The 288,358-nt window shown below is 48.7% G+C and overlaps 2 protein-coding genes across 3 annotated transcripts in view; one reads left to right on the forward strand and one right to left on the reverse strand.

Moving 5' to 3' along the window:
- Positions 1-7,045: 7,045 nt before the first annotated feature.
- On the reverse strand, positions 7,046-157,240 carry LOC138282943 (uncharacterized). 2 transcript variants are annotated; one of them, XM_069221009.1, is made up of 10 exons: positions 156,972-157,240; positions 118,371-118,448; positions 99,317-99,379; positions 96,359-96,496; positions 70,375-70,443; positions 52,011-52,064; positions 45,122-45,283; positions 36,239-36,335; positions 31,172-31,323; positions 7,046-9,436 (listed from the first exon to the last, which is right to left on the reverse strand). In XM_069221009.1, the coding sequence occupies exons 1-10, from the start codon at positions 157,048-157,050 to the stop codon at positions 9,270-9,272; spliced, it is 1,059 nt and encodes a 352-aa protein (XP_069077110.1). In that variant the 5' UTR covers positions 157,051-157,240; the 3' UTR covers positions 7,046-9,269. The 2 variants fall into 2 exon arrangements, with proteins under 2 accessions (XP_069077110.1, XP_069077109.1); XM_069221008.1 differs by having other exon boundaries at positions 52,011-52,085.
- Positions 157,241-288,171: 130,931 nt separating this feature from the next.
- Positions 288,172-288,358, forward strand: part of LOC138278569 (octapeptide-repeat protein T2-like) — a 453-nt gene continuing 266 nt past the window's right edge. The window contains exon 1 of the mRNA XM_069219260.1: positions 288,172-288,358. This exon is cut by the window's right edge and continues 266 nt beyond it. Within this exon, the coding sequence (XP_069075361.1) occupies positions 288,172-288,358 (187 nt within the window).

The following is a 288,358-nucleotide window of genomic DNA, read 5'->3' on the forward strand; positions in this document are numbered from 1 at the left end:
CTTGGCTTGTCTGGTCATGGCACTAGCATGCACTTGCATGGCTGCTCAATGCACTAGCATGCACTTCCCTTGGCTGCTCATGGCACCAGCATGCACTTGGCAATGGCGGCTCATGGCACTAGCATGCCCTTCCCGTGGCTGCTCATGGCACTAGCATGCACTTGGGGATGGCTGCTCATGGCACTAGCATGCACTTGGCATGGATACTCATGGCACTAGTAGGCGCTTGGCTGTTCATGGCACTATCATGCTCTTGGCATGGCTGCTCATGACACTAGCATGCACTTGGCGTGTTGACTCATTGCACGAGCAGGCATTTGGTGTGGTTGTTCATGGCACTTTATTCTTTGAGCATGAGATTGATTTTTCTCCTTCACACTGTCACCTGGACGGCAAATGGATTTTTGTAGAATATTTGGCACTTTGGAGTACACCAATGTCTTGAAGGGACTATTCCTGTGCATTTTTCCTGATTGCAATTTGTTGTCAAATATCTATATCTACAGCCTTGAAAAAGTCAATTTGATGAAACACGTGTCGGCTGTTGTTGCATGGTACTAGCTGCTCCTGACTATTCTTTTCATCTATGGAAGAATAAAAGAATTGTGAATGGTGAAATGTGACTACGCAAGACTCCTCATTTCTATTGGACTTTTAAAGCATATTAGGGTGTGCCGTGGCATTTTGAACATTGTAGTAGTACTTGTCAACTGGCCTCCAGTAGACAACATTACACTCTGAGTGGCTGAGTGTATACCATCTTGGCACCCTTTCAAGGACTGTCTATTATTCTAAAAACCTGAACTACTTACGTGATATACATGTGGGTAGTGCGAATCAAGTACTTAGCCACTATCCGTGTATTCTATATGGCACTAGTGTGTACATGGAAGGGCTGCTCATGGCAGTAGCATGCACTTGGTGTGGCTGCTCATGGCACTAGCATGCACTTGGCATTGCTTCTCATGGTGCTAGCATGCACTTGGCATGGCTTCTCATGGCACTAGCATGCACTTGGTGTGGCTGCTCATGGCACTAGCACGCACTTGGCATGGCTTCTCATGGCACTAGCATGCACTTGGCTTCTGAGAATCAAGTCTTCCTTCTAATACATATCTACTCAAGAGTGGGCTTAGAATCAGAGGAGGGATTCTTGCACCAAGCAGCATTTATGCATGTGTCAGCTTAGTGCTTAGAAGCCCTTGATACACTACAACGTCTTTCTCAAAGCGTCGGGTAACTTTTTGCCTCTATCATATTTTAATTACAAGTTTTGGCTGAGCATCATAGAATCAACTCTAGCATCTAGTGCACATCAACAGGAGTAAGGGCATAGGAATCAGTTCTGGCCTCTGGCATGTATGGCACATGTCTTCGTCTTGTACATGCCAACCAAAGAGTGGGGTGAAACAATCTTGTATTAATGCCACATCTTCCCAAGCTTAGCTCAGTGCCTTAGACCCAGTTTTTACATCTAGGTCACAAAGACACAAAGATGGGCTTAGCATATAAAAAGCTTGTGTTGCATTTGACATAAGTTACCTAAGTGTGGCCAAGCATCCTAGAATTACATCTACCATCTAGCACATATCTACCACGTGTGCACTTAAGATCTTAGAAGAAGATCACACATCTAGCATATGTATTGCATTGTGGGTGCCACTTCTCGTGATCACTTATTCCATCTATGACATACATATCAAATATGGTGTTAGCTGCTAAAATCATTTCTTGCACTAACACATTATCTACAGGGCACGGGCTTCACATCTTAGAATTCGGTCCGGCATCTAGCATATGCACTGCAGTGTGAGTGTCACTTCTAGCATCTAGTGTGTATCCACCAAAATGGGGCGTTAGCTCCTATGTATCACTTCTACCACCTAGCACAGATCTACTGAAGTGGGGTTTTAGCTACTAAGAATCACTTCTATCATCTAGCCCATATCTTTAAAGCACCTGCTTCACATCGTATATTTAAATCCCACATCTAGCAAATGTCAACTACAGTGGGGAGTGGCCTCTTGGAATCACTTCTAGCATCTAGTGTGTATCTACCAAAATGGGGTGTTAGTTCCCAAGTATCACTTCTAGCATCGAGCACAGATCTACTTAAGTGGGATTTTAGCTTCTAAGAATTACTTCTAGCATCTAACACATATCTGCAGTCCACCAGCTTCACATCGTAGATTTAAATCCTACCCCTAGTATATGTCAACTACAGTGTGGGAGTTGCCTCTTGGAATCACTTATTCCATTTAGTGTGTATCCACCTATATACAGTGTTAACTGCCAAGTATCACTTCTAGCATCTAACACATATCTACAAAGTACAGGCGTCACATCTAGCATAGCAGTACAGTGTGAGCATCTCCTCTTGTAATCACTTATTCATTTTAACACATTTATATCTTAGTGGGATTTTAGCTCCCAAAAATCACCTTTTCCATCTACCACATAACTACAGAGTGTGCATTTCACTTCAAAGATATAGATCCCTCTTCTAGCATATGTAATGTTGTGTGTCACCTCTTGGAATCCTTTCCAGATCTAGCACAGATCTCCAGAGCACGGGTTTCACATCTTAGAAGTAGATCCCTCATATAGGATATGTCTACAACAATGAGAGTCTCACTACTCGGACTTCTTTCTCACATCTAGCACAGGTCTACTTAAGTGGGGTTTTAGCTCCTAAGAATCACTCCTGGGCTCTAGCTGCGAGCACAGACCTCCTGAGGTGCGGGCTTGACATTCTAGAAATACGTTGTGCATCTAGATAATGCCACCCAAGGTTGGGGTCTCCATCAGGGAATCATGTATTGCATCCAGCATATGTCTACCTAAGTGTACACAGGATCTACAGGTTTAAGAGCTGTAGTGAGGTAGAATGAGACTGCGTGATACCAAGTATACCTGAACAGCCTCAAACACTTTCACCAGCCGGTCATACACGTATGTTCAGCCTCAGTCCCACTTGCACACTTCACAAAAGCAGAGCAGGAGGTCACTCGTTCTCCTACATCTCACCCAAGACATGGAGCAACCTCCTTCTACACATCAGAGCCTCCTCCTCACTTCTTGAATTCTGCAAGATGCTGAAGACCTGGCTCTTCGAATAACCCTGATGGGACCACATGCCTACACTCCCGCTGGCGTGCCTGGATAGCATCACAGGTGATTAGCACACTCTGCAAATAGACATATAACAGGACAAGGTGCAGGTGGCTGGTTGTAGGTGTCCAACCAACAGTCTCTGATCACAGCAGTGAATATGTAGAAGCGAAAAGATGTTTTTAACAGCTTTCAGTATCTTAGAATGTCATCCTCCAGTTAGAGATGAGATGGGAGTGAATTCAATAGGGGTGAACATTCAATGTGGAAGGACCTTCCTTTGATCTTCTTGTAGAGGAGCAATACGTTCTTGACCGATTTTATGTTAACCCATTGATAAGGAAGATACTATCGGATTCAAATATCATTCCTAATTATTTTTTACAAAACTTTCCCTCCTTTGGGAGTGGTGTTTCTACTATTAACTCCAGTGGGGCAATATTTTTGTAAACTATATTTCATACACAATATCCTTGTACCATTAACTCTTGTCCATAGATCTCAAGGACCCGCATGGATGACAAGAGATGAACTCTTTAAGGGTGTAAGGAGTCATGTGATCGTACATGGAAAGGCTTAAGAATGAGGCAATGGCCTTTGAAGTTCGGCCTTTCCTTCACTGGGAATCAGTGGCCAGGGTGTGATATGGTTGATATGATTCACGTCAAACAGAATCCAAGCAGCATGACTTTCAACTCTTTAAAGTTTGGAGAATTACCTATTGTGAGGCTGATTAGTTGTTAGTTCACAAGACCAAGGATAATGGCAATTTTTTGACAGCTGAGAGGAAGAGTAAATACTCCTCTCAGGAGACAAAGTTTCCAGGATGCAAATTTGGCGACAATGATTTTGAAAAGTGTAGTAGAGAGATTACCATAAAGCATAAGTCCAGGCAAGGGGCTTTAGCCAAAGGCTGTGGGACGGGGGACCAAGGAACCAAGGCCAAAAAAATGCAGATGAGTTGTACTAGCCATTGCCATCAGAAGAATCTTAATTTTGTTCCCATTCCAAAAATCCAGTTTTCCTGCATCCATTGGTAAATGTGGGAGAGGCAGCACCTTACATTAGATTTCTCTCTAATATCTACACATCTATAAACCCAGGAACTGGAGCAACAACTGAGTATCCATCAGCAATGCCCCAAAATGTCTCCACTTAAGGAAAGAGTTGAAGACCACCTCTTTCAAGAACACTACATCACAATGGAGCAACAGTCCACTTCCGCTCCCAGAAACTCTCCTAACACTTGTCACTCTGTGCTTGCATTGTACCCTTTACAGAGCTTTCCCTACATATGTGCAATCATGTCCACATACATCCAGATTGCCAGTGTGATCATTTGTAGAGTGCGGTAACTCCTTACTGAAAATGAATAGTGTAGTTTCTTTACGTCTTCAGGGCCCAAAGGAGTACTGGAAGCCTCAAAGGGGGTCATGTTATTCTAGGTGGGGTGCATTGCAAATTTTCCAAAATGTTATTGAGCATTTCTTGAAAGACTAGTTTTTTTTATTCTCGGGCCAGTGACTAGAGTGAACTCTCAAAGTGTGCCATAGGTTGTGTCATCAGTACATTGTGCAGAGATCAAGACGACCTGGCTTGGAAAAGTGATTTTGTTGGAGAAATGAGATGATCGGTTATCACATAGTTCACTAGACTGTATCAAGGGGATCATGGACTGGCTGGGCAACCATCATTTCATAGATGCGCGATAACCCTTTGTGCTCATTTTAAGCTTCATCTATGCAGGTCTAGAAATGCTCTTTATTGGATCACATGTAAGCTTGTTCATAGCACCATCACTGGTCTCCGAATGTCTGTGTGCCCATTGTTCAGAAGGTCATCTAGTTCGAAATATCTGTGCCCGTGGGTCATCTTTACACTTTGACTGATGGGGGCTCTCGGTGTACCACTCGTTGGGTTTTGAAGAGAACAATGTTCCAAGCAATTGCTACTTTTTTCTTGAGGTGGGGAAGGAGATCATCAGTTGACTACAAATGGACATCAGTGAGTAGTTGGGTGAAATCGTCAGGTAAGTGGAGTGGATTAGTTAGTTAATAAGCTCATTTCCATCGAAGAACTTAATAAGGGTGTGGTCAGACCGTCATAACTGGGGATTCTGACGAAGAAAATTTGAAGGCAATGGACACGTGAGTGGATTGAGATGTGACCCTTTGGGAGAATGCAGCAGTGGTCATTTCAATCATGATGTTTTAGTTTGCAATAGTGAATTAGAACTTTAAAACATTGCGAGCTCCATTGAAGACAATGAAGCAGCTCCAGGCTTATAATGGCTGGTATAATCCTGGAGCTCTGACATTCCAATGTTCGTCTTTCTGTTTCTCCCTTTTTAATTTGAAACATTCTACCCCTAGTGGGTAGATTGTTCTAGTAACCTTATAGTCCTTCTGCCTCGGGCTATGCCAGCTGTTAAAGGCCCTCTCCCTCGTTATAGGCCCTCGACTCCAGCTCGACCCTATAACTCTGATTCAAGACCATTAACAACTGATATAGCCCTCATCAATCAGCTATAAGGCTAAAGTGTTGTCTGCTCTAAAACTGAAATTGTCAACTTAAAAGGCACGGTTGGATGTGGACAGAATATACTGGCAAAGGTGGAAGAGATCTTAGAAGGATGAGAACGCTGATGGACAGGGCTGGTTACCACTTTGGATAATAGGTATTGCAGGAGCCGTATTCATAATTAGGTGTCTCGTTTGGTGGAGACAGAACTCTGCCCTTTCCTTATTCTTTGTTGGGATGTTTTAGCAAGAGAGAGGTATGCTTTTTTGCAGGCAGGGAAGAGCCAGTGAACCAAGTCTCAGTGACTGACAACAGCTGGAGCGAAAGATCAGAGATGAGGTGAAACACATCACAAGCTCTCTTGGCTGCAGATCTCAGGTGAAGAAGTGGCCCTAACAAGCATCCACCGGGGGCGAAGACGCTGGAGTAGAAAGTAGCTCATCATTTTAGGTGAGGATAAGGGGGAATTTGGGGGATTCTGGAGGGAGGCGTGAGAAAGGGTGGTTAACAGGGGGTGCAGAGGTGTTGAAAGGGACAGTGTCTATAAAGGATAGCATTTTCCCATTAATTGTAGTCTTGATGTTTACATTTTTGGAGATCTGCTGAATTGGAATCTGGGGACCCCTCCACTGAGTCATTGCTGAAAGGTGGGGACATAATCTGTTAATATTACATAATTTTCTAAGTAGTCGCCAACTCGTCTAGGTGGTGTAATGTAGAAGGTCTGTGCTTGTTGCAACCAGGTGAACGCTCGTGAAGTCATCCACAATCAGAGCCTCTGGGTGAGACTGGAATGTGTTGGTGTTAAACCTCTTTATGTCCGGTTTTGAGGTGACAGAAGTAGGGTATGTTATTGTGAAGCTGGAAAGTCATTATTTGAGTAAACAATTTAATGTGGGCTTACATGCAACATTTTAGAAACCTTATATTAAAAATTCCACTTTGAGGACTGTTGATACACGGAAACTGGAAAATGATAGTATAGAATAGAGAACCATGATGAATGGGTGACACACGTAAGAGCGCGTCTCAGTGGGGTGAAGCCCATGTTCGGCTCTTTGGAGTGTAGGTTCCATTTGTGATGCTCAAGGAAGATGACTTCTAGATGGCCAAAGGCCTTTCATGGTCATCTCCCCCAACAAGCCCAGTGAGGAGGGTCCCATAACAACAATGGCCTGTGACTGCGAAGGACTGAAGGATAAACCACTATACCATTAAAGGCTGGAGTCACTGTCTCCTAAGATTCTGCATTCACTACTGGTGTCCGACCCCAGTGGCACCCACAAAGTCACTAAGCCCAACAGGGTAAGGACATATAGAACAAGGATCAAATTTGGGCCCAAAACATCGGTAATCATATCCAAAATATCCAACCTCCTCAGGGATCTTCTGATAACCGAAACATAATGGGAACTTTGTCCTTTTTCATAGAATATTTTTATTTCTATTTGTATTAATAGAAACATACGAGGGGAAAGAACGATGCAACATGAAACAAAGCTTTAGAGAACCCCCCACCCCACAATACATGGTAGACTGTGCTCCTTAACACCACTCCAAAGCATCATAGCAACTTCTGTAGAGTTAAATCTATGAGCGCCTCTCGAGAGGGTATAGTCCCATCCTCGTAGTACTCTTGCCACGTTCCCCAGATGCAGCCATGTGTGTTTGGGCAACCTTGTTGTTCACATGCTTGCCTTCCAGAATTCTATGACTAAGCCCCACTTTTTATTTTACATAGTTCATCTCCTTTGCTATCCACAATACTGCTATCTCATCTAGAAGAATTAACATGGCAGTTTGTGGGGTAAGAACCAGATTACATGGTGAAACCTTTGATAGGATGCCCGCCTCCCTATCACAGTACCTCAGCAAACCAGAGCACCCCCAGATTGTAGATAGCCCCCCCCTTTCTCTACTTCACCTGAGGCAGATGGGAGAGGATTCTGTCCCCATGGGCCAGAGGTCTTCTCTGGTATAACATATACAGTGTAAGTATTTAAATTGGACTAATGTCTACCCTGACGAGATTGTAATTTACTTGGGTTTGAGCTTTCTGCGATACTTCATCCTCAATAGCACCTTCTCCGCTTACCAATCCCTTGTACTGTGATGTGGGAATGTTTCAGGGGTATGGACAATTACATGTTGCATGGCCCAGTAGCAGATATGTCCCAGTCCAAGGCAGGGTTTGCTGCGTGACGTCCTGGTCCCAGTCCATTCTTCCGGGAGTCTCCCTCCAGATTCTGCTGACTGTTTTAGGGCTGAGAAGACCCCAGGTGGGAAGCATCTTCAGAGGTGAAGGGCGGGAGTGCGGCCAGTGATGAAGGCGTGAATCTATTTGAGGGCGCTGCATTGGATCCTGAGGTGGTGGAGTCTGGCAGTGAGGGTGAAGTGGGAGAAGGTGTCTAACGCGGTGGAGAGGTCTAGGAGGATCAGGGCTGCTTTCTCTCCACAGACAAGGAGGGATCTGATGTTATCCATTGGTGCGTTAAGGGCAGTCTTGGTGCTGTGGTTGGAGGGGAAACCACATTGTGAGGAGCGGAGTAGATTCTGTTTTTCCAGGTATTCAGAGAGCTGTTTGTTGATGGCTTTTTCTAGGTCCATAGTGGGAAAGGGAGCAGAGATGGGGCAGTAATTCTTGAGTTTGCTGGGGTCAGCGGAGGTTTTCTTCAGGAGTGTCTTGACCTCTGCTTGCTTCCATGTTTCAGGGAAGGTGGCAGTCCTGATTGAGGTGTTGAAGATGGGAGAGGTTTCTGGGTATTTTTGTGTGAGCTACTCTGGGGGGTTCAATCATTTTGCTTAGCACAATTCTTCCAGTTAGGGATATTGACGGGGAACTTTTCCATCAGCATTCAAAGTACCTACACCTAACTAACCTATACATATGCACCTGGGCTCCCTATCACCACCCTGTTCACCACTGGCTGCCCCAGTTTTATGGCTGCATACAAATGTCCAGATATGTTAATGCTTTGCACTGGGTTTCTGACACTTTTGTGATGCACACCGGGACAAAGTGTTGGGGTGGGATTTATTATCCAACACAAACCAGGACTTTTGTTGCAAAGTATCTGAAAGTAACACAAATATGCACTATGTTCTAATATGCACTGCTCTGAGTCAAGGGGTGTCCCATGCAACAACCCACTGTGCAGTACACACAGAAAGTGAGAAACATCCTAAAGCATTGTTTGTGTAATGGATGGATGCCTAACAATACCAATGGTTTAGAAAATGCACACATCCTTCTACAATGATACAAGGTTGTGTGTGCTGGTACATGGACCCACAAATGTGCTTCTACTCGGGGGGAAGAGAATAAATGGAGCCTATTTTGTAGATATTGGAAATGTTTTGCTCTCCCTTTGATGCACGGCAGCACAGCAACTTTGTTTGCTGGTTTGCTGTGCAGCTTGGTGGCAAATATTAGTTAATCTGGGCCAAAGTGTGTAACCCTGGTTTTCACATGTCCAGATTGTCAATTCAAAGGTGCCACGGGCCCTAATGCAGGCTAGGAATTTGGGCCCCCATGCCCTAATTTGGGAGTGAAAAACAGCCACTAGAAACTGGCCCCTCACACAGGGAGAAATAGAGAGAGAGAGACAGTCAGACTAGTGCCCATGCTGGCCCACATATTAGAGAAGGCCGGTAGGGTCGGAGAGGTCGCATTTCTGTATGTGAATGTGTGAGGTTATCCGCGGATATCGTGCTTGCATTGGCAGCATGGTGCCCAGGCGGCATCCCTTCATGACGGGGCCATCATGGTCATCTGGCTTCACGTTGAAGATCTTGAAACAGAAACCTGGAAAGAAGAACAAAAGAGATGAAGAGTAAATAAGAAATAAAATTTGGGTCATGGACTCAAACTCAACCACTGATTGGGCCTACAAGACTGGCTGCTTGTTGCACCCTTCAGTCCTTTCTAAAGTCTCCATTTTGTGGCAAAAATCATTGAGAAATGTGTGGAATATTTCTTACTAAGTACGTTCCAGCCAGGGTTCAAACTTAGCACCAAAATAGACAACCTTTATAGTTATTGATGAATTCTAAAAAGCTTTGATAATGGCCACAAGCATCTACTTATCCCATTGGACTTGAAAATAATGTTCAATACTGCTGTCAACACTATGGCCTCGATTGTGAGAACCCCAGCATGGGATGTGATACTTATTGCTTCTGACAAAATCCAACACTTATGGGTTTGAAATATACCTGGTGTGATGATGGCATCTATTCTTAACTCTTCTGAAAATGGTGGAACGTTTCTCAAAAATGGTTGGGTACATGGATTGTGTTGCTTACTGCACCGGAATCTGCATGTCCTGGCATTCCAGGCTTGTATCCCCAGTACACTACAGGAGGTTGGATCTGCTGAATTTATGAGGTCTTATATAGTCTACAACTACTAGTTGGGATCCTTGTACGAAACCTGTCAAAATCCTGGGCCGTGAGGACTAACAAGAACAGGCTTTGGCACCACTGTGCTAAGGTTCACTTCAAACTCAGCTGATCTAAATCAACAGGTAAAAGTTGGCAGCTCCTACTCTCAAATTGCCTTGGGTAGTCCCTCGGGATCCATTTTGTCTTCTATTCCCCCTGAATTTATATGTGGAAGTCATACGTACTCATTGATCTTGGCATCCTCTTCTGCCAGTCTCATAAACTGGACACGCCTGTAGCAGTTAAGAACATAAAATCCCAACTGAATCATATTCAAGAATGGACGAAACAAAGACTTCTTAAATTCAACTCTCCCTTTGACACCAACCAAATGAAAGTTAGTGATATACCCTAGGTGTAAGAGTTTGGTGATGCTGGCATCATCCAGGGAAAAGCCTACTCAGTTAGAGCCCTCGGTGTGCTCCCTTTTCTGATCTTCCCAAGAACTGTCTGGCCCCACTGAAGGCATCCCCAGCAGCCCTTTTCCTGACTAGCATGATGCTGAAACTTGCCTCATCATTTGACTAAGGAAAACCAGCTTGCTGAACACAGCATGGGTGCAAGCAAGACTCACCCTTCTAGACACTCCCAAATGCCTACTGGAGAAACAGAAATTCTCAGTATGTTTCAGAAGCAAAAATGAACCCCTGCTTGGCTCTCCTCTATGTGAGAAAGAATGCAGTGGACACATTTTTCTCAGGCAATGCAAAGAGGGTCCAGAATGCTCTACATATGCATTCCAAGAAAGCAGAAACCTTCAACATCCTCAACACATGTCGACAAAGAGTATCCACATAGAAACATCTAGATAAATAAAGGGGCCTTTGAGATATGCCAAACCCACTTCAGAGTGAGAGGCTGCAGATGAAAGCTCTCCAAAATAGTATCACGCTTAGAAATGACTCTCACATTACCAATCTTCCATACTCATGGTTTGTCAGAGGGGGTAACCACTATCAACACTTTGATTACTAAGGTAGCCAAAGAGATTCCATGTAGCAAAAACACTATCTGTAGGCTTTAATTCAGATTAATAACAATCCACCCTTAAATGTCTGCAGACTATAACAAATGCTTTTCAGAATCAATATGTCAGACATACTGCCTTTATCATATCTTTTCATAATAAAGACTCAGGATTATGGCCTATATCATTGGCTTATCACTATAACCAACTTCAGGCCATTGTATTGAGTGTAAGCTTCCACTGGGGCAACCATCTGGTATACAGTCATAGAAGTACAAATGGGTAAATACTAGAGTTGGCAAAGCAAAATACTAGGCCACCGACCACGGGAGCACCGCCAACAGGCTGGCGGTGCTCCAACGAGCATTCTGACCGCGGCGGTTCAGCCGCGGTCAGAAGCGGAAAGTCAGCGGTCTCCCGCTGACTTTCCGCTGCTCGTTTGAATCCTCCATGGCTGCGGAGCGCGCTCCGCAGCCATGAGGATTCTGACCCCCCCTACCGCCATCCTGTTCATGGCGGGAAAGCCGCCATGAACAGGATGGCGGTAGGGGGGGTCGAGGGGCCCCTGGGGGCCCCGCAAAGTATTTCAGTGTCTGCCTTGCAGACACTGAAATACGCGACGGGTGCCACTGCACCCGTCGCACCTTCCCACTCCGCCGGCTCGATTACGAGCCGGCATCCTCGTGGGAAGGGAGTTTTTCCCTGGGCTGGCGGGCGGTCTTTTGGAGACCGCCCGCCAGCCCAGGGAAAAACTCATAATACCCTCCGCGGTCTTCTGACCGCGGAGCGGTATAATGGGGGCGGAATTCTGGCGGGCGGCCTCCGCCGCCCGCCAGAATCAGAATCACCCCCTATCTCTCCTAAGAGAGCTTTGTAAGGAGTACCGTAGTGAATATCTTCTCTCCCTATAGTTTTTTCGGGTACATAATCAACACCAAAATCCCTCCTTACTACAGTAAACTATGAAATTCTATGTAACAAAGTACCGGCCTACAGGCTTGAGCATGGTGTAGTAACAAACCATCCATAAAATCCTATTGTCATTAACACATATTATTCACAATAAGGATGTCAAGCCTAATGGCTTTGTCATAACTTTCATAATAAACAGATCAAACCTATGAAATCTGTCATTCTTTGCCTGCTGATGAAGCCTTTAACACTGGATTTACTTTTTACCGAACAGCGACCTATTACACATAAATTAACAACTACTACGCATACATATTAATTACAATTACAAGTCTGTATAAAAATACAAAACAATGTACAGCCTCTCTCAATAGGGCGTAATAAAAATCATTACAGTGAACTCCCAGGGTTTTAATAGTGGTACATCAACCGCTTTACCTACTACAGTAATCTGTGAGATTCCTTGCAACAAAATACCTATCTGTAGGCTTTAATATAGAGTAATAACAATTCACACCTGAGTGCCTATAAATTCTAGCACAGGTCTCTCACAATAAATTCATCAGGACTGATGCATTCATAGCATCTCAGAATAAACAGATCAGGCCTGTAGCCATGGCCACTGGCTCGCCGTCCTGCTGCATCAAGTATAAACTTTGCCACAAGCCAAAAAAGTGCAGCAGACTCAGGCTTGTTAGTAGAAGAACTTAATGCAGCCCAATCCAAACCTGCAATTAAAGAGGCCAAAATGTGGATGGAAAGCCCCGCTTTCTCTCAGTTGGACTCTGAATGTCCTTTTATGTTGACCACATAAGGTAAAGTGAAAGTTGCACTGCCAAGCCAAACCTGAAAATCCATGTTGGTTAATAACTGCCCTCCTTCCATGTATGCCTCCTGGGCCACACAGAGATGACAGTCCAACAGGAAGATCTAAAAAGTAAATACATTTTCTTCCGAGCTATTTTATGCTCCCCATGACATTTTTAACTCTCTACCCAGGATTCTCTCCTCACCTCGTTTTTTTAGGGTTAAATTCTTTTCTATTGTGAAATTACAAATTTACTAAGATGGTTAAGTGCATCTAAAATCAACATTTCAGACTTTGGCATGGTGTATTTACTGAAATGCATATCCAAATTATACTCTTCAGTAGGGATTGTGACCCGTCGCCGTCAGTCTGATTTCGAATTCTGAAAACGCTTTTGAAGTCTGGCTTTGACATGCTGCTATTTGAACTGGCCTGTAATCTGAAAATCTTTGGCTGCCAGTGGAAGAATTTCAAATGACTCCTCATCAGTATCAGGGGATCTGGGACAATGGTTCATGCAATGTGCAGGAGCTGCCTCCTCACTGGCTCCTGTGTGGCCCTGGAGAGTGTGTGCCCTTGCCTCGATTCAAGCTGCCGCCTCATTGGCCCCTTCTTGGCACCGGAGAGCGTGTGCCCTGCGTTCAAGCCAAGCTGCCTCCTCGTGGGCCCCTGTGTTGTGCTGGAGTGTGTGTGCGCTTGCATTGAGTGAAGAGGCCTCCTCATTGGCCCAGTGAGGTGCTCGAGAGTGTGGGCCCCTGCCTCGAGTCAAGCTACCACCACACTTGCCCCTGAGTGGTGCCAGGGAGTGTGTTCCCCTGCCTCGAGTCGAGCTGCCGCCACACTGGCCCCTGAGTGGTGTCAGGGAGTGTGTGCCCCTGCCTCGAGTCGTGCTGCCACCACACTGGCTCCAGAGTGGTGCCAGGGAGTGTGTGCCCCTGCCTCGAGTCGAGTTGCTGCCACACTGGCCCCTGAGTGTTGTCAGGGAGTGTGTGCCCCTGCCTCGAGCTGCTGCCACACTGGCCACTGAGTGGTGTCAGGGAACGTGTGCCCCTGCCTCCAGTCGAGCTGCTGCCACACTGGCCCCTGAGTGGTGCCAGGGAGTGTGTGCCCCTGCTTCGAGTCGAGCTGCCGCCACACTGGCTCCTGAGTGGTGCCAGGGAGTGTGTGCCCCTGCTTCGAGTCGAGCTGCCGCCGCACTGGCTCCTGAGTGGTGCCAGGGAGTGTGTGCCCCTGTCTCGAGTCGAGCTGCCGCCGCACTGGCTCCTGAGTGGTGCCAGGGAGTGTGTGCCCCTGCCTCGAGTCGAGCTGCCACTTCACTAGCCCCTGAGTGGTGCCAGGGAGTGTGTGCCTGTGCCTCGAGTCAAGCTGCCGCCACACTGGCCCCCGAGGGGTGCCAGGGAGTGTGTGCCCATGTGTCGAGTCAAGCTGCCACCACACTGACCTCTGAGTGGTGCCAGGGAGAGTGTGCCCATGCCTCGAGTCAAGCTGCCGCCACAATGGCCTCTGAGTGGTGCCAGGGAGTGTGTGCCCTTGCCTCGATTCAAGCTGCCGCCTCATTGGCCCCTGCTTGGCACCGGAGAGCGTGTGCTCCGCGTTTGAGCTAAGCTGCGCCTTGTGGCCCCTGCCTCGAGTCGAGCTGCCGCCACACTGGCCCCTGAGTGGTGTCAGTGAGTGTGTGCCCCTGCCTCGAGTCGAGCTGCAGCCACACTGACTCCTGTGTGGTGCCACGGAGTGTGTGCCCCTGCCTCGAGTCGAGTTGCCGCCACACTGGCCCCTGAGTGTTGTCAGGGAGTGTGTGCCCCTGCCTCGAGTCGAGCTGCTGCTACACTAACCCCTGAGTGGTGTCAGGGAGTTTGTGCCCCTTCCTCCAGTCGAGCTGCCGCCACACTGGCCCCTGAGTGGTGTCAGGGAGTGTGTGCCCCTGCCTCGAGTCGAGCTGCAGCCACACTGGCCCCTGAGTGGTGCCAGGGAGTGTGTGCCCCTGCCTCGAGTCGAGCTACCGCCACTCTGGCCCCTGAGTGGTTCCAGGGAGTATGTGCCCCTGCCTCAAGTTGAGCTGCCACCACACTGGCCCCTGAGTGGTGTCAGGGAGTGTGTGCCCCTGCCTCCAGTCGAGCTGCCGCCACACTGGCCCCTGAGTGGTGCTTGAGAGTGTGGGCCCCTGCCTCGAGTCAAGCTGCTGCCACACTGGCCCCTGAGTGGTGCGAGGGAGTGTGTGCCCCTTCCTCGTCACTGGCCCCTGAGTGGTGCGAGGGAGTGTGTGCCCCTGCCTCGAGTCGAGCTGCCGCTACACTGGCCCCTGAGTGGTGCCAGGGAGTGTGTGCCCCTGCTTCGAGTCGAGCTGCCGCCACACTGGCTCCTGAGTGGTGCCAGGGAGTGTGTGCCCCTGCCTCGAGTCGAGCTGCCACCGCACTGGCTCCTGAGTGGTGCCAGGGAGTGTGTGCCCCTGCCTCAAGTCGAGCTGCCACTACACTGGTCCCTGAGTGGTGCCAGGGAGTGTGTGCCTGTGCCTCGAGTCAAGCTGCCGCCACACTGGCCCCCGAGGGGTGCCAGGGAGTGTGTGCCCATGCGTTGAGTCAAGCTGCTGCCACACTGACCTCTGAGTGGTGCCAGGGAGTGTGTGCCCATGCCTCGAGTCAAGCTGCCGTCACAATGGCCCCTGAGTGGTGCCATGGAGTGTGTGCCCTTGCCTCGATTCAAGCTGCCGCCTCATTGGCCCCTGCTTGGCACCGGAGAGCGTGTGCTCCGCGTTTGAGCCAAGCTGCCTCCTTGTGGCCCCTGCCTCGAGTCGAGCTGCCGCCACACTGGCCCCTGAGTGGTGACAGTGAGTGTGTGCCCCTGCCTCGAGTCGAGCTGCCGCCACACTGGCTCCTGTGTGGTGCCAGGGAGTGTGTGCTCCTGCCTCAAGTCGAGTTGCAGCCACACTGGCCCCTGAGTGTTGTCAGGGAGTGTGTGCCCCTGCCTCGAGTCGAGCTGCTGCCACACTGGCCCCTGAGTGGTGTCAGGGAGTGTGTGCCCCTTCCTCCAGTCTAGCTGCCGCCACACTGGCCCCTGAGTGGTGTCAGGGAGTGTGTGCCCCTGCCTCGAGTCGAGCTGCAGCCACACTGGCCCCTGAGTGGTGACAGGGAGTGTGTGCCCCTGCCTCGAGTCGAGCTACCGCCACAATGGCCCCTGAGTGGTGCCAGGGAGTGTGTGCCCCTGCCTCAAGTTGAGCCGCCACCACACTGGCCCCTGAGTGGTGTCAGGGAGTTTGTGCCCCTGCCTCCAGTCGTGCTGCCGCCACACTGGCCCTTGAGTGGTGCTTAAGAGTGTGGGCCCCTGCCTCGAGTTGAGCTGCCACAACACTGGCCCCCGAGTGGTGCCAGGGAGTGTGTGCCCATGCCTCGAGTCAAGCTGCCGCCACACTGGCCCCTGAGTGGTGCCAGGGAGTGTGTGCCCCTGCCTCGAGTCGAGCTGCCCCCACACTGGCCCCTAAGTGGTGCCAGGGAGTGTGTGCCCCTGTCTCGATTTTCCTATAGTGAGTTATGCAGATTTTTTTATTTTTACCTCATCACACAGTACAATTGTGTGTGTGTGTCTGTCTGCATATGCGTGTTTGTGGGGAGTGGAGGGAGGATGTGTGTTGAAGGTGCCCAGAGTGGGGTTCTGTAGTTTTGAAGGACATACCAAGTGTGAGTACCATCAGCTCAGGGACTTTAGAAAACTGCCCTAAATGCAGGAAAGACATGTGCCTGCCAGAGAGAGCTGCCTGTGGACGTCTCCCTTGTTTTTAAATTGGTTGGCTGACTCTTTCAAGCCACCCCTTTGGGGGATTGGTGACACGTGGGTGAAGTGTAAATGCACAGTAGATGGTGTATGAAATGAATGTTCTATAAGTGATTGTGGCATTTCAGGAATCCATTTAGTATCCTGAACCAAGAAGTTACCTAAGATGGAGATTGGTGAGAACCAGAAAGCAATGTGAATTGCACAGCTTCTCCAGAGCATTCCTCAGGGTGTCTGTAGTGGACGAGGGTCTGCCGTGTGGAGGATAAGAGACAGAATGCCTTTTGAAGTGCAGGGACAGCCGCATGCCCTTTCCTGCTCAAGTGTTCCTTGGAAATCTACCCCCCACAGGTAAACAGGCTGTTAAATGGAACAGCCACTCCCTCCTTTGTGCCCTTGTGTGATTTTCCAGACAGGAGACTCCCAGTTCCACCCAAACATTTTTCTAACAACTGAAACAAAGGCTAGGCCTGCACCTGTCTGGGAGGAATAAGCAAAAGACAAGAACTGCCCAAAACAGGTACCAGAGCTGGACTCTGGCAATACATAGGCTCTATCTGCAATTTTAGCATAACCATAGGACAGAAGCTGTCAGTGTACTCAGATGTATCCACCGGAATCCAGGGGCCAACACCAGTAATGACCAAGAAACCCTTTGGTGTGCCAGGGTTGGGGTCGCGGACTGCCAAACATGGGCATTCAGGAACTGTGCCAGGAGGCACTATCTGAGGCTTGCCTTAAGGGAAGAAGCTCACTGACTGCTAAGCATGGATGGTGGAGGAACCCTTGCATGAAGAAGGCACTACTTCAAAAGGAGGACTTTGTGGAGCTGAGGTAGGAGGGGCCCAGTCACAGATCTGGACTTCCAGGCCCTGTGTTGAGGCTTTGAGACTCCGTGGCCCTTCCTGCATGCCCAGAATAAATCACCGGTGACTGAATTTGCACCTGAAGAATCAGGAGCACCCATCAACAATGTTCTCAACTGAAACCTATTGTTACAAGAATGTGGATGCTACTAAAGGACTGAATACTATAACTGTAGGTTTGCTGACATCTGTTGGAGCTCTGCTATAAATGGGGTGGGCTCTTCATGCTTGCGTCTGGGCCGGAGGAACGCTAGTCATCAAGGACCATCCTAGATATGAGCAACAAAGGCAGACCACAGCCTTCACCTCATCTGGACATGCACTTCCCTAAATTCCTCATCAGAGAGTATAACTATGCCCTTGATGTGGGGCTAAGGGCATCGAACCTGTTGGTAGGCTGGCACACAGCCTTCATTCCTGCACTTGGCGGGTCATGCAAGGACCATACACTACTGGAAGGCTCCATTGTACTGCCTCCAGTCAGTCCGAGTGGACAGAGTCACTCAGAAAAGGACAGTCTCAGAAGTAGATCCTTGACTGTTAGAAATGGGGTTTTTGGTTGGCAGTCAGGTTACCCTCTGTCCAAGCAAAAGCCCTCACTCTAGTCAGGGTAAGTCACACACTATCCAAGATTATCCTGTGCCCACCCTCTGGTAGCTTGGCACGAGCAGTCAGGCTTAACTTAGAAGGCAATGTGTAAAGTATTTGTGCAATAAATCATACAATACCACCATATAGCACCACAAAAATACACCACACAGTGTTTAGAAAAATATATAATATTTATCAGGATAATTGTAGGTCAAAAAGAATAAAGTTGCAATGGAAAATTGTAGAAATATCACAGGGAAGTGATATAAAGTATCTTAAGTCTTTAGAATGTAACAAAAGTCTCTTTCAAGCACAAGTACCTGGTTAGGAGTGGAAAAATCTCCTCAGAGGGCCACAAGAGAAGAGGTGCGTGGAAAAAGGGTGTGTGCGTCGATTTCTCCCCAGCACACACGGACTTGCGTCGTTATTTTCCACGCGGGGAAGTCGGGTGTCGTTTTCTGGCGCGTGGACAGTCTCTTTCTGTGGATCGCGGGGATTACCAGATGTCCTGGGTCTGTGCGTGGATTCTCCTGCTTGTTCTCCGGCTGTGCGTCGATCTGCAGGGCTGCGCGTCGAATTTACGAACTCACGGCAGGCGTCGCGTCGATTTCTCCTCTAGACTTCGATCTGCGGGGCTGCGCGTTGAAATTACGATCTCACGGCAGGCGTCGCGTCGATTTCTCCTCTAGAGGTCGGGCGGCGTTGTCCTTGCGAGGCCGTGCGTCGGATCTTCGATCGTCCCAAGACGTCGCGTCGTTCAGCGTCGGTGTGCGGCGTTTTTCTCGCCGCGAAACAAGCTGTGCGTCGAAATTTTCGGCGCACGGAGCGTCCAAGTAAAAGAGAGAAGTCTTTTTGGTCCTGAGACTTCAGGGAACAGGAGGCAAGCTCTATCCAAGCCCTTGGAGAGCACTTTCACAGCCAGACAAGAGTTCAGCAAGGCAGCAGGGCAACAGCAAGGCAGCAGTCCTTTGTAGAAAGCAGACAGGTGAGTCCTTTGAGCAGCCAGGCAGTTCTTCTTGGCAGGATGTAGTTTCTGGTTCAGGGTTCTTCTCCAGCAAGTGTCTGATGAGGTAGGGCAGAGGCCCTGTTTTATACCCAAATGTGCCTTTGAAGTGGGGGAGACTTCAAAGAGTGGCTAAGAAGTGCACCAGGTCCCCTTTCAGTTTACTCCTGTCTGCCAGGGTTCCAGTAGGGGGTGTGGCAGTCCTTTGTGTGAGAGCAGGCCCTCCACCCTCCCAGCCCAGGAAGACCCATTCAAAATGCAGATGTATGCAAGTGAGGCTGAGTACCCTGTGTTTGGGGTGTGTCTGAGTGAATGCACAAGGAGCTGTCAACCAAGCCCAGCCAGACGTGGATTGTAAGGCACAGAAGGATTTAAGTGCAAAGAAATGCTCACTTTCTAAATAGTAATATTAAATCCGACTTCACCAGTCAGTAGGACTTTGTATTACCATTCTGGCCATACTAAATATGACCTCCCTGCTCCTTTCAGATCAGCAGCTGCCACTTCAACAGTGTATGAGGGCAGCCCTAATGTTAGCCTATGAAGGGAGCAGGCCTCTCAGTAGTGTGAAAACGAATTTAGGAGTTTTACACTACCAGGACATATAACTACACAGGTACATGTCCTGCCTTTTACCTACACAGCACCCTGCCCTAGGGGTTACCTAGGGCACACCTTAAGGGTGACTTATATGTAGAAAAAGGGGAGTTCTAGGCTTGGCAAGTACTTTTAAATGCCAAGTCGAGGTGGCAGTGAAACTGCACACACAGGCCTTGCAATGGCAGGCCTGAGACAAGGAAAAAGGGGCTACTTAAGTGGGTGGCACAACCAGTGCTGCAGGCCCACTAGTAGCATTTAATTTACCAGCCCTATGCACATAAAGTGCACCTTACTAGGGACTTATAAGTAAATTAATAGTCCAATCAGGTATGATTCCAGGTTACCATGTTTTAAGGGGGAGAGCATATGCACTTTAGCACTGGTTAGCAGTGGTAAAGTGCGCAGAGTCTATAAACCAGCAAAAACAGTGTCCAAAAAAATGGAGGGAGGCAGGCAAAAAGTTAGGGGTGACTACCCTAAGGCTGTCAGGTCTAACATGTGTCCCCCCCAGCTGAAAGTGGGGAGAGCTACCCGACCTCCTGGGAGCTCTCATCGCTAAGGCGGAAGTACCTGGAGAGACCATCAGCATTGGCGTGGTCAACCCCTGGGCGATGTTCCACCGTAAAGTCCATCCCCTGTAGGGAAATGGACCACCTCAAGAGTTTTGGATTCTCACCCCTCATCTGCATGAGCCATCTGAGGGGCCTGTGGTCTGTCTGAACCCGGAAGTGAGTCCCAAACAGGTAGGGTCTTAGCTTCTTCAGTGCCCAGACCACAGCAAAAGCTTCTCGTTCAATAGCACTCCACCTCTGTTCACCTGGTAATAGCCTTCTGCTAATAAAGACTACCGGTTGATCTCTGCCCTCCTCATTCAGCTGTGCTAGGACTGCCCCTATGCCATGCTCTGAAGCGTCTGTCTGCACGATAAATTCCTGGGAGTAGTCAGAGGCCATGAGTACGGGGGCCGTGCACATGGCTTCCTTCAGGGCGTCAAAGGCTCTCTGACAAGCCTCTGTCCAATTCACCAACCTAGGTTGCTTCTTGGAAGTGAGTTCTGTCAAGGGTGTTACAATGGTACCATAGCCCTTGACAAATCGGCGGTAGTATCCTGTGAGGCCTAGAAAGGCTCTCACCTCCGTCTGTGTTCGGGGTGGTTGCCAGGCCTTGATAGTTTCAATCTTGGCCTGGAGTGGCTGCACCTTGCCACCACCCACTAGGTGTCCTAAGTACACCACGGAACCCTGCCCAATCTGGCACTTACTGGCCTTGATGGTCAGGCCTGCCTGTTGCAGGGCCTGAAGCACCTCCTTGAGGTGAAGCAGGTGTTCCTCCCAGCTGGAACTGTAGACAGCTATGTCATCCAGGTAGGCTGCACAGAAGGCATCCTTGCCAGCTAGGACCCCGTTAACCAACCGTTGGAAGGTAGCGGGGCATTTTTCAACCCAAACGGCATCACCCGGAACTGGTAATGGCCATCCGGGGTTGAAAATGCGGATCTTTCCTTGGCCCCCTCAGTTAGGCCGATCTGCCAGTACCCTGAAGTAAGATCAAACGTACTCAGGAACTTGGCAGCGCCTAGCCTGTCCACGAGCTCATCAGCTCGGGGGATGGGGTGAGCATCAGTCCGTGTGACTGAGTTGAGACCCCGGTAGTCCACACAGAACCGGAGTTCTGGCTTCGCACCTGGGACAGTAGCCTTAGGGACCAATACCACTGGGCTGGCCCAGGGACTACTGGATTTCTCAATGACCCCTAGAGTCAACATCTTGGAGACCTCCTCCTTGATGCTGGCCTTCACCTTATCCGACAACCTGTAAATTTTGTTTTTCACAGGGAGACTGTCACCGGTGTCAATATCATGAACACAGAGGTGGGTCAGCCCAGGAGTAAGGGAAAACAGGGGGGAGAACTGCTCCAACAGCTCATAACAGTCTCCTTTCTGATTTAGAGTCAGGGAGTCAGACAGAATGACCCCGCTTACTGACCCATCACCTTCTTGGGCAGAGAGGAGGTCGGGGAGAGGTTCACTCTCCTCTTCCGTTCCTTCATCTGTGACCAGAAGCATGTTGATCTCCGACCTCTCAAAATGAGCTTTTAGTCGGTTCACATGGAGCACCCTTAGGGGATTCCTAGGGGTTTTGAGGTCCACTAGGTAAGTGGCCTCCCCTTTCCGCTCCTTTATTTCAAATGGGCCAGACCAGCGGTCCTGGAGAGCTCTGGGCTCTACTGGCTCCATTACCCACACTTTGGCCCTCATTCCAACCGCGGCGGTCAATGACCGCCAGGTTGGTGGACCGCGGGAGCACCGCCGACAAGCCGGCGGTGCTCCAATGGGCATTCCGACCGCGGCGGTAAAGCCGCGGTCGGACCGGCAACACTGGCGGTCTCCCGCCAGTGTACCGCCGCCCATTGGAATCCTCCAAGGCGGCGCAGCTAGCTGCGCCGCCGAGGGGATTCCGACCCCCCCTACCGCCATCCAGTTCCCGGCGGTTCTCCCGCCGGGAACCGGATGGCGGTAGGGGGGGTCGCGGGGCCCCTGGGGGCCCCTGCAGTGCCCATGCCAATGGCATGGGTACTGCAGGGGCCCCCGTAAGAGGGCCCCTAAATGTATTTCACTGTCTGCTGCGCAGACAGTGAAATACGCGACGGGTGCAACTGCACCCGTCGCACAGCTTCCACTCCGCCGGCTCGATTCCGAGCCGGCTTCATCGTGGAAGGCTCTTTCCCGCTGGGCTGGCGGGCGGCCTGAAGGCGGCCGCCCGCCAGCCCAGCGGGAAAGTCAGAATTACCGCCGCGGTCTTTCGACCGCGGAACGGTATTCTGGCGGCTCCCGCCGGCCGCGCGGTGACCGCGGCGGGCGGGAGTCGGAATGACCCCCTTTGTCTCCAGGTTGAAACTCTACCAGGGTGGCCTTCTGGTCATACCATTGTTTCATCACCTCTTGACTGGCCTCAAGGTTATCTTGGGCTTCTTTCCAGAAGCGGGTCATCTGGTTGCGGAGGGCCAACATATAGCTAACCACATCCTGAGGGGGTGTCTTTGGAGCTTTCTCCAATCCCTCCTGGACAATGCTTAAGGGTCCCCTGACAGGGTACCCATAGAGAAGTTCAAAGGGACTGAACCCTACCCCTCTCTGGGGGACCTCTCTGTAAGCAAAGAGAAGGCATGGTAAGAGGACGTCCCACTTACGCCTCATGGCCTCAGGGAGGCCACCAATCATGCCTTTCAGGGTCTTGTTGAATCTCTCCACAAGACCATTCGACTGGGGGTGATAGGGTGTGGTGAACTTGTAAGTTACACCACACGCATCCCACAGAGACTTCATGTATGCAGACATGAAGTTAGTGCCTCTGTCAGACACTATTTCCTTGGGGAATCCCACACGGGTAAATATCCCCATCAGGGTTCTGGCCACCACCGGTGCAATTACTGTCCTCAGAGGGATTGCCTCTGGGTAACGGGTGGCATGGTCCACCAAAACCAGGATGAACCTGTTGCCTAAGGCAGTTTTGGGGTCCAAGGGACCAACAATGTCGATGCCCACCCTTTCAAAGGGGGTGCCAACGACAGGAAGTGGAATCAGGGGGGTTTTAACCCTTTTTCCTGCTTTACCACTGGCCTGGCAGGTAGGACAGGATCTGCAGAACTTGTCTGAGTGTGTCCTCATTTTGGGCCAATAAAAGTGGGTGACAAGCCTGTTAAAGGTCTTGCCCTGCCCCAAATGTCCTGCCAGGGGAATGTCGTGAGCCAGACCCAGTAGGAAGGTTCGGTAACATTGGGGGACCACCAGCATACGTGCTGCCCCAAAGCCCGGAACCTTAGGCTCACTGTAGAGGAGATCATTCTCCCAATATAGGTGGTGATCGCCAGAGGCGTCGCCGGCTGCCTGGTTTGAGGCTTGTTTCCTCAAACCTTCTAGAGTGTGACATTCTTTCTGCGCCTTGCAGAATTCCTCCCTGGTGGGTCCACCCTCAACTTGCCAGCCAGCAAGCTCAGGTAAGTCACCTAGGGCGGCAATGTCTTCCCCAGTTGGCTCGGAAGCCTCCTCCTCAGGAGCCCCGTCTGCCACTGTGGGAACAGCTGGGGCCGGTTTCCCGCACCCCTGGTCCCTCCTCCTGGCAGCTCTCTGGGCCATCGTTCCAGGCTCCAGATGCCCTTGACTTCCCTCTCGGTCAGCCATGGACCGTGTGGTCATGCAGACCCACTCAGGTAACCCTAACATCTCCAGGTGAGACCTGAGCTCCACTTCTTTCCAAGCAGTGTGCTCAAGGTCATTGCCTAACAGACAATCTACAGGCATGGCAGGACTCACAGCTACTTTCAGAGTACCAGAGACCTCCCCCACTCAAAGGGAACCAGAGCCACCGGTAGGTGACTCTCGCGATTGTCAGCGACTCTGACCTGGTGGAATGTATTAGGTACTATCTGCTCTGCTGACACCAGCTGACTCTTGATAGTAGTCATACTGGCTCCTGTGTCACGCAGAGCCTCCACCCTCTGACCATCAATGGTGACCCACTGCTGGTACTTGGAAGTATTTCTGGGCATGTGGGCCTTGGGCACCATTTCTCCTTCTCCCAGGGACACTAGGGAAATCTCTACCTGCTCCCCAAAGCTAGTTGGGTCCATCTCCCCCCGAGTGCTACACTAGTCAACCCAGGTGCCTGTCCGGTAGTGGACGGTGCCCTCTTGGGGCACTGTGGATCGCCTTTGTAGTGACCATATTGGTAACACTCCATGCATTTGGGGCTAGATTTTCCTGACTTGTTAAATGTCCCTGGCTTTTTCCCAAATTTGGAAAAGGAAGGGTTGCCACCCCCTCCCTGGGAATTCTTTTGGGGGCCTTTAGAGAGTTCCTTATCTGTAAGTTTATCTCCCCCCTCTTTCTTCTGTTGGGAACCCTGACCACCTTTGTGGGAGTCCCCCCCAGGTACCTTTTTGGACACTCTGGTGCTAACCCAGAGGTCCGCCTCCTCTGCAAGCTTCCTGGGATCAGTCAGCTTACTATCCACTAGGTGCTGGCGCAAATCTGTATAAGTAACATTAAGCATATGCTCTCTCAGGATCAAGTCATATAAACCTTTATAATCTGCTACTTTGTTGCCCCGCACCCATCCATTCAGTGCCTTACTAGAGAAATCAAAGAAATCTACCCATGTTTGTGTGGTTTGTTTGGTGCTGTCCCTGAACCTCTGACGGTATCCCTCAGGGGTCAGCCCAAACTTGGCAAGTAAAGTGGCTTTCTGGAGTGGGTATGTGTTTTGATCCGGTGGATCCAATGTGAGAAGTGTGTCCCTCCCCAATGGCGGCACATAACCCCACATAGCTACCCCCCATTGCCCTTCAGGAACCTCATGAGCCCTTAGTGGAACTTCATAAGCAGCTAACCATTTATCTATGTCATCTCCCACCACAAAACTGGGCACCACATTTTTGGGTATACGAACCTTCTTTTCTCCAGCAGGTCCTGTCTGTATGCTGCCACCATTATTGCTGGATTCAGACTGTCTTGCCTTGATCTCCAGCTCCTTGAGACTCAGTTCATGAGCCAACAATAGTTTCTTTTCAGCCAAAGCTCTTTCAGCTTCCACTTGTTTGGCTGCTCTTTCAGCTTCTGCTTGTTTGGCTGCCCTTTCAGCTTCTGCTTGAATCTGTTTGGCTGTTCTTTCAGCTTCAATCTGTTTGGCTGCTCTTTCAGCCTCAGCTTGTTTGGCTTCTCTTTCTGCCCTCCTCTCCTCCTGTTGCGCCTCAATTTTCAGTTTTGCCATTTGCAATTGGAACTCCCTTTCCTCTCTCCTTTCCTCTGCGGTCAGGCTTTGCATGGAGACACTGCTCCCTGGTCTGGAAGGGTGCACAATTGCAGTGGTAACACCATCCATAGATAGTGAAAATCCTTCTGAGGGGCCATTTTCTGGCTCCCCCTCCTCATCATCCTCTAAATGGGCTTCTGCCCAGGCCCTCAGCGCCACTTGAAAGTCCTCCTTTCTGGAGGCCCCTTGGGTGGGTACCCTTAATGCCCTGCAGAATCCTCTTAGTTGTTTGACCGTGTATGTATCCAACTGGACTAGGTCAAAGTCCCCTGTCTGAGACCCAGTCAGAGACATGTTGAGTGAGGATTTAGTTTTTGAAAATTGTCAGGAAAAAACGGATTTTCAAAAAGAGATAAAAACCAAGTTGACCTTCAACTGTGGGTAGGTAGTGAAATACTTAGCTACTGTATGTCACTGCACAAATACAAGTCCTATCCTCACCGCTGATCACCAATGTAAGAAATGGGGTTTTTGGTTGGCAGTCAGGTTACCCTCTGTCCAAGCAAAAGCCCTCACTCTAGTCAGGGTAAGTCACACACTATCCAAGATTATCCTGTGCCCACCCTCTGGTAGCTTGGCACGAGCAGTCAGGCTTAACTTAGAAGGCAATGTGTAAAGTATTTGTGCAATAAATCATACAATACCACCATATAGCACCACAAAAATACACCACACAGTGTTTAGAAAAATCTATAATATTTATCAGGATAATTGTAGGTCAAAAAGAATAAAGTTGCAATGGAAAATTGTAGAAATATCACAGGGAAGTGATATAAAGTGTCTTAAGTCTTTAGAATGTAACAAAAGTCTCTTTCAAGCACAAGTACCTGGTTAGGAGTGGAAAAATCTCCTCAGAGGGCCACAAGAGAAGAGGTGTGTGGAAAAAGGGTGTGTGCGTCGATTTCTCCCCAGCACACACGGACTTGCGTCGTTATTTTCCACGCGGGGAAGTCGGGCGTCGTTTTCCGGCGCGTGGACAGTCTCTTTCTGTGGATCGCGGGGATTACCAGATGTCCCGGGTCTGTGCGTGGATTCTCCTGCTTGTTCTCCGGCTGTGCGTCGATCTGTGGTGCTGCGCGTCGAATTTACGAACTCACGGCAGGCGTCGCGTCGATTTCTCCTCTAGACTTCGATCTGCGGGGCTGCGCGTTGAAATTACGATCTCACGGCAGGCGTCGCGTCGATTTCTCCTCTAGAGGTCGGGCGGCGTTGTCCTTGCGAGGCCGTGCATCGGATCTTCGATCGTCCCAAGAGCGTCGTGTCGATCAGCGTCGGTGTGCGGCGTTTTTCTCGCTGCGAAACAAGGTGTGCGTCGAAATTTTCGGCGCACGGAGCGTCCAAGTAAAAGAGAGAAGTCTTTTTGGTCCTGAGACTTCAGGGAACAGGAGGCAAACTCTATCCAAGCCCTTGGAGAGCACTTTCACAGCCAGACAAGAGTTCAGCAAGGCAGCAGGGCAACAGCAAGGCAGCAGTCCTTTGTAGAAAGCAGACAGGTGAGTCCTTTGAGCAGCCAGGCAGTTCTTCTTGGCAGGATGTAGTTTCTGGTTCAGGGTTCTTCTCCAGCAAGTGTCTGATGAGGTAGGGCAGAGGCCCTGTTTTATACCCAAATGTGCCTTTGAAGTGGGGGAGACTTCAAAGAGTGGCTAAGAAGTGCACCAGGTCCCCTTTCAGTTTACTCCTGTCTGCCAGGGTCCCAGTAGGGGGTGTGGCAGTCCTTTGTGTGAGAGCAGGCCCTCCACCCTCCCAGCCCAGGAAGACCCATTCAAAATGCAGATGTATGCAAGTGAGGCTGAGTACCCTGTGTTTGGGGTGTGTCTGAGTGAATGCACAAGGAGCTGTCAACCAAGCCCAGCCAGACGTGGATTGTAAGGCACAGAAGGATTTAAGTGCAAAGAAATGCTCACTTTCTAAAAGTGGCATTTCTAGAATAGTAATATTAAATCCGACTTCACCAGTCAGTAGGACTTTGTATTACCATTCTGGTCATACTAAATATGACCTCCCTGCTCCTTTCAGATCAGCAGCTGCCACTTCAACAGTGTATGAGGGCAGCCCTAATGTTAGCCTATGAAGGGAGCAGGCCTCTCAGTAGTGTGAAAACGAATTTAGGAGTTTTACACTACCAGGACATATAACTACACAGGTACATGTCCTGCCTTTTACCTACACAGCACCCTGCCCTAGGGGTTACCTAGGGCACACCTTAAGGGTGACTTATATGTAGAAAAAGGGGAGTTCTAGGCTTGGCAAGTACTTTTAAATGCCAAGTCGAGGTGGCAGTGAAACTGCACACACAGGCCTTGCAATGGCAGGCCTGAGACAAGGAAAAAGGGGCTACTTAAGTGGGTGGCACAACCAGTGCTGCAGGCCCACTAGTAGCATTTAATTTACCAGCCCTATGCACATAAAGTGCACCTTACTAGGGACTTATAAGTAAATTAATAGTCCAATCAGGTATGATTCCAGGTTACCATGTTTTAAGGGGGAGAGCATATGCACTTTAGCACTGGTTAGCAGTGGTAAAGTGCGCAGAGTCTATAAACCAGCAAAAACAGTGTCCAAAAAAATGGAGGGAGGCAGGCAAAAAGTTAGGGGTGACTACCCTAAGGCTGTCAGGTCTAACATTGACTTTTTATGTTTTCAAGAGTAGATGCAGAGGGGGAAACCCAGCAAGAGCATAGGCCCAAACCTGCATTGGGAACATTACAGATTGCCTTAGCACGTGGAATGGTGATTGCTAGTAACCCTACATGGTGACTGCCACATTGATAGCTTTGTAGTGACTTTATTTCAATTTCTACAGTCATGTTTGTCTTTTAGTAAAAACAGTAGGCAGACATTGATTTGTTGCTAATAGATGTTTTATTGAGCTATGAGTGCCTTCTGCCCTGGGGATCCCTGTGTAAAGTTAAGACTGCTCAACTTTGCTGTTTTGAATGCTAGTAAGGAGTGCTTGGTGACCAGTTTTGAGCTTTATAGGACATTCTAGGATACCAGTGGTAAAAGGCTTTAATTGGCACAATCTATTGCCAGTAACCCCTGCTTGAGGGGAATCCTGAAAAGGTTCCTGCAGCTCCTTGCTGCTCCTTACTGTTGTAAAGGACCATCTTTTGTATATTCCCCCAGATTTAAGCTTTCTTTTGCTGAAACCATTTTTGCTGGCCATAGGACTGCACACACAGCGGCAAAGTGCTTGTGCTCGCCTCTCTAAATGATTTAGATTTGCCATATCCCTAATTGGCACATTTAATTTACTTCTAGGTCCTTAGCATATGGTCCAACATGTACCCCTGGCCTGTAAATTAAATGCTATTACTGGACTGCAGCACTCACTGTATCACCCTCTAACGTGGCACTGCAAAACATGTCTCAGGCCTGTCATTGCAGCTTGGGTGTGCCGTTTTAAAACTGCCACTTCAACCTGGCAAAACAAACCTTCTGCAAGGCCTAAACCTTTCAGTTTAATACTTAAGTCAGGACTAAGGTAGACTCTGAAGGCCCATATGGCAGGGTGCATGGTATTTAAAAAGTTTAACATCCATATTTAATATTTTACATGTCCTGGCAGTGAAAAATCTCCAAAGTTGTTTCTCCCTGTGGAAAGAATGGCTTTCCATTAGGAAAACACTGGGTACACTATAACAATGTGTAGTGATTAATTTAAGTTTGGGAGCAGATAAAAAATAATTCAAGGACTAATTTTAATAGTAATTTAAAATCCAGGTTAATGGTCAAGTCAGATTTTATGTTACTATTTTTTAAATCACACTTTTATAAAGTTGTGATTTTCCTGTCTTAAGCCACAAGAGCTTTTCTGCCAGTGTCCAGTGTGTGATATGGATTGCTCGCAGACTATGGACAAAGAGCTTGGGTGTGCTTTTCTTCCCTTCCTTGAACTGGATGGCCTGGGGGCCGTGCCCAGCCCCTCCCTGAGCTTCAAAGGATGCCTTAGCAGATGTAGCTCACACCAATGTGTGGGCACAGGGAGCATTGACTAGGGGAAGAAAGTTTATGCTATAGGAAAAGGGGGTACTGTGGGATAGTTTACAGTAAAATGCACAGGAAGTGTTGCAGAAGTGGGTAGAATTACTGCTAGAAACTGTTACCCAATTGGTTACAGAGCAGCCACGAGTTCCTCCCACCCCCAGGCTGGCACTGGGTTAAATGTAGAATCCCAGTATCCTGCTCATAACGCTCCTGGACCTGCGAAGAGTCAGAAGAAGAGTTGCCCTGCTGTCTGAAGAACCTGAGGGAAGATTGCACCTGCTTGCCTGGAACCCAGGACCTGAGAAGTAGCCCTAAGGGTCAGTTGGCTGACCTCCTGTTTGAGCTACAGGGATACAACCCAGAAGCCTCTTTCCCTGCATTTGCACAGAATACCAGTTCCAGTTGGACCTGCCTTAGTCCTGGCCTCTGTTGGAGTGAGTCCCAATCCCCAAGTGGTGCTTTCCAGGTCCTGGACCCTTGGCTGGTGTTAGAGTGTACTCCTCCTGTCCCCAAACTGGAAGAAGTGAAACTTGAAAACTTTTTGCCAAACTTCTGCCTGGAGAACCCATGGACACCAGGATTGCAGTTGAAGAAAAGGTAGTCGACATCAAATCATCGGTCAGCCTCAGTTTCCTGGTTTGCACTGCTTAATAGGATATGACTTCCAGAAAAGTTTCTGAGTCTGAATGTAGAAGGCTTCACCGGGACCGACATCGAGCATCTGATTGTCTTTGATGCCTTCTTGGACATGGACTTCAGACTTCGCCAGCTTGGAGCTTTCCCCTCATTGTTGATGACCTACAGGAACATCGGTCTTCAGCAACTCACCATGGTCAAGCCCCACTTCGGATCCAGCTTGCAGCACCGACAAGTCACTGACCACTGTTGGTTCTCCATAAATGTTTCTAAGTCTGAAGAGAAACTTTCTATCGGGACAAACCTGGTCCCTGTATCTGACCTGTGATTCACTGTGGTCAGCCTTAATGTTTGACATTGACCTAGTTTAGTGCAACTACATACCTGTGATTGGCGCTTTGTGCTTTTTGTTGCTATTTTTTAATTCAAAGTTTAAAAATTAATATCTCTGGTTCTACTTATTGGATTTTTATCATGTGGGGGGGGTCAACATATTTATTAAAATGTACTCTATTTTTAAATTGTTTTGGAAACTTTCCTGTGTTGTGTTTTCACTTTATTACTGTTTGTGTGCTGCATAAATACTTTCCACACTGCCTCTAAGTTAATCCTTACTGCTTTGTGCCAATCTACCAAAGAGTTAAGCACAGGGTTTTATAGTGACATTAATGTTTCCCTCTGACAAGAAATGTGACTATTGTTTGAGATGGGCTCTCACACCCTCAAGTAATACTCCAATGTCTCACACTTCCCATGCCAATTAGGAACTCCATTAGCTGTTTGACAGACCAAGAAAATTATAGTTGGGAGAACAGTATTCAAGGCCTCAGAAGGGGCTTGTCTAACTCGTGAGAGTACTAGCAACTATCCCTACTATTCTGAAATTAGCTAGAAAACTCTACAAACATTACTCTTGAATGCAGCACAGTGCAGCATTACAGGGGTCCTTAGTGCTTTCCAAATCCTGAGCCTCCTACTGTGTACGCTGTATGTCAAACGTTCACCTTGTGTTCTCCCTTGCAACTTATATGTATGCCCCAGGCTGTCTTTACCTCACCAACATTCATTAACTGATAGCTGGGCACCTACTTTAAGTAATTGCGCTCAACACTGTGAGTGGCAGACCAAGGCCCTCTGCTTGGGCTCACTTACCTGAGCCAATGAACGTGAAGCCTTCACTCCCAGGACTGTCCTCAACATCTCCATAGCACATGGCGTGGTTGCTTATAGTGCCAGTGAAAGGGGCGTACACCGTGGACCCATCTCTGCATACAACGTCAACTCCTTTAAGGTACTTGCGGCCTCTGGAAATTAGAGATCGGTGTCAGAAATGCAGGCATTGTGGCTCGTAGAAGCATTAACATGTGTCAGCAATGCAGGCATTGTGGCTCATAGGAGCATTGACATGTGTCAGCAATGCAAGCATTGTGGTTCGTAGGAGCATTAACATGCATCAGTAATGCAGGCATTGTGGCTCATAGGAGCATTGACATGTGTCAGCAATGCAAGCATTGTTGTTCGTAGGAGCATTAACATGCGTCAGCAATGCAGGCATTGTGGCTCATAGAAGCATTAATATACGTTTGTAATGCAGGGATTGTGGCTCATACGAGCATTATTATACGTCTGTAATGCAGGCATTGTGGCTCAGAGGAGCATTAGTATGTGTCAGCAATGCAGATGTAATGACTCTTGTAACAAAGCAGCTTTGTGGTTTGTAAGATTCAATTTAAGTCCTACATAAACAGACATATATATTATCATAAATTTAGCAGTGTACCTGTGACTCATGGACATTATATGCCAGCAATGCAGCTGTCAGCAATCCAGGCGTGGCTTGTAGGCATTAATGTATGTCAACAATGCAGATGTGATTCATAAGCATTATCATATGTCAGTGATGCAGTTGTGATACATATGAATTAATATATGTCAACAATACAGATGTGATTCATAGGCATTAATATACGTCAGCAATGCAGCTGTGATTTGTGATTTGTAAGCATTAATATATGTCAATGATGCAGGTGTGATACATAGGCATTAGTACATGTCAGCAATGAAAGCATGATTATTAGAAAGGAATTTATATTAGCAATGCAGGCCTTACTTGTAGGCATTATTTATCATCCATCCGACTAGTAGACATTCATACCTGTCAACAGTGAGGGTGAGACTCAGACATTAACATATACCAGCTTTCGAGGCGTGACTTGTAGGCATTAATAAATGCCAGCAGTGTAAAGTTTTGTGACTCATTGGCATTATTGAATGTCTGCAATGCAGGTTTAGTGACTTTTGGGACTTAGGGGGTAATTACGACCCTGGCGGCCGGCGGTAAGGTGGCGGTAACACTACCAACAGGCTGGCGGTGTTCCGCCAGCAATTATGACCGTGGCGGAATTGCCACGGCCATACCGCCGGCCCCTCCAATATCCCGCCAGGGTTCCGCCTGGCGGTCATAATTCCCAGGGCACCGGTGCAAGCACCGCTGCCCTGGGGATTATGAGTCCCCGACCGCCAGCCTGTCTGTGGCGGTAGACACCGCCATTGAAAGGCTGGCAGTAAGGGGACTTGGGGTGCCCCTGGGGGCCCCTGCACTGCCCATGCACTTGCCCGAATTTTGGGTAGTGAAATGCGCGACAGGTGCTATTGCACCCGCAGCACATCAGCATTGCCGCCGGCTCTATTACGAGCCGGCAGCAATGTTGATGTGACATTTCCGCTGTGCCAGCGGACGGTAACACTGTTACCGTCCGCTGGCCCAGCGGAAATGTCATAATAGGGAACCAGGAATACCGCCGGCAATGGCGGTATTCTGTCTCCCGCGGCCTCGGCGGTCTTTTTACAAGACCGCCGAGGTCGTAATGACCCCATAATGTAAGTAAGCAATGCAGGCCATGTGGCTCGTGTTGGCATATATATTTATATATTTATAGTTAGCTCAGAGTTTTCATAGGAAGAACATTTTCTCACTAATACTTCGATGTGTTTGATGAATTGTCATTAAACCTTAAAAAAACAGGGTTCTTCCTGGAAAGCTTTGGGATGATCTGTTAAACAGGGGCCAACACAAAAGGAGGGGTCCCAAAACTTTGTTTTCCCATGTTAATTCCCATATGAAACTTTGGGAAGCAATACAGAAATAAATGCGGAAAGGTATTACACAAAACTTGGCAGAAAGGTAGAGAGTTACTTAGAGAGCTTGCCTTTTGTGATTTGGGGCCAGATGGAGGAAAATCCAATTTTGCGACTTGCAAATTACGAGTCTGACCGACTCGCAATTTGCAAGTCGCAAAATTGGATGCAGAATGGTGTCTCAGACACCTTCTGCGACTCGCTATGGGGTTGCAAAGACCCACCTCATCAATATTCATGAGGTGGGTCGCATTTTGCGACCCCATAGCGAGTCCCTGCACTCACAGGGATGGTGGCCTGCTGTAGTCAGCAGACCTCCATGTCTTTGACTGCTTTATAAATTGTAGGCATTAATGTATGTCAACAATGCAGATGTGATTCGTAAGCATTATCATATGTCAGTGATGCAGTTGTGATACATATGAATTAATATAATAATATATGTCACAGGACATGTCCACAGGCCAACCCTAGGCCCAACCCTCCATGGGGGTTGGGGTGGTTGGCCACATTCGGGTGGGAGCCCACCTGCAGGGGTCTGCCCACCCACAGGTGTTTGAGTGCAGGGCCAAGCCCTGCAGCCAACCACCTGCTGTACACTGTGTTGGGTGCCTGCGGATGTGTTGGGCCGACCAAAGGTCTGGTCCTGTGTCCAAACCACTGCTGCGCACAGCCAAATATAATTTTTACGACCAGAATAGTTAAGATACGTTCCGTACTTTTTGAGTTATGGTTTTTCAAAGTTTTTATAAAGTTAGTCTTTCTGTGTGTAATTACGCACCATAGGAATCAATGGAAGGCCACCTATAAAAATGCATGTAAGATCACATAGGTGAGTTACCAGTCTCTTCTTTTGCAGGATGGTTAATGAGGTTGGTGGGCACACAGTGCCAGCTAGAGAGTCTCGAGCAGCTCCCGGTACCATCGGGAGCAGTGCTGGAAAGTTTCTTGGCACAGGCACAGAGCCACTTGGAGGGGCCACCTGGAAAAGGAGCTGGTTTGCAGGTTTAAAGGTGGTGCCTTTGGGTCTCCTTGGGCTGTTGAGGTCGCAAGGGATTAGTGCCCCATGGCACACAGCAGGTACCACGATGTAGGGCTCAGAGTGGCTGGATGAAGAGCGAGTTGGGGGTCTTGGAGGCTGTACACAATGGAACCCTTTTGAGCTGGAGGTAAGTTTTCTTCTGGGGGCCTTGCAGGATGACAAGGGAGGTCCAGGGTGGTCCTGAAGTTTCTTGACTGGGGCTTTCTCCTGGTCCAGTTGAAGCTCTGGGTGAGCTGTTTTGGCTGTTGACCGATGTGCAATGACCAGTACCTGGGGTATTGGCACAACTTGGCCACAGGAAGGCACAGTGCCACCAAAGTTGGCACACTTGTAGTTCTTGTTTTTGGTGTGTCGTCGGGTCCAACTGCAACTTCTGGTTGTGGAGATATCATCCGGTCATTGAAGTGACCTTCACCGGTTTGCTGCTTCTTTGCAGGTTTCTTTGGTTTCTTGAGTGGTGCCTCCACCCAGGAGGGAGATCTCAGGCTATTTGCAAAGCCTGGAGGTCCTCTGGGTCTTCTGAGGTCTGTCTAGTGGTCAGCTCCTCCGCAGCAGTGATTGTCAGGACTCTGGTGCAGCAAGCAGGGGTCTTGGAGCCTCTTCTGGTGCAGCAGGTCCTCTGTTCTCATGCTGTCGGTTTTTTTGGTGCTGTCTTCTTTTCTTCCTGATGAATCTAGTTTCTTGGTCTAGGAGAGCACACTAATATTGAATTTATTAGGCGTTTTAGGGGGAACCTGGTAGTGTCCAATAGAACACATCCTTGGGTGGCTATACCCACTACAGTGACCACTTCCTGTGGGAAGGGTCACTACCCTAAACCTCATTGGCTATTTTCCTGCCACCCAACATGGAGGAAAATGAAATGGAGGGCCCACTTCGCCTGCAAGCCCTTAAGGGTGGCGCATGCTCAGTGAGACCTCTCCTCCTACTCTTTATGTGGTTTTCCCACCTTTGCTGTTACCAAAAGTGGGGGTTGACAAAGGGGGAAGCCATCTGCTTCTAGTAGCAGACCTGGGGGCTTTAGTTTCATGGGCAATAGCCCTTTGAAGCTCACCGCCAGGGGGAACGCACATTCCTGAGGGGGGGGGTGTTAGCTCCTCCACCCAGGAAGGGCATTGTTTCACAAACCAGCGAGACAGGGCTCTCCCACAAGGCTTGTGAATTGGCTGTCTAGAGGTGGCAGGCTGGATGGAACCAGTCTGCAACCATGCCAGTTAGATTAACTTGCAGGGAGCACCTCTAAAGTGATCCGTGGGTACATTTAGGGATAAATTCAAGGCTGGCACCAGTTTGGATTTATCATTCTGAGTTGTTTGATACCAAACAACCCAGGTTTCAGAGTGGCTACCATATGAGTGGGAAACTTGTGTTGACCAGTGTCCAGTACATGTATTAAAATGGCTGCTCTGTTCACTCACTATGTCCCAGGGTTGGCAAGGACACAGTGGGGGCATATTGCTCATGCAGCTATGCCCTCACACATAATATGGAGCACCCTGCCTTAGGGCTGTAAGGCCTGCCAGAGGGGTGTCTTACCCATAGTAAATGCAGTGTATGGTGGACCGGGCACACAGGCAGTGTGCCATGTCGAGTTTGTATTTTAGATTTGCACCAGGACACTCAGCCTGCAATGGCAGTGCTGGCTGCATCTGGATGCATGGCCCTGTAGGGTTGCACAAACAGTGCTTCTGCCCTCAGGGGCCTACCCTTAGTACACCATGCCCTGGGAACCTAGGAACCCACTTACTAGGGAGTTATAGTGGTAGTTAAGAATGTATTCAATTGTGCCAATGCACCACAACAGATTTAGGGAAAGAGCTCTGGTCCAAGTAACCTGGTTAGCAGGGGCCCTGTGCACTACAACTTCTAGAGCACATCAACATAAGGCATAAGTGGGGTATAGGCATGTCAAAAAGAGGCCTCCTCTCACACTGCAGCTGCTGGCGGGGCTGGAGGGGGCGGCTCTAGCGAAGGAGCTGCACCTGCACCCAATAGCTTCTTATGCATAAAAGAGCCTCATTTAAAACCTGTTCGCTTACCTGGGGCACCTGTAGCACCCGCAGCCGTACAAGTCACAATTTCGCACGAGGTTCGACCGCTGCCCGGAGCATATCATCGCAAACTTTCTTCCTGGTTCTAAAAATGTAAACGACGAAATTCAAATCTACTTGAATTTTGTGCTCATTTTACGCATAGTACAGGACATACTTTTTAAAATGTTCTGCCAGTTCCAAATCCTGAACAGACAATTTACGTTTCTAAGATTATTTCATTTATAAATAAAAATTGTATATTAAAAATATTTAAACATTAACAAAACATATCCGACTGCACAGTATTCAAACTATCAGTGAAAGTACAGAGAAGGGGCGCGATACAATGTAGTGCCTCTTCTGAAACATCAAAAAATAAATTCGTTTTTATTACCGATTTTATGTCATGCACTGAGTACCTCTGCTGTGCACACCTCAATGTGCACACCTTCCAGGCAGAGAATAAAAAAACGAGTTCTCTTTACCCAGTGCAGCTGCACCAACAACAGGCCTTCCTTCTAGAATGTTCCTTTGTCGCAAGATATGTTGTGGCATCACTCACTGGGTGACCCATGTAATAACACATACTACATGGTTTAATCCCACTTTCCCAATACATTGACACAACACACTAAGGGGGCGTAGCTATCGACAGTGCAGCATGTGCAGTGGCACCGGGGCTCCTGTGTCTCAGGGTACCACTAAATGGCAATTGTGGCTGTATTTTAGTACCCAATCAGCAGACGTGGCAGCATTCTTACTACACCACAGAACACACTAAGGAAAGCTTTCAAAATGAGGTTGTTTTGCTGCTGTTGGAACCCTACGCCTACCGGACCACTTTGCTCAGCTTTTGTCTGTTTACCTCATTCACTGAGGCCGATATGTATGGGCTTTGTGCCGCAGGACAATGCAGCAAGCCACCTTGGTTTGCTGCCAGGTGTCACAGGGAAAGGGCAGGAATGCTCCGTATTTATCCAATACAGCATATATCTGTCCTATTCCTCTGCACTGGAATCCTTTTGGCAGCCTAGCACCAACGCAGGCCCCCTGGCACCATGGTGCCAATGTGCCTGCGCTGCATTCAGGACTTCCTGCACAAAAGCAATCCTGAGAGCCTTTTTTCTTCTTTCTGTGTGTGCTGCAGAATGCACTTCAGTCACATTGCACATGGTTCAATTTGCACCCAGGACAAGCCACAGTGTGGCGAGTTCCTGCCCGGATTGCGGTGTTTAACAGGTGGTAGGAGCAAAGTCTATGTTCTGCAAAGTTCTTTGCTGTGGGTTGCTGTTCCTGATATCAAACACTATTTTCAACAGACATATTTTATTTTTATAAACATATTTAATTGACTTTAAAGGGAGTACAACAGCAAAACAAGAGAAAGAGTGGTGTCCCAGTCAAAGCCCCACCTTCCCATCACCCACAATTCTGGCACATTATGGAGGAGCCACATCACCCCCAGACCCGGCTTCCAATTCGGAAGACAAGCTGTAGTACTCCCACCATCTTCCCCAAATTTTATGGAACTTCCATTGACAACCCCTGGCAACATAAATTCTTTCCTCTTGCTTGGTACACCAATCCGTGCCAGATATCCACACTGTCAGGCTAGGTGGTCGTGGCAGTTTCCAGTTATTTGCTGTATCTCTCTTGGACACTAATGCTGCCAGATTGGCAAATGCACTATCACATCTCACACCCACAACTCATCCATGAGACCCATAAGGGCAATCTTTGGAGTTAGCGGAACAGGCCTGGCCAGAATCCTAGAAAGGAACTACCTGTCTGATTCCAGTACTGGGCGATCACAGGGCAGTGCCATACCATCTGGAAAAAATATGCTTTGGGGAGGAGCATAGAGTGCAATTAGCCACAGGGAGAGTTCCAGCATGCAAGAGTCTTTGGGGTGTCATGTAGGTTAAATGTAGGTAATGTAGAAAAACTACTAGGTGAGATACAATAATGAGCCTGAGGATATAATAATGCTCAGGAATAGATCCCTATAGGGACAAATAGATACATCGAAGGCCTACGCGCATTTCGATGTTCCTAGATGTTATGGGTCACCTTCATCAGGGCCTTTCCCACTGGTATAATTCAATGAGGATCTAATTTTAGCAGCCAGGCTGTCTAATTAATTTGACACTAGGTTCTTGATATACTTGGATCGTGCAGTTGTGTCATTTGTATTATCTTTCTTGATAGTTTGGACAATACAGCTATCAAATAGCTGTTCCAATCACTTACAGAGACATAAAAATGTCTGTCATGACGGATTGAGATGGTCTGGCTATCGTGGCTGGAATAAATCGAGCTAATGGCTTCTACTTCGCAATTTCTTTTTCAATCTTCAGGCTAATATAGATTCCAATGGTGGGTCCGATAACTCGATAGGCTAAGTGTATGTCGATTAGGATCCTAATACATACATACATACATACATACACGTAAGTGATTGGAACAGCTATTTGATAGCTGTATTGTCCAAACTATCAAGAAAGATAATACAAATGACACGACTGCACGATCCAAGTTAATTAGAGAGCCTGGCTGCTAAAATTAGATCCTCATTGAATTATACCAGTGGGAATGGCCCTGATGAAGGTGACCCATAACATCTAGGAACACCGAAATGCGCGTAGGCCTTCGGTCCCCTTAGTACATCATTGTCAGAGCGACGCCACTATTGTTTATTCCTTTTTCTAACATAGATTATTTTTGTATTAGATTATTAAATATATATGTATTATTTATTGAGTAACTTTTTCTCTTTTTGTGTATTAATTCGTCATTATTGAAAATCTTTTATCTGTAATGTGCCATTTGGCAAATCCTGGCATCATTTGTATAGAGTCTTTCATCCATATTGTTACATTGTTTCTTCTTATTTAGTCTGAATGTGGTGTGTCTGAATTAGGTATTTTGTTCCTATATATTTGTTTTGTATTTTATGACTGTTTGCATGATTTAATAAAAGTACTCATGGTTGTGACATAATTCTCTCTCTGTGATCATTCGTCTATTTCTAGCAGCTTGGCATTATAATTTACTGATAGATTCGAGTTCATCATGATGTATCTATTTGTCCCTATAGGGATCTATTCCTGAGGATTATATCCTCAGGCTCATTATTGTAGCCGCCATGGTCGAAACGCTGCCACCACCAGCCTGCCGCCACCAGGCAGCCTGGCGGTCTTGGCGTTTCAAATCCGTCAGGGCAGCTCTGCAAGCAGCGCCGCCCTGGGGATTATGAGTCCCATTCCGCCAGCCTTTCAATGGCGGTTAACACTTCCATGGAAAGGCTGGCGGAATGGGGGACTCGGGGCCCACCTGCACAGCCCGTCGCGCATTTCACTGCCCGAATTACAGGCCAGTAATAAAGACAGCTGTCTACCACTCCCAAACCTCTGTCGTATGCAGAACCACGACATTTTGTTTGGGTGATGTGCGGGGAACGACCCCTCCAAAGGAAGTATAGAAACACAGCCAACATTTCAGTAGTTGGAATGTTAGGAATGTGGAGGAGGAGGTTCTGCAGGGTGTAAAGGAAACAGGGGAGTATCATAATTTTGATCAATAGGACTTGGCCCAGGGCGTTAATAGGGAGAGTGGGACAGGCAGCTAAACTAGCCATAGTCCCCTTAAGGAGAGGAGTAAGGCCAAGACTGCGTGTGAGCTCCAGCTTCTTTGCTATATGGACCAGCAGGAACTTGAAGCTAAGATGGGGGACAGGTGTATCAGACTGCCATTCGGGCACAGCATTATCTCCCCTTAGTGGGATTAGGAGAGATTTCCCCCTGTTCACCCAGAGTTCCGAGGCTTCTTCAAAGAGTCGCAGAATTTTTAGCACATGCTAGTCTGGCACCAAGGGGTCAGCAAGACACAGGAGGAAGTTATCCTCATAAAGTGTGATCCTGTCCTCCAGCATCTCACCCTTCTCCAACCCTGCATCTGGGGATTGCAGCAGTTTATATGAGCGAGGGGTTCTATAGCCAGAGTGGAGAGGAGCAGGAAAAAAGAGGGCAACCTTGTCTTCTCCCACACCGGATCTGTAATTAACAAGATAGAATACCGTTGACGGGGTTTGGGCTGAGGGTCCAGAGTATAGGAGAGACACTAAATTCCAGAAACAGAGACCAAAACCCATGGAGTGTAGCACTGAATCAAGATAATCCCAGTCCAGGGTATCAAAGGCCTTTTCAAAGTCCACAATCAGTAAGGCAGTTGCTTCCTTGATATCACAGACACGAGCCAGGGTCACGTAGACCCGCAGATACTGTGTCTAGTGCTGCGATTAGACATAAAGCCACATTGATCTGGGTGGATCACAGAATTAAGGGCTAGTTGCAGCCTGGTCTCCAGGATCTTAGCGTAAATGTTAACATCCATATTAATCAGAGAAACAGGGCGATAGGAGGTATAACTTGTCGATGGATAGTCTGATTAGGGATGATTACAATAGTTGCAAGGTCGAGCTCAGGAGAAAAGGAAGCTCACTTTCCTGCCTCTGTATACATTCAAAGAAGATGTGCAACAACGTTTCGAGTAGTAATCCAGAGGGAAGCCGTCTGGGCCTGGGGTCTTATCAGTTTTCAACTCCCAGATGGCAGCACAGACCTCATCTTCATTGGACTTGAGCTAGGCAAGGGAGGGGAACATTGAGAAACAACTCCTGGGCCAGCTCACGAGCAGGCCTCTGTCAACGGGCATAGAGCCCTTCGTAATAGTTTGCAAAGACAGTCACAATTACCTTACTGGTATTAACTGAGGACCCCAAGGCATCATCAATGGAGGGAATTCGGTGGGAGACCATACCCCTGGTGGCCAGTCTGCAAAAGAGCATAGCACTTTGATCACCCTACTCATACACGTTGGGTTGAGGCACGCCAACATTGACGGTCCTCATAGAAGATTAGGTGATGCAGAGAGCTCCTATCAATATCTAGTTGTCAAGTCAAGGATTCAGTTGCGTTCATCACCACTGCAGTCTCTAGCAGGAGTATGCAGGCCTCAAGCTCCATCACGCGCCAGTGCCTGTCGCTACCTATGCGCTTAAGGTACACTTTGGCTATACCCCGGATTGTGGGTTTGCTTGCAGCCAATTGGGTGGCAGCCTTCTGGACTGTCCACTTGTTGGTCTCAAAATAGATCATAGTCTCACTGACAGGTGGTCTAGGAGGTTTTTGTCTGTGAAGAACCAGTTGTTTAGATGCTACATGGCTCTGTTACATCGTATCAGAACCCCCGAGGCAAAGTAGTAAGTGGGAGTGGTCTGAGATTTCATGAGGAAGCATGGTAACGGCCAAGGTGAAAGTCACACCTGTGACCGGGAGAAATATATGCTCAATTCAGGATAGAATTTTCATGGATGTGGAGGTGCCAAATGTCAGATAACTCCAAGGAGTCCACCCAGGATCAGAGGATCTTGGACATATCCCGACTACTGCATAAGGAGGGGCCAGACACATCCATGTCTGGATCTGGAGTGGCATTAAAATTTCCCCAAGGAGTAGCATCCCACATGGTAATGCTGCAACCACCCTGGTGAAGTCTTGGAAGGTTTGTCTATGCAGGTGAGGAGGGGTATAAACACTGAAAAGATTGTAGGGCTTCCCCTCCAGTGTCCCAACCACTCCCAAGTAGTGGCCCTAAGGGTCCTGTATGATCTGTGTAACCACCAAGGGGAAGTATTTGTGAAGCAGAATCACCACCCCTCTGGAACCCCTACTAAAGTATGAATGATAAACACAGTTGGAACTAAACCTACACAGGAAGGGGCAAAGGGTATCTTGGAGGTGAGTCTCTTCCAAGAGTGCAACACCCGTCAGGTAACGTGAAGAAACTTGAGGACAACAGGTCAATTGATATGGTCCAGTAGGCTGTTGACATTTTAAGAGATAAGACTATACTTAGACATGGGGACGGTATAGGGGATCAAGAGGTGACAAGTGGGTCGCCGCAGAACTCCCAGTGAATGACATAAGGTGCACATGGAAGCAAACGTAATGAAAGGAAAGAAAACATACGAACATAAACCCATCAAACATCACTCAACAGCAACAACCTCCCACCCCACACTTCCACCCATGAAGCATCTGCCACCCAACATCCCTTAACAAGGTAAGCAAAACACATAACAGGGGGGTATTCAAGGTGGATCTCCTCCTACATAGCGTCTGTTGGCAGAAATCAGGATATGCCCAGGGCCTGTACATGAAAACAAAGGTTGCTAGAAAGCTACCATGGGCCACAAAAGAAGTCTATTTTGTCTGAGGTTGTACCCCATTGAGCTCCGGGGCCCAGCCCAGTGTTAGGGAGCACCCCAATCATAGCCTGGGAGCAACCAAGGTCATTATCTGAGAACTCAGGAACGCTGCCCCCTTCTCTGATTCAATTTGGGATGTTGCCGGCTCTGGAAAATGGTGACAGCCATGTGTGGCAAGGCATGACCTGTGTGGGCTGTGCAGTTTTAGGGTTCATAGCATCTAAGGGTCTGTTGTTCGGTTGTCCATTTCCATGCTGCATTCAGAGTGTCAGAAAATTGGGAACAGAACCCATGGATGACCCTTAGTCATGCCGGTAAGAGAGATTGACATGCGTTTCTGCTTGACGGCATCAAAAGGTTTGTGTTATTTTTGTGTTGATTTTTTTATAATCTAGGAAGATCAAAATATGGAACACTTGAAAGTGAAGCTTGCCATGGACATGTGCTTGCCAGAGAATGGCGTCCCAATCAGGGAAGTTCAGTATCTTGGCGATGGTAGGGCGTGGTGGTGCCCTGAGGGTGGGGGATGCACTATGTCAGGGCCGGTGCACCCATTCAATCCCAAACCAGTGCAACAGAGTCTCCTTAGGAACCCAAGATTTAAGTGAGTGTCAATAAAAGTCTGTGGGTGAGGAACCCCACAAACAGCAGGTTACTCCAACATGAGCGATTCTCAGCATCTTCAGCTCTAGCTTCAAGGGTGTGAACAGTCAATAGGGATGGGGCACCAGGCCACTTAATGATGCAGGGGTTGAAAGATTGGCAAAGTGCAGCAGAGTTGGGTCTCAGGGGCCTCAGAGGTACGTATATTCGACCATCCAGATGTTGGTATCAAGAATCCAGAGGACCTCCAGCAATGCCTGCTCTGAGCCCACTTCCCCAGATTTGTAACCAGGGTGGCAAAAGCAGCCAAGGTGATGATCAGTAGTGAGGGCAGGGGGTCTTATTTCAGAATATTATAGGAGAGGCGGAAGGGGTCCCATTCCATTCCCCGTCTGCCTCCTCTTAAAGGCCTCTACACACACAGCTATCGTCCGCCAGGTGAGGAGGGAGTTAAAGTTAGTGCATCACCAGCCCGCTTAACTCAAGACTCCTAAGAAGGTAGCATGAGCAGCCGTTGGGGGGGGGGCTACCAAATGGCCCAGGGTTCCAACAGAGACATGTATGGGCAGTGGGTGACACAGTTTCACCTCAAAGGCAGCAGTGAGCTTGAAACAAGGGCCTAGCACAGGCAGGATATTTCTCCATGTAGGCCTCCTAGTATGCGCGGTTCACAGGGCAGGAGATAACACCGAAGGGAAAATCTCACCTTCCCTCAAGGGCACAGGTCTCGGGTGTCCCCCCGGTATCACCTGGCACCACCAAGCCTCCAGGACAGCCCCACATGCAGCATCTACCTGAAAGGGCGAAGGGGAGGTCGAGACTGCAGTCAAATGCAACACAGGAGCATTTCCTGACTTCTGCCAGGGCCTAGTTGAGCAGAGCGCAGTGTGCCTCAAGGGAGGCTCCCCGGATTCAGCAGCTTTTCATGCATCCTCACCTCCTCGTCCTCACAGGCCGCTCCTTTCCCCCACAGCTGAATGCGCCTCCTCCAGGTGGTCTTCTATATGCTCTGTGTCAATACCCACAGGCCAGCGCCATCTCAAGAGTTCAGTTGGGCCCACATTGATGTTCACTGCCTCAGGGGTCAGAGGCATGTAATCAACACCCCCCCTCATAAAGGTAGGGTAGTGTAGGGACGGCAGTGCTGGCCGGATCAGTTTTTGGGGGAGACAGAGCTCCAAAGTTGGAAGGGATGGAGGAGGAAGTCCAAGGAGCATCGCTAAGACACAACCACCACCTTGGCTGCTTTGGCCATGATCCCTTCAATAGACATATTTAGATGCAGTTCACTCATTTATCCTTGAGCCGTACCAGCCTCAACTTTGGAAGGATCGTATTTTTTTCAACCTCTCAACCTCAACACTTGGGGCTTTGGTGTATTTTTCAAATGTTAGCGCCCTGATGATGGTCCTCACCATTCTAGGAAACTAGACTGAAACGTTAACTCTCTTGGTAGTTGAAGTTGTATTTTTTATATTCAACAGCCATTTTTTCTACACTGTCTTGGTGTACATTACCAATTAAACTGTGAAAATGAGTTTAGTGGTTTTCCTTCCCTTTCACAGTACACTCCATTTACTCTTACAAATTTGATTGAATGTATTGTTTACTGTAACTTTATGAAACCACATAATATATTTTAACACACATTAAAGGTCAGATAAATATGGGATCTACATAAGCCTGTGGAAAGTGAATGCGAGCAAGTGAAAGTTATTGTGCTGCCAAGTTATGGGACACCGTACCACAAACCTTACAGGAAAGTGACAACTTGTCTTCCAATGCCAGTGAAAACACTGCTGGTCCAGCCAGCTTATCACATGGCAGAACAACCCTGCCTTTTCATCACAATCCCTTTCTGAAATTCCCCCTCCTGAGGTTCTTGGACCTTGGTTTGTTCGCCTACTTGTCGAACAAGTCGGTGTCGGTGAACCTTACGCTCTACAAATGCACCCAACATGAACATAAGAAGAGCCCTGGAGGATTTGAAGACAATACTTTAGGGGTTGGTAGGGTACCTGTGGGTACGCAGTCAGCAGGCTGGGAGTAGTTCACTGTCCAGTGAGTGTAATCAGAGGTCAGCGGAGCACCAGAGGTCAGCGGTGTGCCAGAGGTCGGCGGAGTATCAGAGGTCAGCGGAGTACCTGGTTGGGCCGTGTGGCTGTTGTGCATACCATCTTCTGTATTTGCAAAAATGGAAACATAGATTTTTATCCTTATGCAAGTATGTTTTATAGTTTTGACAAGGTCAATGTACACATTACAACGTTTATGCTGTCTATCACACATGGGAATTCATAAAACCCTATGAAAAGCAAACCATTTTATACTAATCTTTAACTGAAAAGCTTGTAAATCAAAACCGCTGACAAATGAATAATTTCACCGAAGTTACTCCTGCCTAGGAGGGTGAGAGGGTCCAGTGTGTTCACCTCTCATTAGCTCTACAGGTAGGAGGGCCAGAATGGTCGGTGGAGAGAAAGAACCCTTGAGAGAGAGAGCAGCAGTTTTGTCTTTCCTCCCTTCCTTTTCCTCCTGTCCTTTTTCCTTTCTTTTCTTCTCTCCTTCTATAGCTTATTTTCACACTCCTATCCATCTTTTTTCTTCCTTTCCTATATTTTAGTAACATTTGGCATTGATGCATGTATTGCAAACAGCATTTGTGTCTTACTTTGGATTTCTGCTGGACGTGCATATCATTGAATTTGCTGATATTTCTTTTTTGGTACTTAATTTATAACAATAAAATAACTGACACACAAAAAACAGAGAGAGCAGAGGCAGAAAGGTGTAAATTAACAAAAGCATTTATGAGTACAGGAAATAGTATTATCAGAGTACTCTTCACATACTCTTACCTCTCTCTCCTAACCAGCCTGAAAAATACATCTCCCTTTTAGTAAAAGTGCAAAGTCAGCACACTCCTCTCCATCTGTACTAACATTTAAGAATATTCTCCGACTATACACTTTTTATCACAATTTTAAATGTTTTGGGGGTAATTCAAAAAGTCAAGTAAGAGAATGGTAAAGTGGTACTATAGGAGTACTATTTTACTTACCCCAGAATGCCTCTGTGAATACCCCAAAGAGAAGAAGATACTATGTTTAGCTGGGATAAAGATGGAGGAGGCATAGGAGAGCAAGAGCGGCGGGAGGTGACAGAGAGAGAGAAAAGAAGAGAAAGAAAAAGATAATGTGAGAGAGCCAAAGAGAAGAAGAGGGGAAGGGAGAGACGGGGTAAGAGAGGCAGTTAGAGACAGTAATCCAGGATTAAGAGTACTGAGGCTTGTGCGCCAGAGTCTTCCTGCCTGGGCATATCCTAGGCAGTGGCCTCTAGTGTAGGGGCAGGCTCCAAAGAGCTTCAACTAAAAACCAGGGAGATAGACACTGAGGGCCTCAGTTAAAGGCTGGCAGTAGAAAAAAATTAGAGGATGCCTTGTCTGGCCACCACTCAGTTCCCTACCTCAGGGAGGAGGTGACATTTGACCAAATGCCCCATAACTCTGCCATGGGAATCAGCTTTCTGCCTTTCAGGTCCCACATAGCTTCCTTATTCAGAGGGTGGCTTCCTTCCTAATGAAGGGGGTGGCCTCCATGGCTTCCTTCCTTATTCAGAGGGTGGCCTCCTTAGCTTCCTTCTTTATTCAGGGGTGGCTTCCTTGGCTTCCTTCCTTATTAAGGAGGTGGCCTCCTTGGTTTCCTTCCATATTCAGGGGGTGGCCTCCTTGGTTTCCTTCCTTATTCAGGGGTGGCCTCCTTGGCTTCCTTCCTTATTCAGGGGGTGGCCTCCTTGGCTTCCTTCCATATTCAGGGGGCGGCCTCCTTGGCTTCCTTCCTTATTCAGGGGGTGGCCTTCTTGGCTTCCTTCCTTATTCAGGGGGTGGCATCCTTCGCTTCCTTCCTTATTCACTTTATTCAGGGGTGGCTTCCTTGGCTTCCTTCCTTATTCAGGGGTGGCCTCCTTGTCTTCCTTCCATATTCAGGGGGTGGCCTCTAAGGCTGTCTCTAATACCCTGGTCCCACATGCCAATATGACCGTTATATTTTTATTTTTCGAAGACAAATTCCCGTAGCAACACAAAAACAAAATATTCTGACCAGTTCATCATTTCACCATTACATGGTTGGTCAGGAGGTACTGAGCCTTTTCTGAGAAGTGTTCCTGGAGTGTTGGCCGAAGACTTTTTAGCAATAGAGTTCTGGCTGTGCCAGGGGGAATGTTAAATTTCCACCATTGCTTTACGAGGTGAGGAGCACATACAAACACATGCATTGAGTACTGGGTCTGTCTGATAAGACCCTTTCTGTTTCTCGTTTACATAGAAGTACTTGGTCAAGAAGGAATTGCAAACATCATTATGCTGACAGTTGCCAACTACACTTAAAAATCTCAACCTTAAGATTAAAATTGACACAGAATCGTGGAAAAACTTATTAACTGGAGGAATGCTTTCTCTTGCTTTTAAAATGATTTTTTAAAAAATAAATCATTCTTCTATAATCTAAACATTCACTACTCCCAATTCAAAAAGTGATAAATCTCAAAGCTGGTCAAGACAGCTACGCCCAACTCTGACATCTCAGAAAACTCAGACCTTCGATTCCGGACTTTAGATCTGCTGTTCAGGTCCTTGGCATCTCACAAATCTTCTGGGGCAGAACTCTACTGCGGCCCTTCCCAAACCTTCTCTAGTACCTGTGAAGGCCACGCCTTGTGACATGAGCAAGGACATCTAACCTCATCACCCATCACAAAAATCCCTATCTAAACAACCATTATCAGATGACCCACTACCCCCGAAATCTAAATGATGCTGGGAGACCCGCTACTTTATGAACTCTAAATGATGCTGGGAGATCCACTATTCCCCAAACTCTAAATGGTTGCGAGGTACTCACTATCCCCCAAACTCTAAACGATGCTGGGAGAACCTCTATTCCCCAAACTCAAAATGATGCTCAGAGACTCTTCAACCCTGAACTCTAAAAGATGCTGGGCGACCCGTAATACCCAAACTCTAAATGATGCTGGGAGACCACCTATCCCTGAACTGTAAATGATGCTGGGAGAACCGCTATTCCTGAACTGTAAATGATGCTGGGAGACCCGCTAACCCTCAAACTTGAAATGATGCTGTGAGACCTACTACCCATGAACTCTAAATGATGGTGGGAGACCCGCAATCCCCCAAACTCTGAATGATGCTGGAAGACCCGCTATACCCCTAATGTTAAATGATGCTGGGAGACCCACTATCTCGAACTCTAAATGATGTTGGGAGACCGGCTATCCCCCAAACGCTAAATGATGCCGGGAGACCCGCTATCACCCGAATGCTCAATGATGTTGGGAGATCCGCTCTCACCTGAACTCTAAATGATTGGAGGTACCTGCTACCCCCAAACTCTAAATGATGCTCGGTGATTCGCTATCCCCCAGACTCTAAATGACGCTGGGAGATCCACTATCTTACAAATTCTAATTGTAAGGAGAGACCCCGCTATCCTCAAACTTTGAACAATGCTAGGTGACCCGATCCTCTAGAAATCATTGTAAAGATGTTAGTCAAGAGAAAGTTGAACTGAGGAAGTATATTTCTGTTGTCTGTTTGCTCCAGGTTTCACATTAATCAGGATTTTGGTTTTCCTGTGTTTGTTCCAATACACCACTTTCAGGATATCAGAGCAGACCATCCAAGAAGCTGATGACTTAGCAGTGTTCTTTTAAAAACAAATGTTGCTTGGGACTAGTACTAGAACTCTAGTTTTTTTTCAGTTTTTAGATTGCGCGTACTCGACCCAAAGGTATTGGAGCTCTGCACCAATTACATTACACAAGGAAATGCTTTTCAGATATGGGGAGGTTATGTGATTTGCCCAGCATCACAAGATACTGAGCCGATGCAGAGACTGGAACCTGATTCCCTCAGCTCCAAAGTGTGCAGCTGTGGCCGTTACGCCACATCCTCTCCCAAAATTTCAAAATGCAAAAGTCAGAAAACCCAAATGTAAAGTGACAAGCCAAAAGTTTGAAATGTCATTGCTTTAAATTAAATAATTTAATATTTATTTTAACATTTTGGAATTTTTTGCCGTTAGGGAAGATAATTTTATTATAAGTATTTCTTTATTTTTTAAATACTTTACATGTTTTTCATATGTTGGTAAATAATAAAGTATTTTTTTCTATGTACTATAATTCTTATTTTTTAATTAGTTTTAGACCTACGTTTTGTAAAAATATTACTACTTGTGTTAATATATGTAACCCTCTGAATTCAATACTGTCCCTACTGTTGATTAAAATGAAGCAGGAATACTAAATTTAATCACTCCAATGTTCAACGCTTTCCCTACTGTTGCATAGACGCGAGACAGAATAGTAAGTCTAACCCCGCCGATGTTCAATGCTTTCCCTACTGTTGCTTAGACTGGAGACAGAATAGTAAATCTAACCCCTCCGATGTTCAATGCTTTCCCTACTGTTGCTTAGACTGGAGTGGGAATAGTAAATCTAACCCCTCCGATCTTCAATGCTTTCCCTACTGTTGCATAGACAGGAGACAGAATAGTAAATCTAACCCCTCCGATGTTCAATGCTTTCCCTACTGTTGCTTAGACTGGCGACAGAATAGTAAATCTAACCCCTTCGATGTTCAATGCTTTCTCTACTGTTGCTTAGACTGGAGACAGAATAGTAAATCTAACCCCTCCGATGTTCAGTGCTTTCCCTACTGTTGCTTAGACTGGAGTGGGAATAGTAAATCTAACCCCTCCGATCTTCAATGCTTTCCCTACTGTTGCATAGACGGGAGACAGAATAGTAAATCTAACCCCTCCGATGTTCAATGCTTTCCCTGCTGTTGCTTAGACTGGCAACAGAATAGTAAATCTAACCCCTCCGATGTTCAATGCTTTCCCTACTGTTGCTTAGACTGGAGTGGGAATAGTAAATCTAACCCCTCCGATCTTCCATACTTTCCGTACTGTTGAATAGACGGGAGACAGAATAGTAAATCTAACCCCTCCGATGTTCAATGCTTTCCCTACTGTTGCTTAGACTGGAAACAGAATAGTAAATCTAACCCCTCCAATGTTCAGTGCTTTCCCTACTTTTGCTTAGACTGAAGCAGGGATAGTAAATCTAATCCCCCAGCCCCTAGCCCCCACTAAAGTCCAACCCTTTTCCTGCTTTACTTAGAGTGGATTTTTAATATTTTTCATAGTTATATTTTATTTTGTATTTATTTGAAAATATTTAAGGTTGAAAATGAATTATATTTTACAAGAGTAATGTTTTTATATTTTTTATATTTACTTTTTTAATTTAGTTAATATTTTTTAAATATACAGTGTTTAAATTATTTTTTTGATTTCTTGGTTTCTCACATTGTTTCTGAAAATTATTAAAATATAATTTGTATATGTTGAAAATATTTAATACATTTAGTTTACAGTATAAATAAATAGAACTAATCTTAGTATTTTTTATAATTTTAATTAGGTTGCTTTTTTTGATGAGCATATTTATGTCCATTTTTGTAAATTATTTTACTGTTAATATTAAAATTTAAAATACTTTAGTGCTGGAATGTTTTAAGAAATATATATATTTATATAAGAAATATATATATGTATTTAGGGCACGAGTTATAGTTACTTGAGATAACTCTAACTATAACAGGTGAATTTCTATGTTTAAAATGTGAGCCTAATTATAACGTCCCTGTAACATTTGTTTTGTTAAGTGAATATATATATATATATATATATATATATATATATATATATATATATTTCCCGCCAAAGCGGTCTGTGAAAGCAGCGTCCTTTCAAAATGCCGGTGCTCACTCAAGGTCAGACCACCTCCAAATTCTTCAAACCAAGGAATGAGTGGCACACTGGAGCAGTGTCAAAGGTTATTTACTTCTTGTGACACCAAGGGATGACAAGGCCAACGCGTTTCGACATAATAGCCTTGGTCACAGAGGTAGGATGAGAACTAGATGGAAGCAGATCATGTGATCACAGGTTTGATAGTGTAGTTAATAGTGTCAGGTGACCAGCAGAATCAAAAGCCACAGAGAGGCCAATGGGTTTGAGATCGGAAGAGGCGTAATTAAAGCGAGCAGAGGTTTTAAAGTACGATACATGGCTAATAGAAGTTTCTGAGGCGTGCAAACCCCTGGATGCAGATTGAAGAGTCTAGCAGATTATTAGTAGAAAGGAAGAAAGTAACATGATTAAAAACTACCAGTTAGTGAGTTTTACAGAACAATGAGAACAGAGAGACAAGAGAATAAAAGACAATGTAGGGACATCTGTATCTCATTGTATATGTTGCAGGATTACCAGCAATGTCAACGACTGGGCATAGGTGCCTGCACTGAAAGAGTAAAGACAGATTGCAGGCAGGTAAGAACATGCAAAGACAGGGTTAGCGGTTGGATGGTCTGAGAGATGAAGGGGTTAGATGACACCCATGAGTGGTTAAAGGATTTGAGAATGGAAATTTACTCAGTGGGGGATTTATGAGATAGGGAGAGGAGTGTGGCAGGAAGGCTTAGAAGAATAGAAGAACTTTAGGATGAAGGGGGCAGATTTGACTAGACTCATTCTGATGTTTGAGATCCTTGAAGAGAAACTTGAAGCAAAGTTATCAGCTAAGCGGGCAGAATTTGTGGCAGGTGTGGGAGAGTAGAGTGTTGATGGTACAAGCAAGTCATTGGAGAAAAGAAGTTACAATATCAAAATGATATACCTGATGTTAGGGTGCGTTAGGGGATTCAGAGCATGTTTGTAGGCCTCAAGATAGATGTTCTGATACCGACTGTAACCGCCTTGAACACTGGGTGTATTTGATCTGGGAAAGGTAATAACTCTACATGGATGTCTCCTATATTACCTCCAATTCCTACTGTGCCGAAAACTGGATCAACACCAACTGTTGTTTCAGATCCTGTTGGCAGATCAAAGATACCTGTTTCAAAAATTAAGGTGGCTGTTATTCCAAATAATGCATGGGAATTATAGACATTTATGCTTCAACTGTGTTAACACATTCATTGGTCAACATTTACTTCTTGTCAAGCTATTCCTCTAGGGTACAATGAACTAAAGTAAAGTTGGCCAACTTTGGTGAGAGGTGATACCTCCTGACCCTGGACTGGTAACCCAAGGAACCAAATAGTAACATGAGCTCAGTGAATGGCAAGTATCTTATCTTTAGTCTTTGACTATCAGGTGTCACCGAGCATTGAAAGGGTACATATCACGACAAGAAAGGTACAAGTGATTGCTTCCCCATTCAGCAATAGACGTGCACTGCTGAATGTTCCACTGTCTCATACATGTTAAAGCATTAGCTATGAGTGTCCTGCAAGTACACAACTGGTGCAATGAATCTGTGAAGCTGCAATTTGCCTGTACTGTGTAAGTGATGCCACTCCCGTCAATGTGTGGGCCATCATCATTACAATGTAAACATTTTTGAGGGAAATGGCAACACAGCTATTTAATAAAAATACATCAATAGAAGCAGATTAAGCAAGAAGCCTCTGATCTGGTTTCAGTAAGATGCCTGCCTCCATCTCCTTCAGATCAAAGCAAAACCATGATTTGTTTCCTCCGTCCATGGAGTCTGACACCCACTCTTAAGTCTTAAACTCCATAGAGATGACAACATCCCATATTATCACCCATCCTTTCAGACAGTCCTGTGCAGTATCGGAGACCGCTACTGAACTTCAGCTCTCATCTACCTGGGGTGGACTCAACCAACTGGTCATTGCTGCCATGTCTTGCTCAAATTCTTTGCTGCTGTGTTTGGTGGGAAAGATAGTCATTGTGTCACTGCAACCAAGCTGCATGTGGCTGATGAGCCCTAGCTAGGGTGAAACCAGTTGTGGGTGCTTGTGTACCGGTTCAGGGAGGACCTGGCCTGGCAGTTCAGGCTGGGCTGTTCCCATGAGGAACAGGGTCAAGACTTATTTCCATATAGCTGGCTCCAAACTAAGGTATGCAAAGTAATGATGCATTAGGATGAAGCCTGAGTGGTTACCAGTGGCTGAGATCAATCTAAGGCTTCCATGCATCACTTCTTTGTACACTTTAATGTGTGAATTAGGGACATTACATTTGACTTTGTGTAGGGGGCTGGCCTGGTTTGTAGTGGGTCCCTTGGGTACTTACACCTTACACCAGGTGCAGTTCTCCCTTGTTAGTGAATGTAGTAGTGTTCTAGCAGCTTAGGCTGATAGAGGTAGCTATAGCAGAGCAGCTTAGGCTGAACTAGGGGACATGCAAAGCTCATGCAATACCACTTATAGTTACACAGTACTTATGCACAAGTAAAGACAATACTCAGTGTTACCAAAGTAAAGGTATTTATTTGGGTGACACAGTACCAAAAATATCTTAGAGACAATACTTCTTCTGGGGGTAAGCATTATACACAATATATACACTAGACACCAAAATTAGACAAGTAAATAGTCATAAAACAATGCAAACAGTAGGAAATCCAATAGGATGCAATGGGAGAAAATAGGTCTAGGGGCAACAAAAACTATATACTAAAAAAGTGGAATGAGAATCACAAATTCCCCCCGAGACAGGTGTAGTGTGTGCAGAATCGCTGGGAGAGTAAGAATACAGTAAAGGTAAGTAAATTACCCCACCCCAGAGCCCAGAAAAGCAGGAGTAAAGTACTGCATGTTTCCTTAGGACACACTACACCTCATATTTGGGATTTTGCAGCAGCCAACCAAGTCTGCAAAACACAACTGCTGGATTATTGGACCTGAAGACCTGCAAAGGAAGGGGACCAAGTTCAGAAGTCGAAAGAAGTTCCAGGAAGGACAGGAGCCCCTGCCAACCCAGAAGAGGGTGCAAAAGAAGAGTCCCCAGTTAGAAGAAAACTGCAGAAATGCACCCTAGGAAGATTCCAGCGGGTTCTTGCATGATGCAAAAGATGTCCCACGGTGTGAAGATCGTTGCAGATAAGATTTCGTGTTGGAAGGCACCAACGAGCCTTGGCTATGACAAAAATAAATGTTTCATCAAAATGGTGCTGGATGGGCCCAGGAGGGACCTTGGGGCCTCAACTCTGTGTGAGGAGGAAGAGGGGGCTCTCAGCACTGTAGAGAGCCCTCAGGATGCCAGCCAGCACCCCCAGAAGCCACAAGATCTGGGTTCAAAGGAGGTGCAAAATGCAGTTGATGCAGCACAACAAAAGAAGGTCCCACGCCGCCGGGGAACAACTCAGCGAGTTGAGTGTCACAGAAAAGAGTGCTGGGGACCTGGGCCAGGCTGTGCATGAAAGAATTTTGCAAAGAGTGCACAGAGGCCTGAGGCGGCAAAGAACACACAATACACATGGGTACCATTGTTCTCAGGGAAGACAAGGTCTTACCTCCTCCAAATTGTGTCAGCAGGACCTCAGGACAGTCTATGTCGATGATGTCTACCCTCTGTGTCCATAGGAGCACGCTCGTTGCTGTGAGAGTAGTCCCAGGGTACCGGTTATCACCTTGGAAGGTGCCTGCTTGGAGCAGGGGAGTGACTCTGTCACTCCACTGGAGATTTCTTTGGTCCTTCTGGTGCAGGATGAAGACAGGGAGTCCCAAGAGCGTGCACACTGTGGAAACTGTTGCAGTTGCTGACTTGGAGCTGCGGTTGCTGAAGAAAAGTGTCTCTTGTAGACACTTTGTTGCAGTTACAGCGTTTCTTGGAGCAGGCTGCGGTTGATCCAAGGTCAGAAGAGTCTGAAGTTGTTGCAGAGGATTCCTGAAGGAAACTTGCAAGCAGAATCTGCAGAGAACCCACAGGAGAGACCCTAAATAGCCCTGAGAGGGGTATTGGCTACCTAACCAGGTATGGACCTATCAGGAGGGGTCTCTGACGTCACCTGCTGGCACTGGCCACTCAGAGGCCTCCAGAGTGCCCCCACACCTTGCAAAGCAAGATGGCTGAAGTCTGGGACACACTGGAGGAGCTGTGGGCATCTCCCCTGGGTTGGTGATGGACAGGGGAGTGGTCACTCCCCTTTCCTTTGTCCAGTTTCTGCCAGAGCAGGGGAGAAGGGGTCCCCAAACCGGTGTCGACTGGTTTATGTGAGGAGGGCACCAACTGTGCCCTTCAAAGCATTTCCAGAGGCTGGGGGAGGCTACCCCTACCCAGCCTGTAACACCTATTTCCAAAGGTAGAGGGTGTAACACCCTGCTCCCAAAGGAAATGCTTTGTTCTGCCTTCCTGGGACTGAGCTGCTCAGATCCCAGGAGGGCAGAACCCTGTCCGTGAGGTGGCAGCAGCTTTAGCTTCAGTGCAAGCCTCAGAAAGCTGGTTTGGCAGCCCTGGGGGTCCATGGTGGAGCCCCCAGGATGCATGGAATTGGTTCCCCAATACCAGATTTGGAATGGGAGGACGATTCCATGATTTTAGACATGTTACATGGCCATATTCAGAGTTACCATTGTGAAGATACATATAGGTATTGACCTATATGTAGTGCACACGTGTAATGGTGTCCCCGCACTCACAGAGTCCGGGGAAATGGCCCTGAACTATATAGGGGCACCTTTGCTAGTGCAAGGGTGCTCTCACACTTAGTAACTTGCACCTAACCTTCAGCAAGTGAAGGTTAGACATATAGGTGACTTATAAGTTACTTAAGTGCAGTGAAAATGGCTGTGAAATAACGTGTGCGTTATTTCACGCAGGCTGCAATGGCAGGCCTGTGCAAGGGTTTGTCTGAGCTCCCTATGGGTGGCAAAAGAAATGCTGCAGCCCATATGGATCTCCTGGAATCCCAATGCCCTGGGTACCTAGGTACCACATACTAGGGACTTATAAGGGGGATCCAGTGTGCCAATTGAAATTGCTAAATGTAGTCACTGGCCTAAAGTGACACATTTTAAAGCAGAGAGAGCATAAGCACTGAGGTTCTGATTAGCAGAGCCTCAGTGACACAGTTACACACTACACAGGCATACACGTTAGGCCACTAACTATGAGCACTGGGGTCCTGGCTAGCAAGATCCCAGTGAGACAGGCAAAACACACTGACATATAGGTTTTTATCTATGAGCACTGGGGTCCTGGCTAGCAGAATTCCAGTGACACAGTAAAAACACACTGACACACACTCACAAACAGGCCAAAAGTGGGGGTAACCATGCTAGAAAGAGGCTACTTTCCTACACTTGGGCAACCAGTCTTGTTTAATGCACTCTGATACCTTGAAGTATAATTTTCAGTACTCCCATTTCGAAGTTAGCACTGTGTAGGTGTCAGTGTGTAAATCCATACTCACCAATGGAGCTAATAGCCTTTCCACAGTAAAAACAACAATGTGGGTTTTTTACTGTCTTGACATGTAAAACACACGTCCTTCTCTTTAATATCATGCACTCTGCCTTAGGGCTCAGTAGGGCTACCTTAGGAGCGACTTACAAATATGTAGAAAGACAGTTTGGACTTTGCCTTAAATTTTAATGTTGAGTTAGCAGGTTGAAAACCTTCTCTACCACGCTGCTGTGGCAGGCTCGGAAACATCCTTTACTTTGTCACACTCGTAGTGGCACAAAATGTGGCGCAGTCAATGAGAGACATTTAAATTACAGGCAGCAGATAATCCTGGTACCATATACTACACACTTATAAGTAGGTTAACTTATGCCAACTGGGGATGCACCAATCAAACATATACCTTTCAATGGTCCGAGCGTTGGCACTGAGGCCTGGTTAGGTCTCAGTAGACATTCAGAGTCAAAAGACTAACAGCACCCGCCCAAACTTTAGGGGTGATCATGCAAAAAGAGGCTTTCCCTCGCAGCTTGTACTATGAGACTGACAGTTTAATTATGAAGGGAAGAGCCTTTTTACTGGGACCCTTCCATGGGAGATACCTACTGGCCTGACACATAAAAAGTAGGCCTGGAAGAAAATGCAATTACACATGGGTAATCAGAATAATTTCTGTATTTCTACATTACTCTTTGATGGTGAATTACTGCTCATTACGTGATCACTCCTGCTTGTGTAATTAAGGGCCACATGTACTAAGCTTTTTGCACGTCGCAAACAGCGAATTTGGCTGTTTGCGACATGCAAAAAGCACATTGCGATGCACAAAACCCGTTTTGCGATTGGTTACCAAATCGCAAAACGGGTTTGCGACTCGCAATTAGCAAGGGGTGTTCCCTTCCTAATTGCGACTCGCAGTGCAATGTAGGATTGTTTTGTGACCGCGGTCGCAAAACAATTGCAGTTTGCACCCATTTTAAATGGGTGCTAACCCATTCGCAAAAAGAAAGGGGTCTCCATGGGACCCCTTCCCCGTTGTGAATGTCACTGTAAACATTTTTTCTGAGGAGGCAGTGGTCCTACGGACCACTGCATGCTCTGTAAAAATGAAACAAAAACGTTTCATTTTTTGTTTTTGTAATGCATCTCATTTTCTTTTAAGGAAAATGGGCTGCATTACAACAACAAAAAAATTGCTTTATTGAGAAGCAGTCACAGACATGGTGGTCTGCTGTCTCTAGCAGGCCACCATCTCTGTGAGGGCCGCCATTCCCAAGGGGGTCGCAAATTGAGACCTACCTCATGAATATTCATGAGATGGGCATTTGCGACCCCCCTGCGAATCGCAAATGGTGTCAAGGACACCATCCTACATTTGGATTTGCGACTCGCAAATTGCGAGTCGCAAATCTGAAACTACGTACATGTGGCCCTAAGTGTATTCCTACCACAAGAGCATATTTAGAGAGCAAGAGCACCTGCTTGCTATTTGTGTTCTGCTGCACTTAGCACAAAATGCACCCTTGCATCAATCTTGGATGTAAAGGGTGCATTTTGCACTAAGAAAATAGGGCTAAATGTGGGGGAAAGTTGGGGGAAAATCCTACCCCAGAGCAAATTTAGCAAGCGGTTGCTCATGCTCGCTATTCATGTTCTGTTGCGTTTTGGAGGCACAGGGGCATTCCTGCTCTAAGAAATAGCACTAAATAAAGAAATACTCTTCTCGCTTAATTCTGCGTAAACCCACTGGATTCTTGAGTAACTGCATGATTATGCTACACAGAATCACATGAGTTACACCCATCCCTAAAGAAAAGGTCTGTTCAGTCTCCCCTAATCATGTTTAGGGCATGTGTAGAAGGTCATGTACACATCTATGCCTGCCTGTGGTTGAGTACGAGATCTTAGTACATGTCTAGCAATGTGTATGATGGAGTTTGCTTCAAGGCAGGTGTTCCTCTGGGCTGAGGAGATTGCCTCTGTTCAGTTGAAGATTCCACAGTGTTTCTTCAAGATTCTGCATCTCTGAGGAATTTCGCCCTGTTTCATGCATACATGCAGCGCCTGTAGAATCTCTTGAAGCTATGAACTAAGTGAACAGAGCGACCTCTGACCCTGCATCCTTGCAGGCAGGTCACTTCCTCCTCACGACTGCTCTGGTAAGTGCTGCCATTGTTTTGGGCTTGTTTGGGCTTGTCTGGGCTTGTCTGGGCTTGTTGTGGCTTGTTTGGGCTTCTTGGCTTCTCCTCTCCCGGAAGGCCCTGCCCCCCTCCCTTCTCCTCTGAGCTCTTCCCGCTCCTGACTCCTGCTGCCCCCACCCCCGCACTCCCACTGGAGGTTTCCCTCCCTCCTCCCAGCTGCCACTCCCTCCCACCTCCCCTCTTATGCCGGCCGCAGCATGGACGTGCAGTGGACGCACGCAGCGGGCGTGCTACTGGTGCACCGAAGGCGCGCCAAAGGCAAGCCCGTCTGCGTCAGTCCACGACAAGACCGTGCCCAGCGCCAGACACCCTGGCCAACACGCCTCCCGCGCCACTGAACACCTTTACACTGCCAACGAACTCCACGCCCTTAATCCAGGATGCTCCTCCATCTGCTTCCAGTCCACACCGACGCGTACCAAACGACCTTTCTCCTAAAAAGCCTACAATTTCACCTGCAACCTAACCTCCAAACTCCAAATCAAAACAGACAACCGCCTAAGATGCATCCTACTTAACACCGCTCCGTCCACAAACATGCAATTGAACTCTGGGACCTTCTGACCACATACTCGCCCGATGTCGCATTCCTCACCGAAACCTGGATGAATTCGGCCTCAGAACCAGACGTAGCCGTAGCCATACCCGAAAACTACAAGATCACCATAAGAGACCGAATCAACAGACCAGGAGGAGGAATCGAGTCTCCACCAACTCCCACGACACTATCAACTCCGCCGAGCACCTCCACTTCAAAATCCACATCAACGCCAACAACACACTCAGAGGAACACTGGTCTACAGACCCCCTGGACCCAGACCGCAGTTCTGCGACAACATCGACAACGCCATCAGCTCCCAAGCCCTCGCCTCAACAGACTACATCCTCCTTGGTGACCTTGGTGACCTAAACTTCCACCTAGAAAATAACAACGATATCAACACCACCAACCTAATCGCCAACCTCGCCAACTTCGGCCTCAAGCAACTCGTCACTACACCCACCCACTCTGCAGCCCACACACTCGACCCCATCTTCTCAGCCAGCAACCACGTCTCTTTCAGCCACACCACCGAACTCAGCTGGACAGACCACCGTTGCATCCACTTCTCCTACCAAAAACCAGTCACTCACCACCACCGCACACAACCCCCGACACAACTGGAGCAAAATATCAACGGATCACTGATCTAAACTCTCGCCCGGGCCCCACCCCCTTGGACCCCGGACCCCAACACAGCCACCACCAACCTGAATCGCTGGATAGAAGATTGCACCAACACCCTCGCACTGCTCAAAAAAAACCCAAACACCTCCCACAGAATCAATGCCAGCTGGTTCACCCCAGAACTACAAGAATCCAAACGGCTATGTCGCAGAATGGAAAAAACCTGGCACCTTGACCCTACCAACTCCAACCACATCGCTTTCAAGGATGTCCTACGCAAATATCACCAACTGATCCGCACCACCAAAAGGACCTACTTCAAAACCCGCATTGACGCCAACGCTCACAACAGTAAAGAGCTCTTCGGCATCGTCAATGAGCTCTCTACCCCCAGGACCTGCTCCAACGAACCCGCGCCATCACAGGAGTTCTGCAGCTCACAGGCAACCCACTTCCATCGAAAGATAGAAGAAATCTACAATAGCTTCAAACCCCAGGCCCACCAGCTGACTACAAACACCCAAGAACCCAACGCTCCAAGCAACACCCACCTCCAACACAGCTGGACCCCCGTCAACATAGAGGACACCGCCACCACCATGGCCTCCATCCACTCCGGATCACCAGCGGACCCCTGCCCACACAATATCTTCAATAAGGCAAACATCATCATCGCCCCCCACCTCTGCAAAACCATCAACAGCTCCTTCAAGTCAGCCACCTTCCCAGAAAGATGGAAGCACGCAGAAATCAACGCCCTGCTGAAGAAACCAAAGGCAGACCCAGACGACCCCAAGAACTACTGGCCGATCTCCCCCATCCCATTCCAAGCCAAGGTCATCGAAAAAATCGTAAACAGCCAACTATCCCGGTTCCTGGAAGACAGCAAGGTACTCAACACCTCCCAATCCGGATTCCGCAGAAACCACAGCACCGAGACTGCACTCATTGCTGCCACAGACGACATTAGGACCATGCTCGACGAAGGAGAAACAGCAGCACTCATCCTCCTGGACCTCTCCACAGCTTTCGACACGGTATGTCATCACACTCTCCGTACACGCCTCCACAACGCTGGAATCCGCGGCAAGGCACTCGACTGGATCTCGTCATTTCTCTCAGGCAGAACCCAGAGAGTCCGCCTCCCACCGTTCCTGTCAGAAGCCTCCAAAATCATCTGTGGTGTTCCCCAAGGATCTTCGCTCAGCCCCACGCTCTTCAACGTTTACATGGCCCCCCTCGCCAACATCGCACAAACCCACCACATCAACATAGTTTCCTACGCAGACGACACTCAGCTCATCCTCTCCCTCACGAAAGACCCTACAACTGCAAAGAACAACCTCCACAACGGACTTCACGCCATCGCCAGCTGGATGGAATCAAGCCACGTCAAGTTAAACACAGACAAGACAGAAATCCTCATCTTTGGCACCAACCCCTCAACTTGGAATGGCTCCTGGTGGCCCACCTCCCTAGGAACCGCGCCCTCACCCACCACTCACGCATGCAACCTAGGCTTCATCTTGGACTCCACACTCAGCATGACTCAGCAGGTCAATGCCATCTCCTCTTCCTGCTACAACACTCTCTGCATGCTCCGCAAAATCTTCAAGTGGATTCCCGTTGAAACCAGGAAAACTGTGACCTACCCCCTGGTCAGCAGCCGATTGGACTACGGAAATGCCCTATATGCAGGAATAACAACCAAACTCCTAACAAAGCTGCAAAGAATCCAGAACGCATCCTCCCGCCTCATTCTGGACATCCCACGCCGCGACCACATTTCCCCCCACCTCAGAGACCTTCACTGGCTACCACTATCAAAGAGGATCACCTTCAAACTCCTCATCCACGCACACAAGGCCCTCGACGACACAGGCCCAGCCTTTCCTCAACAACAGACTCACCTTCCACACCACCACCCGCAATCTTCGCTCCGCCAGCCTCGCCTCCATCCCCCGCATCCGCTGCACCACCGCCAGAGGAAGATCCTTCTCTCACCTAGCCGCCAAGACCTGGAACTCCCTACCGCTCCACCTTCGCCAGACCCAAGACCTCTTGACATTCAGGAAACGCCTCAAGACATGGCTCTACGACCAGTAGCTCCCCCCCCCAACGCCTTAAGACCCTAACGGGTGATTAGAGCGCTCTATAAATCCTTGATTGATTGACTGATTGATTGTTCTGCACCACTTAAAGCTTCATAAGAGAGCTGGCAGGAAGCCCAAGTAGCAAGTGTTGCCATCATCAAGCCTAGACATAAATAAGCTGAGCTTTCGAACGGTCAGGTTGCAGGAGGATCCAAGTAACAAGTATTGGCATCATCAAGCCTAGACACAATACCAGCATTCATCACCAAAGTTCCACGATGAAGGAGAACGAATGGTAGGATCTTCTGCAGCTAACCATCTGGAGAAAACAAATTATGTGAAAAGCTTAAGATCTTTGTTGAAGAGGAAACCTTAGCTTTTCACAGACATGACAAGGGTGAGAACTTCACCCAAACAAACATGTCAAAGGGACGGTGTCGGTAAAGATTCCAGGCCATAAAAAGCATTTCCATTACGGAAGTATTACCTTTTAAAAATGTTCACTCATCCACCCTAGAATTAAGGAGAAACATCTGTAGAGGATGTCCTGGATGTGAGATAGAGGCTTGTCACACCTTACAAGGGGGTTGGTGTCGACTGCATAAGATACCACGTTGCCTCAACATGCCCTGATAATATTTGCAGGTTCCCACAAATATTAGTTGAAAAGAATGGGAGATAATGTGGAACCGTGCTGGAATCTGCAGGTGAGAGTAGATTCCGAATAGTCAGGTGGCAAAGCCAAAGTAGGACACCTGCATGCCCTAATCATGAAGTGCTCATACCCTCTGGGACTGCAGATCTCTCTAAAATTCAGAGGCTGCAGATAATTCCATTGGTTGACTGGTCATAAAGCACTAGGACTTTTGATCACTAGTGGATTCCAGGACTTCTTCTCTTTCAAAGAACGAGCTCCAGACCACTATTGCTAAGACGGTGTTCTTGGGAGTCAGATCCAAATCAGAGGCCATTTGGCAGGCCTGGGCTACTGGGCCTCAACTGTGGGGTTTGGGGGTCATTTGCCCTGCTGTGGTTCTGCAGACTGAGCCAAGAATCAACCATGCTGCCCTTTACTCTCGGGGTAGCAAGGGCGAGCAGTCACAGGCTTCTTAAGAAGGTAGCGAGGGAGACAAGAGCTCAGCACTCAACAAACACAATCATCCAATACTCGCTGCTTATCACTTCTGGAGAAAAGAAGGAACTTTAATCACACAAAAGAACTAAATAACAGGCGGTTTTCTTGGAATACCAATTAGGTTTCAGTCCTGCTTATGCTCTCCAGTGAACCTCCTGTCAATACTGCTCCTGGTAATCCAATCAATATTCTCTCTGGTATGCTGAAGGTATGGGCATGCATGTAGAAAAATAAAAGATTACTTAATTTTTACCCCCATTGGTTAGAGGGGTAAATCAGTTCAATCCTTCGCATTGAAGTGGGTCAAGAGTCTCAAGTCTTTGCACCTGATTCCTTGGTTCACAGAGCAGTCCCTTGTTCTGAACTCAGGCTAAGGCCCACTTTACCTACTCAATAGTACCGCAGACCACACGCTGCGGCAGCTGCAGTCTGCGTCCGCACCCTGGTGGTGGCTCTTCAGGGAGGTGACCTTGGGGAAGGATCCCTTTCAGAGCAGGTTCACTGGACGAGACTGACGTGTCTGGTCTAGTGCAGTAGCATTAAATCTTTGGCAATTTCCACCCTTCTGGCTGGTGATAGAGTGAACGTGGCACCCAGAGAAGGCAATTCCAGTCAATTTGGCAGCTGTGTTGCGCTTTGGCATTTGCAGCCTTTCGGGCCAATTGGCTCCACGACTGCTCTGCAGACGGCTCTTCTGCAGATTCTGTAGTGGCAGCACCAGCTCTCTGGTCCACAGTGGCTGCAAGCAGACAGCACAGCACTAACACTTGTAAGGCTTTCGTGTGGTTTACCACAGGACCACATAGAGAGACCCAAGACCCCCTCATGACACAGGTCAGTTATGACTTCACTCTTAAGGGCAGTCGGCCTTTTCTAGGTGTTGCTTCCTCTGGAAACACAATGACCTTTTTTTCTTGGACCGTTTCTTCTGCAGAGCCAAGTGCACTCCTTCCCTCTAACAGCAAGTAGGTTTCTAGGTACTAAGAAGAACCCCAGCTTCTCTATCAGGAAGCGCAGACTTCGGGTGATGTTGCCTCTTCTCTAGGTTATTGGCGATCATGCTGATATCAGCCCTGGTTGCCCTTGGAGTCCTCTGAAGAGCGCTACCTTCCTTGGTCCTGAAGAGCCCGGGACTGGAACCAAGTGGATGGTGATCCAATATTTAATGCTTCAGAACTGGGATGGGTCATTTGGATCATCCAAATGTTATTTCCATGCTGATCCTCAGCCACAGCAAATTATACAAAGTGATGGCTCTCACAGCAGGCAGCAATCTGTCTAGCTCCAACCAGTAGTACCCAAAACATGGGGACAATATATTGCGGGTTCTATGCACTGGCTTTCATCGGACGTTCTGAAGCAGTAATTGGACACAGGCAAAAGGGGAAGGCGTGGCCGAGAAACTTCCTTACTTTAAACAACAAACCCTGCAAACCCACCTCCACCCTGCCATATACTGCAAACCCACCTTCACCCTCCCATATACTGCAAACCCACCTTCACCCTCCCATATACTGCAAACCCACCTTCACCCTGCCATATACTGCAAACCCACCTTCACCCTGCCATATACTGCAAACCCACCTTCACCCTGCCATATACTGCAAACCCACCTTCACCCTGCCATATACTGCAAACCCACCTTCACCCTGCCATATACTGCAAACCCACCTTCACCCTGCCATATACTGCAAACCCACCTTCACCCTGCCATATACTGCAAACCCACCTTCACCCTGCCATATACTGCAAACCCACCTCCACCCTGCCATATACTGCAAACCCACCTTCACCCTGCCATATACTGCAAACCCACCTTCACCCTGCCATATACTGCAAACCCACCTTCACCCTGCCATATACTGCAAACCCACCTCCACCCTGCCATATACTGCAAACCCACCTTCACCCTGCCATATACTGCAAACCCACCTTCACCCTGCCATATACTGCAAACCCACCTTCACCCTGCCATATACTGCAAACCCACCTTCACCCTGCCATATACTGCAAACCCACCTCCACCCTGCCATATACTGCAAACCCACCTTCACCCTGCCATATACTGCAAACCCACCTTCACCCTGCCATATACTGCAAACCCACCTTCACCCTGCCATATACTTCAAACCCACCTTCACCCTGCCATATACTGCAAACCCACCTTCACCCTGCCATATACTGCAAACCCACCTTCACCCTGCCATATACTGCAAACCCACCTTCACCCTGCCATATACTGCAAACCCACCTTCACCCTGCCATATACTGCAAACCCACCTTCACCCTGCCATATACTGCAAACCCACCTTCACCCTGCCATATACTGCAAACCCACCTTCACCCTGCCATATACTGCAAACCCACCTTCACCCTGCCATATACTTCAAACCCACCTTCACCCTGCCATATACTGCAAACCCACCTTCACCCTGCCATATGCTGCAAACCCACCTTCACCCTGCCATATGCTGCAAACCCACCTTCACCCTGCCATATGCTGCAAACCCACCTCCACCCTGCCATATACTGCAAACCCACCTTCACCCTGCCATATGCTGCAAACCCACCTCCACCCTGCCATATACTGCAAACCCACCTCCACCCTGCCATATGCTGCAAACCCACCTTCACCCTGCCATATACTGCAAACCCACCTTCACCCTGCCATATGCTGCAAACCCACCTTCACCCTGCCATATACTGCAAACCCACCTTCACCCTGCCATATACAGCAAACCCACCTTCACCCTGCCATATACTGCAAACCCACCTTCACCCTGCCATATACTGCAAACCCACCTTCACCCTGCCATATACTGCAAACCCACCTTCACCCTGCCATATACTGCAAACCCACCTTCACCCTGCCATATACTGCAAACCCACCTTCACCCTGCCATATACTGCAAACCCACCTTCACCCTGCCATATACTGCAAACCCACCTTCACCCTGCCATATACTGCAAACCCACCTTCACCCTGCCATATACTGCAAACCCACCTTCACCCTGCCATATACTTCAAACCCACCTTCACCCTGCCATATACTGCAAACCCACCTTCACCCTGCCATATACTGCAAACCCACCTTCACCCTGCCATATATTGCAAACCCACCTCCACCCTGCCATATACTGCAAACCCACCTTCACCCTGCCATATACTGCAAACCCACCTTCACCCTGCCATATACTGCAAACCCACCTTCACCCTGCCATATATTGCCTGCCAATGCTCAGGAAGAACTAATCAGCAGACTTTTGCTAACAAGGGCCCCCTTTCCAAAGGCAGTCCTGCCTCCATCCTCCGCAGTTCAGTGTAAGAGTCTCCACCCTCTGGCCACAGACATGCAGGTAAAAACACATCCTCTGTCTGGGAAACCTACCTTCTACCTCCATCTATGCCATGCTAAACCGGGGCATCCAGAATGAACCCTCTGGCTTCGGTACTGACAGACACTAAGAGTTCTACTACCATATCAGTGCTTTACACTCACTACTCATACCTGCACATGGAATGTTAGTGCAAGTTCTGGGTCTCACACAACACCAGAACCTTTACTCAAGAGCAGTCAGAGGGCAGCACCCTCATTAGGTAGAGACACTATAAATTCACAAAGCATGGTGCGCTGCCAGGCAAGGGCAGGAGTTCCAGTTCCTAATATGAGGGAATGTCTGGGGTGGCTCTCCAGGTCACAGGGTATTGGGTATGAGTCTAGGCATTTGAGTGCACGCTAGAGTAGCATAATGCTAGTGAAATAGCAAAGTCAGGATACCAATTTTCAGAGGCAGTTGGGCACTGAGGGCCGGGGTACATGCCCATTTATCAGCAGGGGCCTTTCAGGAGCATACGGCCATCGTCATTCTGACTGCTATCTCCTTCCCGGGCGAGTGATATGCCTAGGCCAAGACCCTGGTGAGAGTGTTGCTGTGACTGACCTGCGAGGAGAGAGCCCTGCCTGCATTTCTGAGGAAACGCTGGATTACATAACAATTACACACGCACATGTACAGCGCACACACTCATCCCTTGGGACAGACACCTTCTCTCTGCACTACAGCCGTTTATTGTTACCCAACTCAGTGGTGTTCATTTTATCGGCCTCACAGTGATGAAAGGCTGAGTGAATTTGAACTTGTGGCAATGAGGTCAAACACAGGTTTGCGGGCTAGATGCATTAGTCCACTGTGCCCCCAGGCTACGTGTTTTGAGAGGAGAACCGGTTCTCCAGCCAAGTCCAAGGGCCAATTAACTGTAAGAAACTGTGGGAGTCGTTTTTTGGACTTCAGAAACTACTACAAATCCCAGAATGCAATGTGATGTAGAATAAGGAGCAGGAACTGGTAGGCGGTGTCTGACCTGGGACAGGCCACGTGGGAGCTGTGAGCAGCGGAATCCAGTTGGTGGCAGAAGGTGGACAACGAACAAATGCTCCTCAGGCTTTATTTCTCATGTACCTATTAGATCAGTGCATGAATTTCTAAAATTAATGATCTAGTCTGCCCCCATAATCAACATAAAAAACGTGACAAACCAAAATCCCCAAACTCTGTCTGACAAGATACTAACGTCAGCACTCACCTGTTACTGTGATATGTGCCCCGAAGCCTCTCCGTGGCAGCTGCAGTGCTATGACTGCCACTGCACTGCTTGAGAGCTCACTCTGTCTTTACCGGACCCGCCCCACAGACGGGCATCAAACATCTCTCTTCAGAACCGGATGCACAATCCAACAAGCATTGGCAATGCCAATAGGTCCAGCTTATGAATGCACTGTCAAGCCAGACCTAAAAATCCATCTACGTTAATGGCTGTCCTCCTCCCATCTCTGCTGCTACCAAAGAGAAACTTCATAAATTATCTTCTTAACTCAGACACTTTAGCATACATGGCCCCTCTCGCAGCCATGGAATGAACATCATGTCATATGACAGTGACACACAACTCATCATTTTACCTCACTGAAGCCCCGGACACGGCCAAAAGGAACTTCCACTCAGGAATGGAAGCCATTGCCACCTGGATGAGAGAAAGCTGTCTCAAGCTCAACTCCGACAAAACTGAGCCCATTATCACCGAGTGAGCACACCCACAACCTAGGCATCATCCTTGACTCCTCCCTATCCATGACCCGCCAGGTAAACTCAGTCTCCTCCTCCTGCTGGACACACTCCACAAACTTCGGAAAATCTTCGGATAGATCCCAGCAGACTGTCGCAGGACAGTCACCCACGCCTTAGTCACAAGCAAGCTTGACTACGGCAACGCTCTCTAGCTGGCACCACGACGAGGAACATCAAAAAGTTGCAACTCATCAAAGAACGCCGCTGCCAGACTTGTCCTTAACCTCCCATCCCAAGAACATATCTCCCAGCAACTGAGGCCCCTCCACTGGCTCCTGATAGAAAAACGAATTACCTTCAAGATACTCACCCACACGTACAAAGTCATACACAACGTCGGACCAGCATAGCTGAACCTCCGTGTCTCCTTTCACACCCCTGCCAGATCACTTCACTCTGCTCAACTGACCCTGGTCACTATCCCACACATTCGAAAAACCACCACCGGAGGACGATCCTTCACCTACATAGCAGCAGAGAGCTAGAACAACCTGCCCCTAGACCTCAGACGGAGTCCATCGCTCACCACATTCCAGGGAAGAACCTCAAATTGTGGCTCTTCAGATGAGGCGCCACCCTCCCCTCCTCACCACCCTAGCAAGTGAGACACTCACGAGTGAGTAGCCGTGCTTTACAAAAACTGATTGATTGATTGACCAGCAAAGACAACATTGAGAGATCAGTAGAGACACCATGGAGAGACCATCCAAGACAGAACGGAGAGACCAGCAGAGACAACCTGTGGAGACCAGCAGAGACGGCATGAGGAGACCAGCAGAGACAGCATGAGGAAAACAGCAGAGACAGTATGAGGAGACCGGCAGAGACAGAATGGTGAGACAGGCAGAGGGAGCATAGGGATACCAGCAGAGACAGAATGAGGAGAGCAGGATAGAGAGGACGGGGAGACCAAGAGAGAGAGCACGGGGAAACTAGCAGAGATATCATAGAGATGCCATCAGAAACAGCATGAGGAGACCAGCAGAGACCGCATGGGGAGACCAGCAGAGACAGCATCCGTAGACTACCAGAGAGGGCATACGGAGATCAGCAGAGACAGCATGAGGAGACAATCAGAGACAGCATGGGGAGATAAGGAAAGACAGCATGGGGAGACCAGTAGAGACAGCATGGGGAGAATAGCAGAGACAGCATCAGTAGACCAGCAGAGAGAGCATGGTGAGACCAGTAGAGTCAGCATGAGGAGTCCAATGGAGACATCATGGGGAGACCAGCAGGGACAGCATGGAGAGACCAACATAAACAGCATGAAGAGACCAGCAGAGACAGCACGCCGAGATTAGCAGATACAGCACGCGGAGACCAGCAGAGACAGCACGCGGAGACAGAGACAGTACGCAGAGACCAGCAGAGGCAGCACGCGGAGAGCAGCAGAGGCAGCACGCGGAGAGCAGCAGAGGCAGCACGCGGAGAGCAGCAGAGGCAGCACGCGGAGACAGAGACAGGACGCGGAAGACCAGCAGAGGCAGCACGCGGAGAGCAGCAGAGGCAGCACGCGGAGAGCAGCAGAGGCAGCATGCAGAGACCAGTAGAAGCATTATGCGGAGACCAGCAGAGACAGCACGCGGAGACCAGCAGAGGCAGCACGCGGAGAGCAGCAGAGACAGCACGCGGAGACCAGCAGAGGCAGCACGCGGAGAGCAGCAGAGGCAGCAGGCGAAGAGCAGCAGAGGCAGCATGGGGGGACCAGCAGAAGCATTATGCGGAGACCAGCAGAGACAGCATAAGCAGACAATCACACCAACATGCGATACCAGCATAGTCGAGGTTAATGAAAATTCCTATATTACCTGCTGTGGGCACAAAGAGCTTAACTGTCTTGGCTGTCTTGAGTATGTGAACCTGGAACAGGTTTGTCCTATACAACCAACTCCTTGGTCCTCTCCATAAAAGTAACAAACCATCATCACATTGGCAGTAATCCATTTAGAAACAGGGCCACCTCCACCTGAGTCTATAGCACATCACTGCAAGATTCACTGAATACACCCTCTCTCATCACACCTCTCCCTTCTTTTCCTTTTTTGTGCACTCAGCATGTTAAGATATCAACTCTTAGTAATTGCTTCCTTTCACTACATTTGTTTTGTAAAGTATGATACAATCTTTTTAAAAAACTCTGCTGAACACATGGAGAGCTTGTGCTGTGAGCATCATCACAAGTCCGATTGAATTACAGTGGAGTGCCTCTGATGCACCCTAACTAAGAGAATGTTACCTGTCATTGGCTCTTCAACGGGGAATGGGTGCCCGTTAGTTATTCCAAATCCTGGGGGTGCCTCGTTGCCTGTTTGAAAATAAAGGAAGAGGCGTTAGTGCAACTGCAGTATGAAGAACATGACAGTCGTGTTTTTATGGCCAATATCAGAAGCATGATTCAACATCAAGGGCCTGATTTAGAACTCGCTGGTTACCCCATCGCAAATGTGACGGATATCCCGTCCGCCATATTACAATTCCATTATATCCTTTGGAAATCGTAACACGGTGTACGAGATATCTGTTACATTTGTTGCAGAGTAACCCGTCCGCCATACTCTAAATAAGGCCCTGAATCTGGATAAACTCACACATGGTCATAGATTACTCCTGACTGAATTATTCTCCATTGTCAGGCTGGGAATCCTTGGGACTGACTTCACAAATTTGTAAAAAAAGAACAAGAAAAAAAACCTCTGTTGTAACATATTGTTATACGCAACCTTTCTTCCTTATTGTAGGACCCAAGCAAGAGCCAATGAGGTGGGGAGGCTTGAGTTCCACTGCTCTAGAGGCTTTGATAGCTGAAGGACTCTATGGAAACCTTAAGCAGGCATTCCAGGAAGTAGGCACAGGGAGTAGAAGAAGTTCTGAGATAATGGCTAGGACTTTTGGCTTAAATGCACCTATGAATGAAGCCTGGGCATTGACCTTAATAGGCCCAGAAATTATTGTGGAGTGCCTTTAAGGTGACATGGTTTAATGGGGAGCCAATGCCAGGTGGACAAAAGGGGAGAAGCATTACCTAGATAACTGGACCCCAGCACCACCAGTGCAGCATAGTCTTGGATCACTTAAAGCATCAGCAGGTTGTATTTCAGGAGGCCCAAGTGGAGCATGTTAGCATAATAAAGTCTACAGACAACTGCATCACCAGGTGGTTCCATGTTTGCGTTGAGACATTGCTCTACCTTCATTGAGTGGTGGAGAGAGAAAGTGTTGGATGCAAGAGTTGAATTCTGATTGCATCTTGCAAACTCCTACATCTTGTCCAAATCGAAGTTTAGACATCTCTTGATGTTGAAGGTGTGAAGTGTATTTTCTGCAAAGGTTTTCAAATGAGGAACAAATATGGGCAAAATAAAGTGTTAGTCGAAATGAAAGGTGTGAGAATTGTAGAGAAGGAATGTGGATTTGTGTTTAAGATAACTTCATGTGTGCAGAATTACAGATACTATTCTCTTGTTATAAAAGCAAGAATCTCACTGATTCATCTGTAGACCAACAGAGATGGTACGAAGAGCACAGGCAGCATGTGGTGACCAGTCAAAGGAGCACAGGGAGACCTTCAGAGTAGCATGAGAAAACCATCTGAGGTGGCCTTAAGTGGGGGCAAAAGTGTTCTCCCTTGATTGGTGTTTGTTTATGGGTTCTCCAGGAGAACTCCTGTCCTTTGGAGACCAGTAGAGACAGTGCAGGGCTTTTCAAGCATAAATACATTACATACATTTCAATCTGAAATGCAAGCACTTTATTTTAAAAAATAAGTCCAACGCACTTACTTGGTAAGAATGGTGCAATTGAATGATTTTCATTTAAACTTTTGTACCGTCCAAATTCATATGGGTTGTTTTCTTGACTCGCCTCAGCTTGTGTGCAGCCCAGAAATGCTCATGATCTGGCCGTACATGGGGCTTGTGTGGGTGGTGGATGGTGCAGTGGGGCGTCAGGTACAGCACCCCAGGGGAAGGCAGTTTGTTTAAAGAGCTTAAGGCCTTTTGTGGCACTGGAAGCACTGCAGCACAATGTCTTTAGGCCCACAGGCCTGGGTCGGAGTGTTTCCTTTAGCAACATAAAAGAATGGGTATCACCCATCATCAGCCAGGCTAGCTTGAATCCAGTGGCACAGTGAGCATGGGACCCAAGTCTGGGCATACCCTTCCCACTTAGGGCAACTTTAGCAACACAAAAGAATGATGGACGGAGTGCTGTATAATGCAAACACTCACCCCTAGTCACAGATCTGGGTTTACGCCATTTTTTTTGTTGCTCACCATGCCACCCCGGTTTGGACCCAGCCATATGTAAATCAGTCTTGATCCTGTTCCTCATGTGAACAGTCCAGCCTGAAATGCCAGGCCAGGTCCTCCCTGGACCGAAAATAAGTATCCTGGGACCGGTTTCAGGGTATCACCCTTCATCAGCCAGGCTAGCTTGCATCCAGTGGCACAGTGAGCATGGGACCAACGTCTAGGCATACCCTTCCTACTTAGGGCAACTTTAGCAACACAAAAGAATGATGGACGGAGTGCTGAACGATGCAAACACTCACCCCCAGTCACAGATCTGGGTTGACGTGGCAAGCAAAACAACCCAGATCTGTGACTGGGGGTGTTTGAAAAGTTTCAACACTCTGTCCATCATTTTATTTTGTGATATTGTCTGAGTGTTTCCTGTCAGTTTTACCAGAGCCAGTGGTGTAGGCGCTGGCCTATTTAAAGCCTGTGTAGGGTCTGCAGTAGTGTGAGTGCACCAGATTAGCGACAGAGGTGGGGCAGCTGTATGTGGTTCATGCGAGTAGTGACAGGTGTGGCGAGAGTTTGGGAGAGGTGGGTGGTATCTGAGGTCAGGGTAAGAGTCTGGGGGTAGCTGGGTATTGATTGAGGTGGGGACAAAGGTGTGGAGGTCCGAGGAGTAGTGATGGGTCACATAAAGGTTGGTTGTTGAAATAAACTAGCAGTGACTAAGGTGAGGTAAGCGTGTGGAGATGACACTGATAGGGGCAGGTGGGCAGGTGAGTGGAAGTAGTTGGCGAATGAGGTGTGGGCAAAGGTGTGGTGAGAGAGTGCAGAGAGATGCCAGCTAGTTTTGCTCCACTAACATTATGCTGTCTTCTACTGGCGTACTGTGGGTATTTTGTCAGTTTTTCTAGCATTTCTAAGGGAGGGTGAACCACAAAGTACAATTTTCAGGGTCAGCTTTGCTTCGTACACAATGAGAGTATTAGATACCATCAACAATGCTCCTTCAGAACCTATGGAGCATATTTAAGAGCCCCTAGCGACATTACAACGCCACATTAGCGTAATTTTTTTATGCAAATGCGGCGTTAAAAGGGCAATAACGCCGCACCATCTTTACAAAGTGGTGCAATGTGTGCATTGCACCACTTTGTAACCCTTTGTGCAACATTATGCCTGTGCCAGGCATAATGTATACAAAGGGGGCATACATTATGCCTGTTGGTGGGGGGCAAAAAATGGTGAAAGGAAATCTTAGAGATTTCCTTGCACCATTTTTTTGGCACTTTTAATGCCTGCTGAGAGCAGGTGTTAAAAGGAGACATCCATTGGTTACAATGGGTCTCTGGATGCTTTGTAGAATGAGCGCCTAATGCTCCAATTTTTAAGGTAGCTGGTTGAGCAGTTAGGCTAATCCAGGAGATGTGTTAAGTATTTGCTGTACTCACAAATCCAATCATGCACCACAAACACTCAATGAATAACTCAAGACCAGATTTTCAAAACATATTTCAGACTTTCATATACATTTTAAGACCAAGATCTTTAGAATACGTTAAGTACTTTTTGAGTTATGTCTTTTCAAAGTTTTGATAAAGTTTGTCTTTCTGTGTGTAATGATGCATCATTGGAAGCAATGTTCTGTCACCTTTAAAAATGCATTAAAACTCGTACAGTTGAGTTACCAGTCTCTTCTTTTGCAGGGTGGTCGAAGTAGTCGGTGGGCAAACTGTGCCAGCTGGAGAGCCTCTGGCGGCTCCCGGTTGCAGCTGAAGCAGCATTGGAAAGTCTCTTGCCACAGGGCCACCTGGAGGGGCCACTTGGAAAAGGAGCTGGTTTGCAGATTTAAAGATGGTGCCTGGGGTTCCCCTTGGACTGTTGAGGTCACAAGGGGTTGGGGACACATGGATCTGGGGTGGTTCTTGAAGCCTGGAGGTCCCCTGGGTTTCCTGGGGTCAGTCCAGTGTTCAGCTATCCGCAGCAGCGATTTTTGGGTCCTGGCTGCAGCAGGCAGGGTTTGGCACCTTTTCTTGTGCAGCAGGTCCACAGTTCTCTTGCTTTGGATCTTCTGTGGTGCTGGCCTTTTTTCTCAAATCTGATTTCTTGGTCTAGGGGAGCCCACTAAATACTGAATTTAGTGGGTGTTTTAGGGGGAACCTGGTAGTGTCCAATGAGACACTTACCCTTGGGTGGCTACACCCACTACAGTGACCACTTCCTGTGGGAAGGGTCACTTTCCTAAACCTGATTGGCTATTTCCCTCCATTCTAACATAGAGGAACATGAAATGGAGGATTCACTTCCCCATGCAAGCCCCTGGGGTGGTGCATGCTCAGTGAGGCCACTCTTCCTAACCTTTGTGTGGTTTCCCACCTTTGCTCCCACCAAAAGTGGGGGTTTGCCAAGGGGGAAGCTATCTGCTGCTAGCGGCAGACCTGGGGATCGAGTTTCAAGGTCGGTAGCTCTTTGAAGCTCACTGCCAGGGCAGTGCACATTCCTGAGGGAGAGGGTGTTAGCTCCTCCACCAAGGAAGGGTACTGTTTTACAAACCAGAGAGACAGGGCTCTCCCCCAGGTTTGTATATTGGCTGTCTGAATGTGGCAGGCCTGCTGGAACTAGTCAGTAACCATGCCAGGATAGTTAGTTTTTGCAGGGAGCACCTCTAAGGTGATCCCTGGGTAAATTTTATAATAAACCCAGTACTGGTAACAGTTTGGATTTATCATTCCGAGTTGTTTGATACCAAACAACCCAGGGTTCAGAGTAGCCATTATGTAGCTGGGAAACTTGTGTTGACCAGTGTTCAGCACGTACAATAAAACGGCTGCTTTGTTGACTCACTATGTCCCATGTTTGGCAAGGGCACAGTGGGGGCATATTGCTCATGCAATTACACTCTCACATATAGGGTCTTGTTATGAGTTTGGTAGGCGGTGGAGGCCGCCCGCCAAACTATTCCCACCATCATGCCACCAATGCGGCCTGAATCCCGCCGGCCCTATTTTGAGTTCCCTGCTGGGCTGGCGGGCGGAAACAGTGTTTCTGCCCGCCAGCCCAGTGGAGAACAGGATCTTAACATTGCATCAGGCTCCTAATGGAGCCAACAGAAATGTGGCCGTGCGGCGGGTGCAACAGCACCCATTGCGCATTCCACTGCCCATAACTCCTAGTGGATGGGCAGTGAAGGGGCCTCCATGGGCCCCCGAGACCCTCATTCCACCAGCCTTTCCATGGTGGTGTAAACCACCATGGACAGGCTGATGAATGGGGACTTGTAATCCCCAGGGCAGCGCTGCTTGCAGCACTGCCCTGGAGGAATACAACCGCCGGGCAGCCTGGCGGTGTTGTCGGTTGGACCGTGGCGGCTCTGCCACGGTCATAATTTTGCGGTCAGACCGCCACTTTGGCAGCAGTACGACTGCGACCGTGACACTGTAGGTCTGGTGACCACCAGGATCATAACGAGGCCCATAGTATGGTGCACCCTGCCTTAGGCCTGGAAGACCTGCTAGAGAGAAGACTTACTCATAACATATGCAGTGTAGGGTGCACAGGGCATACAGGGAGTGTGCTATGTCGAGTTTGTATTTTAGGTTTACATAAGGACACTCAGCCTGCTATGGCAGTGCTGGGTGCATCATGATGCATGGACCTTGAGGGTGGCACAATCAGTGCTGCTGCCCTCAGGGGCTTACCCATAGTACCCCCTGCCCTGAGTACCTAAGTACCTTTTACTAGGGACTTATAGTGGTAGCTAGAGGTGTATCCAATTACTTTTACAATGTTTTAGGGAAAGAACACTGGCATTGGGAACTTAGTTAGCAGGATCCCAGTGCACTCTAGTCCAATTTGCATTCACAAACCAGGCAAAAAGTGGAAGGGGGGAGGGTACTGCAACAATGTGACAGTTTCTCACAGTAAGTACTTTTCAAGATGTGAATTTTTGAAGTTTAATAAAAAATAGTATTTTTGTTCGTAATTACGCACCTTAGGAATCAATGGCGGATAACCTTTAAAAATACACATAAAATCATACAGTTGGTTTACCAAGTTCTCCATTTGCCAGTTGGTCAAGGTCGTCAGTGCACCGCTCCTGGTTTCGGCTGGAGCAGAAGGAGAAGGTTTTTGGAGCTGGTGCACAGCTACTGCGAGGAACCATTTGGAAAATCGCTGCACCGATAAGTTTAAAGGTGGTTCCTTGTGGTCCCCTTGGAGTTCCAAGGTCGCAAGGGATGGGGGACCCTTAGGGCACAGCAGGTTCTTTGGTGCAGGACACAGGGAGGCCGTGTGTAGAGCAAATCGGTGAACCAGGAGCTGTGGCAAGGATGCCCTTGGGAGCAGGAGGTAAGTTGGTTCCAGGGTCTTTCCCAGGGGCACTCTGGCGGGATGTCTGGGTTGCTTCTGGAGTCTCTTGAATGAGGCTTCCTCCTGGTCCTTTTTTAGCCCTTGGTGGGCTGTTTTTCTTGCAGTCTGATGTGGGCTGACCAATACCCCTGATACTGGCATAGTTTAGCTGCTAGAGGTCGCAGTGCCACCAAACTTGGCACACAGGCAGGATTTGTCCTCACTGTCGTTGCAGTTTGGTCTGGTGGCGGCATCCAGTTCTGGAGTTAGCGGCTGGTCAGTGAAGTGACCCTCACTGGCTTGCTGGTTTCTTGCAGTTGTAGAGTGGTACCCCCACTTTGGAGGGAGTTCTCTGGTGGTTTTCAAAGCCTGGGGTTTTTGTAGAGTTGTCCAGTTATCGTACAGCTCCTCAGCGGCGATTGACGGGTCCTGGGTGCAGGAGGCAGGGTTGGGTGCCTTTTCTTTGATGCAGCAGATCTACAGTCCTCGTGCATTGGATCTTCTTGGTCCTGGTCTTCTTTTGTCTGTCAAATCTGATTTCCTGGTCTAGGTATGCCCTCTAAATACTACATTTAGGGAGGGAGGGGGTTTAAGGGGAACCTGGTAGTAACCATTGTGTCATCTACCTTAGGGTGGTTACACCCACTAAGTGACCACTTTCAGTGAGCAGAGGTCACATCCCTATACCTGGTTGGCTATTTTCCTGCCATCCAAGATGGAGGAAAATGAAATGGAGTGTCCATCTCGCAGGCAACACCTTAGGGGTGGTGCATGCCAGGTGGGGCCTCTCCTCCTATCCTTTGTGTAGATTCCCGCCATTGCTCCCAGTGGGGTTTGCAGTGGGGGAGACCATCTGTTGCTAGCAGCTGGCTTTGGGGGTCAAATTTCAAGGGTGGAAAGCCCTTTGAAGCTCTTAGGCAGGGCTGTGCACATTCTTGGGGGAGGTGGGGTAGCACCTCTTCCTAGGACGGAGTATGTTCTCCCACCCCAGAGAGCAATGGCTCTCTCCCCAGGGGACCAGAATCTTATCTGGTGGTGGCAGGCTAGTTGTGAGTGGCCTGCAACCATGCCAAGGTAGTTCGCTTTTGCAGGGGGGGCCTCTAAGGTGACCACTGGGTGCATTTTATAATAAACACTGGTAACGGTTTGGATTTGTCATCCTGAATTGTTTGATACCAAACAACCCAGGGTTCAGAGTGGCCATCATGTAGCTGTGAAACTCATTTTGACCAGTGTCCAGCACATGTATTTAAAATGGCTGCTCTGCTCACTCACTATGTTTAGCACTACTCACTCACTAAGGTTTAGCAAGGACACAGAGGGGGCATATTGCTCATGCAGCTATGGCCTCACATACAGTATAGTGCACCTTACCTTAGGGGTGGAAGGCCTGCCAGAGGGGTGACTGATCTATAGGGGTTGTGAGGCTTGCCAGAGGGGTGACTGATCTATGGTGTATGCAGTGTATAGTGGAGAGGGCACACAGGCAGTGTGCCATGTCGAGTTTGCATTTTGGGATTGCACCAGGACACTCAGCCTGCAATGGCAGTGCTGGGTGCCTCTGGATGCATGGCCCTAGAGGGCGGCACAGTCAGTGCTGCTGCCCTCAGCGGCCTACCCTTGCTACCCCATACCCTAGGTACCTAAGAATCATTAACTAGGGACTTAGAGTCGCAGCTAAAGATGTTGCCAATTATCTTTGCAATTTTCTGGGAAACAACACTGGCACTGGGAACCTAGTTAGCAGGATCCCAGTGCACTCCAGTCTAAGTTGCACCCAGAAACCAGGGAAAAAGTGGGATGGTACTGCAACTAAGTGCCAGTTTCCCACCGGGTGACTTACCCATATGATAAGCAGTATGTAGTGGGCAGGGCACACAGTAAGTGTGCCATGTCGATTTTGCCTTTTAGGTTTGCATCAGGGCACTCAGCCTGCGATGGTGGGGGTGTGTGCTTAAATGCATGGCCCTAGAGGATGGCACAATCAGTGCTGCTGCCCTAAGGGACCTACTCCTAGTACCTCCTGCCCTGGGCACCTAAGTGCCATTTACTAGGAACTTATGGAAGCAGCTAAGGGTATCTCCAATTGTGCCAATGCATCACAACAGTTTTAGGGAAAGAGCTCTGGCCTAGGGAACCTGGTTAGCAGGGGCCCTGGGCACTACAATTTCTAGGCTACATCATACATCAGGCAAAAAGTGGGGGCTAACCATGTCAAAAAGAGGCCTTTTCTCACAAGTATGATGAGGGATATAGAAATGGCATGGAAAGAGAAGCAAAAAACAGCACGTGGAGAGAAGTTGAAGCAACATTGTGAGGGAAGCAGAAACAGCATGGAATGGAAGCAGAAACAGCACAGGGAGAGAAACAGAAGCAGTATGAGCAGAGAAGCAGAAACAGTGTGCTGAGAGAACTAGCAAAGAAACACAAATGATGGGCGGAATGCAGAACCAATCAAACACTCACCCCCAGTCACAGATCTGGGTTTAATCCATCAATTATCTTGCTCACCATGCCACCCCAGTTTGGACCCAGTAATATGGAAATCAGTCTTGACCCTGTTCCCCATGAGAACAGTCCAGTCCGAACTTCCAGCCAAGTCCTCCCTGGACCAGAAACAAGCATCCTGGGACTGGTTTCAGGGTATCACCCTTCATCAGCTAGGCTAGCTTGAATCCAGTGACATGGTGAGCCCGGGGGTCACAAGGAGAGAAGCAGAAACAGCATTGAAAGATAAGCAGAAACAACACTGGTAGAGAAACAGAAGCAGTCTGGGGAGAGAAGCAGAAACCATATGCTGAGGGATATGGAAACAGCATGGAAAGAAAAGCAGCAACAGCACTAGTAGAGAAAGAAAAGCTGAATCGGGAGAGAAGCAGAAACAGCACTGGTAGAGAAGCAGCAGTATGGGGAGAGAAGCAGAAACAGCACTGGTAAAGAAACAAGCAGTATGGGAAGAGAAGCAGAAACAGTATGCTGAGGATAAAGAAACAGCATGGAAAAAGAAGCAAAAACCAGCATCTGGAGAGAAACAGAAGCAGCATGGGGAGAGAAGCAGAAACTGCATGGAAAGAGAAGCAAAAAACAGCATGTGGAGAGAATCAGAAGCATGATGGGGAGAGAACAACATGGTGAGAGATGCAAAAACAGAATTGGAAGAGAAGCAGAAACAGCGGTGGGAGAGAAACAAAAACAGCACAGAAGAAGCATAGGGGAAGAAGCAGAAAAAACATGAGGAGAGAAGCAGAAACAGCACCAGGAGAGAAGCAGAACAGCGTTGGTGGAGAAGCACGAAAGCATGGGGAAACAAGCAGAAAAAGCACTGGGAGAGAAGGGGTGACAGAATTGGGAGAGATGAAGAAACAACATGGGGAGAGATGCAGAAATTGCACAGGGAGAGATGCAGAGCCTGCAGAGGGAGAGAGGCAGAAACAGCATGGGTAGAGGCTGAAAGACTATGGAGAGATTAGACGAGACAGCAGGGGGAGACCAGTAGTGATGGTGTTAGGAAACAAACAGTTAGAGAGATGAGGGTCCCCCAGAGAGCTCATGGTATGGGGGAATGTAGAGAGAGCATAACCTGTGCAGAATGTGGCAGACTGGATTGTGCTCGTTATAGGGTCTCAAAATTATAATGTTTTTTATCATAATTGCAATCATAATTGTTTGTTTAAGGCTCACAACCTTGATAATGAGACCTTGAATGTGCAACCCCCATCAGATGCTTCAATGAGGCACGTAGAGCCTCACTCTCTTTAGTAGGTGGGCTTGTGGTAGGTTTTCTAATACACACATCCACCTGGTCTCCTCTGAGTAACCAGCAATCAACACACCTGCAGTAATTTATGCAGAAAAGGCGGTGGATCTACCTGAATCCCTCTTGGATCACCGCAGACCCCCTGAACTCTCTGCCTCTCTCACCGCACCACCCTCTTCTTTTTCCTCTTTGTGTGTAATCAGCAGCTCAGGTATTTATTATCCATTTAAAAATGTAAAGTTAAAAAGATTCTCCAGACTAATGTAGAGGCTGTACTAATAGCATCTTCACAATCCCCTTATTACTGGGGTACAACCAAAATGGGACACTGGCCCAGGTAGCAGTTCCTTAGACATGATGGGGGCTTTTGTGTCTGTGAAGGTCCAGTCGGACTCTGGATGACCCATAGAAGATCGCATAATACAGAAGTCCTACATTCTTAGAATTTCACAAACCATATGTGCATAGGGAAAGTATGGAAGATAGTATAATTAAACATATAAGATAAGACAGTGGGACTGACACAGATGTAAACTTACACCAAAAGTCTAAGTTTAGCCCAAAAGACTAACTTAGGCTAAAAGTCTAACTTTGCTACTAGTAAAGTTAGACTTTCAGTCTAAGTTTAGACCAAAAGTCTAAGTTAGACTTAACGTCTAACTTTGGTACTAGTAAAGTTAGATTTTAAGTCTAAATTAAGACTTCATATCTAAACATTTACTTTTGGTCTAAGCTTACCTTTGTGAATAGGGCCCAGTGATTGGTAACTGCAGTTATCTAACATTGGTATATTTTGTCCATTCAGATTGACATGCTTGAGTTATTCCTGGTTGTCAAGCTGGGGATCATTGGAAATAACTTTTAAACAATAGTAGTTAGGAGCACTAATTTAATGCTATATGTAGCTTCTCCAACTCATTTTATGACCCAAACGAGAGCCAATGAGGTGGAGAATCTCTGTGTTTTATCCATCTAGAGCCTTTCATACCAAACATGTTCCCCGTAGGGAGTGAAAGCAGTAATCAACATTACCATGTGATGAGGGGTTGGCACATGTGAATCTATGAAACAAACCAGTGATGGAGAACTATGTTGTCAGATAAGTAATTTTTTCTTCTCTAGAGCTGAGTCTTTTATAGATTTACATACTTAAATCACAGCTGCAAAACAGTGAATGTCAATATATTGGGCGACTGGAATGAAGCTACAATTATTTGAACAGATTGTTTTGTGTCACCTGTCCCACAGCCTTATCTGATCTCACCTGTATGTCGGGAAGTATTGCTTTGTAAAGCTGTGGTTGAATTGCCATTTGCTGCTAATCAAATGCTGTGCCCGGAATGCCAGTAAATATATCTCTAGTCACTCTAAACACGTGTTGGCTGTTTGCTTTGGAAAAATTGTTCTCTGTTCTATGGAATATCACTTCGTTCAGAATAAATGAACTCTTCTCTGGAGACAAGATTTGAACACCGATGTGCTCGATTTCTTCATTCATTTCTACCTCACAATGACTAGATGCTCTGATCCTTTTTTATCTTACTTTGCATACTGTGTGCTGTGATCTTTGTTTGCGTAATACATTTTCTCATTGATACAGAATGGGAAAAACCCTTTGCTACATCTGGCCCTAAGTCACTTAGGGCCTGATATATGAAAGGTTAGTGCTGCCTTTACGTCATTTTTTTACACAAAAGAGGCCCAAATTTACAAAATATAATTCAATTTTGGACTTTTGCTACGCTTTTTCGTAAAGAAATGACGTAACGGCAGCGCTAACTTTTCATAAATCCGGTCCTTCGTGCTTAGGGTAGAATACGTTCTGCATAGATCTTTCATCTTCACAATGGCAAAGAACAATAGATGTTGCTATTTGACACCCAATGTCCTATTACGATACAGCATGGCCAAAGGTGATCATCTGGTGCTGTTAGACCAAGCTGGATTCAAGCGCAAACAGAAAACTCACAAAAAGGAAAGCGCCTACCCAATTTGGGAAAAAAACACGAGTCTCAATTTCTACACTTTCTGCTGAATCACTATCATGTCTGCCATTGTTGCAGACATCATCTGACCTTATCTTTGGAAGAACTATGAAAGTGTCAAGTCATTTGACTAATGACATAGATGTAACACCTGACGTGTTAGTTTTTTTGTCTACATTTGAACTATGTTAGAAATTTTCATTTTAGTCTCGTGGTTCGCAATGTGCCTTCTTGCTGTTTTTATGATATCTTGTGTGATCCTTTTAAATTTACTGAGAAACAGGTTGACCTTGTTTTAATAAATTATTTTAGTTAAAAGTGTCTATTCTTTTTAGTGCTGTGTGTGTGATGTTGTGAAGAACGAAATACGTTTATTTCTGTTATTACAGTGCCCTTGATCCCCTTTGAAAGATTGTTAGTAGCCCAAAAGCAATAACTCTACTACAGCTGTGTACAGGGTGGCGTTCTGCAGGACTACCAAAACCTGTCTTTCACATTTAGCGTTGGTGCACTGAACCAAGTTTACCTGTATCACCCATGGGTGGAAAGGGAAACTTTGTAGAACTGTTGTGTAGCCATTTTAGTTATAGCTCCATGCACGTTATTTTAACACACTAGGCCGCTGTGCACTTCAACCTAGATATATTTTATTCAGCCTCGTCTTATTATTGTAACAATAACCATTTTTATGGTATGTTTTATTCTCGTCTATCTAACTGCTGTTGCCTAGGCCAGCACTCTGTTCTCAAACAAGACATTCTTGATCACTCTGTGCTTCTTCCAAGGCTACAGTTCAGTACATTGTCGGTGAACGTGGTAGGAGTTTAGTCTTCAACATTCGTAGAAAATACACATCCTTACGTAGGGAAATTTTCTAAGAACATCAGCTGTGTTATTATAAAAACACTTCCTTGTCCCTTACATGTTAGAGGGAGATTCCAGCCAGGGAACCACAACTGTATGCTGATTGCTGAATGCTTTGCTACTGATGCTAACGCAGACCGCAGGCCTTTGCTCAGGTATGGGGGTTGCTGTCTTCCCAGGGGAACCTGAAGGGCAGATTTAGAGCTTAACATGCTGTACTCTATCATAGCCTAGGTAAGAATTAGTCCACTGATTATAGTGACAATATGATAGCGTTGTTTTTATGCTTCACTCTCCTGGTAACAATTCTAATACTGTTATGTTGTTTCGTCCTGGTTATTGCAGCTCACGCTTTGCTATCTAAGATGCAGTTGTTTTATTAAACTCATTATTGAAACATATACTGCCTCTGTATGTCATTTATGTATGAGACTGAACTGTGAATGAGAGAACTGGATGAGGCCCGAGTGACCACGACTTCCCTGAGAAGCCCAGTATGTCATGCGCTCGGCTGCCCAGTCATCCCTATCCCTGGATGGAGATGAGGCACTGTTAGTTAGCCGGAGCAAAACCCGGATTGGAGCGACAGGTGTCACCCGCAATGGGTTGGACTTAGGGGGTCATTACAACATTGGCGGTAAAAGCCGCTTACCGCCGTGCAGAAGACTGTCAACACACCGCGGCGGCAGTGGAATTCCGGCACGGTCATTATGACCCACTGCTCGGAATCCACCAAAACTGAGACACCCACACAAGTCCGCCACACCAAAGGTCAGTGATAAACTGGCGAAAACAAAACCTTCACCGTCACGCCAAACGGAATATGCCCACACTATCACGACCCACGAATCCACGTGGTGGTCTTTCACCTGCGGTATTCCATTGGCGGTACACACCGCTGCGCTGAAAATAAACACACTCTTACAAAACACTACCACATTGGACAATTCAAAATACACACACCTGATACACATACACACACCACTCCCACACACCCAATACAATATAAAACACACACCCACATCACCCACAAACCCCTACTACCAAAAATTCCAAAAGAAGGCCAGAGAGAGACACCACAATCTACAAACAAGCATCTATAGGCACTCAACACCATCACTCACAAAACATCCACGCACCTCACACAACACACCACTAAATATCACCCCACACATCACAACACACACCACCCCACACATCACCCATACCACCCCATGGCACGGCAAAGACACCCCAGGTTCTCTGAGGAGGAGCTTAGGGTCATGGTGGAGGAAATCATCCGGGTAGAGCCACAGCTCACAGGTGCAGCACACCTCCATAGCTAGGAAGATGGAGCTATGGCGAAGAATAGTGGACAGGGTCAATGCAGTGGGACAACACCCAAGAAATAGGGATGACATCAGGAAGAGGTGGAACGACCTACGGAGGAAGATGCGTTCCGTGGTCTCAAGACACCACCTTGCGGTTCAGAGGACTGGCGGCGGACCCCCACCTCCTCCCCCACAACTAACAACATGGGAGGAGCAAGTCTTGGCTATTCTGCATCCTGAGGGCCTCGCAGGAGTAGCTGGAGGAATGGACTCTGGTAAGTCAAATCTTAACTATTACATCCCCCACCGTACCTGCATGCTATCACATACCCCCACCCTCGCCCTCACACCCATCACTCCAACTCCTCACAAATGTCCCAATATCACAAACCACACATCCCAACACCAAGCCCTGCGTGCAACACCAAAGCATGGACACCCATCACCAAAGCATGGCCACTGCACATACCCATACACCACCCAAACCATCATCACACAAGGTCTCACACAGGAATGCAAGCACTGGGGTACACAGTCACCTACCCATTGCACACCATGGCACACACAGATGCAATAATCATGCTTTTACACCCCTGCAGGACCCCTACCCAACGTCACCGGACAGGAGGGTCCAGACATGTCCACACCACCAACAGAAGAGGCCCACAGTGATGACAGCAGCTCTGTCCAACTGGATCAAGACTACCTGCCCGGCCGATCTGGGACCTCGGGACAGTTGATTCCCCTCACACAGTCACAGGCCACTACAGAGCTTCCCCCCTCTGGAAACACCAGCACAGCACCCACCCAGCGGGCCCATACCTTTGTCCCCAGGACATGTCAATCAGCAGTGTGTCCACCACTACAGAGAACAGAGGCTAACCCACATCCCCAACAACAACAGGGTCCTGGGGGCAGTGGGCACACGGTTCAGGGGACAGAGGCTCAGGGAAATAGGGGAACTGGGAGGTCTGCTGTGCGACAGGGGGAGGACAGGCCCAGGGAACCCACTCTCCACAAGGCCCTCTCCAACATCATGGGAGCCTACCATCATTCCCAGGAGACGATGGCAACAGTTCTGGCCAAGTTTCAGGAGACCCAGCACATGCAGGAGGAACAGTATTTGGGGTTCAGGGAGGAACTCAGATCCATCAATTCCACCCTGGGCACCATCGTAGGGGTGCTGAATGAAGTCCTCAACACCAGGAGGGACACTGTGGCACAACAAGGGGACCCTGACACTAGCCTGGACGATGAACTGCCCACCACCTCCGTCGGTGCTAGTGGACAGGAGGCACCGCCACAGGACCACCACACCTGCAACCCACCCCCTGCGGATGGAGAACCACCCCGCAAACGGTCCCTGAGATCCAGGACAAAGACAGAGAACGATGCCAAGACCCCCGCCAAGAAATGAGACTACCCTGATTGTCATCCTTTTGTCCCACCTTGTCACCCTGTCCATCCATCAACTGCCCCAGCTCCACTTCCTATGCCCCTTAGGACAATGCACCTGTGAGACTAATATCTTGGACTCTGCCATGGACATTCCTCCACCATCACCCCTCACCATTTAACAACCCTCTCCAATATTGAGCACTTAAATAAACACCCTTAAAGCACAAAACAATCTTGAGTCTGTCTGTGATTTCGAAATAGTGTATTAGCAATTACAGTGACAAAATGCTCTTTCAATGGTAATGTCAACATACCTATGTCACACAGCTCTAGTCCATGAGGAAACAAAGCAGATGTCACACAGTGGGACCCACATCTGTGAAATTGTAAGAGAAAGTGAAAACTCAGTGACCATACACTGGGTGAAAAGGACAGACAGTAGAGAGGTATTAATGTTAAAGTACATGTAGTAGGCAGGTTTGTCTTCTTACCTGTGTCTCACTGGAAGTATTGCAGGATCACCGAGTTCCTGTTGTCGATGTCCTCTTCTTCTGCTTCCTTGTCTTCACTGTCCACAGGCTCCACAGCTGCCAAATACTGTTCCTCCTGCAGGCGCTGGGTCTCCTGAAACTTGGCCAGTACCGTTGCCATTGTCTCCTGGGAGTGGTGGTAGGCTCCCATGATGTTGGAGAGGGCATCGTGGAGAGTTGGTTCCCTTGGCCTGTCCTTCCCCTGTCGCACACCAGCCCTCCCAGTTCCCCTGTTTCCCTGGGCCTCTGTCCCCTGAACCGTGTGCCCACTACCACTGCCCCCAGGTCCCTGTTGTTGTTGGGGTGGTGGGTTAGCCTGGGTTCCCTGTACTGGTGGACACAGTGCTGATTGACGTGTCTTGGGGACCGAGGTATGGGCCCACTGGGCGGGTGCTGTGCTGGTGTTTCCAGAGGGGGGAAGCTCTGTGGTGGCCTGTGACTGTGTCAGGAGAACCGACTGTCCAGAGGTCCCCGATGGGCCGGGCTGGTCATCTAGATCCAGTTGGACAGAGCTGCTGTCATCACTGTGGGCCTCTTCTGTTGGTGGTGTGGACATGTGTGGACCCTCCTGTCCACTGACGTTGGGTAGGGGTCCTGCAGGGGTAGAAAAGGATGTTTATTACAACTGTGTGTGCTATGGTGTGCAATAGGTGGGTGACCGTGTACCCCAGTGCTTGCATTCCTGTGTGGGACCTTGTGTGATGGTGGTTTAGGGGGGTGTATGGGTATGTGCAGTGGCCATGCTTTGGTGATGGGTATCCATGCTTTGTTGTTGCATGCAGGGCTTGGTGTTAGGATGTGTGGTTTGTGATGTTGGGACATTTGTGAGGAGTTGGAGTGATGGGGTGAGGGTGAGGGTGGAGGTATGTGATAGCATGCAAGTATGGTGGGGGATGTAATAGTTAAGAATTTACTTACCAGAGTCCATTCCTCCATCTACTCCTGTGAGGCCCTCAGGATGCAGAATCGCCAAGACTTGCTCCTCCCAGGTTGTTAGTTTTGGGGGAGGAGCTGGGGGTCCGCCGCCAGTCTGCTGAACCGCAAGGTGGGGTCTTGAGACCACGGAATGCACCTTCCCCCGTAGGTCGTTCCACCTCTTCCTGATGTCATCCCTATTTCTTGGGTGCTGTCCCACTGCGTTGACCCTGTCCACTATTCTTCGACATAGCTCCATCTTCCTAGCTATGGAGGTGTGCTGCACCTGTGATCCGAATAGCTGTGGCTCTACCCGGATGATTTCCTCCACCATGACCCTGAGCTCCTCCTCAGAGAACATGGGGTGTCTTTGCCATGCCATGGGGTGGGGTGGGTGATGTGTGGGGTGGTGTGTGTAGTGATAAGTGTGGTGATATTTAGTGGTGTGTTGTGTGAGGTGCGTGGAAGTTCTGTGGGTGTTGGTATTGTGTGCCTGTGGATGCTTGGTAGTTGTTAGTAGTGTCTCTCTCTGGCCTTCTCTCTGTAATTCTGGTCGTAGGGGTTTGTGGGTGATGTGGGTGTGTGTTTTATATTGGAATGGGTGTGTGGGAGTGGTGGGTGTATGTGTATCAGGTGTGTGTATTTCGATTTGTCCAATGTGGTAGTGTTTTGTAAATGTGTGTGTATTTTGAGCGCAGCAGTGTGTACCGCCAATGGAATACCGCGGTTGAAAGACCGCTGCGTGGAATCGTGGGTCGTGATAGTATGGGAGTATGTCCGTTGGCGTGACGGTGGAGGTTTTGTTTTCGCCAGTTTATCACTGACCTTTGGTGTGGCGGACTTGTGTGGGTGTCTGAATTTTGGCGGATTCCAAGCTGTGGGTCGTAATAGCTGTGGCGGATTTCCACGGCCGCGGCGGTGTGTTGGCGGTCTTCTGCACAGCGGTAATGTACCGCCAATGTTGTAATGACCGCCATAGTGTAGGAAAATTGTGCCAGCAATGGTTAAAATCATCCACACTAGATGCAGTAAGAAAACACTTCAGTCTCCTGTCTAATAACACAGGACTTCCTGTTAGGCCCCAGAAAATACCATAGGAAGCGTTTCTTATATGAAGTATATAATGAAATTTGGAAGCTTTCCCAACAAGAGGCACCTGCCTGGTTAAGGCAAATAGACAAGGAAAATCTGAAGAAGGCATTAGCTGTTGTGGATAATGGGATTAATACCTTGTCCGACCGGATATACATTTGAAGTAATATTGTTTCTTCTGCTACAGACATCATACAAACAGATATGTCTTCTTTACACCATGGACAGAGTCAGCTAAGGTCCATTATGCAGTTGGGTTGGACACTTCAAACACTGAAGGAGGGTTGCGTTCCCTGGCAGCATGTCAGTGCAAGGGAGATATTTTCTTCCTTTATTTAACGCGACAACAACAACTAATGGCTAAAAAGGAAGCGACTTATGTCATGCTTAACATCGAAAAATTAGAAAAGTTGCCTTTTACTGTGGCTGAAATATCATCTGCCGAGTGGATAATACATGGGGTTATTAATCTGCCTATTTCAACACTACAATTCACCTCTTGTTTAAAACACATTCCGGTAGGCAGATAGGAGAAGTTGGGAGATAGTTACATTCATGAGGTGTGGGAGCTTCCCTTCTCGTACAAATGCTTCAGTGGCATGAAAGAAGTCTTTCTTAGCGGTAGTGAATGCGAGACTTCAGTCAGCCACTCGATGATTTGTAAACAGCTGTCCTTGCACGGGGCTTGTAATACCTCCGCTGCGAACTTGCCTTATTATCTGAAAGGAGTTCCAGTCCCCTTGATTAGACCTACGTTCCAGGTGCTTTCAAATGGCAGCTACGTCCTCCTCAATGGAAAAGACTGTTGTGGCATGCGGGCCGGAATAGTTTACGTTGTTTCGGTCTCTAAGGTCGTTACATGCTGCGGTAACGTACTCTTCCCCCCCACTAAAATTAAAGAGTTAGCTGATATTTGGCCTCAAATTGCTACTTCAAATGTGAATTTTGACAAGCTGAGCAGACTCAAGGCTTTATTGTTTCAAAAGCATGTGGCCCTTACATCTGCACGTGATATCTAAGCACTTCAAGTCACAAGGTCGTCAGCAGAAATACAGTCCCTTTTAAATACAAACTTTCTGAGACACTTTGGTGAACTCGTGGGACGGATATTTAATGCGTCCAGTACAACTGGAATCGCACATTTCTTTAAACCTGTTTGTTCAGGTTTCATTCACACCTTCTCCTCCATATTCGGTTTAATACCATCAGCGATCCACTCAATTTTCTCTAGCATTTTCGGGGGATTTTCAATAAATTTGGCTTTATTAGCTGGCATCGTGCTGTTGCTATTTTTTATGCACAATTGCTGTCCCACCGCAACAAGCAGGAATTAAAGCGCTCCCATCAGCGGAACTGTGTTGTGAATGCATGATGCAGTATTTGGAGCAACACTCCTGGAGCAATTGGAGTGTGGCTGGTCTTTGTCATTCAGACCAGTTTTGCATTGTGTGCACCCTGTGTTTCTGTGCCTCTGATGCTCTTTCGAACATGCACTGGAAGTCTGTCTTTCGACGCAGCGCTTGCCTATGTTGGACGCTGATCTGTTGATGTTCTCGTGGAGGGTTCATTACCGGACATGCGCTTTGAGGTTGCGTTTGCTGCGAGAAGCAACTTATGAGTTACCCTTCTTGGTGGATGAAGTTCACGACTCATTACTGGGCACACCACGGAATGCCACCTTGGCTGAGGCTGAGGCTACGGAACATACCTGCTCCTTGATCCTTCTTGGCGATGACTTCCCAACTTAAACATCGGCCGAAGTGGAAGATCTCTTGCTCTCTATGGCCCAAGACTCGTTTGGAACTTTCAAAATTGACTTGCCTTTTGAATTCGGTTTTATGCCACATGCTTGTGATTTCAATTCTCTTGTAGGATGCTCATGTGTCCCCTCGACTTGTCATCATTGACTTTGCTTTTATATATATCTTAGGTTGAGCTTTTTAGCAATAACATTTTATCTTTGGCTTTAAACCACTTTCATCCAACAAGGGGAGGGTGTTGTGTAGCCATTTTAGTTATAGTTCCATGCACGTTATTTTAACACACTAGCCCGCTGTGCACTTTACCGTAGATATATTTTATTCAGCCTCGTCTTATTATTGTTACAATAACCATTTTTACGGTCTTGTTTTATTCTCGCCTATCTAACTGTTGTTGCCAAGGCCAGCACTCTGTTCTCAAACAAGACATTCTTGATCACTCTGTGCTTCTTCCAAGGCTACAGCATGGTACATTGCCGGTGAACGTGGTAGGAGTTTAGTCTTCAACATTCGTAGAAAATACACATCCTAACGTAGGGGCATTTTCTCAGAACATCAGCTGTGTTATTATAAAAACACTTCCTTGTCCCTTACACGTTAGAGGGAGATTCCAGCCAGGGAACCACAACTGTATGCTGATTGCCGAATGCTTCACTACAGATGTTAACGCAGATCTCAGGCCTTTGCTCAGGTATGGGGGTTGATGTCTTCCCAGGGGAACCTGAAGGGCAGATTTAGAGCTTAACATGCTGTGCTCAATCCTAAGCCTAGGTAGGAACAATATTCTCTTCCACACTGAACACCCCTGCACAACACTCTGCCAACATCGTAACCAATTATATTACCTATTCCACATCAATATATACTTCTTGTACCCCTTTAAGTGGCAACTGGAAGAAACAGTCAGTTAATGCACTTGCTTGCCAGAATATATTTCAAGTCAAATGAAAATTATTGAAATTGTACAACCATCTCTCCAATCTGTGGGGTGACCTGCCAGTGCCTTGGTAGAGAAAATTGAAACCAGTGGTTTATGGTCTGTTCTCAACTCAGAAAATTCTGCCTCATACTCCTAAAATGCTTAACCACCCACCCACATGTCAAGGATTTGTTTTTTATGACACTCTAAGCATTCTATGCACTCTTGAGAGTGTGTGACACAAGGGCTACTAGTATTTGTTATAATAATGTGTTGTCATTGATATCAAAGGGCTTCAACTCATACACATTCACAAAACTCTTGTGAATGTGTCCAACAGTTTGCTCATACTCAGGTGACCAAAGGAATGTGACATTTGTCTTTAACAAATCCCTTAATTTCCTCGTCAAGTTGAGAAGTGCTCCACTAACTTGGCTTAATACTCCGCCTGATCGATTAGCATCACATTTGGCCAAATTCCACTTCTTTGCATGACGCTCCTCAAATACTTGAAAAAATAAAAAATGTACACCAATATGGATCCTTCTTGTACATCACATCATGCAGTGATATGTAACATAACAATATTTAGAAATCATTTTTTTTTCAATCTGAAGTGCTCAATGGTCTTGACCAAGATGCTAAATTCTAAGACTCCAGAAGTCATTTTTATCACATTTACATATTTGTTGTAGAATTGCACATTCCCTGCTTATTGTGGTAGAAGTGTAGTCTCAGTTTGAACTTTGGCACCTGGAAGCTTGATGTTAGAAAAATTAATCAGGTTAGCAGTGTATTTATGCACTCATTGTATTCTCAAGGACATCTTGCATCTTCCTTGTGTGAATCTCCTGCCACCTTACATGGGATACTTTTTGTTAAAGTAACAAGTTTAAATCATGTGATTACGTTCCATTGACTTGCATTGAGTAAAATTGTACATAAATGGTTGAAGTATTATTAAATTTAGCACTAAGTGCCAACTGATTTCGGCAAGGGTTTGTTCGGTTGAAATGACAATTGTCTTTTGATTGTTTGCTATGCTGCCTGATATTTTTTAATTAATAGCAAGTTAGACTGTTGGAGAACCAACACACAAAGCACAGGGAATCTATCAGACAGAGAAGGGGGAGACCACCACACAGAGGACAGGGATGTAGGAGGCTGGTCTGGCTTATAGTGGGTACCTTGTGGTACTTACACCCTGTGCCAGGTCCAGTTATCCCTTATTAGTAGAATAGAGGTGTTTCTAGCAGCTTAGGCTGATAGAAGGTAGCTATGGCAAAGCAGTTTAGGCTGAACTAGGAGACATGCAAAGCTCCTACTATACCACTTATATCATATGCCCAATATCATAAGAAAACACAATACACAGAGTTAATAAAAATAAAGGTACTTTATTTGTATGACAATATGTCATAAGTATCTCAGTGAGTACCCTCAGTAAGAAGGTAAGTAATATACACAAGTTATATGTACACAAACCCAAAACAGGTAAGTAAGAGTCAGAAAAGTAATGCAAACAGTGTAGAATTACAATAGGTTGCAATAGGTGAACATAGGTCTAGGGGCAACACAAACCATATACTCCAAAAGTGGAATGCGAATCACAAATGGACCCCAGACCTATGGGAGCTTGTAGAGGGTCGCTGGGACTGTAAGAAAACAGTTAGGGTGGCCAAGATACCTCACCCCAAGACCCTGAAAAGTAGGAGTAAAGTACACTTACTACCCCAAAAGGACACAATAGTCGTGATAGAGGGATTCTGCAAGAACAAACACCAGCAAGGCAATGAAGGTGGATTCCTGGACCTGATGACCTGCATGGCAAGGGGACCAAGTCCAAGAGTCGCGATAGTGTCCAGGGGGGCAGGAGCCCAGGAAACCCTGGATGAAGGTGCAAGGAAGCTGCCTCCGGATGGAAGAAGCTTGGAATTCTGCAAGAACGAAGAGGACTAGGAACTTATCCTTTGGATGGAAGATGTCCCACTTCGCGATGAAGGTTGCAGAAGTGTTCCCACGCAGAAATACCACAAACAAGCCTTGCTAGCTGCAAGGGTCGCGGTAGAGATTTTTGGGTGCTGCTGGGGACCAGGAAGGACCAGGATGTCGCCCCTTGGAGGAGGAGACAGGGGGGGCGCTCAACAACTTAGAGAGCCCCCACAGAAGCAGGCAGCATCCACAGAAGTACCCGAACAGGCACTTGGAAGATTTGTGAACCGGAGCTGGCTCAGAGTCACAAAGGAGGGTCCCACGATGCCGGAGGCCAACTCAGAGGGTTGAACACTGCAGGACGGAGTGCTGGGGACCCAGGCTAGGCTGTGCACAAAGGAAATCCTGGAAGAGTGCACAGGAGCCGGAGCAGCCGCAAATCACGCAGTACACAGGTTTGCAGTCTAGATTGTGAAGGCAAGGACTTACCTCCACCAAACTTGGACTGAAGGGTCACTGGAATGTGGGAGTCACTTGGATAGAGTTCCTGTGCTCGTCAGGATGAGAGGGGACCGAGAGGACCGGTGATGCAGTCTTTTGGTGCCTGCGTTAGCAGGGGGAAGATTCCATCGACCCATGAGAGATTTCTTCTTGGCTTCCAGTGCAGGGTGAAGGCAGGTGACCCCCACAGCATGCATCACCAGGAAACAGTTGAGAAAGCCGGCAGGATGAGGCGCTACAATGTTGCTGGTAGTCGTCTTGCTACTTTGTTGCGGTTTTGCAGGCATCCTGGAGCAGTCAGCGGTCGATCCTTGGCAGACGTCGAAGAGGGAGATGCAGAGGAACTCTGGTGAGCTCTTGCATTCGTTATCTGAAGAATTCCCCAGAGGAGAGACCCTAAATAGCCAGAAAAGGAGGTTTGGCTACCAAGAAAGGAGGATTGGCTACGAAGAGAGGTAAGAGCCTATCAGAGGGGGTCTCTGACATCACCTGCTGGCACTGGCTACTCAGAGCAGTCCAGTGTGCCCCCAACACCTCTGTTTCCAAGATGGCAGAGGTCTGGGACACACTGGAGGAGCTCTGGTCAGGGGAGTGGTCACTCCCCTTTCCTGTGTCCAGAGCAGGGCTGGGGGATCCCTGAACCGGTGTAGACTGGCTTATGCAGAGATGGGCACCATCTGTGCCCATCAAAGCATTTCCAGAGGCTGGGGGAAGCAACTCCTCCCCAGCCCTTCACACCTATTTCCAAAGGGAGAGGGTGTAACACCCTCTCTCAGAGGAAATCCTTTGTTCTGCCTTCCTGAGCCAGGGCTGCCTGGACCCCAGGAGGGCAGAATCCTGTCTGAGGAGTTGGCAGCAGCAACAGCTGCAGTGGAAACCCCGGAAAGGAAGTTTGGCAGTACCCGGGTTCTGTGCTAGAGACCAGGGGGATCATGGGATTGTCCCTCCAATACCAGAATGGTATTGGGGTGACAATTCCATGATCTTAGACATGTTACATGGCCATTTTCGGAGTTACTATTGTGACGCTATACATAGGTAGTGACCTATGTATAGTGCACAAGTGTAATGGTGTCCCCGCACTCACAAAGTCCAGGGAATTTGCCCTGAACGATGTGGGGGCACCTTGGCTAGTGCCAGGGTGCCCACACACTAAGTAACTTGGCACCCAACCTTCACCAGGTGACTTATAAGTTACTTATGTGCAGTGTAAAATGGCTGTGAAATAACGTGGACGTTATTTCACTCAGGCTGCAGTGGCAGGCCTGTGTAAGAATTGTCTGAGCTCCCTATGGGTGGCAAAAGAAATACTGCAGCCCATAGGGATCTCCTGGAACCCCAATACCCTGGGTACCATAGTACTATATACAAGGGAATTATATGGGTGTACCAGTGTGCCAATGTGAATTGGTAAATTTAGTCACTAGCCTGCAGTGACACATTTAGAAAGCAGAGAGAGCATAAACACTGAGGTTCTGGTTAGCAGAGCCTCAGTGATACTGTTAGGCACCACACAGGGAACACATACAGGGCACATACTATGAGCACTGGGGTCCTGCCTGGCAGGATCCCAGTGACACAAGGGCTAAAACATACATACATACAGTGACAATGGGGGTAACATACCAGGCAAGATGGTACTTTCCTACAAGGGAAATCAGCAGAGTCAGCATGTGGAGACCACCAATCAATCAATCAATCAGGAATTTGTAAAGCGCACTACTCACCCGTGAGGGTCTCAAGGCGCTGCAAAAGCAGCATGCAGATGCCAGCAAAAACAGCTTGTGGAAACCACCACACAGAGCATGAGAATACCAGCAGAGGTTTAACATGGAGGACAACATTGACAAAATGGGGAGACCAGCAGGGCCACACATAGAGAGCCCACACAGAGCATGAGGAGACCAGCAGAGCAGAATGGAGAGACCTGTAGAGATGGAGCAGGGAGATCAATAAAGATAGCATGGGGAGACCAGAAGAAACAGCATGTGAGAGCAGTAGAGTCAGCATGGGGTGATTAGCAGGGCCAGCATAGGAAGACCAGCAGAGATAGCTGTGGGGACCAGAAGGAACAGATTGGATAGACAAATGGAGGGGGGAGCAACAGAGAGAGAAAAGAGACATGAGAGGCAATATGGGTAAGGAAGCAGAAACACACTGGAGAGAGCTTCAAAGACAGCATGAGCAGATGAGCAAAGATAGCATGGGGAGACCAATGGAGACACCAAGGGGAAAAGTGCAGGAAAAAAGCATCTACACCCTAAACAAACAACATGGGGAGACTAGCAATGGGCTGTGGTAGCTCAAACCACAACAAGATGCTTTAGGATCTGAGGCTGAATTTCAAAACTCTTCTTCCTACTGATGATCAGTTGGAGTCTCCGGAAATTAAACAGTATATTTCAGGTGACAACTGATTAACCAAAGGCTTGCCAAGGGCTAAGAGGGTCATTTGAGTCATGTGCTAACATCATTCGGAAGTAGAAGATCCCACTCCAATCACTCACTAACTGTGTCTTTGCCTTTATTTCTGGATGAAAATCGCACTGTACAAATGTCAAATACTTACACACCGCTTTCTATTCTTCCTTAGACTGTCCATGCCGTGAGAAAGTCCGGATGGGTTTCTGAAGTATACTGTTACAGTACACAGGACATACACTACATTTTATTACCTCCTTGGCATGCAGGAAAGTAGTCTGAGCAGCAGTCATGGAAGTATTTATAGCAGGCTTCATCACAGAAGCAGTTTACTCGTCTGCAGGCGTCATTTCTTCCTGGGCAACATAGGTGGGGCTCCTGTCCACAGTGCCCTTCGTATATAGTCAAAAAGAACAACATGAAATCAGGCAATCAATTGAAGAATACTTATTTCAGAATAAAGAACATCAATGAAATCTGGTTCATATCTCATTAATTACATCTAAGGCAGGTCCACAAAAAGGCACATGTGCCCTAAAAATAGAAAAAAACATTCATAGTTCAGGAAACTCCTAAGGTATACTTTAGTAGTTTTTAGGGTATCGTTTGGGCTCATTTAAGCTGACTCGTCCATCTAATATATCCATATTAGTATTTAAAATGTCTCCCTATGATCCGTTTCAGTTTATGGGTTTGTGATGCAAATATTTTGCAAGTAGGCTGGCTTTCTCAGTTGTAGGTTGTCCAAATGTGGATTAATCCTTCCCATTTTTATAATTTATAATTGATACTCCAAAATAACTCTACTGATTTTGAGGTAAGATCTTAAGTAAGGCATTTTTAGTGTCCTTTAATGTCACTTTGTACAGTATTAGTTCCTCCTTATAACCACCAATATTTGCTTACCCTGGAGCTAACTGTACACCCATTGAAGTTCCACAAATTTGAAGAAGAAAGTCCTTGCTAGGCAAGATATAACATTTGTTCTACATGATAGTTGACAATTTCTTGACCAATTTTCTTATGTTTGTGAGATACAACCAATGTCTAAAAATCCAATACCTTCATTACATCTCCACGGTTGGGCAGAAGCTGCACTAAATCCATTGCTGTTAATAAACTTTTCTCAAGGAATTTTACATAAGTATCTATAATATCTTTGGAGTTCCTTATATGTAATGATATTGGTATTGTAAATGTAATTAGATATTGGGATATTGGTTCTAATTAGCTACTTTGTCCCAAAAATCATTTATATTTCATGGTAATCAAGAGAATTGTGTTTTTTTCAATGCAATGTAGTATGGGAATAACAGGACAGGATAGTTCATTGTTATGTATTTGCTACCTCTGGTTCTGATCAACTATGCAGTTCTAAGTAAGAAAGAAATTCAAAATATAATTGCAAAAATATTGATTAATACAATTTATTAATTTAATTTAACATATAATCAGTGCATTTTTCATGAGGATTTTCTCACAAGTAAATTGAGAACAATAATAATTACATTAAATGTGAATGTATTGCAAACTCCCTTAGGTAACATGAAGCTAAAAAAACATATTTGAGTAATTAAGAAGTCTACTAAAATTAGAAGAGAGTGGGAGAAGACCCACGTACTGTACCTTAATAAAAATCTAGTTAAAGATGGGATGCACCCCATGCTTCCGAAGTAAATTAAATACATGGTACTCATGCCTCCTTCATGAAATTGCTCTATTTGCAGCAGCACCCAGCTGGCTGCTGCATTACTACTTTCTCAGTCCACAATGCTGATAGTTGAACATATGCCCTAAATGTAGCCAACCCCCTGCTGCACACGGCCTTTAGCTACACACAGCAGGAGAGCTGGCTGCAGGGCCTAGTCTGTGCTCAACCCCCGCCCTCCCCACAGGTGCCTTGAAGTCCATGTGGTCTATGACCAGACCATTTTAATGTTCTCTATCGGCACCCCAGTACCAGTACTGGTAACATGGTACCTCACTGAGGCCCTCACTGTTCTGAGGTTGGCCACAGGATCTGATATCCGGACAGGGCCTGCTCCCATTCCCCCACAGCACCCAACATCCCGTGGGCACCCATCCCCACACTGCGCTAGCCAGATCTTCCAGTTAACCCACTGTGAGTGTTCAATGTCCCACTGGCAGGCAACCCACCTCTGCTGTCCACCCACATATGCAGCCAATTCCCACTGAGCACAGCCAGCACATTCGTGGTTGGCTGAGCGGCTGGTTTTAACCTCTGGGAGCACTGCACCCCCGCTGTGCAGAGCTACGGGCCTCTGGCCATCCCATGCACCCGTCTGCCCACAGGCTTCCCACTCTCCAGCAATGGTGTAATGTCAGGGATCATCCTGAACTCACAACAAGTATTGCCTTCTGGTGAAGAAAAAGAGCCTACATAGAGGCAGAGTGAAATGTCACATGTTTTATCACTCAGTGCCCCTGGGATAACAATGCATGTCACTTGGCTCACTGGATGATTTGATGCTAGGTGAGGAATGAGTGCTCCTATGTTGAGATGGAAGCTACCAAGGAGACCGAGTGGCTGAATCTAAGGGAACAGTGAGCCTTGCCAGACTGGCACTGTATTATCAGTGACGGAAGGCACTGGACCATCTCTGTGGCCAGTGAAAATGTAGCCCAATGCAGCATGGCACCTTAATATGACTGTGAGGGACTAGCATAAAGGAAGGACACTGTATTACTTCAGTGGGGAGATTTGGCTAAGCATGAGGGTGGTGGTTGCAATGCAGATCTTACAGGGCCAGAGCTTTTGGGCAAGTTGGCTTTTGCTTAGTGTCTGGGAACACAGTGTTTGAATATTCTTAGCAGTGACATCCTTTACTAGATAAATATGTGACGGAAGATGGCAAGACTAGGCTGACTTACTTGAAACACCAATGCAATGTTATTGTCTGTGAAGTCACTGGGGAATACTGAGTTAAAGGTACATGTCCACCTGGAGAGGTGTGGAAGAGAATGTCTCTTTGACTGCTTTCATTTTGGAAGAGGCCAATACTTGCATGTCTGCTGCACACCATTTGTCACACAGTGTACAGGTGAGATGTGAGTTTAGCTTTTGTGCTTCTCAGAGGCCCAACCAAGGTATGTCCTTATTTGGTAGCACATAGAGGGTGGCCCCAGGTATCTACAACACACATAAATCAATTTATACATGTATGGTTCATCTACTGAAGGCAAACCCTTACCTGTTGTTTGATACGGTGGATAATATGGCGGGTAGAATGTTGGTGGTGGTGGTGGCGAAAATCCTGTTTTCAAGAAAAGAGAAGGACTTTCAAAAGATATCTAGCGATTGCTTACAGAAAACCAAACATTGAGAGAGCACAAAAAGGACACAGGAGTGAAGGTACCCATTATATGTGATGACACTTCATGCAGTCAATATAGAATGTAATGAATTGTTACAGTAACTTCCTCTCTGATGTGTATGCTGCGACCTGGGCAGCGTGGGGTTCGCCACGTAGGCCAATCATTGCTTCCAAGATGCTACCGGGATGCCTGGATAAGTTGTCCTGATATTGCTGCTTCTACAGTATATCCCTGGTTCCATATGCCTGGTGAAAGGTGCAGTGCTCTCTCCATTTATATGTGGTTAGCAGTGTTTAATTTGTGGTGAAGACTGCCGGCAATTGCAACCTGTGCACAATTTTGGGAATCAGGATTTATTTGTCATCAAAAAACTCTGATCCAGAAAAGAGAGAGAAAGGGAAAAGGGAGACAGAAGAAGGAGTAGAAAGCTAGGAAAACAGTGACATGTGGAGAAAGCAGTGGTAAAAATGAACCTGTAAGAATGAGATTAATAGGCAGGAAGCCTGGGATGGTGGAAGATAGAGGCATGTGGCTGAAGACCATATAGCTTTGATATTCATGAGACAAAAAGACTGGAAATGTAGGCTAGTGGAAGAAAGAGCCAGGATCTTGAACTAAGACTAGTAACCCTGGTATTTTTGCATCACTGGCATCCAACACCACCTGTGGAGGGCACCAAAGAAATATTGTGGTCAGGCGGGTCCATATCATGTAATGGGTACACTGTCCCTGTTTGATCCACAGCACACTTCTAAGCAGGTGTACGTGTGCAAACAAGCAGAGTGTGCCCTATTCCAATCAATGTGCTGCCCCCTGGGGAAGGCACATTATTCAAAGACGAACTACTAGAATGATGCTGTTGGTCCACTTTTCACAGTGTGGATGGCACTTGCCTTTATTTCACGGAGGGTATATAAATTTGATTATATCCGATGGGATTTCGATTTCAGCAGGCAGGATCTTCGTCACCATTGTGATGGAGTAACTCATCCGCCAGGATCGCAATCAGGTCCAGAATCTGTCCACTTCTTCTAGGTCGTTACCATCAATTCTAAATCTGGTCGCTGCACCTGCCCTTATCACTACGGTTCTCTTTACAATCCATTGTACAATTAAATTAAATTAGGTGATAGTACCTTGAAAGTAAATTAAAAGCTATTGTACTTACCTATAACTATGAAGTGGCTTTCTCTGTAGAGGTCACACAAATTTACAACCATTGACTTAATGATCCAGCAATGTAGTGACACTGAGGTTGTCAGGCGTGCCACAGACTATGTATCTGAGTTTAGGCAGAGTTGAGATTACATATGTACACTTGCACTTACTATTAAAACAAAAACTGCATGGTTTCCTGGGAGACCCCCACAACTTTTGGCACAACCTACTATAATGCAGTCTCCACCGCTAACTAGACAGCACTCTTCTTTCCAGGTTCCTGGGTCAATTCTTTGACCTGTTGTCTTTACTTTATCCTCACAAGCTCTTCTTTCTTAGGGCACCTCTATGCTCCCCCCTCTGCAGTTTCCAACACTGGTCATTGTTTGCTTTCTTAAAGCAACTGTTTGATATGTTACCATCAGGAAGCACCTTAGCTTGACTGTACTTTTCTCCCATATTTTGCCAAATATACATATAGTTTGGAACTTTTTGAGACTACTGGATTAGCTGGTGAACTGATCTGTAGTTGTGGAAAAGCCGCTTCTGTTCCTGTTCCAGCATCTTGTGTGGTCTGAGTCTGTAATTACAGGGCTTCTATTGCTCCCATTTATTGTTCTTTATAGAGGCATTTGTGCTCTCACAACTGTGACAGATGTACAGTAAATTATGTCTAAGCACTTGCTAAACAGGAGCCTGAGATGCCTTCCTGGTGGGTGAAAGTAAAACATATCAAGTGGGAGGGGGTGCTGTATCCAGGGATGTCCACTCTAAAGAATGCATGGAGTCAGAGAAGTTCCCCTGGTGTTGAATGCATGAAGTTAACGCACACCAGACTTGTGTGAATTTAATGAAGTGGATGTATTTCCCCTTGGTGTGGAATGTATAAAGAGCATGCCTTATCTTGATGTAAAATACAGGAACTCTTTGCATGTCACCCTGGTGTAAAATGCATGAAGTGAGTGTGCCAGATCTTGGTGTGGAATGGGAAAAGTAAATGTGCTTTATCCTGGTGTAAAATGCATGAAGCTAGCATACTTCACCTTGGTCTGGTATGGATGAATCAAGTGCACCTAATCCCGGTGTGCAATGCATGAAGTAAGCATCCTCACCCTCGCATGGGTTACATTAAGTAAGTGCACTTCACCCTGGTGCGGAATGCATTAACTGTGTGTTCTACACTGTTGAATACATTAGGTGAGTGCACCCCACTATGGTGTGGAATACATTAGGTGAGTGAACCTCACCCTTGTGTGGAATGCAAGAAGTGACTGCACCCATTCTGTTGTGGAATGCATGAAGTGAGTGCATCTCACCCTGGTGTGGAATACATTAGGTAAGTGCACCCCACTATGGTTTGGATTACATTAGGTGAGTGCACTTCACTCTGATGCAAAATACATTAACCAAGTGTTCTACACTGAGTGCACCCCACCCTGGTGAAGAATTAATAAAGTGACTGCACCTACTCTGTTGTGAAATGCATGAAGTGTGTGCACCTCACCCTGGTGTGGAATACATTAGGTGAGTGAACTTCACCCTTGTGTGGAATGCAAGAAGTGACTGCACCCACTCTGTTGGGGAATGCATGAAGTGAGTGCATCTCACCCTGGTGTAGAATACATTAGGTGAGTGCACCCCACTATGGTGTGGATTACGTTAGGTGAGTGCACTTCACTCTGATGCAAAATACATTAACCGAGTGCTCTACACTGAGTGCACCCCACCCTGGTGAAGGATGAATAAAGTGACTGCGCCCACTTTGTTGTGGAATGCATGACGTGAGTGCACCCCACCCTGGTGTGGAATGCAGAGTGAAGTGCACTTCACCATAGTGTGGAATGTATGTACTAAATCTGCCACAGTGATCAGAGCAGATAAACATCTGTACCCTGCCAGGACCTCTATGTGATACTGGGCAGCGGGTGATCTACTGGAAGAAATCTCTGTCTTCAGTATGCATTTACTGTTAACAGAAGTACCAAGAACAACACATAAATTGACAAACACTGTTTACTCTTAAGGGGAAAAAGGAGCTGGTAGGAACTGTGAAATACAGGCAAAGAATACAGCTGCACAGAGGCAGTTCAGTTCAGTGCACCCTGTACTCCCTAATCCCACTCCCAGGAGTGGTAGTCCCCAATGGTCTTGTGTGTTGGTGAAGAAATCAGGGGGCCCTTTGGTCACATAAGCACTCAATGGAGGGAGGATCCAGAGGGTATCCTGGATAAAAAGCAGGCAAGTAACCACATTTCTACAGGTAAACTACAATGCGAAGTCAGAAAGTATTTATCTATCTATTTTATTGCTTTGTAAAGTGCTGGCTTGTGACATACCTCCACTTTGAGGTGCCAGATCTTTTAAAAGGTGTGCTCCTCATATGGCATGATCTGCTCGAGGGCACTATAAGCTTAAGAATACTGGTAGCATCTGCAGACCAGGAAGAGAACCTTACTGAGACCTTTGACTAGAAACTGAGGGAAGGGTAAAACCCTGAGCATCTAATAGGTGAAGTGGGAGAAGGTGTTTCTTTGTATGTGGTGATGGGGCTTGGGACATCCTTGGGGATCCCACAGGTACTGGGTATAACTGGGAGGTGAAGACAAGTACAGATAGAGGGATAAGCCAGTCTAGCAAGACTCATCATGTTAAATAACATTGAAAATATTAATTGTCACTATAAACTGTGCATTGTTGAGAAACATTGATGGAAAATTGCATGTTGAATATGCTCTTTCATATTGGTCATACGCCACACAACCAATTGCTTTTCCCGAAATCCCTTTAAGACAAAATCTAGTGGAGTCCTTAAGTGTTCTCATTCCATACAGTCTAAATAGGGTTTTTAAAAATCTTTTCTAAATATTAAGAGATTTAGGACAGATGCAAATAACATGTTCAATTGTTTCTTAACTCATATGGCACAGAGAACGTAACAACATACGAGTAATTGACTAGTTCCATGGATCCTCAAATTGGACAAGTATAATATAACAAAGATGAAAACTTAAGAATCTTTTAATCAGTGATGGATTTAATGAAAAACCTAAATAATCCTGTGATATATGCTTGAAAGAGTCTTGTATATAAATTTTTTAGCCCCAAGCATTTATCCAGATCAGCTTCAAACTGAACTAAATTTATTGCATGGTTAGTGACCTTTTTGTGCTGCAGCCTGTTCATATTTGCAGACTGATTAGTGATGGTAAATTGTGGTTTTTCAACAAAGCAGAGATTCCAAGATTGGGAAATGTCTCCTGTCCTACTAATGGTAAATCACTCCATCATTTTATCATATCTTTCACTGACTGTTCTGTGGAGGCCACCTAATTACAGATGTAATTTAATAGACTGATGTTACTCTAAGAAAGACTAGATGGCATCTCTAATTTGAGTCGCAGTCTGGCATGGGGCGTGGATTGTCTAAGATTAGGGCTGAAATTCATCAACGTTTTGCATCACCTTTGCACCATGCAAGGGGGCACAAGGGGGACGCAAAACCTAAACGAGATTTCTCTGTAAATCTGGACTTAGTGCATGGCAGCACAAATCCCTGCCTAGCATTTCTGTGCAGCAGGGAGGCGTTCCACGGGTCGAGCATTGGTGCTCCACGCATCTACCCATGCATTACGACACATTTCCAGATTTACAAACACCGGTAGACCTGGGAATGCGTCATAATAGCACTCACCAGAGGTGCAACAAGGAGAAATTTCTTTACTTCTCCTCATTCTAGTTCTGCTGCATTGTGAAATGAGGAAATTGCCTCTTAGGATTGTTTCTGTGCTGGGAGATGTCCCTTCCTGCACACAAACAATCCTGCCTACAACACAGGCACTCTTGCGCCTTGGTGCAAGGGTGCCTGCGTTGGTGTTAGGCAGCAGTTTGAGCATCAGCGCAGGCAGAGAGCAGGGAATGCGCAGTTTAATGTTAAATATGGCGCATTCCTGCCCTCTCCCTTTCACACACCCCAGCGTGGCAAGGTGGCTTGCTGCATTGCATGAAATATTGATAAATATAGGCCTAGGTAACTTATTTGACACAGTTGTGCAAGATAATATCTAGCTCCCTAAAAGGATAGGAATTCATTATGTTTGATATATACGCTAATATGAGGTTATTTTAGACTTAATGGCATTAGTAGTTGGACCGAATGCTCTTCCTTCATTCTTAGAAGCAAAAGCTTTCATCGCCATTACTGATCTGCAACATTTGTCAAGTTCACAATATGAACTTGAAAACAACTTAAATTTTTCATTGATCAATCATCCACTTGAAAGCTGACTTTGATGTCCCGAAGCACATAGTTTTCATTTTCTTATGATTGATTTTTACATTTTTTGCTTGATTTTAAGTTTGGTGACAAAGTAAATAATGTTGGATGCCTCATTGTGTTTTAGAGAACAAAATTAGATTATCTGCATAAGTCAAAAACAGTATACTGCATTATGTTATGATGTATTATGCACATTTGCAGCACGCACTATCACCCAGGAGGGTATCCTGACGTTGAGCAGTTGTGAGTTCAGGCACACCTAGGGCCTAGTACGACTACTGGAAAAGCCAGGTCTTCAGCTTCTTGCAGAATTAAAGTGAGGAGGAGGCTCTCATGTATAGCTACAGGTCATTTCACACTTTAGGCTCGACGTAGGAGAAGGCTCAAACGCCTGATTTGGTTTTTCTTATGCACGGGATGTGTGCAAGTAGGAGTCCGGATGAGCGGAGGTGTCTGGAAGGTTTGTGAAAGCAGATGCGATTGTTGAGATATGCTGGGCACATGTTCTGCAGTGCCTTGAAAGTCTAGATGAAGAGTTTGAATTGTCCTCATTTGTGAATGAGGAGTCAGTGGAGCTCCTTGAGATGTGACGTGAGTGTGGCATGGGAGGTTGAGAGGAATTCTGGCCACTGAGTCCTGAATGGTCTGCAGCCTTCTAGTGAGATTTTTGTTGATCCTGGCATAGAAGGTGTTGCCGTAGCCCAGCTTGCTTATGACCAGGCTGTGCATGCCGGTTTTCTGGGTGCTGATTGGGAACCATTTGAAAATCGACCCCAGCATCTTTAAGGTATAGAAGGGTGGGGCGGTGATAGCATTGACTTGGGCTGTCACGTGGAGTTTGCTGTTGATGATCATCATAAGGTTCTTGGCATAGGTGGTGGAGGTGAGTGTTGGTCGTAGCTTTCTATGTTGGCCACCAGGTGGAGCCCCCACAGTGATGTGCTCTTCCCAAAGATCACAAATTTGGCCCTGTTGGTGCTCAGCTTCAGACAGTTGGTCTCCATCCAGTGGGTGATTTCATTTATGCACGGATTGAACTTGATTGGGATACTGGGCGCCTTGTCCATGAGGGAGCTATTGTGAGAGTGTGTGATGGTGGCTGGAGGGATCATGTATGCCTTGAAGAAGGCTAGGCCAGAGGGGATCCTTGCGTAACTCGACAGATAAGGTCGCAGGCGTCTGAGGTGTACGGTGACAGGCTGACTGACTGGGTCCTTCCAGTCAGGAGGAAGCAGATGCATCGGAGAGTGTATTGATGGATTCTGATGCTGTGTTTCCTCTATTCACAGTTATTCAGACATCATCCTTGGCAGCGGTGAGGGCAGTTTAAATTCTGTGGCTGGATCTGAATCGAGACTGAGTGGTGTTGTAGAGGTGATGGTCACTGAAGTATTCAGTGAGGTGTCTGTTGATGATTTTCTCTAAGGCCTTGGCCCGGAAGGGTAGCAGGGAGATTGGTCTGTGGTTGGCGAGCGTTGAAGGGTCTACAGAGGGTTTTGCCAGCAATTGGACAGTTGCATGTTTCCATGAATCTGGGAATATCGCAGAAGAGGTGGAGGAACTCACAATGGGGGAAAGCATTGTACTGATTGGTTTCAGGGCTTTGGAGTAGGCCTGTGTTAGGGTCAGGGGTCTAATGGGGTCCGAGCGGATGGACTTCATTGTGGTGGTGGTTTCTTCTGGGGTGATTCCAACCCTGGCGGTCGGTGTTAAAGCGGCGTTAAGACAGCCAACAGGCCGGCGGTAAAAAAAAATTAATTACGACTGTGGCGGAAACCGCCAACAAAGACAGACACTTTAACTCTCCGACCGCCACGGCGGTACAAACAAACAGCTTGGCGGTCACCGCCAACAGACAGACGGAGGACAATGTACCGCCCACAGTATCACAACAGTCTAATCCACCACCTTTTCCGGGGCGGAATCACCGCAAACAAAAACACGGTGGAAACAGGACTTCGAAGGGAAAACGCTCACCTCTACACACGCCACGAGGAATCCGGACGCCATGGAACCCGAACTCCACATCCTGCCAGCCCTTATCTTCTTGCTCCTCTACCAGGAGCAAGAACGCCGGCGGCGAAGACCACAGTGAGTACTGCACCTAAGACACAAGGGAATGGGGGAGGGAAAAAACAGGGACACACACACGCAACATGCAACACCCCCACCCCCACCCTCACCCACCACAACACACACACTAATACAGCATGATACATAACAGTTACACCCCCCAACCCCGCCTGGGAAGAATGCAAGGACAAAAGGAAATGAGTGTAACCATTGTAATATATTAAAATCCAGTAAGCAAAAATATATATATACACTATAAACAAAATATACACCAAGAATAGTAGTCCAGGTAGTGCTCCATTGGGTCTGTGGAACACTGGGCCAACACGGTATGGGCGAGGCCCACACTCAATCCCCGAAATGACGGAGAGAACACTGCAGGGGCATCAGATAGCAATAAAACAGGCACCTCAGGGGGAAGGGAAACAGGGGGCACCTCAGCCGGTTGAGTGCACAACGCCAAATCCACGAGGGGGCCACATGCCCACTGTTCCATCCTGGGGAGTGCAAAGCCACAGTCTCTCAAGTCTCTACAGTGGGTGGTTTGCCCACTGTTCCATGCTGGGGAGTGCAAAGCCACAGTCTCTCAAGTCTCTACAGTGGGTGGTTTGCCCACTGTTCCATCCTGGGGAGTGCAAAGGCACAGTCTCTCAAGTGGATAACAGTCTCCACTGGTTCTGGAGGGGGCTTTGTGCCCAGAGTGCTTCATCCTGCCAAGGACAGAGGTAGTGGAGGTAAATCTCCACTGGTTCGGGAGGGGGCTTTGTGCCCAGAGTGTTTCATCCTGCCAAGGACAGAGGTAGTGGATGTAAATCTCCACTGGTTCTGGAGGGGGCTTTCTGTCCAGAGTGTTTCATCCTGCCAAGGACGGAGGTAGTGGATGTTTTTCTCCACTGGTTTTGGAGGGGGCTTTGTGCCCAGAGTGCTTCATCCTGCCAAGGACAGAGGTAGTGGATGTAAATCTCCACTGGTTCTGGAGGGGGCTTTGTGCCCAGAGGGCTTCATCCTGCCAAGGACAGAGGTAGTGGATGTAAATCTCCAATGGTTCTGGAGGGGGCTTTGTGCCCAGAGTGCTTCATCCTGCCAAGGACAGAGGTAGTGGATGTTTTTCTCCACTGGTTCTGGAGGGGGCTTTGTGCCCAGAGTGCTTCATCCTGCCAAGGACAGAGGTAGTGGATGTAAATCTCCACTGGTTCTGGAGGGGGCTTTGTGCCCAGAGTGCTTCATCCTGCTCGTGACGGACTCAGTAGCGTCAGTGCCCCTGGCGCTCATGGGCCAGCGGTGCTTGTTGCGGTGGTGTCATTGGCAGCGGTGCTTGTTGCGGCGGTGCCCTGTTCAGCGCTGCTTGTTGCGGCGGTGCCCTGTTCAGCGGTGCTTGTGGCGGCGGTGCCCTGTTCAGCGGTGCTTGTGGCGGCGGTGCCCTGTTCAGCGGTGCTTGTGGCCGAGGGGTCCTTTGCAGTGACTCAGCTGCTGGCGGTCCTGTCTAACCCAGCGGGGTTGGTGCTGGCGGTCCTTCATGGCCCAGCGGGGCTGTGCTGGCGGTCCTGTCTGGCCCAGCGGGGCTGGTGCTGGCGGTCCTTCATGGCCCAGCGGGACTGGTGCTGGCGGTCCTGTCTGGCCCAGTGGGGCTGGTTCTGGCGGTCCTGTCTGGCCCAGCGGGTCTGGTGCTGGCGGTCCTGTCCTGGGCAGCAGGGCTGGTGCTGGCAGTGGCCTCCGGGGCAGCAGGGCTGGTGCTGGCAGTGGCCGCCTGGGCAGCAGGGCTCGTGCTGGTGGTGGCCTCCTGGGCAGCGGGGATGATGGCGGTTGCCTCCTGGGCAGCGTGGATGATGGCGGTGGCCTCCTGGGCAGCGGGATGATGGCGGTGGCCTCTTGGGCAGCAGGGCTGATGCTGGCGGTGGCCTCCTGGGCTGCGGGGATGATGGTGGTGGCCTCCTGGGCAGCGAGGATGATGGCGGTCTTCTCTGCCGTGCTGCTCTTCCCAGACTTGCTGACTTTCTTGTGGCCCTGCCCCACCTTGGAAGGTGTCGCAGCTGACTCCACACTCCCACCTGTACCCCTGGGAGCGGCTTTGGGGGCTGGAGTCTTCCCCCTCTCCCGCCGGGCACTGGCCAACTTTTGATGCTTGACAGGTGGGGGACTGTCCGTGCTGTGGTTCCGTGCCACACTGGCTGCCCTGGTGGCCAGTGCACTCCAGATTCCGGTGACTACAGGCACCACTGGTCCCAGAGATGTTGTGGCTGAGGTGCTAGGTTGGGACCTGGAGAGTCGGGCCCTAGGAGACGGATAGGGTGGGGGAGGTGAGGGAAAGAGGTCAAGGTTGGACAGGAAAAGTTTCTTGGGAACACTGGGACGGGTAGCTGGAGGGGGTTTGGGAGTGGAGGAAGAGGTTGTGGTTGTAGGAGGTGTTCGTTTGGTGACTTTGGGTGAAGGTGCATGCGCTGTAGGCTGTCGTGAGGTGGATGGCTGTTGGGTGGGTGTGTGCCTGCGTTTGTGTATCTTGGGAGGTGGTGTCACAGACACACTGGGAGAGGACACAGGGGATGTGTGAATGATAGTGGGGGTGGTGACTGCACGTGAGCGGGGTGTGGTGGGGGTGTGGTGGGGGGGTGCTGGTGATGGTAGTAGTGGCTGTAGATGTAGTGCATGCAGGTGTGAGTGTAGACGAGACTGGGAGGGAGGAGGGAGACGAGGAGGAGGGGACACAGTGAAGGCAGTGGATGTTGGTGTGTCTGCATGTGTGTGATGCTTGCGTGAGTGCCTGTGGGATGTGTGGTGCTTATTTTTGCCAGAGCTTCCCCTGTGTGTTGACGTGTGTACATGCTGGTCTGAAGGTGTGCTTGGGATAGGCTGAGGTAGAGGGGATTGGGTCTGGGTGGAGGGAGTTGGTGCGGGGAGGCTAGAGACAGGGACAATAGCTGCCATCAGTGCTGAGGCCAGAGCCTGAAAAGCTCGCTGAAGGGCCACCTGACCAGAATGAATGCCCTCCAGGAATGCATTTGTTTGTTGCAACTGCCTTTCTACACCCTGGATGGCATTCAAAATGGTAGACTGCCCAACAGTGAGGGACCTGAGGAGGTCAATGGCCTCCTCACTGAGGGCAGCAGGGGTGACTGGGGCAGGGCCTGTGGTGCCTGGGGTGAAGGTGATGACCACCCTCCTGGGTGAGCTGGCACAGGGCAAAGGCTGAGGGGCTGCTGGGAGGGCGGTGCTGGTAGGGGGGTGGCGCCTGTACCTGTAGATGCGGGGGGTACAGATGTTGCCGCCAACACAAGGGTGCTCCCATCAGAGGACGAGTCCGTGTCACTGGTGTCAGCTCCTGTCCCCGCCGTGGAGCTCCCCTCGCCCTCCGTCCCACTGGTGAACTCCGAGTCCGTTGTCTCGCCCTCCAGGGCCATGTGGGATGCAGCTCCCTCCTGCTCCGGTGCCACTGCTCCTCCGCCTGATGATGCTAATGCACACAAGAACAGGGAGACCACAAAAAGGGGGGGACGACAGAAGAAAGACATGTTGAGTGCATGCATTACCGCTACCGTTGGCGGACACCACAGACACAGAAGCCCTCTGCACTATGCCGCGCACTTGGGCTCCAATGTTCAATCCCTGGGACATGGCCTACAAGGCTATGGCCGAAATCTGCACACATGGATGACACAGGAGCCTGACTAGGTGTACTTGGCACTGTACACAGGTGGGGTGGGATGCCTAAGGAAACCCACAGCCCACCTCCCCCACCCAGACACCTCCACTGCACGCAAAATCAGCAGAATGAGAGTGTACTCACCCCCTTGTGGCTGCTGTGATGCCCTCAAGCGCCCATCCAACTCCGGGTACGCCACCGCCAGGATCCTGAACATCAGGGGGTCATGGTGCAACGGGCACCCCTCCCACGTTGGGAGGCCATCCCCAGCCGGGCCTCCGCCGTCTTCTTGCTCCAGCGGCGAATGTCCTCCCATCTCTTACGGCAGTGGGTGCTCCGTCTGTGGTAGACCCCCAGGGTCCGGACGTCCCTGGCACGCCAAATATCCTTATTCTGGTGGGCGCTGACCTATAGGAATTGTACAGGGGGAAAAGAAAAGTTTTTACCAACTGCACCGTCACAGTCATTGGCCCCCATCCCTACCCTTGCCATGTGGCACATGCACTCACTGTTGTTTCATGCGCGCCTCAATCTCCCCTCCCCCCGCATCTTTAATCCACCCCACTCCACACAGGCATAGCCCATACAGCATGCTCCCAGTGTACTTACCTGTTTGTCTGGAGGACCGTAGAGTAGGGTTTACTGGGGGAGGACCCCATCCACGAGTTTCTCCAACTCCTCCGATGTGAAGGCAGGGGCCCTTTCCCCAGAAGCATGAGCCATTGTCTCTTCCAGACCGAGGTCACAGCAGCACTTGCAGTGTAGGTCCTCTCCTGTCGAAGATCAGGTATCGAGTGATTGAACAGATAGAAAATGGCGGTCACGTCCGCGGCGGTGGGTACCGTCACCGCCGGCGTACATCGTCATTGGCTCCTGGGGTCCAATGGTGACCAATGCAGAATTGCGCCGCGGTCTTAGACTGCCTCCCGCGACAGTGTACAATGCCAGCGCGGTTACCTCACATCCCATTGTCCCACTTTACAGGTCAGGCATCCCCCATTTCAGGGGCCCACATGGCTTAATTTTTAACTGCGACACACATACCTAGGCCTTGCCTCAACACTCATACAGGCCAAATTTCGGATTATGATTTGTGTTCTGTGTAAGCTGTGGGTACGTACCTCTGAGTTGGTTGACTCTGTGCTCGCTGTTGTCCTTCATAGGCATTGTCCCCTGGGACATGTGAGGAGATGGCGGCATCCTCCGGTGTACAGACTGCTGGTGGACCTGTCGACAATGGAGGAAAGACATGTGATCATCACCTACAGGCTTGATCGTGCCACAATCCTGGAACTGTGTGCCCAGTTGGAGCCAGATCTGATGTCAGCTATCCGCCATCCCACAGGAATCCCCCCTCAAGTGCCGGTGCTGTCAGTACTCCATTTCCTTGCAAGTGGGTCATTTCAAACAACAGTGGCCATAGCATCAGGGATGTCCCAGCCTATGTTCTCCAACGTGTTGTCCAGAGTGTTGTCTGCCCTGCTGAAACACATGCGGAGCTACATCGTTTTCCTACAGTGAAAGGTGACTCTATGCCCTGGGACATATCCCCAACATCATAGGCGCCATTGATGGGACACATGTGGCTTTGGTACCCCCGCAGGAGTGAACAGGTGTACAGAAACCGGAAGAGTTATCATTCCATGAATGTGCAGATGGTGTGTTTGGCAGACCAGTACATCTCCCATGTGAATGCCAAATTCCCTGGCTCAGTGCATGACCTTTACATCCTCTGACTAGCAGCATCCTTTATGTGATGGGCCAACTCCAGAGGCACCGTGTGTGGCTATTAGGTGAGCACCTGGAAGCAAGTCAGTGGGAATGGTTGTCTGGGTCTGGGGATATCCCTACAGGTTAGTATGTGTCTAACAGTTGTCCCTCGCCATTTGCAGGTGACTCTGGCTACCCCAACCTGTCATGGCTACTGACCCCAGTGAGGAATCCTAGGACAAGGGCAGAGGAACGCTACAATGAGGCCCATGGGCGAACTCAGCGGAAAATAGAGCGGACCTTTGGCCTCCTGAAGGCCAGGTTCCGGTGCCTCCGGTGACTCCATATGACAGGTGGATCCCTATGCTGCTCACAAAAGAAGGTGTGCCAGATCATCGTGGCCTGCTGTATGCTTCACAACTTAGCTTTGCGACGACAGGTGCCTTTTCTGCAGGAGGATGGTCCAGATGGCAGTGTTGTTGCAGCTGTGGATCCTGTGGACAGTGAAGATGAGGAAGCAGAAGAAGAGGACATCGACAACAGGAACTCAGTGATCCTGCAATATTTCCAGTGAGACACAGGTAAGAATACAAACCTGCCTACTACATGTACTTTAACACTACTACCTGTCAACTATCTGTCGTTTTCACCCAGTGTATGGTCACTGAGTTGTCACTTTCCCTTACGATTTGACAGATTTGACAGATGTGCGTCCCACTGTGTGACATCTGCTTTTTTTCCTCATGAACTAGAGCTGTGTGACATAGGTATGTTGACATTACATTTGAAAGAGCATTTTGATACTGTAATTGCTAATACACTATTTCGAAATCACAGACTGACTCTAGATTGTTTTGTGCTTCAAGGGTGTTTATTTAAGTGCTCAATATTGGAGGGGGTTGTAAAATGGTGAGGGGTGATGGTGGAGGAATGTCCATGGCAGAGTCCAGTCTATTAGTCTCACAGGTGCATTGCCCAAATGGGCATAGGAAGTGGAGCTGGGGCAGTTTGAGGATGGACAGGGTGACAAAGTGGGACAGAAGGATGACATTCAGGGTGGTCTCATTTCTTGGCGGGGGTCTTGGCATCGTTCTCTGTCTTTGTCCTGGATCTCAGGGACTGTTTGTGGGGTGGTTCTCCCTCTGCAGGGGGTGGGGTGCCCTGTGTGGTAGTCCTGTGGTGGGGCGTCCTGTCCACTAGCGCCGGCGGAGGTGGTGGGCAGTTCATTGTCCAGGCTAGTTTCAGGGGCCCCTTGTTGTGCCACAATGTCCCTCCTGGTGTTGAGTACTTCCTTCAGCACCCCTACAATGGTGTCCAGGGTCGAATTGATGGCTCTGAGTTCCTCCCTGAAGCCCAAATACTGTTCCTCCTGCAGGCACTGGGTCTCCTGAAACTTGGCCAGTACTGTTGCCATTGTCTCCTGGGAGTGGTGGTAGGCTCCCATGATGTTGGAGAGGGCCTCTGTGGTGGCCTGTGACTGTGTCAGGGGAATGGACTGTCCAGAGTTCCCCGATGGGCCGGCCTGGTCATCTAGATCCAGTTGGACAGAGCTGCTGTCATCACTGTGGGCCTCGTCTGTTGGTGGTGTGGACATGTGTGGACCCTCCTGTCCGCTGACGTTGGGTAGGGGTCCTGCAGAGGTATAAAAGGATGTTTATTACATCTGTGTGTGCTATGGTGTGCAATAGGTGGGTGACTGTGTACCCCAGTGCTTGCATTCCTGTGTGGGACCTTGTGTGATGGTGGTTTAGGGGGGTGTATGGCTATGTGCAGTGGCCATGCTTTGGTGATGGGTGTCCATGCTTTGTTGTTGCATGCAGGGCTTGGTGTTAGGATGTGTGGTTTGTGATGTTGGGACATTTGTGAGGAGTTTGAGTGATGGGGGTGAGGGTGGGGGTATGTGATAGCATGCACGTACGGTGGGGGATGTAATAGTTAAGAATTGACTTACCAGAGTCCATTCCTCCATCTACTCCTGTGAGGCCCTCAGGATGCAGAATCACCAAGACTTGGTCCTCCTACGTTGTTAGTTGTGGGGGAGGAGGTGGGGGTCCGCCGCCAGTCTGCTGAACCGCAAGGTGGTGTCTTGAGACCACGGAACGCACCTTCCCCCGTAGGTCGTTCCACCTCTTCCTGATGTCATCCCTATTTCTTGGGTGCTGTCCCACTGCATTGATCCTGTCCACTATTCTTCGCCATAGCTTCATCTTCCTAGCTATGGAGGTGTGCTGCACCTGTGATCCGAATAGCTGTGGCTCTACCCGGACAATTTCCTCCACCATGACCCTGAGCTCCTCCTCAGAGAACCTGGGGTGTCTTTGCCGTGCCATGGGGTGGTGTGGGTGATGTGTAGGGTGGTGTGTGTAGTGATATTTAGTGGTGTGTTGTGTGAGGTGCATGGAAGTTCTGTGGGTGATGGTATTGTGTTCCTTCTGGATGCTTGGTAGTTGCTTGTGGTGTCTCTCTCTGGCCTCTCTGTAATTCTGGTTGTAGGGGTTTGTGGGTGATGTGGGTGTGTGTTTTGTATTGTAATGGGTGTGTGGGAGTGGTGTGTGTATGTGTATCAGGTGTGTGTATTTCGATTTGTCCAATGTGGTAGTGTTTTGTAAATGTGTGTGTATTTTGAGCGCGGCGGTGTGTGCCACCAATGGAATACCGCGGTTGAAAGACCGCCGCGTGGATTTTTGAGTCGTGATAGTGTGAGCGTATTTCTGCTGGCGTGACGGTGGAGGTTTTGTTTTCGCCAGTTTATCACTGACCTTTGGTGTGGCGGACTTGTGTGGGTGTCTGAATTTTGGCGGATTCCGAGCTGTGGGTCATAATAGCTGTGGCGGATTTAAGAGGCGGTGTGTTGGCGGACTTCTGCATGGCAGTAAGCGGGTTTTACTGCCAATGTTGTAATGACCGCCAATGTGTTTAGCACTGGATAAGATTGGGAGACATTTGGCGAGGTCTGTTGGGTCCGTGTTGCAGTCTGAAGAATGGGTGTGATTTTTCTGCTGAAGAATTGTGAGAGTGTTGCGTAGATCCTGTGAGGAAGTGATCAAGTTGGAGGCGGCTGATGGTGAGGAGAAATCTTTCAAAATGACAAAGATCTATTCGATTCTGTTGGTGCTGGCATCAATGCTCCACCAGAGCAGTGACCAAGTTTTGGACAACCTCCCTCCTTAATATTTAAAGTTGCAAAATGATTAGTGAGATTTAATAAAAATAATGAAGGAGCTACTGTTCTGGGCCATTTGATGTTTTAGCATAGAGTGTTAAAAACCTGCCATCACTTAATTTAACCTGGACCCAGGCATCCAACTGTAGCTTAAAAAGTAAGTTTAAAAGTGTGCTACCAAAGATTTTGACCAAAATGTCTTCTGATCAACATTGTCAAATGCATTAGAATTTTCAATTAAACAGATAAATACTTTTTGTCTTTAAAATAAAAAGTATTTTCGAAAAAACAATTTTGGTTGAACAACCCGACTTGAAACCGGTTTGATGAGGGGTAATTACCGAAGAACTTGCTACCCAATCTGCTAAGTTCATCAACAATAGTTCACTAAAAAGTCTGACATTTGCATCAAGTAAAGCTATCATACAATATGTGCTTGGTTCTGATTTAGGACCTCTATTATACAACGGTTGCAAAAAGCACTCTTTCCTGGGTAAGGGAATATTACCCGTAGAGAGAATGGAATTAGAGTTACAAGAGTATAGACCAATTTGCTGCACTTTTCTTTATTGTATAATCAGAAATGAAATCCCATTAGGTCTGGCAGCACAAGAGGTTTTTGCTTCTGCCATGAAAGTACTTACCTCCTCTATGGTTGTTTCAAACTTATAACTGTAAGAATAGTAACTTGAGTAGTTAATTATTGAAAACTAGAACCATACAATTTTACAAGATTTGTATCTCACTTGCTGTGATTTATATGATACCTCCTAACTTATTTTTGTCATGTCGAAAACCATTAAGTGTCCAGAACATCTTTGAGTTTTTATTGATTATGGATTCATGTTGTTTAGTCCATAATTGCCGTTAATGTTAAGGTGAGGAGATACATCACAATGAGTCGGTTCTGCCCAAAGGACCACAGCTGGGTTGGCGGAGCAACTCCAGAGCCACTTGAAAGGGTCCAGGACTGGGATGGCACTACCAGGCTCATAGCAGACTTAGTCGCGCTGCTGGTTCAAGGTGGTTGGAGGCTTTTCTATCCCTGAGGCTCTGATCAGGAGGCCAGCCAACTAGCCCTTGTTGTTACTCTGGCGATTTAGGGTTCAAGACGCAGGTCCAATCCTTCTCACTCAGGCAGCAGAGTAATAGTCCTTCTCACAGCAGAGCAGCACAGTCCTTCTGATTCTCCCACAAGCCCAGAGGTCACCTGGAGAGTTGGGTCTGATGGTCCAATATTTATCTTTGGTGCTAGCTTTAGACCCAGCTGGCCTGAGGGCACAAAGACTAGTGTCAAACCCTTTGGGAATGTGTTAAGGCAGAGTCTTTGTGATGTGCAAGTGTGGTAGCCCTCTCATCAAGTCAGAAATGGGCCATGCTGCCAACTTCAATTCCCCCTTTGTTTCACTGTCTAGGAACAATACACAAAGACCGCCTGTCAGCTACAACTAGTCACATGACCAATGATACAGGCTGCAGGCACCAAATGGTTGGGACAAGAAAATGTCAACTTTTTAAAAGTGGCAGTTACAGAGGTGTGACTTAAAATCTGAATGTGCCATTAAAGAGGGGTTGAAATTACAATTCTTGACACACCCAACTCACAGTTTCTACCTGCTCCCAATTGAACATGATAAATTATGAAAGGTAATTGAAGAACCCAATGTTATCATATGGGAGAGGCAGGCCTCACAGTAGTAAAAAACAAATTTAAGAGTTTTACACTACCAGGACTTATAAAACTGAAAAGTTTTATTTTTTAAATACACTGCACTCTGTCCTACAGACTGTTTAGGCCCTACCTTGGGGGTGACCTATATGTATTAAAAAGGAAGGTTTATTTTGCCAAATCGAAATGGTAGTTTAAAACTGGACACATACTGCAGTGGCAGGCCTAAAAAGACTACGTATGTGCTGCAGGCTGCTAGTAGCATTTAATTTACAGGCCCTAGGTACATGTAGTACCATTTTACTAAGGACTTCAAGTCAATTAAGTGTGCCAATTGGGTGTAAGCTGATTTCCCCATGTTTAAAGGAGAGAGCACAAGCATTTTAGCACTACCTAGCAGTTGATAAGTATGCAAAGTCCTATAATCCAACAAAAAAGTGTTCAGCAAACAGGAGAGTGAAGGTACAAAGTTTGTGGATGACCCTGCAGAGAGGGCCAAGTCCATCATAAAATATTTGGTGGTAGTACACTGTCATATACATACAGTCAATGTTCAATTGAAATGGGCACTACATTTACACAGACATACAGACATACAGTTTTACTGAAAAACCTACTTACCACACAAATGATAATGTGTACAAATTGGGTTTCAGTGATTATTTTTCATTTGTGCATCAACAAGTAAAGTGTCTTGATTTGTTCTGGTCTAATTAAAATCTTTTTTTCCATTACACTTTAGAATATAAAATGTGCTCCATTGTTGTTTACCTAACTGCTGGATCTGTACAGTTCATGTAAACACATTTACGTTTTGCAGTGTGTTACAAACAATAACTTTCCACAGCCTTTCCTTTCACACTCCCTGTACCCCAGTAAGACTGTCACATAATACACTTTAATTTTCTTTGACTGCAAAGTGAGAGGAGTTTGTAACACTAATTTGCATGTTAAAATAATAAGCAGCAAATTGTCAGAAGACAAAGCCTGACATATGATCTCAGTCTATAAAGGGCAGCAAATGTGACGAGATAAATACAGAATTTAAAGACATCTTTATTTATTACGAGGACTTTTGCAACCACCAAAAATTGACCCACCAGTAGGTCGCAACCTACAGTTTGGGAAACACTGCTCTATCTGCATGGCCTGTTTTGATGACAATGTGCTCACTGAGTTGCACCATCCCTTAAACAAATTACCTGTGCTACTTCGTATCACATGAAGAACAAACATATGGTTACCTGGGTATTCAGTATTTTCTGACGGGCTGCTTGCGTTTTCAGGGATATCAGTGATCCAACCATCGTCAGCTACTGGTTCTAGTTGTAAAAAAATATATAAAACATTGTAAACATCCTCGCCATAGAGAGAATAGACCTTCTACGATCAGCAGAACACGTAATCCATGTGAATGAGTCAAAGGCCTTTTGAAGGATTGATGTGGCTGTACAGGAAAATGGGGAGGAAAGGAAGGCCAGAGAATAGTTATGCAGACAGGAAACTTGAAAGTAAAAGAAGAATGGAGAAGAGAGGGCTGGAGGTACAGAGGAAGAGATGGATATGAGAATAAGGGGGTCATTCCGACCCTGGCGGTCATGGACCGCCAGGGCCAGGGACGGAGGAAGCACCGCCAACAGGCTGGCGGTGCTTCAGGGGCCATTCTGACCGCGGCGGTAAAGCCGTGGTCAGAAAACGGAAACCGGCGGTTTCCCGCCGGTTTTCCGCTGCCCCAGGGAATCCTCCACGGCGGCGCTGCAAGCAGCGCCGCCATGGGGATTCCGACTCCCTTCCCGCCAGAAACAGGATGGCGGGAACGGGTGTCGTGGGGCCCCCTAACAGGGCCCCATTAAGATTTTCAGTGTCTGCAAAGCAGACACTGAAAATCGCGACGGGTGCAACTGCACCCATCGCACACCAGCAACTCCGCCGGCTCCATTCGGAGCCGGCTTCATTGTTGCTGGGGCTTTCCCGCTGGGCCGGCGGGCGGCCTTCTGGCGGTCGCCCGCCGGCCCAGCGGGAAAGTCAGAATGACCGCCGCGGTCATTTGACCGCGGTACGGTCTTCTGGCGGTTCCCGCCAGGCGGGCGGCTTCCGCCGCCCGCGGGAGTCAGAATGACCCCATAAGTGTTTGGAAACAGATATTTAGAGTTGGCTAGAAGAAGGAAGTAAGTAGGGAGGGAAGGGGAGATAATATTTCAAGGTGCCACATTCAGATATAGCCACATGTGGCTACTTTGTAATAAGACACAAATCTGAACTAAGTAACATAAGAAGCACAGAAGAATGTTGTAACAATGCCTAGATGAGAAGAAGGTCTACAGGCTGTTCTAAAGGACAGCTTTCTTTCTGCCAATCTGAGATCATTCATTCAGAAAGTTGTTCCAATCACTTGCAGCTTGAAACATAAAAGCCAACCCCAGCTTCTCCATCTAAAGAAGCAAGGGTGGTCATTATGAACATAGGCGGTCCAGGCCGCCATGCCGGCGGTGGCGGTAATTACTGCCACCGGCATGTCAGTCCGGACTGCCATATTATGTTCATTGCTGGACCGCCACAGGCGGAGCTCCGCCACCGCCAGGCAGCCTGACGATCGCAGAGTTCCTTATCCGACAGGGCAGCGCTGCAACCAGCGCTGCCCACCGGATAAAGAACCTGTGTCCACCAGCCTTTCCCTGGCAGTTTCCCCGGCCAGGAAAAGACTGGCGGAATGGGGGCCCCGTGCACAGCCCCGTCGCGCATGTCACTGCCCGATTTACAGGCAGGGATATGCGCAACGGGTGCTGCTGTACCCGCCGCACTGCTACATTGACGACGGCTCCATGTGGAGCCATCGGCAATGTCCAGGCCCAGCGGAATGTTGATTATTTGGCCAGCAGGGTCCTCTACGGGCTGGCGGTCTGTGTTTAGACCGCCAGCCTGAACACAGCGGGATTTCATAATGTGACCCTAGGTGACTGCAGCGCCCTTGAAGTCAAATAATGGTATTGCTGTGATGGACCAGAAGGTTTCAAATTAATTTTAAGAAAGGTGGGTGCAGGTGACAGAAGGCTCAAGCATGTTTATTAAGCATTAGCTGCACCAAAAGGTGAGACTTGCATTTTTTATTCTGAATAAGACATAAAAAATGTCTGATGAATGAAAACAAATGAAAAATGATTGCTTTCTGGATGTAGGTCAGTACAGGACAGGGCTAACACATAGCCTGACCTTTAACCTCAGTCTTTGAAGGGCAGCAAATATGACAATATAATTACAGCATTTATAGGCATCTTTATTTATTGCTTGGACTTTCGTGACCAATCAAAAATCGGCTTATCACCCACCAGTGGGTCACAACCCACAGTTTAAGAAACACTGGTTCAGATTTCTGACGAAGTGGCACAACGCAGTGCTGTGCCACAAATAGCGCCACACTGTGCCACTTTTGAAATGCAGGGATACGCCATATTTACAGGAATACAGCGCACCACTGTGTTTTGCCCTGTGCCAACACTGAATTAAGCTGCCTGTGCCAACACAGGCATCCTTGCACCATAGTGCAAGGGTGTCTGTGTTGAAGGGATAGATTGTTCCTGTACATAAACAATCATTCATGGCCTTTTGTTCCTTCTATGTGTGCTGCAGACTGCAGCCACCTTAGAAAGAGCAAAAAACGAGTAAAAGTATTCCTCCCCGTTGTGCCATGATAATGTCACCCATGGGGTGGTGTTAGTTTTTGGCGCTGGCTCAGATTTACGCCTGGGGCAGTTTCAAAAGCAATAGGTGTTGTGGTGGAACGCCCACAGCAATACCCATTTCACGCCCCTCTGATTCAGAAATCTGTATCAGGAGGGCCGTATTTACAAGGAGGCGTTAAGCCACAAAAAGAGGCTTAACTCCTCCTTGTAAATATGGTGCACTGAAAAGCACCACTGGAGTGTCACTGAGGCCTTGCAAATCTGGCCCACTGCATGAGCTGTTTTGATGCCAACATGCTTACAGTGTTACACCAACTGTTATACATATTATCTATGCAACTTAATATCCCATGAAGAACAAATATAAGGTTACCTGTGAGAGCAGTATTTTCTGACGAGGTGCTTGCGTTTTAAGGGATATCAATTTTCCAAAAATCATTACCCTTTATTTCTAGTTGTAAAAGAAAATATAATACTGTGTATAATACTGTATAAACATCCTCCTCATAGATCATTGAAAGAATAGACCTGCTAACTTCAGAAGAACACATAGGCCATGTGAATGTGTCAAAGGCTTTCTGATGGTTTGATGTGACTGTACAGCAGCAATGTGGGGAGGAGAGGAAGGGCAGAGGATGGCTGTGCACACAAGCACATTTGAAATGAAAGAAGAATGGAGGACAGAACAGGAGAAATAGCCAAAGAGATGGATGTAAGAATAGAAGAATGAAAACAGAGACCAAAAGAGGGCTGGAAGACATAAGTAAGAAGGGAAGGATGAAGAGATGAAATTCCAAAGTACTGCATTCAGTTATAGCCACATGTGGCTTGTTTTGAGTTAGAGACATATCTGAAAAAAATATTATAAGACTCAGATAACAACATTGTTACATAAAGCCTAGTTTAGAAAAAGGTCTACAGGCACAGTCTAATGGACAGTTTTCTTTCAGGTAAGGTTGAGATCCTTATTGCAATTACTGGAAGCCTGAAACAGTAAAGGCCAGATCCTACCTTCTCCTTTCTCCTTCCAAAGAAACTAGGAGAGTAAAGCTCTCTGTAGACAATGAATGTTATTGCTGTAATGAACCAGATGGTTTCAGTTTCATTTCTAGAGAGGTTGGTACAGGTCAGAAGGCTCCTGAGTGTTTATCAAGCATTAGCCTCATTAACAGGCCTGGCTTGCATTTTAAGCTCTGAGCAGAACATTAAAAAAGCCTGCTGCTTGAAACCAAATTAAGAAAAATTGCTTTCGGGATGTAATGAGTCTATGAAAAAACTATTTCATGTATGATAACCCGGTGTACTTTTCAGACAAAAAATAGTCCCCGTGCATTGTAATAAGAAAGTATTGCAAGCTCTACATATGAGGTGGAATAATACACCAAACAGCCAATAGCAAGATGTGGCAGAGTGATACTTCTCAGGGTAAAGACAAAGCCCATTCTATGTGCTTTTAAAAATGGTGGAAACAATTGATCCTGCAGATGATTGCACTGTTAAGCCACAAACAAACCAGCGGAAGGGAAATCAGAGGCTCACATTGTGAAGAATCCATAACTCTGACCTTATTTATCACAACTATGAGGAAATGTACCTTCAAACATCAGCAATGCACACCACATACAGATTAGAAACCCCTTCCTTCCTGGCTCTGAGAGATCAGAAGACACCTGAAGCAATCTGACTTACCACTCTCTACAGAAGGGCCTGTCCCTCCTCTTCTAAGCACAGCCCACCCTGCCTTCCAGCTGTGTGGACAGCAGGACCATTCTTCACTTGGCTGAGATGAATCCTTCTTCTGGACTCCATAAGTCCAACTCAATGGGTGATGTCTCACCTCCATCCTGGGGGATGTGCAGTGGCAATAACTGAAACGGTACTTACCCCCCATGCTGTCTTAACATGATCCATGTTGTTCAGCAATAACTGGACAGTTTATACTATTTCTAATACTATGTTTCAAACAAAGCAGCTTTGCCATTTCATTTCCTACAGAGAGGAAGCATTGTTGTCCAAGAGACTCCAGGTATTTCCAGGGAAACCATCAATCTCGACTGCCTCCCCTTTTGGGGGTGGTGATGAAAACAATAATACATTTTATACAGCTACTTAGAACACAGGGACAGCTGTCCTTTTAAGAGAGACAAGTCGTACACTATGTGACCTGCTGAAGGTGCACGGACGGATGGAGGCATGTTTGGAGGTTTCTGCCCTGCCTTGCTCTTTATTAAAGTTCATCTCATCAGACCACAAACCTCTACTGGCCAGAGGGTACATTCCTTGTGTACCATTGCTCCTACTGAAGGGTGGCTACTGACAGATCACCAGGCTATGGAGCTACAGTAGTTACTGGTTTCATCCTGCAAGGGTGCAGGGTGCTTACTTGTCTCTGCAAGAGTGGCCCTCCTTCTGGTGCAAAATCAGTTCAGGCCTTCAGATCTGAACTTCTTCATTTTCCTCAGTTTGTGGCTGTGTGGATTGTGTGCTGCATGTAACATGCTTGTGTATCTGTGTGCCGTTTAGTATGTGTTCTCTGAAAGGACATTTACATTGATGAACAAGATGAAGGTCTGACTTTAGGTAGGTGTTAGGGAATTCACAGTCACATTTAGGCAACATAAAGGGTTTGACCAGGACTGTTTTGGTTGCCTAGGCTGCTGTGCTCCAGATATGTCTGACAAGAATCTATTTGGGCTTGGAGTGTCCACTCTGTGACTAGTGGAATACACATCTGTGACTCAGCATTCTGCATTGAGTTTGGAACAGTCTAGAATTCAGAGAGGGACTCTGCTCAAAGAGGCTGCACAGTCACTCTTGGAACACACACATATTCCTTTGACAATTTGGTGTCTGCCAGTCACCCTCCAATATGTGCCCTGCTCTGGGTTGGCAACTGAATGTGCATTTAATGGGGATTTTCTTGTTAAGGGCAATTTTGAACTGAGTATGTAGTGATTCTTAAAAACCGTTGTGTGTTTGTATCTGATACTTGGAAGCAGCTCTGCCGCACCAGCCAATACTCTGTTGCTAAGGCTGGGACCAAGCCTAGACCAATACAGACTCTGTTGCTATGGCTGGGTGTGAGCCTAGACCAATAGAGACACTCTGTTGCTAGGGCTGGGACCAAGCCTAGACCAATACAGAAGCTCTGTTGCTAGCACTCGGTCTAAACCTAGACCAATACGGACACTGTGTTGCTATGGCTGTGTGTAAGCCTAGACCAATAGAGAAACCCTGCTTCTAGGGCTGGATCTGAGCCTAGACCAAATACAGAAGCACTGGTGCTGTTCTCTGGCATGAAGACATCTTGCTGATGTACCCTTATGGAGTGGAGCCACGCTGAACGGAGGGAACAGAGAAAGGCCCAGCTGTCTTGATTTGCATGGAACTCAAGGAACTGAGGGGAATATTTATACTCTGTTTGCACTGAATGTGCATCATTTTTTTCACGCAAATTCAGTCCAAACTTAACTCCATATTTATATTTGGAGCTAGACCCGTCTAGCGTCAAAATATTGGAGTTAACATCATTTTTTGGGATGCGTGAACCCACCTTGCGTCAATGAGATGCAAGGTAGGCATTTGCGGACAAACAAATGACTCAAAGCCCCTAGCGCCTTAGACGGGCCTAAATAATGGTGCTGAGCCTGTTTAGCGCCATTATTTAACACCTGGGTCAGACCAGGCGTTAGGGGACCTGTGGACAGCGCCATGGTCAAACACCATGGACTGGGCCCACAGGTGCCCACCTCAAGCCCCAGGAACACTCTCACCCACACCAGAGGGACACCAGAGGATGGGGGACCCCATCCCAGGTAAGTATTGGTAAGTATTTAAAAAAAAAAATTAAGTGGCATTGGGGGTCCTGAATTGGGGCCCCCTGCATGGCACTGGGTGCAATGGCCATGCCCAGAGGACACTAGTCCCCTGTGCTGGGCATTGGGGTGGTGGGCATGGCTCCTGTCTTTTATAAGACAGGAGTCATGTGGTATGGATGGTTTTGCGTCAGGAAATGATGCTAGGCTGGTTAAAGCCATTTTTTTGCCTCTAACCAGTCTAGCGTAATTTTTTAGACAAAAGCCCTTCCCCCGTACTGCCATCCCCACCTGGCTAACGTCCTTTTTTCTGACTCTAGCCTAAGCTGAGCGTCGGCTTGCGGGATTCCATAAATTTGGCACCCGGTTGGCGCTCTGGAGTGACACAAGCCGGCACTATACTTTTTGATGCAAAACTGCATTTGTGCAGTTTTGCATCATGAAGTATAAATATGGGCCTGAGTCTGTTGTGGAGCCAAAACTGCCTGCAACTAGCTGGTAGTAGCATCCAAAGCTGTTGACATCTGTCGGGGTGAGGGTGGGTCTTGATACATGTGCAATGAGACTATGTGGCTCGGCATGGTTGTGACTGGGCATTTCATGCTATCAAAATGGCCAGGAGGCAGCTGAGCACAGCTCAGACAGGAGCAAATTGAATAAGGCTAAGTACAAGTGCTGAAGTTCGCTACACAATGTCTTGACCCTGCTAGGAATCAAAACTAATTTACAGTCCAGTGAGTGCAACACAAGTCCAAGGCTCTGCTTGGAATTAAGATTAAACTCTACACCAATGATTGTTACATAATGCTCTGGCCTGGCCGATCGTCAGGACTAAGAGTGAGCTGCTGGAAGAATCACGAGAAAGGTACACACTGATGCTTAGGAAGCAATGTCTTTGACTAGCTGATTGTTGTGATTAAGAATAAACTGTTCCAATTTCCCATCTGTACAGGAAGGGCCAGATGTAGGTATGTTGCAAATTGCGAGTTGCAATTTACGAGTCCGAGCGACTCCCAAATTGCAACTCGCAATTTGGTATGCAGAAAGGTGTCTCAGACACCTTCTGCGACTCGCAATGGGGTCGCAAAGACCCACCTCATTAATATTAATGAGGTGGGTCGCAGTTTGCGACCCCATTGCGAGTCTGGGCACTCACGGGGATGGTGGCCTGCTGGAGACAGCAGACCACCATGTCCGTGACTGCTTTACAATAAAGCAGTTTTTTTTTTCCATCTGCAGCCCTTTTTCCTTAAAGGAAAACGAGCTGCACTTCGAAAAAAATACCGAAACCTTTAGTTTCGGTTTTTTTCAGAGCAGGCAGTGGTCCATAGGACCACTGCCTGCTCTGAAAAAATATTTTTGTGTTCATTCACAAAGGGGAAGGGGTCCCATGGGGACCCCTTCCCGTTTGCGAATGACTTACCATCCACTTCAAGTGGATGGTAACTGCGAGTTCATTTGCGACTGCTTTCGCGGTCGCAAATCAACTTGCATCGCGTTGCGAGTCGCAAATAGGAAGGGAACACCCCTTCCTATTTGTGAGTCGGAAATGCATTTTGCGAGTTGGATCCGACTCACAAAATGCGCTTCTGCATCGCGTAGAGGCTTTTGCACCTCGCAAACTGCGTTTTTCGCCGTTTGCGAGGCGCAAAAGCCTTGCTACATCTGGCCCGAAGTGACAATACTGGATTTCCGATCATGCGTCTACACAGGAATTGACACTGTTGGGTTCCCACCAAAATCACTTTTAATAGAAGAAGCCAAGGAAGAGGATTTTATTTCCCATTGCCATCTGCCTAGGATGTGACATCACTGGACTTCCCATCATCCATCTGCACAGGAAGCTACATCACAGGATTTCTCTTCATCCATTGGCACACTAAGTGACATCTTTGGTCTCCTGCCCACAAAATCCTGAGCTCCTCTTTCCTCCAAAGACCTATTTTATTGCATCTGTAGCTATTCCAGCCTAGACAGTGCCCTCTCTCCATACCGACCAATACCTACCATGCTGTGTTCCTCCATGCTCTTAACCCCGGCCACTGCAGTGCTGCACACTGCACCACATAACACAGAAGGAGCATTCACATGCACATCCTGCAAGTTCTTATGCACACTCTCACACCAGCCACACACGCACCACTCATGCACCAACAACACCAAGCACCTCACTCGCTCACACTTACAGAAACCAGCCACCCACTCATAAAGATCAAACACCACACACACAACATGCCACACTTACATGTATGCTCCTCAGCACCCACTAGCTCACCAAGCAAACCACAGAAATATAGGATCTACTGTACAACCATGCTCATAACCTGCTGTCTCTTACAGAAACCTTGCTAAACCCAACCACCGGACATCGCTACAGCCATCCCCACCAGTTACAACATCATTAGACAAGACTGTCAGCCCAGAGGTGGAGTTGTGATCATATGCAAGGATACCATCAGCTGCCTCACCTAGAGGGACACCTCCACCAGCTACATGTAACCCCTCATGTTTAAGATATGCATCACAGCCAATTTCTCCCTGAGCAGAATGCTCGTAATGTTCATATAGAGACCACCTGAACCCCGCACCAACTATGCAGCAACATCACAGACTTCATCACACCCCTCATCATCAGTGCAAGCACCTTCACCATCCTTGGAGACATTAACTTTCACCTAGAAGATGGCTCCAACCCAAACTCTGCAGCCCCTCTCGAAATCCTCAGATAACATGGCCCCACTCAGCACGTTACCTTACCCAACCACACCACCAGACACCAATTAGCCGACTTTCTCCTCTATCAGCAACATCACAGTCGACAAGCCAGCAACTATGGCTTGGACAGACCACACCCTCGTCAGTTTTAGCCTACCCATGCCAGGCTATCACAGACCTGCCACCACCGGAATTGCCTGCCCCAGCTGGCATCTCATGACTTGCTGTAAACATAAAATACCTGAACAGCTGGATCATTGCATGCACTGACACCCTGGCTCACCTCAGTTGCAACCCAATGGAAAGAGCTCCACGACAGGCCAGCTGGTACACAGAAGGATTCATGCTTATGCCATCCCCAGCAGATATGGACACCATGTGCACAAATCTTGCAGATCGCATGGACACTGGCACTTACAGCAGCAAGGAAACCTTTGCCATCATCAAATATTTGACCGCGTCCGCCTCCTTCCACATCCAGCAAAATCACCTCCTCACAAGACCTTTGAAACAAGCTCTTGGAATTCTTCTGTAGCAGAAATTACCTCCAGATACAACAACTTCAACCCTCAACCAGATGCCGTCACTGTCTCAACTCAACTTCCCATCATGCCCAATGAAGGAACCCTGACCTCATGACCATTACCACTGTTGAAATCGCAGCTACCATGAAGACCATCCACTTGGGGATTCCATCTGAACCTTGCCCCCACCAAGCCTTCGCCAAAGGACTCCTACCAATCTGCAAAGCACTAGCATCCAACATCAACACCTCCAACAACTCAGCCACCTTTCCAGACACCAAGAAACATGTCACCATCATGCTGTTAGTCAAGAAACCATCCTCTGACCCAGCCATGTTTTCTAAATACAGACTTATCTCCCTCCTACCATACTTGGCAAAGGTCTTATGGAAACTACTCAACCAACACCTCACCGACCACCTTAGCAACCACCAACTCCTTGACACCACACAGTCTGTATTCAGGCCCAATCACAATTCAGAAACAACACTCATCACTGCCATTGATGACATCAACATGATACTTGACAGAGGAGGCACAGCAGCCCTGATTCTTCTGGGCCTCTCTGTAGCATTTGACATGGTGTTACACCCCATCCTCATCAGGCGCCTGCACGAGATTTGCATCCTAGGACATACACTCTGCTGGACCTGCTTCTTCTTACCAAAAAGAACTGCTTCTTCCTAAAGGGTAGAACACAAGTTGTCAGCCCGGCAACTTACATCTCAGAAGCCCGCAAGCTCATCTACAGAGTGCCTCAAAGCCCATTGCTCAGTCCCACCCTATTCAACACATCTGTGTTCCATCAGGCCAATGTCATCCGCATACACAACATCAACATCCGCTCCTATGTAAACAAAATACTCTCCTTCTCAGACAAGACCTCCAACACAAGAAACAAGTTTTCCACCTGCATGACTGTAGTATCTAACTGGATGATACACAACTGTCTCAAGCTCAACTCCAGCAAGACAGAAACAGTGATCTTCAGCAAGAGCACGTGAGCATGGGACTCCAACTGGAGGCTGGCTGAACTCGGATCCACACCCAGCACCTATGCCAGGAACCTCAAATAATTATTGACAGCAAACTGGATATGACATCAAGTCAGTGCTTTCACTGCACCCTGCTTCCACACCCTGAACATACTTAGGAAGATCTACAAATGGCTTTCAAGCAACATTAGAAGAACTGTCACACATGCCCTAATCACTAGCTAGTTGGACTACGGGGCACCTTCTACACTGGGATCCCCAAGCAACCCACTAGAAGTCTACAAACCTTCCAGAACTTGGCAGTCAGACTCATCCTCAACCTCCCACACAGAACTCACATCATACAACACCACACCTCGGGGAACTACACTGGCTCCCAATAAACAAACACACTCAATCTCTTTCCACCAACTACCCAGAAACCTCCTCTCCGCAAGATTCTTACTTGCACTCATCCCACGTGTCTATAGAACATAGTCAGGAGGACGTGCATTCTCTTATAACTCTCCTAAAGCATGGACCGATCTCCTACTCTACATCAGAGCCTCCACCTCCCTTGCATTCCACAAGAAGCTGAAGAACCTGGCTTATCAATTAACCAACCTACCACAGGGAGGGCTAGGCATACAGACCTGCTCAGCCCCAGGACACTCTTGCATGTCTACAGATACACATAACACAACATAACATACCAAAAAGGAAAATACCATGTCAAGAGCATGGACAGCAGCTACCCAGCACCTGAACGAAATGCGTGGGGAACAAGGTAAATGATTTGCAAGTAAGTCATCCAACAAGGAAAGGGGAGTTGGACCACAGAACCTATACGGACACAAAAGATACCAGGGTCATATGGTTTGTCTTGATAAAAGTGGCTGCTAAACATTACAAACTAGTATCTTTGCGAGTAAATGTCGCTAAAGGCTCTTATTGAGTGTGCCTGGCTGTTATTGTTATTCTCTTTGGTGTAGGGAGTTCTTCACTATTGCTCAGCTAGGATGGTAGGTCTGTGCAACCCGTATGCTGTAAAGATTATCTCACCTTCTCATATGTGCAGTGTCTTGGTGAAGGAAGGGTAGGCTTAGGGTTCTCAGTTCAAGGTGTATGAAAACCATCACACATCCACAGTAAACATGGAGTTTGGTGAGTAATCCGAAGCCTGTCACTCCCCTGTCTGAATGGACCCAAGTGGCCTTTTGGAAGGATCTGCTGGACCACCCCTTCGCTCTTGTGAGGGATGCTGAGTTTTCCAGTCCGACATCTTTGAAAGAATGAGAATGTTTTGAAGTCATTGATGGGCTGCTACTCCTGGCAAAACACTGCTGCCCATTGACATGCCTGGCTTTGTGGGTCATGGTATACCAAGAACAGCAACATGAGGCCACTCTTCCAAAGAGGCAAGCAAAGAAAAAGGTATACTTGGTGGTGGAGGAGGGGGGAGACAGGAATTCAAAAGAAGATATAGATGGCATTCAGACACCTGAGAATAGTGTCCATCTTTGTATGTCCAGCAGTGAAATGTCCACAAGTCATTGGAGAGGACTCGCCGTCTCCACTTCTTAGCTAGTGAAGGCTATAAAGGAGCATCAGATGATGGAAGGGTCATGGCAACCTTAAGATTGCCAGCCAGCCAACCCTTTGCTTGCAATAATAATGTTTCAAGGTAGCAATTCACAAGGCACTTGTCCTTGTTGTAATTTCTTCCTGCTTTACTTTTTACTCACAAACTCTTTAGTTTCATTGTTGAGCTACTCAAGGTGTTTTGTTTTTGCGCTTAAATGTGAGGCGGTTTAGTGGGTGGTGTGTGCTTTGAGGGGAACCCATGCCATAGAAGACAGAACAGCGTGGACCTGGCTGGAGATCTTGACACTCTGTTTGGGGATCAGTTGGAAACAATGATAAAGAAAGCCTGCAGGGGATGAAAAAAACTGCCAGCTCCAGTGCCTTCTAGAGGGAGATTCTTTTGGATCTGTAAGGGCTTTTGGGGCACTGTTAGACCTGATGTCTTTGAAGTGAACATCCCCCAAACATTTTGTTTCCCCCCTCTTGTTTTCTTTTCATTTTTATGCGATTAGGCCTCTGAGCACATTACTTGAATCCCCGCGGAGGGGACGGAGGGAGGAAGAGGACAGGGGAGGATAGTTCCTGCTCTTTGTTAGCTGGCATAGGGGATCTGTTTGGGGTCAGAGTTCAATCTTCCATCCCTGAGAGCTGTTTATCTTCTGGGGAGGTAGAATGGGCCTGCAGACCAGTAGAGTAGGAGGTTTCCATCATCTGTGTTCCTGTGTCTGAATCCAAAGGTTTTTCAGCAGCTCATTATCAGGTTTGGGGTTCCATGGTTGGGCCTTTTTGTAACAGAGGAAAATGAACATGTGCCCTAGTTCAGTTCATTCGTCCCCTCACCGTTAGCATGGGCGGGGATGCTCTGTCATCCAGATGGCTGTCCGGTCTCTTGTATTGTATTGCGGAAAGTCAGAGCGGCCCATGCCTTACATTCTGGTGGCTCTAAGATGGATGCGGAGGCCTTGGTACTCTCCGATATTGCTTCTTACAGTCTCTCCTGCCTCAGTGTTTCCCCTTCAGCCCTCTCCCTTGTCCCTTCCATTGCTCTCAACAGCTGTCTTCAGGCATCTGAGCCTGACAGCTGGTTGCTGAAAGGTTAGCTATTTTTCAGCAGGGTTGCTCTAGGGAAGCAGTGGATGCAATTTACTTGGCCCGTCGTCCTGCTACACAGAAGTCTTATGGCCGTCATTGGGAAAATTTTGAAAAGTGGTTTTTGGCACATGATTTAGATCCTCTTTAGGGTGATCCCATGAGGATTCTTGACTTCTTGCATGAAAGTTTTGTGCCTGGCCTTGCTGTTTCTACCATAAGGGCTCAGTGGGCTGAAATCCAGAAGGCTAGGGGAGATGGGGTGGCTAGCCTAGCTCATTTTACTTCAAAGCAATTGCGTAGTTTTTTCTTCAGTGGTCCCTATTTGATTTCCTGTCCCTTTGTGGGATTTACCATTGGTCCTTAAAGCTCTCACATCTCTGCCTTTTGAGCCTTTGCAATCAGTGAATTTGTACTTTCACAATGAGAAGGTGGAGCTTCTTGCAGCTATATGTTCAGGTAGAGGGGTTTGTGAGATTGGTGTGCTTTTGTCAGTGGGACTATTTCTTAGGTTTCTGGAGGAAAAAGTGGTTCTACGACCTAGTTCTGCTTTTTTGCCTAAGGTTGTGTCTAGTTTTCACACTGATAAGGATATTGTCCTTACTGTGTTGTTTCCTCCCCCTTCCTCAGCTGAGGAGGAGACATAAGGCACTTTAGATCTGCATAGGGCATTATCAATTTAATTGAAACAGACCTCTGCTTTTCCTAAAGTAGATGCCTTGTTTGTCATTTTTCATGTGCCCAATAAAGGTTCACATCCTTGGCTGTTACAGGAGTCAGTTGGGGGGTTCTTTTTCTACTTCATTTGGCGAACATGCGTTGTCTTATGTTTTGCAGACTTGATTTTATTTTGTTTTCACTTTTCTACAGACCTGTATTAAATGATAATTTTTGGGGGGATGTGCCTAGTGACAGCCACCTGTGAACTGTAAGATCTTGCTGGCCCGGAATGCACGGTTCTGCCCTCTCCCGACATGGCAGATCCCTTTTCTTGGCATGCAGAGCTCCCTAGACCAACTAGAGGTATAGCTACCAGGGGTGACACTCTTCTTGAACAAACAGTTTGGCCACAGCTTTTCTCTCTCTGCCCAAGCTGCCAGCCTGTCTGTCTACACAACAGAGCTGCCCATTCCTCATTTGATCATGCACTTTAAAGCCTTCCCTTTTTAACTTTGCCTTTTGTGCTCACCCATACTTTTAGCCATTTCGCCAGAAAGAGATTGCATCTCATCCCACAGCAGATCCATTGTTTGACTTCATCAGAGTTGTTTTTACCTTCCCCCAGGAGAACAGAAGGTTGTCTCAGGGACCATGTGAAACTGTGAATGGCTCCTGTAGATTTTTTCTAACGCATCAGTGGCAGCTTTTTCGGTGTGGCAAAGGAATATTGCCCCACTGGCTGAGCCAGAAGCACAGTTTTATTTTAATTTTTCTGCTTCTGGCTTAGCAGTGCAGGAAGGGGTGGGGCTGGGCCACAGGGAGGAGGGAGGAGGGGAGAGTGCACTAAATGCGCATGTGGGTTTGGCCAGCCATCTGAGGCCGGTCAAACACACATGGGCATTTAGGTTTCTCCAGCCTGGCTGTGCATACAGCTGGGCTGGAGAAACAGCACAGACCCCAGGCTTGTGCCTGAGTGGTAGTCACTGCCGCTCAGACCAATCCTGGCTCTGCTTACATGCTATGTTTAGCATGTAAGCAGCACCAGGATTGCTGAGGAGCCTATCATTTGCTGGGACACCACATCAACAAAACAGGAGCAATGAACAAGGCTGAGGCGTCCCTGACGGTAAGTTCAATTTATTTTATTTCATTTTTTCATTTTCTCCCCTCCGTGTCAGCCCCCGCCCCTCCCATTGTGATTTGTAACGGCTTCCGCTGCAACACAGAAGCAACTTTTTCAAGATTCCATTACTGAAATAGCGACGTTGAAATTAACTTGTTCAATAAGTTAAGTTTAATGATCTGATTTGTTTGATACCTTGAAGTGTAAATTTTAGCAGTCCCATTTTATAAGTTAGCACCGCTGAGATGTCAGTGTGTAACTCCATACTTGCCGATGAGGATACTAGCCTTTCTACAGGAAAAACAACAATGCAGGGCTCTTACTATCAGAACACAGAAAAACACTTTTTCTCTTTGATGTCATGCACTCTGCCTTATGACTCAAGAGGTACACTTTAGGGGTGACTTACAAATACTAAAAAGGAAGGTTTGGGATTTGCCATAACTTAAAATGACAAAGTCAAGTTAGCAGGCTAAAACCCGTTCTACCAGGCTGCAGTGGCAGACCGGGAGTCGTGGTTTCATGAGCCCCACTCCTGGTGGCACAATGAGTGCTGCAGTCCATGACCTACAGGCCTTGTGTACCCTAGAACCACATATGGGTAGATCAATTAGACATAAACCTTTTTTTTAAGGGGCAGAACTCAGTACACTTTCAGAGTCAAAAACCAGCAGCATCAGTCCAAAAGTTAAGGGATGATCATGCAGAAAGAGGCATTTCTTTCCAGCATCAAAACTTAAAAACACACAACTAGAAGTTTGCTACGACAGAGCTCTGAGGTTTGCAGGCTTCGCTACAGGTTTGACATTTGCATACATAATACTCATGAAATTACACTGAAATCAGATGGAACCTTTTTTACAGACTTTAGTCTGACCAACACCTAGGAAGAGCAGTATGGAAACCAACCCACCCACCGCTGCCCCCCAGGTTTCAGCACATCAGGCATGGAGGTTAAGCAACTGAAATGGTGGCAAGTCTGAATCCAGAGAGACCTGACTACTACTCTTTCTGGGTTCTGCCCCTTTCGGCATTGTTATTCTGAGGAGGTTTTCTTCTGCGCCCCACAATTTCAGAAAGAAATGCTCCACTTTTTATTCCCCATTTGAATAGTGCTTCACGGGGTACAGCACGTTACGCCCTACGCTTGTTGTCTAGATATTTTCATCTACTGGTTCCCACTGATTTCTTTTCCCCTTCTGTGCTCTAGCCTAGTTTACAGATAAAGCGCTGTGATTGTGATTGGAGTCATTTGGGCTGTAGGAGGTGCCAGGACTTGTCTTATCCTTGTTTTAACTACCATTCTCCCTGTGTGTAAACAAAAGCTACACGACATCCCTGTGACTGTATATTGAGCTGTATCGTGTAGTATTTAAGTACAGTTCCCCTGCCCCCTCCTAGAATAACATTTGACTGGTCAACTCACTTCCCTTGGAGAGTCAGGAAACATGAGGAGATCCCGGGAACTCCAAATGCATTGCAGCAGCACCTGAGGCCATGGGACACCCATGGAGACTGATAGTCTCAATAATGTAAACTAACCAGAAACCACCGACTGACCCAGGACCCAGAGGAAAAACTTCACAATGTACCACTCAGGATCATTGTTGTCAAGCCTCACAGGACCACTGCTCACCTGAGTTGTGTAGAAGACGAGCTGGATTAAGGGTTTTCCTCTCTAACCTGGAGATCCTACACCACAACTTTATACTTTAATTCTTAGCACATCATGGCTCGAACGATCATGAGTTGTGCATGTATGTGCGTTTATATGATGCATAGCAGAGTGCTGTGCAGTGTCAAAGGCATAGATGCAGTCAATGAGTGACTGGAGAATGGGAGCCAGTAGAGTTCCATCACGTTGGTGTTAAGTGTTCATATTTCTTCAAGCCTTCGATGAGGCAGGATGTTGCAAAAAGGAAACCCTTAAAAGAGGCCAGTGTGGAGTCTTAGAAACAATGAAGATGGTCATTGCCACCATCTATCTGAAAAGGCTTGAACTGCAGTTCTGAAGTCATTTCCTGGGAAGAATTCTTTCACTTTCTTTTGTACTGGTATGTGTCAGTCTTATTTTTCTTTATGATATGTTCCTTGAGATTGAAGATGGTGTCCAGGTTGAATTAAAGTGTCTTGCACTGGGTGAAAGTTGGGGTTGAATTCATCCAGGTCAGTTTTGTACTTGTTGTACTCAGTGAATAGTAAAAATTGGGTTCTAATAGAGTTGAGCTCCAAGCAGGTGCTGGACATCCAGGACTGGATTATGTGCATGCTATCTTTGTGATGTTGGGTGTTTGGAGCAGACAGGGCTTTCAAGCAGAGTTGTGTGCCATCAGCTTATTGGTGAATCATGATTTTGTGAGTAGAGCAACAAGGGGCTCCTAGTAGAGACTGAAGGTGACAGGGGACAGTATGAAACTCTGAGAGAGTCTACAGGTGATGGGGATCTTCTTGGATGTAGGTGCCAACATAAATGAACTGGTGTCTAGGAATAGGTAGAAGGACAAAATAAAATCATTTAAAAAGTTGTTTGATTACCTCCCACATGCAGCCAGGAAAATGGTAGCCTGCGCTCTGATCACATTGAGATTGGGTTATTGTAATAGCCTGTATGCCTGTTCATCCAAACAGGCTATTCTAACACTTTAAATTGTACAGCTCGCAGCTTACAGATTAATATTGAGACTCCCTAGATGTGCATCCGCCTCTACTACACTGATGACCCTACACGAGCTACCTGTATACAAAAGGGTGCTTTTCAAACTTCTTTTTCTAACCTTTAGAGCATACTGGTCCAGAGGACCGAGATATTGTAGGAGGCTGGACTGGCTTGTAGTGAGTACCAAGGGGTACTTGCACCTTGCACCAGGCCCAGTTATCCCTTATTAGTGTATAGGGTGTCTAGCAGCTTAGGCTGATAGATAATGGTAGCTTAGCAGAGCAGCTTAGGCTGAACTAGGAGACGTGTGAAGCTACTACAGTACCACTTAGTGTCATATGCACAATATCATAAGAAAACACAATACACAGTTATACTAAAAATAAAGGTACTTTATTTTTATGACAATATGCCAAAGTATCTTAGAGTGTACCCTCAGTGAGAGGATAGGAAATATACACAAGATATATACACACAATAGCAAAAATATGCAGTATAGTCTTAGAAAACAGTGCAAACAATGTATAGTTACAATAGGATGCAATGGGGAAACATAGGGATCGGGGCAACACAAACCATATACTCCAAAAGTGGAATGCGAACCACGAATGGACCCCAAACCTATGTGACCTTGTAGAGGGTCGCTGGGACTATTAGAAAATAGTGAGAGTTAGAAAAATAACCCTCCCCAAGACCCTGAAAAGTGAGTGCAAAGTGCACTAAAGTTCCCCTAAGGACAAAATAGTCGTGTTAGAGGAATAATGCAGGAAAGACACAAACCAGCAATGCAACAACTGTGGATTTCCAATCTAGGGTACCTGTGGAACAAGGGGACCAAGTCCAAAAGTCACAAGCAAGTCGGAGATGGGCAGATGCCCAGGAAAGGCCAGCTGCGGGTGCAAAGAAGCTTCGACTTGACAGAAGAAGCTGAGGTTTCTGCAGGAACAAAAAGGGCTAGAGACTTCCCCTTCGGTGGACGGATCCGTCTCGCCTTGGAGAGTCGTGCAGAAGTGTTTTCCCGCCGGAAGGACGCCAACAAGCCTTGCTACACGCAAATCGTGCGTTTGGTGTTTTTGGACGCTGCTGGGGCCCAGGAGGGACCAGGAGATCGCAAATTGGACCTGCAGAGAGAGGGGACGTCGAGCAAGACAAAGAGCCCTCACTGAAGCAGGTAGCACCCGGAGAAGTGCCAGAAACAGGCACTACGAGGATGCGTGAAACGGTGCTCGCCGAAGTTGCACAAAGGAGTCCCACGTCGCCGGAGACCAACTTAGAAAGTCGTGCAATGCAGGTTAGAGTGCCGTGGACCCAGGCTTGGCTGTGCACGAAGGATTTCCGCCGGAAGTGCACAGGGGCCGGAGTAGCTGCAAAGTCGCGGTTCCCAGCAATGCAGCCCAGCGAGGTGAGGCAAGGACTTACCTCCACCAAACTTGGGCTGAAGAGTCACTGGACTGTGGGGGTCACTTGGACAGCATCGCTGGATTCGAGGGACCTCGCTCGTCGTGCTGAGAGGAGACCCAAGGGACCGGTAATGCAGCTTTTTGGTGCCTGCGGTTGCAGGGGGAAGATTCCGTCGACCCACGGGAGATTTCTTCGGAGCTTCTGGTGCAGAGAGGAGGCAGACTACCCCCACAGCATGCACAAGCAGGAAAACAGTCGAGAAGGCGGCAGGATCAGCGTTACAGAGTTGCAGTAGTCGTCTTTGCTACTATGTTGCAGGTTTGCAGGCTTCCAGCGCGGTCAGCGGTCGATTCCTTATCAGAAGGTGAAGAGGGAGATGCAGAGGAACTCGGCTGAGCTCATGCATTCGTTATCTAAAGTTTCCCCAGAGGCAGAGACCCTAAATAGCCAGAAAAGAGGGTTTGGCTACCTAGGAGAGAGGAAAGGCTACTAACACCTGAAGGAGCCTATCAGCAGGAGTCTCTGACGTCACCTGGTGGCACTGGCCACTCAGAGCAGTCAAGTGTGCCAGCAGCACCTCTGTTTCCAAGATGGCAGAGGTCTGGAGCACACTGGAGGAGCTCTGGACACCTCCCAGGGGAGGTGCAGGTCAGGGGAGTGGTCACTCCCCTTTCCTTTGTCCAGTTTCGTGCCAGAGCAGGGGCTAAGGGGTCCCTGAACCGGTGTAGACTGGCTTATGCAGAATTGGGCACATCTGTGCCCAACAAAGCATTTCCAGAGGCTGGGGGAGGCTACTCCTCCCCTGCCTTCACACCATTTTCCAAAGGGAGAGGGTGTCACACCCTCTCTCAGAGGAAGTTCTTTGTTCTGCCATCCTGGGCCAGGCCTGGCTGGACCCCAGGAGGGCAGCTGCCTGTCTGAGGGGTTGGCAGCAGCAGCAGCTGCAGTGAAACCCCAGGAAGGGCAGTCTGGCAGTACCAGGGTCTGTGCTACAGACCACTGGGATCATGGAATTGTACCAACAATGCCAGGGTGGCATAGAGGGGGCAATTCCATGATCATAGACATGTTACATGGCCATATTCGGAGTTACCATGGTGAAGCTACATATAGGTAGTGACCTATATGTAGTGCACGCGTGTAATGGTGTCCCCGCACTCACAAAGTTCAGTGAATTGGCTCTGAACAATGTGGGGGCACCTTGGCTAGTGCCAGGGTGCCCTCACACTAAGTAACTTTGCACCTAACCTTTACCAGGTAAAGGTTAGACATATAGGTGACTTATAAGTTACTTAAGTGCAGTGTAAAATGGCTGTGAAATAACGTGGACGTTATTTCACTCAGGCTGCAGTGGCAGGCCTGTGTAAGAATTGTCAGAGCTCCCTATGGGTGGCAAAAGAAATGCTGCAGCCCATAGGGATCTCCTGGAACCCCAATACCCTGGGTACCTCAGTACCATATACTAGGGAATTATAAGGGTGTTCCAGTAAGCCAATGTAAATTGGTAAAAATGGTCACTAGCCTGTCAGTGACAATTTGGAAAGAAATGAGAGAGCATAACCACTGAGGTTCTGATTAGCAGAGCCTCAGTGAGACAGTTAGTCACTACACAGGTAACACATTCAGGCACACTTATGAGCACTGGGGCCCTGGGTTACCAGGGTCCCAGTGACACATACAACTAAAACAACATATATACAGTGAAAAATGGGGGTAACATGCCAGGCAAGATGGTACTTTCCTACACAACCCCCCCCCAAACGAAGGACAATAAGACTAGCCATTACCTGATGAGTCTTCATTGTCTAAGTGGAAATATCTGGAGAGTCCATCTGCATTGGAGTGGCTACTCCCAGGTCTATGTTCCACTGTATAGTCCATTCCCTGTAGGGATATGGACCACCTCAACAATTTAGGATTTTCACCTTTCATTTGTTTTAGCCAAAGTAGAGGTTTGTGGTCTGTCTGAACAATGAAGTGAGTGCCAAACAGGTATGGCCTCAACTTCTTCAGAGCCCAGACCACAGCAAAGGCCTCCCTCTCAATGGCAGACCAACGCTTTTCTCTAGGGGTCAACCTTCTACTAATAAAAGCAACAGGTTGATCCTGGCCCTCAGAATTAAGTTGTGATAGGACTGCCCCTACTCCTAATTCAGATGCATCAGTTTGGACATAGAATTTTTTAGAGTAACAAGGGCTTTTCAGGACAGGTGCAGAGCACATGGCCTGCTTCAGCTCCTCAAAAGCTTTCTGACAGCTTGCTGTCCATAATACCTTTTTAGGCATTTTCTTGGATGTGAGGTCATTAAGAGGGGCTGCAATGGAGCCATAGTTCTTAATGAACCTCCTGTAATACCCAGTGAGGCCTAGGAAGGCTCTCACCTGAGTCTGAGTGGTAGGGGGAACCCAATCAATAATAGTTTGGATTTTCCCCTGAAGTGGTGCAATCTGTTCCCCACCAACAAGGTGTCCCAGATAAACCACCTTACCCTGCCCTATCTGGCACTTTGAAGCCTTGATAGTGAGGCCTGCCTTTTGCAGGGCCTCCAAAACTTTCCAAAGGTGGACCAGGTGATCATCCCAGCTGGAGCTAAAGACAGCTATATCGTCCAAATATGCTGCACTGAAAGCTTCCAGCCCTTGCAGGACTGTGTTCACCAACCTCTGAAAAGTGGCAGGTGCATTTTTCAAACCAAAAGGCATTACAGTAAACTGGTAATGTCCTCCAATGGTAGAAAATGCAGTCTTAGGTTTAGCATCTTCTGACAATTTGATCTGCCAATACCCTGCAGTCAAATCAAAAGTGCTTAGATACTTGGCAGATGCCAGTGTATCTATAAGCTCATCTGCCCTGGGTATAGGGTGAGCATCAGCTTTGGTTACCAAGTTGAGACCTCTATAGTCTACACAAAACCTCATTTCCTTCTTTCCATCTTTAGAATTGGGTTTTGGTACCAGTACCACAGGAGAAGCCCATGGACTGTCAGAGTGCTCAACCACTCCTAGTTCCAACATTTTCTGAACTTCTTGCTTTATGCAGTCCCTGACATGGTCAGGCTGCCTATAGATCTTACTTTTGACAGGTAAACTGTATCCAGTATCTATAGTGTGCTCACACCAAGAAGTGGTGCCTGGCACAGTAGAGAAGAGTTCTGAAAATTGTCCTAGGAGAATTATGCAATTATTTTTCTGCTCAGCAGTAAGACAATCAGCCAAAACTACACCTTCCACAAGAGCATCTTGTTCTGTGGAAGAGAAGAGATCAGGTAGAGGATCACTGTCTTCTTCCTGTCCCTCATCTGTTGCCATGAGCAGGGTGAGATCAGCCCTGTCATAGTAGGGTTTCAGGCGGTTGACATGGAGCACCCTAAGGGGACTCCTGGCAGTGCCTAAGTCAACCAAGTAGGTGACTTCACCCTTCTTTTCAACAATTGTGTGGGGTCCACTCCATTTATCTTGGAGTGCTCTTGGGGCCACAGGCTCCAAGACCCACACTTTCTGCCCTGGTTGGTACTGAACCAAAACAGCCTTCTGATCATGCCATTGCTTCTGGAGCTCTTGGCTGGCCTGAAGGTTTTTACTGGCCTTTTTCATGTACTCAGCCATCCTTGATCTGAGGCCAAGTACATAGTCCACAATATCCTGCTTAGGAGCTTTTAAAGGTTGTTCCCAACCCTCCTTTACAAGTGTGAGTGGACCCCTAACAGGGTGTCCAAAAAGAAGTTCAAAGGGGCTGAAGCCCACTCCTTTCTGGGGTACCTCCCTGTAGGCAAAAAGGAGGCATGGTAGAAGGATATCCCATCTCCTGCGGAGTTTTTCAGGGAGTCCCATAATCATGCCTTTGAGAGTTTTATTAAATCTCTCCACCAGTCCATTTGTTTGTGGATGATAGGGTGTTGTGAACTTGTAAGTTACACCACACTCCTTCCACATGGCCTTTAAGTATGCAGACATGAAATTGCTTCCTCTGTCTGATACTACTTCCTTTGGGAAGCCCACCCTGGAAAATATTCCCAGGAGGGCCTTTGCCACTGCAGGAGCTGTAGTGGTCCTTAAAGGAATAGCTTCAGGATATCTTGTGGCATGGTCCACTACCACCAAGATAAACCTATTGCCTGAAGCAGTAGGAGGGTCAAGGGGGCCAACTATGTCAACCCCTACCCTTTCAAAGGGAACCCCAACCACAGGCAGTGGGATAAGGGGTGCCTTTGGAGTGCCACCTGTCTTGCCACTGGCTTGACAGGTTTCACAGGACTTACAAAATTCCTTTGTGTCCTCAGACATCCTAGGCCAATGAAACAATGGTACCAATCTGTCCCAAGTTTTCATTTGACCCAGGTGCCCAGCTAAGGGAATGTCATGTGCCAGTGTTAGGAGGAACTTTCTGTACTCCTGAGGAATCACTAATCTCCTGGCAGCTCCAGGTTTAGGATCCCTATGCTCAGTGTACAAGAGGTTGTCCTCCCAGTAAACTCTGTGAGAGTCACTGACATCCCCATTAGCCTGTTTGACAGCTTGCTGTCTGAGACCCTCTAATGTGGGACAGGTTTGCTGTGCCACACTCAGCTCCTCTCTGGCAGGCCCCCCTTCACCCAAAAGCTCAGCAGTGTCTGCTTCCAGCTCCTCTGGTGTAGGTTCTGCACAGGGAGGGAATTCTTCTTCCTCTGAAGTTGAATCCACTGTAGAGGGAGGGATAGTAGGAAGTGGTTTGCTTCTACTAGCCCTAGCTTTAGGGAGCACTTGGTCCATTGTTCCAGGATCCAAGCTTCCCTGTCCTTTTTGCTTTTTGGCCTGAGCCCTTGTCAAAGCAAAAATATGCCCTGGGATGCCCAGCATTGCTGCATGGGCCTCCAACTCCACATCTGACCAAGCTGATGTCTCCAAATCATTCCCTAATAGACAGTCTACAGGTAAATCTGAAGCTACCACAACTTTCTTTGGACCAGTTACCCCCCCCCAGTTGAGATTTACAACAGCCATGGGGTGGCTTTGTGTTATGTTGTGAGCATCGGTTACTTGGTACTGGTGTCCAAGTATGTGTTGTTCAGGGTGCACCAGTTTCTCAATCACCATTGTGACACTGGCACCTGTGTCCCTGTAGGCCTGGACCTCAACACCATTTATTAGGTTTAGTTGCTTGTACTTCTCCAAGTTATGGGGGCAAGCAACCAAAGTGGCTAAATCAATAGCCCCTTCAGAGACTAAAGTAGCCTCTGTGGTCTCCCTAATCAGACCAACCCCAACTAAATTACCAAAAGTGAGCCCAGCTACTCCCTTGGATTGGCTATTAGTAGGTTTGCTCCCACCACCACTGCTATTAGTAGGGACACTAGGTGTAGCAGTAGGGGTTGTAGTGGTAGGAGCTGTGGTGCCTTTCTTTGGACAACTGGGATCTGTTGTCCAATGGCCTTTTATTTTACATAAATAGCACCATGGTTTCTTTTCCTTGTTCTGATTAAAGGAGGATTTGGACCCACCACCCCCACCAGAGTGTTTTTGTGGGCCTGATGAAGACTCATTTTTAGATTTGTCCCCACCCTTGTCAGAAGACTTACCATCCTTCTTTTTGTTGCCATCTTTGTCACCCCCTGTATGAACTTTTCTGTTCACTCTTGTTCTGACCCATTTGTCTGCCTTCTTTCCCAATTCTTGGGGAGAGGTCAGATCAGAGTCCACCAAGTACTGGTGCAACAAATCAGACACACAATTATTAAGAATATGCTCTCTCAGGATTAAGTTATACAGGCTGTCATAATCAGTAACTTTACTGCCATGTAACCACCCCTCCAAGGCCTTCACTGCCTGGTCAATGAAATCAACCCAGTCTTGTGAAGACTCCTTTTTGGTTTCTCTGAACTTTATCCTGTACTGTTCAGTGGTTAAGCCATAACCATGCAGGAGTGCATTCTTAAGAACTTGGAAATTATTGGCATCATTTTCTTTTACAGTAAGGAGCCTATCCCTACCTTTTCCACTAAATGATAGCCATAGGATAGCAGCCCACTGCTTTTGAGGGACATCCTGTACAGCACAGGCCCTCTCAAGTGCAGCAAACCACTTGTTAATGTCATCCCCCTCCTTATAAGGGGGAACTATCTTGTGCAGATTCCTGGAATCATGCTCTTTTGCAGGATGACTATGGGGAATACTGCTGCTGCCACCATGGGTATCTAAACCCAACTTCTGTCTTTCCTTCTCTAATTCTAAAGACTGTCTATCCAAATCCAGCTGTTGCTTCTTGAGCTTCAGTCTGGTTTGTTCCACTCTCAATCTATTGAGCTCCCTTTCTAACAATCTGTCATCAGGGTGGGTGGGAGGGACATTTCTAGATACAGAGGTATGATGGGAATGAACAGAAGGAGACCTGTCCCTTACAGAGGGCACCCTAACAGCTTGGCTACCAGTATAATGTGAGAGCACACCATCAGTATGGTGTGATTCAACCTCTGTACCAACTATGCTAGACTGTCTAGTAATGGGCAGGCTGAGAAGTTTCTTTCCTGAATCTTTTCCTGGGGGAGTCCCTGGATCAGATTGTGAACCATTAGCTACTTTTTCAACAGATTGGGCACTTATGGCCTTATCCTGTACTCTAAGCATGTTAATTAACAGTTCTAAGGAAGGATTCTTCCCTACACTCAAACCTCTCTCTATGCAGAGACTCCTTGCTCCTTTCCAGCTAAGGTGATCATATGCAAGTTTGGACAGTTCAACATTTTTTCCTGTGCCAGACATTTTTTTTAGAGAGAGTTAAAGTGATAGAAAAAGAGAAAAAAGTTTTCAGAACTTTTTGGAAAGACAGAAAAAAACTTTTTTAACTTTTAAGAACTTTTTGAAAGTTTAGAAGTACTTTTCAGCACTTAGAAAAGAGTGAAAAGAGGAAATGCAAAACTTTTTGGCTATGTGTATATACACTGACCTTGTTTTGTATATTTTTCTCTTATGAAAAGTACAATGACAAGAGTGGTAAGTAGTCTCAAGCACTTATCCCACCACTGCACAACCAATGTAGGAGGCTGGACTGGCTTGTAGTGAGTACCAAGGGGTACTTGCACCTTGCACCAGGCCCAGTTATCCCTTATTAGTGTATAGGGTGTCTAGCAGCTTAGGCTGATAGATAATGGTAGCTTAGCAGAGCAGCTTAGGCTGAACTAGGAGACGTGTGAAGCTACTACAGTACCACTTAGTGTCATATGCACAATATCATAAGAAAACACAATACACAGTTATACTAAAAATAAAGGTACTTTATTTTTATGACAATATGCCAAAGTATCTTAGAGTGTACCCTCAGTGAGAGGATAGGAAATATACACAAGATATATACACACAATAGCAAAAATATGCAGTATAGTCTTAGAAAACAGTGCAAACAATGTATAGTTACAATAGGATGCAATGGGGAAACATAGGGATAGGGGCAACACAAACCATATACTCCAAAAGTGGAATGCGAACCACGAATGGACCCCAAACCTATGTGACCTTGTAGAGGGTCGCTGGGACTATTAGAAAATAGTGAGAGTTAGAAAAATAACCCTCCCCAAGACCCTGAAAAGTGAGTGCAAAGTGCACTAAAGTTCCCCTAAGGACAAAATAGTCGTGTTAGAGGAATAATGCAGGAAAGACACAAACCAGCAATGCAACAACTGTGGATTTCCAATCTAGGGTACCTGTGGAACAAGGGGACCAAGTCCAAAAGTCACAAGCAAGTCGGAGATGGGCAGATGCCCAGGAAAGGCCAGCTGCGGGTGCAAAGAAGCTTCGACTGGACAGAAGAAGCTGAGGTTTCTGCAGGAACAAAAAGGGCTAGAGACTTCCCCTTTGGTGGACGGATCTTTCTCGCCTTGGAGAGTCGTGCAGAAGTGTTTTCCCGCCGGAAGGACGCCAACAAGCCTTGCTACACGCAAATCGTGCGTTTGGCGTTTTTGGACGCTGCTGGGGCCCAGGAGGGACCAGGAGATCGCAAATTGGACCTGCAGAGAGAGGGGACGTCGAGCAAGACAAAGAGCCCTCACTGAAGCAGGTAGCACCCGGAGAAGTGCCAGAAACAGGCACTACGAGGATGCGTGAAACGGTGCTCGCCGAAGTTGCACAAAGGAGTCCCACGTCGCCGGAGACCAACTTAGAAAGTCGTGCAATGCAGGTTAGAGTGCCGTGGACCCAGGCTTGGCTGTGCACGAAGGATTTCCACCGGAAGTGCACAGGGGCCGGAGTAGCTGCAAAGTCGCGGTTCCCAGCAATGCAGCCCAGCGAGGTGAGGCAAGGACTTACCTCCACCAAACTTGGGCTGAAGAGTCACTGGACTGTGGGGGTCACTTGGACAGCGTCGCTGGATTCGAGGGACCTCGCTCGTCGTGCTGAGAGGAGACCCAAGGGACCGGTAATGCAGCTTTTTGGTGCCTGCGGTTGCAGGGGGAAGATTCCGTCGACCCACGGGAGATTTCTTCGGAGCTTCTGGTGCAGAGAGGAGGCAGACTACCCCCACAGCATGCACAAGCAGGAAAACAGTCGAGAAGGCGGCAGGATCAGCGTTACAGAGTTGCAGTAGTCGTCTTTGCTACTATGTTGCAGGTTTGCAGGCTTCCAGCGCGGTCAGCGGTCGATTCCTTATCAGAAGGTGAAGAGGGAGATGCAGAGGAACTCGGCTGAGCTCATGCATTCGTTATCTAAAGTTTCCCCAGAGGCAGAGACCCTAAATAGCCAGAAAATAGGGTTTGGCTACCTAGGAGAGAGGAAAGGCTACTAACACCTGAAGGAGCCTATCAGCAGGAGTCTCTGACGTCACCTGGTGGCACTGGCCACTCAGAGCAGTCCAGTGTGCCAGCAGCACCTCTGTTTCCAAGATGGCAGAGGTCTGGAGCACACTGGAGGAGCTCTGGACACCTCCCAGGGGAGGTGCAGGTCAGGGGAGTGGTCACTCCCCTTTCCTTTGTCCAGTTTCGCGCCAGAGCAGGGGCTAAGGGGTCCCTGAACCGGTGTAGACTGGCTTATGCAGAATTGGGCACATCTGTGCCCAACAAAGCATTTCCAGAGGCTGGGGGAGGCTACTCCTCCCCTGCCTTCACACCATTTTCCAAAGGGAGAGGGTGTCACACCCTCTCTCAGAGGAAGTTCTTTGTTCTGCCATCCTGGGCCAGGCCTGGCTGGACCCCAGGAGGGCAGCTGCCTGTCTGAGGGGTTGGCAGCAGCAGCAGCTGCAGTGAAACCCCAGGAAGGGCAGTCTGGCAGTACCAGGGTCTGTGCTACAGACCACTGGGATCATGGAATTGTACCAACAATGCCAGGGTGGCATAGAGGGGGCAATTCCATGATCATAGACATGTTACATGGCCATATTCGGAGTTACCATGGTGAAGCTACATATAGGTAGTGACCTATATGTAGTGCACGCGTGTAATGGTGTCCCCGCACTCACAAAGTTCAGTGAATTGGCTCTGAACAATGTGGGGGCACCTTGGCTAGTGCCAGGGTGCCCTCACACTAAGTAACTTTGCACCTAACCTTTACCAGGTAAAGGTTAGACATATAGGTGACTTATAAGTTACTTAAGTGCAGTGTAAAATGGCTGTGAAATAACGTGGACGTTATTTCACTCAGGCTGCAGTGGCAGGCCTGTGTAAGAATTGTCAGAGCTCCCTATGGGTGGCAAAAGAAATGCTGCAGCCCATAGGGATCTCCTGGAACCCCAATACCCTGGGTACCTCAGTACCATATACTAGGGAATTATAAGGGTGTTCCAGTAAGCCAATGTAAATTGGTAAAAATGGTCACTAGCCTGTCAGTGACAATTTGGAAAGAAATGAGAGAGCATAACCACTGAGGTTCTGATTAGCAGAGCCTCAGTGAGACAGTTAGTCACTACACAGGTAACACATTCAGGCACACTTATGAGCACTGGGGCCCTGGGTTACCAGGGTCCCAGTGACACATACAACTAAAACAACATATATACAGTGAAAAATGGGGGTAACATGCCAGGCAAGATGGTACTTTCCTACAGATATCTATCAGCCAGATGTGTTCACTATACTACTACGAGGCCCCTGAGATCCTCTGAGGCAGACCTTCTCAAGCCTACCCCTTTTAAGCTTAAGACACGAGTTGGCAAATCTTTCTCAGTCTTTGGCCTTAGGGCCTGGAACAAACTTCCCCACAGACCTAAGACTTACTGATAGGGAAGCAATTTTCAAAAAGGAACTGAAGACCTGGCATTCTACCGTTTCTGATTCGCTCTGCTAATCTTTGATCCTTTGACCCGAGGATGATTTCAGCCCAGCATTACAACTGAGTGGTCTCTCCACATAGTGCTTGGTTGCTCCTTCGGGAATGGCAGTTGCGCTGTTTAAGAACCCAATTAATTAATTCATTCATTTCTTCCTCCATTCAAATGGTGAAGGACATCACCAATGAATCACATTCAAGACTTTGGGATATAGCTGAGATGGTCGACATTGTTAAAGGGAAGTTGAAAGGTTCAACATTATGGGCAGGGAGGGGGTCACCTTTCTCTGTAGTCAGGAAGGCATCAGCTATACCTTGTAATGTAGCTGTATCCATGCTGCATCGTGATCTAAAGCCAGATGGATAGTAAAGCAGGAAGTGGTGTTGATGTGATCTTGGAGTTGTGCATAGACTGCATTTTCGATGGTCGAAAGAGCGTTCACCTAGGTTTCTTTCTGAAATCACCAATCTCTTCAGATTGTGGGGGCCCAAAGGGCCACCCGTCATTGCAAGCTTCGCTTAATCCCGGTATGGCTTCTCTGTTTCAGGTGTTTGTTAGCTTTGAACTAAAAGTACAATCTTGTGTAACTTAAGTGTACACCCTGATTTCAAACCTTCCATAATCCTCTTTGCAATGCAGGAACTTTCAACTAAAATCAAGATCTGGATGCCCCATATTCAGCTTGAGCTGAGCACAATCTTTGCGTTAAAGTCCTTGGGGACCCATGATCTTTGCATACACCTAAGCTGATTGATCAAATACAAGTCTGCTCCACCTTGGTTAACAAAGTGGGTTTGTGTTTGGCTGCAATATGTCGCCGGATTCCCAAACAATCAAGTTAGTGGACAATGCCTCCTCCAGCTGTGGAAGTTAAATTATTTTCTCCCTGATTGTCCTTTTTGCAAAAAGCTCTGGGTGTAGGGCCATGACCTTCCCAATTCTAGAGTATTACAATGGTATCTATACATGGTTTCCCTCATCTGTATATCATGGCTGCAGAGGGTCCAAAATGCTGTGGTTCTTGCTGTGGATAGGCTCAAACAGAAGGACCATGTTTTACGGCAAGGAGGTCATTGCATCAGCTGTGTGTCAAGGAGAAAAGAGGTTTAACTATTCTTGCTGGATGTACAGGTGCTTCCATTAAATAAAACCAAATAACTAAATCAAATGATTTACACTTACGTGTCACCTTTCCCCCTACGATGGCAGGATCAAGTTGGATTTCTAGATGTCACTGCAAATTCAAGGACGGTAGAGCTTTCTCAGTGGCGGGGCCTTACCTGTAGAATTCACCTCAGGACAGCTTAGAGCACTATCCTCTTTCTCCAGCTTTATGGCATCCTTGAAGCTCTCTCTCTTCAAATCCTCCTCCAAATCCAAGATCAGTACCAAGAGACATCCACTGAGGTAGTGCCTTACAGATGCATTATATATCCATGCACTTTTGGGCAATTCATAACAGCCAGGAGGTCTCAGGCTTCTCCTTTTCACTAGTCCACCAAAACAACGCCTTCTAGGGGTTCATCCAAACATCACCCCAGGACAAATGGTCCCTTGAACCATAGCTACGTGAATCCCCCTGAATCAAAAGCAGCACCTACCACCACCTAGTTCTCCAAAGTGGCTGCACGGTGACGTGTTAGTGCTAGACACACATCTTTAAATAAATAAATAAAAACAGATAAGTACTACTTAGAATTAGAAGTGCAAGTACTAGCTAGTTACATATGCTTTGGGCCTGAAGTCAATTGCCACTGTAACGCCATCATTTTAAGTTTGGCCCATTGACTAATGTCTTCACTGCAGAGAAGTGCCAGTGCCAGCAGCAGTTACCTTAGAAAAGTCTCAGAACAAGCTCATAATATAGTAAGTTATATAGTTTGACATAAAGTTTCAGTATAGTTTTATCAACAACTTCAAAGCCACACTAAGTATTACAGTCCTGAGGAAACACTCTATTACTGTCCCAGTATGTATTAAATGTCTGCAATTAGACCTATTTCTGGAAACGTAGGTAGCACAGTCCTACAGAGAAGTACTGGTAGTGACTCATTATTATGGTTTTGCTGCGAGGTACTCATACTTATCCATTAAACAGAACAAATGACAAGGAGATGCTGGTACATGTTCACTAAGTAGTACATTCTTACAAAGAGGTGCTGGTACTTACTCACTAATTAGTATATTGCTATAGAGACACCTCAAATCTGCACTCAGCAGATATAACGCTCAGAACAAAGAAGCCAGGAGAGTGACCCTCATGCTCAGACTCAAATTTTGCTCAAACTCTGATAAAGAACTCTTCAACATCATCAAATAATTCACCAACCCGACAGCAGCCTCCAACACCATCATCCCCTACAGATACTATAAGACAAACTTTCTGACTTTTTCCACAGCAAAATACTCAAGATCGCACCCCAATTCACCTTAGAGGAACCTCCCGCCACTTTCAGGAGCTCCCACCTCCTAACAAACTGGAACCCCCTCACCACAGAGGACACTGCAGACCATGCAGTCCATCCACTCATGTTCCTTTAGAGACGTCTGCCAACACCATGTGTACATCCTGGGAAGCACTGATCAGCACCTGCGTTACCACCATCAACTCATCCATTCTCAGTGGAAACTTCCCAGACAGCTGCAGCGAGACAGAGGTCACAGTTCTCCTGAAGAAACCCTCAACCAACCCAAAGGACCGCATCCACTTCAGGCCCATCTTGCTCATGCCCTTCCTGGTCAAAGTCATGGAGAAAGAGGTCAACAAGCAACTCTCTGCCCACCTCGAAGAAAAAGCACTCCATTCTGTCAGGGTTCCGCAGCAACCACAGCACGGAAACTGCCCTGCTGGCAGCAATGAACAACATCCATCCCATTATGGACAGAGGAGAAAACACCACCCTCATCCTGCTCGACCACCCTGCGGCATTCAACACCGTCTCCTAGGGCACCCTCATTGCCAGGCTCCAGATCTCAGGTGTCCCAAGGGCCATCATTGAGCTGGATCTCCTCCTTCCTCACCAACAGGACACAACAAGTCAAACTCTCTGTCTTCACCTCTGAACTACCCCTGTAACTCCTCCTGGTGGCCACCCTACTTGGGCCCCACCCTCACCCCCACAAACCATACAGACCACACCAGAAACCTTGGCATGACGTGGATGACAAACTCACGATGAACAAACATGTCAATACCATGACTGCATTCTGCTGCCACACCCTTAGAATTCTCTACAAGATCTTCAAATGGCTACCAATGCACACAAGACTCACGGTCACCCAAGCCCTCATCACTGGCAGACTCGACTACGGCAACGCTCTCTGCATTGGCATCTCCAATCATCTCACATGAAGACTCCAGACAACCAAAACCCCACCTCCAGGCTCTGCCTAGACATCCCCAGAAATGCCCAGGTCACTTCCTACCTCACTGAACTCCACTGGATACTCATCCCGTGCAAGTTCAAGCTGCTCATCCACGATTACAAGTCCCTCCATAACACAGACCAGCTTACCTCAACAACTGACCCCATCTCTATGATCCCATCAGACAACTACCGTCCACCTCTCTCTCCCTTGCACGAATCTCGCACATCTACAGAAGCAAGAAAAGTGTCACGCTTTCTCCTTCACTGCCGTCAAAAACCAAAACAAACTTCCTCTACACATCAGAACTGGTACTCATTCCTCAAGTTCTGGAAGAAGCTCCAGCGCCTGGATAGCCTCATGGGCGATGTGGACCATACAAAATCCACCTACTATGACAACAGAGAGGGGCTGGCGCTGGTTCAGTAAGTAGCAAAGCTGATAGAGAGATATCGGTGGTTGCTCATGAAGTTGCACATCTTACAGAGAGGTGTGGATACTTGCTCATTAAACAGCATAGCTTTAGGAGGTTCTGGTACTTGTTCATGAAGTAATGCTGTCTACAGAGACGGTCTGACACATGTTCATTAAGCAGTGCATTACACATTGAGGTCAAGGTACTTGTTCATTCAGTAGTACAGCATACGAAGAGGCGCTGGTGCTTGTTCATTCAGTAGTACAGCATAAGAAGAGGCGCTGGTGCTTGTTCATTCAGTAGTACGGCATGAGAAGAGGCGCTGGTGCTTGTTCATTCAGTAGTACGGCACAAGACGAGGCGATGGTGCTTGCTCATTCAGTAGTACAGCATAAGAAGAGGCACTGGTGCTTGTTCATTCAGTAGTACAGCATAAGAAGAGGCACTGGTGCTTGTTCATTCAGTAGTACAGCATACGAAGAGGCGCTGGTGCTTGTTCATTCAGTAGTACAGCATAAGAAGAGGCGCTGGTGGTTGTTCATTCAGTAGTACAGCATAAGAAGAGGCGCTGGTGCTTGTTCATTCAGAAGTACAGCATAAGAAGAGGCGCTGGTACATGTTCATTCAGTAGTACGGCATACGAAGAGGCGCTGGTGCTTGTTCATTCAGTAGTACAGTCTACAGAGAGGCGCTGGTGCTTGTTCATTCAGTAGTACAGCATAGGAAGAGGCGCTGGTGCTTGTTCATTCAGTAGTACAGCATAAGAAGATGCGCTGGTGCTTGTTCATTCAGTAGTACCGCATAAGAAGAGGCGCTGGTGCTTGTTCATTCAGTAGTATGGCATAAGACGAGGCGCTGGTACTTGTTCATTCAGTAGTACGGCATAAGAAGAGGCGCTGGTACTTTTCCATTCAGTAGTACAGGATAAGAAGAGGCGTCGGTGCTTGTTCATTCAGTAGTACAGCGTAAGAAGAGGCGCAGGTGCTTGTTCATTCAGTAGTACAGCATAAGAAGAGGCGCTGGTGCTTGTTCATTCAGTAGTACAGGATAAGAAGAGGCGCTGGTACTTGTTCATTCAGTAGTATAGCATAAGACGAGGCGCTGGTACTTGTTCATTCAGTAGTACGGCATAAGAAGAGGCGCTGGTGCTTGTTCATTCGGTAGTACAGGATAAGAAGAGGCGCTGGTCCTTGTTCATTCAGTAGTACAGCATACGAAGAGGCGCTGGTACTTGTTCATTCAGTAGTACAGCATACGAAGAGGTGCTGGTGCTTGTTCATTCAGTAGTACAGCATAAGAAGAGGCGCTGGTGCTTGTTCATTCAGTGGTACAGCATAAGAAGAGGCATTGGTGCTTGTTCATTCAGTAGTACGGCATAAGACGAGGTGCTGGTACTTGTTCATTCAGTAGTACGGCATAAAAAGAGGCACTGGTGCTTGTTCATTCAGTAGTACAGCATAAGAAGAGGCGCTGGTGCTTGTTCATTCAGTAGTACGGCATGAGAAGAGGCGCTGGTGCTTGTTCATTCAGTAGTACGGCACAAGACGAGGCGATGGTGCTTGTTCATTCAGTAGTACAGCATAAGAAGAGGCACTGGTGCTTGTTCATTCAGTAGTACAGCATAAGAAGAGGCGCTGGTGCTTGTTCATTCAGTAGTACAGCATATGAAGAGGCGCTGGTGCTTGTTCATTCAGTAGTACAGCATACGAAGAGGCGCTGGTGCTTGTTCATTCAGTAGTACAGCATACAAAGAGGGGCTGGTACTTGTTCATTCATTAGTACAGCATACGAAGAGGTGCTGGTGCGTGTTCATTCAGTGGTATGGCATAAGACGAGGCGCTGGTACTTGTTCATTCAGTAGTACGGCATAAGAAGAGGCGCTGGTGCTTGTTCATTCAGTAGTACAGCATAAGACGAGGCGCTGGTGCTTGTTCATTCAGTAGTACAGCATAAGAACAGGCGCTGGTATTTGTTCATTCAGTAGTACGGCATAAGAAGAGGGGCTGGTACTTGTTTATTCAGTAGTACAGCATACGAAGAGGCGCTGGTGCTTGTTCATTCAGTAGGACAGCATACGAAGAGGCGCTGGTACTTGTTCATTCAGTAGTACAGCATACGAAGAGGTGCTGGTGCTTGTTCATTCAGTAGTACAGCATACGAAGAGGCGCTGGTGCTTGTTCATTCAGTGGTACAGCATAAGAAGAGGCGTTGGTGCTTGTTCATTCAGTAGTACCGCATAAGAAGAGGCGCTGGTGCTTTTTCATTCAGTAGTACAGCATAAGACGAGGCGCTGGTGCTTGTTCATTCAGTAGTACGGCATAAGAAGAGGCGCTGGTGCTTGTTCATTCAGTAGTACAGCATAAGAAGAGGCGCTGGTGCTTGTTCATTCAGTAGTACGGCATAAGAAGAGGCGCTGGTGCTTGTTCATTCAGTAGTACGGCATAAGACGAGGCGCTGGTGCTTGTTCATTCAGTAGTACAGCATAAGAAGAGGCGCTGTACTTGTTCATTCAGTAGTACAGCGTAAGAAGAGGCGCTGTCGCTTGTTCATTCAGTAGTACGGCATACAAAGAGGCACTGGTACTTGTTCATTCAGTAGTACAGCATAAGAACAGGCGCTGGTATTTGTTCATTCAGTAGTACGGCATAAGAAGAGGGGCTGGTACTTGTTTATTCAGTAGTACAGCATAAGAAGAGGCGCTGGTACTTGTTCATTCAGTAGTACGGCATAAGAAGAGGCGCTGGTACTTGTTAATTCAGTATTACAGCATAAGAAGAGGCGCTGGTACTTGTTCATTCAGTAGTACAGGATAAGAAGAGGCGCTGGTACTTGTTCATTCAGTAGTACAGCGTAAGAAGAGGCGCTGGTACTTGTTCATTCAGTAGTACAGCATAAGAAGAGGCGCTGGTAGTTGTCCATTCAGGATAAGAAGAGGCACTAGTACTTGTCCATTCAGTAGTACAGGATAAGAAGAGGCGCTGGTGCTTGTTCATTCAGTAGTATAGCATAAGACGAGGCGCTGGTGCTTGTTCATTCAGTAGTACAGCATACGAAGAGGCGCTGGTGCTTGTTCATTCAGTAGTATAGGATAAGAAGAGGCGCTGGTGCTTGTTCATTCAGTAGTACAGCATAACAAGAGGCGCTGGTACTTGTTCATTCAGTAGTACAGCATAAGACGAGGCGCTGGTGCTTGTTCATTCAGTAGTACAGCATAAGAATAGGCGCTGGTACTTGGTCATTCAATAGTACAGCATAAGAAGAGGTGCTGGTAATTGTTCATTCAGTAGTACAGCATAAGAAGAGGCACTGGTACTTTTTCATTCAGTAGTACAGCATGAGAAGAGGCGCTGGTACTTGTTCATTCAGTAGTACAGCATACGAAGAGGCGCTGGTACTTGTTCATTCAGTAGTAAAGCATAAGACGAGGCGCTGGTGGTTGTTCATTCAGTAGTACAGCATAAGAAGAGGCGCTGGTGCTTGTTCATTCAGTAGTAAAGCATAAGAAGAGGCGCTGGTACTTGTTCATTCAGTAGTACAGCATGAGAAGAGGCGCTGGTACTTGTTCATTCAGTAGTACAGCATAAGAAGAGGAGCTGGTACTTATTCATTCAGTAGTACAGCATATGAAGAGGTTCTGGTACTTGTTCATTCAGTAGTACAGCATAAGAAGAGGCGCTTGTGCGTGCTTATTCAGTAGTACAGCATACAGAGAGGTGCTGGTATTTGTTAAAGTAGTGCAGTGTACAGCGAGGCAGTGCTGTACTTGTCATTAAGTAGGAAAGGTTACGTAGAGGTGCTGGTACTACAGAGATGATTGGGTCCTTGTTTATTAAGTAGTAGGGCCTCCACAGTGTTCTGGTACTTATTTATTAATAATACAGTCTACAGAGAGGTGCTGGTATTTGGCCATAAAGTACTACAGACTACAGAGAGGTGCTGGTACTTGTTCATTAATTATTACAGTCTACAGAGAGGTGCTGGTATTTCTTCATTAAATACTACAGTATTACAGTCTACAGGGAGGTGCTGGTACTTCTTCATTAAGTACTACAGTATTACAGTCTACAGAGAGGCGGTGGTACTTCTTCATTAAGTGGTACAGCCTACAGAGAGGTGCTGGTACTTGTTCATTAAGCACTACAGTATTACAGCCTGCAGAGAGGTGCTGGTACTTGTTCATTAAGCACTACAGTATTACAGCCTACAGGGAGGGACTGGCACTTGTCCATTAGGTGGTACAGTCTACAAAGAGGTGCTGGTACTAGCTCATTAAGTACTACAGTATTACAGCCTACTGGGAGGTGCTGGTACTTGTTCATTAAGTATTACAGTATTCAGAGAGGTGCTGGTACTTGTGTATTAAGTACTACAGTATTACAATCTACAGAGAGGTGCTGGTACTTGTTCAGTAAGTACTACAGCTTACCAGGAGGTGTTGGTACTTGTTTATTAAGTATTACAATACTACAGCCTACCAGGAGGTGATGGTACTTGTTCCTTAAGTATTAACAGTATTGCAGCCTATAGAGAGGTGCTGGTACTTGTTCATTAAGTATTACAGTATCGCAGCCTACAGATAGGTGCTGATACTTGTTCATTGAGAAGTACAATCTACAGGGAGGTGCTGGTCCCGTTCATTAAGGAATACAGTATTACAGTCTACAAAGAGGAGCTGGGACTTGTCCATTAAGTGGTACAGCCTACAGAGAGGTGCTTGTGCTTGTTCATTAAGTAGTACAGTCTACAGAGAGGTGATGGTGCTTGTTCATTAAGTACTACAGTATTACAGTCTACAGAGAGGTGCTGGTACTTGTTCATTAAATGGTACAGTCTACAGAGAGGTGCTGGTGCTTGTTCATTAAGTACTGCAGTATTACAGTCTACAGAGAGGTGCTAGTACTTGTTCATTAAGTAGTACAGTCTACAGAGAGGTGCACAGTACTTGTTTATTAAGTACACCAGTATTACAGTCTACAGAGAGGCGCTGGTACTTGTTCATTAAGTACTACAGTATTACGGGCTACAGAGAGGTTCTTGTACTTGTTCATTAAGCAGTACAGTCTACAGAGAGGTGCTGGTACTTCTTCATTAAGTACTACAGTATTACAGGCTACAGAGAGGTTCTTGTACTTGTTCATTAAGCAGTACAGTCTACAGAGAGGTGCTGGTACTTTTTCATTAAGTACTACAGTATTACAGTCTACAGAGAGGCGCTGGTACTTGTTCATTAAGCACTACAGTAGTACAGTCTACAGAGAGGTGCTGGTACTTGTTCATTAAGTGGTACAGTCTACAGAGAGGTGCTGGTACTTCTTCATTAAGTACTACAGTATTACAGGCTACAGAGAGGTGCTGGTACTTGTTCATTAAGTAGTACAGTCTAGAGAGAGGTGCTGGTACTTGTTCATTAAGTACTACAGTATTACAGCCTATAGAGAGGTGCTGGTACTTGTTCATTAAGCACTACAGTATTACAGCTTACAGAGAGGTGCTGGTACTGTCCCAATCAGTAATACAGTCCTGCAGACTAGAGGTAGTTGTGGCCAATCGCATATTATCACCACCCCCCACCCACCCCCTGAAAGGCACTTGCCCACTAAATGAGAAGTCTGCCTTACCTTCTGGGGTCTGACCTGCTGTGACCCCCATGCAGACGGCCAAGAGCACTCCCAGCAGGGCCCGGCTCTGCCCACTCATGACCTGGGCTAAAGTGCTTCCTGTGTCTGCCCTGGAAGTAACAGTGAGCAGAAGTGATGTAGTGAGAGCAGCAGGTGCTGTGGCTGGAGTATGTCAATGGGGACAGGCCTCCTGCACCAAGAGAGGGCCACAGGGAGGCGTGGGAGGCACAGCAATCTGTAACTGGTTGGCTCTGTTGCTGCACCCCCTTCTGAATGATGCTCCCCATGACATGTCTACGCACACACCAAAGGAGTGCCCAGTTCACCTGTCACAGAGGAATGTGCACTTCTGGGAAGAAGAAAGGCACTCATATTTCTCAAATAGTGGCCTGTCCTGTCAGGTGCATCCTTCACACCACGTACAGGTATTTAGCATCACCCACACAGAGTACTGACTGGGAACCTGGTTATGTCACAGCCCTGTGAGTAGCATCACAAACACATTAGGAATCAGGCAGCACCTACAGCTGGGTGAAGAGAGGATCCCACACTGATCTGACTGAATGGAAGTGACCACTGTGGGTCCCATACGTAACTGAGGGACTGATCGAGGGTGCACATGAATATGTGTGGATCGGCAGGAACCAGTGAGGGACTGTGCATAACTGAGGAAGTGCTTTGGGGCACTTACCTATAGAGTCACTAAAAAAACAAAGGTTAAAATGACGGAATTCTTACATCTGGTATGATATCTTACTTTATGTAAAAGAAATTAGAAATTCATAGAAAAATTGAAGTTTAGAGTGAGGTTAGTTACAAATACAATCTCAAGCACAACAAAAGATTGAAATGTACCGGTTATAGTTCGCTGACTATAAGTTGCCCCCACCACGCACTGCTAGTGTTCCCACATATTACATCACTCATGACATGTTCAATGACATCACTTGTACCGTTACTGATGACATCCTCCAGGTTGCTGCTGTCCAATTTACTCCAGAAAACCAGTGCATCATCTGAAATAACTAAACAAGTACTAAGTGGCACAGAATCACACAAAGCATAAATTACAAAGACGTGTGCTTACATAAAATAACTAGACTGTAGTCTTAGAAACATATATTCACTGAAGCAACAAACGTTAAAGTGTCTGCATGGTCATATGTTGAAATATCCCATAAATGAACATTTAGACTACAACATCACTGAACTGCACCAGTTATAGTTCACTGAGCCAATGATGACCTCAGCCCACATACACTTTCCATTACTCATTCCATCTGACATGACATCTTGATGACGTCACTCATGATATCTCAAATGACATAATTGGTTTCATCACTGATGGCATTGTCCAACCTACATTAATTTAAAAAACAAATCAGTTAGTAGAGGACACACAAGGATGTGCTACATAAACTGATCATGTGTACATGTTGGTTTATATGGAATAGAAACAGTGCAGAGCTGGAGATAAAGTTGATTCCATATGTTAAAGGTTTAGCTACTAGTGAAGTTTTAAGTGCAATCAGTACTTCATATAAATGAGGTAAAGACTGAGTGTAACTAGTGTGAGTTGCACACACATGTTTGAAATATGTTTTGGGTTAAAGCAAAGGCCTGTTAACATACAATGTGCAACAATCTAAAGTTTCCCTTACAGAACATTACTCTGTGCACATATTGACATGAAAGAGTTCTTGTGTTGTGCTATTAACAATATCTATACAAACTGGAGATTTATGAAGTGAAGATATTTACTTCCGTTAAGTTCAATGAAAATTCTGAGACATTATACATTGTTGTAAAATATGTACTATATGAGGGACTCACTTACAGACCTTTGAACTCGCAGTATGCTTGTAAGCGTTGTACTAATGGTCACATGAAGTATATAAGAGGCACATCTCACTAAGGTAAATAATGATAAACACATTTTTGAGCGATGTTCAGAGTTTGATCACTTGCAGATTGCATTAATATCTACAGAGCCATGATGTTTCTTTCACTCCTGAATACGACTAAAACAGTTGTTAATAGATGATAACCGTGAATGGTTTCACAGATACACGTCATGTTGCGAAAGGTTACAACCATTAGCAATACGGACAATTGATGGAAAGCTGGGTGTTACTTGCTGTATACCTTTAGGTTGCAAAAACATATAGCAAACTGTCACAAACATCAGATGACGTCACCAGTGATGTCATTTGAGAAATCACCAGCGACAGCATCAATAACGTAATTTAGCATGTCATGCGTAATGCAATATGTAAGGTTCTGAGCAGTGCATGACAGGCAAAGTTCTAATTAGCTCAGAACACTACAGCCAGGGCCACTGGAATTATGTGGTAGGGGACAGTGAAATTATGTGGCAGGGATAAGTAAATTATGCGGAAGGAAAAAGCAAATTATGCAGCATTATGAAGCACATTTTGTGTTACTATTACTTCATTATTTTGTAAATGTTAAGCTTCTTAACATTGTCTGGGTATTAGTTGCACCTCATTAGTACAAATGTAACACCTAAAAATAGCAATAAGCCACAGAAAGGTGACCAGGTAAACTTTGCAAAGGGCCTTCCATTGCGGGACAACGCGGCAACATATGTCGCTGCATTTTTTGTAACTTTTGAACCGTTTGACCTGGAAACAATTGTTTGTTAGAATCTATAGATTCTGGGGCACAGTAGAGGGGATGTATCAGTCCTGCTGTATCCACAGATGATGCAAGTACATGTGGTGAGGTAAAACATCATCTTTGTTCATTTGGTACCCATTAATAAAGAAGTAACCTTTGAGTATACCTTTAGGTAATAGTAACACATTATCTGGACCACTGGAACTGTCCTGAAAAAAGAATATCTAAAAACTCCCTGTTTTGGTTGAGTCCACTTGTGTAGTTCCATGTTACTCCAGTATGGGGTATCGCTGAGGATGGAGCATGCCACGATCAGACGTGGGTGACGACCCCTCAAATATCTATGTTTGAGCTCATAGCTTAAGATTGTTCTCCTCTGGAAAAATACATTTTCACCAGATTTCCTAGGACACTCAAGCAACTTTTTGTGCTTTCATTGCATTGATAGCATTCCTAATGAGATCGTAAATGGCATCATTGATAACAACACAGATTTTTGGGGAATCGCAAGCTCTAGTTACTTTAAGGTACGAGTTATAGTTACTATAACTGGTGAATATCTGTGGTTTTTCTACAGAAGGAACACAGCATGGATACACATGGGATTCTGAGCCACTTAAAGGCTATGCATCCTCACTGCTTATCACGTGCTGAGATTTAGGGGGGTGTGGAGATGGATTCCTGCTCAGGCCCTCCTGCTTCTGCCAAACTGCACTACCAGAGTTTCCAGCAAGACAGACTGATTCCAACCCGCCCCACCTGAAAAAGCAAAGTTCTGCTGCCTCTGCTAAGCCATTATTTTTTCCTCTGAGCTCAGTTGATCAGCACAAGACAAACTAGCAGAGGACCACAAATGCCCTCCTAGTCATCAAGTTTTTTTATCATCTGCCAACCAAATTCAGAATTCCTGCTTTTTCTGAAGTTACTCTGTTCTGGTTTGGACCCCAAAAATCACACTTACCAAAAAAAGTAACACAAAGCAATACTGAAAAACACAAAACTGGTTCTTTGCAGAGCCAACTATTCAGGTTAAAAAGGAGAATTTCCTGCCGTTTGTCTCGTACCTGTGTATACGTTGACATTCCATAATAGTCTGCTACATCAGACTACTGATAGTAATAAAAGGTAAATTTACTAGTAAAATATTTTAATATTCACTTGTGCTCTTAGATTTAGATTAAATAATGCTTTACTTACTACTTAAAGGAATCATAATATAAATTGCAAACAATAGCCATATAGTCAGCTGTAGTGGGCTATGCTGTCCATTAAATACCTGCTCCTTCCTTGTAGGCCTCAGCCAAAGTCATACACCTACAGCAATGTGGCAGATCCTAAATATATCTTTATAGCCTGCCGTGGCTGGGCTATTCTGCCCATTAAATGCTCACTCCAGGGTTAAAAACCTGAGCCAAAGGCAAGGGCCTCCATCAGTGTAGTAGGTCTTTAATGCCAATATAGCCCAACTATCAAAACATTGTGGCCCACAAGCATGGAATATTCTACTGGAAAAAATAAAGTTTTATTGAAAGTGTCCCAGGGCACAACGGGCATGGGCACCTGCTTTGTGCAGCCCCAGGACACTTTAGACGTTACACAAGCGTCTGCGCTCTGTTCTGTAATATAGCGCTGATGCATATGTAGGTCCAGCGCTATCTCAAGAGGACGTTCCCTCATTTGCATGGGGGTCTAGGGTCTCTTTACCTCTGCACCCACACTTCTGGCGCAAAGGCAAAGAATCTGTCAGGAGGAGCCACTAAAGGGTGTCAGTGCCCCCCTTGATGGCAGTCCTCTCAGGGGGTTCACCGGGTCCTATGGAACCTCCAACCATCCCCTTGCAGGTGGGTGCAAGCACGCACCTCACCTGTCTGCTAGGGAATCTCTCACCCCTCTTAAAGGTGCAGGCGCGTTGCCACTAGCACAGTGAAACACTCAGCAGGTGCTTCAAAGCAGCTCCTTATTTTCACTTCAAGGCACTGCCCCATGCAAGCAGCAGTTTGCTGCTGCCCTGATGCAGTGAATTCATCATAATAGGGTACACTTTCCCTGCTTGTGCTCGATGCACCTGTTGGAAGGTGTGCTATGCGCCACCAGGAAGAGTGCGCCCCATATGCTGCAGGTCATTACAGACAGACCGAGTCCACCCACTACAGGTTGTAAGGTTTATGGATGATCGCACCTCATCAAACATGTCCTAAGTCACTACTAGGACGTTTTCAGTTCATGATGAAGAGTTGTAAGTATTCCAGTATTGTATTGCTCAGTATATCTTATTTAAATGGTCATTCGGTGGTTGCAATTGGGTAGTTATAGTTAGGTCAGAATTTCCATAGGAAATGCATTTTTGTGTTGCTAATAACTTTAGCACCGCTTGACGAATCACCATAAAACTTTCCAAAAAAAGCTATTTTTCGGCTAGACGGTGCATGAAAAGTTTCAGGGTGTTCTGTCGATTGGGACCCCTCTGATGCTAAAATAATTTAAAAAAATTGGCAGTTTCTGCCGCCGCACCACGGGACTCCCATAGGATAAAAAAAAACAACACAATACTGACCCGGGCCCATTTTATTAATAAAGTGGAGAGGGGGCCGTCTCCAGGAAACATTATGAGCCCTGGGAGGTCTACTTCTTGGGTCGCATTTAATAAGGGGAGGGAGAGCATGAGTTCCCCCCGAGCCATTATAGACCCAAGGGAACCCATCCCCAGGGACAAAGTTAACTTAGGAGGCCACACAGGGGCGTAGGAGACACAACATTTCTGGGGGGGGGGAGGACAGGGACAACCTTGAGGTGGGCCCCCTGCACAAAGTTTGCACCCAGAAGGGGTGCTGTGGGGGGGATGGGGGTGGCAGTCGCTTTCAGTCAAGTCTTGCGCAGCCTGCAATTCCCTGTCTGCTGGGCCCTTGGCTGCCTACTAGGCAGCGACAAGCTCTGTGCTGCTGTTCGCCTGTGTGAAGTCCTAAGAGGCCTGCACTGCCTGCTGGGCGCAGTGCTTCCTGTCGATTCCTGGGCTGCCTGCAATGTACTGTGCTGCCTGTTGGGAGCTTTCTCTCTAGTCAGGCTGTGTCAGTCTCTGGCCCCCCGCCTGCCTGTGAAGGCTAGTAAGGCCTATGATTGCTGCTAGGTCTTTGTATGACTGTCAAGTGGCAGTCTCTGTGCTGCCACCTTCCTGTGAACGGCTGTGCTGTCTGACAGGGCCGGCCTTAGTGCTAGTGGCGCCCTGTGCGACATTGCTTGTTGGTGCCCCCCAGTGACCACCTCCGCCACGGATTCCCTCACTACAATCCATCACCACTCTCTCTCAGATGCATTTCATTCGTTTTATAGCACCACTCATACTGGGAAATATCCCTTACAAGGCAATCAATGCAATGCATTGACCATGCTGCCATTACCACAAATATGGAGCTAGCATGGTGGGGTAGGTTTTAGGGTACAGGGTGGGGGTCATATAGTATTTAGGACAGAGCGGGGTAGGTTTTAGGGTTCAGGGTGGCAGGGGTGTCAAGGTAGTTTTTAGGGCAGTTCAGGGTAGGTTTTAGGGTTCAGAGTGGGGGCGGGGTAGTTTTTAGGACAGGGCAGGGTTACTTTAGGGGCTCAGGGCGGAGGGGTAGGGCTCAGGGCAGGGGCAGTTTTAAGTGATTGGGCAGGGTGGAGTATGGTATCAGGTGTAAGGGGGCAGGGCAGGGAGAATTTACCACGCATGTTCCTTTACCAAACGTTCTTTTACAGCTAAATTCGTTGTAAAGGCATGCGTAGTAAAGAGGCGGTCGCTGCTGAGACCGTGATGTTAAGTCATGCGCGATATACGCATGTGTTTTTCCATCATTCAGGCCTCACACCAGTCTAGGGTGTCAAAGCACTTTACATCACCCAGACATTACGCAGAGACAATCATCATATATGTGTAAATCAGTGTATATGAAATGTTACATAGGACAGAGGACTACAAGGTGTAGGTGTCATAGGTCATCCATACTGGTAGCAGGTATAGTTTCAGAGTGCTTTATCTGGAGAAGCGCAAACTCAGAATTTAAACATAACACCATGGTTGGGGGCTCTCTTTAATAATAAGAATTGATTTGCGCTCAAATTAACTTGTTTTGCAACATTAAGTTAATGAAAACGTGGGGGGAAATCATAACGCTCTAATCTATACCTTGAACTTTCCATGCAGCTCTTAGATGAGTTCATTGCTCACTTTTCTATATTCAGTTTTAATTTATAAATTGCAGGGGACAAAAAAGGTGCGAGCTCTATGATGTAGGAAGCTGGCCTGGTGTGTGGTGAGTACCTATGGTATTATCACCTTATACCAGGTCCGGGTATCCCCTTATTAGTGAAGTGTAGACAGTGTCTGTAGCTATGGATGAGCAGCCAAGACTTATCTACGACACATGCAAAGATCATGCAATACCACTGTAGTCACACAGCACTTACACACATGAAAGAAACACATGTTACAAAAATAAAGGTTCCTTATTATAGTAACACAAACACTAAAAAACTAGATAGGCAATACTCCAATAGGATGTAAGTAGCACACTATTATATGTACATTAGCAATCAGAAATTAGCATAAAAAGAAATAGAAAACAGTGAAAAGCAATAGGCAATACTGAAGGCCTAGAGGGGCCCAGACCATATACTTAAAACGTGGAATGCGAAAGCCGGGTCCACATGCAAGGAAGTTTAATCAGTAGAGAGAGCTGCAGGAACTAGGAAACCCCAAAGGTAAGTACCAGAATGCCCCCAGCGACCAGGAGAAAAGAGGTAAGTTACTGGTTTTTCCCCAACCCACCAAAAGGACTTCAGAGAAGGATATTGCAAAATGCAGGCAAGACTGCAAGAAACTAGAGGTGGATCCTGGAAGAGGAAGACCTGGAAAAGAAGGGGACCAAATCCAGTTTACATAGGAGTGTCCGATCGTGGCAGGAGCCACTACCCACCCATCTGTGGATGCAGGAGTTGGTCGACGGGGAGACGAATACAGTCAGCAATGCAGCACTGGAGCAGATGAAGAGTTCCTAGGTGATGCAGTCGACGTCCCACGCCGGATGAAGAATTACAGTCAGTCTGTGGTGTGGAAAACCCACTATCAAGCCTTGGCAAAGGCAAATGTCGCAGTAGGACAAAAGTGGAGCTGCCGGGGACCAGCAAGGTCCAGGGGGACTCAACCCATGGAGGGGAGTCCCAGGTGACCCTCAGCAAGGCAGAGAGTCTGGAGAAGGAGAGACAGCCCCCACAAAAGACCTACAGGCAAGGAGCCCAAGAGCTGCAGAGAGGCCCACGCAGCACACCTGAAGAGAGGTCCCACGTCGCAGGCGAAGCGCATTGAGGGCTGTGCTTCACAGAGAAGAGTGCTGGGGGCTGGGGCCACATGGAGCCTGAAGATCCCTTGGAGGAGATAACAACAGGCCTTGGTAGCTGCAAGAGACGCGGTGCATGGGGGTACTGTTCTGCATGGGAAGGCAAGGACCTACCTACTCCAAAGTTGGTCAGCTGGTAGAGATGACCAAGGAGACCACTCCAGACTACCACCCCTGATGCAGGATCCACGCAGCCGGTCGTTGTTGCAGTTGGTGCCTGCGGATGCAGGTAAGTGACTCCTTCACTTCAAGGAATTTTCCTTCTTTCTTCTCATGCAGACTGAAGACTTGCTGCCATCAGAGGAAGCACAGCCGGGCAAATGTTGCAGTTGCTGGAAGGAGCCGGAGAAACAATATTGCAGGGCAAAGTCGTTGCTGGAGCTGCAGATTGTAGGTTCCTGTGAAGTCCAGTTGCGGATCCAGTGGCCAGAAGTCAAAGTAAATGTTGCAGAGGAGTCCTGCTGGAATCTTGCACATTGAATCTGAGGACCCACCCAAGAGGGAAACCCTAAATAGCCCAGAAAGGGGGATTGGTCACCTAGTAGGGTGACCACCTAGGAGGGGGCGGTGACGTCACCTGCCTGACTTGGCCACTCAGATGCTCACAGAGGCCTCTGCCCACCGTGGGTTCAAGATGGCAGAATCAAGTGGCCACCTGGAGGAGCTACAGGCACCCCCCTGGGGTGGTGATGGACAGGGGAGTGGTTACGCCCATTTCCATTGTCCAGTTTCGCACCAGAGTAGGGGCTGAGGTCCCTGAACTGGTACAGACTGGTTTATGCAAGGAGGGCACCAAATGTGCCCTTCAGAGCATACCAGTAGCTTGGTCCCTGTGCCTGAGAACACTAAAAAGTACAGATACTGGGTGACCATCAATGGACAGAGAGTAGGGTGGAGGCGCGACCCCTCCCAAGCCTTGTAACGCCTCTTTCCAAAGGGAGAGGCTGTTGCCTCCCTCTTCCAAAGGAATCCTTTGTTCTGCCTTCCTGGGCATGAGCTGCTCAAGCAGCAGAAGGAGGGCAGAAACCTGTCTGAGGGGTGGCAGCAGCGTGGGCTGCCCGGAAAACCCTAGAAAGCTGATAGGAGCAATGCAGGGGATCCTCTAAGGAGCCCCCAAAGTGCATGGAATCATACAATCAATACTGACAATAGGACTGGCGTATGATTCTGACATGTTTGTTAGCAAACATGCCCAGGTTTCGGAGTTGCCATTATGTAGCTGGACATAGATGGTGACCTATGTCCAGTACACGCGTAAAATGGCGCCCCCGCACTCACGAGGTCCATGAAAATGGAGCTGGAGTTTGTGGGGGCACCTCTCACACACAGGTACTTGCACCCTGCTCTCTGGGCTAGGCGGGCCTACCATTGGGGTGACTTACAGTGACCTGGTGCAGTGACCTAAAGTGAAGGGGTGCATGCACCTTTTCACGCAGGCTGCAATGGCAGGCCTGTAGACACAGTTTACATGGGCTCCTATGGGTGGCATAATACATAATACATGCTGCAGCCCATGGGGAACCCCTGATCTCCCAATGCCCTGGGTACATAGGTACCAAATACTAGGGAATTATAAGGGGCACCAGTACGCCAAATGTGGTGTGTGTGTGGTCAAGCAACTAAATGTAATGGGAGAGAGCACTGGGGTCCTGGTTAGCAGGATCCCAGTGAAAACAGTCAAAACACACTGACAGCAGGCAATATGTGGGGGTAGGCATGCCAAAAAGAGGGTACTTTCCTGCATCTGACAAAAGCAGTAACCCACTGACCTATTCACATTATATACACTTTGTGATCTGCATGTAGACGTTCTTTGCAGCAGGCACATTTAACCCTGTACGTTATGAGTCAAAACTTCCACTAGACAAAACTTCAATCTCTCTCCAGGAACACCATTAATCACCAAAATTATCCTGAGATTTTTATTGTTGCCTGAAACTGTTGGTGGTAAGGAACACCCAGCAGGTGCTTTTAAAGTCACAATATACTTGCAATCACAGCGCCCCCATCCTACGTCAGCACCTGGTGCGGTGGCACCGGTCGCACCGCCCTAGAGCCGGCCCTGCTGCCTTACCTGGCCCTGTCCATCTATAAGGCCATCTGGTTCTTCCTGGGACCCGTGCTGTGTGCTGGTCTCTCCGCCGTCTATCCAGCAGTGTCAGGCTCTGTTCCACCGCGGCCTGTGAAGTCCTGTAAAGCCTGTGAGTTGCCACAGTGCTGGCTTCACATCCACAGGCCATTGGCAGGAAATGAGGTTTACAGACAGCCCTTGGCCCTCAGAGCGGGCTGTCACAAATACCAGGAAGGCTGAGGGAGAGACAGGGGACTGAAATGTTGGGGAGGCAGGATGTCAACTTAGGGGACAATAGTTAGCACTGGGGCAGGCAAGCTGGAGACAGAGGAGAGAAGAGAGTGAGAGAGAGGTGACAGAAACGGGGGCCCTAACAAACATTGGGCACAGGGTGCCACTAGCGCGCTAAAGCCTGCCCGGCTCATATCTCACAGTAACTCAACAACACTGTTTTTAGAAAGGGAGATACTCTGCAACACAGCACTGGATTTAAAAAGAAAGGGAGATGCTCGGCAACACAGCACTGGATTTAAAAAGAAAGGGAGATACTTGGCAATAGTTTATTTAATTACCCAAACCTCCTTATCTTCTCAACCCTTGCTGCTGTCTTCAGGGTTCGATCTTCAAGGGAAGGGAAGGGTTGGGCTCAGGAGGGACACTCAGGAGGGACGGGATACAGAGAGCGATCAACAAAGGGCCTCTCGGCTCCCTTTGTTCTCAGAAGTGCAGACTGCTGTGGGGCAAGGTGAGAAGGAATCCCTTGTGTGCTGCAGCACAACAAAAGGGCGGAGGGCAAGTGTTGGGGGCAGGTCACAGGTCAAGCGCAGGACCAGTATGGGTAGCGCTTTCATGCGCTAATGGCCCTGCGAATTACAGGAGAGAAGGGAAAATTATTCTGTCCCCTTGTCCCCCCACCCTTGTCCCCCATGTCCCCCCCTCCAAAATCTGGGGGGACATATCCCCCGCGTCCCCCACACTTCCTACGCCCATGGGGCCACACCATCCTCCTCTCCAAGCTTTGAAAATGCCTTTGGACCAGTGCTTGAAATGGAAAAATTAAAGTGCAGGTACTCTGTGCCAGAGTACCTGCTTGTTTCCCAGAAGTGCCGGTACTCTCCAATTAAAAGTATTACGTTTTTCTTGAGATGTGCCGGTACTCTCCCTCTCAAAATAAAAAAGTGCCGGTACTCAGTACCGGACAGTACCGGCCCATTTAAAGCACTGCTTTGGACCCCGCACCCCAGGGCCGCTAACTTTCACAGAAGTAAGGGGGGGCCATGCAGCCCGAAACCTGCTCTGTTCCCATTGTCGGCCTTTCCTCCACTGAGAAGAGAAAATGTACCGCGGGCGACGGCTCCCCCTCGTCCAGTTCTACTGGGCGTGAAAATGTTGACATCCCTGCTGGCGATGCTTGGAGTGAAATAGTTGTCTGATCAAAGAAACAAGAAACATTTCTGGCCGCTATGACTGTCAGTATTGGTCTCCGTGACGCGGTTCGAACAGGTTTGACTGCAGAAAGCGCTGTCACATTCCAGGCGCTCTGTAGGGACGCAGCGCTCTCTGGACCAGCACGTTTAGGTTAATACTTCAACCATGATCACGGTCCGAGACAGTAGTTAATTTGTAAATAAAAACGTGCCGTGCCCAGCGCTCTCCTCGGAAATGTGCGGCACCGAACACTGAGACAGTGTAATCCTGAAGCCATCTCGGGCCTCTTTAGTCCATTTACAGCCGCTACCTGCCCCTTCAGCTCACTCTTGCAGCTTTCTGCTTTCTCCCTATGTAATGGTTTCCGTCTTTCTTTGCTCCGCCTTGCCCATATGTATCTTTGGTCGCAGTAGTTGCATAATGCAGAAAAATAAGTTGCGGCCCTCAAAAATAAGTGCAGGTGCACCGCACCGGAAACTACCGGCTCAAATTAAGCTCTGCTCCAAGACTAATACAACTGGCCCAGATTAGCCAATCAGATAGTTAAAAGAAATGCCTCTCGTTTTAATATAAAGGCAGTTTCGAACTGGTAAGGAAAGGCACACTGTCAATCTGTTTTCTAAGGTGTGGGTGACAGGGACATTTTAAGGAATTTGGGGAGCCCTGGGCTAAATGTATTTGGGGGGCCTGTTTGGAACAGCTTTAAATGTATGATTAATTATCAGCTTTCGTGCCCTCTTTCGCCAGGTCGCTGACAGTGCACAGGTGCACTGGTCCAAATTCTGAATGTGTTTACAACTAATAATCAGAGATTCAGTGAAGTGCTTTTTTTCAACATTGTCACCCAGCAGCGTTCACTAATATTATTGCAAATAATCTCTGTGCCCCCTTCCCATAGATGCTGCATGAAACTTAAACACAGCATTTCTCTGCAAAATGTCTGTAATAGACTCACACATCAATCACATTGAAAATAAATTACGGGAGACCGAATTGAAAACAAACCATTTAAGAATTACTCAAGGCCATCAGGGCAGGACTCTGCAGAACAGAGCTGGCTCTACCAGGGGGGGCCCTGAAAGGCTGGTGCCCTTGGCCAGAGCCCACCCTGCCTTAAAACCTCTCTGGTGGGGGGACTGCATGCATGTGTGCTTGCTGTAGGAAACGTTTGTGGTAACAGGGCCTTAGGGCAGTGCAACCTGGGAGGACGCACTGGGCGCTGTGTTTAGCAAAAACTTACTATTTAAAAGGACTTGCTGCAGAGTTCCTTGTGCCTCCAGCTTTCAAGCAGCAATAAAAATGTCAAGATAACTCCTGTGATTAAGGTTTCTGCATGTGAGATGGAGATCAGAGTTTTCTTTAGTGGCGGTCTTGACTCGCCATAAAGTAGCACAGAGGGTTGATATGCCTGCTGCAACCAACAGATCTGTATTTTTTGTGCAAGGCAAAGTGAATTAGTAAAGCCAGCCTTTATCACTGCTTTAAAACAAATGATATGTATGTGTGTGAGTGTGTGTGTGAGAGAGTGTGTGTGTGTGTGTGTGTATATATATGTATATACATATATATATACACACACAAAAGCAGGCAGTAGAAGTATTTAAGACTCTAGAGGTGCATCTGAAAGGAGAGCACACCTCTCACTTCTGTTTCGCAGGTTGACCTGGCCTTTGCCCCAAAAACCGGGACATTTATGTAAAATGAACAAAAGCGTCGGGACACCGGGACAGTCCTCTGTAAGCTGGGACTGTCCGGGGTAATCCGGGACATCTGGTCACCCTATGTATGTGAGAGAGGGGCTATGGAGAGATGAGGGGCTCTTTTACTGGGTGGTAGTGAGGGGATCCGAGGAGGAAGTCATGGGGGCAAAAACGATTGTCGCACTGGGCGTCAGCAGCACGAAAGTCGACCCTGTGCGGCAATATCAGGGAAATGACCTGTCCTCCAGGGCATAATAAAGGCTCAAAAACAGCCAAAAAAATGTCCCACACACCGACCTGTCAGATCATCCGTTCTGGCACTGCCGCAGTGCCCTGCAGGCAAGCCCAAACCTGATGGGCTGTTCATGCTGAGATCTGACTGCAGCCGGGCTCCTGACACACCTCCTGGAGTTTAAGCCCTACCTAGGTAAAAGTGACTCCCTTTTGCAGTACATTTTCTTTAAATCAGTCTTTGCATTTACTCTTCCAAGGCACCTGATCCAACAGACTTATAGTGCAGCATCAATTTTAATAGGAGTTGTCTTTCCCCAACTCAGGCATCATTTCAGGTGGGTGCCACTGATTTGGGTGCAAATCCCGTTTGCAGCTCAATTGGGATTCCAATTCAGGGCCTAACTTCTCATCCTGAGGTTTTTCTACCCGCATGATTTTTGTAAGGAAAAACCTGAAAAAACAAAGGTTACAGGGTGGTTATAGTAAGGAAATAGAATTAAAATATCCTAAGAAATTCACTGAAAAACACAGGTTACAGGGACCTTACACTTGGGTTCAGATTTTATACACACAAAACCATAGAAATTCAGTAGTTATAGTTATACTTAGAAACTATAACTTCATTGATAATATCACTGCAACATTTGTAATAAAATTATTGATGAGAAAACTGTGCATGGCGGCGGGAGTGAGTTAACTTTTCTTAGGGTGCAAGTTAAAGTTGCTTGAGATAAATATAACTATAACTGTTCAATTTCTCTGGTTTTGTGTTTATAAATTCTGAACCTAATGATGACGTTCCTGTTATATATATAAACAGCCCTGGGGGATGTGGTCCCCATGGCTATAATAGACCTGGGGAGTGGGACTGTGTGCCCCCCCTCCCCTTTCCAATATATATACAGGCCTGGGGAATGGGGTCCCCAGGGCCATAATGAGGCTTGGGGATGAAGCCTACATGGCCCCATCCCCTTTTTTATTGGTATCGCCCCAGGGGATGGGATCTCTGGGGCCTAATAAGGCAAGGGCAGGGGGGCTGTTTGGTCCCTCCTGTTTTTTGTTATATTTGGCCCCAGATGGGTTCCCCGGGCCCAAAAGACAACCTTATTGTGCGCACAGCAAAGGCCATGTTCACCGTGGGGTTGGCCGTCTGCTGGGGTTTTGGGTGCAGGGCCTGGCCTCCCTGTGGCCAACCGCCTGCCAAGCGCAGGGTTTTGGCTTTACACATGCTACTAAAATATTACGTTATATTAACAAAACCTAGATATTCACTGAAAACAACAAAAGTTAAAGTAACATCTTAGTTAGGTGTGATAAAAAGATATGTTATTTGTTTAGAAAACACATTACAACCTTAGAAATTCACTGAAGAAACCAAAGGTTAAAGTACCGTTATAATTAGGTGATTATGTCAGCGACAACATTAACATTAACTAGTTAATAGAGCATTATCTGTAAAAGACATTTGGATGATATCAGTGAGGTCATCTGTGATGTCATCAATGATGTAATCTGACGTATCATCTGTGATGTCATAAATGATGCCATTGAACAAGTTATGAGTGATGTAATATGTGAGGTCATAAGTAGTGCATGGCTTTAGAGCAAGTTATAGTTTGCTCTGCTAACAATAACTGATAACTCATTCAACATTTACCCATAGGTGAGAAACAATGCACATTGAATATTAACTTTAAGTACATTTAAAGCATCTCCATAGCAGTCATGGACACCAAACAATTCATTCTTACAATGCCATGGTTTAAAAAGTTGCAACAAGGCCATTTATGATGATTAATGACACTTGGCTTTGAGTGTTTCAGTAAGCATCCTTTACAGCCAGCCACTAGTAATTTGCTCCCTTCAATGTTTTGATCTATGGTTTTCCTGTATGTATAGTACTTCATACAAAGGTTTTCTAAATGGACACTCCAGTTTAGATAATAAATGTCCATCATGTTGGTTTTAACTATGTCAGTGCTATCTGGATCAAACTGTGCAAGATACTCAATTTCTGGAAATTATCTCCGCACCCACTTTTGTGTTGATGTCAGTCCATCAATCAATAATAATTGTAGAGTGCAGCTGATCACGTAAGAGGGTATCCAGGCACTGGGATTCTGCTGTGATCATTCAAAGAGCCAGGTCTTGAGTCCCTTTCTGAATTCTCGCAGAGAGGATGCTGTTCGGAAATGAAAAGGGTGTGGGTGACGGTGGCTGAGCACAGGTGACTGGAGGGTTGATGGCATTTAAGACAGTGGTTGACGCAAGCTGGTCCTAGGTCGTGGAGGACCTTATAAGTGTGTGTCAGCATTCTGAATTGTTGAAATTTTAGTCCTAAATGTACCCAAATTATGGATTTGGACTCGACATATAAGTTAACAGAACTCATCTTACCGCAGGCCTCATAAGATCCAATTTCCCTGTGGGAAAGCATCTTTAAACTGAAACACTAAAAAATGTTTGTTAAAGACTTCTGTGCTGCTACCCCTTCCCACATGCCCCTCATTTCTGTCGTTGCAGATTTTGTTATGTGCTAAGTGATATATTGAGCAACAGCAATGGAATTGTCTGCTACAAAATGAATATCGATGTTGGCATGCCACATAGATAAAATTACAGGATTGTTGTCATTGATTTAGATATCTCATTTCTCTGTAAGCTGTATGTGTTTTAGGTGATTTACCAACAACAGTGTCTTAGTGCGGGCATGAAGCTGTGCAATTTTCCTTCATTCTTTCAGGCTGAGGGAATCCCAAACAACGGTTAGTGTAGTTTTTCCCTTTTGCTCTAAATCTGTGTCGGCAAAATATCCCACATTTATGGGACTAACATCATAAGACATGTTGTCTGAGAGTTCTATTCCTTTCGGAGACTCATTTGGAATCCCACATGTTACTTGCTGCTCAATGAATGACAAGACTAATCCATCAGTATGTTGTCCAACTAGTGGTGCCCCTCTACCCTCAATAACATTTGAACACACAGCACACCTCTGGCTTGATTTTATTTCTTCCAGAAAACATTCCACAACCTCATCTGGTGGTGGAATATTTTTGTTACATATAATGCGGAGCATCGCTGCAAATATATATGTAAAGTACCCACAAACATTTTCAGGATCATTTCAACGCAATTCTCCAGGTGTTTTAAAATATTACCTGCAATATTTGCATTGACCTGCATGGAGAAGTCATGTAGATCATCCCACGCATATTCTGCACAGCTTAAAGTGACAGTGACACTGTGGAACTAGGTTACACAACACAAACTTTAGCTCAGCATGGTGACAGAACCAGTACTCATTTGCGCCACGTTGGCAAGTCATAAGGCTCAGGAGTATGAGATGTTTCTCTAGAACCTCATCTTTCCTAAAAAAGTTTTGATCAAAATCTCTGGCAGTCATATCATTGAATCGCGCCTCTGTTTTCACAACATGAGCTACAGAATATGATAGGACTGAGAGATCACTCAAACAAAAGATGAAAATTGCACAGAATGTTTTGCCTAAATCAGGGATTTTCAGAAAATAATCTAGTTGAGATATATTCTGATGCTGGAATCGGAAATGGACATTCATTGTAAGGACCGCCTTCTCCAGTTGCAAATAAAGTAGAAAAAGATTGTGCTTCTAAACTCTTTTCCTGTATACCTATCAGTTCTCCTTTTACTTTCTACATTTGGTACCATTCCAAGGAATCACCTATCATTTCTCTTGAGTATAGAGACTGAATGGTGTGATTTTCATATATTTTCTCTTCTTTACCTAACTCAGCTCTGTCAAACTGACCAGAGGGGGCTGAAATAGATGTGACCATTGCAACACAAGTTAAATGTCCCTTTACATCCACATCTTTGTAAAACACATTTTCAATTTTGAGGTATCTCAATACTTTCTTAATTCTGTCAATGTTTACAAGTGCCTGCCAATTTTTTATCTTTAGGAGGAACTCCGTGCATCCTCATTCTATGATTATATGACAGAACATCGAATTAAAAACAACTACTAACCTTAACAACGAGGTCGGAACACCGACCTCGTCCTTACTACTAATGATTTTACCATGAATGCCTTAACAACGATATTTCATTGTAAAGGCATTCCTGATAAAATCATTAGCAATAGGCACCATTCACTCTACATCCCTCACCCCACCCCCCCAAACCCACCCCAAAACCTAAAACCCCCTGACCCCCCACCCACTCCCCAAAACCAAAAACGCCCCACCCCCCCAACCCCACCCTAAAACGCCCCACCCCCCCAACCCCACCCTAAAACCTAAAACCCCCTGACCCCCCACCCACTCCCCAAAACCAAAAACGCCCCACCCCCCAACCCCACCCTAAAACCTAAAACCCCCTGACCCCCCACCCACTCACCAAAACCAAAAACGCCTCACCCCCCCAACCCCACCCCAAAACCTAAAACCCCCTGACCCCCCACCCACTCCCCAAAACCTAAAACGCCCCACCCCCCCCAACCCCACCCCAAAACCTAAAACCCCCTGACCCCCACCCCCTCCCCAAAACCAAAAACGCCCCACCCCCCCAACCCCACCCCAAAACCTAAAACCCCCTAACCCCCTCCCCTCCCCAAAACCAAAAACGCCCCACCCCAAAACCTAAAACCCCCTAACCCCCCACCCCCTCCCCAAAACCAAAAACGCCCCACCCCCCCAACCCCACCCCAAAACCTAAAACCCCCTGACCCCCCACCCCGTCCCCAAAACCAAAAACGCCCCACCCCCCCAACCCCACCCCAAAACCTAAACCCACCACTTACCTTCGGCAACTCCCTTCTTTGTACCTTAACCACGCATGTTCGTTGTTCAGAACATACGTAGTTAGGGCACAAAAATACAAAGTCGTGGTTAAAAAAAGCGTTGTTACACTTTCGTTAACCACGACTTTTGTAATAAAAAAGTCGTAAAAAAGGATATTTCCCTCATTCTACATCATGGTTTGTCTCTGGATGTGGAACACATTATCCACTCGGCTGCAGAATATGCCATAAATTGTGGGATCAACAGAGATCTTGGATTTCCCCAGTTGGACATCACTTGAATTGGCCACAGAGGTGTGAAGTGGCATCAGTTGTGACCAGTGGTTGAGAGAATTGGATTGTGGGCACCCAGTCCTGAGGATAGTGCACTGTGGTGGCAGTGACCAGGCACAATCACATGGATTGGACTTGAAATTGAAATGAAGAAGAGATTTTGTCAGTTGATTTCTCTCTTTCCTCAGACAGCTTTTGTATATTCCAACATATGTCAAAGGCAAAAATGGCAAAGGTCAAAACAATTTTTCCTACAACAGATAATAAACAAAATTCTGCCTTTCCTTGTGACCTGAGATGGGCTCTGTTTATCATAATGACATCTGTTTGGACATGACCCCTCGCTACAGGTGAGATGGAGTTCACTTTACTGCAAAAGGAAGTAGGGTTTTGGTTAATAACATCAAGGAATGCATCCAGTTCTAATCCACACCTAAGTATGTTCTACACACTATAAACACAGCTCTTTTTAGAGTCACCCCACATCCTCATAATGTGTTTGGTTTGTGTTTCATGTATTTCGTTAATGTAAAAATTAGTTCTATCTAGCATATTTATTTGTCCAACTCCTACAAGGGTATTGCAAGCTCATACATCTAAAATACAGTAACTGTGTGAGGAATGTGCGCAATAGACTATTTAGAGGGACAGACCTCTCCGATGAGACCTCCTCCCAGAGTGACAGGTGTGCATAATAGGGTGTGTATTGCCCTCTCCTCTGACACCTCTCCCCTATGCAACGTGTGCACAGTAGGATGTGGGGAGGGACTGGCTTCTTTACTAACACTTCTCCCCATTGCAATAGGCATGTATTCTAGATTGTGGGGAGGTACTGGCCACCCCACTGACACCTCTACCCTAGGCAACAGGAGAGCATAATAGGGTGTGGGGATGAACAGGCCTCTCCACTAACACCTGTCCCCTATGCGATGGGTAAATGTTGTTGTGTGTGCAGAGGCACTCATCTCTCAACTAACACCTCTCCCCAGGGTGGCTGGTATGCATACAAGGATTTGGTGAGGCACTGACCTCTCCTTTGAGATCTCTCTCTGGGGAACAGGCTTGTATAGTATGGTGTGGGGAGGGACTGGTCTCTTCACTAGGACAACTCCCCAAAACGATGGCCCTGCGTACTAGGGTTGGTAATACACTGGCTTCTCCACTGATACATCATCTCTAGGCACCAAGTGTGCATTTTAGGGTGTGACAGTCCTCTCAGCTGAGACCTCGTCTTAGGGTGACATGTGTGCATAGCAGAGTGATAGGAGGGACTGACAGCTCCACTGATACCTCTCCTCAGAGCCAAGGGCGTCTGTAGTAGTGTGTGGGAAGGGAGTGGACTCTCTGCAAAGACAGCTCCCCAGACCAGCGATGGTGCGTAGGAGGTAAGGTGACAACTCACCAAATCAAAAGAGGTGCATTGTCAGGGGAGGGGAGGGTCTCTCCTCTCCAAACAGAAATTCTCCAGTGACAGCCTAGTGCTGTAGCGTGTGGGGAGGGACTGGCCTCTCAGCTGAGACTTCTCTTCAGGGTGACTGGTGTGGATAGTAGGGTGGGAATAGACTGCCCTCCTCACTGAGACTTCTCCCCTTGACAAATGTGCATTGTAGAGTGTGAGGAATTACTGGCCTCCCTGCTGAGATCGCTCCCCAAGGGGACAGGCATGTGGAGGGACTATCTTCTTCACTGAAACCTCTCCCCAGAATGAGCAGTGTGTGTAGTAGAGTGTGTGAAAAGACTGTACTCTCTGCTTAGACCTCTCCCCAGGGTGACAGGCGTGCGCAGTAGAGCATGTGAAGGAACTGGGCTCTCCGCTGAGACCTCTTCCCAGGGAGACAGGTGTGCATAGTAGATTGTGGCGAGCGACTGGCCTCTGCACAGTCTCCTTTTGCCTAGGCAATGGATGTGCACAGGAGATTGTGGGGAGGCACTAACCTTTCCACTGAGGCCTCTTCCAAGCCAACTGGTGAGTGTACTACCAACACCTCTCCCCTAAGCGATGTGTGCACTTAGTAGGATGTGGGTATGGACAGGCCTCTCCACTAACACCTTTCCACAGAGGCCTCTCCACTGAGATCTTTCCTCTCCCCAGGGTGGCGATTGTGCGTAGCAGGGTGTGGGGATGGAATGGCCTCTCCACTGACACTTCTCTCCTGATGATGTGCACAGTAGAGTGTGGGGAGGGACTAGCCTCTCTGCTGAGGCCCCTTTCCAGGGTTCAGGTGTGCATAACAGGGAGTGGGTATGGACTGCCCATTCCACTGACACTTCTCCCTTGTGTGACAGGTGTACAAAGTCGGGTGTACGGAGGGACTGGTCTCGCCACTAACACCTTTCCCCAGGGTGACAGGCATGCATACAATAATGGGGCTTGGCACTGATCTCTCCACTGAGAGCATTTCCCAGGGTGACAGGTGTGCATAGTAGGGTGGGGGGGACTGGCCTTTGGCTGAGAGGACACCCCAGCAAGATGGGCCTGTTTAGTAGTGGCTTCTTCACTGAAACCTGTCCTCTAGGCAATGGGTGTGCATAATATGGTGTGTAGCGGGATTGCCCTCTCAGCTGAAATCTCTCCCCAGGGCGACAGGTGTGTGTAGTAGGATGTGAGGTGGGAGTGACAGCTCTGCTGAGATCTCTCCTCAGAACAACAGATGTGTGCAGCATGGTGTGGGAGGGAGTGGATTCTCCACAAAGACAGCTCCCCAGACAAATGGTGGTGCGAAGTAGGCACGGTGTGTAGAGAGACTGGACTTTCCACAGAGATAACTTGCTGAACCGACAGGGGTGCACAGAAGTGTGAGGGGAGGGTCTCAACTCTCCGCACAGATACTCTCCATGGTGACAGTCATGTGCTGTAGCCTCCAGGGAGGGACTGGCCTCTCTACTGAGTCTTCTCTTCAGGGTGACGGGTGTCTGTAGTAGGGTGTGTGGAGGCACTGCCCTCCTGGCTGAGACTTCTCCCCTAGATGACGAGTGTGCATAGTAAGGTGTGAGGAAGGACTAGCCTCTCTGCTGTGACCTCTCCCCAAGACGACAGGCGTGTGTAGTAGGGTGTGTGCAGGACTGTCTTCCTTACGGAGTCCTCTCCACAAGGTGACAGGTGTGCACAGCAGGGTGTGCTGGCCTCTCCACTGACACCTCTCCCCTAGGGGATGGGTATGTGTAGTAGGTTGTGGGGAGGGACTAGCCTCTTCGCTGGGACCTTTCTTCACTGGCCTCTCCACTGACACCTCTCCCCTAGGGGATGGGTATGTGTAGTAGGTTGTGGGGAGGGACTAGCCTCTTCGCTGGGACCTCTCTTCACTGGCCTCTCCACTGACACCTCTCCCCTAGGCGATGAGTGGGCATAGTAGATTGTGGGAAAGACCTGACCTCTCCACTAACACCCCACCCCTTGGTAGCAGGTGCATACTAGAGCATGGTGAGACACTGGTCTCTGCCTTGAGATCTCTCCCCCGGGCAACAAGTTGCCCTAGTATGGAGTGGGGATGTACTGCCCTCTCCATGGAAACCTCCACCAGTGTGATTTGTGCCATTCGTATGCATAGTACTGTGTGTGGAGGGACTGGCCTCTTTGCTGAGACCTCTCACCAGAACCCCAGAATGACTGGTGTGCACAGTAGGGTGTGTGGACAGACTGGCCTCTCCACTGACACCGGTCCCCAAGTCAATGGGTGTGCGTAGTGCGGTGTGGAGAGGGACTAGCCTCTCTTTTTGTCACGATGTTGTGAAAGCCCTACAAGAATTCCATGTGAGCTCCTGCAGTGTTGCAATAGTTTTTCCTACAAGAATTTACAGTTTGCTTCGTTACTCTACTAATTCTTCATAGACTTCCTTTCAAATACTAGTGGGTCAGAATGACTTCATCATGCCCTCCTATATAGCTTTTTCTGATTATTTTCACAAAACCAGGATTTTTTCCCTATATATTCAGTAATGGCGGTTATTTGATTTCTGTTTCTCCAACAGTCAACCAATCACAGCGTGAGTACCGCAGGACTTGCAGAAGCCTTTCACTCCCGTGAGATGGCCGATGGCAAAATAAACTCCCCTCGGCCAATCGGATGGCTCGGTTTTTGATTTTGCACAACCACAGGACTCGCGTGAGACCCAACCATCCAGATATGCAAATATTTTTTAACCTTAATTTCTCATAAAATGACTGAACAGATTTTCCCATCAATCATGAAAGGCATGCTCTCCGGACCAGGATCCAGCTTCGAGCCAATTTGACATAATTTCGTTCAGCCGTTGTGGCTCTAGTGTGTTCAAAAATCCCTATGGAAATTGGATGGGGGGGTTTGTGTTTTGGGACTCCCCCTATTTTCTCATCCCCCCCCTTGATGCATCCTCCAGGACCTTTCCATAAAGCAACTGAGAAAAAAAAATCATTTTCTAGGGAATTTTCGTGAAGATTCGCCAAACTGCACTAAAGTTATTAGCAAATCATAAAAGGTGTGGCAGCAGTGGTACAGATCACTGCACTTTCCATAAGTAGGGAATGTATACAGAGGGTACAAGTAATATGCTCAACAGGAGATGGTACTATGCTACCCAAATAGTGTCAGTAAAGTGTGAGAGAAACACAGAACACACCCAGAGCATGTGAAGCGGTCCTTTAAACAGTAAAAGACTATCAAGTTGGTCGAATAAGTAGCCTGAATCCACAAATTCATGGCAATTTTTTTTTTAAATGAGCGCAGACTCCCATGCTCTTTTTTTTTCATTTGCCACCACTCGGTGGGCCAGGTCCCAGGGGGAATATTATTTTGTAATGTAGGTAGGGGGCCCCGGGGACTGCAACTCCATGGGCCTGGCTGACAGTAAACACAGGAAGGAAAGCCTCATCTCCCAGGGCCCATGAGAATCTGAGAATGGGGAGGGGAGCATCTGGGTCGATTTTGGCACCGGGGACCCATTCCCAGGAGCCTGGCCCAAATACAATACGGGGAAGCCGCGCAGCCCGGTTCCCCGGCCAATTTCAGCTCCAGGGACCACATTTTCTGGGGCACAGCTGATATGCACAGTAGGGAGGGGTGTTGCATGGTCCCCCTCCCTGGTTTATTTTGGCCCTGGGGCGTCCATCCCCTAGGGCCTGGTTATGAAAAAATAAATGGGAATACGGGACTGCATGGCCCCCCTCCCTGGGCCCAGGTGTGTCATGTAATGAGAGAGGGGGTCCACTCAGCCCCCTCCTGGAACCATTAATGGCCCTGAAAACTCCATCCCCCAGGTCCGTGCTTCTGCTATCCCTTGACCCAAGGGTAGGTCGCTCCCCCTGCCGCAGCAGCTCCACCAACCCAGGCTCCTGAGACCTCCTAGCAAGCCCAGCGAATTCACAGTAAGTACCCCCCCCCCACCGCCCAGCCCCTCGCCCTGCCCCGCGCTACTCACCTCCTCTCCTGCTTCTTTTCTTCATCTCTGATCTTCCTCTGTGCTCTTCTTCTGTATTCTTCATCTGTACTCTTCTTTCTTCCCTGCTCCCCGTCTTCTGTCTTCTATGTGCTTCTTTCTCTCTCCTCTGCACCGCGACCTGCGTGTGCTTTCTTCTTCTGTCTCCCTCTTCTTGGCTCTTCTCTCTGCTGCTCGTCGCTCCTCTTATTCTTTACCTTCTTCTGTGATCTTCTCTCTTCTGATCTTCCGCTCCTCTGCTTCTTTACCTTCTTCTGTGATCTTCTCTCTTCTGATCTTCTGCTCCTCTTCTTCTTTACCTTCTTCTGTGATCTTCTCTCTTCTGCTCTTCTCTCTTCTGCTCCTCTTCTTCTTTTACCTTCTTCTTGGATCTTCCCGCGTCTGCCCTCCTGCTCCTGACTCGTCTCTCTGACCTCCCTCACTCGCCACCCCCTCTGTAACGCCCCTATCTACCTATCTTTCTATCTTTCTCCCTCACTCGCCACCTCCTCTGTAACCCCCCTATCTTCCTATCCTTTTACCCTTCTATCTCTCACCCTCACTCACCTCCACCTCTGCAACCCCCTATCTTCTATCTCTCACCCTCACTCACCTCCACCTCTGTAATCCCCCTTCCCTATCTTCCTAACTTTCCTCCTAACTTTCTTACTAAACTCCCCGCCACCCTTAACCCCCCTCCCCAATCTTTTCTCCCCTCTACCTGGCCCCCCTCCCTCCGCTTTCCCGCCGCCACCTCCAGCACGCCCCGCCCCCCAGCTCCCATTCGTCTCCCCACTCTTGTCCCCTGCCCCCAGCTGACCCCTCCCCTCCTCCTCCCTCTTATGGCGGCCGCTGCGCCAAAGGCAAGCCCGTCTGCGCCCGTCTGCGCCTGGCCCGCGCCCAGCGCCACGACCTCTAGCCCTCAGCACTCCCAAACCCCGCTGCACAGCTGCGACCCCATCACCCTCCACGCCCTCAACCCAGGGCGCTCCAGCACCTGCTTCCAAGCCAACCCGAAACGTACCCACGGACCCTTCGCATGTCACACCTGCAAACTTACCTTCCACCACGAAACCACCACGACCACCAGCCCACGTGCCATCAACCACCTCAAATGCATCCTGATCAACGCACGATCCGTCCACAAGCATGCCGTTGAACTCTGGGACCTCCTGGACTCCACCGCACCAGACGTCGCCTTCATCACTGAGACCTGGATGAACGCCTCCTTGGCCCCCGACATCGCCATAGCCATCCCCGAAGGCTACAAGATTTCCAGGAAAGACCGCACCAACCAAGTAGGAGGAGGAATCGCCATCGTCTTCAAAGACTCCATCAACATCACCACCTCCACCGAAGACACCCCCCTTCTCCGCCGAACACCTGCACTTCCAGATCCGCACAGACCCCAGGACCACCCTCAGAGGATCCCTCATCTACCGTCCCCCCTGACCACGCTCCCTCTTCAGCGACTCCATCACCGACTTCATCTCCCCGCACGCCCTCGCCGGACTACATCCTCCTCGGCGACCTCAACTTCCATCTGGAACAGAACAACAACCCCAACACCACCGCCCTGCTCGACAACCTCGCCAACCTCGGCCTCAAGCAACTGGTGAATACCCCCACCCACATCGCCGGACACACGCTCGACCCCATCTTCTCCACCAGCAAACACGTATCCTTCAGCCACGCCTCCGCTCTACACTGGACCGACCACAGATGTGTCCACTTCACCTTCCGACGCGAGACTCGCCACCTCCGCACACAACCCATCCCACGTCGACAGTGGAACAAAATCCCCGAAGAACATCTTCTCTCCACTCTCATCGACAACCAACCCACCTTCTCCGCCGACCCCAACGACGCAGCCCTCAGCCTCACGAACTGGATCACCAACTGCGCAGACAACCTCGCTCCCCTCAGACGCCCTCCAAGACAGTCCAACACCAAAAAACCTCTCTGGTTCTCTGACACCCTTAAGGAATCAAAGAAAACTTGTCGCATCCTCAAGAAAGCCTGGCGTAAGGACCACAGCGCAGACAACATGACTGCCCTCAAGAACGCTACCCGCGAACACCATCAGCTGATCCGCGCAGCCAAAAGGAATTTCTTCACAGACAAACTGGACAAAAACAGCCACAACAGCAGAGAACTCTTCAACATTGTAAAAGAGCTCTCCAACCCCAATGCCAACGCCATCACGCCCTCACAAGACCTGTGCAACTCCCTCGCCACCTTCTTCCATCGTAAGATTACCGACCTACACGACAGCTTCGGACACCAGACCCAGCCGACCACCACAGAACCACACCCCCAGCCATCACCCTCAACGCCTGGACCCACATCAACACAGAAGAGACCAAAGCCACCATGAACTCAATCCACTCCGGTGCCCCCTCGGACCCTTGCCCACACTTCATCTTCAATAAAGCCGACAACATCATCGCCCGCACCTCCAGACCATCATCAACACCTCGTTTTCGTCTGCTACCTTCCCCGAGAGCTGGAAACACGCTGAAGTCAACGCCCTCTTGAAGAAACCTACGGCTGACCCAAGCGACCTGAAGAACTTCCGCCCCATCTCGCTCCTCCCCTTCCCTGCCAAAGTCATAGAGAAGACCGTCAACAAGCAGCTTACCAACTTCCTTGAAGACAACAACCTTCTCGACCCCTCTCAGTCCGGATTCCGAGCCAAGCACAGCACAGAAACCGCCCTCATCTCAGTCACAGACGACATCAGAACCCTGATGGACAACGGAGAAACAGTCGCCCTCATCCTCCTCATCCTCTCGGCTGCCTTCGACACCGTCTGTCACCGCACCCTAATAACCCGCCTCCGCTCCACCGGGATCCAAGGCCAGGCCCTGGACTGGATCGCCTCCTTCCTCTCCAACCGTTCTCAAAGAGTCTACCTCCCACCTTTTCACTCAGACCCCACCGAGATAATTTGCGGCGTCCCACAAGGCTCCTCGCTCAGCCCGACACTCTTCAATGTCTACATGAGCCCCCTTGGCGACATCGTACGCAAACACAGCATCATAATCACCTCCTACGCCGATGACACCCAACTGATACTTTCCCTCACCAAGGACCCCACCAGTGCCAAGACCAACCTGCAAGATGGAATGAAGGACATCGCAGATTGGATGAAACTCAGCCGTCTGAAACTGAACTCAGACAAAACGGAAGTCCTCATCCTCGGTAACACCCCGACCACCTGGGACGACTCCTGGTGGCCCACGGCCCTTGGCACCGCACCGACCCCCTCAGACCACGCACGCAACCTCGGCTTCATCTTGGACCCACTTCTCACCATGACCAAACAAGTCAACGCCGTATCATCCTCCTGCTTCCTCACCCTCCGCATGCTCCGAAAGATCTTCCGCTGGATCCCCGCCGACACCAGAAAGACCGTGACCCACGCCCTCGTCACGAGCCGCTTGGACTACGGCAACACCCTTTACACTGGAACCACCGCAAAACTCCAGAAACGTCTGCAACGAATTCAAAACGCCTCCGCCCGCCTCATCCTCAACATACCCCGCAACAGCCACATCTCCGCACACCTGAGACACCTACACTGGCTTCCCGTCAGCAAAAGGATCACCTTCAGTCTCCTCACCCACGCACACAAAGCCCTCCACAACAAGGGACCAGAATACCTCAACTGTCGCCTCAGCTTCTACGCCCCCACCCGTCTTCTCCGCTCCACCAGCCTCGCTCTCGCCGCCGTCCCTCGCATCTGACACTCCACGGCGGGTGGGAGGTCCTTCTCCTACCTGGCGGCCAAGACTTGGAACACCCTCCCCACCATCCTCAGGACCACCCAGGACCACTCCGCATTCCGGACACTTCTCAAGACCTGGCTCTTCGAGCAGCAGTAACCCCTTCCCCCTAGCGCCTTGAGACCCGCACGGGTGAGTAGCGCGCTTTATAAATGTTAATGATTTGATTTGATTTAATTTAACATACCCGAAGACATAGAGGTTTCGGTGCCTGCACTAGTGGGGCAGGTAAACCTCTGATTGCTTTCGCTTGGTGGGAGCAATTTAAATCTCCCGCCAACCGACAGCAAACAGTAGGGCCTCTACCAGCGAGCGGGATCAGGAAAAATGCTCCTGCCGCTGGGAGCAAAATTTCATCCGTTTCCCTGCCCACTTCACAGCATTTTTTTTGCTGCCCCTGTGTGCTGAAGCAATGCCAGCTCCCTAAGGAGCCCGGGAGCTGGCAGTGGGATTAGGGATCCTCCCCACCCACCAAAAAATTGACACTGTGTGCCTTGGGTGGGGCCAGTGCAACCACCATTGACTGCCTGAACCCCGGGGGATGGGGTCCCTGAGGTCAAAATTGGCCCACGGAGGGGAGCTATGTGGCCCCGCTCGCAAATGAAAAATGTAGAAAGCCCTGTGGGATGGGGCTTCAGGGGCCAAACAGGCTTGAGGAAGGGGTTGTTCCCCTCATTTGTGATGGCCAGGCCCCAGGAGATGGAGTCTCTCAGGAGAAATCAGCCCGGGGAGGGGTGTTGCATGCCCCACCCTCCCCATCAACTATATGGATGGGACCCGGAGGATGGAGTCCCCTGGGCAGTAATCGGGTGGGGCGTCTGCGTGCCTCCCTCCTTGGTTGTTGCATGTGGATAGTTGGCTGCAGGGCCAACCCTGAAGCCAACCTCCCATACGAGCATGGCCAAAAGCTGTGTGTGGCGTAGGTAGTTAAATATGACAATCTTAAAATAGCTCTAGAAATTCACTGAAAAAAACCCACGGGTGCAGGGACGTTATAGTTAGGAAATAGTATTTAGAAAACCTTCGAAATTCACTAAAAAACAAAATGTTTTAAGGGACGTTATAGTTAGCTTCAGATTTTACATGCAAAAAAACATAGAAATTCAGCAGTTCCTGTTATACTTATCTCAATAAACTATAACTTGTGCCCAAAGGTAACCATAATCCGCGCCATTGCCATGCACTGCTAATAACCCCACATATTACACCACGATTGACATCTCCTTTGAAATAATTAATATTACTGCAACTTTTGCTGGTAAATTATTGATGAGAAAACTGTGCATGGAGGGGGTGTGAGTTATAATCACCCTGGGTCACAAGTGGACGCAGATGTAGTCTGGGACTGCCTAAAAATTGGTCAGATGACATGCTACCCATCACCATCATTGCCATCATCAAAGAAGCTTTATTTGATTATTTTAAAACAATCATGCAAGCAGCAGGGCATTCAATACATCATTATAAAAACAAACAATACAGAAAATTTGCTTGAACAAAAACATGGCTTTTTAAAATAGAAAGGAAGCGCATTGGAGGAGCCGGGAGGAGGTGCCTGTCAGCAGGGCAAGGAGCCCTTTAAAACTTTCGTTGCGCTCCCGCCGTCGCGGGAAGCGCATTGGAGGAGCCGGGAGGAGGTGCCTGTCAGCAGGGCAAGGAGCCCTTTAAAACTTTCGTTGCGCTCCCGCCGTCGCGGGAAGCGCATTGGAGGAGCCGGGAGGAGGTGCCTGTCAGCAGGGCAAGGAGCCCTTTAAAACTTTCATTGCGCTCCCGCCTCCCGCCGTCCCGCCGTAACTGTAATTTGGACGCAATTTGGAGGGTTCCACTAATCAAATATATAGAAGCGCGCCATTCGAGGGGAGGAGCAGCCAGGGCAGGAGTCTTTAAACTTTGTTTTCCGCCCGTCCTGAGACCGGAGGCAGGGCCAGTTACTCCAGTGACAGGACACTGAACTCATAAGAAAGGGAGCTGCCTTACCTCTCTTTTTTTTTTTTTTTTCATTTACCATTGTATTTGTGTATATTTTATCTCACGGGCATCTACCCAATATGGGGAAAAGAAAGGCTATAGACCTACCAGCACAATCCAAGGGTACTAAAATCGCAAAAAAATGCCCAAGTAGACCCCCGAATCTAGGTACACCCAATGGGTCTAACCCACTGGATGAAATAGACCTTCTAGTTAAAGAAGTTGAGTCTATGTTAGGTACACAAACAACTATAGGGGCAAATAACTCCAAGAGAGGCCCCCCTAAGGATAGGAAAATCCCAGAGTTATTTAAAAAGAAGGGGTTAAGGGATTCTATAGATAACATAAAAGGGGTTGATGGAGATGGGGGCCCGCATAACTGTAGGGGCCCCTTCCCAAAACCCACTCATAACATACTGAGTCCTCCGGTATCCCAGTGGGGTCTCCCACATGTACCACATACACCAACTCTCCTACCACTGACTCCTGTGATCAAGGTGGTCCCTAGTTTATTCTGTACAAATCGCTTTGAACCTCTATTAGCAATAGAGGATCCGCCCGTGCCCACGAGTATGTCCAAGTGCAAGCCAGCAGTTGGAACACCCAACCCTAGTGTTTTCTCATCGTTCCCCCAGTTCGAGTCTGAAGGCAAAGAACCAGCAGCTAGTAGAGACAACCTGGCTACAGTCCTTCAGAGAGTCGATGAAGTCAAGGGATTGGTTCTAGTACTAATAGATCTTATGAAGAGCAATCGTGCTTGTGGAGGGATTTGTAAAGTCTGTGGGGAGGCCAGGGGGGAAGAAGCTTTCCCATTGTCTGCCCCAATAAAGGGGACGGAGTTAAGGGACAATTCCTGTCTCCCCATTAGAGGGGGGTCAGTTCTCCAAGAGAGGGAAGATTACCATTGTGATCCTAATATCAACATTACAAGGCCCAGAAGGAGGTCTACAAATGTACCTAGACACAGAGACCATCAAGGTAATTGGTCAAGTAATTTAACTAGTGATAGAGCTAGAGGAAGGACCAGCAGATTCGACCCACCGGAAACTGTCCAAGATTCCAGTTTTACACAAACCCCTAGCAAGTCACACAAGATCCCCTATAATAACATCACTCTCTCTCGCTATAATATCGAGAGTGTAGTTAATAAAGACCAGGACCTGCTTACAAGTCAGGGAACTAATAAAATCTATTTGACCAATGTACCAAAACTACCGCCAGGGTTAGCTGAGAACCAAGCCTCCCTGATCAACAAAGTCATACACTGGATACGCTCCCGACGAAGTTGTCTCTCTGTTATTCGCTCTGACATAATATCGGCCAAGAGATGTAGCATCACAGGGACCAATTTTGACACAATAACTATTTATCTTGAAGACAAGCATATGGTGTCACAACTAATGGACTTTGATTGTCGTACCCACTTGGATAACGCAACAACCAGGGGGGGAATAAGATTCATGTTACACCCACATAATTCTGGACCAGCCATGGGACCGGCAAGTTTCGATGGTTTAATTAATTCCCGTGGAGGTGCTGCACGGAAGGAAGCTAATCCCAGGCCGCTGCCTAACCCTGTATGACTGTCTACTGACCTAGTAACTAATGTGATAGCCGCCCCAAGGCCCCACATTTGATGGGGGATGATAAAACACCATCATCAAACATTTGTAGTAATGACCCGAGCGCGGTAGAGGCTGGATGCTCAAGCGTGGTGATAAATCAAGACAAATGTACATTAGAACTCATGTCATGGAACATTGCCGGCCTGGCAAAGAAATTAGATGATGATGAATGGGCCTCTTTTATTAAAAAAATAGACATATGTTTGTTTCAGGAAACCTGGGCGGAGGATGCTACTAATATTGATGGATTTCTCTCATTTAGTGCATCTGCTATACCTTCAGAGAAGGGGAGGGGTCGGGCAAAAGGTGGGCTCCTATTACTTGTTAACAAGAACTTGCAGTGCGACCATAAGCTTTTTGAAATTGATTCTGTAGATCTAAAAGCCATGTGTATTACGTTCAACAGAAGATTATCAATTGTTATTGTTAATGTTTATATACGATCGGTCCCAAATGGCTCCGAGTCCCGTACCCTGGCTATTCTGTCCGAATTTGTAGGAAGCCTCCACCCCTCAACTATACTAATCATAGCTGGAGATTTTAATTGTACCTTCGAGCCTTCTATTCTCATAAGTGGTCTAACAGATGAAGAAGATGAGCAGTGGGGGATCCCACAATTATCTATTACCCGGCCTTGTAAAAAATCTCGGGTGGCCATGCAATTAGCCACATTATGTTTAAACCATGGCCTTAGGGCCTGTAATGGTAGAACTCCATCTGATATGAATAGTGCACCTACTTTTAAAAGGGGCATGTCGATAAGCACTATCGATTATTTCCTGGTTGATGTTAGGCTGTGGCCCCATTTGGTAGACATGAAAGTAGAAGTGAGATGTGATAGTGACCATTTCCCCTTGCTCCTTACCCTTTCTGGAGAAATGTTCAGGAGAACACTCAACAACTATGCTACAATAATTCCGCCACCTTGCTGGAACAACAAATTTACCAAGATTACTTGGCCAAAAGTGATGTCCAACCCCCACCACATCAGAGCAATATATCAGATTTTCTTAAATAGTTTGGCTGAGTATGAAGATCAGGCTGTAGGGAATATTCAGATTCTCAAAATACATGACAGCATGACTACCCAGCTACGGGGGTTCTTTTATAAAACAAGGCGGTCTAAGCCACATGAAGGGAAAGGGGCACGCAAGGGATGGTTTGATGAGAGGTGTTCAAAGGACAAGTCCGGGTTAAGAGTAGCAGTAATGTCTGGCTCCCAGGGGGAAATTAAACAAGCCAGGTCTCTATACAAAGTAACCTTGTCTAACGCTAAAAAGCGGTGGGAGGATTCCCTTTGGCAGGAACTATTAGATGCTTCCAGAGAGAAGAATAACAAGCGTTTCTGGGAACTTCTGTCCAAAAGAGAAAATGGAGGTAGGAGCTGTCCCAGCAACCATATTCAACCAGAAAGCTGGGTAGAGCATTTTACTACTCTTTATGCCCTACCAGAAGGCCCAATGGACACTAATGTGGTCCACTCTCCAACTAAATTGTTGGAATCAAACTCCAGCATGGCCCTCCAAGTGGTGGCTCAGTGTGTCCCCGAGGGTTGCCTCATCTTTAAAATAGAAGAGACCCTTGAGGCTATAATTAGCCTAAAACCTGGCAAAGCACCGGGACCAGACAAGCTTCCTGGAGATCTTTATAGATCGGAACCATCCATCTGGTCCTGGTATATTAATGCCATCTCAAATAGCATAGCTGCAGGGGGGCAAATTCCAGATACATGGAAGGGGGCAGAGATCATACCCATTTATAAAAAAGGAAATGCTAATCTTCCAGCTAACTACAGGCCAATTAGCCTCATAGACAACCTACAAAAAATATTTGCTAAACAAATTCTGCAGAGGCTAATCAATTGGGTCGAGAAGCACCAAATCCTTTCTCATTTACAGGCAGGGTTTCGTGCAAAAACTAGCACGATAGACCAGGTCTTTCGATTAGCCATATTGCATTGGAAATACGTTCTTGTGGCCAAGCAATGCCTGTATGTGGTATTTATAGACCTGCGATCGGCTTTTGATCTGGTCCCAAGAGCCAAGCTGTGGGAAGTGCTGGGTAGATTGGGAGTCCCAGAGGATCTTTTACTCCTGTTAAAACGACTACATGAGAACACCTATGCCCAAGTGAGGTGGGGTGAACAAGGCGAACTGACAGAGCGGATCCCAATTAGACGAGGAGTTCGCCAAGGTTGTGTGCTAGCCCCCCTACTGTTTACCGTATTTATTAATGAAGTAGTAAAGGCTGTGTCCATAGGCCAGAATGATGCCCCTTCCCTGAATACACAAAAAATTCCCATCTTGCTTTTCGCCGATGACTCACTTCTCATCTCTAAGACACCAATGGGGTTGCAAACCCTTGTTGACCGGTTTAGCCAATTTTGTAGTGATCATGGGCTGGAGGTTAATATTAACAAAACTAAACTGATGGTGTTATCTAAGGGACCTAGGAAAAAATGTTCCATCCATATTGAGGGAGTACCGTTGAAGGAAGTAAGCTCTATAGATTACCTGGGAGTTAGGTTAACTAACAAACTATTATGGGAAGAGCAGATTACAAAAAGTGCAGGGCTCCTACAACACAGAGCCTCATCTATATTGCGTTTCTATCAAAGCACCTCTACAAAAGTAGTTTCCCCAGCAATAAAAATTTATACAGCTAAGGCTCAAAGTGCAGCCCTGTACGGAGCGGAGGTATGGGGCTACGCTAACTGTAACAAGATCAGTGTGGGGGAAAACAATTTTGCAAGGGCCTTAATTGCATGTCCACGTACCACACCCTTGCTCCCATTATTTCTAGATCTGGGGTTAAGCCGAGTAGCAGATCTAGCTACTCTAAGACCTCTCCTCTATTGGATTAGGTTGTGGATAACCCCCGAACTAGATATATACAAGACCGCACTACTCAATCTATTGAAATGCCAAAACGCTAATACTCTTCCCTGGATTCGCCATGTGGCCCATTGGCTCCGGCTATTGGGTCTGGGCGATTACTGGGAAAATCCCCATAAATTAGAGAGACGGCACAAAAACGTTCTAAAGTTAACCTATTGGTCTTATGTTAAGGATAACTACATAACTCACAAATCCCATGGTCGCTTAACTAATTCCTTCATTGATATTAAATGGTCCCCAAAGTTTGAATCCTATTTGGATGTGATACCGGATTCGCAGGGCAAGAGCTTATATGCAAGGTTTCGCTTTGGCTCTTTGCCCTTGTTGTCACTGATTCATAGGTGGGGGCCGACTAATCTTCCCGATATATGCCCTGCCTGTGGCAGTACTTTCGAAACCATTGAGCATTTCATGTTCTTCTGCCCAGCCTATGCGATTCCACGTTTAAAATGGATTCGCAATATTTGCAGGGACATGGGATTCAAGAACTGCTCTTTGGCTCCCCGGGTTCTAAAAAGCCATAATTCAACCGATGTAATTCTCTCAGTAAGCAAGTATCTAGCAACAGCTTGGCGCATACGATGCCATCTCCAAAAAGTAATTTAAAGTCCCATCCCTTTATAGATAAGTTTTAGAGCCACATGTGCAATTCAAGTTATTGTCCTAATGTTTTTACACCAAGTTAAAGATGTGTACTTATTTATTCCTTAAGAATTATTTATTATCTTGTTTTATGTGCTTTTATGGTCATGGATCGAACAAAGTTGATGATGATGATGATGAATTATTGACCATGTGGTTTAGACAGGGCTTTGGAACAGATTTTTCTTAGATAATACGTGGGTAATCATCTTGTGGTTCTGCTACTGTATCACTAGTGTTAGCCGCAAAGAGCTATTTTTATGCACTTGTCTGGCATTAGTGCCATTTTAACATGAATCTGATAACCATTTTAAGTTATTATATAAGCTTTTTATTACATTGTGCTTGTGTTTTTAATGACTTGACAGTGCCTAAATTTGCCTATACGATTGTGCCGGTTGCAGGCGCCCTTACTAAAGTATGCCACCTAAACTACCAAGAAACTGTACTATTATGTAACATCAACTCAGCATTCTAAATCTTAAATCATGGGCCTGATAGCTTGCACTTATCTTGGTGATGGTACCACCTGGGAAACTTGAATCTGAAACCACCTCATATTGTTTTAAGAGCCTTAAATATTTGTATTATTTTTAACACTATGAAGCAGATGTTTAGAAACCTTGGCATCTAAATGTTAAGTTATGTATCGGGAACAATGGTGGACCATGGCCTATAGAAGCTATTTTTATTCTAAAGTCTATTTTATGCCAGTGTGAAAGTATAATGTAACAAATGCACCTTCTTTGTATAATTTAATGTGTAACTTTTATGACCCATGGTCGAATAAAGTATATATATATATATATAATAGAAAGGACCTTCACTTAGAGACTGCAAATTAAAAAAATGCTACCAATATTAAAACAGACCTGAATATTAGGCAACTTTCTTAAAAAATAAAATGCAGGCTTCCATTGCCGGAAACCATACAGATTAAGAACTGGCTTTAAAACTTTCCGAGTAAAATCAGCATATTCTTTACAGGAAAAAATGAAGTGCTGAAGTAATTGCGCAGCAGTGTCATCACATGGGCAGATAAGCAGAGCACAGGTATCGAACTGACCCGGGGAAAGCAAATCAGTGATCTGATTGGCCACAAATGAAACTCGATCAGAAACGTGTGTTCCCAGGGAATCACAGCCCAGCTTAAATATTGCTCCAGGGTGGGTGAGGTCTGTACAATAGCATAGTCCCTCATAGAAGGTTTACGCATCTGCACCTGCTCTCTGGATGCCCTAAAATAAGACATCAAGAGATGTTCATCCTTATGCACATCAGCCTTAGTGAGCGAGTCTGAGGAAAGAGCCAAATCCTCCCACTTGGTTTCCTTTGCCATAGACATCACCTAGCTCGTCCACTGCGCGGCCGGACCCTTCTTGCAGCCAAACAGCCTAGAATGATTTCCTTATTAAGAGAGGGAGTCTCATTAGCCCATGAAGGAAACCCAAAGAACCAGGGGGAGCTTTAATCTGGTCAGTTGCATATGGTATGCACAGCCCTGCATGGAACAATGAATGATGAGTCGAAGGAGGTGAGCCCAAAAGGCAGCGGCAGAAGCGGTTCTCCTCAACCTGCATCGATGCAAGATCCTGGTAGCCCCACACCTGCCCCATATCTTAAAATGGTGAGCACTTTCTCAGGAAGTCCTCCAGAAGGGGCTGCACTGGCCTACTAGTCACTGTGCTGGAGAAGTCAAACATTGCGCCCACAGAATGGCTAAAATGTGAGCAGCGACTGGCTGTGCAGGGCAACCATGTAGGTTTCACATCTAACACTACCCGTAGGTAAGGACGTTTTGCAACCCTTTCAGTGCACTTTCCTTCAATAGAGAATGCGCGTAACTTCCCAGGTGTAGCTCATAGGCGTTAGTGCACTCACCGCCTGGGCCATATCTAACAGAAACAGTAACCCCACAATGGCGCATCTGAAGAAATGTAACCCAGGCCTCCTCCAGCCCCAGGATCAGGAGGATGTTCCAGAGCTTACTACGATTACACCTATTGAACGTGCTGGACTGATCTATAAAGGAAAGAAATATTGGGCTCCCCTTTCCTCCGGTATCTATACTGACAACGAGAAGGAGGTTAAGACATTGTTCAAGGGTGCCCAGACTTTCCCTGAAACCATAGTGCACTTGTGCGATCACCTTACTTCCCCCAGACAGTCCTCGATCCTTGTGGTGTGCCTGTTCCATGTATGAAGGAAGCTTACACTGCTGCAGCTTGTGGTATGCCTGTTCTGTGTGTGAAGGAAGCTTGCACTGCTGCCACTGGTGGTGTGCCTGTTCTGTGCGTGAAGGAACCTTGCACTGCTGCCACTTGTGGCGTGCCTGTTATGTGTGGGAAGGAAGCTTGAACTGCTGCCACTCGTGGCGTGGCTGTTCAGTCCATGAAGGAAATTTTCACTGCTGCCACTCGTGCTGTGCCTGTTCTGTGTGGGAAGGAAGTGGACACTGCTGGTGCTTGTTTTGTGCCTGTTCCATGTATGAAGGAAGCTTGCCCTGCTGGTGCTTGTGTTGTGCCTGTTCCGTGTATGAAGGCAGCTTGCACTTCTGGTACTTGTGGTGTACCTGTTTAGTGTGTGATGGAAAGTTGCAGTGCTGCTGCTCGTGGCGTGCCTGTTTCGTGTGGGAAGGAAGCATGTACTGCTGCCACTCATGGTATGCCTGTTCCATGTATGAAGGAAGCTTGCACTGCTGCCACTTGTGGTATGCTTGTTCCATGTATGATGGAAGCTTGCACTGCTGCCACTTGTGGTATGCCTGTTCCATGTATGTAGGAAGCTTGCACTGCTGGTGCTTGTGTTGTGCCTGTTCCATGTATGAAGGAAGCGGACACTGCTCGTGCTTGTGTTGTGCCTGTTCTGTGTATGAAGGCAGCTTCCACTGCTGGTGCTCGTGGTGTGCCTGTTCCATGTATGAAGGAAGCTTGCACTGCTGGTGCTTGTGTTGTGCCTGTTACGTGTATGAAGGAAGCTTGCACTCCTGGTGCTTGTGCTGTGCCTGTTCCATGTATGAAGGAAGCTTGCACTCCTGGTGCTTGTGCTGTGCCTGTTCTGTTTATGAAGGAACCTTGCACTGCTGGTACTTATGTTGTGCCTGTTCCATGTATGAAGGACGCTTGCACTGCTTCTGCTCGTGTTGTGCCTGTTCCGTGTATGAAGGTAGCTTGCAGTGCTGCTGCTCAGGGTGTACCTGTTCCATGTGCGAAGGAGGCTTGCACTGCTGGTGCTTGTGTTGTGTGTGTTCTGTGTATGAAGGAAGCTAGGACTGCTGCTGCTCATGGTGTGCCTGTTCCATGTGTGAAGGAAGCTTGCACTTCTGGTGCTTGTCATATGCCTGTTCCATGTATGAAGAAAGCTTGCACTGCTGGTGCTTGTGTTGTGCTTGTTCCATGTCTGAAGAAAGCTTGCACTACTAGTGCTTGTGGTGTGCCTGTTCTGTGTGGGAAGGAAGCTTGCACTGCTGGTGCTTGTGGTATGCCTGTTCCATGGAAAGGAAGCTTGCCCTGCTGGTGCTTGTGGTATGCCTGTTCCATGTATAAAGGAACCTTGCACTGCTGGTGGTTGTGTTGTGCCTGTTCCACGTATGAAGGAAGCTTGCACTGCTGGTACTCGTGCTGTGCCTGTTCTGTGTGGGAAGAAAGCTTGCACTGCTGGTGCTCTTAGCATGCCTGTTCCATGTATGAAGGAAGCTTGCATTGCTGCCACTTGTGGTATGCCTGTACCGTGCGTGCAGGAAGCATGCACTACTGCTACTTGTGCCTTGCCTGTTTCGTGTATGAAGGAAGCTTCCACTGCTGCCACTAATGGTGTGTCTGTTCCATGTATGAAGGAAGCTTGCACTGCTGGTGCTTGTGTTCCATGTATGAAGGAAGATTTCACTGCTGGTGCTCGTGGTGTGCATGTTGTGTGTGGGAAGGAAGCTTGTACTGCTGGTGCTTGTGGTGTGCATGTTGTGTGTGGGAAGGAAGCTTGCACTGCAGGTGCTCGTGGTGTGCCTGTTCCATGTATGAAGGAAGCTTGCACTGCAGCCACTGGTGTTCTGCCTGTTCTGTGTGGGAAGGAAGCTTGCACTGCTCGTGGCATGCCTGTTCCGTGTAGTAAGGAAGCATGCACTGCTGGTACTTGTGGTGTGCCTGTTCTCTCTGGGAAGGAAACGTGCACTGCTGCTGCTCGTGAAGTGCCTGTTCCTTGTATGAAGGAAGCTTGCACTGCTGCCACTAGTGGTGTGCCTGCCCTGTGTATGAAGGAAGCTTGCACTGCTGCTGCTAATGGTGTGCCTGTTCTGTGTGGAATGAAGATTGTACTGCTGCCATTCGTGTTGTGCCTGTTCTGTATGGGAAGGAAGCTTGCACTTCTGTTTGTGTTGTGGCTGCTCTGTATGGGAAGGAAGCTTGCACTGCTGTTTGTGTTGTGCCTGTTCTGTGTGGGAATGGAGCTTGCACTGCTGCTTGTGGTGTGCCTGTTCTGTGCGGGAAGGAAGCTTGCACTGCTCTGCTTGTGGTGTCCTGTTCCGTGTATAAAAGAAGCTTGCACTGCTACTGCTCATGGTGTGCCTTTTCTCTGTATGAAGGAAGCTTTCACTGCGGCCACTCGTAGCATGCCTGTTCTGTGTGGGAAGGAAGCTTGTTCTGCTGGTGCTCCTGGCGTGCCTGTTCCGTGTATGAAGGAAGCATGCACTGCTGGTGCTTGTGGTGTGCCTGTTCCGTGTGGTAAGGAAGCTTGCATTGCTTCCACTTGTGTTGTGCCTCTTCTGTGTATGAAGGAAGCTTGCACTGCTGCCACTCGTATTGTGCCTGTTCTGTGTGGGAAGGAAGCTTGCATTGCTGCCACTGGTGGTGTGCCTGTTCTGTGTGGGAAGGAAGCTTGCACTGCTGCCACTCGTTGCATGCCTGTCCTGTGTGGGAAGGAAGCTTGCACTGCTGCCACTCGTGGAGTGCCTGTTCCGTGTATAAAGGAAGCTTGCACTGTTGCCACTCATGTTGTGCCTGTTCTGTGGGGGAAGGAAGCTTGCACCCCTGCCGCTAGTGATGTGCCTGTTTCGGATATGAAAGAAGCTTGTACTGCTGCTGCTTGTGTTGTGCCTGTCCTGTGTCTGAAGAAAGCAGGCACTGCTTCCACTCATGGTGTGTCTGTTCTATGTATGAAGGAAGCATGCACTGCTGGTACTCGTAGTGTGCCTGTTATGTGTGGGAAGGAAGCTTGAACTGCTGTTGCTTAAAGTATGCCTCTTCTGTGTGGGAAGGAAGCTTGCACTGCTGCAGCTTGTGGTATGCCTGTTCTGTGTGTGAAGGAAGCTTGCACTGCTGCCACTGGTGGTGTGCCTGTTCTGTGCGTGAAGGAACCTTGCACTGCTGCCACTCGTGGCGTGCCTGTTATATGTGGGAAGGAAGCTTGAACTGCTGCCACTCGTGGCGTGGCTATTCAGTCCATGAAGGAAATTTCCACTGCTGCCACACGTGTTGTGCCTGTTCTGTGTGGGAAGGAAGCTTGCACTGCTGCCGCTAGTGATGTGCCTGTTCCGTGTATGAAAGAAGCTTGCACTGCTGCTGCATGTGTTGTGCCTGTTCTGTGTATGAAGGAAGCTTGCTCAGCTGCCGCTTGTGTTTTGCCTGTTCCATGTATGAAGGAAGCATGCACTGCTGGTACTCTGCTGGTACTCGTGGTGTGTCTGTTCTGTGTGGGAAGGACGCATCCACTGCTGGTGCTTGTATTGTACCTGTTCTGTGTGGGAAGGAAGCTTACACTGCTGGTGCTCGTGGTCTGCCTGTCCTGTGTATGAAGGAAGCTTTCACTGCTGGTGCTTGTGTTGTGCCTGCTCTGTGAATGAAAGAAGCATGCACTGCTGCCACTCATGCTGTGCCTGTTCCATGTATGAAGGAAGCTTACACTGCTGCTGCTCATGGTGTGCCTGTTCCATGTATGAAGGAAGCTTGCACTGCTGGTGCTTGTGTTGTGCCTGTCCCATGTATGAAGGAAGCGGACACTGCTCGTGCTTGTTTTGAGCCTGTTCCATGTATGAAGGAAGCTTGCCCTGCTGGTGCTTGTGTTGTGCCTGTTCTGTGTATGAAGGCAGCTTGCTCTGCTGGTGCTTGTTGTGTGCCTGTTCCATGTATTAAGGAAGCTTGCACTGCTGGTGCTTATGGTGTGCCTGTTCTGAGTATGAAGAAGGCTTACACTGCTGACACTTGTGTGGTACCTGTTCTGTGTGTGAAGGAAGCTTCCACTGCTGGTGCTCGTGGTGTGCCTGTTCCATGTATGAAGGAAGCTTGCACTGCTGGTACTTGTGATGTACCTGTTTAGTGTGTGATGGAAAGTTGCAGTGCTGCTGCTCGTGGCGTGCCTGGTTCATGTGGGAAGGAAGCATGTACTGCTGCCACTCATGGTATGCCTGTTCCATGTATGAAGGAAGCTTGCACTGCTGCCACTTGTGGTGTGCATGTTCCACATATGAAGGAAGCTTGTACTGCTGGTGCTTGTGTTGTGCCTGTTCCATGTATGAAGGAGGCTTGCACTGCTGCTGCTTGTGTTGTGCCTGTTCCATTTATGAAGGAAGCTTGCACTGCTGGTGCTTGTGTTGTGCCTGTTCCGTGTATGAAGGCAGCTTCCACTGCTGCTGCTTGTGGTGTGCCTGTTCCATGTATGAAGGAGCCTTGCACTGCTGGTGCTTGTGTTGTGCCTGTTCCGTGTATGAAGGCAGCTTCCACTGCTGGTGCTTGTGGTGTGCTTGTTCCATGTATGAAGGAGGCTTGCACTGCTGGTGCTTGTGTTGTGCCTGTTACGTGTATGAAGGAAGCTTGCACTGCTGCTGCTCGTGTTGAGCTTATTCCGTGTCTCAAGGAAGTTTGCACTGCTGCTGCTAGTGCTGTGCCTGTTCCGTGTATGAAGGAAGCGGGCACTGCTGATGCTTGTGTTGTGCCTGTTCCATGTATGAAGGAAGCTTCCACTGCTGGTGCTCGTGGTGTGCCTGTTCCATATATGAAGGAAGCTTGCACTGCTGGTGCTTGTGGTGTGCCTGTTCTGTGTATGAAGAACGCTTACACTGCTGCCACTCGTGTGGTGCCTGTTCTGTGTGTGAAGGAAGCTTCCACTGCTGGTGCTCGTGGCGTGCCTGTTCCATGTATGAAGGAAGCTTGCACTTCTGGTACTTGTGGTGTACCTGTTTAGTGTGTGATGGAAAGTTGCACTGCTGCTGCTAGTGGCGTGCCTGTTTCGTGTGGGAAGGAAGCATGCACTGCTGCCACTCATGGTGTGCCTGTTCCATGTATGAAGGACGCATGCATTGCTGCCACTTATGGTGTGCATGTTCCATATATGAAGGAAGCTTGCACTGCTGGTGCTTGTGTTCTGCCTGTTCCGTGTATGAAGGCAGCTTCCACTGCTGGTGCTCGTGGTGTGCCTGTTCCATGTATGAAGGAGGCTTGCACTGCTGGTGCTTGTGTTGTGCCTGTTACGTGTATGAAGGAAGCTTGCACTGCTGCTGCTCGTGTTGCGCTTTTTCCGTGTATGAAGGAAGTTTGCACTGCTGCTGCTTCTGCTGTGCCTGTTCCGTGTATGAAGGAAGCGGGCACTGCTGATGCTTGTGTTGTGCCTGTTCCATGTATGAAGGAAGCTTCCACTGCTGGTGCTCGTGGTGTGCCTGTTCCATATATGAAGGAAGTGTGCACTGCTGCTGCTTGTGCTGTGCCTGTTCCGTGTATGAAGGAGGCGGGCACTGCTGATGCTTGTGTTGTGCCTTTTCCATGTATGAAGGAAGCTTCCACTGCTGGTGCTCGTGGTGTGCCTGTTCCGTTTATGAAGGAACCTTGCACTGCTGGTACTTATGTTGTGGCTGTTCCATGTATGAAGGAAGCTTGCACTGCTTCTGCTTGTGTTGTGCCTGTTCTGTGTATGAAGGTAGCTTGCAGTGCTGCTGCTCAGGGTGTACCTGTTCCGTGTACGAAGGAAGCTTGCACTGCTGGTGCTTGTGTTGTGTCTGATCTGTGTATGAAGGAAGCTAGGACTGCTACTGCTCATGGTGTGCCTGTTCCATGTGTGAAGGAAGCTTGCACTGCTGGTGCTCGTGGTGTGCCTGTTCCATGTATGAAGGAATCTTGCACTGCTGGTAATTGTGATGTACCTGTTTAGTGTGTCATGGAAAGCTGCAGTGCTGCTGCTCGTGGCGTGCCTGTTTCGTGTGGGAAGGAAGCATGTTCTACTGCCACTTGTGGTCTGCCTGTTCCATGTATGAAGGACGCATGCATTGCTGCCACTTATGGTGTGCATGTTCCACATATGAAGGAAGCTTGCACTGCTGGTGCTTGTGTTGTGCCTGTTCCATGTATGAAGGAGGCTTGCACTGCTGCTGCTTGTGTTGTGCCTGTTCCATTTATGAAGGAAGCTTGCACTGCTGGTGCTTGTGTTGTGCCTGTTCCGTGTATGAAGGCAGCTTCCACTGCTGGTGCTTGTGGTGTGCCTGTTCCATGTATGAAGGAGGCTTGCACTGCTGGTGCTTGTGTTGCGCCTGTTCCGTGTATGAAGGCAGCTTCCACTGCTGGTGCTTGTGGTGTGCCTGTTCCATGTATGAATGAAACTTGCACTGCTGGTGCTTGTGTTGTGCTTATTCCGTGTATGAAGGAAGCTTGCACTGCTGCTGCTCGTGTTGAGCTTATTCCGTGTATGAACGAAGTTTGCACTGTTGCTGCTTGTGCTGTGCCTGTTCCGTGTATGAAGGAATCTTCCACTGCTGGTGCTCGTGGTGTGCCTGTTCCATGTATGAAGGAAGCTTGCACTTCTGGTACTTGTGGTGTACCTGTTTAGTGTGTGATGAAAAGTTGCACTGCTGCTGCTCGTGGCGTGCCTGTTTCGTGTGGGAAGGAAGCATGCACTGCTGCCACTCATGGTGTGCCTGTTCCATGTATGAAGGAATCTTCCACTGCTGGTGCTCGTGGTGTGCCTGTTCCATGTATGAAGGAAGCTTGCACTTCTGGTACTTGTGGTGTACCTGTTTAGTGTGTGATGAAAAGTTGCACTGCTGCTGCTCGTGGCGTGCCTGTTTCGTGTGGGAAGGAAGCATGCACTGCTGCCACTCATGGTGTGCCTGTTCCATGTATGAAGCACGCATGCATTGCTGCCATTTATGGTGTGCATGGTCCATATATGAAGGAAGCTTGCACTGCTGGTGCTTGTGTTTTGCCTGTTCCATTTATGACGGAAGCTTGCACTGCTGGTGCTTGTGTTGTGTCTGTTCTGTGTATGAAGGCAGCTTCCACTGCTGGTGCTTTTGGTGTGCCTGTTCCATGTATGAAGGAGGCTTGCACTGCTGCTGCTTGTGTTGTGCCTGTTACGTGTATGAAGGAAGCTTGCACTGCTGGTGCTTGTGTTTTGCCTGTTCCATTTATGACGGAAGCTTGCACTGCTGGTGCTTGTGTTGTGTCTGTTCCGTGTATGAAGGCAGCTTCCACTGCTGGTGCTTTTGGTGTGCCTGTTCCATGTATGAAGGAGGCTTGCACTGCTGCTGCTTGTGTTGTGCCTGTTACGTGTATGAAGGAAGCTTGCACTGCTGCTGCTCGTGTTGCGCTTTTTCCGTGTATGAAGGAAGTTTGCACTGCTGCTGCTTCTGCTGTGCCTGTTCCGTGTATGAAGGAAGCGGGCACTGCTGATGCTTGTGTTGTGCCTTTTCCATGTATGAAGGAAGCTTCCACTGCTGGTGCTCGTGGTGTGCCTGTTCCATTTATGAAGGAACCTTGCACTGCTGGTACTTATGTTGTGGCTGTTCCATATATGAAGGAAGCTTGCACTGCTTCTGCTTGTGTTATGCCTGTTCTGTGTATGAAGGTAGCTTGCAGTGCTGCTGCTCAGGGTGTACCTGTTCCGTGTACGAAGGAAGCTTGCACTGCTGGTGCTTGTGTTGTGTCTGTTCTGTGTATGAAGGAAGCTAGGACTGCTGCTGCTCATGGTGTGCCTGTTCCATGTGTGAGGGAAGCTTGCACTGCTGGTGCTTGTCGTATGCCTGTTCCATGTATGAAGGAAGCTTGCACTGCTGGTGCTTGTGTTGTGCTTGTTCCATGTATGAAGAAAGCTTGCACTACTAGTGCGTGTGGTGTGCCTGTTCTGTGTGGAAAGGAAGCTTGCACCGCTGGTGCTTATGGTATGCCTGTTCCATGGAAAGGAAGCTTGCCCTGCTGGTGCTTGTGGTATGCCTGTTCCATGTATGAAGGAACCTTGCACTGCTGGTGCTTGTGTTGTGCCTGTTCCATGTATGAAGGAAGCTTGCACTGCTGGTGCTCGTGCTGTGCCTGTTCTGTGTGGGAAGAAAGCTTGCACTGCTGGTGCTCTTCGCATGCCTGTTCTATGGATGAAGGAAGCTTGCACTGCTGCCACTTGTGGTATGCCTGTCCCGTGCGTGCAGGAAGCATGCACTACTGCCGCTTGTGCGGGCGGGCCTGTTCGTGTATGAAGGAAGCTTCCACTGCTGCCACTTGTGGCATCCCTGTTCCGCGTATGAAGGAAGCATGCACTGCTGCCACTAATGGTGTGCCTGTTCCATGTATGAAGGAAGCTTGCACTGCTGATGCTTGTGTTCCATGTATGAAGGAAGATTTCACTGCTGATGCTCGTGGTGTGCATGTTGTGTGTGGGAAGGAAGCTTGTACTGCAGGTGCTCGTGGTGTGCCTGTTCCATGTATGAAGGAAGCTTCCACTGCAGCCACTGGTGTTCTGCCTGTTCTGTGTGGGAAGGAAGCTTGCACTGCTGGTGCTCGTGGCATGCCTGTTCCGTGTAGTAAGGAAGCATGCACTGCTGGTGCTCGTGGAGTGCCTGTTCCTTGTATGAAGGAAGCTTGCACTGCTGCCATTTGTGGTATGCCTGTCCCATGTATCGAGGAAGTATGCATTTCTGCCACTCATGGTGTGCCTGTTCCATGTATGAAGGAAGCTTGCACTGATGGTGCTTTTGTTGTGCCTGCTCCATGTATGAAGCAGGCTTGCACTGCTGGTGCTTGTGTTGTGCCTGTTCCGTTTATGAAGGAACCTTGCACTGCTGGTACTTGTGTTGTGCCTGTTCCGTGTATGAAGGAAGTTTCCACTGCTTCTGCTCGTGTTATGCCTGTTCCGTGTATGAAGGAAGCTTGCAGTGCTGCTGCTCATGGTGTACCTGTTCTGTGTATGAAGGAAGCTTGCACTGATGGTGCTTGTGTTGTGTCTGTTCTGTGTATGAAGGAAGCGCGCACTGCTGCTGCTCATGGTGTTCCTGTTCCATGAAGGAAGCTTGCACTGCTTGTGCTGTGCCTGTTCCATGTATGAAGGAAGCTTGCACTGCGTGTGCAAGTGCTGTGCCTGTTTTGTGTGAGAAGAAAGCTTGCACTGCTGGTGCTCTTCACTTGCTTGTTCCATGTATGAAGGTAGCTTGCACTGCTGTCACTTGTGGTATGCCTGTCCCGTGTGTGCAGGAAGCATGCACTACTGCTGCATGGGCCGTGCCTGTTCCGTGTATGAAGGAAGCTTCCACTGCTGCCACTTGTGGCATCCCTGTTCAGTGTATGAAGGAAGCATGCACTGCTGCCACTAATGGTGTGCCTGTTCCATATAAGAAGGAAGCTTGCACTGATGGTGCTTGTGTTGTGCCTGTTCCATGTATGAAGGAGGTTTGCACTGCTGGTGCTTGTGTTGTGCCTGTTCCATGTATGAAGGAAGATTTCACTGCTGGTGCTCGTGGTGTGCATGTTGTGTGTAGTAAGGAAGCTTGCACTGCTGGTACTTGTGGTGTGCCTGTTCTGTGTGGGAACGAAGCTTGCACTGCTGGTGCTTGTGGTATGCATGTCCCATGTATGGAGGAAGCATGCATTGCTGCAACTCATGGTGTGCCTGTTCCATATATGAAGGAAGCATGCACTGATGGTGCTTGTGTTGTGCCTGTTCCATGTATGAAGGAAGCTTGCACTCCTGGTGCTTGTGCTGTGCCTGCTTCGTTTATGAAGGAACCTTGCACTGCTGGTACTTGTGTTGTTCCTGTTCCGTGTATGAAGAAAGCTTGCACTGCTTCTGCTCGTGTTGTGCCTGTTCCGTGTACGAATGAAGCTTGCACTGCTGGTGCTTGTGTTGTGTGTGTTCTGTGTATGAAGGAAGCTAGCACTGCTGCTGCTCGTGGTGTGCCTGTTCCATGTATGAAGGAAGCTTGCACTGCTGGTGCTTGTGTTGTGCTTGTTCCATGTATGAAGAAAGCTTGCACTACTAGTGCTTGTGGTGTGCCTGTTCTGTGTGGGAAGGAAGCATGCACTACTGTTGCTTGTGCCGTGACTGTTCCGTGTATGAGGGAAGCTTCCACTGCTGCACTTGTGGCATCCCTGTTCCGTGTATGAAGGAAGCATGCACTGCTGCCACTAATGGTGTGCCTGTTCCATGTATGAAGGAAGCTTGTACTGCTGGTGCTTGTGGTATGCCTGTTCTGTGTATGAAGGAAGCTTGCATTGCTGGTGATTGTGCTGTGCCTGTTCCATGTATGAAGGAAGCTTGCACTGCTGGTGCTTGTGTTGTGCCTGTTCCAGGTATGAAGGAAGATTTTACTGCTGGTGCTCGTGGTGTGCATGTTCTGTGTATGAAGGAAGCTTGCAGTGCTGCCACTGGTGTTCTGCCTGGTCTGTGTGGGAAGGAAGCTTGCACTGCTGGTGCTCGTGGCATGCCTGTTCCGTGTAGTAAGGAAGCATGCACTGCTGCCACTCATGGTGTGCCTGTTCCATGTATGAAGGAAGCTTGCACTGCTGCCACTCGTGGCATGCCTGTTCCATGTATGAAGGAAGCATGCACTGCTGCCACTCATGGTGTGCCTGTTCCATGTATGAAGGAAGCTTGCACTGCTGCTGCATGTGTTGCGCTTGTTCCGTGTAAGAAGGAAGCTTGCACTGCTGCTTGTGCTATGCCTGTTCCGTGTATGAAGGAAGCTTGCACTGCTGCTGCTTGTTCCGTGTATGAAGGAAGTTTTCACTGCTGGTGCTCATGGTGTGCCTGTTCTTTGTGGTAAGGAAGCTTGCACTGCTGCTGCTTGTGCTGTGCCTGTTCCGTGTATGACAGAGGCGGGCACTGCTGCTGCTTGTGGTATGCCTGTTACGTGTATGAAGGAAGCTTGCACTGCTGGTGCTTGTGTTGTGCTTGTTCCATGTATGAAGAAAGCTTGCACTACTAGTGCATGTGGTGTGCCTGTTCTGTGTGGGAAGGAAGCTTGCACCGCTGGTGCTTGTAGTATGCCTGTTCCATGGAAAGGAAGCTTGCCCTGCTGGTGCTTGTGGTATGCCTGTTCCATGTATGAAGGCAGCTTCCACTGCTGGTGCTCGTGGTGTGCCTGTTCCATGTATGAAGGAAGCTTGCACTGCTGGTGCTTGTGTTGTGCCTGTTACGTGTATGAAGGAAGCTTGCTCTGCTGCTGCTCGTGTTGAGCTTATTCCGTGTATGAAGGAAGTTTGCACTGCTGCTGCTTGTGCTGTGCCTGTCCCATGTATGAAGGAAGCGGACACTGCTCGTGCTTGTTTTGTGCCTGTTCCATGTATGAAGGAAGCTTGCCCTGCTGGTGCTTGTGTTGTGCCTGTTCTGTGAATGAAGGCAGCTTGCTCTGCTGGTGCTTGTGGTGTGCCTGTTCCATGTATTAAGGAAGCTTGAACTGCTGGTGCTTATGGTGTGCCTGTTCTGAGTATGAAGAAGACTTACACTGCTGACACTTGTGTGGTGCCTGTTCTGTGTGTGAAGGAAGCTTCCACTGCTGGTGCTCGTGGTGTGCCTGTTCCATGTATGAAGGAAGCTTGCACTGCTGGTACTTGTGATGTACCTGTTTAGTGTGTGATGGAAAGTTGCAGTGCTGCTGCTCGTGGCGTGCCTGTTTCATGTGGGAAGGAAGCATGTACTGCTGCCACTCATGGTATGCCTGTTCCATGTATGAAGGAAGCTTGCACTGCTGCCACTTGTGGTATGCCTGTTCCATGTATGAAGGACGCATGCATTGCTGCCACTTATGGTGTGCATGTTCCACATATGAAGGAAGCTTGCACTGCTGGTGCTTGTGTTGTGCCTGTTTCATGTATGAAGGAGGCTTGCACTGCTGGTGCTTGTGTTGTGCCTGTTCCATTTATGAAGGAAGCTTGCACTGCTGGTGCTTGTGTTGTGCCTGTTCCGTGTATCAAGGCAGCTTCCACTGCTGGTGCTTGTGGTGTGCCTGTTCCATGTATGAAGGAGGCTTGCACTGCTGGTGCTTGTGTTGTGCCTGTTACGTGTATGAAGGAAGCTTGCACTGCTGCTGCTCGTGTTGAGCTTATTCCGTGTATGAAGGAAGTTTGCACTGCTGCTGCTAGTGCTGTGCCTGTTCCGTGTATGAAGGAAGCGGGCACTGCTGATGCTTGTGTTGTGCCTGTTCCATGTATGAAGGAAGCTTCCACTGCTGGTGCTCGTGGTGTGCCTGTTCCATATATGAAGGAAGCTTGCACTGCTGGTGCTTGTGGTGTGCCTGTTCTGTGTATGAAGAACGCTTACACTGCTGCCACTCTTGTGGTGCCTGTTCTGTGTGTGAAGGAAGCTTCCACTGCTGGTGCTCGTGGTGTGCCTGTTCCATGTATGAAGGAAGCTTGCACTTCTGGTACTTGTGGTGTACCTGTTTAGTGTGTGATGGAAAGTTGCACTGCTGCTGCTCGTGGCGTGCCTGTTTCGTGTGGGAAGGAAGCATGCACTGCTGCCACTCATGGTGTGCCTGTTCCATGTATGAAGGACGCATGCATTACTGCCACTTATGGTGTGTATGTTCCATATATGAAGGAAGCTTGCACTGCTGGTGCTTGTGTTGTGCCTGTTCCGTGTATGAAGGCAGCTTCCACTGCAGGTGCTTTTGGTGTGCCTGTTCCATGTATGAAGGAGGCTTGCACTGCTGGTGCTTGTGTTGTGCCTGTTACGTGTATGAAGGAAGCTTGCACTGCTGCTGCTCGTGTTGCGCTTATTCCGTGTATGAAGGAAGTTTGCACTGCTGCTGCTTCTGCTGTGCCTGTTCCGTGTATGAAGGAAGCGGGCACTGCTGATGCTTGTGTTGTGCCTGTTCCATGTATGAAGGAAGCTTCCACTGCTGGTGCTCGTGGTGTGCCTCTTCCGTTTATGAAGGAACCTTGCACTGCTGGTACTTATATTGTGGCTGTTCCATGTATGAAGGAAGCTTGCACTGCTTCTGCTTGTGTTGTGCCTGTTCTGTGTATGAAGGTAGCTTGCAGTGCTGCTGCTCAGGGTGTACCTGTTCCGTGTACGAAGGAAGCTTGCACTGCTGGTGCTTGTGTTGTGTCTGTTCTGTGTATGAAGGAAGCTAGGACTGCTGCTGCTCATGGTGTGCCTGTTCCATGTGTGAAGGAAGCTTGCACTGCTGGTGCTCGTAGCGTGCCTGTTCCATGTATGAAGGAAGCTTGCACTGCTGGTACTTGTGATGTACCTGTTTAGTGTGTGATGGAAAGTTGCAGTGCTGCTGCTCGTGGCGTGCCTGTTTCGTGTGGGAAGGAAGCATGTTCTGCTGCCACTTGTGGTCTGCCTGTTCTATGTATGAAAGACGCATGCATTGCTGCCACTTATGGTGTGCATGTTCCACATATGAAGGAAGCTTGCACTGCTGGTGCTTGTGTTGGGCCTGTTCCATGTATGAAGGAGGCTTGCACTGCTGCTGCTTGTGTTGTGCCTGTTCCATTTATGAAGGAAGCTTGCACTGCTGGTGCTTGTGTTGTGCCTGTTCCGTGTATGAAGGCAGCTTCCACTGCTGGTGCTTGTGGTGTGCCTGTTCCATGTATGAAGGAGGCTTGCACTGCTGGTGCTTGTGTTGTGCCTGTTCCGTGTATGAAGGCAGCTTCCACTGCTGGTGCTTGTGGTGTGCCTGTTCCATGTATGAATGAAGCTTGCACTGCTGGTGCTTGTGTTGTGCTTATTCCGTGTATGAAGGAAGCTTGCACTGCTGCTGCTCGTGTTGAGCCTATTCCGTGTATGAAGGAAGTTTGCACTGTTGCTGCTTGTGCTGTGCCTGTTCCGTGTATGAAGGAAGCTTCCACTGCTGGTGCTCGTGGTGTGCCTGTTCCATGTATGAAGGAAGCTTGCACTTCTGGTACTTGTGGTGTACCTGTTTAGTGTGTGATGAAAAGTTGCACTGCTGCTGCTCGTGGCGTGCCTGTTTCTTGTGGGAAGGAAGCGTGCACTGCTGCCACTCATGGTGTGCCTGTTCCATGTATGAAGCACGCATGCATTGCTGCCACTTATGGTGTGCATGTTCCTTATATGAAGGAAGCTTGCACTGCTGGTGCTTGTGTTTTGCCTGTTCCATTTATGACGGAAGCTTGCACTGCTGGTGCTTGTGTTGTGTCTGTTCCGTGTATGAAGGCAGCTTCCACTGCTGGTGCTTTTGGTGTGCCTGTTCCATGTATGAAGGAGGCTTGCACTGCTGCTGCTTGTGTTGTGCCTGTTACGTGTATGAAGGAAGCTTGCACTGCTGCTGCTCGTGTTGCGCTTATTCCGTGTATGAAGAAAGTTTGCACTGCTGCTGCTTCTGCTGTGCCTGTTCCGTGTATGAAGGAAGCGGGCACTGCTGATGGTTGTGTTGTGCCTTTTCCATGTATGAAGGAAGCTTCCACTGCTGGTGCTCGTGGTGTGCCTGTTCCGTTTATGAAGGAACCTTGCACTGCTGGTACTTATGTTGTGGCTGTTCCATATATGAAGGAAGCTTGCACTGCTTCTGCTTCTGTTATGCCTGTTCTGTGTATGAAGGTAGCTTGCAGTGCTGCTGCTCAGGGTGTACCTGTTCCGTGTACGAAGGAAGCTTGCACTGCTGGTGCTTGTGTTGTGTCTGTTCTGTGTATGAAGGAAGCTAGGACTGCTGCTGCTCATGGTGTGCCTGTTCCATGTGTGAAGGAAGCTTGCACTGCTGGTGCTTGTCGTATGCCTGTTCCATGTATGAAGAAAGCTTGCACTGCTGGTGCTTGTGTTGTGCTTGTTCCATGTATGAAGAAAGCTTGCACTACTAGTGCGTGTGGTGTGCCTGTTCTGTGTGGGAAGGAAGCTTGCACCGCTGGTGCTTGTGGTATGCCTGTTCCATGGAAAGGAAGCTTGCCCTGCTGGTGCTTGTGGTATGCCTGTTCCATGTATGAAGGAACCTTGCACTGCTGGTGCTTGTGTTGTGCCTGTTCCATGTATGAAGGAAGCTTGCACTGCTGGTGCTCGTGCTGTGCCTGTTCTGTGTGGGAAGAAAGCTTGCACTGCTGGTGCTCTTTGCATGCCTGTTCTATGGATGAAGGAAGCTTGCACTGCTGCCACTTGTGGTATGCCTGTCCCGTGCGTGCAGGAAGCATGCACTACTGCCGCTTGTGCGGGCGGGCCTGTTCCGTGTATGAAGGAAGCTTCCACTGTTGCCACTTGTGGCGCACCCTGTTCCGCGTATGAAGGAAGCATGCACTGCTGCCACTACTGGTGTGCCTGTTCCATGTATGAAGGAAGCTTGCACTGCTGATTCTTGTGTTCCATGTATGAAGGAAGATTTCACTGCTGATGCTCGTGGTGTGCATGTTGTGTGTGGGAAGGAAGCTTGTACTGCAGGTGCTCGTGGTGTGCCTGTTCCATGTATGAAGGAAGCTTCCACTGCAGCCACTAGTGTTCTGCCTGTTCTGTGTGGGAAGGAAGCTTGCACTGCTGGTGCTCGTGGCATGCCTGTTCCGTGTAGAAAGGAAGCATGCACTGGTGGTGCTCATGGAGTGCCTGTTCCTTGTATGAAGGAAGCTTGCACTGCTGCCATTTGTAGTATGCTTGTCCCATGTATCGAGGAAGTATGCATTTCTGCCACTCATGGTGTGCCTGTTCCATGTATGAAGCAGTCTTGCACTGCTGGTGCTTGTGTTGTGCCTGCTCCATGTATGAAGCAGGCTTGCACTGCTGGTGCTTGTGTTGTGCCTGTTCCGTTTATGAAGGAACCTTGCACTGCTGGTACTTGTGTTGTGCCTCTTCCGTGTATGAAGGAAGTTTCCACTGCTTCTGCTCGTGTTATGCCTGTTCCGTGTATGAAGGAAGCTTGCAGTGCTGCTGCTCATGGTGTAACTGTTCTGTGTATGAAGGAAGCTTGCACTGATGCTGCTTGTGTTGTGTCTGTTCTGTGTATGAAGGAAGCGTGCACTGCTGCTGCTCATGGTGTTCCTGTTCCATGAAGGAAGCTTGAACTGCTGGTGCTTGTGCTGTGCCTGTTCCATGTATGAAGGAAGCTTGCACTGCGTGTACTCGTGCTGTGCCTGTTTTGTGTGGGAAGAAAGCTTGCACTGCTGGTGCTCTTCACGTGCTTGTTCCATGTATGAAGGTAGCTTGCACTGCTGTCACTTGTGGTATGCCTGTCCCGTGTGTGCAGGAAGCATGCACTACTGCTGCATGGGCCGTGCCTGTTCCGTGTATGAAGGAAGCTTCCAATGCTGCCACTTGTGGCATCCCTGTTCAGTGTATGAAGGAAGCATGCACTGCTGCCACTAATGGTGTGCCTGTTCCATGTATGAAGGAAGCTTGCACTGATGGTGCTTGTGTTGTGCCTGTTCCATGTATGAAGGAGGTTTGCACTGCTGGTGCTTGTGTTGTGCCTGTTCCATGTATGAAGGAAGATTTCACTGCTGGTGCTCGCGGTGTGCATGTTGTGTGTAGTAAGGAAGCTTGCACTGTTGGTACTCGTGGTGTGCCTGTTCTGTGTGGGAACGAAGCTTGCACTGCTGGTGCTTGTGGTATGCCTGTCCCATGTATGGAGGAAGCATGCATTGCTGCAACTCATGGTGTGCCTGTTCCATATATGAAGGAAGCTTGCACTGATGGTGCTTGTGTTGTGCCTGTTCCATGTGTGAGGGAAGCTTGCACTCCTGGTGCTTGTGCTGTGCCTGCTCCGTTTATGAAGGAACCTTGCACTGCTGGTACTTGTGTTGTGCCTGTTCCGTGTATGAAGAAAGCTTGCACTGCTTCTGCTCGTGTTGTGCCTGTTCTGTGTACGAATGAAGCTTGCACTGCTGGTGCTTGTGTTGTGTGTGTTCTGTGTATGAAGGAAGCTAGCACTGCTGCTGCTCGTGGTGTGCCTGTTCCATGTATGAAGGAAGCTTGCACTGCTGGTGCTTGTGTTGTGCTTGTTCCATGTATGAAGAAAGCTTGCACTACTAGTGCTTGTGGTGTGCCTGTTCTGTGTGAGAAGGAAGCATGCACTACTGTCGCTTGTGCCGTGACTGTTCCGTGTATGAGGGAAGCTTCCACTGCTGCCACTTGTGGCATCCCTGTTCCGTGTATGAAGGAAGCATGCACTGCTGCCACTAATGGTGTGCCTGTTCCATGTATGAAGGAAGCTTGTACTGCTGGTGCTTGTGGTATGCCTGTTCTGTGTATGAAGGAAGCTTGCATTGCTGGTGATTGTGCTGTGCCTGTTCCATGTATGAAGGAAGCTTGCACTGCTGGTGCTTGTGTTGTGCCTGTTCCAGGTATGAAGGAAGATTTTACTGCTGGTGCTCGTGGTGTGCATGTTCCGTGTATGAAGGAAGCTTGCAGTGCTGCCACTGGTGTTCTGCCTGGTCTGTGTGGGAAGGAAGCTTGCACTGCTGGTGCTCGTGGCATGCCTGTTCCGTGTAGTAAGGAAGCATGCACTGCTGCCACTCATGGTGTGCCTGTTCCATGTATGAAGGAAGCTTGCACTGCTGCCACTCGTGGCATGCCTGTTCCATGTATGAAGGAAGCATGCACTGCTGCCACTCATGGTGTGCCTGTTCCATGTATGAAGGAAGCTTGCACTGCTGCTGCATGTGTTGCGCTTGTTCCGTGTATGAAGGAAGCTTGCACTGCTGCTTGTGCTATGCCTGTTCCATGCATGAAGGAAGCTTGCACTGCTGCTGCTTGTTCCGTGTATGAAGGAAGTTTTCACTGCTGGTGCTCATGGTGTGCCTGTTCTTTGTGGTAAGGAAGCTTGCACTGCTGCTGCTTGTGCTGTGCCTGTTCCGTGTATGACAGAGGCGGGCACTGCTGCTGCTTGTGGTATGCCTGTTCCGTGTATGAAGGAATCTTGCACTGCTGGTGCTTGTGTTGTGTCTTTTCATTGTATGAAGGAAGCTTCCACTGCTGGTGCTTGTGTTGTGCCTGTCCCATGTATGAAGGAAGCGGACACTGCTCGTGCTTGTTTTGTGCCTGTTCCATGTATGAAGGAAGCTTGCCCTGCTGGTGCTTGTGTTGTGCATGTTCTGTGTATGAAGGCAGCTTGCTCTGCTGGTGCTTGTGGTGTGCCTGTTCCATGTATTAAGGAAGCTTGCACTGCTGGTGCTTATGGTGTGCCTGTTCTGAGTATGAAGAAGGCTTACACTGCTGACACTCGTGTGGTGCCTGTTCTGTGTGTGAAGGAAGCTTCCACTGCTGGTGCTCGTGGTGTGCCTGTTCCATGTATGAAGGAAGCTTGCACTGCTGGTACTTGTGATGTACCTGTTTAGTGTGTGATGGAAAGTTGCAGTGCTGCTGCTCGTGGCGTGCCTGTTTCATGTGGGAAGGAAGCATTTACTGCTGCCACTCATGGTATGCCTGTTCCATGTATGAAGGAAGCTTGCACTGCTGCCACTTGTGGTATGCCTGTTCCATGTATGAAGGACGCATGCATTGCTGCCACTTATGGTGTGCATGTTCCACATATGAAGGAAGCTTGCACTGCTGGTGCTTGTGTTGTGCCTGTTCCATGTATGAAGGAGGCTTGCACTGCTGGTGCTTGTGTTGTGCCTGTTCCATTTATGAAGGAAGCTTGCACTGCTGGTGCTTGTGGTGTGCCTGTTCCATGTATGAAGGAGGCTTGCACTGCTGGTGCTTGTGTTGTGCCTGTTCCGTGTATGAAGGCAGCTTCCACTGCTGGTGCTTGTGGTGTGCCTGTTCCATGTATGAAGGAGGCTTGCACTGCTGGTGCTTGTGTTGTGCCTGTTACGTGTATGAAGGAAGCTTGCACTGCTGCTGCTCGTGTTGAGCTTATTCCGTGTATGAAGGAAGTTTGCACTGCTGCTGCTAGTGCTGTGCCTGTTCCGTGTATGAAGGAAGCGGGCACTGCTGATGCTTGTGTTGAGCCTGTTCCATGTATGAAGGAAGCTTCCACTGCTGGTGCTCGTGGTGTGCCTGTTCCATATATGAAGGAAGCTTGCACTGCTGGTGCTTGTGGTGTGCCTGTTCTGTGTATGAAGAACGCTTACACAGCTGCCACTCGTGTGGTGCCTGTTCTGTGTGTGAAGGAAGCTTCCACTGCTGGTGCTCGTGGCGTGCCTGTTCCATGTATGAAGGAAGCTTGCACTTCTGGTACTTGTGGTGTACCTGTTTAGTGTGTGATGGAAAGTTGCACTGCTGCTGCTCGTGGCGTGCCTGTTTCGTGTGGGAAGGAAGCATGCACTGCTGCCACTCATGGTGTGCCTGTTCCATGTATGAAGGACGCATGCATTGCTGCCACTTATGGTGTGCATGTTCCATATATGAAGGAAGCTTGCACTGCTGGTGCTTGTGTTGTGCCTGTTCCATGTATGAAGGAAGCTTGCACTGCTGCTGCTCGTGTTGCGCTTATTCCGTGTATGAAGGAAGTTTGCACTGCTGCTGCTTCTGCTGTGCCTGTTCCGTGTATGAAGGAAGCTTCCACTGCTGGTGCTCGTGGTGTGCCTGTTCCATATATGAAGGAAGAGTGCACTGATGCTGCTTGCGCTGTGCCTGTTCCGTGTATGAAGGAGGCTTGCACTGCTGATGCTTGTGTTGTGCCTTTTCCATGTATGAAGGAAGCTTCCACTGCTGGTGCTCGTGGTGTGCCTGTTCCGTTTATGAAGGAACCTTGCACTGCTGGTACTTATGTTGTGGCTGTTCCATGTATGAAGGAAGCTTGCACTGCTTCTGCTTGTGTTGTGCCTGTTCTGTGTATGAAGGTAGCTTGCAGTGCTGCTGCTCAGGGTGTACCTGTTCCGTGTATGAAGGAAGCTTGCACTGCTGGTGCTTGTGTTATGTCTGTTCTGTGTATGAAGGGAGCTAGGACTGCTGCTGCTCATGGTGTGCCTGTTCCATGTGTGAAGGAAGCTTGCACTGCTGGTGCTCGTGGTGTGCCTGTTCCATGTATGAAGGAAGCTTGCACTGCTGGTACTTGTGATGTACCTGTTTAGTGTGTGATGGAAAGTTGCAGTGCTGCTGCTCGTGGCGTGCCTGTTTCGTGTGGGAAGGAAGCATGTTCTGCTGCCACTTGTGGTCTGCCTGTTCCATGTATGAAGGACGCATGCATTGCTGCCACTTATGGTGTGCATGTTCCACATATGAAGGAAGCTTGCACTGCTGGTGCTTGTGTTGTGCCTGTTCCATGTATGAAGGAGGCTTGCACTGCTGCTGCTTGTGTTGTGCCTGTTCCATTTATGAAGGAAGCTTGCACTGCTGGTGCTTGTGTTGTCCCTGTTCCGTGTATATAGGCAGCTTCCACTGCTGGTGCTTGTGGTGTGCCTGTTCCATGTATGAAGGAGGCTTGCACTGCTGGTGCTTGTGTTGTGCCTATTCCGTGTATGAAGGCAGCTTCCACTGCTGGTGCTTGTGGTGTGCCTGTTCCATGTATGAATGAAGCTTGCACTGCTGGTGCTTGTGTTGTGCTTATTCCGTGTATGAAGGAAGCTTGCACTGCTGCTGCTCGTGTTGAGCTTATTCCGTGTATGAAGGAAGTTTGCACTGTTGCTGCTTGTGCTGTGCCTGTTCCATGTATGAAGGAAGCTTCCACTGCTGGTGCTCGTGGTGTGCCTGTTCCATGTATGAAGGAAGCTCGCACTTCTGGTACTTGTGGTGTACCTGTTTAGTGTGTGATGAAAAGTTGCACTGCTGCTGCTCGTGGCGTGCCTGTTTCGTGTGGGAAGGAAGCATGCTCTGCTGCCACTCATGGTGTGCCTGTTCCATGTTTGAAGCATGCATGCATTGCTGCCACTTATGGTGTGCATGTTCCATATATGAAGGAAGCTTGCACTTCTGGTGCTTGTGTTTTGCCTGTTCCATTTATGACGGAAGCTTGCACTGCTGGTGCTTGTGTTGTGCCTGTTCCATGTATGAAGGAACCTTGCACTGCTGGTGCTTGTATTGTGCCTGTTCCATGTATGAAGGAGGCTTGCACTGCTGATGCTTGTGTTGTGCCTTTTCCATGTATGAAGGAAGCTTCCACTGCTGGTGCTCATGGTGTGCTTGTTCCGTTTATGAAGGAACCTTGCACTGCTGGTACTTATGTTGTGGCTGTTCCATATATGAAGGAAGCTTGCACTGCTTCTGCTTGTGTTGTGCCTGTTCTGTGTATGAAGGTAGCTTGCAGTGCTGCTGCTCATGGTGTGCCTGTTCCATGTGTGACGGAAGCTTGCACTGCTGGTGCTTGTCGTATGCCTGTTACATGTATGAAGGAAGCTTGCACTGCTGGTGCTTGTGTTGTGCTTGTTCCATGTATGAAGAAAGCTTGCACTACTAGTGCGTGTGGTGTGCCTGTTCTGTGTGGGAAGGAAGCTTCCACCGCTGGTGCTTGTGGTATGCCTGTTCCATGGAAAGGAAGCTTGCTCTGCTGGTGCTTGTGGTATGCCTGTTCCATGTATGAAGGAAGCTTGCAATGCTGGTGCTTGTGTTGTGTCTGTTCTGTGTATGAAGGAAGCGCGCACTGCTGCTGCTCATGGTGTTCCTGTTCCATGAAGGAAGCTTGCACTGCTGGTGCTTGTGCTGTGCCTGTTCCATGTATGAAGGAAGCTTGCACTGCGTGTACTCGTGCTGTGCCTGTTTTGTGTGGGAAGAAAGCTTGCACTGCTGGTGCTCTTCACGTGCTTGTTCCATGTATGAAGGTAGCTTGCACTGCTGTCACTTGTGGTATGCCTGTCCCGTGTGTGCAGGAAGCATACACTACTGCTGCATGGCCGTGCCTGTTCCGTGTATGAAGGAAGCTTCCACTGCTGCCACTTGTGGCATCCCTGGTCAGTGTATGAAGGAAGCATGCACTGCTGCCACTAATGGTGTGCCTGTTCCATGTATGAAGGAAGCTTGCACTGATGGTGCTTGTGTTGTGCCTGTTCCATGTATGAAGGAGGTTTGCACTGCTGGTGCTTGTGTTGTGCCTGTTCCATTTATGAAGGAAGATTTCACTGCTGGTGCTCGTGGTGTGCATGTTGTGTGTAGTAAGGAAGCTTGCACTGCTGGTACTTGTGGTGTGGCTGTTCTGTGTGGGAACGAAGCTTGCACTGCTGGTGCTTGTGGTATGCCTGTCCCATGTATGGAGGAAGCATGCATTGCTGCAACTCATGGTGTGCCTGTTCCATATATGAAGGAAGCTTGCACTGATGGTGCTTGTGTTGTGCCTGTTCCATGTATGAAGGAAGCTTGCACTCCTGGTTCTTGTGCTGTGCCTGCTCCGTTTATGAAGGAACCTTGCACTGCTGGTACTTGTGTTGTGCCTGTTCCGTGTATGAAGAAAGCTTGCACTGCTTCTGCTCGTGTTGTGCCTGTTCCGTGTACGAATGAAGCTTGCACTGCTGGTGCTTGTGTTGTGTGTGTTCTGTGTATGAAGGAAGCTAGCACTGCTGCTGCTCGTGGTGTGCCTGTTCCATGTATGAAGGAAGCTTGCACTGCTGGTGCTTGTGTTGTGCTTGTTCCATGTATGAAGAAAGCTTGCACTACTAGTGCTTGTGGTGTGCCTGTTCTGTGTGGGAAGGAAGCATGCACTACTGTCGCTTGTGCCGTGACTGTTCCGTGTATGAGGGAAGCTTCCACTGCTGCCACTTGTGGCATCCCTGTTCCGTGTATGAAGGAAGCATGCACTGCTGCCACTAATGGTGTGCCTGTTCCATGTATGAAGGAAGCTTGTACTGCTGGTGCTTGTGGTATGCCTGTTCTGTGTATGAAGGACGCTTGCATTGCTGGTGATTGTGCTGTGCCTGTTCCATGTATGAAGGAAGCTTGCACTGCTGGTGCTTGTGTTGTGCCTGTTCCAGGTATGAAGGAAGATTTTACTGCTGGTGCTCGTGGTGTGCATGTTCCGTGTATGAAGGAAGCTTGCAGTGCTGCCACTGGTGTTCTGCCTGGTCTGTGTGGGAAGGAAGCTTGCACTGCTGGTGCTCGTGGCATGCCTGTTCCGTGTAGTAAGGAAGCATGCACTGCTGCCACTCATGGTGTGCCTGTTCCATGTATGAAGGAAGCTTGCACTGCTGCCACTCGTGGCATGCCTGTTCCATGTATGAAGGAAGCATGCACTGCTGCCACTCATGGTGTGCCTGTTCCATGTATGAAGGAAGCTTGCACTGCTGCTGCATGTGTTGCGCTTGTTCCGTGTATGAAGGAAGCTTGCACTGCTGCTTGTGCTATGCCTGTTCCGTGTATGAAGGAAGCTTGCACTGCTGCTGCTTGTTCCGTGTATGAAGGAAGTTTTCACTGCTGGTGCTCATGGTGTGCCTGTTCTTTGTGGTAAGGAAGCTTGCACTGCTGCTGCTTGTGCTGTGCCTGTTCCGCGTATGACAGAGGCGGGTACTGCTGCTGCTTGTGGTATGCCTGTTCCGTGTATGAAGGAATCTTGCACTGCTGGTGCTTGTGTTGTGTCTTTTCATTGTCTGAAGGAAGCTTGCACTGCTGATGCTTGTGTTGTGCCTGTCCCATGTATGAAGGAAGCGGACACTGCTCGTGCTTGTTTTGTGCCTGTTCCATGTATGAAGGAAGCTTGCCCTGCTGGTGCTTGTGTTGTGCCTGTTCTGTGTATGAAGGCAGCTTGCTCTGCTGGTGCTTGTGGTGTGCCTGTTCCATGTATTAAGGAAGCTTGCACTGCTGGTGCTTATGGTGTGCCTGTTCTGAGTATGAAGAAGGCTTACACTGCTGACACTCGTGTGGTGCCTGTTCTGTGTGTGAAGGAAGCTTCCACTGCTGGTGCTCGTGGTGTGCCTGTTCCATGTATGAAGGAAGCTTGCACTGCTGCCACTTGTGGTATGCCTGTTCCATGTATGAAGGACGCATGCATTGCTGCCACTTATGGTGTGCATGTTCCACATATGAAGGAAGCTTGCACTGCTGGTGCTTGTGTTGTGCCTGTTCCATGTATGAAGGAGGCTTGCACTGCTGGTGCTTGTGTTGTGCCTGTTCCATTTATGAAGGAAGCTTGCACTGCTGGTGCTTGTGTTGTGCCTGTTCCGTGTATGAAGGCAGCTTCCACTGCTGGTGCTTGTGGTGTGCCTGTTCCATGTATGAAGGAGGCTTGCACTGCTGGTGCTTGTGTTGTGCCTGTTCCGTGTATGAAGGCAGCTTCTACTGCTGGTGCTTGTGGTGTGCCTGTTCCATGTATGAAGGAGGCTTGCACTGCTGGTGCTTGTGTTGTGCCTGTTACGTGTATGAAGGAAGCTTGCACTGCTGCTGCTCGTGTTGAGCTTATTCCGTGTATGAAGGAAGTTTGCACTGCTGCTGCTAGTGCTGTGCCTGTTCCGTGTATGAAGGAAGCGGGCACTGCTGATGCTTGTGTTGTGCCTGTTCCATGGATGAAGGAAGCTTCCACTGCTGGTACTCGTGGTGTGCCTGTTCCATATATGAAGGAAGCTTGCACTGATGGTGCTTGTGGTGTGCCTGTTCTGTGTATGAAGAACGCTTACACTGCTGCCACTCGTGTGGTGCCTGTTCTGTGTGTGAAGGAAGCTTCCACTGCTGGTGCTCGTGGCGTGCCTGTTCCATGTATGAAGGAAGCTTGCACTTCTGGTACTTGTGGTGTACCTGTTTAGTGTGTGATGGAAAGTTGCACTGCTGCTGCTCGTGGCGTGCCTGTTTCGTGTGGGAAGGAAGCATGCACTGCTGCCACTCATGGTATGCCTGTTCCATGTATGACGGACGCATGCATTGCTGCCACTTATGGTGTGTATGTTCCATATATGAAGGAGGCTTGCACTGCTGGTGCTTGTGTTGTGCCTGTTCCGTGTATGAAGGCAGCTTCCACTGCTGGTGCTTGTGTTGTGCCTGTTCCATGTATGAAGGAGGCTTGCACTGCTGGTGCTTGTGTTGTGCCTGTTACGTGTATGAAGGAAGCTTGCACTGCTGCTGCTCGTGTTGCGCTTATTCCGTGTATGAAGGAAGTTTGCACTGCTGCTGCTTCTGCTGTGCCTGTTCCGTGTATGAAGGAAGCGGGCACTGCTGATGCTTGTGTTGTGCCTGTTCCATGTATGAAGGAAGCTTCCACTGCTGGTGCTCGTGGTGTGCCTGTTCCATATATGAAGGAAGTGTGCACTGCTGCTGCTTGTGCTGTGCCTGTTCCGTGTATGAAGGAGGCGGGCACTGCTGATGCTTGTGTTGTGCCTTTTCCATGTATGAAGGAAGCTTCCACTGCTGGTGCTCGTGGTGTGCCTGTTCCGTTTATGAAGGAACCTTGCACTGGTGGTACTTATGTTGTGGCTGTTCCATGTATGAAGGAAGCATGCACTGCTTCTGCTTGTGTTGTGCCTGTTCTGTGTATGAAGGTAGCTTGCAGTGCTGCTGCTCAGGGTGTACCTGTTCCGTGTACGAAGAAAGCTTGCACTGCTGGTGCTTGTGTTGTGTCTGTTCTGTGTATGAAGGAAGCTAGGACTGCTGCTGCTCATGGTGTGCCTGTTCCATGTGTGAAGGAAGCTTGCACTGCTGGTGCTCGTGGTGTGCCTGTTCCATGTATGAAGGAAGCTTGCACTGCTGGTACTTGTGATGTACCTGTTTAGTGTGTGATGGAAAGTTGCAGTGCTGCTGCTCGTGGCGTGCCTGTTTCGTGTGGGAAGGAAGCATGTTCTGCTGCCACTTGTGGTCTGCCTGTTCCATGTATGAAGGACGCATGCATTGCTGCCACTTATGGTGTGCATGTTCCACATATGAAGGAAGCTTGCACTGCTGCTGCTTGTGTTGTGCCTGTTCCATTTATGAAGGAAGCTTGCACTGCTGGTGCTTGTGTTGTCCCTGTTCCGTGTATGAAGGCAGCTTCCACTGCTGGTGCTTGTGGTGTGCCTGTTCCATGTATGAAGGAGGCTTGCACTGCTGGTGCTTGTGTTGTGCCTGTTCCGTGTATGAAGGCAGCTTCCACTGCTGGTGCTTGTGGTGTGCCTGTTCCATGTATGAATGAAGCTTGCACTGCTGGTGCTTGTGTTGTGCTTATTCCGTGTATGAAGGAAGCTTGCACTGCTGCTGCTCGTGTTGAGCTTATACCGTGTATGAAGGAAGTTTGCACTGTTGCTGCTTGTGCTGTGCCTGTTCCGTGTATGAAGGAAGCTTCCACTGCTGGTGCTCGTGGTGTGCCTGTTCCATGTATGAAGGAAGCTTGCACTTCTGGTACTTGTGGTGTACCTGTTTAGTGTGTGATGAAAAGTTGCACTGCTGCTGCTCGAGGCGTGCCTGTTTCGTGTGGGAAGGAAGCATGCACTGCTGCCACTCATGGTGTGCCTGTTATATGTATGAAGCACGCATGCATTGCTGCCACTTATGGTGTGCATGTTCCATATATGAAGGAAGCTTGCACTGCTGGTGCTTGTGTTTTGCCTGTTCCATTTATGACGGAAGCTTGCACTGCTGGTGCTTGTGTTGTGTCTGTTCCATGTATGAAGGAGGCTTGCACTGCTGCTGCTTGTGTTGTGCCTGTTACGTGTATGAAGGAAGCTTGCACTGCTGCTGCTCGTGTTGCGCTTATTCCGTGTATGAAGGAAGTTTGCACTGCTGCTGCTTCTGCTGTGCCTGTTCCGTGTATGAAGGAAGCGGGCACTGCTGATGCTTGTGTTGTGCCTTTTCCATGTATGAAGGAAGCTTCCACTGCTGGTGCTCGTGGTGTGCCTGTTCCGTTTATGAAGGAACCTTGCACTGCTGGTACTTATGTTGTGGCTGTTCCATATATGAAGGAAGCTTGCACTGCTTCTGCTTGTGTTGTGCCTGTTCTGTGTATGAAGGTAGCTTGCAGTGCTGCTGCTCAGTGTGTACCTGTTCCGTGTACGAAGGAAGCTTGCACTGCTGGTGCTTGTGTTGTGTCTGTTCTGTGTATGAAGGAAGCTAGGACTGCTGCTGCTCATGGTGTGCCTGTTCAATGTGTGAAGGAAGCTTGCACTGCTGGTGCTTGTCGTATGCCTGTTCCATGTATGAAGGAAGCTTGCACTGCTGGTGCTTGTGTTGTGCTTGTTCCATGTATGAAGAAAGCTTGCACTACTAGTGCGTGTGGTGTGCCTGTTCTGTGTGGGAAGGAAGCTTGCACCGCTGGTGCTTGTGGTATGCCTGTTCCATGGAAAGGAAGCTTGCCCTGCTGGTGCTTGTGGTATGCCTGTTCCATGTATGAAGGAAGCTTGCAATGCTGGTGCTTGTGTTGTGTCTGTTCTGTGTATGAAGGAAGTGCGCACTGCTGCTGCTCATGGTGTTCCTGTTCCATGAAGGAAGCTTGCACTGCTGGTGCTTGTGCTGTGCCTGTTCCATGTATGAAGGAAGCTTGCACTGCGTGTTCTCGTGCTGTGCCTGTTTTGTGTGGGAAGAAAGCTTGCACTGCTGGTGCTCTTCACGTGCTTGTTCCATGTATGAAGGTAGCTTGCACTGCTGCCACTTGTGGTATGCCTGTCCCGTGTGTGCAGGAAGCATGCACTACTGCTGCATGGGCCATGCCTGTTCCGTGTATGAAGTAAGCTTCCACTGCTGCCACTTGTGGCATCCCTGGTCAGTGTATGAAGGAAGCATGCACTGCTGCCACTAATGGTGTGCCTGTTCCATGTATGAAGGAAGCTTGCACTGATGGTGCTTGTGTTGTGCCTGTTCCATGTATGAAGGAGGTTTGCACTGCTGGTGCTTGTGTTGTGCCTGTTCCATGTATGAAGGAAGATTTCACTGCTGGTGCTCGTGGTGTGCATGTTGTGTGTAGTAAGGACGCTTGCACTGCTGGTACTTGTGGTGTGCCTGTTCTGTGTGGGAACGAAGCTTGCACTGCTGGTGCTTGTGGTATGCCTGTCCCATGTATGGAGGAAGCATGCATTGCTGCAACTCATGGTGTGCCTGTTCCATATATGAAGGAAGCTTGCACTGATGGTGCTTGTGTTGTGCCTGTTCCATGTATGAAGGAAGCTTGCACTCCTGGTTCTTGTGCTGTGCCTGCTCCGTTTATGAAGGAACCTTGCACTGCTGGTACTTGTGTTGTGCCTGTTCCGTGTATGAAGAAAGCTTGCACTGCTTCTGCTCGTGTTGTGCCTGTTCCGTGTACGAATGAAGCTTGCACTGCTGGTGCTTGTGTTGTGTGCGTTCTGTGTATGAAGGAAGCTAGCACTGCTGCTGCTCGTGGTGTGCCTGTTCCATGTATGAAGGAAGCTTGCACTGCTGGTGTTTGTGTTGTGCTTGTTCCATGTATGAAGAAAGCTTGCACTACTAGTGCTTGTGGTGTGCCTGTTCTGTGTGGGAAGGAAGCATGCACTACTGTCGTTTGTGCCGTGACTGTTCCGTGTATGAGGGAAGCTTCCACTGCTGCCACTTGTGGCATCCCTGTTCCGTGTATGAAGGAAGCATGCACTGCTGCCACTAATGGTGTGCCTGTTCCATGTATAAAGGAAGCTTGTACTGCTGGTGCTTGTGGTATGCCTGTTCTGTGTATGAAGGAAGCTTGCATTGCTGGTGATTGTGCTGTGCCTGTTCCATGTATGAAGGAAGCTTGCACTGCTGGTGCTTGTGTTGTGCCTGTTCCAGGTATGAAGGAAGATTTTACTGCTGGTGCTCGTGGTGTGCATGTTCCGTGTATGAAGGAAGCTTGCAGTGCTGCCACTGGTGTTCTGCCTTGTCTGTGTGGGAAGGAAGCTTGCACTGCTGGTGCTCGTGGCATGCCTGTTCCGTGTAGTAAGGAAGCATGCACTGCTGCCACTCATGGTGTGCCTGTTCCATGTATGAAGGAAGCTTGCACTGCTGCCACTCGTGGCATGCCTGTTCCATGTATGAAGGAAGCATGCACTGCTGCCACTCATGGTGTGCCTGTTCCATGTATGAAGGAAGCTTGCACTGCTGCTGCATGTGTTGCGCTTGTTCCGTGTATGAAGGAAGCTTGCACTGGTGCTTGTGCTGTGCCTGTTCCGTGTATGAAGGAAGCTTGCACTGCTGCTGCTTGTTCCGTGTATGAAGGAAGTTTTCACTGCTGGTGCTCATGGTGTGCCTGTTCTTTGTGGTAAGGAAGCTTGCACTGCTGCTGCTTGTGCTGTGCCTGTTCCGTGTATGACAGAGGCGGGCACTGCTGCTGCTTGTGGTATGCCTGTTCCGTGTATGAAGGAATCTTGCACTGCTGGTGCTTGTGTTGTGTCTTTTCATTGTCTGAAGGAAGCTTGCACTGCTGATGCTTGTGTTGTGCCTGTCCCATGTATGAAGGAAGCGGACACTGCTCGTGCTTGTTTTGTGCCTGTTCCATGTATGAAGGAAGCTTGCCCTGCTGGTGCTTGTGTTGTGCCTGTTCTGTGTATGAAGGCAGCTTGCTCTGCTGGTGCTTGTGGTGTGCCTGTTCCATGTATTAAGGAAGCTTGCACTGCTGGTGCTTATGGTGTGCCTGTTCTGAGTATGAAGAAGGCTTACACTGCTGACACTCGTGTGGTGCCTGTTCTATGTGTGAAGGAAGCTTCCACTGCTGGTGCTCGTGGTGTGCCTGTTCCATGTATGAAGGAAGCTTGCACTGCTGGTACTTGTGATGTACCTGTTTAGTGTGTGATGGAAAGTTGCAGTGCTGCTGCTCATGGCGTGCCTGTTTCATGTGGGAAGGAAGCATTTACTGCTGCCACTCATGGTATGCCTGTTCCATGTATGAAGGAAGCTTGCACTGCTGCCACTTGTGGTATGCCTGTTCCATGTATGAAGGACGCATGCATTGCTGCCACTTATGGTGTGCATGTTCCACATATGAAGGAAGCTTCCACTGCTGGTGCTTGTGTTGTGCCTGTTCCATGTATGAAGGAGGCTTGCACTGCTGGTGCTTGTGTTGTGCCTGTTCCATTTATGAAGGAAGCTTGCACTGCTGGTGCTTGTGGTGTGCCTGTTCCATGTATGAAGGAGGCTTGCACTGCTGGTGCTTGTGTTGTGCCTGTTCCGTGTATGAAGGCAGCTTCCACTGCTGGTGCTTGTGGTGTGCCTGTTCCATGTATGAAGGAGGCTTGCACTGCTGGTGCTTGTGTTGTGCCTGTTACGTGTATGAAGGAAGCTTGCACTGCTGCTGCTCGTGTTGAGCTTATTCCGTGTATGAAGGAAGTTTGCACTGCTGCTGCTAGTGCTGTGCCTGTTCCGTGTATGAAGGAAGCGGGCACTGCTGATGCTTGTGTTGAGCCTGTTCCATGTATGAAGGAAGCTTCCACTGCTGGTGCTCGTGGTGTGCCTGTTCCATATATGAAGGAAGCTTGCACTGCTGGTGCTTGTGGTGTGCCTGTTCTGTGTATGAAGAACGCTTACACTGCTGCCACTCGTGTGGTGCCTGTTCTGTGTGTGAAGGAAGCTTCCACTGCTGGTGCTCGTGGCGTGCCTGTTCCATGTATGAAGGAAGCTTGCACTTCTGGTACTTGTGGTGTACCTGTTTAGTGTGTGATGGAAAGTTGCACTGCTGCTGCTCGTGGCGTGCCTGTTTCGTGTGGGAAGGAAGCATGCACTGCTGCCACTCATGGTGTGCCTGTTCCATGTATGAAGGACGCATGCATTGCTGCCACTTATGGTGTGCATGTTCCATATATGAAGGAAGCTTGCACTGCTGGTGCTTGTGTTGTGCCTGTTCCATGTATGAAGGAAGCTTGCACTGCTGCTGCTCGTGTTGCGCTTATTCCGTGTATGAAGGAAGTTTGCACTGCTGCTGCTTCTGCTGTTCCTGTTCCGTGTATGAAGGAAGCTTGCACTGCTGCCACTTGTGGTATGCCTGTTCCATGTATGAAGGACGCATGCATTGCTGCCACTTATGGTGTGCATGTTCCACATATGAAGGAAGCTTGCACTGCTGGTGCTTGTGTTGTGCCTGTTTCATGTATGAAGGAGGCTTGCACTGCTGGTGCTTGTGTTGTGCCTGTTCCATTTATGAAGGAAGCTTGCACTGCTGGTGCTTGTGTTGTGCCTGTTCCGTGTATGAAGGCAGCTTCCACTGCTGGTGCTTGTGGTGTGCCTGTTCCATGTATGAAGGAGGCTTGCACTGCTGGTGCTTGTGTTGTGCCTGTTACGTGTATGAAGGAAGCTTGCACTGCTGCTGCTCGTGTTGAGCTTATTCCGTGTATGAAGGAAGTTTGCACTGCTGCTGCTAGTGCTGTGCCTGTTCCGTGTATGAAGGAAGCGGGCACTGCTGATGCTTGTGTTGTGCCTGTTCCATGTATGAAGGAAGCTTCCACTGCTGGTGCTCGTGGTGTGCCTGTTCCATATATGAAGGAAGCTTGCACTGCTGGTGCTTGTGGTGTGCCTGTTCTGTGTATGAAGAACGCTTACACTGCTGCCACTCTTGTGGTGCCTGTTCTGTGTGTGAAGGAAGCTTCCACTGCTGGTGCTCGTGGTGTGCCTGTTCCATGTATGAAGGAAGCTTGCACTTCTGGTACTTGTGGTGTACCTGTTTAGTGTGTGATGGAAAGTTGCACTGCTGCTGCTCGTGGCGTGCCTGTTTCGTGTGGGAAGGAAGCATGCACTGCTGCCACTCATGGTGTGCCTGTTCCATGTATGAAGGACGCATGCATTGCTGCCACTTATGGTGTGCATGTTCCATATATGAAGGAAGCTTGCACTGCTGGTGCTTGTGTTGTGCCTGTTCCATGTATGAAGGAAGCTTGCACTGCTGCTGCTCGTGTTGCGCTTATTCCGTGTATGAAGGAAGTTTGCACTGCTGCTGCTTCTGCTGTGCCTGTTCCGTGTATGAAGGAAGCTTCCACTGCTGGTGCTAGTGGTGTGCCTGTTCCATATATGAAGGAAGAGTGCACTGATGCTGCTTGCGCTGTGCCTGTTCCGTGTATGAAGGAGGCTTGCAGTGCTGATGCTTGTGTTGTGCCTTTTCCATGTATGAAGGAAGCTTCCACTGCTGGTGCTCGTGGTGTGCCTGGTCCGTTTATGAAGGAACCTTGCACTGCTGGTACTTATGTTGTGGCTGTTCCATGTATGAAGGAAGCTTGCACTGCTTCTGCTTGTGTTGTGCCTGTTCTGTGTATGAAGGTAGCTTGCAGTGCTGCTGCTCAGGGTGTACCTGTTCCGTGTATGAAGGAAGCTTGCACTGCTGGTGCTTGTGTAATGTCTGTTCTGTGTATGAAGGGAGCTAGGACTGCTGCTGCTCATGGTGTGCCTGTTCCATGTGTGAAGGAAGCTTGCACTGCTGGTGCTCGTGGTGTGCCTGTTCCATGTATGAAGGAAGCTCGCACTTCTGGTACTTGTGGTGTACCTGTTTAGTGTGTGATGAAAAGTTGCACTGCTACTGCTCGTGGCATGCCTGTTTCGTGTGGGAAGGAAGCATGCACTGCTGCCACTCATGGTGTGCCTGTTCCATGTATGAAGCACGCATGCATTGCTGCCACTTATGGTGTGCATGTTCCATATATGAAGGAAGCTTGCACTTCTGGTGCTTGTGTTTTGCCTGTTCCATTTATGACGGAAGCTTGCACTGCTGGTGCTTGTGTTGTGCCTGTTCCATGTATGAAGGAACCTTGCACTGCTGGTGCTTGTGTTGTGCCTGTTCCATGTATGAAGGAGGCTTGCACTGCTGATGCTTGTGTTGTGCCTTTTCCATGTATGAAGGAAGCTTCCACTGCTGGTGCTCGTGGTGTGCTTGTTCCGTTTATGAAGGAACCTTGCACTGCTGGTACTTATGTTGTGGCTGTTCCATATATGAAGGAAGCTTGCACTGCTTCTGCTTGTGTTGTGCCTGTTCTGTGTATGAAGGTAGCTTGCAGTGCTGCTGCTCAGGGTGTACCTGTTCCGTGTACGAAGGAAGCTTGCACTGCTGGTGCTTGTGTTGTGTGTGTTCTGTGTATGAAGGAAGCTAGGACTGCTGCTGCTCATGGTGTGCCTGTTCCATGTGTGAAGGAAGCTTGCACTGCTGGTGCTTGTCGTATGCCTGTTCCATGTATGAAGGAAGCTTGCACTGCTGGTGCTTGTGTTGTGCTTGTTCCATGTATGAAGAAAGCTTGCACTACTAGTGCGTGTGGTGTGCCTGTTCTGTGTGGGAAGGAAGCTTCCACCGCTGGTGCTTGTGGTATGCCTGTTCCATGGAAAGGAAGCTTGCCCTGCTGGTGCTTGTGGTATGCCTGTTCCATGTATGAAGGAAGCTTGCAATGATGGTGCTTGTGTTGTGTCTGTTCTGTGTATGAAGGAAGCGCGCACTGCTGCTGCTCATGGTGTTCCTGTTCCATGAAGGAAGCTTGCACTGCTGGTGCTTGTGCTGTGCCTGTTCCATGTATGAAGGAAGCTTGCACTGCGTGTACTCGTGCTGTGCCTGTTTTGTGTGGGAAGAAAGCTTGCACTGCTGGTGCTCTTCACGTGCTTGTTCCATGTATGAAGGTAGCTTGCACTGCTGCCACTTGTGGTATGCCTGTCCCGTGTGTGCAGGAAGCATGCACTACTGCTGCATGGCCGTGCCTGTTCCGTGTATGAAGGAAGCTTCCACTGCTGCCACTTGTGGCATCCCTGGTCAGTGTATGAAGGAAGCATGCACTGCTGCCACTAATGGTGTGCCTGTTCCATGTATGAAGGAAGCTTGCACTGATGGTGCTTGTGTTGTGCCTGTTCCATGTATGAAGGAAGTTTGCACTGCTGGTGCTTGTGTTGTGCCTGTTCCATTTATGAAGGAAGATTTCACTGCTGGTGCTCGTGGTGTGCATGTTGTGTGTAGTAAGGAAGCTTGCACTGCTGGTACTTGTGGTGTGGCTGTTCTGTGTGGGAACGAAGCTTGCACTGCTGGTGCTTGTGGTATGCCTGTCCCATGTATGGAGGAAGCATGCATTGCTGCAACTCATGGTGTGCCTGCTCCATATATGAAGGAAGCTTGCACTGATGGTGCTTGTGTTGTGCCTGTTCCATGTATGAAGGAAGCTTGCACTCCTGGTTCTTGTGCTGTGCCTGCTCCGTTTATGAAGGAACCTTGCACTGCTGGTACTTGTGTTGTGCCTGTTCCGTGTATGAAGAAAGCTTGCACTGCTTCTGCTCTTGTTGTGCCAATTCCGTGTACGAATGAAGCTTGCACTGCTGGTGCTTGTGTTGTGTGTGTTCTGTGTATGAAGGAAGCTAGCACTGCTGCTGCTCGTGGTGTGCCTGTTCCATGTATGAAGGAAGCTTGCACTGCTGGTGCTTGTGTTGTGCTTGTTCCATGTATGAAGAAAGCTTGCACTACTAGTGCTTGTGGTGTGCCTGTTCTGTGTGGGAAGGAAGCATGCACTACTGTCGCTTGTGCCGTGACTGTTCCGTGTATGAGGGAAGCTTCCACTGCTGCCACTTGTGGCATCCCTGTTCCGTGTATGAAGGAAGCATGCACTGCTGCCACTAATGGTGTGCCTGTTCCATGTATGAAGGAAGCTTGTACTGCTGGTGCTTGTGGTATGCCTGTTCTGTGTATGAAGGAAGCTTGCATTGCTGGTGATTGTGCTGTGCCTGTTCCATGTATGAAGGAAGCTTGCACTGCTGGTGCTTGTGTTGTGCCTGTTCCAGGTATGAAGGAAGATTTTACTGCTGGTGCTCGTGGTGTGCATGTTCCGTGTATGAAGGAAGCTTGCAGTGCTGCCACTGGTGTTCTGCCTGGTCTGTGTGGGAAGGAAGCTTGCACTGCTGGTGCTCGTGGCATGCCTGTTCCGTGTAGTAAGGAAGCATGACCTGCTGCCACTCATGGTGTGCCTGTTCCATGTATGAAGGAAGCTTGCACTGCTGCCACTCGTGGCATGCCTGTTCCATGTATGAAGGAAGCATGCACTGCTGCCACTCATGGTGTGCCTGTTCCATGTATGAAGGAAGCTTGCACTGCTGCTGCATGTGTTGCGCTTGTTCCGTGTATGAAGGAAGCTTGCACTGCTGCTTGTGCTATGCCTGTTCCGTGTATGAAGGAAGCTTGCACTGCTGCTGCTTGTTCCGTGTATGAAGGAAGTTTTCACTGCTGGTGCTCATGGTGTGCCTGTTCTTTGTGGTAAGGAAGCTTGCACTGCTGCTACTTGTGCTGTGCCTGTTCCGTGTATGACAGAGGCGGGCACTGCTGCTGATTGTGGTATGCCTGTTCCGTGTATGAAGGAATCTTGCACTGCTGGTGCTTGTGTTGTGTCTTTTCATTGTCTGAAGGAAGCTTGCACTGCTGATGCTTGTGTTGTGCCTGTCCCATGTATGAAGGAAGCGGACACTGCTCGTGCTTGTTTTGTGCCTGTTCCATGTATGAAGAAAGCTTGCCCTGCTGGTGCTTGTGTTGTGCCTGTTCTGTGTATGAAGGCAGCTTGCTCTGCTGGTGCTTGTGGTGTGCCTGTTCCATGTATTAAGGAAGCTTGCACTGCTGGTGCTTATGGTGTGCCTGTTCTGAGTATGAAGAAGGCTTACACTGCTGACACTCGTGTGGTGCCTGTTCTGTGTGTGAAGGAAGCTTCCACTGCTGGTGCTCGTGGTGTGCCTGTTCCATGTATGAAGGAAGCTTGCACTGCTGCCACTTGTGGTATGCCTGTTCCATGTATGAAGGACGCATGCATTGCTGCCACTTATGGTGTGCATGTTTCACATATGAAGGAAGCTTGCACTGCTGGTGCTTGTGTTGTGCCTGTTCCATGTATGAAGGAGGCTTGCACTGCTGGTGCTTGTGTTGTGCCTGTTCCATTTATGAAGGAAGCTTGCACTGCTGGTGCTTGTGTTGTGCCTGTTCCGTGTATGAAGGCAGCTTCCACTGCTGGTGCTTGTGGTGTGCCTGTTCCATGTATGAAGGAGGCTTGCACTGCTGGTGCTTGTGTTGTGCCTGTTCCGTGTATGAAGGCAGCTTCCACTGCTGGTGCTTGTGGTGTGCCTGTTCCATGTATGAAGGAGGCTTGCACTGCTGGTGCTTGTGTTGTGCCTGTTACGTGTATGAAGGAAGCTTGCACTGCTGCTGCTCGTGTTGAGCTTATTCCGTGTATGAAGGAAGTTTGCACTGCTGCTGCTAGTGCTGTGCCTGTTCTGTGTATGAAGGAAGCGGGCACTGCTGATGCTTGTGTTGTGCCTGTTCCATGGATGAAGGAAGCTTCCACTGCTGGTACTCGTGGTGTGCCTGTTCCATATATGAAGGAAGCTTGCACTGATGGTGCTTGTGGTGTGCCTGTTCTGTGTATGAAGAACGCTTACACTGCTGCCACTCGTGTGGTGCCTGTTCTGTGTGTGAAGGAAGCTTCCACTGCTGGTGCTCGTGGCGTGCCTGTTCCATGTATGAAGGAAGCTTGCACTTCTGGTACTTGTGGTGTACCTGTTTAGTGTGTGATGGAAAGTTGCACTGCTGCTGCTCGTGGCGTGCCTGTTTCGTGTGGGAAGGAAGCATGCACTGCTGCCACTCATGGTATGCCTGTTCCATGTATTACGGACGCATGCATTGCTGCCACTTATGGTGTGTATGTTCCATATATGAAGGAGGCTTGCACTGCTGGTGCTTGTGTTGTGCCTGTTCCGTGTATGAAGGCAGCTTCCACTGCTGGTGCTTGTGTTGTGCCTGTTCCATGTATGAAGGAGGCTTGCACTGCTGGTGCTTGTGTTGTGCCTGTTACGTGTATGAAGGAAGCTTGCACTGCTGCTGCTCGTGTTGCGCTTATTCCGTGTATGAAGGAAGTTTGCACTGCTGCTGCTTCTGCTGTGCCTGTTCCGTGTATGAAGGAAGCGGGCACTGCTGATGCTCGTGTTGTGCCTGTTCCATGTATGAAGGAAGCTTCCACTGCTGGTGCTCGTGGTGTGCCTGTTCCATATATGAAGGAAGTGTGCACTGCTGCTGCTTGTGCTGTGCCTGTTCCGTGTATGAAGGAGGCGGGCACTGCTGATGCTTGTGTTGTGCATTTTCCATGTATGAAGGAAGCTTCCACTGCTGGTGCTCGTGGTGTGCCTGTTCCGTTTATGAAGGAACCTTGCACTGGTGGTACTTATGTTGTGGCTGTTCCATGTATGAAGGAAGCGTGCACTGCTTCTGCTTGTGTTGTGCCTGTTCTGTGTATGAAGGTAGCTTGCAGTGCTGCTGCTCAGGGTGTACCTGTTCCGTGTACGAAGAAAGCTTGCACTGCTGGTGCTTGTGTTGTGTCTGTTCTGTGTATGAAGGAAGCTAGGACTGCTGCTGCTCATGGTGTGCCTGTTCCATGTGTGAAGGAAGCTTGCACTGCTGGTGCTCGTGGTGTGCCTGTTCCATGTATGAAGGAAGCTTGCACTGCTGGTACTTGTGATGTACCTGTTTAGTGTGTGATGGAAAGTTGCAGTGCTGCTGCTCGTGGCGTGCCTGTTTCGTGTGGGAAGGAAGCATGTTCTGCTGCCACTTGTGGTCTGCCTGTTCCATGTATGAAGGACGCATGCATTGCTGCCACTTATGGTGTGCATGTTCCACATATGAAGGAAGCTTGCACTGCTGCTGCTTGTGTTGTGCCTGTTCCATTTATGAAGGAAGCTTGCACTGCTGGTGCTTGTGTTGTCCCTGTTCCGTGTATGAAGGCAGCTTCCACTGCTGGTGCTTGTGGTGTGCCTGTTCCATGTATGAAGGAGGCTTGCACTGCTGGTGCTTGTGTTGTGCCTGTTCCGTGTATGAAGGCAGCTTCCACTGCTGGTGCTTGTGGTGTGCCTGTTCCATGTATGAATGAAGCTTGCACTGCTGGTGCTTGTGTTGTGCTTATTCCGTGTATGAAGGAAGCTTGCACTGCTGCTGCTCGTGTTGAGCTTATACCGTGTATGAAGGAAGTTTGCACTGTTGCTGCTTGTGCTGTGCCTTTTCCGTGTATGAAGGAAGCTTCCACTGCTGGTGCTCGTGGTGTGCCTGTTCCATGTATGAAGGAAGCTTGCACTTCTGGTACTTGTGGTGTACCTGTTTAGTGTGTGATGAAAAGTTGCACTGCTGCTGCTCGTGGCGTGCCTGTTTCGTGTGGGAAGGAAGCATGCACTGCTGCCACTCATGGTGTGCCTGTTATATGTATGAAGCACGCATGCATTGCTGCCACTTATGGTGTGCATGTTCCATATATGAAGGAAGCTTGCACTGCTGGTGCTTGTGTTTTGCCTGTTCCATTTATGACGGAAGCTTGCACTGCTGGTGCTTGTGTTGTGTCTGTTCCGTGTATGAAGGCAGCTTCCACTGCTGGTGCTTTTGGTGTGCCTGTTCCATGTATGAAGGAGGCTTGCACTGCTGCTGCTTGTGTTGTGCCTGTTACGTGTATGAAGGAAGCTTGCACTGCTGCTGCTCATGTTGCGCTTATTCCGTGTATGAAGGAAGTTTGCACTGCTGCTGCTTCTGCTGTGCCTGTTCCGTGTATGAAGGAAGCGGGCACTGCTGATGCTTGTGTTGTGCCTTTTCCATGTATGAAGGAAGCTTCCACTGCTGGTGCTCGTGGTGTGCCTGTTCCGTTTATGAAGGAACCTTGCACTGCTGGTACTTATGTTGTGGCTGTTCCATATATGAAGGAAGCTTGCACTGCTTCTGCTTGTGTTGTGCCTGTTCTGTGTATGAAGGTAGCTTGCAGTGCTGCTGCTCAGGGTGTACCTGTTCCGTGTACGAAGGAAGCTTGCACTGCTGGTGCTTGTGTTGTGTCTGTTCTGTGTATGAAGGAAGCTAGGACTGCTGCTGCTCATGGTGTGCCTGTTCCATGTGTGAAGGAAGCTTGCACTGCTGGTGCTTGTCGTATGCCTGTTCCATGTATGAAGGAAGCTTGCACTGCTGGTGCTTGTGTTGTGCTTGTTCCATGTATGAAGAAAGCTTGCACTACTAGTGCGTGTGGTGTGCCTGTTCTGTGTGGGAAGGAAGCTTGCACCGCTGGTGCTTGTGGTATGCCTGTTCCATGGAAAGGAAGCTTGCCCTGCTGGTGCTTGTGGTATGCCTGTTCCATGTATGAAGGAAGCTTGCAATGCTGGTGCTTGTGTTGTGTCTGTTCTGTGTATGAAGGAAGTGCGCACTGCTGCTGCTCATGGTGTTCCTGTTCCATGAAGGAAGCTTGCACTGCTGGTGCTTGTGCTGTGCCTGTTCCATGTATGAAGGAAGCTTGCACTGCGTGTACTCGTGCTGTGCCTGTTTTGTGTGGGAAGAAAGCTTGCACTGCTGGTGCTCTTCACGTGCTTGTTCCATGTATGAAGGTAGCTTGCACTGCTGCCACTTGTGGTATGCCTGTCCCGTGTGTGCAGGAAGCATGCACTACTGCTGCATGGGCCGTGCCTGTTCCGTGTATGAAGTAAGCTTCCACTGCTGCCACTTGTGGCATCCCTGGTCAGTGTATGAAGGAAGCATGCACTGCTGCCACTAATGGTGTGCCTGTTCCATGTATGAAGGAAGCTTGCACTGATGGTGCTTGTGTTGTGCCTGTTCCATGTATGAAGGAGGTTTGCACTGCTGGTGCTTGTGTTGTGCCTGTTCCATGTATGAAGGAAGATTTCACTGCTGGTGCTCGTGGTGTGCATGTTGTGTGTAGTAAGGAAGCTTGCACTGCTGGTACTTGTGGTGTGCCTGTTCTGTGTGGGAACAAAGCTTGCACTGCTGGTGCTTGTGGTATGCCTGTCCCATGTATGGAGGAAGCATGCATTGCTGCAACTCATGGTGTGCCTGTTCCATATATGAAGGAAGCTTGCACTGATGGTGCTTGTGTTGTGCCTGTTCCATGTATGAAGGAAGCTTGCACTCCTGGTTCTTGTGCTGTGCCTGCTCCGTTTATGAAGGAACCTTGCACTGCTGGTACTTGTGTTGTGCCTGTTCCGTGTATGAAGAAAGCTTGCACTGCTTCTGCTCGTGTTGTGCCTGTTCCGTGTACGAATGAAGCTTGCACTGCTGGTGCTTGTGTTGTGTGCGTTCTGTGTATGAAGGAAGCTAGCACTGCTGCTGCTCGTGGTGTGCCTGTTCCATGTATGAAGGAAGCTTGCACTGCTGGTGTTTGTGTTGTGCTTGTTCCATGTATGAAGAAAGATTGCACTACTAGTGCTTGTGGTGTGCCTGTTCTGTGTGGGAAGGAAGCATGCACTACTGTCGTTTGTGCCGTGACTGTTCCGTGTATGAGGGAAGCTTCCACTGCTGCCACTTGTGGCATCCCTGTTCCGTGTATGAAGGAAGCATGCACTGCTGCCACTAATGGCTTGCCTGTTCCATGTATAAAGGAAGCTTGTACTGCTGGTGCTTGTGGTATGCCTGTTCTGTGTTTGAAGGAAGCTTGCATTGCTGGTGATTGTGCTGTGCCTGTTCCATGTATGAAGGAAGCTTGCACTGCTGGTGCTTGTGTTGTGCCTGTTCCAGGTATGAAGGAAGATTTTACTGCTGGTGCTCGTGGTGTGCATGTTCCGTGTATGAAGGAAGCTTGCAGTGCTGCCACTGGTGTTCTGCCTTGTCTGTGTGGGAAGGAAGCTTGCACTGCTGGTGCTCGTGGCATGCCTGTTCCGTGTAGTAAGGAAGCATGCACTGCTGCCACTCATGGTGTGCCTGTTCCATGTATGAAGGAAGCTTGCACTGCTGCCACTCGTGGCATGCCTGTTCCATGTATGAAGGAAGCATGCACTGCTGCCACTCATGGTGTGCCTGTTCCATGTATGAAGGAAGCTTGCACTGCTGCTGCATGTGTTGCGCTTGTTCCGTGTATGAAGGAAGCTTGCACTGCTGCTTGTGCTGTGCCTGTTCCGTGTATGAAGGAAGCTTGCACTGCTGCTGCTTGTTCCGTGTATGAAGGAAGTTTTCACTGCTGGTGCTCATGGTGTGCCTGTTCTTTGTGGTAAGGAAGCTTGCAATGCTGCTGCTTGTGCTGTGCCTGTTCCGTGTATGACAGAGGCGGGCACTGCTGCTGCTTGTGGTATGCCTGTTCCGTGTATGAAGGAATCTTGCACTGCTGGTGCTTGTGTTGTGTCTTTTCATTGTCTGAAGGAAGCTTGCACTGCTGATGCTTGTGTTGTGCCTGTCCCATGTATGAAGGAAGCGGACACTGCTCGTGCTTGTTTTGTGCCTGTTCCATGTATGAAGGAAGCTTGCCCTGCTGGTGCTTGTGTTGTGCCTGTTCTGTGTGTGAAGGCAGCTTGCTCTGCTGGTGCTTGTGGTGTGCCTGTTCCATGTATTAAGGAAGCTTGCACTGCTGGTGCTTATGGTGTGCCTGTTCTGAGTATGAAGAAGGCTTACACTGCTGACACTCGTGTGGTGCCTGTTCTGTGTGTGAAGGAAGCTTCCACTGCTGGTGCTCGTGGTGTGCCTGTTCCATGTATGAAGGAAGCTTGCACTGCTGGTACTTGTGATGTACCTGTTTAGTGTGTGATGGAAAGTTGCAGTGCTGCTGCTCATGGCGTGACTGTTTCATGTGGGAAGGAAGCATTTACTGCTGCCACTCATGGTATGCCTGTTCCATGTATGAAGGAAGCTTGCACTGCTGCCACTTGTGGTATGCCTGTTCCATGTATGAAGGACGCATGCATTGCTGCCACTTATGGTGTGCATGTTCCACATATGAAGGAAGCTTCCACTGCTGGTGCTTGTGTTGTGCCTGTTCCATGTATGAAGGAGGCTTGCACTGCTGGTGCTTGTGTTGTGCCTGTTCCATTTATGAAGGAAGCTTGCACTGCTGGTGCTTGTGGTGTGCCTGTTCCATGTATGAAGGAGGCTTGCACTGCTGGTGCTTGTGTTGTGCCTGTTCCGTGTATGAAGGCAGCTTCCACTGCTGGTGCTTGTGGTGTGCCTGTTCCATGTATGAAGGAGGCTTGCACTGCTGGTGCTTGTGTTGTGCCTGTTACGTGTATGAAGGAAGCTTGCACTGCTGCTGCTCGTGTTGAGCTTATTCCGTGTATGAAGGAAGTTTGCACTGCTGCTGCTAGTGCTGTGCCTGTTCCGTGTATGAAGGAAGCAGGCACTGCTGATGCTTGTGTTGAGCCTGTTCCATGTATGAAGGAAGCTTCCACTGCTGGTGCTCGTGGTGTGCCTGTTCCATATATGAAGGAAGCTTGCACTGCTGGTGCTTGTGGTGTGCCTGTTCTGTGAATGAAGAACGCTTACACTGCTGCCACTCGTGTGGTGCCTGTTCTGTGTGTGAAGGAAGCTTCCACTGCTGGTGCTCGTGGCGTGCCTGTTCCATGTATGAAGGAAGCTTGCACTTCTGGTACTTGTGGTGTACCTGTTTAGTGTGTGATGGAAAGTTGCACTGCTGCTGCTCGTGGCGTGCCTGTTTCGTGTGGGAAGGAAGCATGCACTGCTGCCACTCATGGTGTGCCTGTTCCATGTATGAAGGACGCATGCATTGCTGCCACTTATGGTGTGCATGTTCCATATATGAAGGAAGCTTGCACTGCTGGTGCTTGTGTTGTGCCTGTTCCATGTATGAAGGAAGCTTGCACTGCTGCTGCTCGTGTTGCGCTTATTCCGTGTATGAAGGAAGTTTGCACTGCTGCTGCTTCTGCTGTGCCTGTTCCGTGTATGAAGGAAGCTTCCACTGCTGGTGCTCGTGGTGTGCCTGTTCCATATATGAAGGAAGAGTGCACTGATGCTGCTTGCGCTGTGCCTGTTCCGTGTATGAAGGAGACTTGCACTGCTGATGCTTGTGTTGTGCCTTTTCCATGTATGAAGGAAGCTTCCACTGCTGGTGCTCGTGGTGTGCCTGTTCCGTTTATGAAGGAACCTTGCACTGCTGGTACTTATGTTGTGGCTGTTCCATGTATGAAGGAAGCTTGCACTGCTTCTGCTTGTGTTGTGCCTGTTCTGTGTATGAAGGTAGCTTGCAGTGCTGCTGCTCAGGGTGTACCTATTCCGTGTATGAAGGAAGCTTGCACTGCTGGTGCTTGTGTTATGTCTGTTCTGTGTATGAAGGGAGCTAGGACTGCTGCTGCTCATGGTGTGCCTGTTCCATGTGTGAAGGAAGCTTGCACTGCTGGTGCTCGTGGTGTGCCTGTTCTTTGTGGTAAGGAAGCTTGCAATGCTGCTGCTTGTGCTGTGCCTGTTCCGTGTATGACAGAGGCGGGCACTGCTGCTGCTTGTGGTATGCCTGTTCCGTGTATGAAGGAATCTTGCACTGCTGGTGCTTGTGTTGTGTCTTTTCATTGTCTGAAGGAAGCTTGCACTGCTGATGCTTGTGTTGTGCCTGTCCCATGTATGAAGGAAGCGGACACTGCTCGTGCTTGTTTTGTGCCTGTTCCATGTATGAAGGAAGCTTGCCCTGCTGGTGCTTGTGTTGTGCCTGTTCTGTGTGTGAAGGCAGCTTGCTCTGCTGGTGCTTGTGGTGTGCCTGTTCCATGTATTAAGGAAGCTTGCACTGCTGGTGCTTATGGTGTGCCTGTTCTGAGTATGAAGAAGGCTTACACTGCTGACACTCGTGTGGTGCCTGTTCTGTGTGTGAAGAAAGCTTCCACTGCTGGTGCTTGTGGTGTGCCTGTTCCATGTATGAAGGAAGCTTGCACTGCTGGTACTTGTGATGTACCTGTTTAGTGTGTGATGGAAAGTTGCAGTGCTGCTGCTCATGGCGTGACTGTTTCATGTGGGAAGGAAGCATTTACTGCTGCCACTCATGGTATGCCTGTTCCATGTATGAAGGAAGCTTGCACTGCTGCCACTTGTGGTATGCCTGTTCCATGTATGAAGGACGCATGCATTGCTGCCACTTATGGTGTGCATGTTCCACATATGAAGGAAGCTTCCACTGCTGGTGCTTGTGTTGTGCCTGTTCCATGTATGAAGGAGGCTTGCACTGCTGGTGCTTGTGTTGTGCCTGTTCCATTTATGAAGGAAGCTTGCACTGCTGGTGCTTGTGGTGTGCCTGTTCCATGTATGAAGGAGGCTTGCACTGCTGGTGCTTGTGTTGTGCCTGTTCCGTGTATGAAGGCAGCTTCCACTGCTGGTGCTTGTGGTGTGCCTGTTCCATGTATGAAGGAGGCTTGCACTGCTGGTGCTTGTGTTGTGCCTGTTACGTGTATGAAGGAAGCTTGCACTGCTGCTGCTCGTGTTGAGCTTATTCCGTGTATGAAGGAAGTTTGCACTGCTGCTGCTAGTGCTGTGCCTGTTCCGTGTATGAAGGAAGCGGGCACTGCTGATGCTTGTGTTGAGCCTGTTCCATGTATGAAGGAAGCTTCCACTGCTGGTGCTCGTGGTGTGCCTGTTCCATATATGAAGGAAGCTTGCACTGCTGGTGCTTGTGGTGTGCCTGTTCTGTGAATGAAGAACGCTTACACTGCTGCCACTCGTGTGGTGCCTGTTCTGTGTGTGAAGGAAGCTTCCACTGCTGGTGCTCGTGGCGTGCCTGTTCCATATATGAAGGAAGCTTGCACTTCTGGTACTTGTGGTGTACCTGTTTAGTGTGTGATGGAAAGTTGCACTGCTGCTGCTCGTGGCGTGCCTGTTTCGTGTGGGAAGGAAGCATGCACTGCTGCCACTCATGGTGTGCCTGTTCCATGTATGAAGGACGCATGCATTGCTGCCACTTATGGTGTGCATGTTCCATATATGAAGGAAGCTTGCACTGCTGGTGCTTGTGTTGTGCCTGTTCCATGTATGAAGGAAGCTTGCACTGCTGCTGCTCGTGTTGCGCTTATTCCGTGTATGAAGGAAGTTTGCACTGCTGCTGCTTCTGCTGTGCCTGTTCCGTGTATGAAGGAAGCTTCCACTGCTGGTGCTCGTGGTGTGCCTGTTCCATATATGAAGGAAGAGTGCACTGATGCTGCTTGCGCTGTGCCTGTTCCGTGTATGAAGGAGACTTGCACTGCTGATGCTTGTGTTGTGCCTTTTCCATGTATGAAGGAAGCTTCCACTGCTGGTGCTCGTGGTGTGCCTGTTCCGTTTATGAAGGAAACTTGCACTGCTGGTACTTATGTTGTGGCTGTTCCATGTATGAAGGAAGCTTGCACTGCTTCTGCTTGTGTTGTGCCTGTTCTGTGTATGAAGGTAGCTTGCAGTGCTGCTGCTCAGGGTGTACCTATTCCGTGTATGAAGGAAGCTTGCACTGCTGGTGCTTGTGTTATGTCTGTTCTGTGTATGAAGGGAGCTAGGACTGCTGCTGCTCATGGTGTGCCTGTTCCATGTGTGAAGGAAGCTTGCACTTCTGGTACTTGTGGTGTACCTGTTTAGTGTGTGATGGAAAGTTGCACTGCTGCTGCTCGTGGCGTGCCTGTTTCGTGTGGGAAGGAAGCATGCACTGCTGCCACTCATGGTGTGCCTGTTCCATGTATGAAGGACGCATGCATTGCTGCCACTTATGGTGTGCATGTTCCATATATGAAGGAAGCTTGCACTGCTGGTGCTTGTGTTGTGCCTGTTCCATGTATGAAGGAAGCTTGCACTGCTGCTGCTCGTGTTGCGCTTATTCCGTGTATGAAGGAAGTTTGCACTGCTGCTGCTTCTGCTGTGCCTGTTCCGTGTATGAAGGAAGCTTCCACTGCTGGTGCTCGTGGTGTGCCTGTTCCATATATGAAGGAAGAGTGCACTGATGCTGCTTGCGCTGTGCCTGTTCCGTGTATGAAGGAGACTTGCACTGCTGATGCTTGTGTTGTGCCTTTTCCATGTATGAAGGAAGCTTCCACTGCTGGTGCTCGTGGTGTGCCTGTTCCGTTTATGAAGGAACCTTGCACTGCTGGTACTTATGTTGTGGCTGTTCCATGTATGAAGGAAGCTTGCACTGCTTCTGCTTGTGTTGTGCCTGTTCTGTGTATGAAGGTAGCTTGCAGTGCTGCTGCTCAGGGTGTACCTATTCCGTGTATGAAGGAAGCTTGCACTGCTGGTGCTTGTGTTATGTCTGTTCTGTGTATGAAGGGAGCTAGGACTGCTGCTGCTCATGGTGTGCCTGTTCCATGTGTGAAGGAAGCTTGCACTGCTGGTACTTGTGATGTACCTGTTTAGTGTGTGATGGAAAGTTGCAGTGCTGCTGCTCGTGGCGTGCCTGTTTCGTGTGGGAAGGAAGCATGTTCTGCTGCCACTTGTGGTCTGCCTGTTCCATGTATGAAGGACGCATGCATTGCTGCCACTTATGGTGTGCATGTTCCACATATGAAGGAAGCTTGCACTGCTGGTGCTTGTGTTGTGCCTGTTCCATGTATGAAGGAGGCTTGCACTGCTGCTGCTTGTGTTGTGCCTGTTCCATTTATGAAGGAAGCTTGCACTGCTGGTGCTTGTGTTGTCCCTGTTCCGTGTATGTAGGCAGCTTCCACTGCTGGTGCTTGTGGTGTGCCTGTTCCATGTATGAAGGAGGCTTGCACTGCTGGTGCTTGTGTTGTGCCTATTCCGTGTATGAAGGCAGCTTCCACTGCTGGTGCTTGTGGTGTGCCTGTTCCATGTATGAATGAAGCTTGCACTGCTGGTGCTTGTGTTGTGCTTATTCCGTGTATGAAGGAAGCTTGCACTGCTGCTGCTCGTGTTGAGCTTATTCCGTGTATGAAGGAAGTTTGCACTGTTGCTGCTTGTGCTGTGCCTGTTCCATGTATGAAGGAAGCTTCCACTGCTGGTGCTCGTGGTGTGCCTGTTCCATGTATGAAGGAAGCTCGCACTTCTGGTACTTGTGGTGTACCTGTTTAGTGTGTGATGAAAAGTTGCACTGCTGCTGCTCGTGGCGTGCCTGTTTCGTGTGGGAAGGAAGCATGCACTGCTGCCACTCATGGTGTGCCTGTTCCATGTATGAAGCACGCATGCATTGCTGCCACTTATGGTGTGCATGTTCCATATATGAAGGAAGCTTGCACTTCTGGTGCTTGTGTTTTGCCTGTTCCATTTATGACGGAAGCTTGCACTGTTGGTGCTTGTGTTGTGCCTGTTCCATGTATGAAGGAACCTTGCACTGCTGGTGCTTGTGTTGTGCCTGTTCCATGTATGAAGGAGGCTTGCACTGCTGATGCTTGTGTTGTGCCTTTTCCATGTATGAAGGAAGCTTCCACTGCTGGTGCTCGTGGTGTGCTTGTTCCGTTTATGAAGGAACCTTGCACTGCTGGTACTTATGTTGTGGCTGTTCCATATATGAAGGAAGCTTGCACTGCTTCTGCTTGTGTTGTGCCTGTTCTGTGTATGAAGGTAGCTTGCAGTGCTGCTGCTCAGGGTGTACCTGTTCCGTGTACGAAGGAAGCTTGCACTGCTGGTGCTTGTGTTGTGTGTGTTCTGTGTATGAAGGAAGCTAGGACTGCTGCTGCTCATGGTGTGCCTGTTCCATGTGGGAAGGAAGCTTGCACTGCTGGTGCTTGTCGTATGCCTGTTCCATGTATGAAGGAAGCTTGCACTGCTGGTGCTTGTGTTGTGCTTGTTCCATGTATGAAGAAAGCTTGCACTACTAGTGCGTGTGGTGTGCCTGTTCTGTGTGGGAAGGAAGCTTCCACCGCTGGTGCTTGTGGTATGCCTGTTCCATGGAAAGGAAGCTTGCCCTGCTGGTGCTTGTGGTATGCCTGTTCCATGTATGAAGGAAGCTTGCAATGCTGGTGCTTGTGTTGTGTCTGTTCTGTGTATGAAGGAAGCGCGCACTGCTGCTGCTCATGGTGTTCCTGTTCCATGAAGGAAGCTTGCACTGCTGGTGCTTGTGCTGTGCCTGTTCCATGTATGAAGGAAGCTTGCACTGCGTGTACTCGTGCTGTGCCTGTTTTGTGTGGGAAGAAAGCTTGCACTGCTGGTGCTCTTCACGTGCTTGTTCCATGTATGAAGGTAGCTTGCACTGCTGCCACTTGTGGTATGCCTGTCCCGTGTGTGCAGGAAGCATGCACTACTGCTGCATGGCCGTGCCTGTTCCGTGTATGAAGGAAGCTTCCACTGCTGCCACTTGTGGCATCCCTGGTCAGTGTATGAAGGAAGCATGCACTGCTGCCACTAATGGTGTGCCTGTTCCATGTATGAAGGAAGCTTGCACTGATGGTGCTTGTGTTGTGCCTGTTCCATGTATGAAGGAGGTTTGCACTGCTGGTGCTTGTGTTGTGCCTGTTCCATTTATGAAGGAAGATTTCACTGCTGGTGCTCGTGGTGTGCATGTTGTGTGTAGTAAGGAAGCTTGCACTGCTGGTACTTGTGGTGTGGCTGTTCTGTGTGGGAACGAAGCTTGCACTGCTGGTGCTTGTGGTATGCCTGTCCCATGTATGGAGGAAGCATGCATTGCTGCAACTCATGGTGTGCCTGTTCCATATATGAAGGAAGCTTGCACTGATGGTGCTTGTGTTGTGCCTGTTCCATGTATGAAGGAAGCTTGCACTCCTGGTTCTTGTGCTGTGCCTGCTCCGTTTATGAAGGAACCTTGCACTGCTGGTACTTGTGTTGTGCCTGTTCAGTGTATGAAGAAAGCTTGCACTGCTTCTGCTCGTGTTGTGCCTGTTCCGTGTACGAATGAAGCTTGCACTGCTGGTGCTTGTGTTGTGTGTGTTCTGTGTATGAAGGAAGCTAGCACTGCTGCTGCTCGTGGTGTGCCTGTTCCATGTATGAAGGAAGCTTGCACTGCTGGTGCTTGTGTTGTGCTTGTTCCATGTATGAAGAAAGCTTGCACTACTAGTGCTTGTGGTGTGCCTGTTCTGTGTGGGAAGGAAGCATGCACTTCTGTCGCTTGTGCCGTGACTGTTCCGTGTATGAGGGAAGCTTCCACTGCTGCCACTTGTGGCATCCCTGTTCCGTGTATGAAGGAAGCATGCACTGCTGCCACTAATGGTGTGCCTGTTCCATGTATGAAGGAAGCTTGTACTGCTGGTGCTTGTGGTATGCCTGTTCTGTGTATGAAGGAAGCTTGCATTGCTGGTGATTGTGCTGTGCCTGTTCCATGTATGAAGGAAGCTTGCACTGCTGGTGCTTGTGTTGTGCCTGTTCCAGGTATGAAGGAAGATTTTACTGCTGGTGCTCGTGGTGTGCATGTTCCGTGTATGAAGGAAGCTTGCAGTGCTGCCACTGGTGTTCTGCCTGGTCTGTGTGGGAAGGAAGCTTGCACTGCTGGTGCTCGTGGCATGCCTGTTCCGTGTAGTAAGGAAGCATGCACTGCTGCCACTCATGGTGTGGCTGTTCCATGTATGAAGGAAGCTTGCACTGCTGCCACTCGTGGCATGCCTGTTCCATCTATGAAGGAAGCATGCACTGCTGCCACTCATGGTGTGCCTGTTCCATGTATGAAGGAAGCTTGCACTGCTGCTGCATGTGTTGCGCTTGTTCCGTGTATGAAGGAAGCTTGCACTGCTGCTTGTGCTATGCCTGTTCCGTGTATGAAGGAAGTTTGCACTGCTGCTGCTTGTTCCGTGTATGAAGGAAGTTTTCACTGCTGGTGCTCATGGTGTGCCTGTTCCGTGTATGACAGAGGCGGGCACTGCTGCTGCTTGTGGTATGCCTGTTCCGTGTATGAAGGAATCTTGCACTGCTGGTGCTTGTGTTGTGTCTTTTCATTGTCTGAAGGAAGCTTGCACTGCTGATGCTTGTGTTGTGCCTGTCCCATGTATGAAGGAAGCGGACACTGCTCATGCTTGTTTTGTGCCTGTTCCATGTATGAAGGAAGCTTGCCCTGCTGGTGCTTGTGTTGTGCCTGTTCTGTGTATGAAGGCAGCTTGCTCTGCTGGTGCTTGTGGTGTGCCTGTTCCATGTATTAAGGAAGCTTGCACTGCTGGTGCTTATGGTGTGCCTGTTCTGAGTATGAAGAAGGCTTACACTGCTGACACTCGTGTGGTGCCTGTTCTGTGTGTGAAGGAAGCTTCCACTGCTGGTGCTCGTGGTGTGCCTGTTCCATGTATGAAGGAAGCTTGCACTGCTGCCACTTGTGGTATGCCTGTTCCATGTATGAAGGACGCATGCATTGCTGCCACTTATGGTGTGCATGTTCCACATATGAAGGAAGCTTGCACTGCTGGTGCTTGTGTTGTGCCTGTTCCATGTATGAAGGAGGCTTGCACTGCTGGTGCTTGTGTTGTGCCTGTTCCATTTATGAAGGAAGCTTGCACTGCTGGTGCTTGTTTTGTGCCTGTTCCGTGTATGAAGGCAGCTTCCAATGCTGGTGCTTGTGGTGTGCCTGTTCCATGTATGAAGGAGGCTTGCACTGCTGGTGCTTGTGTTGTGCCTGTTCCGTGTATGAAGGCAGCTTCCACTGCTGGTGCTTGTGGTTTGCCTGTTCCATGTATGAAGGAGGCTTGCACTGCTGGTGCTTGTGTTGTGCCTGTTACGTGTATGAAGGAAGCTTGCACTGCTGCTGCTCGTGTTGAGCTTATTCCGTGTATGAAGGAAGTTTGCACTGCTGCTGCTAGTGCTGTGCCTGTTCCGTGTATGAAGGAAGCGGGCACTGCTGATGCTTGTGTTGTGCCTGTTCCATGGATGAAGGAAGCTTCCACTGCTGGTACTCGTGGTGTGCCTGTTCCATATATGAAGGAAGCTTGCACTGATGGTGCTTGTGGTGTGCCTGTTCTGTGTATGAAGAACGCTTACACTGCTGCCACTCGTGTGGTGCCTGTTCTGTGTGTGAAGGAAGCTTCCACTGCTGGCGCTCGTGGCGTGCCTGTTCCATGTATGAAGGAAGCTTGCACTTCTGGTACTTGTGGTGTACCTGTTTAGTGTGTGATGGAAAGTTGCACTGCTGCTGCTCGTGGCGTGCCTGTTTCGTGTGGGAAGGAAGCATGCACTGCTGCCACTCATGGTATGCCTGTTCCATGTATGACGGACGCATGCATTGTTGCCACTTATGGTGTGTATGTTCCATATATGAAGGAGGCTTGCACTGCTGGTGCTTGTGTTGTGCCTGTTCCGTGTATGAAGGCAGCTTCCACTGCTGGTGCTTGTGTTGTGCCTGTTCCATGTATGAAGGAGGCTTGCACTGCTGGTGCTTGTGTTGTGCCTGTTACGTGTATGAAGGAAGCTTGCACTGCTGCTGCTCGTGTTGCGCTTATTCCGTGTATGAAGGAAGTTTGCACTGCTGCTGCTTCTGCTGTGCCTGTTCCGTGTATGAAGGAAGCGGGCACTGCTGATGCTTGTGTTGTGCCTGTTCCATGTATGAAGGAAGCTTCCACTGCTGGTGCTCGTGGTGTGCCTGTTCCATATATGAAGGAAGTGTGCACTGCTGCTGCTTGTGCTGTGCCTGTTCCGTGTATGAAGGAGGCGGGCACTGCTGATGCTTGTGTTGTGCCTTTTCCATGTATGAAGGAAGCTTCCACTGCTGGTGCTCGTGGTGTGCCTGTTCCGTTTATGAAGGAACCTTGCACTGGTGGTACTTATGTTGTGGCTGTTCCATGTATGAAGGAAGCTTGCACTGCTTCTGCTTGTGTTGTGCCTGTTCTGTGTATGAAGGTAGCTTGCAGTGCTGCTGCTCAGGGTGTACCTGTTCCGTGTACGAAGGAAGCTTGCACTGCTGGTGCTTGTGTTGTGTCTGTTCTGTGTATGAAGGAAGCTAGGACTGCTGCTGCTCATGGTGTGCCTGTTCCATGTGTGAAGGAAGCTTGCACTGCTGGTGCTCGTGGTGTGCCTGTTCCATGTATGAAGGAAGCTTGCACTGCTGGTACTTGTGATGTACCTGTTTAGTGTGTGATGGAAAGTTGCAGTGCTGCTGCTCGTGGCGTGCCTGTTTCGTGTGGGAAGGAAGCATGTTCTGCTGCCACTTGTGGTCTGCCTGTTCCATGTATGAAGGACGCATGCATTGCTGCCACTTATGGTGTGCATGTTCCACATATGAAGGAAGCTTGCACTGCTGGTGCTTGTGTTGTGCCTGTTCCATGTATGAAGGAGGCTTGCACTGCTGCTGCTTGTGTTGTGCCTGTTCCATTTATGAAGGAAGCTTGCACTGCTGGTGCTTGTGTTGTCCCTGTTCTGTGTATATAGGCAGCTTCCACTGCTGGTGCTTGTGGTGTGCCTGTTCCATGTATGAAGGAGGCTTGCACTGCTGGTGCTTGTGTTGTGCCTATTCCGTGTATGAAGGCAGCTTCCACTGCTGGTGCTTGTGGTGTGCCTGTTCCATGTATGAATGAAGCTTGCACTGCTGGTGCTTGTGTTGTGCTTATTCCGTGTATGAAGGAAGCTTGCACTGCTGCTGCTCGTGTTGAGCTTATTCCGTGTATGAAGGAAGTTTGCACTGTTGCTGCTTGTGCTGTGCCTGTTCCATGTATGAAGGAAGCTTCCACTGCTGGTGCTCGTGGTGTGCCTGTTCCATGTATGAAGGAAGCTCGCACTGCTGGTACTTGTGGTGTACCTGTTTAGTGTGTGATGAAAAGTTGCACTGCTGCTGCTCGTGGCGTGCCTGTTTCGTGTGGGAAGGAAGCATGCACTGCTGCCACTCATGGTGTGCCTGTTCCATGTATGAAGCACGCATGCATTGCTGCCACTTATGGTGTGCATGTTCCATATATGAAGGAAGCTTGCACTTCTGGTGCTTGTGTTTTGCCTGTTCCATTTATGACGGAAGCTTGCACTGCTGGTGCTTGTGTTGTGCCTGTTCCATGTATGAAGGAACCTTGCACTGCTGGTGCTTGTGTTGTGCCTGTTCCATGTATGAAGGAAGCTTGCACTGCTGGTGCTCGTGGTGTGCTTGTTCCGTTTATGAAGGAACCTTGCACTGCTGGTACTTATGTTGTGGCTGTTCCATATATGAAGGAAGCTTGCACTGCTTCTGCTTGTGTTGTGCCTGTTCTGTGTATGAGGGTAGCTTGCAGTGCTGCTGCTCAGGGTGTACCTGTTCCGTGTACGAAGGAAGCTTGCACTGCTGGTGCTTGTGTTGTGTGTGTTCTGTGTATGAAGGAAGCTAGGACTGCTGCTGCTCATGGTGTGCCTGTTCCATGTGGGAAGGAAGCTTGCACTGCTGGTGCTTGTCGTATGCCTGTTCCATGTATGAAGGAAGCTTGCACTGCTGGTGCTTGTGTTGTGCTTGTTCCATGTATGAAGAAAGCTTGCACTACTAGTGCGTGTGGTGTGCCTGTTCTGTGTGGGAAGGAAGCTTCCACCGCTGGTGCTTGTGGTATGCCTGTTCCATGGAAAGGAAGCTTGCCCTGCTGGTGCTTGTGGTATGCCTGTTCCATGTATGAAGGAAGCTTGCAATGCTGGTGCTTGTGTTGTGTCTGTTCTGTGTATGAAGGAAGCGCGCACTGCTGCTGCTCATGGTGTTCCTGTTCCATGAAGGAAGCTTGCACTGCTGGTGCTTGTGCTGTGCCTGTTCCATGTATGAAGGAAGCTTGCACTGCGTGTACTCGTGCTGTGCCTGTTTTGTGTGGGAAGAAAGCTTGCACTGCTGGTGCTCTTCACGTGCTTGTTCCATGTATGAAGGTAGCTTGCACTGCTGCCACTTGTGGTATGCCTGTCCCGTGTGTGCAGGAAGCATGCACTACTGCTGCATGGCCGTGCCTGTTCCGTGTATGAAGGAAGCTTCCACTGCTGCCACTTGTGGCATCCCTGGTCAGTGTATGAAGGAAGCATGCACTGCTGCCACTAATGGTGTGCCTGTTCCATGCATGAAGGAAGCTTGCACTGATGGTGCTTGTGTTGTGCCTGTTCCATGTATGAAGGAGGTTTGCACTGCTGGTGCTTGTGTTGTGCCTGTTCCATTTATGAAGGAAGATTTCACTGCTGGTGCTCGTGGTGTGCATGTTGTGTGTAGTAAGGAAGCTTGCACTGCTGGTACTTGTGGTGTGGCTGTTCTGTGTGGGAACGAAGCTTGCACTGCTGGTGCTTGTGGTATGCCTGTCCCATGTATGGAGGAAGCATGCATTGCTGCAACTCATGGTGTGCCTGTTCCATATATGAAGGAAGCTTGCACTGATGGTGCTTGTGTTGTGCCTGTTCCATGTATGAAGGAAGCTTGCACTCCTGGTTCTTGTGCTGTGCCTGCTCCGTTTATGAAGGAACCTTGCACTGCTGGTACTTGTGTTGTGCCTGTTCCGTGTATGAAGAAAGCTTGCACTGCTTCTGCTCGTGTTGTGCCTGTTCCGTGTATGAATGAAGCTTGCACTGCTGGTGCTTGTGTTGTGTGTGTTCTGTGTATGAAGGAAGCTAGCACTGCTGCTGCTCGTGGTGTGCCTGTTCCATGTATGAAGGAAGCTTGCACTGCTGGTGCTTGTGTTGTGCTTGTTCCATGTATGAAGAAAGCTTGCACTACTAGTGCTTGTGGTGTGCCTGTTCTGTGTGGGAAGGAAGCATGCACTACTGTCGCTTGTGCCGTGACTGTTCCGTGTATGAGGGAAGCTTCCACTGCTGCCACTTGTGGCATCCCTGTTCCGTGTATGAAGGAAGCATGCACTGCTGCCACTAATGGTGTGCCTGTTCCATGTATGAAGGAAGCTTGTACTGCTGGTGCTTGTGGTATGCCTGTTCTGTGTATGAAGGAAGCTTGCATTGCTGGTGATTGTGCTGTGCCTGTTCCATGTATGAAGGAAGCTTGCACTGCTGGTGCTTGTGTTGTGCCTGTTCCAGGTATGAAGGAAGATTTTACTGCTGGTGCTCGTGGTGTGCATGTTCCGTGTATGAATGAAGCTTGCAGTGCTGCCACTGGTGTTCTGCCTGGTCTGTGTGGGAAGGAAGCTTGCACTGCTGGTGCTCGTGGCATTCCTGTTCCGTGTAGTAAGGAAGCATGCACTGCTGCCACTCATGGTGTGCCTGTTCCATGTATGAAGGAAGCTTGCACTGCTGCTGCATGTGTTGCCCTTGTTCCGTTTATGAAGGAAGCTTGCACTGCTGCTTGTGCTATGCCTGTTCCGTGTATGAAGGAAGCTTGCACTGCTGCTGCTTGTTCCGTGTATGAAGGAAGTTTTCACTGCTGGTGCTCATGGTGTGCCTGTTCTTTGTGGTAAGGAAGATTGCACTGCTGCTGCTTGTGCTGTGCCTGTTCCGTGTATGACAGAGGCGGGCACTGCTGCTGCTTGTGGTATGCCTGTTCCGTGTATGAAGGAATCTTGCACTGCTGGTGCTTGTGTTGTGTCTTTTCATTGTCTGAAGGAAGCTTGCACTGCTGATGCTTGTGTTGTGCCTGTCCCATGTATGAAGGAAGCGGACACTGCTCGTGCTTGTTTTGTGCCTGTTCCATGTATGAAGGAAGCTTGCCCTGCTGGTGCTTGTGTTGTGCCTGTTCTGTGTATGAAGGCAGCTTGCTCTGCTGGTGCTTGTGGTGTGCCTGTTCCATGTATTAAGGAAGCTTGCACTGCTGGTGCTTATGGTGTGCCTGTTCTGAGTATGAAGAAGGCTTACACTGCTGACACTCGTGTGGTGCCTGTTCTGTGTGTGAAGGAAGCTTCCACTGCTGGTGCTCGTGGTGTGCCTGTTCCATGTATGAAGGAAGCTTGCACTGCTGCCACTTGTGGTATGCCTGTTCCATGTATGAAGGACGCATGCATTGCTGCCACTTATGGTGTGCATGTTCCACATATGAAGGAAGCTTGCACTGCTGGTGCTTGTGTTGTGCCTGTTCCATGTATGAAGGAGGCTTGCACTGCTGGTGCTTGTGTTGTGCCTGTTCCATTTATGAAGGAAGCTTGCACTGCTGGTGCTTGTGTTGTGCCTGTTCCGTGTATGAAGGCAGCTTCCACTGCTGGTGCTTGTGGTGTGCCTGTTCCATGTATGAAGGAGGCTTGCACTGCTGGTGCTTGTGTTGTGCCTGTTCCGTGTATGAAGGCAGCTTCCACTGCTGGTGCTTGTGGTGTGCCTGTTCCATGTATGAAGGAGGCTTGCACTGCTGGTGCTTGTGTTGTGCCTGTTACGTGTATGAAGGAAGCTTGCACTGCTGCTGCTCGTGTTGAGCTTATTCCGTGTATGAAGGAAGTTTGCGCTGCTGCTGCTAGTGCTGTGCCTGTTCCGTGTATGAAGGAAGCGGGCACTGCTGATGCTTGTGTTGTGCCTGTTCCATGGATGAAGGAAGCTTCCACTGCTGGTACTCGTGGTGTGCCTGTTCCATATATGAAGGAAGCTTGCACTGATGGTGCTTGTGGTGTGCCTGTTCTGTGTATGAAGAACGCTTACACTGCTGCCACTCGTGTGGTGCCTGTTCTGTGTGTGAAGGAAGCTTCCACTGCTGGTGCTCGTGGCGTGCCTGTTCCATGTATGAAGGAAGCTTGCACTTCTGGTACTTGTGGTGTACCTGTTTAGTGTGTGATGGAAAGTTGCACTGCTGCTGCTCGTGGCGTGCCTGTTTCGTGTGGGAAGGAAGCATGCACTGCTGCCACTCATGGTATGCCTGTTCCATGTATGACGGACGCATGCATTGCTGCCACTTATGGTGTGTATGTTCCATATATGAAGGAGGCTTGCACTGCTGGTGCTTGTGTTGTGCCTGTTCCGTGTATGAAGGCAGCTTCCACTGCTGGTGCTTGTGTTGTGCCTGTTCCATGTATGAAGGAGGCTTGCACTGCTGGTGCTTGTGTTGTGCCTGTTACGTGTATGAAGGAAGCTTGCACTGCTGCTGCTCGTGTTGCGCATATTCCGTGTATGAAGGAAGTTTGCACTGCTGCTGCTTCTGCTGTGCCTGTTCCGTGTATGAAGGAAGCGGGCACTGCTGATGCTTGTGTTGTGCCTGTTCCATGTATGAAGGAAGCTTCCACTGCTGGTGCTCGTGGTGTGCCTGTTCCATATATGAAGGAAGTGTGCACTGCTGCTGCTTGTGCTGTGCCTGTTCCGTGTATGAAGGAGGCGGGCACTGCTGATGCTTGTGTTGTGCCTTTTCCATGTATGAAGGAAGCTTCCACTGCTGGTGCTCGTGGTGTGCCTGTTCCGTTTATGAAGGAACCTTGCACTGGTGGTACTTATGTTGTGGCTGTTCCATGTATGAAGGAAGCGTGCACTGCTTCTGCTTGTGTTGTGCCTGTTCTGTGTATGAAGGTAGCTTGCAGTGCTGCTGCTCAGGGTGTACCTGTTCCGTGTACGAAGAAAGCTTGCACTGCTGGTGCTTGTGTTGTGTCTGTTCTGTGTATGAAGGAAGCTAGGACTGCTGCTGCTCATGGTGTGCCTGTTCCATGTGTGAAGGAAGCTTGCACTGCTGGTGCTCGTGGTGTGCCTGTTCCATGTATGAAGGAAGCTTGCACTGCTGGTACTTGTGATGTACCTGTTTAGTGTGTGATGGAAAGTTGCAGTGCTGCTGCTCGTGGCGTGCCTGTTTCGTGTGGGAAGGAAGCATGTTCTGCTGCCACTTGTGGTCTGCCTGTTCCATGTATGAAGGACGCATGCATTGCTGCCACTTATGGTGTGCATGTTCCACATATGAAGGAAGCTTGCACTGCTGCTGCTTGTGTTGTGCCTGTTCCATTTATGAAGGAAGCTTGCACTGCTGGTGCTTGTGTTGTCCCTGTTCCGTGTATGAAGGCAGCTTCCACTGCTGGTGCTTGTGGTGTGCCTGTTCCATGTATGAAGGAGGCTTGCACTGCTGGTGCTTGTGTTGTGCCTGTTCCGTGTATGAAGGCAGCTTCCACTGCTGGTGCTTGTGGTGTGCCTGTTCCATGTATGAATGAAGCTTGCACTGCTGGTGCTTGTGTTGTGCTTATTCCGTGTATGAAGGAAGCTTGCACTGCTGCTGCTCGTGTTGAGCTTATACCGTGTATGAAGGAAGTTTGCACTGTTGCTGCTTGTGCTGTGCCTGTTCCGTGTATGAAGGAAGCTTCCACTGCTGGTGCTCGTGGTGTGCCTGTTCCATGTATGAAGGAAGCTTGCACTTCTGGTACTTGTGGTGTACCTGTTTAGTGTGTGATGAAAAGTTGCACTGCTGCTGCTCGTGGCGTGCCTGTTTCGTGTGGGAAGGAAGCATGCACTGCTGCCACTCATGGTGTGCCTGTTATATGTATGAAGCACGCATGCATTGCTGCCACTTATGGTGTGCATGTTCCATATATGAAGGAAGCTTGCACTGCTGGTGCTTGTGTTTTGCCTGTTCCATTTATGACGGAAGCTTGCACTGCTGGTGCTTGTGTTGTGTCTGTTCCGTGTATGAAGGCAGCTTCCACTGCTGGTGCTTTTGGTGTGCCTGTTCCATGTATGAAGGAGGCTTGCACTGCTGCTGCTTGTGTTGTGCCTGTTACGTGTATGAAGGAAGCTTGCACTGCTGCTGCTCGTGTTGCGCTTATTCCGTGTATGAAGGAAGTTTGCACTGCTGCTGCTTCTGCTGTGCCTGTTCCGTGTATGAAGGAAGCGGGCACTGCTGATGCTTGTGTTGTGCCTTTTCCATGTATGAAGGAAGCTTCCACTGCTGGTGCTCGTGGTGTGCCTTTTCCGTTTATGAAGGAACCTTGCACTGCTGGTACTTATGTTGTGGCTGTTCCATATATGAAGGAAGCTTGCACTGCTTCTGCTTGTGTTGTGCCTGTTCTGTGTATGAAGGTAGCTTGCAGTGCTGCTGCTCAGGGTGTACCTGTTCCGTGTACGAAGGAAGCTTGCACTGCTGGTGCTTGTGTTGTGTCTGTTCTGTGTATGAAGGAAGCTAGGACTGCTGCTGCTCATGGTGTGCCTGTTCCATGTGTGAAGGAAGCTTGCACTGCTGGTGCTTGTCGTATGCCTGTTCCATGTATGAAGGAAGCTTGCACTGCTGGTGCTTGTGTTGTGCTTGTTCCATGTATGAAGAAAGCTTGCACTACTAGTGCGTGTGGTGTGCCTGTTCTGTGTGGGAAGGAAGCTTGCACCGCTGGTGCTTGTGGTATGCCTGTTCCATGGAAAGGAAGCTTGCCCTGCTGGTGCTTGTGGTATGCCTGTTCCATGTATGAAGGAAGCTTGCAATGCTGGTGCTTGTGTTGTGTCTGTTCTGTGTATGAAGGAAGTGCGCACTGCTGCTGCTCATGGTGTTCCTGTTCCATGAAGGAAGCTTGCACTGCTGGTGCTTGTGCTGTGCCTGTTCCATGTATGAAGGAAGCTTGCACTGCGTGTACTCGTGCTGTGCCTGTTTTGTGTGGGAAGAAAGCTTGCACTGCTGGTGCTCTTCACGTGCTTGTTCCATGTATGAAGGTAGCTTGCACTGCTGCCACTTGTGGTATGCCTGTCCCGTGTGTGCAGGAAGCATGCACTACTGCTGCATGGGCCGTGCCTGTTCCGTGTATGAAGTAAGCTTCCACTGCTGCCACTTGTGGCATCCCTGGTCAGTGTATGAAGGAAGCATGCACTGCTGCCACTAATGGTGTGCCTGTTCCATGTATGAAGGAAGCTTGCACTGATGGTGCTTGTGTTGTGCCTGTTCCATGTATGAAGGAGGTTTGCACTGCTGGTGCTTGTGTTGTGCCTGTTCCATGTATGAAGGAAGATTTCACTGCTGGTGCTCGTGGTGTGCATGTTGTGTGTAGTAAGGAAGCTTGCACTGCTGGTACTTGTGGTGTGCCTGTTCTGTGTGGGAACGAAGCTTGCACTGCTGGTGCTTGTGGTATGCCTGTCCCATGTATGGAGGAAGCATGCATTGCTGCAACTCATGGTGTGCCTGTTCCATATATGAAGGAAGCTTGCACTGATGGTGCTTGTGTTGTGCCTGTTCCATGTATGAAGGAAGCTTGCACTCCTGGTTCTTGTGCTGTGCCTGCTCCGTTTATGAAGGAACCTTGCACTGCTGGTACTTGTGTTGTGCCTGTTCCGTGTATGAAGAAAGCTTGCACTGCTTCTGCTCGTGTTGTGCCTGTTCCGTGTACGAATGAAGCTTGCACTGCTGGTGCTTGTGTTGTGTGTGTTCTGTGTATGAAGGAAGCTAGCACTGCTGCTGCTCGTGGTGTGCCTGTTCCATGTATGAAGGAAGCTTGCACTGCTGGTGCTTGTGTTGTGCTTGTTCCATGTATGAAGAAAGCTTGCACTACTAGTGCTTGTGGTGTGCCTGTTCTGTGTGGGAAGGAAGCATGCACTACTGTCGCTTGTGCCGTGACTGTTCCGTGTATGAGGGAAGCTTCCACTGCTGCCACTTGTGGCATCCCTGTTCCGTGTATGAAGGAAGCATGCACTGCTGCCACTAATGGTGTGCCTGTTCCATGTATGAAGGAAGCTTGTACTGCTGGTGCTTGTGGTATGCCTGTTCTGTGTATGAAGGAAGCTTGCATTGCTGGTGATTGTGCTGTGCCTGTTCCATGTATGAAGGAAGCTTGCACTGCTGGTGCTTGTGTTGTGCCTGTTCCAGGTATGAAGGAAGATTTTACTGCTGGTGCTCGTGGTGTGCATGTTCCGTGTATGAATGAAGCTTGCAGTGCTGCCACTGGTGTTCTGCCTGGTCTGTGTGGGAAGGAAGCTTGCACTGCTGGTGCTCGTGGCATTCCTGTTCCGTGTAGTAAGGAAGCATGCACTGCTGCCACTCATGGTGTGCCTGTTCCATGTATGAAGGAAGCTTGCACTGCTGCTGCATGTGTTGCCCTTGTTCCGTTTATGAAGGAAGCTTGCACTGCTGCTTGTGCTATGCCTGTTCCGTGTATGAAGGAAGCTTGCACTGCTGCTGCTTGTTCCGTGTATGAAGGAAGTTTTCACTGCTGGTGCTCATGGTGTGCCTGTTCTTTGTGGTAAGGAAGATTGCACTGCTGCTGCTTGTGCTGTGCCTGTTCCGTGTATGACAGAGGCGGGCACTGCTGCTGCTTGTGGTATGCCTGTTCCGTGTATGAAGGAATCTTGCACTGCTGGTGCTTGTGTTGTGTCTTTTCATTGTCTGAAGGAAGCTTGCACTGCTGATGCTTGTGTTGTGCCTGTCCCATGTATGAAGGAAGCGGACACTGCTCGTGCTTGTTTTGTGCCTGTTCCATGTATGAAGGAAGCTTGCCCTGCTGGTGCTTGTGTTGTGCCTGTTCTGTGTATGAAGGCAGCTTGCTCTGCTGGTGCTTGTGGTGTGCCTGTTCCATGTATTAAGGAAGCTTGCACTGCTGGTGCTTATGGTGTGCCTGTTCTGAGTATGAAGAAGGCTTACACTGCTGACACTCGTGTGGTGCCTGTTCTGTGTGTGAAGGAAGCTTCCACTGCTGGTGCTCGTGGTGTGCCTGTTCCATGTATGAAGGAAGCTTGCACTGCTGCCACTTGTGGTATGCCTGTTCCATGTATGAAGGACGCATGCATTGCTGCCACTTATGGTGTGCATGTTCCACATATGAAGGAAGCTTGCACTGCTGGTGCTTGTGTTGTGCCTGTTCCATGTATGAAGGAGGCTTGCACTGCTGGTGCTTGTGTTGTGCCTGTTCCATTTATGAAGGAAGCTTGCACTGCTGGTGCTTGTGTTGTGCCTGTTCCGTGTATGAAGGCAGCTTCCACTGCTGGTGCTTGTGGTGTGCCTGTTCCATGTATGAAGGAGGCTTGCACTGCTGGTGCTTGTGTTGTGCCTGTTCCGTGTATGAAGGCAGCTTCCACTGCTGGTGCTTGTGGTGTGCCTGTTCCATGTATGAAGGAGGCTTGCACTGCTGGTGCTTGTGTTGTGCCTGTTACGTGTATGAAGGAAGCTTGCACTGCTGCTGCTCGTGTTGAGCTTATTCCGTGTATGAAGGAAGTTTGCGCTGCTGCTGCTAGTGCTGTGCCTGTTCCGTGTATGAAGGAAGCGGGCACTGCTGATGCTTGTGTTGTGCCTGTTCCATGGATGAAGGAAGCTTCCACTGCTGGTACTCGTGGTGTGCCTGTTCCATATATGAAGGAAGCTTGCACTGATGGTGCTTGTGGTGTGCCTGTTCTGTGTATGAAGAACGCTTACACTGCTGCCACTCGTGTGGTGCCTGTTCTGTGTGTGAAGGAAGCTTCCACTGCTGGTGCTCGTGGCGTGCCTGTTCCATGTATGAAGGAAGCTTGCACTTCTGGTACTTGTGGTGTACCTGTTTAGTGTGTGATGGAAAGTTGCACTGCTGCTGCTCGTGGCGTGCCTGTTTCGTGTGGGAAGGAAGCATGCACTGCTGCCACTCATGGTATGCCTGTTCCATGTATGACGGACGCATGCATTGCTGCCACTTATGGTGTGTATGTTCCATATATGAAGGAGGCTTGCACTGCTGGTGCTTGTGTTGTGCCTGTTCCGTGTATGAAGGCAGCTTCCACTGCTGGTGCTTGTGTTGTGCCTGTTCCATGTATGAAGGAGGCTTGCACTGCTGGTGCTTGTGTTGTGCCTGTTACGTGTATGAAGGAAGCTTGCACTGCTGCTGCTCGTGTTGCGCATATTCCGTGTATGAAGGAAGTTTGCACTGCTGCTGCTTCTGCTGTGCCTGTTCCGTGTATGAAGGAAGCGGGCACTGCTGATGCTTGTGTTGTGCCTGTTCCATGTATGAAGGAAGCTTCCACTGCTGGTGCTCGTGGTGTGCCTGTTCCATATATGAAGGAAGTGTGCACTGCTGCTGCTTGTGCTGTGCCTGTTCCGTGTATGAAGGAGGCGGGCACTGCTGATGCTTGTGTTGTGCCTTTTCCATGTATGAAGGAAGCTTCCACTGCTGGTGCTCGTGGTGTGCCTGTTCCGTTTATGAAGGAACCTTGCACTGGTGGTACTTATGTTGTGGCTGTTCCATGTATGAAGGAAGCGTGCACTGCTTCTGCTTGTGTTGTGCCTGTTCTGTGTATGAAGGTAGCTTGCAGTGCTGCTGCTCAGGGTGTACCTGTTCCGTGTACGAAGAAAGCTTGCACTGCTGGTGCTTGTGTTGTGTCTGTTCTGTGTATGAAGGAAGCTAGGACTGCTGCTGCTCATGGTGTGCCTGTTCCATGTGTGAAGGAAGCTTGCACTGCTGGTGCTCGTGGTGTGCCTGTTCCATGTATGAAGGAAGCTTGCACTGCTGGTACTTGTGATGTACCTGTTTAGTGTGTGATGGAAAGTTGCAGTGCTGCTGCTCGTGGCGTGCCTGTTTCGTGTGGGAAGGAAGCATGTTCTGCTGCCACTTGTGGTCTGCCTGTTCCATGTATGAAGGACGCATGCATTGCTGCCACTTATGGTGTGCATGTTCCACATATGAAGGAAGCTTGCACTGCTGCTGCTTGTGTTGTGCCTGTTCCATTTATGAAGGAAGCTTGCACTGCTGGTGCTTGTGTTGTCCCTGTTCCGTGTATGAAGGCAGCTTCCACTGCTGGTGCTTGTGGTGTGCCTGTTCCATGTATGAAGGAGGCTTGCACTGCTGGTGCTTGTGTTGTGCCTGTTCCGTGTATGAAGGCAGCTTCCACTGCTGGTGCTTGTGGTGTGCCTGTTCCATGTATGAATGAAGCTTGCACTGCTGGTGCTTGTGTTGTGCTTATTCCGTGTATGAAGGAAGCTTGCACTGCTGCTGCTCGTGTTGAGCTTATACCGTGTATGAAGGAAGTTTGCACTGTTGCTGCTTGTGCTGTGCCTGTTCCGTGTATGAAGGAAGCTTCCACTGCTGGTGCTCGTGGTGTGCCTGTTCCATGTATGAAGGAAGCTTGCACTTCTGGTACTTGTGGTGTACCTGTTTAGTGTGTGATGAAAAGTTGCACTGCTGCTGCTCGTGGCGTGCCTGTTTCGTGTGGGAAGGAAGCATGCACTGCTGCCACTCATGGTGTGCCTGTTATATGTATGAAGCACGCATGCATTGCTGCCACTTATGGTGTGCATGTTCCATATATGAAGGAAGCTTGCACTGCTGGTGCTTGTGTTTTGCCTGTTCCATTTATGACGGAAGCTTGCACTGCTGGTGCTTGTGTTGTGTCTGTTCCGTGTATGAAGGCAGCTTCCACTGCTGGTGCTTTTGGTGTGCCTGTTCCATGTATGAAGGAGGCTTGCACTGCTGCTGCTTGTGTTGTGCCTGTTACGTGTATGAAGGAAGCTTGCACTGCTGCTGCTCGTGTTGCGCTTATTCCGTGTATGAAGGAAGTTTGCACTGCTGCTGCTTCTGCTGTGCCTGTTCCGTGTATGAAGGAAGCGGGCACTGCTGATGCTTGTGTTGTGCCTTTTCCATGTATGAAGGAAGCTTCCACTGCTGGTGCTCGTGGTGTGCCTGTTCCGTTTATGAAGGAACCTTGCACTGCTGGTACTTATGTTGTGACTGTTCCATATATGAAGGAAGCTTGCACTGCTTCTGCTTGTGTTGTGCCTGTTCTGTGTATGAAGGTAGCTTGCAGTGCTGCTGCTCAGGGTGTACCTGTTCCGTGTACGAAGGAAGCTTGCACTGCTGGTGCTTGTGTTGTGTCTGTTCTGTGTATGAAGGAAGCTAGGACTGCTGCTGCTCATGGTGTGCCTGTTCCATGTGTGAAGGAAGCTTGCACTGCTGGTGCTTGTCGTATGCCTGTTCCATGTATGAAGGAAGCTTGCACTGCTGGTGCTTGTGTTGTGCTTGTTCCATGTATGAAGAAAGCTTGCACTACTAGTGCGTGTGGTGTGCCTGTTCTGTGTGGGAAGGAAGCTTGCACCGCTGGTGCTTGTGGTATGCCTGTTCCATGGAAAGGAAGCTTGCCCTGCTGGTGCTTGTGGTATGCCTGTTCCATGTATGAAGGAAGCTTGCAATGCTGGTGCTTGTGTTGTGTCTGTTCTGTGTATGAAGGAAGTGCGCACTGCTGCTGCTCATGGTGTTCCTGTTCCATGAAGGAAGCTTGCACTGCTGGTGCTTGTGCTGTGCCTGTTCCATGTATGAAGGAAGCTTGCACTGCGTGTACTCGTGCTGTGCCTGTTTTGTGTGGGAAGAAAGCTTGCACTGCTGGTGCTCTTCACGTGCTTGTTCCATGTATGAAGGTAGCTTGCACTGCTGCCACTTGTGGTATGCCTGTCCCGTGTGTGCAGGAAGCATGCACTACTGCTGCATGGGCCGTGCCTGTTCCGTGTATGAAGTAAGCTTCCACTGCTGCCACTTGTGGCATCCCTGGTCAGTGTATGAAGGAAGCATGCACTGCTGCCACTAATGGTGTGCCTGTTCCATGTATGAAGGAAGCTTGCACTGATGGTGCTTGTGTTGTGCCTGTTCCATGTATGAAGGAGGTTTGCACTGCTGGTGCTTGTGTTGTGCCTGTTCCATGTATGAAGGAAGATTTCACTGCTGGTGCTCGTGGTGTGCATGTTGTGTGTAGTAAGGAAGCTTGCACTGCTGGTACTTGTGGTGTGCCTGTTCTGTGTGGGAACGAAGCTTGCACTGCTGGTGCTTGTGGTATGCCTGTCCCATGTATGGAGGAAGCATGCATTGCTGCAACTCATGGTGTGCCTGTTCCATATATGAAGGAAGCTTGCACTGATGGTGCTTGTGTTGTGCCTGTTCCATGTATGAAGGAAGCTTGCACTCCTGGTTCTTGTGCTGTGCCTGCTCCGTTTATGAAGGAACCTTGCACTGCTGGTACTTGTGTTGTGCCTGTTCCGTGTATGAAGAAAACTTGCACTGCTTCTGCTCGTGTTGTGCCTGTTCCGTGTACGAATGAAGCTTGCACTGCTGGTGCTTGTGTTGTGTGCGTTCTGTGTATGAAGGAAGCTAGCACTGCTGCTGCTCGTGGTGTGCCTGTTCCATGTATGAAGGAAGCTTGCACTGCTGGTGTTTGTGTTGTGCTTGTTCCATGTATGAAGAAAGCTTGCACTACTAGTGCTTGTGGTGTGCCTGTTCTGTGTGGGAAGGAAGCATGCACTACTGTCGTTTGTGCCGTGACTGTTCCGTGTATGAGGGAAGCTTCCACTGCTGCCACTTGTGGCATCCCTGTTCCGTGTATGAAGGAAGCATGCACTGCTGCCACTAATGGTGTGCCTGTTCCATGTATAAAGGAAGCTTGTACTGCTGGTGCTTGTGGTATGCCTGTTCTGTGTATGAAGGAAGCTTGCATTGCTGGTGATTGTGCTGTGCCTGTTCCATGTATGAAGGAAGCTTGCACTGCTGGTGCTTGTGTTGTGCCTGTTCCAGGTATGAAGGAAGATTTTACTGCTGGTGCTCGTGGTGTGCATGTTCCGTGTATGAAGGAAGCTTGCAGTGCTGCCACTGGTGTTCTGCCTTGTCTGTGTGGGAAGGAAGCTTGCACTGCTGGTGCTCGTGGCATGCCTGTTCCGTGTAGTAAGGAAGCATGCACTGCTGCCACTCATGGTGTGCCTGTTCCATGTATGAAGGAAGCTTGCACTGCTGCCACTCGTGGCATGCCTGTTCCATGTATGAAGGAAGCATGCACTGCTGCCACTCATGGTGTGCCTGTTCCATGTATGAAGGAAGCTTGCACTGCTGCTGCATGTGTTGCGCTTGTTCCGTGTATGAAGGAAGCTTGCACTGCTGCTTGTGCTGTGCCTGTTCCGTGTATGAAGGAAGCTTGCACTGCTGCTGCTTGTTCCGTGTATGAAGGAAGTTTTCACTGCTGGTGCTCATGGTGTGCCTGTTCTTTGTGGTAAGGAAGCTTGCACTGCTGCTGCTTGTGCTGTGCCTGTTCCGTGTATGACAGAGGCGGGCACTGCTGCTGCTTGTGGTATGCCTGTTCCGTGTATGAAGGAATCTTGCACTGCTGGTGCTTGTGTTGTGTCTTTTCATTGTCTGAAGGAAGCTTGCACTGCTGATGCTTGTGTTGTGCCTGTCCCATGTATGAAGGAAGCGGACACTGCTCGTGCTTGTTTTGTGCCTGTTCCATGTATGAAGGAAGCTTGCCCTGCTGGTGCTTGTGTTGTGCCTGTTCTGTGTATGAAGGCAGCTTGCTCTGCTGGTGCTTGTGGTGTGCCTGTTCCATGTATTAAGGAAGCTTGCACTGCTGGTGCTTATGGTGTGCCTGTTCTGAGTATGAAGAAGGCTTACACTGCTGACACTCGTGTGGTGCCTGTTCTGTGTGTGAAGGAAGCTTCCACTGCTGGTGCTCGTGGTGTGCCTGTTCCATGTATGAAGGAAGCTTGCACTGCTGGTACTTGTGATGTACCTGTTTAGTGTGTAATGGAAAGTTGCAGTGCTGCTGCTCATGGCGTGCCTGTTTCATGTGGGAAGGAAGCATTTACTGCTGCCACTCATGGTATGCCTGTTCCATGTATGAAGGAAGCTTGCACTGCTGCCACTTGTGGTATGCCTGTTCCATGTATGAAGGACGCATGCATTGCTGCCACTTATAGTGTGCATGTTCCACATATGAAGGAAGCTTCCACTGCTGGAGCTTGTGTTGTGCCTGTTCCATGTATGAAGGAGGCTTGCACTGCTGGTGCTTGTGTTGTGCCTGTTCCATTTATGAAGGCAGCTTGCACTGCTGGTGCTTGTGGTGTGCCTGTTCCATGTATGAAGGAGGCTTGCACTGCTGGTGCTTGTGTTGTGCCTGTTACGTGTATGAAGGAAGCTTGCACTGCTGCTGCTCGTGTTGAGCTTATTCCGTGTATGAAGGAAGTTTGCACTGCTGCTGCTAGTGCTGTGCCTGTTCCGTGTATGAAGGAAGCGGGCACTGCTGATGCTTGTGTTGAGCCTGTTCCATGTATGAAGGAAGCTTCCACTGCTGGTGCTCGTGGTGTGCCTGTTCCATATATGAAGGAAGCTTGCACTGCTGGTGCTTGTGGTGTGCCTGTTCTGTGTATGAAGAACGCTTACACTGCTGCCACTCGTGTGGTGCCTGTTCTGTGTGTGAAGGAAGCTTCCACTGCTGGTGCTCGTGGCGTGCCTGTTCCATGTATGAAGGAAGCTTGCACTTCTGGTACTTGTGGTGTACCTGTTTAGTGTGTGATGGAAAGTTGCACTGCTGCTGCTCGTGGCGTGCCTGTTTCGTGTGGGAAGGAAGCATGCACTGCTGCCACTCATGGTGTGCCTGTTCCATGTATGAAGGACGCATGCATTGCTGCCACTTATGGTGTGCATGTTCCATATATGAAGGAAGCTTGCACTGCTGGTGCTTGTGTTCTGCCTGTTCCATGTATGAAGGAAGCTTGCACTGCTGCTGCTCGTGTTGCGCTTATTCCGTGTATGAAGGAAGTTTGCACTGCTGCTGCTTCTGCTGTGCCTGTTCCGTGTATGAAGGAAGCTTCCACTGCTGGTGCTCGTGGTGTGCCTGTTCCATATATGAAGGAAGAGTACACTGATGCTGCTTGCGCTGTGCCTGTTCCGTGTATGAAGGAGGCTTGCACTGCTGATGCTTGTGTTGTGCCTTTTCCATGTATGAAGGAAGCTTCCACTGCTGGTGCTCGTGGTGTGCCTGTTCCGTTTATGAAGGAACCTTGCACTGCTGGTACTTATGTTGTGGCTGTTCCATGTATGAAGGAAGCTTGCACTGCTTCTGCTTGTGTTGTGCCTGTTCTGTGTATGAAGGTAGCTTGCAGTGCTGCTGCTCAGGGTGTACCTGTTCCGTGTATGAAGGAAGCTTGCACTGCTGGTGCTTGTGTTATGTCTGTTCTGTGTATGAAGGGAGCTAGGACTGCTGCTGCTCATGGTGTGCCTGTTCCATGTGTGAAGGAAGCTTGCACTGCTGGTGCTCGTGGTGTGCCTGTTCCATGTATGAAGGAAGCTTGCACTGCTGGTACTTGTGATGTACCTGTTTAGTGTGTGATGGAAAGTTGCAGTGCTGCTGCTCGTGGCGTGCCTGTTTCGTGTGGGAAGGAAGCATGTTCTGCTGCCACTTGTGGTCTGCCTGTTCCATGTATGAAGGACGCATGCATTGCTGCCACTTATGGTGTGCATGTTCCACATATGAAGGAAGCTTGCACTGCTGGTGCTTGTGTTGTGCCTGTTCCATGTATGAAGGAGGCTTGCACTGCTGCTGCTTGTGTTGTGCCTGTTCCATTTATGAAGGAAGCTTGCACTGCTGGTGCTTGTGTTGTCCCTGTTCCGTGTATGTAGGCAGCTTCCACTGCTGGTGCTTGTGGTGTGCCTGTTCCATGTATGAAGGAGGCTTGCACTGCTGGTGCTTGTGTTGTGCCTATTCCGTGTATGAAGGCAGCTTCCACTGCTGGTGCTTGTGGTGTGCCTGTTCCATGTATGAATTAAGCTTGCACTGCTGGTGCTTGTGTTGTGCTTATTCCGTGTATGAAGGAAGCTTGCACTGCTGCTGCTCGTGTTGAGCTTATTCCGTGTATGAAGGAAGTTTGCACTGTTGCTGCTTGTGCTGTGCCTGTTCCATGTATGAAGGAAGCTTCCACTGCTGGTGCTCGTGGTGTGCCTGTTCCATGTATGAAGGAAGCTCGCACTTCTGGTACTTGTGGTGTACCTGTTTAGTGTGTGATGAAAATTGGCACTGCTGCTGCTCGTGGCGTGCCTGTTTCGTGTGGGAAGGAAGCATGCACTGCTGCCACTCATGGTGTGCCTGTTCCATGTATGAAGCACGCATGCATTGCTGCCACTTATGGTGTGCATGTTCCATATATGAAGGAAGCTTGCACTTCTGGTGCTTGTGTTTTGCCTGTTCCATTTATGACGGAAGCTTGCACTGCTGGTGCTTGTGTTGTGCCTGTTCCATGTATGAAGGAACCTTGCACTGCTGGTGCTTGTGTTGTGCCTGTTCCATGTATGAAGGAGGCTTGCACTGCTGATGCTTGTGTTGTGCCTTTTCCATGTATGAAGGAAGCTTCCACTGCTGGTGCTCGTGGTGTGCTTGTTCCGTTTATGAAGGAACCTTGCACTGCTGGTACTTATGTTGTGGCTGTTCCATATATGAAGGAAGCTTGCACTGCTTCTGCTTGTGTTGTGCCTGTTCTGTGTATGAAGGTAGCTTGCAGTGCTGCTGCTCAGGGTGTACCTGTTCCGTGTACGAAGGAAGCTTGCACTGCTGGTGCTTGTGTTGTGTGTGTTCTGTGTATGAAGGAAGCTAGGACTGCTGCTGCTCATGGTGTGCCTGTTCCATGTGTGAAGGAAGCTTGCACTGCTGGTGCTTGTCGTATGCCTGTTCCATGTATGAAGGAAGCTTGCACTGCTGGTGCTTGTGTTGTGCTTGTTCCATGTATGAAGAAAGCTTGCACTACTAGTGCGTGTGGTGTGCCTGTTCTGTGTGGGAAGGAAGCTTCCACCGCTGGTGCTTGTGGTATGCCTGTTCCATGGAAAGGAAGCTTGCTCTGCTGGTGCTTGAGGTATGCCTGTTCCATGTATGAAGGAAGCTTGCAATGCTGGTGCTTGTGTTGTGTCTGTTCTGTGTATGAAGGAAGCGCGCACTGCTGCTGCTCATGGTGTTCCTGTTCCATGAAGGAAGCTTGCACTGCTGGTGCTTGTGCTGTGCCTGTTCCATGTATGAAGGAAGCTTGCACTGCGTGTACTCGTGCTGTGCCTGTTTTGTGTGGGAAGAAAGCTTGCACTGCTGGTGCTCTTCACGTGCTTGTTCCATGTATGAAGGTAGCTTGCACTGCTGCCACTTGTGGTATGCCTGTCCCGTGTGTGCAGGAAGCATGCACTACTGCTGCATGGCCGTGCCTGTTCCGTGTATGAAGGAAGCTTCCACTGCTGCCACTTGTGGCATCCCTGGTCAGTGTATGAAGGAAGCATGCACTGCTGCCACTAATGGTGTGCCTGTTCCATGTATGAAGGAAGCTTGCACTGATGGTGCTTGTGTTGTGCCTGTTCCATGTATGAAGGAGGTTTGCACTGCTGGTGCTTGTGTTGTGCCTGTTCCATTTATGAAGGAAGATTTCACTGCTGGTGCTCGTGGTGTGCATGTTGTGTGTAGTAAGGAAGCTTGCACTGCTGGTACTTGTGGTGTGGCTGTTCTGTGTGGGAACGAAGCTTGCACTGCTGGTGCTTGTGGTATGCCTGTCCCATGTATGGAGGAAGCATGCATTGCTGCAACTCATGGTGTGCCTGTTCCATATATGAAGGAAGCTTGCACTGATGGTGCTTGTGTTGTGCCTGTTCCATGTATGAAGGAAGCTTGCACTCCTGGTTCTTGTGCTGTGCCTGCTCCGTTTATGAAGGAACCTTGCACTGCTGGTACTTGTGTTGTGCCTGTTCCGTGTATGAAGAAAGCTTGCACTGCTTCTGCTCGTGTTGTGCCTGTTCCGTGTACGAATGAAGCTTGCACTGCTGGTGCTTGTGTTGTGTGTGTTCTGTGTATGAAGGAAGCTAGCACTGCTGCTGCTCGTGGTGTGCCTGTTCCATGTATGAAGGAAGCTTGCACTGCTGGTGCTTGTGTTGTGCTTGTTCCATGTATGAAGAAAGCTTGCACTACTAGTGCTTGTGGTGTGCCTGTTCTGTGTGGGAAGGAAGCATGCACTACTGTCGCTTGTGCCGTGACTGTTCCGTGTATGAGGGAAGCTTCCACTGCTGCCACTTGTGGCATCCCTGTTCCGTGTATGAAGGAAGCATGCACTGCTGCCACTAATGGTGTGCCTGTTCCATGTATGAAGGAAGCTTGTACTGCTGGTGCTTGTGGTATGCCTGTTCTGTGTATGAAGGAAGCTTGCATTGCTGGTGATTGTGCTGTGCCTGTTCCATGTATGAAGGAAGCTTGCACTGCTGGTGCTTGTGTTGTGCCTGTTCCAGGTATGAAGGAAGATTTTACTGCTGGTGCTCGTGGTGTGCATGTTCCGTGTATGAAGGAAGCTTGCAGTGCTGCCACTGGTGTTCTGCCTGGTCTGTGTGGGAAGGAAGCTTGCACTGCTGGTGCTCGTGGCATGCCTGTTCCGTGTAGTAAGGAAGCATGCACTGCTGCCACTCATGGTGTGCCTGTTCCATGTATGAAGGAAGCTTGCACTGCTGCCACTCGTGGCATGCCTGTTCCATGTATGAAGGAAGCATGCACTGCTGCCACTCATGGTGTGCCTGTTCCATGTATGAAGGAAGCTTGCACTGCTGCTGCATGTGTTGCGCTTGTTCCGTGTATGAAGGAAGCTTGCACTGCTGCTTGTGCTATGCCTGTTCCGTGTATGAAGGAAGCTTGCACTGCTGCTGCTTGTTCCGTGTATGAAGGAAGTTTTCACTGCTGGTGCTCATGGTGTGCCTGTTCTTTGTGGTAAGGAAGCTTGCACTGCTGCTGCTTGTGCTGTGCCTGTTCCGTGTATGACAGAGGCGGGCACTGCTGCTGCTTGTGGTATGCCTGTTCCGTGTATGAAGGAATCTTGCACTGCTGGTGCTTGTGTTGTGTCTTTTCATTGTCTGAAGGAAGCTTGCACTGCTGATGCTTGTGTTGTGCCTGTCCCATGTATGAAGGAAGCGGACACTGCTCGTGCTTGTTTTGTGCCTGTTCCATTTATGAAGGAAGCTTGCCCTGCTGGTGCTTGTGTTGTGCCTGTTCTGTGTATGAAGGCAGCTTGCTCTGCTGGTGCTTGTGGTGTGCCTGTTCCATGTATTAAGGAAGCTTGCACTGCTGGTGCTTATGGTGTGCCTGTTCTGAGTATGAAGAAGGCTTACACTGCTGACACTCGTGTGGTGCCTGTTCTGTGTGTGAAGGAAGCTTCCACTGCTGGTGCTCGTGGTGTGCCTGTTCCATGTATGAAGGAAGCTTGCACTGCTGCCACTTGTGGTATGCCTGTTCCATGTATGAAGGACGCATGCATTGCTGCCACTTATGGTGTGCATGTTCCACATATGAAGGAAGCTTGCACTGCTGGTGCTTGTGTTGTGCCTGTTCCATGTATGAAGGAGGCTTGCACTGCTGGTGCTTGTGTTGTGCCTGTTCCATTTATGAAGGAAGCTTGCACTGCTGGTGCTTGTGTTGTGCCTGTTCCGTGTATGAAGGCAGCTTCCAATGCTGGTGCTTGTGGTGTGCCTGTTCCATGTATGAAGGAGGCTTGCACTGCTGGTGCTTGTGTTGTGCCTGTTCCGTGTATGAAGGTAGCTTCCACTGCTGGTGCTTGTGGTGTGCCTGTTCCATGTATGAAGGAGGCTTGCCTGCTGGTGTTTGTGTTGTGCCTGTTACGTGTATGAAGGAAGCTTGCACTGCTGCTGCTCGTGTTGAGCTTATTCCGTGTATGAAGGAAGTTTGCACTGCTGCTGCTAGTGCTGTGCCTGTTCCGTGTATGAAGGAAGCGGGCACTGCTGATGCTTGTGTTGTGCCTGTTCCATGGATGAAGGAAGCTTCCACTGCTGGTACTCGTGGTGTGCCTGTTCCATATATGAAGGAAGCTTGCACTGATGGTGCTTGTGGTGTGCCTGTTCTGTGTATGAAGAACGCTTACACTGCTGCCACTCGTGTGGTGCCTGTTCTGTGTGTGAAGGAAGCTTCCACTGCTGGTGCTCGTGGCGTGCCTGTTCCATGTATGAAGGAAGCTTGCACTTCTGGTACTTGTGGTGTACCTGTTTAGTGTGTGATGGAAAGTTGCACTGCTGCTGCTCGTGGCGTGCCTGTTTCGTGTGGGAAGGAAGCATGCACTGCTGCCACTCATGGTATGCCTGTTCCATGTATGACGGACGCATGCATTGCTGCCACTTATGGTGTGTATGTTCCATATATGAAGGAGGCTTGCACTGCTGGTGCTTGTGTTGTGCCTGTTCCGTGTATGAAGGAACCTTGCACTGCTGGTGCTTGTGTTGTGCCTGTTCCATGTATGAAGGAGGCTTGCACTGCTGATGCTTGTGTTGTGCCTTTTCCATGTATGAAGGAAGCTTCCACTGCTGGTGCTCGTGGTGTGCTTGTTCCGTTTATGAAGGAACCTTGCACTGCTGGTACTTATGTTGTGGCTGTTCCATATATGAAGGAAGCTTGCACTGCTTCTGCTTGTGTTGTGCCTGTTCTGTGTATGAAGGTAGCTTGCAGTGCTGCTGCTCAGGGTGTACCTGTTCCGTGTACGAAGGAAGCTTGCACTGCTGGTGCTTGTGTTGTGTCTGTTCTGTGTATGAAGGAAGCTAGGACTGCTGCTGCTCATGGTGTGCCTGTTCCATGTGTGAAGGAAGCTTGCACTGCTGGTGCTTGTCGTATGCCTGTTCCATGTATGAAGGAAGCTTGCACTGCTGGTGCTTGTGTTGTGCTTGTTCCATGTATGAAGAAAGCTTGCACTACTAGTGCGTGTGGTGTGCCTGTTCTGTGTGGGAAGGAAGCTTCCACCGCTGGTGCTTGTGGTATGCCTGTTCCATGGAAAGGAAGCTTGCCCTGCTGGTGCTTGTGGTATGCCTGTTCCATGTATGAAGGAAGCTTGCAATGCTGGTGCTTGTGTTGTGTCTGTTCTGTGTATGAAGGAAGCGTGCACTGCTGCTGCTCATGGTGTTCCTGTTCCATGAAGGAAGCTTGCACTGCTGGTGCTTGTGCTGTGCCTGTTCCATGTATGAAGGAAGCTTGCACTGCGTGTACTCGTGCTGTGCCTGTTTTGTGTGGGAAGAAAGCTTGCACTGCTGGTGCTCTTCACGTGCTTGTTCCATGTATGAAGGTAGCTTGCACTGCTGCCACTTGTGGTATGCCTGTCCCGTGTGTGCAGGAAGCATGCACTACTGCTGCATGGCCGTGCCTGTTCCGTGTATGAAGGAAGCTTCCACTGCTGCCACTTGTGGCATCCCTGGTCAGTGTATGAAGGAAGCATGCACTGCTGCCACTAATGGTGTGCCTGTTCCATGTATGAAGGAAGCTTGCACTGATGGTGCTTGTGTTGTGCCTGTTCCATGTATGAAGGAGGTTTGCACTGCTGGTGCTTGTGTTGTGTCTGTTCCATTTATGAAGGAAGATTTCACTGCTGGTGCTCGTGGTGTGCATGTTGTGTGTAGTAAGGAAGCTTGCACTGCTGGTACTTGTGGTGTGGCTGTTCTGTGTGGGAACGAAGCTTGCACTGCTGGTGCTTGTGGTATGCCTGTCCCATGTATGGAGGAAGCATGCATTGCTGCAACTCATGGTGTGCCTGTTCCATATATGAAGGAAGCTTGCACTGATGGTGCTTGTGTTGTGCCTGTTCCATGTATGAAGGAAGCTTGCACTCCTGGTTCTTGTGCTGTGCCTGCTCCGTTTATGAAGGAACCTTGCACTGCTGGTACTTGTGTTGTGCCTGTTCCGTGTATGAAGAAAGCTTGCACTGCTTCTGCTCGTGTTGTGCCTGTTCCGTGTACGAATGAAGCTTGCACTGCTGGTGCTTGTGTTGTGTGTGTTCTGTGTATGAAGGAAGCTAGCACTGCTGCTGCTCGTGGTGTGCCTGTTCCATGTATGAAGGAAGCTTGCACTGCTGGTGCTTGTGTTGTGCTTGTTCCATGTATGAAGAAAGCTTGCACTACTAGTGCTTGTGGTGTGCCTGTTCTGTGTGGGAAGGAAGCATGCACTACTGTCGCTTGTGCCGTGACTGTTCCGTGTATGAGGGAAGCTTCCACTGCTGCCACTTGTGGCATCCCTGTTCCGTGTATGAAGGAAGCATGCACTGCTGCCACTAATGGTGTGCCTGTTCCATGTATGAAGGAAGCTTGTACTGCTGGTGCTTGTGGTATGCCTGTTCTGTGTATGAAGGAAGCTTGCATTGCTGGTGATTGTGCTGTGCCTGTTCCATGTATGAAGGAAGCTTGCACTGCTGGTGCTTGTGTTGTGCCTGTTCCAGGTATGAAGGAAGATTTTACTGCTGGTGCTCGTGGTGTGCATGTTCCGTGTATGAAGGAAGCTTGCAGTGCTGCCACTGGTGTTCTGCCTGGTCTGTGTGGGAAGGAAGCTTGCACTGCTGGTGCTCGTGGCATGCCTGTTCTGTGTAGTAAGGAAGCATGCACTGCTGCCACTCATGGTGTGCCTGTTCCATGTATGAAGGAAGCTTGCACTGCTGCCACTCGTGGCATGCCTGTTCCATGTATGAAGGAAGCATGCACTGCTGCCACTCATGGTGTGCCTGTTCCATGTATGAAGGAAGCTTGCACTGCTGCTGCATGTGTTGCGCTTGTTCCGTGTATGAAGGAAGCTTGCACTGCTGCTTGTGCTATGCCTGTTCCGTGTATGAAGGAAGCTTGCACTGCTGCTGCTTGTTCCGTGTATGAAGGAAGTTTTCACTGCTGGTGCTCATGGTGTGCCTGTTCTTTGTGGTAAGGAAGCTTGCACTGCTGCTGCTTGTGCTGTGCCTGTTCCGTGTATGACAGAGGCGGGCACTGCTGCTGCTTGTGGTATGCCTGTTCCGTGTATGAAGGAATCTTGCACTGCTGGTGCTTGTGTTGTGTCTTTTCATTGTCTGAAGGAAGCTTGCACTGCTGATGCTTGTGTTGTGCCTGTCCCATGTATGAAGGAAGCGGACACTGCTCGTGCTTGTTTTGTGCCTGTTCCATGTATGAAGGAAGCTTGCCCTGCTGGTGCTTGTGTTGTGCCTGTTCTGTGTATGAAGGCAGCTTGCTCTGCTGGTGCTTGTGGTGTGCCTGTTCCATGTATTAAGGAAGCTTGCACTGCTGGTGCTTATGGTGTGCCTGTTCTGAGTATGAAGAAGGCTTACACTGCTGACACTCGTGTGGTGCCTGTTCTGTGTGTGAAGGAAGCTTCCACTGCTGGTGCTCGTGGTGTGCCTGTTCCATGTATGAAGGAAGCTTGCACTGCTGCCACTTGTGGTATGCCTGTTCCATGTATGAAGGACGCATGCATTGCTGCCACTTATGGTGTGCATGTTCCACATATGAAGGAAGCTTGGACTGCTGGTGCTTGTGTTGTGCCTGTTCCATGTATGAAGGAGGCTTGCACTGCTGGTGCTTGTGTTGTGCCTGTTCCATTTATGAAGGAAGCTTGCACTGCTGGTGCTTGTGTTGTGCCTGTTCCGTGTATGAAGGCAGCTTCCACTGCTGGTGCTTGTGGTGTGCCTGTTCCATGTATGAAGGAGGCTTGCACTGCTGGTGCTTGTGTTGTGCCTGTTACGTGTATGAAGGAAGCTTGCACTGCTGCTGCTCGTGTTGAGCTTATTCCGTGTATGAAGGAAGTTTGCACTGCTGCTTCTAGTGCTGTGCCTGTTCCGTGTATGAAGGAAGCGGGCACTGCTGATGCTTGTGTTGTGCCTGTTCCATGGATGAAGGAAGCTTCCACTGCTGGTACTCGTGGTGTGCCTGTTCCATATATGAAGGAAGCTTGCACTGATGGTGCTTGTGGTGTGCCTGTTCTGTGTATGAAGAACGCTTACACTGCTGCCACTCGTGTGGTGCCTGTTCTGTGTGTGAAGGAAGCTTCCACTGCTGGTGCTCGTGGCGTGCCTGTTCCATGTATGAAGGAAGCTTGCACTTCTGGTACTTGTGGTGTACCTGTTTAGTGTGTGATGGAAAGTTGCACTGCTGCTGCTCGTGGCGTGCCTGTTTCGTGTGGGAAGGAAGCATGCACTGCTGCCACTCATGGTATGCCTGTTCCATGTATGACGGACGCATGCATTGCTGCCACTTATGGTGTGTATGTTCCATATATGAAGGAGGCTTGCACTGCTGGTGCTTGTGTTGTGCCTGTTCCGTGTATGAAGGCAGCTTCCACTGCTGGTGCTTGTGTTGTGCCTGTTCCATGTATGAAGGAGGCTTGCACTGCTGGTGCTTGTGTTGTGCCTGTTACGTGTATGAAGGAAGCTTGCACTGCTGCTGCTCGTGTTGCGCTTATTCCGTGTATGTTGGAAGTTTGCACTGCTGCTGCTTCTGCTGTGCCTGTTCCGTGTATGAAGGAAGCGGGCACTGCTGATGCTTGTGTTGTGCCTGTTCCATGTATGAAGGAAGCTTCCACTGCTGGTGCTCGTGGTGTGCCTGTTCCATATATGAAGGAAGTGTGCACTGCTGCTGCTTGTGCTGTGCCTGTTCCGTGTATGAAGGAGGCGGGCACTGCTGATGCTTGTGTTGTGCCTTTTCCATGTATGAAGGAAGCTTCCACTGCTGGTGCTCGTGGTGTGCCTGTTCCGTTTATGAAGGAACCTTGCACTGGTGGTACTTATGTTGTGGCTGTTCCATGTATGAAGGAAGCTTGCACTGCTTCTGCTTGTGTTGTGCCTGTTCTGTGTATGAAGGTAGCTTGCAGTGCTGCTGCTCAGGGTGTACCTGTTCCGTGTACGAAGGAAGCTTGCACTGCTGGTGCTTGTGTTGTGTCTGTTCTGTGTATGAAGGAAGCTAGGACTGCTGCTGCTCATGGTGTGCCTGTTCCATGTGTGAAGGAAGCTTGCACTGCTGGTGCTTGTCGTATGCCTGTTCCATGTATGAAGGAAGCTTGCACTGCTGGTGCTCGTGGTGTGCCTGTTCCATGTATGAAGGAAGCTTGCACTGCTGGTACTTGTGATGTACCTGTTTAGTGTGTGATGGAAAGTTGCAGTGCTGCTGCTCGTGGCGTGCCTGTTTCGTGTGGGAAGGAAGCATGTTCTGCTGCCACTTGTGGTCTGCCTGTTCCATGTATGAAGGACGCATGCATTGCTGCCACTTATGGTGTGCATGTTCCACATATGAAGGAAGCTTGCACTGCTGCTGCTTGTGTTGTGCCTGTTCCATTTATGAAGGAAGCTTGCACTGCTGGTGCTTGTGTTGTCCCTGTTCCGTGTATGAAGGCAGCTTCCACTGCTGGTGCTTGTGGTGTGCCTGTTCCATGTATGAAGGAGGCTTGCACTGCTGGTGCTTGTGTTGTGCCTGTTCCGTGTATGAAGGCAGCTTCCACTGCTGGTGCTTGTAATGTGCCTGTTCCATGTATGAATGAAGCTTGCACTGCTGCTGCTCGTGTTGAGCTTATACCGTGTATGAAGGAAGTTTGCACTGTTGCTGCTTGTGCTGTGCCTGTTCCGTGTATGAAGGAAGCTTCCACTGCTGGTGCTCGTGGTGTGCCTGTTCCATGTATGAAGGAAGCTTGCACTTCTGGTACTTGTGGTGTACCTGTTTAGTGTGTGATGAAAAGTTGCACTGCTGCTGCTCGTGGCGTGCCTGTTTCGTGTGGGAAGGAAGCATGCACTGCTGCCACTCATGGTGTGCCTGTTATATGTATGAAGCACGCATGCATTGCTGCCACTTATGGTGTGCATGTTCCATATATGAAGGAAGCTTGCACTGCTGGTGCTTGTGTTTTGCCTGTTCCATTTATGACGGAAGCTTGCACTGCTGGTGCTTGTGTTGTGTCTGTTCCGTGTATGAAGGCAGCTTCCACTGCTGGTGCTTTTGGTGTGCCTGTTCCATGTATGAAGGAGGCTTGCACTGCTGCTGCTTGTGTTGTGCCTGTTACGTGTATGAAGGAAGCTTGCACTGCTGCTGCTCGTGTTGCGCTTATTCCGTGTATGAAGGAAGTTTGCACTGCTGCTGCTTCTGCTGTGTCTGTTCCGTGTATGAAGGAAGCGGGCACTGCTGATGCTTGTGTTGTGCCTTTTCCATGTATGAAGGAAGCTTCCACTGCTGGTGCTCGTGGTGTGCCTGTTCCGTTTATGAAGGAACCTTGCACTGCTGGTACTTATGTTGTGGCTGTTCCATATATGAAGGAAGCTTGCACTGCTTCTGCTTGTGTTGTGCCTGTTCTGTGTATGAAGGTAGCTTGCAGTGCTGCTGCTCAGGGTGTACCTGTTCCGTGTACGAAGGAAGCTTGCACTGCTGGTGCTTGTGTTGTGTCTGTTCTGTGTATGAAGGAAGCTAGGACTGCTGCTGCTCATGGTGTGCCTGTTCCATGTGTGAAAGAAGCTTGCACTGCTGGTGCTTGTCGTATGCCTGTTCCATGTATGAAGGAAGCTTGCACTGCTGGTGCTTGTGTTGTGCTTGTTCCATGTATGAAGAAAGCTTGCACTACTAGTGCGTGTGGTGTGCCTGTTCTGTGTGGGAAGGAAGCTTGCACCGCTGGTGCTTGTGGTATGCCTGTTCCATGGAAAGGAAGCTTGCCCTGCTGGTGCTTGTGGTATGCCTGTTCCATGTATGAAGGAAGCTTGCAATGCTGGTGCTTGTGTTGTGTCTGTTCTGTGTATGAAGGAAGTGCGCACTGCTGCTGCTCATGGTGTTCCTGTTCCATGAAGGAAGCTTGCACTGCTGGTGCTTGTGCTGTGCCTGTTCCATGTATGAAGGAAGCTTGCACTGCGTGTACTCGTGCTGTGCCTGTTTTGTGTGGGAAGAAAGCTTGCACTGCTGGTGCTCTTCACGTGCTTGTTCCATGTATGAAGGTAGCTTGCACTGCTGCCACTTGTGGTATGCCTGTCCCGTGTGTGCAGGAAGCATGCACTACTGCTGCATGGGCCGTGCCTGTTCCGTGTATGAAGTAAGCTTCCACTGCTGCCACTTATGGCATCCCTGGTCAGTGTATGAAGGAAGCATGCACTGCTGCCACTAATGGTGTGCCTGTTCCATGTATGAAGGAAGCTTGCACTGATGGTGCTTGTGTTGTGCCTGTTCCATGTATGAAGGAGGTTTGCACTGCTGGTGCTTGTGTTGTGCCTGTTCCATGTATGAAGGAAGATTTCACTGCTGGTGCTCGTGGTGTGCATGTTGTGTGTAGTAAGGAAGCTTGCACTGCTGGTACTTGTGGTGTGCCTGTTCTGTGTGGGAACGAAGCTTGCACTGCTGGTGCTTGTGGTATGCCTGTCCCATGTATGGAGGAAGCATGCATTGCTGCAACTCATGGTGTGCCTGTTCCATATATGAAGGAAGCTTGCACTGATGGTGCTTGTGTTGTGCCTGTTCCATGTATGAAGGAAGCTTGCACTCCTGGTTCTTGTGCTGTGCCTGCTCCGTTTATGAAGGAACCTTGCACTGCTGGTACTTGTGTTGTGCCTGTTCCGTGTATGAAGAAAGCTTGCACTGCTTCTGCTCGTGTTGTGCCTGTTCCGTGTACGAATGAAGCTTGCACTGCTGGTGCTTCTGTTGTGTGCGTTCTGTGTATGAAGGAAGCTAGCACTGCTGCTGCTCGTGGTGTGCCTGCTCCATGTATGAAGGAAGCTTGCACTGCTGGTGTTTGTGTTGTGCTTGTTCCATGTATGAAGAAAGCTTGCACTACTAGTGCTTGTGGTGTGCCTGTTCTGTGTGGGAAGGAAGCATGCACTACTGTCGTTTGTGCCGTGACTGTTCCGTGTATGAGGGAAGCTTCCACTGCTGCCACTTGTGGCATCCCTGTTCCGTGTATGAAGGAAGCATGCACTGCTGCCACTAATGGTGTGCCTGTTCCATGTATAAAGGAAGCTTGTACTGCTGGTGCTTGTGGTATGCCTGTTCTGTGTATGAAGGAAGCTTGCATTGCTGGTGATTGTGCTGTGCCTGTTCCATGTATGAAGGAAGCTTGCACTGCTGGTGCTTGTGTTGTGCCTGTTCCAGGTATGAAGGAAGATTTTACTGCTGGTGCTCGTGATGTGCATGTTCCGTGTATGAAGGAAGCTTGCAGTGCTGCCACTGGTTTTCTGCCTTGTCTGTGTGGGAAGGAAGCTTGCACTGCTGGTGCTCGTGGCATGCCTGTTCCGTGTAGTAAGGAAGCATGCACTGCTGCCACTCATGGTGTGCCTGTTCCATGTATGAAGGAAGCTTGCACTGCTGCTGCATGTGTTGCGCTTGTTCCGTGTATGAAGGAAGCTTGCACTGCTGCTTGTGCTGTGCCTGTTCCGTGTATGAAGGAAGCTTGCACTGCTGCTGCTTGTTCCGTGTATGAAGGAAGTTTTCACTGCTGGTGCTCATGGTGTGCCTGTTCTTTGTGGTAAAGAAGCTTGCACTGCTGCTGCTTGTGCTGTGCCTGTTCCGTGTATGACAGAGGCGGGCACTGCTGCTGCTTGTGGTATGCCTGTTCCGTGTATGAAGGAATCTTGCACTGCTGGTGCTTGTGTTGTGTCTTTTCATTGTATGAAGGAAGCTTGCACTGCTGGTGCTTGTGTTGTGCCTGTTCCATGTATGAAGGAAGCTTTCATGGCTGGTGCTTGTGGTGTGCCTGTTCTGTGTGGGAAGGATGCTTGCACTGCTGGTGCTTGTGTTGTGCCTGTTCTGTGTGGGAAGGAAGCTTGCACTGCTGCCACTCGTGGCATGCCTGTTCAAATTATAAAGGAAGCTTACACTGTTGGCACTCGTGTTGTGCCTTTTCTGTGGGGGAAGGAAGCTTGCACTGCTGCCGCTAGTGATGTGCCTGTTTCGGGCATGAAAGAACCTTGTACTGCTGCTGCTTGTGTTGTGCCTGTCCTGTGTATGACGAAAGCATGCACTGCTTCCACTCATGATGTGCCTGTTCTATGTATGAAGGAAGCTTGCACTACTGGTATTCGTTGTGTGCCTGTTCTTTGTGGGATGGAAGCATGCACTGCTGCCGCTGGTGGTATGCCTGTTCTGCGTGTGAAGGAAGCTTGTACTGTTGCCACTGGTGGTGTGCCTGTTCTGTGCGTGAAGGAACCTTGCACTGCTGCTACTCGTGGCTGGCCTGTTATGTGTGGGAAGGAAGCTTGCACTGTTGCCACTCGTGGCGTGGCTGTTCAGTCCATGATGGAAATTTGCACTGCTGCCACTCGTGTTGTGCCTGTTATGTGTGGGAAGGAAGCTTGCACTGCTGCCACTCGTGGCGTGGCTGTTCAGTCCATGATGGAAATTTGCACTGCTGCCGCTAGTGATTGTGCCTGTTCTGAGTATGAAGGAAGCTTGCTCAGCTGCCGCTTGTGTTGAGCCTGTTCCATGTATGAAGGAAGCATGCACTGCTGCCACTCATGGTGTGCCTGTTCCATGTATGATGCCTACACTGCTGCCACTCGTGTGGTGCCTGTTCTGTGTGTGAAGGAAGCTTCCACTGCTGGTGCTCGTGGTGTGCCTGTTCCATGTATGAATGAAGCTTGCACTTCTGGTACTTGTGGTGAACCTGTTTAGTGTGTGATGGAAAGTTGCACTGCTGCTGCTCGTGGCGTGCCTGTTTCGTGTGGGAAGGAAGCATGAACTGCTGCCACTCATGGTGTGCCTGTTCCATGTATGAAGGACGCATGCATTGCTGCCACTTATGGTGTGCATGTTCCATATATGAAGGAAGCTTGCACTGCTGGTGCTTGTGTTGTGCCTGTTCCGTGTATGAAGGCAGCTTCCACTGCTCGTGCTTTTGGTGTGCCTGTTCCATGTATGAAGGAGGCTTGCACTGCTGGTGCTTGTGTTGTGCCTGTTACGTGTATGAAGGAAGCTTGCACTGCTGCTGCTCGTGTTGCGCTTATTCCGTGTATGAAGGAAGTTTGCAGTGCTGCTGCTTCTGCTGTGCCTGTTCCGTGTATGAAGGAAGCGGGCACTGCTGATGCTTGTGTTGTGCCTGTTCCATGTATGAAGGAAGCTTCCACTGCTGGTGCTCGTGGTGTGCCTGTTCCATATATGAAGGAAGTGTGCACTGCTGCTGCTTGTGCTGTGCCTGTTCCGTGTATGAAGGAGGCGGGCACTGCTGATGCTTGTGTTGTGCCTTTTCCATGTATGAAGGAAGCTTCCACTGCTGGTGCTCGTGGTGTGCCTGTTCCGTTTATGAAGGAACCTTGCACTGGTGGTACTTATGTTGTGGCTGTTCCATGTATGAAGGAAGCTTGCACTGCTTCTGCTTGTGTTGTGCCTGTTCTGTGTATGAAGGTAGCTTGCAGTGCTGCTGCTCAGGGTGTACCTGTTCCGTGTACGAAGGAAGCTTGCACTGCTGGTGCTTGAGTTGTGTCTGTTCTGTGTATGAAGAAAGCTAGGACTGCTGCTGCTCATGGTGTGCCTGTTCCATGTGTGAAGGAAGCTTGCACTGCTGGTGCTCGTGGTGTGCCTGTTCCATGTATGAAGGAAGCTTGCACTGCTGGTACTTGTGATGTACCTGTTTAGTGTGTGATGGAAAGTTGCAGTGCTGCTGCTCGTGGCGTGCCTGGTTCATGTGGGAAGGAAGCATGTTCTGCTGACACTTGTGGTCTGCCTGTTCCATGTATGAAGGACACATGCATTGCTGCCACTTATGGTGTGCATGTTCCACATATGAAGGAAGCTTGCACTGCCGGTGCTTGTGTTGTGCCTGTTCCATGTATGAAGGAGGCTTGCACTGCTGCTGCTTGTGTTGTGCCTGTTCCATTTATGAAGGAAGCTTGCACTGCTGGTGCTTGTGTTGTGCCTGTTCCGTGTATGAAGGCAGCTTCCACTGCTGGTGCTTGTGGTGTGCCTGTTCCATGTATGAAGGAGGCTTGCACTGCTGGTGCTTGTGTTGTGCCTGTTCCGTGTATGAAGGCAGCTTCCACTGCTGGTGCTTGTGGTGTGCCTGTTCCATGTATGAATGAAGCTTGCACTGCTGGTGCTTGTGTTGTGCTTATTCCGTGTATGAAGGAAGCTTGCACTGCTGCTGCTCGTGTTGAGCTTATTCCGTGTGTGAAGGAAGTTTGCACTGTTGCTGCTTGTGCTGTGCCTGTTCCGTGTATGATGGAAGCTTCCACTGCTGGTGCTCGTGGTGTGCCTGTTCCATGTATGAAGGAAGCTTGCACTTCTGGTACTTGTGGTGTACCTGTTTAGTGTGTGATGAAAAGTTGCACTGCTGCTGCTCGTGGCGTGCCTGTTTCGTGTGGGAAGGAAGCATGCACTGCTGCCACTCATGGTGTGCCTGTTCCATGTATGAAGCACGCATGCATTGCTGCCACTTATGGTGTGCATGTTCCATATATGAAGGAAGCTTGCACTGCTGGTGCTTGTGTTTTGCCTGTTCCATTTATGACGGAAGCTTGCACTGCTGGTGCTTGTGTTGTGTCTGTTCCGTGTATGAAGGCAGCTTCCACTGCTGGTGCTTTTGGTGTGCCTGTTCCATGTATGAAGGAGGCTTGCACTGCTGCTGCTTGTGTTGTGCCTGTTACGTGTATGAAGGAAGCTCGCACTGCTGCTGCTCGTGTTGCGCTTATTCCATGTATGAAGGAAGTTTGCACTGCTGCTGCTTCTGCTGTGCCTGTTCTGTGTATGAAGGAAGCGGCACTGCTGATGCTTGTGTTGTGCCTTTTCCATGAATGAAGGAAGCTTCCACTGCTGGTGCTCGTGGTGTGCCTGTTCCGTTTATGAAGGAACCTTGCACTGCTGGTACTTATGTTGTGGCTGTTCCATATATGAAGGAAGCTTGCACTGCTTCTGCTTGTGTTGTGCCTGTTCTGTGTATGAAGGTAGCTTGCAGTGCTGCTGCTCAGGGTGTACCTGTTCCGTGTACGAAGGAAGCTTGCACTGCTGGTGCTTGTGTTGTGTCTGTTCTGTGTATGAAGGAAGCTAGGACTGCTGCTGCTCATGGTGTGCCTGTTCCATGTGTGAAGGAAGCTTGCACTGCTGGTGCTTGTCGTATGCCTGTTCCATGTATGAAGGAAGCTTGCACTGCTGGTGCTTGTGTTGTGCTTGTTCCATGTATGAAGAAAGCTTGCACTACTAGTGCGTGTGGTGTGCCTGTTCTGTGTGGGAAGGAAGCTTGCACCGCTGGTGCTTGTGGTATGCCTGTTCCATGGAAAGGAAGCTTGCCCTGCTGGTGCTTGTGGTATGCCTGTTCCATGTATGAAGGAAGCTTGCACTGCTGGTGCTTGTGCTGTGCCTGTTCTGTGTGGGAAGAAAGCTTGCACTGCTGGTGCTCTTCGCATGCCTGTTCTATGGATGAAGGAAGCTTGCACTGCTGCCACTTGTGGTATGCCTGTCCCGTGCGTGCAAGAAGCATGCACTACTGCCGCTTGTGCGGGCGGGCCTGTTCCGTGTATGAAGGAAGCTTCCACTGCTGCCACTTGTGGCATCCCTGTTCCGTGTATGAAGGAAGCATGCACTGCTGCCACTAATGGTGTGCCTGTTCCATGTATGAAGGAAGCTTGCACTGCTGATGCTTGTGTTCCATGTATGAAGGAAGATTTCACTGCTGATGCTCGTGGTTTGCATGTTGTGTGTGGGAAGGAAGCTTGTACTGCAGGTGCTCATGGTGTGCCTTTTCCATGTATGAAGGAAGCTTCCACTGCAGCAACTGGTGTTCTGCCTGGTCTGTGTGGGAAGGAAGCTTGCACTGCTGGTGCTCATGGCATGCCTGTTCCGTGTAGTAAGGAAGCATGCACTGCTGGTGCTCGTGGAGTGCCTGTTCCTTGTATGAAGGAAGATTGCACTGCTGCCATTTGTGGTATGCCTGTCCCATGTATCGAGGAAGTATGCATTTCTGCCACTCATGGTGTGCCTGTTCCATGTATGAAGGAAGCTTGCAGTGATGGTGCTTGTGTTGTGCCTGCTCCATGTATGAAGCAGGCTTGCACTGCTGGTGCTTGTGTTGTGCCTGTTCCGTTTATGAAGGAACCTTGCACTGCTGGTACTTGTGTTGTGCCTGTTCTGTGTATGAAGGAAGCTTGCACTGCTGGTGCTTGTGTTGTGCCTGTTCCGTGTATGAAGGCAGCTTCCACTGCTGGTGCTTGTGTTGTGCCTGTTCCGTGTATGAAGGAAGCTTGCACTGCTGGTGCTTGTGTTGTGCCTGTTCCGTTTATGAAGGAACCTTGCACTGCTGGTACTTGTGTTGTGCCTGTTCCATATATGAAGGAAGCTTGCACTGCTGGTGCTTGTGTTGTGTCTGTTCCGTGTATGAAGGCAGCTTCCACTGCTGGTGCTTGTGTTGTGCCTGTTCGGTGTATGAAGGAAGCTTGCACTGCTGGTGCTTGTGTTGTGCCTGTTCCGTTTATGAAGGAACCTTGCACTGCTGGTACTTGTGTTGTGCCTGTTCCATGTATGAAGGAAGCTTGCACTGCTGGTACTTGTGTTGTGCCTGTTCTGTGTATGAAGGAAGCTTGCACTGATGGTGCTTGTGTTGTGTCTGTTCTGTGTATGAAGGAAGCGCGCACTGCTGCTGCTCATGGTGTTCCTGTTCCATGAAGGAAGCTTGCACTGCTGGTGCTTGAACTGTGCCTGTTCCATGTATGAAGGAAGCTTGCACTGCGTGTGCTCGTGCTCGTGCTGTGCCTGTTTTGTGTGGGAAGAAAGCTTGCACTGCTGGTGCTCTTCACGTGCTTGTTCCATGTATGAAGGTAGCTTGCACTGCTGCCACTTGTGGTATGACTGTCCCGTGTGTGCAGGAAGCATGCACTACTGCTGCATGGGCCGTGCCTGTTCCGTGTATGAAGGAAGCTTCCACTGCTGCCACTTGTGGCATCCCTGTTCAGTGTATGAAGGAAGCATGCACTGCTGCCACTAATGGTGTGCCTGTTCCATGTATGAAGGAAGCTTGCACTGATGGTGCTTGTGTTGTGCCTGTTCCATGTATGAAGGAGGTTTGCACTGCTGGTGCTTGTGTTGTGCCTGTTCCATGTATGAAGGAAGCTTGTACTGCTGGTGCTTGTGGTATGCCTGTTCCGTATATGAAGGAGGCTTGCGCCACTGGTGCTCGTGTTTTGCCTGTTCTGTGTGTGAAGGAACCTTGCACTGCTGCTACTTGTGATGTGCCTGTTCCATGTATGAAGGAAGCTTGCACCTCTGTTGCTTGTGTTGTGCCAGTTCCATGTATGAAGGAAGCTTGCACTGCTGCCACTCATGGCGTGCCTGTTCCATGTATGAAGGAAGCATCCACTGCTGCCACTCATGGCGTGACTGTTCCATGTATGAAGGAAGCTTGCACTGCTGCCCCTTTGGTATGCCTGTTCCGTGTATGAAGGAAGCATGCACTGCTGCCACTCATGGTGTGACTGTTCCATGTATGAAGGAAGCTTGCACTGCTGCTGCATGTGGCATGCCTGCTGGTCCTTCTGTTGCGCTTGATCTCTGTATGAAGGAAGTTTGCACTGCTGCTTGTGTTGTGCCTGTTCCGTGTATGAAGTAAGCTTTCACTGCTAGTGTTTGTGGTGTGCCTTTTCCATGGATGAAGGAAGCTTCCACTGCTGGTGATTCTGTTATGCCTGTTCCGTGTATGAAGGAAGCTTGCATTGCTGCTGCTTGTTCCGTGTATGAAGGAAGTTTTCACTGCTGGTGCTCATGGTGTGCCTGTTCTGTGTGGTAAGGAAGCTTGCACTGCTGGTGCTTGTGCTGTGCCTGTTCCGTGTATGACGGAGGCGGGCACTGCTGCTGCTTGTGGTATGCCTGTTCCGTGTATGAAGGATTCTTGCACTGCTGGTGCTTGTGCTGTGCCTGTTCCGTGTATGATGGAAGCTTCCACTGCTGGTGCTCGTGGTGTGCCTGTTCCATGTATGAAGGAAGCTTGCACTTCTGGTACTTGTGGTGTACCTGTTTAGTGTGTGATGAAAAGTTGCACTGCTGCTGCTCGTGGCGTGCCTGTTTCGTGTGGGAAGGAAGCATGCACTGCTGCCACTCATGGTGTGCCTGTTCCATGTATGAAGCACGCATGCATTGCTGCCACTTATGGTGTGCATGTTCCATATATGAAGGAAGCTTGCACTGCTGGTGCTTGTGTTTTGCCTGTTCCATTTATGACGGAAGCTTGCACTGCTGGTGCTTGTGTTGTGTCTGTTCCGTGTATGAAGGCAGCTTCCACTGCTGGTGCTTTTGGTGTGCCTGTTCCATGTATGAAGGAGGCTTGCACTGCTGCTGCTTGTGTTGTGCCTGTTACGTGTATGAAGGAAGCTCGCACTGCTGCTGCTCGTGTTGCGCTTATTCCATGTATGAAGGAAGTTTGCACTGCTGCTGCTTCTGCTGTGCCTGTTCTGTGTATGAAGGAAGCGGCACTGCTGATGCTTGTGTTGTGCCTTTTCCATGAATGAAGGAAGCTTCCACTGCTGGTGCTCGTGGTGTGCCTGTTCCGTTTATGAAGGAACCTTGCACTGCTGGTACTTATGTTGTGGCTGTTCCATATATGAAGGAAGCTTGCACTGCTTCTGCTTGTGTTGTGCCTGTTCTGTGTATGAAGGTAGCTTGCAGTGCTGCTGCTCAGGGTGTACCTGTTCCGTGTACGAAGGAAGCTTGCACTGCTGGTGCTTGTGTTGTGTCTGTTCTGTGTATGAAGGAAGCTAGGACTGCTGCTGCTCATGGTGTGCCTGTTCCATGTGTGAAGGAAGCTTGCACTGCTGGTGCTTGTCGTATGCCTGTTCCATGTATGAAGGAAGCTTGCACTGCTGGTGCTTGTGTTGTGCTTGTTCCATGTATGAAGAAAGCTTGCACTACTAGTGCGTGTGGTGTGCCTGTTCTGTGTGGGAAGGAAGCTTGCACCGCTGGTGCTTGTGGTATGCCTGTTCCATGGAAAGGAAGCTTGCCCTGCTGGTGCTTGTGGTATGCCTGTTCCATGTATGAAGGAAGCTTGCACTGCTGGTGCTTGTGCTGTGCCTGTTCTGTGTGGGAAGAAAGCTTGCACTGCTGGTGCTCTTCGCATGCCTGTTCTATGGATGAAGGAAGCTTGCACTGCTGCCACTTGTGGTATGCCTGTCCCGTGCGTGCAAGAAGCATGCACTACTGCCGCTTGTGCGGGCGGGCCTGTTCCGTGTATGAAGGAAGCTTCCACTGCTGCCACTTGTGGCATCCCTGTTCCGTGTATGAAGGAAGCATGCACTGCTGCCACTAATGGTGTGCCTGTTCCATGTATGAAGGAAGCTTGCACTGCTGATGCTTGTGTTCCATGTATGAAGGAAGATTTCACTGCTGATGCTCGTGGTTTGCATGTTGTGTGTGGGAAGGAAGCTTGTACTGCAGGTGCTCATGGTGTGCCTTTTCCATGTATGAAGGAAGCTTCCACTGCAGCAACTGGTGTTCTGCCTGGTCTGTGTGGGAAGGAAGCTTGCACTGCTGGTGCTCATGGCATGCCTGTTCCGTGTAGTAAGGAAGCATGCACTGCTGGTGCTCGTGGAGTGCCTGTTCCTTGTATGAAGGAAGATTGCACTGCTGCCATTTGTGGTATGCCTGTCCCATGTATCGAGGAAGTATGCATTTCTGCCACTCATGGTGTGCCTGTTCCATGTATGAAGGAAGCTTGCAGTGATGGTGCTTGTGTTGTGCCTGCTCCATGTATGAAGCAGGCTTGCACTGCTGGTGCTTGTGTTGTGCCTGTTCCGTTTATGAAGGAACCTTGCACTGCTGGTACTTGTGTTGTGCCTGTTCTGTGTATGAAGGAAGCTTGCACTGCTGGTGCTTGTGTTGTGCCTGTTCCGTGTATGAAGGCAGCTTCCACTGCTGGTGCTTGTGTTGTGCCTGTTCCGTGTATGAAGGAAGCTTGCACTGCTGGTGCTTGTGTTGTGCCTGTTCCGTTTATGAAGGAACCTTGCACTGCTGGTACTTGTGTTGTGCCTGTTCCATATATGAAGGAAGCTTGCACTGCTGGTGCTTGTGTTGTGTCTGTTCCGTGTATGAAGGCAGCTTCCACTGCTGGTGCTTGTGTTGTGCCTGTTCGGTGTATGAAGGAAGCTTGCACTGCTGGTGCTTGTGTTGTGCCTGTTCCGTTTATGAAGGAACCTTGCACTGCTGGTACTTGTGTTGTGCCTGTTCCATGTATGAAGGAAGCTTGCACTGCTGGTACTTGTGTTGTGCCTGTTCTGTGTATGAAGGAAGCTTGCACTGATGGTGCTTGTGTTGTGTCTGTTCTGTGTATGAAGGAAGCGCGCACTGCTGCTGCTCATGGTGTTCCTGTTCCATGAAGGAAGCTTGCACTGCTGGTGCTTGAACTGTGCCTGTTCCATGTATGAAGGAAGCTTGCACTGCGTGTGCTCGTGCTCGTGCTGTGCCTGTTTTGTGTGGGAAGAAAGCTTGCACTGCTGGTGCTCTTCACGTGCTTGTTCCATGTATGAAGGTAGCTTGCACTGCTGCCACTTGTGGTATGACTGTCCCGTGTGTGCAGGAAGCATGCACTACTGCTGCATGGGCCGTGCCTGTTCCGTGTATGAAGGAAGCTTCCACTGCTGCCACTTGTGGCATCCCTGTTCAGTGTATGAAGGAAGCATGCACTGCTGCCACTAATGGTGTGCCTGTTCCATGTATGAAGGAAGCTTGCACTGATGGTGCTTGTGTTGTGCCTGTTCCATGTATGAAGGAGGTTTGCACTGCTGGTGCTTGTGTTGTGCCTGTTCCATGTATGAAGGAAGCTTGTACTGCTGGTGCTTGTGGTATGCCTGTTCCGTATATGAAGGAGGCTTGCGCCACTGGTGCTCGTGTTTTGCCTGTTCTGTGTGTGAAGGAACCTTGCACTGCTGCTACTTGTGATGTGCCTGTTCCATGTATGAAGGAAGCTTGCACCTCTGTTGCTTGTGTTGTGCCAGTTCCATGTATGAAGGAAGCTTGCACTGCTGCCACTCATGGCGTGCCTGTTCCATGTATGAAGGAAGCATCCACTGCTGCCACTCATGGCGTGACTGTTCCATGTATGAAGGAAGCTTGCACTGCTGCCCCTTTGGTATGCCTGTTCCGTGTATGAAGGAAGCATGCACTGCTGCCACTCATGGTGTGACTGTTCCATGTATGAAGGAAGCTTGCACTGCTGCTGCATGTGGCATGCCTGCTGGTCCTTCTGTTGCGCTTGATCTCTGTATGAAGGAAGTTTGCACTGCTGCTTGTGTTGTGCCTGTTCCGTGTATGAAGTAAGCTTTCACTGCTAGTGTTTGTGGTGTGCCTTTTCCATGGATGAAGGAAGCTTCCACTGCTGGTGATTCTGTTATGCCTGTTCCGTGTATGAAGGAAGCTTGCATTGCTGCTGCTTGTTCCGTGTATGAAGGAAGTTTTCACTGCTGGTGCTCATGGTGTGCCTGTTCTGTGTGGTAAGGAAGCTTGCACTGCTGGTGCTTGTGCTGTGCCTGTTCCGTGTATGACGGAGGCGGGCACTGCTGCTGCTTGTGGTATGCCTGTTCCGTGTATGAAGGATTCTTGCACTGCTGGTGCTTGTGTTGTGCCTGTTCCATGTATGAAGGAAGCTTTCATGGCTGGTGCTTGTGGTGTGCCTGTTCTGTGTGGGAAGAATGCTTGCACTGCTGGTGCTTGTGTTGCACCTGTTCTGGGTAGGAAGGAAGCAGGCACTGCTGCTGCTCGTATTGTGCCTGTTCTGTGTGGGAAGGAAGCTTGCACTGCTGCCACTCGTGGCGTGCCTGTCCTGTGTGGGAAGGAAGCTTGCACTGCTGCCTCTCGTGGCGTGCCTGTTCCATGTATAAAGGAAGCTTACACTGTTGCCACTCGTGTTGTGCCTTTTCTGTGGAGGAAGGAAGCTTGCACTGCTGCCGCTAGTGAGGTACCTGTTTCGGGCATGAAAGAAGCTTGTACTGCTGCTGCTTGTGTTGTGCCTGTCCTGTGTATGACGAAAGTATGCACTGCTTCCACTCATGATGTGCCTGTTCTATGTATGAAGGAAGCTTGCACTGCTTCCACTCATGATGTGCCTGTTCTATGTATGAAGGAAGCTTGCACTGCTGGTATTCGTGGTATGCTTGCTATGTGTGGGAAGGAAACTTGCAATGCTGCAGCTTGTGGTATGCCTGTTCTGTGTGTGAAGAAAGCTTGTACTGTTGCCACTGGTGGTGTGCCTGTTCTGTGCGTGAAGGAACCTTGCACTGCTGCCACTTGTGGCGTGCCTGTTATCTGTGGGAAGGAAGCTTGCACTGCTGCCACTGGTGGCCTGGCTGTTCAGTCCATGATGGAAATTTGCACTTCTGCCACTCGTATTGTGCCTGTTCTGTGTGGGAAGGAAGCTTGCCATGCTGCCGCTTGTGATTGTGCCTGTTCTGTGTATGAAGGAAGCTTGCTCAGCTGCCGCTTGTGTTGTGCCTGTTCCATGTATGAAGGAATCATGCACTGCTGCCACTCATGGTGTGCCTGTTCCATGTATGATGCATGCACTGCTGATACTCGTGGTGTATCTGTTCTGTGTGGGAAGGACACATGCACTGCTGGTGCTTCTATTGTGCCTGTTCTGTGTGGGAAGGAAGCTTACACTGCTGGTGCTCGGGGTGTGCCTGTTCTGTGTGGGAAGGAAGCTTACACTGCTGGTGCTCGGGGTGTGCCTGTTCCATGTATGAAGGAAACTTCCACTGCTGGTGCTTGTGTTGTGGCTGTTCTGTGTATGAAAGAAGAATGCACTGCTGCCACTCATGCTGTGCCTGTTCCATGTATGAAGGAAGCTTGCACTGCTACTGCTGATGGTGTGCCTGTCCCATGTATGAAGGAAGCTTGCACTGCTGGTGCTTGTGTTGTGTCTGTTCTATGTATAAAGGACGCTTGCACTGCTGCTGCTCGTGGTGTGCCTGTTCCATGTATGAAGGAAGCTTGCACTTCTGGGGCTCGTGGTGTGCCTGATCCACGTATGAATGAAGCTTGCACTGCTGGTACCCGTGGTGTGCATGTTCTTTGTGGGGAAGCAGCTTGCACTGCTGGCGCCCGTGGTGTGCCTGTTCCGTGTGTGAAGATAGCTTGCACTGCTGGTGCTCATGTTGTGCCTCTTCTGTTTGTGAATGAAGCTTGCACTGCTGGTGTTTGTGGTGTGCCTGTTCCGTGAATGAATGAAGCTTGCACTGCTGCGGCGTGTGATGTGCCTGTTCTGTGTGTGAATTAAGCTAACACTGCTCGTGCTTGTGGTGTGCCTGTTCTGTGTGTGAATGAAGCTTGCACTGCTGCCGCTTGTGGTGTGCCTGTTCTGTGTGTGAATGAAGCTTGCACTGCTGGTGCTTGTGGTGTGCCTGTTCTGTGTGGGAAGGAAGCTTGCACTGCTGGTGCTCGTGTTGTGCCTGTTTCGTGTATGAAGGAAGCTTGCACTGCTGGTGCTCGTGGTGTGCCTGTTCCGTGTATGAAGGAAGCTTGCACTGCAGGTGTTCATGGTTTGTCTGTTCTGTGTGTGAAGGGGGCTAGCACTGCTGGTACCAGTGGTGTGCCTGTTCCGTGTATGAATGAAGCTTGCACTGCTGGTGCTCGTGGTGTGCCTGTTCCGTGTATGAAGGAAGCTTGCACTGCTGATGCTTGTGGTGTGCCTGTTGCATGTATGAATGAAGCTTGCTCTGCTGGTGCTTGTATTGTGCCTGTTCCATGTATGAATGAAGCTTGCATTGCTGCCTCTTGTGTTGTGCCTGTTCTGTGTGTGAATGAAGCTTGCACTGCTGGTGCTTGTGTTGTGCCTGTTCCGTGTATGAAGGAAGGTTGCACTGCTGGTGCTTGTGTTGTGCCTGTTCTCTGTGTGAATGAAGCCTGCACTGCTGGTGCTCGTGGTGTGCCTGTTCTGTGTATGAATGAAGCTTGCACTGCTGGTGCTCGTGGTGTGCCTGTTCCGTGTATGAAGGAAGCTTGCACTGCTGGTGCTTGTGTTGTGCCTGTTCCGTGTATGAAGGAAGGTTGCACTGCTGGTGCTTGTGTTGTGCCTGTTCTCTGTGTGAATGAAGCCTGCATTGCTGGTGCTCGTGTTGTGCCTGTTTCGTTTATGAAGGAAGCTTGCACTGCTGGTGCTCGAGGTGTGCCTGTTCCGTGTATGAATGAAGTTTGCACTGCTGCTGCTTGTGTTGTGCCTGTTCCGTGTATGAATGAAGCTTGCACTGCTGCCGCTTGTGGGCCTGTTCTCTTCTCTGTGTGAGTGTTACTTGCTCGGCTGCTAATGCATTCCATTGCAGTTATTGAAGTGATTCCTTTGTCCCTTATCTGTGACGTCAACACTTTGGCGGGGTCACTGCTAAGTTAGTGAAGAGACAGCCCCGGAAGGACTCGGGGTACATCAGCTTCCGGAGAGTTAGGACAAGGGATGGATGGCCAGACAGAAAGCGAGCAAAGAGAAGGGTCGAGTGAAGCGAAGAAAAGCAAAGGAGAGAAAGGGGAAGAGGGGAAGGGGGGAGAAACAGTGAGAGGGTGAAAAGAAAAAGGAGGTAAACTTCCTAGAGGGAGAGAACTAGGAGGACAGGAAGAGCTAGAAAGAGAAAGAAAGTGAGTGATGGAAAATGAAGGGAGATGTTAGAGCGAGAGTGAAGAGACACATGAAAGAAGGTGGAAAGAATGAAGAAATGCAAGATGAGGAGGGAACAGCGAAAAAGGGAGGAAGAAAGAGTCGGGGAAATGAATGTATGGAACTAACTAGAAAAGAAGAAACGAGCTGGAAAGAAAGTGGGGGTCGGAAAGGAGTAACAGCGCGAGGGAAGGTCAAAGGATGAGAACCCGAGCAGGAGGCCGTGAGCGAGGCCCCAATGCGGGGGCAGGGGAGGCGGAGGCCCTGAGAGCCCGGGCAGAGCAGGCGGAGGCCCTGAGAGCCAGGGCAGAGCAGGCGGAGGCCCTGAGAGCTCGGGCAGAGACCCTGAGAGCCCGGGCAGATCAGACGGAGACCCTGAGAGCCCGGG

This window comes from Pleurodeles waltl, chromosome 2_2, assembly GCF_031143425.1.
Source record: "Pleurodeles waltl isolate 20211129_DDA chromosome 2_2, aPleWal1.hap1.20221129, whole genome shotgun sequence".
Classification (NCBI taxonomy): Eukaryota; Metazoa; Chordata; class Amphibia; order Caudata; family Salamandridae; genus Pleurodeles; species Pleurodeles waltl.

Excerpts from the sequence above, each read along its gene's own strand:
- LOC138282943 (XM_069221008.1), bottom strand. The coding sequence starts at position 157,050 with ATGAGTGGGCAGAGCCGGGCCCTGCTGGGAGTGCTCTTGGCCGTCTGC. Across the intron at positions 96,497-99,316 it reads TCCACCGTATCAAACAACAG|GGCACTGTGGACAGGAGCCC; the intron begins GTAAGGGTTTGC and ends CTATATACGAAG. Across the intron at positions 36,336-45,121 it reads TGCTGACTGCGTACCCACAG|AACCAGGAAGAAAGTTTGCG; the intron begins GTACCCTACCAA and ends TTACATTTTTAG.